Raw genomic sequence first — 268,576 nt, 5'->3', positions numbered from 1 at the left:
GAGCAAGTGGGAAAGTTTGGGTGTGTTTATGGATTGAGGGGGTGGGGTGGGGTGGGAAGCAGGAAGAATTCTCTAAATTCTGAGAGGGACCTAGAGAAAACCAGCAGAACAAAAAGAATCCCGAAATACAGTGCTTCCCATGCTTGTGTTGTAAATCCACTTTGTCAGTGATTCACAGCTTCTTAGAACAATTAATCAGTCATAATTTATGGGCTTGCTCATGTGCCCAATGAGGTCAATGGCAAAACTTTCTTTAACTTCAATGAAGATTGGGCTCTGAATGATGTATGGGGAAAAACACAGACAGAATCTGGCTTAAGTCTCTCTTAAAACTAGCTCCCACCTGATTATATGGTGGTAGAAAAGAAAGCTTATGCTCAAATACATTTTTTAGTCTCTAAGGTGCCACAAGTACTCCTTTTCTTTTGCGAATACAGACTAACACGGCTGTTACTCTGAAGTGTGTGACTTGTGATGAAAACATTAACGAAAGGGAGAATATCATCACACCTGATGCAGTTGCTTGTTTTAACTTCTGGGGGCAGGGGACTGGATTGGCCTAAAGTGTGGGAGTCCTCTGGGTTCAGATCTTTAATAAATACCTCCAAAACAGCCACTTAGAACATTCAGGGGTGTGAGAGAATTCATTGACTGAGTCTTCTGATTCCTGGAATGAGGTGTGAGTGGATGGGAATGGGGCTGTGTTCCCAAGATCCCCAACATGCTAACAACCTCCATCCTTGAGGCACATGTTGGAGCCACCATCTTTTCAGCTGAGGGGGGCTGAAAGTTACTTTCTGCAGATCCCATCCCTTAGACAACCAGAGAGGTGGCTGTTGTACAAAAAAGACTTGTAGGGGGTGGATCTCTAGAGGCTTGGTGGGTTGTAGTTTGGATAGGGATCCCAATGTGCTCATGTTTATCCAAGCCTTATCTAAAGACCTCTTGGATCTGGTCTGTAAGTGTCCTGAGAACCGGTAGCCTCATGAGGTTGTTGGTACTTCCTAATTTTGGTCAGGTAAAATAAAACAAAAAAAAATGTAAATCCAAACTGGATTTTTAGAGGTTGGGCCAGTGCTGGCAACAGCTGATCATGCCCACATTGTCTGAGCTAAAAATGGGCAGGAAACCAAATGTAATTTTGGGAACAAAACAATGCCTGTGCCTTAGGGGTTGGGCCAACTTGCAAAGTTCAGGTACAGATCTTAGTTACCCCTAAATTGTTTGACTGTTCAGAGCTGGGATTTTGGTTCAGGGCCATCTCTCCTTCAGATGTTATTAAAAATCCTATTTCTGTAACCGTTGCTGTTTGCACCATGACTCCCAATCCCTGATGATCTTCCCTTAAAATTGCCATGACAAATTGACAACCTCAACTAATAGATAATTCATGCACCACATTAAGGCATAAAAGGTGATTTTGTGACACTGGCTGGAAAGCATCATGCAGTCCACAAACCTGCAGGGACTCATTGTCAGAGATGCATCTTTCAAACAGCGCCGCTTGTCATGTTTCCCTGGCAGAATCAGTCAACCTGGGGTGACAAAACAAGGTAGCAGAAGGCAACTTAGTATAGCGTGACAGCAAGACTTGCAAGTCATCACCTTGAAGTGCAGCAAGAAGAAGGAATTGCAGATGCTTTAGTGGATGTACAGAAATCCCACAAGCAGGCAACATGTGGTGGGATTTATTTTGCATTTTGCAAAATCCTTATTAACCTGCTAGATTCTATAGTCCCAAATCATAAATTTCAGACCGGTAGCTCTAAAAGAGACCTGCAGGGCCACTGATTTCAAAGAGAGCTGGCATGTGCATCCAAGAGGACAGTGTGGCCCATAGTGTTTGTTACATAATGTTATTCTAGCAGACAAGCTCTTATCCGTTCTATTGTCCATACTCTCTTTTTGGGTATGTGCTTCACTGCCCTCTTCTGGATGGAATCAGATTTGCTCTAGTATCTGATTCTCCTACCCACGAACTGGTTTACAAAGGGGCTGTAAGGAGCAGAGTTAGTAGCAACTCGCCAATATTCTTTAGCTCAAATGCTAGAAGCCTGTGCTTTCGCAGCAGGAAGTTTGGCGTCTTTCTCTGTGTGACATGTGTGCAGTCAAACTGATGACCATAATGGCTGTACACATGTGGCTGCAGAGAAGTTCACCATGCTGGTCGCCCAGTAGGCTCACTTGTCCCTGAGTCAGATCACATCCTTAATGGCATGATGAAGAGTGAGGCTGTGACTTGAAAAATCAGGAGTGGAGAGAAACATTCACATTTTCCCATGTTTTTGGACCTAGTGGATACGCTGAACCATGCGGCTGTGTTCAGAACAGGATGGCTGTGTCATGAACTCACGCACAGGATGCTGTGTAGGTCTTGAGAGTGAGTGAGAGAGGAGCTATGGGGCGGTGGGATGGAGCTCATGGGCCTGCTAGGGAAAGGAAGAGTAGACGAGATGCAGTTTGCATTCCTCTCAACCCACTCGGAATCATCCCTTTGCGAAAGCCACTGCAAATGCTGGCAAGGGGACAGCCAAGCTTCCAAAGTAGAGTTGCTTGGAAATTTTCTACTGAAATGGAAAGTTGGCTTTCAATGAATCTGCAGTGTGTGTGTGTAATTTCCATTTTTTGATAAAATGTATAATTTACCAAAAAGCAGAAAAACAAAAATTGGGGGGGGGGCTGGGGGTTTTTGAACAAAATCCTGAACATTTTCAGAAAAAGTGTTGATGAAAAACAAAATCATTTTTGTCAATTTTTCACAGGAAAGAGATATACTGCCTGATCCGCTCTATTCCACTGATAGTTCTTTCAGTAAACAGAAAGAATTCAAAAGAAAAATTGAGCTCCCAAATCATTCATTATAGCCTGAGCTGCCATCATTTTTTCTTCAGCAATTGAGTCCTGTGCGCCAATCAATGTCAAGAGATGACTCCTAAGAGTCTATGCACATTGAATTAAAGGTTACAGACAAGTTTTGCTCTCCCATGTACATGCATGGCTCTTGTTGGCATCCGTAGAGTCAGCATGTATATGTTCAACTGCAGAGTTTGGCCCATTTTCAAGGTTTCCTGCCTAACTAGTCCTGAGTTTAAGGTTCTCTGTCTGCCTTGCAAGAATTGATTACAAGTGCTGACACCTAAACAGCTAAGGGAAGATGTGTCCAATGTATTTTTTCCAGTGTTTCAATTTTTGGTGGAGTTTTTAGCTACAAAGGAGGGATCCCAGGACTCTGAATGCAGTTTGGGGGTATTAAGTATTGGACAAATAGCATTTCAATGCTGTTTTGCTTTGAACTATATCCACTTGCTTTGTAAAACCATTGGCCTGGTTTTCAGTGAAGGTGTCTCTGTGTGTTTGGATCTGTGTGCACATGCCCTGTTTTACGTCTGTTAATAGTTGTACTGGCAATTCTGCATCTACACTGAATTGCAGGTACAACCATTAGCACTTGGGGTATGTCTACACTGCCGTTAAAAACCCGTGACTGGCCCATGCCGGCTGACTGAGGCTCGCAGGGTTCGGGCTAAGGGGCTGTTTAATTGCTGTGCAGATTTCTGGTCTTCGACTGCAGCCCGAGCTCTGGGACCCTCCCATTTCACAGGATCCTAGAGCCCAGGCTCCAGGCTGAGCCTCGAAGACTACACTGCAATTAAACAGCCCCTGAGCCTGAGCCTCGCGAGCATGAGTCAGCTGGCACGTACCAGCCACCTGTGTATAACTGCAGTGTAGACATACCCTCACACAACCCAACTGGTGGGTCAAAACTGCAGGCATAATAATTTGGGCCTCAACTCCGCCTTTAGTTTCATGGGCCCATCTGGAAACCAGATCCTTTGTATTTACTAACTTTTAATATGCAAGAAATATAATATAGAGTTTGAAATAAACTCATAGCAATACAAACCATAGCAAAAGCAATGCGAAGGGGGATATACTTCAATGTACTGTGGACTCAATGCAGTGGGAAAATTTCAGTCTGCTCTGTCCCATGGTGCACACAAAATATCCTTGTTACAAACAAAGGAAATCAAATTGCATTGCTCAGCACTGCCTTCTAATAAGATTTTAACTCCTACAGCCTTCTGCTGGGGAAAGCAGATGATACACCCCTCAAATGTCTCACTTAAACAGAGGAAAACAGCCTTCCATTTTTGGTTCAACAGCTAATATCCATTGTCCTCTATATACAGATAATAGGAGGAAAAGGGTCAGCAAAGAAGTCAGTTGTGATCATGGTTTTTGGATGTGTGGATGTTGTAAAGTCCTCAGAATATCTCTTCCATATTCCTGACCAGAACTTTGAAAGAACCTCAGAAAGCCCTTGAGCCTAGCACATAGTCAATGCTGGGAGAAGGTCTGCACGCTGCAGACAGGACCAGTATGGCCCGTAGTCAATGTTCCTTATTACCAAACCTTAATGTCTTGATTTAAGGGGCATCTCCCCAATGGAGGATATAATGGGCAGTAGAAACATGATTCAGATCATGAATTCATTTCATGTAGGCCATCCAATGGCTGTTCAACAGTGCCAGTGCTCAGTCTCCTCTGCCAACCCACAGCATGCCTTCTCTTTGCCATGTGCAGCGTCTGGGCACTTGTTCCAACAGAGGGGAAACAGAAATATTTTTGGTGGCATTAATTGCTGGGGATGTTAAGTAACCACAGAGATCTCTGCAAATGGCCTTGTGATTTACTCCCACAGAGCACTCGGCACCTTGACTCTGCTGCGACAAATTGAGCTGATAGAAATACAATGCCCTACCTTCTTTCCTGCCAGTCTCTCTCCGTCTGCTTGCAACATCCACTTTTAAGTGCATAAAAACCATTAACATCCATAAGAACAAACCTGTTGTCATCAAGCTGAAAGTGAACAACTTCAGAACAATTACAAGGGTACTGGCCAAAATTACTTGAACATATAGCACTCGTCATTAATAGCTTGTTACAAGCACAACTGATGTATATTACTATCACATACTACGCTGATTCACTGCATAAATGTTTTCTTTAGTATATTTCTAATGTTGCTAATTTATCTGTTGCTGTCGGTGGGGCTGTTAGCTTTGAACAAATGGCTGGTATTAATCACTAGAGAGCCATTAGGTGCCACAGCCATGGCATTAAATCAACTCAGGAGTGGCACTTGTAGGAATATTCAAACAGAAATTAAAAATTGCCTAGGTAATGTTAGCAGGGGTAATGCCTCTGGGATATGAGCCATTTACTGCCTGTGAATACTGATCCTGTGTGCGGAACACATTGCGTGGGGAGCCCATTCATTCGAAAGCTAGTAAAAATCTTATTTATTATTTTTTTTTGTTTAAAAAAATACAGTGACTAGGAATTGAGTGTTGTGTTCCTGTCCCTGCCACGCTGCGCTGGTAACCGCACGGGCAGCCATTCTGCCAGTTTCTTCATGTTGCTCTGCTAACATGCCTGAGCTGCATGGACACCTTCTCTGGGTCCCACGGGCGTTCCTTCTCCGTTGCCAGTTCACTTTTTGGCCTCTCAGCTTAGGTGGCCATCAAAGGTGCCAAAGAGTGCCACTGATATGGGGGGCTTTGCAATGAGAGAACAGCCCCTGGGAGCCAGACTGAGACCTCCTAACTCATTTCACAGAGGATACTGAGCAGCCCCAAATACTATCAGCATGGGTGTGAAAGTTTTTCTTGAAGGACCAGTGTGGAAGATTGGATGTAAATATGGATGGAGAACAATGTCTGTCTTGGCAATTCAGTATAAGAAGCCATTTGCCTGGGAAACTGATTGAGGAATCTTTAATCTTCATTAACCTCTGAGAGACAAATTATACACGCGCATCTCACAGTATCTTGTTGAAGTCAATGGGAGCTGCATACATCTACTAGAGTTGGGCAACATTTTTTTGGACTAATAGTGTATTTGCTGTAATATGCAGTTTTGGTCGACCTGACCCTATTTGTGAATTTGACGCACAATTTCAACTAGTCACAAAGTGGACGGAGAAGGAAGAGGTTGTGTCATTGCTTCCACTACTCCCGCCGTATAACCTTTAGCGTAGTGGCAAGGTCACTCATCTAGGACATGGGAGATGCAGATTCAAATCCCCACTCTTAAACAGCTGTGAAATGTACTTTTTTGATTCACAGAATATTCAGGGGGAAAAAAATCAGATTAGGTGTGACCCAAATCAATTTTTGTTTTTTTCAGAACTGCCTCTGAACTGCAAAAGAACTGCCTCTGAACTGCAAAAGCAATTATTTACCCGTCTCTAGTGCCTACCTAAGAGCAGAAATCTGGACTCCAGTCTTTTCTATGAAGCTATCTTCCAGCTATAAGGTTATTCCATGATTGCTTTTGGCCAAGTTGACTCCTGTTGCAAATTTAGGGTCTGATCCAATGCCAACTGAAATCAATAGAAAGACTCACAAGGAGCATTGGAGCAGGTTCACCGAGGGGTAGCTCATAGAAAAAGCAACATGGGGTTGCAATTTTGATGAAAAATGGCTTTTAAATAAAAATGAACATTTCCAGGAGAAATATCCAGTTTGAACAAAATATGTGTCCAAATCCTTTTCAGCAGCTTTGAAGAGCCACAAGATTGATTAAAGGATCAGAACACATGAAGATATAACATGATCCGGCGACTGGAAGTTGAAGTTAGATAAATTCAATCTGGAAATAAGGCGTACATTTTTAATGGTGAGAGTCATTAACCACTGGAACAATTTACCGAGAGTCATGATGGATTCTCCATCACTGACAATTTTAAAGCAAGATTGGATGTTTTTCTAAAAGATCTGCTCTAGGAATTATTTTGCGGAAGTTCTCTGGGTTGTGTTATACAGAACATCAGACCAGACTATCATAATGGTCTCTTCAGGTCTTGGAATCTAGGAATAAAAGCTCAGCTCAAAGACTGTACCAATGTTAATTAAGCCTTATAACTAGAGCTGGGCAGGAAATGTCTTTCCCTCCCACAGGAATTTTTGAGACTTAAAAATGTTTGGATTGAGATGTTTCATTTTGATAACTTACAACTGTTTTGGTTTTGGTGTTGACCTTTTTGTTTTATTGTATTTAAATTTTTATCTATAAATTAACTTAAATTTCTAAACAAAAAGTCATTTGGAATAAAAAATGGAAAATATCAAAACTCGGCATTTGGACAGTCTCAGAACTCTTTATTTCAAGTTTTTTGAAATGGGAAATTTGTCAAACCAATCCTGCCCCGTGAACAGTTTCAGTTTTGATGGCTCATCAAAAAAGTTCATTAAAAAGTGCCTGACCACCTCTACCCATAATATTTTACTTTACAGATAGGGACACTGTTGCAGTGGGTGATTAAAGTGATTTGCTCAAGTTTACACAGCAAGTCAGTGCCAAATCCAGGGATCCTGACTTCCAAGCCTGTCCATCTATCACTACATCACATTACCTAAGGCATCCCTGGAGATTGTAAAATTCTTTTTGTTCTGTGTTTATACAGCATCTAACACAGTGGGGCCCTGCTCCACGAGTGGGGCTCCTCAGTGCCATTACAGTAAAAATAATCTATTTTATGCCTACATACTTGGTAGGCTAGGAAGCACTGACCTGGTTAATACAATACTTAATGTTCTGAAGGCTTTGCGGAGTGTCTGTTTTCTGCGCTTGCCCACCACTGCAATAGAATCATTTTTAAATCTGTGGTTGGCCACTAGTGGAAAACTCTTAGTGGCTGCAGTTAACTCTCAATGGACATTTGTTCATAGGAAAACAAACCATGGAATTTGGGACAACTGTTTACAGCTGCTTTGGAGGAGTTTTATAATTGGCTTTTGGTCTACCATTTATATAAGCACTAACGCACTAAACATTTTGAAGTATAAAACCCAGTATTCATAAGGTTGTTCTTTCATTAGAGCACACTGGTCTCTTCATTAGTGCTGCGAGTAGTTTTAAGGGGAGAACTTTATAAATATTACTTTGTTGGCCTAATAAAAAGGCATTATTCCAGGTCTTGCAGTTTGTGGATAGGGATACATTGTAACTTTGCAGTCATTCTTGGCTTGCTGGCAAGGTGGCTATTTACAGACACCTTTCAATGCAGTGCAAGGGAGTTTACACAGAGAAATCCCACGAATGAATTACAGATAATGGGATTTGCATGTGGATAAGAACAGGATAATGTTCCCATAATCAAGCCCTTGGGGCTGAATTAATTTTGGAGGGTTGCACCAATCATTTTGGTTTTCTGCAGAATTTACCGTGGAAGAGTAAGAAATAAACCCCAGGGGAGTAGAACGTTTTTGTAAATTTCCCTTTCTTCACAGTCTTCCCCCACCCCCAGTGACCTGTGTTATGTATGTAAATCTGGAATAGCCAGATATGCTTATTGAGGGAAACAAATCATGATTAACGTTGAACAAATCATTTGTGCTGAGGTGCACCTTGTGCCTTAGATTGTCATCAGCTCCTTCACCATCAAAGCTCTGTTTTCTCCACTGCTGGGCAAAGGCCTCACTATTCTACTGCTGAGCCTCCATTCTTGGAATAAACCTCATTAAATAGCTTCTACAAGGACTTCCAAGTTTATCTCTAGAGCTGACTGGAAAAATTCCAGCGGAACACTCTTTCAGTGGAAATTGCTGATTTGGCTCCATCAGAATGTTTCACAGAGAAGTTAGATTTCAGTGACATTCCAATGGAACCCAGGCAGGGTGCAGATGGAAACCTGCTGGGTTTCCTGGAATCCCTGGCTCCTAAACTTGTGGGTCCTTGGCAGCCTGGCAAACCGCCAGGTGGACCGTCTGAGAATCAGGGATCCCAGGTTTTCCAGGGTCTGTCTCTCAGGGGCAGCTCACCCTGGGGACTGCCCCAGAGCCAGGGTTCCATTCTCTTTGCAGAGACTTTTGAAATGTTTGGGGTTTTTTCCACATTGGAGTGAAACTAAATTTCAAAATATTGCAATATCCCACAAAATGGAATGAACTTTCTATACCCAGCTCTCTTTATCCCCATTTTAAAAAATCCATAGATGCATAGATTTTAAGACCAGAAGGGACCACTGGGGTTATTTAGTCTGACCTGCTGCATAATACAGGCCTTAGAACTTCACCCAGTAATTTCTGCATTGGGTCCACTAAATTGTGGTTGAATGAGAGTGGATCTTTTAGAAAGGCATCTAAACTTGATTTTAAAGACCCAAATAATGGATAACCCACCACATCCCTTGGGAAGCTGTTGCAATGGTTAATTCTCCTCTAATATCTGAAATCTTCTCCCTATGTAGCTTATAGGCCGCGATCAAGTAACCTCTTCACCTTATCTCTGATCAGCTAAATTGACTGAGCTTCCTAAATCTCTCACTGTCTCCTTTGCTGTAATGACCTTTGACAATGTGTACAGCCTAACTTCCATCTTTTACTGGGGACTGTCTCATTACTACTCTAGATTCTGTACCCGCTTCTTCACTTTTCTTTCTTCTCTCACCTATTGGCTGTTCTGCCATCTCGATTTCATATCTACAGACATACTTTCTGCTGGTCCGGTCCCATTTTCTGAAAGGCTTGTCTCTAGGGCTCCTAAGCTGATATCTTCACTAAAACTAAATAAACATTTTTAGGAGGGTGGGGAAATCTTTCCTTTTGCATAATGAATAATATGATTTTTCCCCCTTAAAAATACCCCAAAACAGAATTTAGTGCTGCTTCCAGAAGCTGTGGTCCTCTCTCTCCTCAGAACAGGCCCTATGCAGACTATTAGCTGGGCAAGCTTTGTCCATGTTGCCCGACCAATATCCCTTAGACTTGCTCTTGATGGGCCTTCTGTAGGGATGGGAGTGTAGATCAGACTCCATGGCCAGAGTAGTCCTTGGCTGCTGTACTGACAATGCCGGGAAAAGCACCAGCCCTGGTGGGGTATTGGAGGAGGTGGGTATTTGTGATATGGGAACCAGGTTGTGATTGCCATAACTATTCACATCATTTCAAATTTTAAGGACAGTTAAAAGCCTTTGTATCCCATATGTATGTGTAACCGGCTGGTCAGCGTGTATGCTACATGTCCTCCTCTGGACCTTATCCACAGAGGATAAGAGTCTGCTACAGTTGTCACTTAAGGGATATAGGTCTGGAGGATCATGTGCTTATTTCTGGATGTCCCAGGATCAAATCCTGGTGATGACCAATATAATGGCTATTATACATGCTCTATTAAAACAGATCCTAAACCTGCCATCGTGCTTTTTCACTGTGCCTCTTAAGAACTGTGCTGGGGAAAGATACTTGGATTTTTGAACGAGGGAACGTATTCTAGAGGCTTATTATCTTTGTGTGTGAAGATGTCCTACTTGTGTTTTCTCTAACCATATTGCTGCCTGCTCTGTATGGTCCATAGCAACAGCAACTTCTTGGAAAAGTTCCGAAGAGGCCAAACACTGGTTCTTAGAGAGTTCACATTAAAAAAACAACTTTGCACTGCTGCTTGTGCTGGATCTATTCTGTGACCAGGGGACTTGAGTCTCCAATCTGATTCCTCTAGTACAGTGGTTCTCAACCCACGGCCCATGGGCCGCTTGCGGCCCAATCAGCACACAGCTGTGTTCCATGTGACATCCTCAGGGCCGTACAGGTAGTATTGGGTGCAGCCCACATAAAATACTGTGGGCCACATATGCCGCCCACAATGGTAAATAGGTTGAGAACCACTGCTCCAGCATCTTCCACTAGTGCTAATTCACTCTTTTCCCCCCATGTTAGCATTTTAACAAACTGTAGCCAATTGAATATCTCAAAACCCAAGTAGCCACTGCAAGTGTGACTCTGGATTGATTACATAGCCCAGATCAGTCCCAGATCTCTGTTCTTCTTGGAGAGAGTGACATCAATGGAGCCCCTGCTCTGAATGATATAGCCACGTGCTCCCTCTGGGGCTATCTGCTGTGCGAGACCTTCATATTTGGCTCCAGGATCACTTGTAGGTGAGTCTGAGTGGCGTAGTGCATTAATTCATTTTTTTTTCTCTTTAATACCAAATTCATAACACCTTCCGTTTAAGATCTCAATCGAATCTTTGCTGGCAGGCAAGGTGCAAGGTTGGAATGAGGTAAAATGCATACAAAGCAGCTGAACTCCCTCGTCCCTTTAGAATCAATCTCCTATCTGGCAGGTAATGGAAACGTAAAGCCTACCTGCCTTTCTCTTTCTTCCTCTCTCAGCTCAGATCTAAACAGTAACTGCCATAAAGCATTAGACTAGAATATGAATCCTGTGTAAAAGATGAAGGGGGAATGATATATTTTTAAGAGGGATCTTAGTGGCTCCTAACTTAAAAGCATCAGTGTAAATTCCTTGCAAGTAATGTGCTCTTAATTATTCATTTTACTTGGCATTGCTTAAAGAGCCAAGTAACAGCTTCTGTCTCTTTATATTTAGTCTATTATTGTTTGAAAAAGGACAGGGGGAGGCCAGAGTGGTGCAGAAATGACATTCACTCTTATATATATATGACCAACAGCCAGCGTAAAGGGGAATAAAATCACCAGCAGCTGAGAGACAATGACATTTTTATAGACCTCCTGGCAAATCTGCGGTGCCTGAAAGCTTGACAGGTATTTGGCTTAGTCTCCTGTGCTTTCAACGACATTCCTCTGCAGACTAACTGCTGACAGTTTGGTCTGGCAGCAGGACTGACAGTCTCTCTATGCACAATGGCCAAATAGCAGCCATCTGTTTAGAAGGCGTCATTGTTTTTTACTTATACCGCGCTGGAGGACGAGTGGTGCGAAAGACTGGGGCTAGTCCAGTTGCAGGTGGGGACCTTTCTGCTGAAACATTTAGAGCCTCATGTGCAGTGTTCATCTGGATGGGCTTCTAAAAGTTGGTCAATATAAAGGAAACTCAAGTAGCGCTGGCTGGATTGGAAGGAGGAGGAGAGCTTGTTTGGAGGAAGCAGGACTATTTCAGTGTACTGTCTGCCTTTCGGATCAGACCACCCCGTTAGCACAAAATATCAATGCTGCGGGTCTCACAAAACACTCTTCTCTTCATAAATTGAGCAGCAGAGCCCCAGACAGTGTAGTGGAGGTTCACTTCATCTCAGGAGCACTTCCTGCAGGCTTCTCCATTCTTTACCAAGACCCTCTAGCGTATCACAATGTCATAGGAAACGGCAGCTAATGTCTCAATGGATCTGGCTGTTTGCTGTAATCACTTGGGCCCTGATCCAGTAAAGCACTTAGGCAAGTGTTTATCTTTAAGCAGGGGAATAGTCCCATTGACTCCTGAGGACTTGAAGGTAAGCCCAGACCTACGTGCTTTGCTCAATGGGCCCTGAGAGGTGAGCAGGGCCTTGCTGAACAGTCTTTTAATAGGGTTTTCACGCTGCACCCCGAATCTCTGGAGGGAGAGAATACTGATGGGAAAGCCTCCATAAAGAGGCATGTCTGAGGTTTGTGTCAGTTCTTATTTTCTCTACATTGTCCATCTCTGTTAGAGATACAAGCCATTCCCATGTGTCCAGAAGCAGATCCAAAGCAGCTGTGGATGGTCTCCAGATTGCACTGAATGTGTGCACACCATGCTATTCAGCTGTGATCTGTGTTCTGCCGTTTATCAGAATTTATTACAATTGTTTATCAAGCGTTGTCAGAGCGCTCAGCACTGGGCAGAGAGGGAAAAGTTTAGTCCCTCAGTTACCTCCATGCCTTCTTTCATACAGACTCCTACGCATGGTACAGCCTCACTGAGTTCATCCATAAGTCCCCCAGACCATCTTAACAACCCTCTTCTGCCATGCTGCTTACTATGAATCCAGTTGAGCTGTATACAGATTTCTGTCTACTCGTCTGGCTTTGCTGTAGTCTGCAATGCTCCCAGGACATCTTTCTTGGGCATTTTGGAAAGTGCCAAGTTATAATGAGTGCTCCCATAAATAAACAACAACTATTCATACTAAGGAGCTTCACAATCTAAACAGATGCAGATGACACAGCTCAGTTACAGATACATGGATTGAAGGTACAGCTGGTTGGGAAATGTGTTGTTTTGTTTTTTCCTCCCCATAAAAAAATTGGACAAACCTTTTTTTAAAAAAAATCATATTATTTGGGGGAAAAAATGCAATTTTTTTGAGTTTTGTCGTCACACCAAAAAACAAAGTCTTTGTAGTTTCTTGGCAACGGGTGAGTCAAATTTTTCAAGCCGTTTTTTGGCAAACAAAACTGAAAAATATTGGCTGTTTGGGCAAGAGTTTTTGGTTTCTTACTGAAAATTTTCACTCAGCAGGCTAAAATTGGTCACTGGCCGGTTGTTGAAACCTGAACCTTTTTTTGGTTTGTGTTCAGTTTTTCAAGAAGAAGCCTGAAAAATCTCATCAAGATGGACATTTGCATTGTGATGAAAAAATCATTCGTTTGGGAAAAAAGTTTCAAATGAAAATTTTCAACCAGCCCGTTGCCAATTCAGGCTGAGTTTCATGTCGTTGCCCCTTTAAATCCTAATTTGGCTCTAGGGTCATCCAAATGGTGGCCCTGGCTCAGGGAATAGTTGGTGTTGGGCAAACATTTCCTGAGTCTGGATTGTATAAAACCCTCCCAATCGACCAGGCAAGTTCTGTCCAATTTCAGGTTTCAAGCCGGAACTTCTGATGCAGCTTTCAGAAAAAGTGCCAAACAATTTAACACTGACACTATTTTCTGTAGCCAGCGCTTGGGAGGTCTTAATATTCACACTTAGTATTCAGTATTGGGGAGCCTTGCAAATGGCAGCTCTGTTTACTAACTGCAAAACCGAGAGAAGGTGTGAAAGCAATACTACGGGCCAACAGGCTGGAGTGCTTTGCAGAAAGATACCAGTGTATGGGCATGTGGAGATGTGTTGATGGTATCAATCTTTGGAGACAGTCCAAGACAAAGGGGGAGATGATTTATCCCATTTGCAAGATAAATGTGCTGGTCAATAAATGCTACCACTATGGTGTACTTAACTATACTAAATGGTTGCAAACTTGGTTGCTTCTATGGGATGAATGCATGGCACGCACCAGCAGCTCCTTTCATCTCACCATTCCCCCAGCCCCCCCATGTTCCCTTTGTGCCACCTTCCCATCCCCCAGCATTCCAGCAGGGCTTGTGATGGGGCCTGTGTAGGGTAGCCTATGGCATTGCCTGCATGGGGTAAACTCTCCCTGCCAGCTCAGGGGCTTTTAGAGCTGCCTGCACAGCAGCATGACAGGGACAGAGGAGGAAGGAGATTCCCTCTCTCACACCAGTAGTGGAGGAAAGTGATGCTGTGTTATAGGAAGAAAAGCATTTCCTCTCCATTTTTGGGTCTGTCGCTGGAAAGTCGTGGCCAGGAAGAAGTATAATGACTGAAGGGAGGGGCCTGATGTTGCTGCAGTTCCTGCATAAGGAAGGGTTGCCGTTGTTGGCTGTATTGTGCTTTGCCCCACAATTCCTGTGAACTATGAGGACCCCTGCACCACAAGCAGTCACTCTTGGTTTTTCTTTGCATGCCGCCTCATGGGCAGACCCTGTCCCACATGTGTGTCCAACATTGCTTGAGCAGCAAAAGGATGCTCTTCACTAGGGAAGCTGATCTTGTTGTGTTGCAGTTCCAATAGAACGCATTGTTTAGATCAGGGATCGGCAACCTTTGGCCCGCGGCCCCCCAGGAAAATCTGCTGGCGGGCCAGGATGGTTTGTTTACCTGCAGCATCCACAGGTTCAGCCGATCGCAGCTCCCACTGGCTGCGGTTCACCGTCCCAGGCCAATGGGGGCTGTAGGAAGCGGCGCAGGCTGAGGGATGTGCTGGCCGCCACTTCCCGCAGCCGTCATTGGCCTGGGATGGCGAACCATGGCCAGTGGGAGCTGCAATCGGCCAAACCTGTGGACGGTGCAGGTAAACAAACCATCCTAGCCCGCCAGCAGCTTTCTCTGACAGGCCACGGGCCAAAGGTTGCTGATCCCTGGTCTAGAGACAATAGTGAAAGTTTTCTCGGGGGTGGCACTCCAGTTTGCATTTGTAATCAGTGTCTTTCCACCATCCACCCTAAGGGAACATACTTGTTTAAAAAATCTTTTTCACCCCTGCAGCATCTGAATTGTCCTACAGCTGTGAAAGAGAACACAAGGGGTTAGGAATGTCTCCTGGGTTCTGGGATTAGCTTTCGAAGAATAGACTATGCAAATAAATGGTGTGGAGCTAACTCTCCAATTGGCCTTGGATATCTCTCACATTCAGATCACCTCTTAGGAGGATATCTCATGAGTAGAGGTGGTTGGGAATTGTCCATCAAAATGAATTTCAGTGGAAAATGCAGTTTCCACAAAATCTTTTTTTTTTTGTGAAAAAATTGCTATTTTGCTAAAAAAAAGTTTCAATTTTCTGTCAGGAAAATCAAAATGAAATATTGCAATTCGGATCATTTTACCACTAAACTGCATCTTCCTATGGTGCCCCAGTGCATCTTGGGAGTTGTTCAGGTGTTCCATGCCTCCATTCTCTCCTATGGGCTGGGACCTTGACTGGACTACCTCTCCCACAATGCATCACAGTCTTGCCTCTAACCGAGCCAGTGGTTCATCATGGGACTGTGGGACATAATGAAAGCTGTAACTGGAGATTGAAAAAATTGCTCTTTATAAAGAGGTTTCTAAAGCCAGTGCATTGTCCTTTAACAAGCTCTTAAAGGATGACTGCTTGAATGGTTAATTCTCCCATAGTTGTTAGAAATCAGCTAACATAACACAAATATGAAAAGGAAGCCTGAAAGATAGTCAACTGCTCCTCCTCTATCCCTGTCCTCAGATCTGTCCTTGAAGTATCCAAGGTTGTCCCTCTATGATGGTGGGTAAGAATTCACCACTAGCAAGATCAAAAAAGCGAAAGTGAGATTATCATCTTAAATAATTATATTTTAAAAAATCTTTTTACATAGTTTTTATTTCTGGTTTTAGGACTGCAAAATATTCAGTATCCTGCAGGGTTCCTTACATAGTTTACTTTTTATGGCGCGTGCGGCAGTAGGAACTTTAGTAATTGGACTGATGGATAATGGGCCCCATTCACTGTTGCAGTTCTCCAGGTGTTCTGACATTTTAAGCTTAAAAAATGAGTCTTCGGAGTAAGAAGCTTTGGACCACTGGAAAAAAGAATCAAATCCAGTGTGAGCCAAAAATATGTGAGAATTCCCTTCAAGTAGGAAGGGATCAGACCTATTAGAGTTCAGCAGTGTAACTTATCACTAAGCATTGGCACAGCTAAAGAGCAGCTCTTGGTGGACAAGGTGCTACAGAACCGCTGTGAAGAGAAAATTAAGCTTTCTCATCAGACTTGTCTATCCATAATCATTAGGCCAGTTATTCTGTTTATAATAATAGGAATTCCAGCATGAAACAGCTGCCGAGACATGCACAGCTTATCTTCAATGCCTTGGACCCAGCATACTTAAAATATTGCCTAAAGTTCTGAGATGAGGACTGTGGTTGACAACTTCAATTCTCTGGCACAATGGAACCCTCTGTAATAAGGGTAAAGCTGATTGGTACAGGAGACAGAACTTTCCCTGGGGAGCTGGTCCAAGACTATGGAACAAATTCTGCCAGGAACCTCAACACCTCCTGCTCCAAGTGCCAGGTGCACTTCTCAGACCTGCCTTCTCTAACATAAACAAAGAGCAGAGTGGCCCCTCAACCTTCCCCTCCCCCTAAAACCCAAACCAAAATGCTCCATTGCGCACACAGTTCTCCCCCGGGCTGGATGAGAGAGAAAATGACCACATGTGACCGATATTAGTCACGTCACATAATGCATGACCGGAAGGTGCTCAGGAACTATGGGGATGAGAGATAAAAGGAACTATATTGAATAAAGTTAATAGCTGTAGATGAATAAAGTCAGACACCCTTTCTGTGAAAGAAGAAAGAAAATGCAAGTTTATGGCCACGTGTAGGCCTGATCTTGTGAGGCACTGAGCATCTCGTGCAAGTTAATTGAGTACCTTCAAGTCCCATTGACTTCTGTGGGTGACACTCAACAAACTCCTGACTACCTATAGTGTAGCGCATGTGGTGTAAGGGAAAAAAGTATTTAATTATGCAGTGATTCAGGCAGTGTAGGAAAGAGCCATCCAAAGCTGGCTTTAACATGCCAGGTCCTTGCTTTGGTTTGCATCCTTTGAAGAGCATCTTCTGATAAGACAGAGGGAATTCTGATAAAATAGAGGGAATAAGACAGAGTGTCAGCCCATAAATCTCCCATCTTTTTCTTCTTTCCTTTAAGGCAGAAGATTGGGTTCAGATAATATCTCCAAATTGCTGAAAGCAATTTTCCAGAGCGTGTTAATTGCAATCTTCTGCTGAATGCCTTGGAGCTCTTAATAACTTTGTAATTAAAGTGCAATTAACAAATTAACTTGTATACATCAAACAGAATGCTAATGCTGTTGTTAATGAGGAGATAATTAGCTTGTGTCACTGAGGGAGCCTTGGGGCATCTTCAAGATTAGGAACACTTTCTACACATGTATGAGGTTAATGGTGTCAGCTGAGAATGAGTGAATCAATTGTCCTTTGATGTTGCACAGTTCAGCATGTAAAGATAGCCAGGTAACCACAGCAAGCAAACAGGGGTTTCTCATTTAGCCGCTTTCTAGGCAGCTGGCCAGTGTAATACAAAGCTTTTCTACAGCACAACTGGAGTGCTCATTAAGACACATGACCAGGCTTTGAATGGGGCTTAACAGGTGATGAAACCACTCACCACCACTCAGGTCTGGAAGCAATAGTTTGGCTTCCCAATAAAGCAAAAGTCAATTTGTGTGTATTTTATTCAAGCAGGCACACTGGCAATATGGAAATAATATGGTAACTGTGCCTTTCCTTTCTTACCAAGGTGTATCCATATCATCTATCATAATGCATTAGTACTTTGTGACTCAAGGGAAAAGGGTATTTACCTCTATGGCATCCTGCCAAAAATGAGCATGTCTGCAGCCCACCAATAATAAATGCCACGATCCTTCCAGCAAAGAAAAATAGGTACGTTGATGCCCGTGTATGCCTGAGAAACCACAAGCAGGTCTTGGGCATAAGAGGAGTGAGAGCAGAAAATCTCCAGAGCAGTGTCTGGATATCAAGGGTCCATCAAATACCCTGAATTGGGGTCAATCTATTCTACAAGGGAAAGGCTAAGAAAGGGATGAGACGATAGAATGTCCTGGCAGGGTTAGATCAGGAAGTGGAGTAGCAAAGGGAGATGTGACCTGGCGTGACCTGGCATGCGGGGAAATTTGGGTATGGAAGGGAGTCTGGGGAAATGTCAACGGCTAAATGTATGTCGTGTGGCATATTGGTGTTCATAAGCAATAGTGGGGCATGGCAAGTTGGTTGCAAATATACGTCAATTTCACGTATGCTTATTATGTTTCAGACAATATATTGCACATGTATGTCAAGGTGTTGTTAAATCACGGGCTGAGCTGAGTGAGGCCCTAAACTCAACGTTATGGCAGGGCTGCTCCGAGGGCAAAAGGGGTGGTATGTCCTGTTTGAGAGGGCTCCCAAAAGCATGGACTTTGAGGAGTGGCAGTGCAACCTGGCATATGGGGGTCACACTGTCACTCAGATTTGGCCCAGCTGCCTCTCCGTCACGATGGAGGAGTGGCTCAGCGACCCTGTGCAGTAGGTCACAAAGCCCAGAGTGGGAGTTGGGCACAGCCCTGTAGGGGAGAAGCCACCGCTGCGGGGTGAGTGCAGGGCAGGTTCCCTCTCCAATACCCTGTGCTCCTAGGCCCAATTTTGGTCTCCAGGATAACTTTTTTGGAAGGATGGGGGCCTCCGTTTCAGATTTCCACCCCACCCACAACCCTCTGTGCTGCCCTGCTTGATGGATTTCTGTGTCTGTATGTCATGCAACACCTTTTGAAAACTATCTGATCAATTCCAAAATTTGGGATGCCGTTTGGTCACTTGAGCATGGCTCTAACATATGCAGCATCACCTACAAAACGCTCCCAACCATTCACGGTGTTGACACCACCATTTGGATTAGACTTGTGTCAAGCAAGGCTAACCGCCGTGTGGTGCTCCAGGAGGCCCATCTCCACCAGAGCTGGGTGGGAGGGGAATGAGGACTGATGGATTTCTCCAGCTGTGTAAGAAGCCCTCCCATTACCGTTGCACAGTACGCAGGTCACTGCTCATGTGGCCTGTCTACTTTAGCTTCGGTATACAGTTGCTGAAATTCATTTACCTGTACACATACCACTGTACATATCGTAGAGCTCATTCTGGGCATAAACCAGCTATAGCTCCAGCGTGGTTTAGTGATCCCACCTGTTGAGATCCATCAGTTCTCTCTGATCATATGCCCTGGCATCACTGTACATATTATCATGCAAACCTCCATGAACCCCACCCCTGATGGTTTTCCCAACTGGTGCCCACCTGACACACAACTGTACGAGGCAGTTGGCTTCCACAGGATAGTCTCCGCTGCCTTTCCAAGGGGGATCAGAGATTTCATCTCGGAGGTGGGGAGTTGCAATATATTGCAATACATATATTGCGGCCTGCTCCCCACGGAGGTACAGATACGTTTCCTTCCTCATTCTGAAGTCGTGCACCCAGGTCTCAAGAAAAAACCTAGGCCTAGAGGCAGACCGTTGTGCCCCCCAAAATGGTGCTTCACCCACTTGAAAGCAATCCGCAAGCACTGCAGGGAGCTGGCTACTCCACAGGTGAGGGGTGTGGAGGTTGCAGTGATAAAGCTATTAGCTGTCAGTCTTGATCTCTGGCTCCGCACACATAGGCCCTGCTGGAACATTCCCCATGGCTGTGGTCCGGGCCTCAGGAGCAACTCAAGTGTTCCAACTGAGCCTTTCTTGAACAGCAAGGAGCCAGAGCTGACCTTTCCTGGCCTCCGGTTTGAGAAAAAGCCTGGGAAGGAATGCCAGTTCCTAAGGATTTCTAGGAGTTTACCCATGGAATTATGGGTATTTGGCTTCTTCTCCCTCAATCCCCAAGACTCCCAGATTGTCCCAGGTTGCCCCCATTAGGACATCACCTGATGTGCTGAGATACTGCTGAGCCTGCCTGTTATGCCAGCCTGGGCACCCTTTTTACCTGTCTTGCTGAGCCAAGCTATTAAGCCTCCTGCAGCACACACAGAGACAGGGCCACACCCAACTGCAGAATGAAACAGACACTTAGATCAGTTCTGGAAAGGCTCAGCTTAAGGAACGTGCCCCAGCACTCAGATGTGCACCTCCCTTGGAGTGCAGACCCAAAGGTATACTATGAAATCCGCCTCCTCCCTCAATGTGGAGGAAGGTATGCATAGCCTCTTACCCTCCCACCCCATTGTGAATTGTACAAATGGGGTTACATTATAAACAAGAAACAAGTGTATTTACTACAAAAAGTGAATTTTAAGTCAATATAAGAGATAACAGACAGAACAAAGCAGATTACTGAGCAAATAAAACAAAATACGCAAGCTAAGCTAAATTATTTAAGAAACAGGTGACGAAATGTAATTTCTCACCCTAAATATTGTGACAGGTAGGTTACAGAAAGTCTTGAAAGGCAGCTGCACTAGCCTGCAGCTGAAGACTTCAGGTATTTCAACTCACAGACTGGATGCCCTCCCATCTTGGGTTCAACCCTTCTCCCCTCCATTCAGTTCTTGCTTCCAGATGTTTTTCAGTGTCTCTTTGAGTAGGGAGGCAGAGGACAACCACGATGATGTAATTCCCCTGCCTCATATAGCTCTTGTATATGGCGAGAAATCTTTGTTTCCCAGTGGAAGAACACTGGCATTCCAAGGGATGGGTCCAGTACCAGGTGACTCAGACCCATGTTTCTTGCAGGGCTGTGGCAGCCATTACTCCTAGGCTGTCTGGAGTGTCCACAGGAAGACTAAGCTCTTTCACAGTCCATTGTCTTTGCTAATGGGCCATTAGCCCAGTCTGGCTTTTCCATTGTTGTACCTGAAGGACTAGTTGGGGGTGACACCCAAAGTAACACATTTGAAATACAGATACATGGTCAATATTCCTAACTTCAGTTACAGAAATGATACAGGCATACAAATTGGATAATCGTATTCAGTAAATCATAACCTTTCCAGTGATATCTTACATGCGCCATCTTGCATAAAGTATGTCTCAGTTATGTCATATTCTTATCATAAGCATATTTTCATAAATAATATGGAGTGAAATGTCACACAGATGTCCTAGTGAAATTTCCTGCAAGCCACTACTTTAGGGCACAGAGGAGGGAATGGTGAGACGGGTATGTGGAGGGCCGTGCAATAGTGTAGTACAATGCAAGTGTGAATGTGGGGCAAATCTGCAGCCTCACTAGCACTGCTGGTGTGGACATGTTGTATTGTTGGTGCTTACACCAACTATCCCACTAGCAGAATTATTGATGGTTCAGGTCTCTAGTGTAGACAGAGTATCTTATCTGTGCATCTCATTCCTGAGGCATTTGTTCCTGATACGTAGCCTCAATTTTCCTTTGCTCAATTTCATCTCATTACCCATAGTTCCACCCCTCTGGGCCATCTGGCAGTACTCTAAAAGGTATTTAGGTGTTGCTAAAGTTGACCAGTTGGCATATTTAAAATACATTACATGCAATAACCTCATATATTTTCATTGTGCTCAAATTTGTCAGAAGATGTTGGGGCTGAGTTCATTGAAAGGCGAATGAACAAATGCCTGGCTTTCAGTTCAAAGTCATCTGGGCTATGGCTCTCAAGCTACCATACTGATGTGTCCCAATTCTGCAGCTCCTGGTCTGGCCACTCTCCCCACAAAGTTGTACCAGTGCCCCAGTGTACCTGTAAGGAGGGCAAGAAAGGCCACTAGAGGCAGGGAAAAGCAGGAGTGTAGATAGTTAAAAGGCAAAGACTAAAGGAGATGGTAGTGAGATGGGATCCCTGGGGTGCAGCCTGGGACTGTGGGACCGCTGTACCCCCTGAACTCTCCCCTGCCTGGGCTGTCTCTCACAATGCCTTGCTAGTAGCCTCAGCAAGCCCTTCCAGGCACTGTGATCACTCATCACAACTGCATGTGCAGCCCCACTGGCAGCTAGATTGCATGGATGCTCCCAGAGCCACTCATGAATCACACAGAGAAAGGCACTAGAGCCAAATCACCCCAGCTCCCAAAACTGTACCTCAGGAATATACCGTCTTGCCTTGCTTAAGATGAGCAGTGAACATTTATTAATTGGTTCACCACTTTATCAATGGAAAGTGGATATATACCAGCCTTTTCAAAACCTGAGCAGATTTGCCACACGGTTCAGGCAAACTCACTGGTAAAGAAAACAGTAAAACAAATTTATTGACTACAAAAGATAGATTTTAAGTGATATTAAATGATAGGCAAAAAGTCAGAGTTAGTTACCAAAAGAAAAGAAAATATAAGCACGCAGTCTAAACTCTCAACCCAGTTAGACTAGGCAACATCTAGACCAAGCAGTTTTTCTCACCCCACTGGATATTGCAGTCCTTAATATACAGATTTCACCCTTGAAATCTGGGCCAGTCCCTTCAGTTGGAGTCTTCAGAGTGTCTTTGTTGCTTGCAGCATAGGTAGGTGAAGGAGAAAGGCCCAGCATGAGGCCACCCTGGTGTGGCCTCATGCAGGTGAGTCATTGAATTGTAACTCCCTTGCTGGACAATGGCTGTTGATGGGTTGTTTGTCACCCCACCTGGGTGTTGGTTACTTTCCTTGCTGTTGCCTCTGGGGAGCTAATATCTGGCTGATTCCCTCACTTACAGTATGTTTTAGTGACACCCATACAACACAATTCTTATAACTTCATCTGCATTAATGATATACACATATGGATAGAGAAATGACTTTCAGCAGATCATAACCTTTCCCCTGATACCTTACCAAGCATGCTTGAAATGTAAGATCACAGTTATATAAAAATGAGGATTATGGGGGTTACAGGATGCTCCCCCAAGGTATAGAATGTCACACTTTCCCCCTTAGTTTATTGCAAGAGGGTTAGTCACCGACTAACTTGAAGGCAATTTGTGTTATAATTCTCTGGGTGTCCAGTGTTGGGGGCTGGGGTGATTTGGCTCTGGTGCCTTTCTCTGTGTGATTCATGAGTGGCTCTGGGAGCATTCATGCAATCTAGCTGGCTGTGGGGCTCCACATGAGTGTGTTGACTCAGCTAAGTAATTTTTCACTAGGAATTTCTTTAATGACTTCAAGAAGACCTGTTCCCCAGCCCTCCACTGGTACTACATGAATAATGTAATTCTATAATTAATCCTTCCATACACCCCCTATGTCTCCTAGGTCCCAGATGGAAATGCTTTGCAAGAGGGTGATTGAAATTTTAAAAAGAAAGGGCAAATCTCCCATGACACCCCTCTCTCTCTCTCTCTCCCTGCCCATCACATTCTTTACTTACAGGATAAACTACATTTTTATTTGCATTCAGAACAAGTTTTAAGAAGTTATTGCTTTTTTTCCTCTCTCTCTTTTTAAAAGGACTCTTTAATCAGCTCATATGAGGCTTAAAAGTGCTGGAAATGTCTGGTTTTTTTTCCCATTCTCAGCCTGCTCAAAATCAACCTAATGATAACAGACGGGAAAAGCATGCTTTATTTGAAAACTGGGAAAGGGCACAAAGAGGCATGGAGACCACTTGCACTTTTCATTTGTCTGCATCCAGATTAAAATCTTTGAGTTACTGGAATCTTTTATAATTCTGCAGCAAGCTGGATTGTTGTGGAAACCCAAGGATTGTGCTATTGTTTCTTGCTAGACCTGGTCCCTGTGATTTACCCCTGTAAGAGTTAGGAGGATTTAAGGATGACCCTTAGAAGCTTTGTGTACCAGGATGACATTCATGGCAATTCCAGAAAAGGGAACAATATCATGGGTTTGAGTAAATATGCTGGCTCTGGACCTATTTAGTTGCATAGACCCCTGGCCTGCAAGGTACTGAATAGCTGCAGTCGGCATTGAATTCACTGAGTGTTGAAGTTATTCAGTATCTCCCGCGTGACACTCGAAGCTTGCAAGGTTAGGCCTGTATCCCTGGATGCTAAAGGGATGGGTGAGTGTATTTGTTCCATACACATGCTCTTCCAAAGTTGCACCAGAGATTGCACATGTCACGTGGGATTTTGAATGCTCTCAGATGTTCTGGAGTCCGTTCAACTTGTCAGCCCCTCCCTCTTGTCTGATGTCAGATTTTGATTTGACATTTCCCAGACTCCATAAAGGCCACCAGGGTACTTTAGAATTCTGCTAGTAGTTGAATCCTCTCTTTAATTACAGTTGTGTCTTGGGTACCAACAAGATGATGCTAATTTCACTGACACTCACTGTCACATACTGGGGCACAATCTAGATCACTGCGGGGTTGTGTCACCCCTGCCCTGCAATCTTGGGTGCCTTAAAATGCCTTGCTGAAGTAGTTCTAGGGTGCTCAGATGTCCTGATTTTATAGGGACAGTCCTGATATTTGGGGCTTTTTCTTACATAGGTGCCTTATACACCTCCCGCCCCCGCCCCGTCCTGATTTTTCACACTTGCTATCTGGTCACCCTAAGTAGCTCCCTCCAGGGCTGCTCACAAACAGCCTTTCAGTATGCAAGCCACAGCCTGAGTGTCTGTGTGTGACTGCAGTTTGCCAGCTACACCATGGCTCTCACCAGCCTTGGTTATACTGCAGGGTGACCCCAACACACTCCCATTTCTGGATTTCTCCCCAGAAATGTATGTCCTATGCTGCCCAGACCTCTCTTGGACAGTACAAATATTTTAAGTCTGTTATTCCTTTAAGGGAACAGTATACCAGCTTATTGTTTTAAATAGAGTTACCTAGACACTTCAATTTAAATGCACTGGATTGGATAAAACAATAAAACAAGTTTATTAACTACAAAGAGAGAGGTATTAATGAGTACAAGTAATGAGGCATAAAAGTCAGAAATGGTTACAAGAACAGTAAAGATAAAATGATTACTAGTGCCTAACTTAACAAACTATATATATAACTAACTTAACAAACTATATTAGATTCAAGCAAAATTTCTCATCACATGCTTCCAGCAAGGTTACTGACCAAACTCTTCAGGTCAGGACCCCTTCCCCAAAGTCCAACGGCTGTTTCCTTTTGTCTTCTCAGGTGCAAAGAATGTGATGGGCAGGGAGAGAGAGAGAGGTGTGTTGGGAGATTTGCCCCTTCTTTTTAAAATTTCAACCACCCTCTTGCAAAGCATTTCCATCTGGGACCTAGGAGACATAGGGGGTGTGTGGAAGGATGTTCCCTCAGTTTTATTTTCACCTATTTGAGTTTCCTTTGTTTTCCCATCCTGTTTGGGTGGCTTCATAGTACTAGCTTTCCATGGTGTATGGAAGCTGGTCTTGAAACCAAGAGGTTGAAGTGGGGGAACCCTCTTATACAGCTAATCTAAAATACAGCCAGTCCACCAATGACTTATGTGGATGTTATACCTTTGCAAGACAAAGGTGACTTCACAATGGGTTGTGCTGTTGCTGTATAGCACGTATAGCCTGAGAACTCACACCACCCCGAAGGTACAGTCATGATTTTACCTTATACCAAATCACTAACTTACATTAATGCATAAGGATCAAATTCTCAGTCCTGACAAGTGTCCACTCTAGATCTCTCTACATTGGAGTGCCACTAGTTGAGACCAGTTCTTTGTAATATACTCCTTGTAGCCATACCTAGAGTGCACAGGAAACCAGTGGGCTGCTCCGTCTCTCCTTTTCTGTGTGCCATATCGAAAGCTGCTCTTCTCGCTCATAAATTGTCAGTAAGGGCTGATTTTCAGAAGTGCTGAACTCCAGTAGTGCCAGTCAAAGTCAACAGGAGCAGCTCTGAAAATCAGCCCCTTTAGTGTCCCCTGGTGGAAACTATTGTATATTGTTTGTCCCACCACCTGTGTGCTGTGCTGAAGTGGCAGCTGGGTCCTGGAGCACAAGCTTACCAGTAGAGGTGTTTCTTGCACTCTTCTACAAAGAACACTTAGTGCTGGTGACAGGTGCCAGATGCACAGCCTTGGAGACCAAAGGCCTCTTGTTATCTGCTGATGAACATGGGGTGGCAGAGCTGGCTTTTGGGCCCTTTTTCATTTTTCTTTTCCAGCCACTTTCTCTGCAAAGATACTTGAGAACATAACCCAATTAAATTGGCACAGAACATGCAGCCTAGTTCCCATTTTGAAGGAGGATGTTGAGGACGAGGGGGGAATAGTCACCCCCTCACACACGCACACATGTTCTGTCAAATGAGTCATATAAGGGTGTTTCCCAAAGCCTCATCTCACTGAGCTTCGCCCAACCCCCCAGGCCCGTCCTGTACAGAGTGCTGTAGTGATAACCCTGCCCAGAAATTGGTTATTCATGTAGGAAGAGGAAAAATTGCTCCGCGCCTCACCTCAAATGCTTGTTAAAGTGTTCAGCCCTCCCTGATTGCACCTATTGTTGCCATAACGGCAACATCTTCTGCAAAGGGAACTACCTATTTCTGACCCCACCAGTGCCTCTGGGTGTGTACCATGTGCTAAGCTCCCTGCAGCCCCCTCAATCTTCCCATCCCCCCATTGCTTCGTTCTCCTCCTCCCCAGTGCAGTTCTCCCCTCCCACTCAATCTCTGTCTCCAGCACCTCTCACACAGGCTGGGCTGGGGTCCTCACTTCACAGCTGCTGCAGCTCCTTCTTTTATGGCTGCAGGACCAGTGGCTGAGTCTTCCTCCTTTCTCTTGTTCTCTTTCCTCAGCTGGGTATTCTGATCTGTCCCCTGCAAAGTTAGCCATGTTCTACTTTAGTGGCTGGTCCACATAGCGGATAAGAGCTTTCTACTGCTACTGGCTACCAGAGTTTAGCTCTAATAACAGAGACCTGTCACTTGGTGCTGAAGTGGTTGGGTTCTGTTCCTGCTTATGTCCCTCTGGTCTTTGGGTGTACTACTGATGCTCTGTTAATAAGATAGTATGAAACTGGTACCTCTATGTGGGCATATCTGGACTTTCATCTTTCTCACTCAGCATAACACCATCATTGGCAAGGTGCCTTAACCCTACTCCAGAAGGAAGAGGAGTCCAGACTCCATGCTCACATGGTCCTTGACCTCTCTGTTGAGGACTGCCAACATGCAGGAATAAAGCAGTACTGGTTGTGATGGCAAATCTGTGGCAGGGACCCCTTTCTGTCAGGAGTTGGACTGAGACTCACCCAGCTTATTTCATGAAGGCCAAACAGCTGTCAGACAAGAACAGCTATTGACCTGGTCCAAATCTGAATGAATCTGGAGGTGAAAGGCCACTTATCTCATGACCAATCTACTAAAACATCCAGTCCCCTGTGGTAGACTCATTTATAATGTACCATGTTTAGCTGTGTGATATGCCTATAGTAAGACCCCCATTGACTTATTCAGAGATAGTATTGCTTGTTGAAATGCAGCTGAGTGGAATAAATGTATATCCTGAAGAGAACAAAGCACAGCATCCGCTGCTGAAAATGACCCAAATCCAGATAACCGTGTGCGCATTTAGACGGTTTTATACTGATGGCTGCTGTTTGTATCTGAATAATCTCCCCTTGGATTTAAAACGAATTTTTGTATTCTATTTCCACAAGTGATTTACCAATGCAAATATTTTTCTCCACAGTGCTTTAGGGCTTCCTTGTCTCACAACCAGTCCCTTCTTTATGCTGTCCACACACAATGGCATTATGCTCTACGGCCACTCTGTTGCTCTGTACAGCCTTTGTGGTTCCCGGTTCCCCCTCAAGGCAAACCTTGCCTTATTTATAGGACATCTACTGTAAATCACACACCCATGCTGTTTCCTGCTCTGAGGCGCACTCTACAAAAGGGACCTTCAGAGGCAGCATAATTAGCTCTGTCATGCATAATTCCCCTTTCTGCTACCCTGGGGCTGATACAACTCCATCCAAGAAACCTAGGGAGCAGCTACCAATCAGGAGCATAGTAAAAACCTTTCCAAACTGGGGTAGCATGGCCCACCCCACCAAAGTTAATTGGCAGGGGTGGGGCGGGGAATTTACTGCAGAAACATCTTGCCACAGAAGGGTAGAAATGTACACTCTGGGCCTGATTCTCCATTGACATCAGTGAGATTGTTCCTGAGTTAGAAGTGTATGCGAGATAAGCAACAGGCTTGCCATCTGTAATTTTGAACCAGGTACGCAGAGCAGAACCCCAAGCAGTCCCGGGGAGGCCAGAAGAACAGGGGCAAGCCGATAACATCCTTGTCTTTGCTATGCTGGTTCATATTGATACAATCATATGATACCTGTAGCAGTTCCGCATGTTGGGCCTGATTCTGACGTCACACTGGCTTTACACCAGTGTAATGACATTAACATCAATGTGGTTATTCCTGATGTACCCTGGTGTGAGAGGAGAATCAGGGTCACTTTCATTCTTCAGAAACATTAACCCTAATCCTGCAAAACCTCTTGTTCTCTTACAAATACACAACTTCTTTATTGTATTTAGTTTGGTGTAAATAATAATGCCAGAGATCCCTATACAAGGCTCGAGGCACCTAACACTCATTGAATATCACAACACAAACCCAGCAACATTTAAACAATCAGGCATACAAGAGCTGGGTGGAATGTGTCAAACAAAACTTTAATTTTTAATGAAAAATGCAGCTTCTGTGACAAATGTTTTGTTAATTTTTGTTAGTTTCACCAAATGGTTTCAATCTGGGAGAGGTATTTCATTGAAACATTTCATTTCAACACTTCTGAAATGAAACATTGTGAGCTGTCAATTTAACTTTTTGTTAAGAAATTTCCTTCCATTTTATTTTCAAAAATGACAATGTTTAAAAATTGCTCGAGATCAAAACAAAATGTTTTGTTTTGGGTCAAATGAATCATTTTGTTTGACCTGAACCAAAAAATTTTAAAGACTTTTTTTGATTCACTGACAATTAAAAAAAATGTTCTTGGTTCAACCCAGAACAAAATATATATTGAGTTGCCAGCAAACCTTAAAATCCATTATTTGCAGACAGGAGTTCCAGACAGGAACTCAGACAGCCACCTGTGAAAAAAACTCCTTTCCACCCCTTCACTGTTCTGGGAAACGTACACTCTGTCCTCTTCCGGAACCCCTATCAAACAGAAGGTGCTTGCAGTATGCCTGGTGGGTCATCAAATTCAGGTGACTGTGATCGGCATTCCAACATCACACTGGGCCAGAAAGGGTTAATGAGAGCTTTGTGGGCTCAATCAGCCCTGCCCTGCTACACCTGCAGTGGGGCGGGGGGGGGGGGTTAAGCCTGGAGGGAGGAGTGGAAGGGCTGAATGCAGCTCAGGTGGGGTCTGATGAGGAAGAAGAGCAGATCTCTGACTCTCAGGCAGTGAGGGAAGCCTGGCTGGGGCCCGGGATCTGAGCTGGCAGATAGAGAAGGTAGGCAGGCCGGCCTGTGATGGAGAGTCCAGGGGGCTTGGGAAGGAACAGGGTATGAGGGGAGTGTGTCCAGGGTCCTCTGTGCTGGTGGAGAGGTCTGCAGGGAGCAGGAAGACTCCTGCTGAGTCAGGGGCTGCCCTGCCAGGGGACTAGAGAGAATGTGCCTGTGGCAGGAAGTGCTAAGAAGCTCTGCAGTGAGCCCTGGGAAAGGGCTTAGGGCTTGTCTACATGGTGTGGCAATGCTCACCAGAGGGTGTAAATTGTTGAGCACTTTTAAAGTGCCTTCCAGGGACTGCCCTGTGTGGACCCTGCTGAGGCATTCTAAAGGCTTTTGTTCTGTGAATGCCATCTTGTGTGTGAACTGCTCTGTGCCTACACTGGTGTCTTTTTACCTCCATCTCCAGTTGGGATTCCAATAGGCGTTGGCACAGGGCTCACAATGCAGAGCAATCAAGTGTCAACCTGGAGGTTCTCCTATTCAGATAGTAGCACCCTGGGACAACAAGCTAGCTGCTGCCCGAGGAACCCGTTCAACCAAGTGGGATAGTAATCAAGCAATGCATCACGTAATGAGGGATTTGAAGCCACTGAGGATAGTCACCTGATAGGGGGTGGAGGGACCTTATAAAAGGAAGGCTTTCTTATTTGGTGGCTTGAGAGAGAGGAGACCAGAAGCAGAAAGCAAGACTGAACAGGAGGAGATGAGAGAGAAGATTTGTCCTGGGACCCTGAAAGCGTGGACTGAAACCAAGTGGTGGTGAGGATGTTGGAGGCAAGGTTTTGCATGTAGATTTTTCTTGTTTTTCCATAGCTCTCTTGTGCATTGTCTGTGAGTGAAGTGTGTTTGGCTTAGAAATTCCTTCATAAATTCTCCCTTACTTGCTTTCACTGCCAAATAATCCTGAAGGAAGGAAACAGTAATCCAGGAATCCACAGCTTTGAGAGTGTGCAAAAGTTACCCAGGAGGCTTGGGGGAGCTGGCACAAGTTTCAGGGCCTAGGCAGTTGGACTGCAGAGTCCCATCTCTCAGGGAGAAGTGCTAGGTGGATGATCTATACTCTGAGATATGCGTAGAGGCCCAGAATCTGCTCAGACCTAGCAAGCCTAGGGCATGTGGGATCATGGGTTGAATCCAAGTACAGCAACTTGGTGAGCATCCACGAGGGGGAGATCATCCATAGTTGTAAGACCATGTGCATTAGGTGCTGAGGTCTTCTGAAAATCTGGCCTCAGGTGACCGATTATTCACTTTCTAATCACACAGTAAAAATACTGTTGGCATATGTGGAAATTACACCAAGGAAAGAAGGCATACAAGTGGCTTGATCTATTTCACAGCAGCCATACTGACCAAAGCAACCAGAGTGAAATTAAATAGATTTGGTTATTTCTGGTGTGTGTGTGTGTGGACATTTATTTTGAAATAAAAGTGCCTAAAGTTGATTTAGGAGTAAATGTGAAAGCCACTTTGATTCTGAAATAGGAGTGTCCACACATCCTTTAGGAAACTTTGTTTTGTTAGATCAGTGTAATTTTGTGTGTAGATCAGCCTGGAGAAAGTAGTGTTGCTGAAAAAAGAGAGTGATTGAATGCTATCCCATCCAAAGCACTTACTAGTTACTTTATAGCAGCTTTTGCATAACTAACCGTCCATTTAGAATGTAAAGTATTGAGGTTGTTCTGAGCCTGGCACAATTCATCTGTTTTACAGCAGTGTGAATGCATATGGCTTGATGTTAATATTAAACAATAGCAACAGTTATCCAGGGTAAAGAATACTTTTAGCTGTTAATCAGGCCAGCTGGGATCCAGCGCAAGCCATCTTCATCTTTGGCCTCTGACCGTACAAATTCAGAGGAGCAATGTAGTCCACACAAGCCTTCTGTCTGTGGTAGCACCGGTTTATGCTGCTGTGTTGATCTTTAGGACATCCCCATCTTTAGCACACGAGTTTAAATCGCATCTATGCTGCCATCTATCTCTCTCTATCTCCACGCCCCCCCAGTTTTCACAGTCCTAGTTCATCAGTTTAAATCACATCTGAGTGTGAACTGATCTTATTCCAAACCTGGCTTCCACCTCCTCAGCCTTGGCTTTAAATTGTATCTAGTCTTAAATCAATCTTCATTCCAGCCCTCAGCTGCCTCCTTCTTAACTCTTCCATTTCCATTGCAACTGTTCTTAAACAGGCCCTATTCAAAGACCTCTTCCCTCTCTCAACAGCTTTGTCCTTGGTGTTTTCATTTAAATCCCCTCTTATATGAACTAATTTCTTTCCCTCCCCGCCCTGCTGGATTATCTGGTCAGTGTTTTCCCTTTTTACATCACATCTAGTTTTAAACTGGTGGGATTTTTTTAGGACTCCATGATGTTCTAAATTATTTTTCTATTCCTGGTCTCTTCTGAATTCACTGCTGCTCCCTGACTGACACCTTCAATATCTATCTTCTCAATGATAGTGGTTAGCAGTGATTTATGACACACGCTACGACAAAAACCAGCACCAAACCGGGGGCAGGGAGCGGGGGGGAGGGTGGAGATCACAAATATTATAGTACAGCAAATATAGATAGAGGGCAACATTTTCAAAGTTACTTTGGTGACTGAGGGGGTCAGATCCACACAGGAACTCTAAAGACTACCTGCCACTTTAAGTGCCTCAGACTCACATTAAGGCTACATCGATGCTGCAAGCCAGAGTTGGCATCACGTGGCTACATGCTGTGGGGGAAAAGTGAGCTGTGTCCATGAGTGGTCACTACCCCAGCACAGAGCTGGACTGAGGTCATCCCCTGCTCATTTCACACAGGTCACTGAAGAGCTGTCCAATGATAATGGCTTTCAGCTGCTAGTGACCTGGGCTGGATTTGAAATGGTGACCTAGAGGTCAAAGGCTTTGTGTCCCATGCCCTGAAGGTGAAGCCAGCTTTTCTCCAGGACAAAACTCGTTACACTCCCTTGAGCAACTCAGCATTGTCTTTGGAGGGTCCTTCTTCCACTGGAATTCAGCCTGGCTGAAGCTGCGAAGGGCTCTCCCACCCTGTCGCTTTCTTTCCTCCAGTGGGTCAGAACAGTCGAAGTGACAAGCAGCATGCCCTGTTTTGTTGCCTGCAATGGACTCCCCTATAATAAGCTCAACCGCCCAATTTTAATTTAGAAAAATGACCCCAACCTCCCATGCAAGACAGAGCGCCACAGCTCAGAACAATGTGTAAGGGAGAGAAGTGGAGGCAGAGCAGACTGGATGTCTCGGGATTGTTAACAAGATTTGGAACCTCGCACCCCCATTAGCAGTAGGGCTGGTTGGAAATGATTCAAACCTGTTTTCTGATGGGGGGGAAAATTGGGGATTTTGACTAAGAACATTTTCATGGAAAGTGTGCTCCTTCCCCCCCCCCCCCCCATTTTTTTTTTTAACACAAAGAACCAAAATTTAGGATTTTGGCCAAAACTGTTTTGGATTTCACATGGCAAAAAGTGGGGTGAAGTTTTAAATTTAAAATGAAAAGTTGAAGTTTGGGTGGGGAAGGGAGAACCAGTTTTCTGGCCAGCTACAATTAGCAGTATTGGTTGGGGGGAGAGGTGATGGTGCAACTGAGCAGTTCTAATCCCATCCAGTAGAGGGCAGAGATGCAAATCTGAACCAGTTCATTCACTTCCATAAACCTGCCCTGTGCTTTTAGCTTACTTGCCAAATGCATAGAAATCTCTTGGTTGCCCAGCTTTGTCCTCACCTGGCAGTTAGAGGGTGAGGGAAGCCAAAGGCCGTGCTTTAGGACTCTGCAGTTCACATTTGGCCCTGAGGCCATTATACAGCAGGGATCCTGACATAGCCATAATGAAGAATCACAGAGCCACTGGGGGTACCAGTCGCTACATGAACTGTTGCACAATTGGAGCACTGGACTCATTTCTTCCCCTAAAACTCAATGTAGTGAAAGGAAAGGCCAGACAGGTAGAAATATTTTTCCAACTCCAAGCTGAGGACAGATCACATAAGACCAAACTAACATGGATTGTTCCTTGCCTGGGTCCTGACACAAAATCCATGGGCAGGCTCCCATTAACTCCAGCAGATTTTGGATCAGGCCCTTGCTGAGCAAACTGGATAGAAACCTTATTGGATGTGTCCTGTGGCTAGCACAAGTTGCTTTATGTTCTCCATGGGTAGTGGGTGTAATATCTGCTAGGATGGAGCAGATTGCTCCCCCGGCTCATCAGCTCTGTTCTGTGGGCCAGTACAGAGGTGGGGCAGAGCTATGGCCGCTCTTCCTTTCTCCTTTTGGGCAGTTTGCCCCCTGGAGGAAGTAAGGGTCAAGCAACATTTTTGTGTGTGCACCAACCAAAACAAACAAGTCGGGCTGTTGATTAATTGCAGTTAACTCACATGATTAACTCAAAAATAATTAATCGTGAATAAAAAAATTAATCGCAATTAATTGTACTGTTAATACATTTCAATTGGTACTCTATTGTTTAAGTATTTTTGGATGTTTTTCTACATTTTAAAATATATTGATTTCTATTGCAACATAGAATGCAAAGTGTACAGTGCTCACTTTATATTTTAGATTACAAATATTTGCACTGTAAAAATGATAAAATGTATTTTTCAGTTCACCTCATACAAGTACTGTAGTACAATCTCTTTATTGTGAAAGTGTAACTTACAAATGTAGAATTTTTTTGTCATATAACTGCACTCAAAAACAAAACAATATAAAACTTCAGAGCCTACTAGTCCACTCAGTCCTACTTCTTGTTCAGGCAATCGCCAAGACAAACAAGTTTGTTTACATTTACGGGAGATAATGCTGCCTGCTTCTTATTTACGATGTCACCTGAAAGTGAGAACAGGCATTCACATGGTACTGTTGTAGCCGGTGCCAGATATGCTAAACATTCGTATGCCCCTTCATGCTTTGGCCACCATTCCAGAGGACATGCTTCCATGCTGATGATGCTTGTTAAAAAAATAATGCATTAATTAAATTTGTGACTGAACTCCTTGGGGGAGAATTGTATGTCTCCTGTTCTGTTTTACCCGCATTCTGGCATATAGTTCATGTTATAGCAGTCTTGGATGATGACCCAGCACATGTTCAAGAACACTTTCACAGCAGCTTTGACAAAACACAAAGAAGGTACCAATGTGAGATTTCTAAAAATAGCTACAGCACTCGACCCAAGGTTTAAGAATCTGAAGTGCCATAGAAAAATCTGAAAGGGACGAGGTTTGGTGCATGCTTTCAAAAGTCTTAAAAGAGCAATGCTCCGATGCAGAAACTACAGAACCTGAACCACCAAAAAAGAAAATCAACCTTCTGCTGGTGGCATCTGACTCAGGTGATGAAAATGAACATGCGTCAGTTCACTCTGCTTTGGATTGTTATCAAGCAGGACCTGTCATCATGAACACATGTCCACTGGAATGGTGGTTGAAGCATGAAGGGACATATGAATCTTTACTGCATCTGGCACATAAATACCTTGCGACACCGGCTACAACGGTGCCATGCGAATGCCTGTTCTCACTTTCAGATGACATTGTAAACAAGAAGTGGGCAGCATTATCTCGTGCAAATTGTAACCAAACTTGTTTTTCTGAGCGATTGGCTGAAGTAGGACTGAGTGGACTTATAGGCTCTAAAGTTTTACATTGTTTTGTCTTTGAATGCAGTTATTTTTTGTACATAATTCTACATTTGTAAGTTCCAGCTTTCAGGATAAAGAGATAGCTCTACAGTACTTGTATTAGGTGAATTGAAAAATACTATTTCTTTTGTGTTTTTTACAATGCAAATATTTGAAATACAAATAAATATAAAGTGAGCTCTGTACACTTTGTATTCTGTGTTGTAATTGAAATCAATATATTTGAAAATGTAGAAAACACCCAAAAATATTTAAAAAATTAATCTCAATTAATCTCACTGTTAATAGAATACCATTTATTTAATCACTTGACAGCCTTACAAACAAGGGCAAAAAAGTGTAACAAACCTGGCCCACATCTAGATCCAAACGAGCTGGCCATTCACCCAATTTTAAGGCAGACTGTCCTGGTTTTGTCTGTTGTTCATAAAAAAACAAAGGTGACTTTGTCCAGTATCACTGTGGACACACGAAGGACACCATTTTGAAGAATGCTCTGCTCTGCCCTTGCTGACATGACCTTGCATACGCAGTGTGTGTGAGGTCATGCCGGTGGGAGTGGATTCACACTAGTGGGGCAGGACACACAATTCTGGAAATTCAGGCATCTGAGCTGGATGTCCTGTGTTCTGGGGAAGTGGCCCCCCTAGTCAAGGCAAAGAAAAATTGGCTTCTATTTCTGTAGCAGGGCGGTCAAAACAGCCCTGAAGAGGGCTGTAGTTGGGGAAAGCAGCAAATAGGCTGATTGGGGAAGCAGCCATAGCTGGGCCATGCCCCAATCAGGCCTCAGCTGGCCCTATAAAAAGGCTGCTAGGCAGCGGCTGGTTCCCTCTCTCTAGCTTTTGAGAGGGAAGGACCTGACTGCCTGGGAGCTGAGTAAGGACCTGAGGTAGGGCAGCGCTGGGGGAAAGGCAAGAGGGGCTGGGGAGTTCCAGCCTGACAACCCCCCAGGCTGCGCGGCCTTGTGTGGGGCCTAAACCAGGTGCTGGGGCTGCAAAAGGGCAGCCCGGGGCTAGGCAGAGGCAGTAGGTCCTACCCCCCCCTTGTCCATGATGAGTGGCCATTACAGGCTGCAGTCGGCCCCTGTGAGCGGGGGCTAAATGATGACTGGCAGTAGGCACTGAGGCAAGGTGAGATTTGGGGGTTCCCTGGGGAGGGGAGACCCAGAGGCTGAGGGGATAGTGCTGGGGCAGACCCCCCAGACGAAGGGGCATGGGGGCCAGAGGTGGCGACGACATCGGCCTGCAGAGGGCGCTCCGGAGCTGGAAAATGAGCTAATTCCCAGACAGCCGGCAGGAGGCGCGGCAGGGGTGAGTCACGCATCGTTCCAATTTCCTAATTAAAACACAAGTCATGTCTTAATCCCTGAATAGCAGAGCAATTTAGACATAAAGCATGGGGCAAGTCAGAGAGAGACATGTCAATATACATGAGGCAAGCCAGAAATGATTTTGGTGAAGGAGAACACAGCACAAATGCAAGAGGAAAATACTCCGGCCAATAGCTGGGATTCACAAAGGTATTTAGGTGCCTAACTCCCATCGATTTCATGTGACATTCTTCCTGTGCTGTGTGATCTAGAGAAGGGATATCAAACCTACAGCATCAGAGGTGGCTGTGGCCCACAGGATCGCTTTGTCCAGCTGGCTATTCTCTGCAGTGAACAAGGCAACCCTGCCTGCAATGACTCAGGAACGGGTTGAGTGGAGCTAAAGATGGAGCTTGTTCCTGACTGGCCATAATCATCTGGCCCTTTAAACCTTCTGCTGCCTGCCGGAGGATGTTAGTACGCATGGGGGCGTGGTGCCCCATAATCTGCCACAGCCAGGTTTGAGGGGTTATTTCATGGCATACACACAGACACGTTGGATAAAAACATCAAATCCTCTTGCTGGAAGCATATCACTACTTTATTGCTTAGAATCCAGAACGTAACCGCCAAGAACCAAAACCAGAGAGCCAAAGCAGGCTGCTCCCTGAAGGGGAAAGGGGCACAACTCATCCCACTTTACTCTAGGCTGTCTGCTAACTGACTGTTGCTAGATCCAGATCGCATACTTCTCTACAGAGCCTCCTAGCCTGCAAGCAGGATCAGGAACCCCCTGAGAATTTAAAGGGATAGCTTACAATTTTAATACTTTTCAGTAAACCACAGAAGGAGGCCTAGAGCACTTAGCAGAGATGGGGTGCCAGCAAACCCTTTAGCACCTGATTTGGCGAAGAGATTTCTTCTCAGCTCCCTGACCCTCTGTCCGGTTCCTATGCCTCCAGAGAAGAGGACACAAATTAGGGAGACAGAATCGTGTGTATGAGTGAGAGAGAGAATCCCTCTTGAAGAGTATGTGTAGCGGGGTGGGGGGTAAGATCAGAGAGAGACTCCTCCGGAGGGTTACAGCAGGGGAACAGCAAAGTGGAGAGGGGAGGTTTCAAAAGTACATTGTATAGGGTTTTGTCTGTGTATTTAATTGATAATTTCATTAGCTAAAGAGGCACATTCTGCAGGTGGACAAGACTGCAAAATTTGTCTCTTAGGCCTGCTCTATGCTATGAATGTAGACGACGGTATTGCTACATCTCTCAGGGAATCCACAGCCCTGAGAGATGTAGGTGTAACAACTTTACCCCTGGTGTAGGCAGCGCTAGATCAATAGAAGAATTCTTCCATCAACCTAGCTACTGCCTGTCAGAGAGGTGGATTACCTATGCTGGCAGGAGAATGTCTCTGTCTACAGTGAAGTACGGCTACACCGCTGTAGTATTTTAAGTGTAGACATATCCTTACTGATGAATTTTTGCTCTTGGTCCATAGACTATAAAGGTAATTCATACCTCACCATAGGGTGAATATGATACCCTTGTTCAGCAGACGCCCTTTCCACTTGGATTCTCGGAGAGCTCTTCTGCTTCTGAGCTGAGTTCTCGGACTCAGCTGGAAAAAGCCAATGGAATCCATTTCTCCTACCCCTTGTGTCTGTCTTGCTCTGGTGGGCAGTGGTCTAGTACATCATCACTGTATGTAATTCTCTCTTTCTATTGGGAACAGTCTCATTATTATGACCCAGATTGAGAAGGAAAAATGTCCCTGAGATTAGTTATCCTGATGCATCACTGGACTCATCTGTGTGTATCCTTGTCACAGACTCTCCATTCCTCCTGGAATTTTCCTAGTGAGAACTATCCCTTTGGGTACCTCTACACTGCAGTTAAACACCTGTGGCTGGCCCGTGTCAGCTGACTCTGGCTCATGGGGTTCAGGCTGCAGGGCTGTAAAGTTGCTATGTAGGTGCTTGGGTGGAGCTGTGAGATGGGAGGTCCCAGAGTCTGGGCTCCAGCCCAAGCCCAAACGTCTACACCGCCCCATAGCCCAGGTCCCATGAGCCCAAGTCAGCTGATGCAGGCCAGCCGTAGGTGTTTAAAAGCAGTGTAGACGTACTGCTAGAGTGCACATGGAGCTGTGTGAATAATGGAGGTTGTGATTCACTGGGGATTCTAAACAAAATTGTAATATTTAATTTCAAATTCTACTGATGGAAATTTTTGAAATTTCCGGAAAATCAAACAGTTGGGAAAAAAACGTTTTTTGTTTTGCCAAAACAAAAAACGTCGTCGTGATTTCAGCCATTTCAAAAGATATTTGATTCTTTTGAGTGAAATGAAAGGGAATTTTGAAACCAAGTCATTTTGAACCATAAATTGAAACATTTCATTAAGCAAATGTGAAAATGAAATGTTTGGGGGAATTTTTTTGGTTTTTGTTTGGGAGTTTTTGTTTATCCCCAGCCAAAACAATTGGGTGAAACCGGCACACGTTCACAAAACATTTTGGTGTTGCCGAATCTGCGGGGTTTTTTTGGTTTTTTCCCCCTTGTGGAAAGATTTTTAGCCAAAAAATGTATCGCAGCTCTGAGCATATAGTGTCTTGCATGATGATTACAGCCTCATGTTACAGGTGAAAAATGCCTTTCATTGACACATGCACAAGTGTTGAGCATCTGTAGCTTCTATGGACATCAGCTGGAACTAAGGGTGCTCAAGAGCTTTGAAAATCGATCCCACTATCTCTGGCCCTTGGTTTCCCCATCTGTTAAATGGGTAAAATACTTGCCTGCCTCACAAAGGATTGTTTTTAGAACCTCTGATGAAAGGGGATATATAAACTCAAAACATGATTCTTAGTGCTGTATTATAAGTAAATCCACATTCATACAATCCTCCTGGCTGGGGAGACATGGAAGCTTTCTGCTCCCTTTGTGCCACTCTTGCAAAAGGGAGATCATTGTGTAGCTGGACACTGGTTTATGTGATGCCGTTGGCTAGGCTACTGTTTTGCTGTACAGACCCTCTTTGAAGCACTAAGCAGTCGGTTGCCTGCAATTTCTGTAACCTAAAGTGCGGAAGCAGAGCTGGGAATTTTTTTTTTGTCCAAAACATTTTTCAGCAAAGCAATACAGATTTGATGATGCTGAATGTTTTGTGAATTCCTGGTGGGTTTGCGGAATTGTTCATCTGAAAACACAACCAAAACAATCAAAAGAAAACAAAAACATTCTGATACTTGTGAAATTAAACATTTTGGGTTTTTTTAAGGACTTTCTGTTTTAATTTTTTAAATTGTATTAAAAATACAAAAACATTGCAAAGTGGCCGAAATCTAAATGAAACATTTTGATTTTGTCAAAACAATATTTTATTTGACCCAAAACAGTTTTTTTTTAAACTTTTCAATATTTTATTTGTCCAACCTCCTGGCAGAAGACACGTGCTCTCCATGATAGATGGATTTAGTATCTGCTGTCTGGATAACATCCCCAATCAACATTTGGTCATTCTTCTGGATGCTGCCTTTTCAGTATGAAAGATGAATCGAGAGGGAGCATGTATGTTAGGAGGAAACCGGTTGCGTGATGAGAGATAACGGGAATTCAATAGTTGGAGGGCAGAATCACCACCGACTCCTCAGAGTTGGATGCTATTTGCTTTTAGTTTCTGCAGGAATATGCAGGAACGTTTAACTACATTGATGCTGTGTAAGCAGCTGGCCAAAATAAAAGTGGGGCTATTGGCCAGAAAAGTAACAATGTAGAGTAACTTTTGTACTTAACATGCTCAGAGTGTCTTTAAATCCTGACTGTTGTCTTTACTTATGAGAACAAATGTTCACTTTTGCTAGCTGTGTAGGGGCTGATACAGACTCCATTTCACTCTTCTACAGTTGTTCTGTCTTTGACATCGCCAGACAAGTTCTAAAAGCAGAATCTTTTCGACTGGTGATGTGAGAGGCAGAACCACAGAGTTTTAGCAGCATTCAGAGCTCAGCTCTTAGAAAATGTAGAGCCTAATTTTCACACTTGGGCACCTAAAAGTAGGTATCAAAATCAGCATGTGAATATCTAAAACAGCTAATTGGGATATTTCTATTAGGAATATTTGCGCCAGTGTAGCTATTTGTGTCATATGCATGAAGCTAGTATAAGCTGTGTGGATTTAGGGGTGAAATTCTGGCCCCCTTGAAATAAATGGAAGTTTTGCTATTGGCTTCAGTGGGGTCAGGATTTCACCGCCAATGTCTAGTTCAAATGCCATTCTTTTTATTATGCCCTTAACATATTTGCTGTGGTAAGCATTGGGGGAGATCAGAAACTGCTGAGCGAGAACAAAGATAGAACCCTGTGGTGTTAGTTTGTCACTTTAACCCAAGCCTAATTGTATGGAGGTTTGGTTATCCATAGGGACATCATAACCAGTGAATTAGCACTGATTTACAGTATTGCTCTGTATGTTCTAGGCAATGCATGTTTATGTTGATACTCTTTTGGTTATTAAATGCCCATTATCTACACTAATTCTTATACAGGGAGCCCCCTGTAGAAGGACTGTACATACAGCATCGTCTGTACATAGCAAATGAATTCGTGGTAATTGACCACTAAAAATAAATCACCTAGTTTTTCCCCCTTTGGAGCCAAGGCTATCTGAGATGTGTTTGAAGGCAGCACAGCTCTGATTTATAATCAGACTTCCTAGAGATCAAATAAAAGCTAAATGGGGAATGATGGAAATTACTCAAGGGAGAATCCAGGCTGGGTAATCGGCTTTCACACTTCCCTTTCCAACCACACTGGGGGAAGCCAAGCTCACCAGCATCTTGCAAGGGTTGAGATGCTGAACTGTATCATTCCACTAGTTCTTTTTGATAAAATAATGAATAACCCTTTGCCCAATTGTAGCTGCCTGGATTGAAGGATCCCCACAGCACTCTACAGATATTGGTGAATTAAGCTGCACACTTATACCCCTCCCCCAAGGAGTTAATAAGTATTATAACAATTCCAGGGCTGTCTAGAAATTCACAGCTGTCACTAAGCCACAGGCAAAGGTGGTCCAAAACGTCATAGAAACAGGGACAGACCCTAGATCCTCCTGCTTTTAAAACCTCAAAACCCCACCCCATGTGCTGAAAGGAGAATATCTGTTAGGAGTTCAAGGTTTGATTCCCCTCCTCCCCCTGAAGTGCTCGATATTTGGCCCATTGTGGGACCAAAGTTAAGCCAACTTTGAGTGCTTTGGAAATCCCTGAGTCACACAGTTGAACAGCTCTGATTCTGTCCAGTAGAAGGCACTGGTGCGCACATACTTGCCAGCACAGTGCACTTGAATGCCTTGTTCTATTTAAGTTCTTATAGCTGCAGGCCCTGGTCTGAAATAGCTCATATTTGTCAACTTTCTAAGTGCCTTGCAGGGCTCATTTGTCTGAAGAGATGTCAGAGGGTCGAGGTACAGGTCTGTGTGTGAGGGTGTTAGTATTTAATTGTGTGTTGCGCCTGGATAGAAGAGCAGAGTTGATTGCATTGCACTTTGGGCCTTTAAGGGTATGTCTACTCTGCATTGTAAACCTGGTTCTGGGGACTTCCAAGCTTGTGCTTGAGTGTCCACGCTGCATTGTAAACTTGAGTTTACGATCACCGGACCAGGGAGTCACAGCCATGCAAGTATGTCCATACTGCACGATGCACACCTTCTGACTCAGGTCTGTGGCTTGAGGTGTGTCCGTATTGCAAAATGACTGTAACAGCCGGATTTGGGCTCTGGCATACCCCTGATCAGGGTCCTAGGACTCGGGTCCTGAGTCCTTGCTGACATGAATCAGATGGAGGTGTGTGGATGGCATGGGGGCTTGGACTCGAACCTGAGTCCGAGCCTGGCTTAGGGTATGTGTGCACTGCACACTAACATTAAATAATTGGTAAGGTGCTCAGAGCCTGTGCATAGGGGCTTTTTCTTTATTCTAAAAGAAAAGGAAATGAATAAATTAGAGTATTTTTCCCCATGTGTAAAAAGGGGTTAATTTGAGGTGCAGCAGGTATCCAAACTGGTCTGTAAGTTGGGAGCATAAGCTGAAGGGAAGGTGTAGTAGGATTCAGACTGGACCCACAATGCATTTAAAGGCACTAGCATTCTCTAGAGTAGTGGTTCTCAAACTTTTGTGTACTGGTGACCCCTTTCACATAGCAAACCGCTGAATGCAACCCCCCCATAAATTAAAAACACTTGTTAATATATTTAACACCATTATAAATGCTGGAGGCAAAGTGGGGTTTGGGGTGGAGGCTGACAGCTCGCGACCCCCCCATGTAATAACCACATGACCCCCAGAGGGGTCCAGACCTCCAGTTTGAGAACACTTGCTCTAGAGCAAAGGAGGAAAAGAGAATGTTTTGGAGGGAAAGCTTCATCCCAGTTCTCATGATTTGTTGTTTGTCTGGCGCAAAGATGGAAGAATATGATGATCTGGTGGTTGGATATGGCCCATCCTAGGCCAATGATGTTGGGGACGTTAGATGGAGACTTTCAAGAATTAATTTAAAAAATTAAATTATTGTTGGTTAACTGGTGAGGGTTCAGAGAAGAGCTACGAGAATGATCCAAGGATTAGAAAACATGTCCTTAGAGTGATAAACTAAATAGATTGAGGTCTTTGACCCTAACAAAAAGAAGGTTAAGGGGTGACTTGATTACAGTTTAGAAGTATCTACATGGGGAACAAATATTAAATAATGGGCTCTTCGATCGGCAGAGAAAGGTTTAACATGATCCGATGGCTGGAAGCTGAAGCTAGACAAACTCAGAGTGGGAATAAGGTGTAAATTTTTAACGGTGAGAGGAAATGACCATTGGAACAATTCACCCAGGGTTGTGGTGGATTCTCCATCACTGGCCATTTTAAAATGAAGATTTGGTATCTTTACCTAAAAGATCTGCTGTATGGATTTTGGGGAAGTTCTGGCTTATGTTACAGGAGGTCAGATGAGGTGATCACAATGGTTCCTTCTGGCCTTGGAATATATGAATCTATGAAATTGGGGGTTCTCTTGAAGCAGGTAACACATAGGGAGATATTGTCAGGATTGTTACCTTTGTTGGGCAACGATGCTAAATTGTAGGGGCTGATTAAGAAGATTAATGGAGCTTTAATGTAGAGACCAAGTAACTAGGTTTCTGAGACAGGAGAACTGTGTCTTTGCCATGGTCATGAGCTATACTGACTGAGTGGGCTGCACTTTTCCTAGACAGAAGCAGATAGGTAGGCAGAGAAGTTGGGAAGGTGACTCTGTGTGTGTGTGCACGCATGCTCCTTTAAATTATTAGGTAATGAGGGGGAAACACCAAAGCACATTAGTCATGGGAGTTTCTAGTGTCAAAATAGACACTCTATAGCCCAGAAAGCTAAAACCACTGGAAAAAAATTATTTGGAAAATGTTGGGCGGGGGAGGGAAAGAAACACAGCAAACAAAAGGGCAGTCTTTGTTTCTGCAGCCACCTTCACTTCTCAAAGTATCTCCATCGTCACATGTACCAAAGAGTGCTATGCTGCAACAGTGCTAGAAACCACTGTCCTGAACACTTTATTTCCCAGTGCTGAATAAAGGAAGATATCTTTTTTTTTTTTTCCTTTTAATATGGGAATTTAGTTTTATTCGATGGAGGTCACCCTGTAGGAGGGGAGAAAATAAGTGGCTGGAAGCGTCACTAATAAGACAGAGGACTAACAATAAAGGTGTATCAGGTGATGCTAGGCATATGGACCAAATCTGCAGAGGGCGTAAATCGGCATAGCTTTCTAGAGAATAGAGTCTCGCTGATGGATCAGATCTTAATGAGATCAGAAGCAGATGCTCAGCTGGTACAACTCGCACCTTTTCCCCCTTGCCCTCAAGGTGAATGTGACACCAATGATGGGCCTGAGTCTCCGCTCACAGTGGTGTAAACCCATACCCAGTGGGCCAGCTTCTCAGCTGGTGTAAATTGGCATAGCTGTACTGAAGTCAGTGGAGTAAAGACGACCGAAGCCAGCTGGGGATTTGGCCCAGCGGAGTTACACAGGGATAGACAAGAAGAGGATCACATCCTTAGACTCCCAGAGGTTGACTGCCAAACTTAGAGCCTGGCTTTTACAACCTCTTCTCGTGCTGAGTGGCACTAAGGGCATTGGAACTACTTGTAGAAACAGGAACTGCACAGCCGGAGTAAAAGGTGGAGAATCAGACTCACACCCTGGTAAGTGCGTGAGAGTCCATCTTATGTTACCACATCTCTCACTGTCACACTGCACCTCTGTGTTTGACCCTACTCCCCTTCAGGGAGAACAAAGGGCCTTTTTTCTCCTACATCTGGGAGCTATTTGACTTTTTAAATCTGTCTACAGGAAAATAACTACAACATACAGTAAATAAAGATACAGGAGAGATAAGGAATAAATCTTGGAGCGAATACAGAAAAAATCGTGATAAGGCTATGCTAATAACAAGACATGGCTTACATGATACCTTATCACAAAGGCAGGGGTATTGTGCTAGGGGTTTATTTTTTCATTGTTTTTCTGTGCCACTGATTGTGGTGTATTTTGGCCCATGGGGTCTAGTCGCCTCTCCCACGCACATGCCAAACTCACATTAACTGTACTGGAAGTTATGCATATATACTGAGAGAACAGATCCCCCTTTATGTCTTCAGGAAGGGCTGGTATATGAATTATGAGCCGGGAGGGGAGTAGAGAATATAGAAAGTGCCAAATTAAAGAAGGTCTGGAAAGCGAAATGACAAGGTGAAACCTAGTCGCCTTCAGAATTAATTACTGAAACAACAGGGCCACAGCAGAGTGATGTGAGCTTGGAATAGGTGCTCCAGCCAGCTTCAGGTGCAAAGGTATATTTGTTCACGGCTCAGGGTTTTCATCTCAGTGCTGACAGGGTGATAATTCAATCCCATAAAGTAGCAAATTTTCACTGACTTTTTAGTATTAATTTCCCTCCCCAACAGACAGCATAAAAAAATGAATACCTTTTCCTCAAGGCCTCAGAATAGAAAGAAATTACCATGGTCAGGGATGACTTATGGGTTTATCTCAGAAGACGTCCTATAAATAACACCTGAGGATCTAAAGTCATTAAATAAATCTCATAATTCACCCCATCCAAATTGTACAATATCTTCAGTGGCCTTTATAAGAGCATGTCTTCTTTCCTGTGTGTGTGTGTGTGTGTGTGATCATCCACCTCTATCCATAAAGCAGGGTGGGGGTGGGTGTGTGTATGTATGTGTGTGTGCATGCTAACACCCACTCCATTCTATAGCACACAAAGGGGTGTGTGTGGGGGGGTGATTTGATATATGTTCTCCAGTGCTGATACTTTGCTGTCATTCTTAAAAAGCCATTGTCCTGACAGCTCCATTAATAGGTATAATTTCTCACTCTGATTGGTGGCCTGAGGGCCTGTCACTAAATGCACATATCAAATCCGTGAGGATTGTGCACTGGCATTGGCCCTCTGAAGCCTAGCAAAGTCCAGCTGATTGTCTTTAAGCTCGTTTCTTCTGTGCAGTTTCCCAATATCTTTCTCATCCCTTTTTTAAACTATGTTGGGGCCAGAGTTGCAGGCAGTGGGCCTGATTCTCCACTGCTTGGTGTGGTGATTCCCAGCTGTGCAAGCTGGGATGTGAAACACTGCCAGCAGTATGAGTGAGGGGAGAATTCAGACTGGGTAGCACTTGTTACCCCGTTTGGAGGGAATTCATCCATGCCATGGAGTTGAGGTCGGTTGAGAAACAAGGTGTAGGTGGCTTGTCCTTCCCCAATTCTGGGGCTGTTGGGAGCCAGCTTGGCTCCAGGGGTGCTTAGGGTGGCCCCAAAAGCTTCCCTAAATTATGCCCTGGCTCCTATGGGTCTTAGGGTATGTCTTTGCTGGAATCAGGAAAGCACATGTAGGCATACCCAAGCCAACTGTGATCAAGCTAGCTCGCTAAAAAGAGCTGTGTAGCCACAGTGGGGTGAGCTAGCCACCAGAGTAAGCACCTAGGGTCCCAGACAGGCAGGACTGCTGATGGCTAGTCAGCCAGGTACATGGCTACGCTGACCTATTTAGCAAGCTAGCTCAATCAAAGCTAGCTCTGGTATGCTTATGCATGCTGCAGTCCTACCGCTTGCTGTATAGACATACCCTGACACAGCAGGAGGGTGTGGGAGGCCTCCTCATGCCCTTGGTTTGCTCCCTGGCTGCCTCTGACCTGGGTTGGAGGTGTGATGCCTGCTTCCGTCCCAGTACAAAGATGGATCAGGCCTTTTGCATTTGCTCTACACAATGTGCAAAGCAGTGGAGCCTCAGGCCTGTCCTGGCCGACTGCACACCTGCAAGAGCAAGCAGCTGTAGCTTTAGCACTGACGCTCCCCTTTCCTCAGTCTGTTGTGCCCAGATATTACAGCACGTGGCACATCCGAATCTCACCTGTGCATGCGCCAATCGTCATATGGAAATGCCTAGGGAACATTTATGCCTTTTGACTTCAGTTTGAGAGTCCCAGGATTTGATTTCTGATGACGCATGCATCTGCCTTTCACAGCTGGACCAGATCCCCAGCTTTAGCAGAGCTATGCTAATTTACATCTGCTGAGGATCTGGACCAATGATTCACCAAGGCATATGAGGGACAGGATGGGTGAGCCACAACCAGAGGTTTACCCTGAGCGGTTTAATTCATTAGGTTTAACACATGGCTCAGACTATGGGTCCAGCATGTCTGGTATCAATGTTAGGACTAAATGTGAATTCCTGTGCAAAGGCAGGGTAAGCCAGCTTTGAAGGGATGAATTCCTTCCCCAAGGCCACCACACACCAGCACAGCTGCTTTAGGGCTGCTACTGCAATTCCCGGGGTTGTGGTAGCAGCTCTACACACAGCCCTTGTGCCCTCTTTTTTTTTTTTTCCCCCCGCTTCCCCATAGTAAGAGATCCAATGGCTACACCCCTCCCCTACGCTCTCCTGTGTGGCTGCCTGGCGAACGCCACCATGGAATGGTGCAGGGGAGCACAGTCCCTCTCTGTGGCAGGAACCCCTAGCCACCTGCTATGTTCCTGCTGTCTTTGAGGCTTTCTACAGCCTTTGCCACGAGCCACAGTTTGGCCCAGAGGCACTAGGCAATAAGGTTTCAAAGAAAGGAGCAGACTGCATTTGATGCCCCCAGCCAATCTAGCAGTGCTGCCAGTTCCCTGTGGTGACCATCTTATGCACTGACTGTAGTTGCTATGCTTTGCATAGTCATCTGTAAGTTTGGACGAGCAATGCTATTTAGAAACCATTCCCCTGCTCCCGTGGCTGTCCAGGCTGCTGTGGCTCATCTAAGACATCGAAGATGAACATAATTTGTTGGGAAACAGTCAATATGGTTTTTGTAAAGGAGAATCATGCCTCACCAATCTACTAGAATTCTTTGAAGGGGTCAACAAGCATGCGGACAAAGGAGATCCAGTGGATATAGTGTATTTAGATTTTCAGAAAGCCTTTGACAAGGTCCCTCACCAAAGGCTCTTAAGCAAAATAAGCAGTCATGGGATAAGATGGAAGGTTCTCTCATAGATTGGTAACTGGTTAAAGATAAGAAACAAAGGGTAGGAATAAATGGTCAGTTCTCAGAATGGAGAGAGGTAAATAGTGGTGTCCCCCAGGAATCTGTACCAGGCCCAGTCCTATTTAACACATTCATAAACGATCTGGAAAAAGGGGTAAACAGTGAGGTGGCAAAATTTGCAGATGATACAAAACTACTCAAGATAGTTAAGTCCCAGGCAGACTGCGAAGAGCTTCAAAAGGATCTCACAAAACTGGGTGACAGGGCAACAAAATGGCCGACGAAATTCAGTGTTGATAAATGCAAAGTAATGCACATTGGAAAACATAATCCTAACTATACATATACAATGATGGGGTCTAAATTAGCTGTTCTCACTCAAGAAAGACATCTTGGAGTCATTGTGGATAGTTCTCTGAAATCATCTGCTCAATGTGCAGCAGCAGTCAAAAAAGGGAACAGAATATTGGGAATCCTCAAGAAAGGGATAGATAATAAGACAGAAAATAAGATATTGCCGCTAAATAAATCCATGGTATGCCCGCACCTTGAATACTACATGCAGATGTGATCGCCCCATCTCAAAAAAGATATATTGGAATTCGAAAAGGTTCAGAAAAGGGCAACAAAAATGATTAGGGGTATAGAATGGCTTCTGTATGAGGAGAGATTAATAAGACTGAGACTTTTCAGCTTGGAAAAGAGGCAACTAAGGGGGGATATGATAGAGGTTTATAAAATCATGAGTGGTGTAGAGAAAGTAAATAAGGAAGTGTTATTTACTCCTTCTCATAATACAAGAACAAGGGGCCTCCAAATGAAATTAATAGGTAGCAGGTTTAAAACAAAGAAGCCTGTGAACCTCTGGAACTCCTTGCCAGAGGGTGTTGTGAAGGCCAAGACTATAACAGGGTTCAAAAAAGAACTAGATAAGTTCATGGAGGATAGGTTCATCAATGGCTGTTAGCCAGGATGGGCAGGGATGGTGTCCCTAGCCTCTGTTTGTCAGAAGCTGGGAATGGGTGACAGGATGTATTACTGGGTCACCTGATGATGACCCGCTCTGTTCATTCCCTCTGGGGCACCTGGCATTGGTCACTGTTGGAAGACAGGATACTGGGCTTGACGGACCTTTGGTCTGACCCAGTACGGCCGTTCTTATGACTTGTAGCATCTTGCCACTCTCATTGCTTGTCTCTTAGACAGCTGTTGTTAGTCTGCTACATTCAACACAGTCCCATCATGCAACTTTGATAGAGAAACATCCTAATGCTTCTGAAGGTATCCGCTCAGCCTGTGGTAGGCAGCCACTCTGGGGTCAAAGTGATTGCATCACGGAATTTTTGAAGGTTAATAACTTGATCATAACGATAAGAAAATAAAAAAATTAAATACCAAAAAGACATCGTCATTAATAATTAGTAATAGATTTTGAATTACAGAAACAACTTCATTACCACAGGTTTCAGAGTAACAGCCGTGTTAGTCTGTATTCGCAAAAGAAAAGGAGGACTTGTGGCACCTTAGAGACTAACCAATTTATTTGAGCATAAGCTTTCGTGAGCTACAGCTCGCTGTAGCTCACGAAAGCTTATGCTCAAATAAATTGGTTAGTCTCTAAGGTGCCACAAGTCCTCCTTTTCTTTTTTCATTACCCCAGTTTCACACCGGTATTTCTCTACTGAAATTACTAAAACTGGAGAAATGCAGTGATGAATCCAGTATTTTACCTTTTGATTTGCCGTGCTATGATCCGAAACAGCTAAAAATCATTCATGGGGGTTGGGGGAACACCCATCTTTTTAAAGTGTTTTAAAATGCTATTAAGAATCTCCTCTCCTCCACTTTATTTTTCTCTTTCAAAGTGAAGAATAAAAGACCATTAAGTTTTCTCCTAAATTAATTTAGAATATATTTCAGCAGGGAGCACACTTTTATTGCTGAGTATTAAACCACTAAAAGCAGGGGTTTACTCTTGAAAGCATCACAGATTTCCAGATTTAGTACCAGCTGGGGAACTGCTGGAATGATAGAAGCGCCAGAATAGGGGGTGGAGGGAGTTAAAGGAAAGAAAAGGGGCTTAGTGAGAAAGAGGCTTTGTGCTCCTGGTTTTCCTGGTATGGATTCAAGTGACACTTTCTGCTGAATATGTTAACATTAGGCCCTACAAATGATGTGCCAATTCCCTCTGCCCTTCAAAGGTTGAAATAACTTTCTCCTTTAGAAAGGGGATGACAAAGGGCCAAGCAAACCCCTTCCAAAGCACATCGAATCAGTGATAAACTTCATAATTAGCTTCTGTAATAAAGTACTTAATCTGAATAAATGCTCTTACTAATTACAACAGGAAGTTTTGTCAGAGCAGTTTACCTACTGCTGAGACTAAGTGTCTCTCCACTGGCTCTGGGAACCAATACCCACTAGGGCCTGTATCTCGACAGGAGCCCCAGGCCTCAATTAGCCCTGGCCATTCCGAGTGAAAACAATTCTCCATTTTCTCATTAAAAGATGAAAGAGGAGTTTTTTTTTTTTTTTTTTTTAAAAACACCCAGTGATAATTTTGCTGCTGTGAAGAAGAAGCTGCTCCTTTTTCATGGCCCCTGATTATGAAAGACAATGGGATTAGTTCAAACCGAGTTGAGAGGCCTTGGTGACTCCTTTACCGGCTAAATTGCCAGCGAGGGTGGATAATGGGAGATTGATTAGGGTTAATAGACTTATTTCTACAGGTCAAGCCGCACAGCACTCTGGGTTGTGGCGCTCCAAAACATATTATCGCAAGCCATAAATCAAGTGGCTTGGAGGCAATTCAGGCCAGCCTCCCTCTGAATTGTTGGCTAACAATTGACTTTTGTCTCCCTGTTGCTACTGCCTACGGCTTCTTGCCCCACAACTCCTGGCAGCGCCCAGTCCTGAGCGGTTCGGAGCACCTACTGCCATGGGCTGGGCACCCTCAACACCCATTAAATTAATTGTGTGTTGGGCATGCTCAGCGCCTCACAGAATCAGAGTCTTCAATACTGCCACAGGATGATTCTGACAGGTGGGAAGTAGGGGTGTGGGTGGGGAGACGAGGTTTGTTTTATACGCGGATGTTAATGGGAACCTTCAAAACAGCTCTGTAGAATAGCAAGGTTTTTTCTTTCTCTTCATTTCTAAGGCTACGGCATGCTCTCCTATGGCCAGCACAACTGTGGAAGGCTGTCAATCTGTCTTGTGCTCAGTGACCAAAATTACTACAGTTGGGTGAGATTTAGAAAATGGGGAGTTGGCGGCGGTGGAGGAGGAGAAAGCGTTCACACCATGAGGGAATTCTATTTAGACTTCAGCATGTAAACCTGACTAGAGAGTGGTGGATCATACTTAACATTTGGCATAAATCCGCTCCTGGAATTATTTTTTTTAAAAGTAAAACCCACATTAAGCGGAGTGGTTTGTACATCAGTTTTTGGTACTGTATTTTTCACGAAAAGAAAACCAAGGCCACTGCTCCCTTAATAGATGGGGAAAGTAGAAAGAGCTTTCTCTGTGAAATTTAGAACAACAGAGAATTTTCTCGCACAGTGAGCCAGATTCTGATCTCACTTGCACCAGTGTAAACCATGAGTATCTCCATTGCCTCAGTGGAACTAAAAACTGTTTCAAAATGCTAGTTACCTGCATTTACATCAGTGTAACTGAAATCAAAATACAAGCTTTTCCCCATTTTCTCTTTGATTAGGAATAAACTCAAGTTCCACAGCACACTATACTGTCACAACACAGTTCATTGTCAGACACAAATACCTCCGACCCCTTGCAAAAGAAATACTGCCATAAAGACACACACAGCTTGCAACAGTGTTGCTGCTACAGCATTTTGAACAATTGCTGTTGCATACCAAATTATTATTGAAGTGCCAGCCGTATACTCAGTACTGTACCAGACGTTGATCTCCAGACTGTCCCTGTTCTGAGGTGGGAATAATTTAGAGCCCATGCATGCAAATTCAGTACAACAGTTTGTTCCTCCCCAAAAGGCATCAGTACTTTGAAAAGAAGATAAAAGTCAGCAGTAGCATCTCCACATTCATAAGCAACCCTACAATAACAGAGCACGGTATGCAGCTCAGCACTCATGAATACATTGGACAAAAGAATTACAGCAAACATATTCACTTATTTATTATTATGGTGGTGCTGAGAGGCCTCCACTGAATTCAGCACCCCATTGTGTCTCTGCTCCAAGGGGCTTATCATTTAAATAGACAAAGTGTGGGAGAAAAGAAATAGCCCCATTTTATAGATAGGAAACTGAGGCACAGAGATTAAATGACTTGCCCAAGATCCATATTGTCTGTGGTAGAGCCAGAAATGCCAACCAGATCTTCTGAGGCACAGTCCATTGCCTTAAACTGTGAAAAGGAAAAGGTGTTATCTGCAAACAGACCTAGATTTTATGAATTTGTTCATTATTCAAAATGCATTAAACTAATGGCCTATGGAAACATTTCAACCCTTGAGTTTGCTCTCAAGGTACTATTCCAACTACAGTATTGTTTCAGGTATTCAATGTCTGCAGTTTGTTATGTACACCATGTTACTGGTCACCTGAGTTGCATGCTACTGTAGCTTTTCCTTGATTGGATCCACAAAGAACTTTCAAAATGGCTGCCTACTTCAGCACAAATACTCAGGCAAATACATATTTGCATGAATTGTCATTTGTAAATACGTATTGGTACAAGTACTTGGGTGCCTCCCCCCCTCCTTCTATGCACTTTCTTGCAAACACCATTTCTTTCATGTGAATGTTTGCAGAACTGAATGAAAAGACTTTCAAAGGCTGCCTTTGGAAATTAGTATCTTTTATTCAAATAAATGATTGAATAATTGTTGGCAGGCATCACCCAGCTCTGCAACAGTTCAACAACACAACAGCATCTGAATACTATAGCAACTCTACAGTAACAAATGGGCATGAATAGCACAGTGTATGTCTTCACTGAAAAATGAGAGAGCCATCTCAATGTAAAATCCAAGTGGAGACAAGACACAGTTAGTTAGTTAGTTTATACCTTGATGTAGCTAGTCAAGGTCAACCTTCTACCTCCCGCCTGGGGTTTACCTTCACTGGCTACATGAGAGTAAACACTACAGTGCCTTGTCTCCATGAGAAACTTACATTTAGATGACTATCAATGTAAAACCACTTATTTTTATAGTGAGGACAAAGCCTCTTCTCATGAGACCCTGTAATAACAAACCAGTGTGCACAAGCATAGCACGTGGGGGGGAGAGCGGGGAATCAGAAATTTCATTTTCAACTAGACAAGCAATTACTTTAAGCATCTGTGGGGGGGGCGGGGGGGGAATTGATTTAAATAATGATATAAATGTCTCCACCTCTCGATCCTGGTGCTAAGGCCGAAAGAAGAGAGAGACGGAAAGTGACAACCGGGAACTCTTTCCACATGTGCACGCCTTCCATTGCTGTGCCCTGCAGATTCAGGCTTTGTAAAGTGCTAAGGCAAGTTAGTACTGGGAAGAGGCTAATAAGCAGCTGCATCACAATGGCATTAAAGAGCTGTCAGGGCCAGCGCTGGCAAAGTGGAGTCAATTGTTTGTGGACAATAGAGATCAGGGAGAGGAGAGCATTTCAGGTCATCCTCAGCATCCTTGCAAGACAAAGAGGGGCCCAGGCCCCTCTTTTAAAGGAGCCTCTGAACAAGATGAGGCAGCCCCACTCACGTTGCCATTTAGCTCTGAGCACAGCCTGCCTGTTGCCCGCACGGATGAGAGGTTGCTGCCATGTCAACTTTTATGGGGCCTGGTCCAGTGTAAGTGTCCATTGTCTTGTCAACAAATGGCACTTCTCCCATAAAAGCCTTGATTGACAATTGCTAAGAGCCAGCCACTCTGCTGTGATCTCTTATGCAACAGGGATCATGGTAACACCAAGGGGAGGAAACAGACCTGAAAAGTGTCTTTAAACTGCAGCTTGTGCTCTGTCTTATCTTCCTGCTGGCACATGGATCAGGACCCTGGCATAGCTGTTCCACCTAATTCCCAAATGCATGGATGGAATTAAGCAGGTGGATTTGATAGGGTATGCTCTCAGGTTAACATCCAGCTGAAAACTTGGGTAATCGGTGTCTATATTTACAGCCTATCACCTCAAATAAAGGACTACGGGTAAAGTTTTTTGGCTCCTTCCAGAGTTTCAGTGCTGACTTCAAAGATGGCTTTGCATGTGTAATGTAGCAATAGGAGCAGGATCGTGCCCCTAGTTTGGGTTTCATCCTCAGGTTATCAAGTCAGGGTTTGGAGAGTTGGGATGATCCCATGACTAGGATGTTTAGTCTGGGAACTAACTCCCGGATTTAATGCCCTGCTATAGCTGAGATTTTCTGTGTGCTTTTCGGTATGTCACCTAGGGGCTGATCTTTAAAGGCGTTTAGGTGTTGTGGGGGGTGGGACAGATCCCCACCCCATCCAGGAAGGAGTTAAGAGCTGCTCTGGGCATAATCACAACCTGGCACATCTATGAGGCTTGGCAAGCCTGGAGGTGGGTGGGCCTTTAAAGGGGCGGATCCCTGCTCTCTGAGGGTATGTCTACACAGCCCGTGGCAGCGAGCCTCCCAGCCGGTGTTGACAGACTTGGGGCAGCACGCCAAAAATAGCCGTGTCGACAGCGCGTTAAAGCCGTGGCTCGGGCTGGAGCTCAGGCTCCGAAGGCTCAGGAGGGGGATGGGCTTCAGAGCCACAACGCCACAGCACTGTCTACGCCGCTATTTACAGAGCTCTAGCCCGAGCACCGCTGGCCAGAGTCTGTCGACCCAGGCTGAGAGGCTCCCTGCCACGGGCTGTGTGGAGATACCCAGGAGCAGGACTTCATCTCGGAGCACCCCAGCCCCTGGAAGCAGGTGTTGCTGATTGGGGAAATGGTTTGAGAGGGTTGGCTACCCCCTGTTTCTTTTCTTTCTTTGGCCTCCTGAAGGCCTAGGACTCTGCTTTTTTGGGCTGCAGACGCATATTGACTTTTTGTTTGCACTACATTAACTGTCCCCTTTCTCCACCCCCCTCAGGGGGGCAGGCACCCTGAATAGCACAGCCAGGAGCCTGCCTTCTCCCCAAGGGGGCATTGGAGAGGCATAGCTTGCTACAAATGCAGAACATGGGCATTCGCTTCCTAACCCAGACTTGCAGTTGTGGCATCTCTGTAGTTGCCTTAATAAAGAACCAGTTCATGTTTCTAAAACTAGAGTCCTCTCCTGTTATTACCCAGCACTGGGGACATGAAACAGGAGTAACGTCCCTGGGGGGCCCGAAGGAGCACTAGGCCTGTCCATTGACCACATTTTAAAGACGCATAGTCCTCTGGCAGGGGCTTTCCTGCTGCTGGGTGAATCCATTGAGTTACACCAAGTTGTTGTATCAAAGACTCTTCCTTCCTGCAAAATGAGTGGGGTTTTATAGTTGATCCCTGGGGAGGTGAGTGCACGTGTGTGTGATGGTGGGAGGTTAACACTCTTTGTACTGCCAAGTCAGAGGCACAGTCCATAGCTTCAGACGAGTCTGCTGGGCACTCTGAGATGGAGATGAGCCAAGCAATGTCTGGAGCAATAGAATATCTCCATGGAAAAGCTCCTTAGTCTGCCCCTTGCTACTTCACACTCTAGGGGACATTTGTTTTGGCTTTCCCTTGGAGGCTAAGGGGCCTGTGCTGGCGTTGTGCCTGGGACGAAGGAAACTAGACACTTCAGGACAGTGAGTACATTCAGGGGGAGAAAATACTGGGTGTTAAAGGCTCAGAAATCTAGTGGAGGAAGGCCTAACACGAACCAACGGCTGGAAGTTAAAGCCAGACAAATTCAAATGAGCACTTAGGCACAATTTTCTTAACAGAGAGGGTGATTAACCATTGGGAAAAAACTACCCAAGAGTAGTGGTAGATTCTCCTTCCCTTGTCTCCAGATCAAGATGGGATGCCTTTCTGGAAGAGATGCTTTAGTTATACAGAAGTTGTTGGGCTAAATACTGGGGTAACTGGGTGGAACTTTTATGGCCTGCTTTATACAGGAAGTCGGACTAAATGGTCTAAGAGTGGTGCCTTCTAGCATTGAAACCTGGAGGTTAATTTCACAAAGAATGGTAATGAGCCTATACTTCCCCATTCCTTTCTCCAATGTAGCTTCTATACCATGTGATGGGGTGCTCTGCTGGGTTCTCTCCCCAGGGAGTCTGAGGCGATTCCGTTCAGGTGTTTCCCCTAAGGCAGTTGCGTTCCCGAAGGCTGTTGCGATTCCTAATTATGAATTAAAAGGCCAAAGGTTCACGTTGGTTTCTGAATCACTATAAAGCCTTCCAAGCCAAGTGCCATGTGCAGGATGTAGGAGTTGCGGGGGGAGGAGTGGCTGTGAAAATGATCTTGTACTCTTCTTCAATAATCGTCGTTAAATGCATTCAGCTTTTGTGTGGATTTCAACCATCTCAGATCATTCATCAAAGAAGAATCTTGTGGCCAAACTCCCCTTGAAAAAAAAATACAATAAAAACAACTCTCACTTGTTGAGCAGGGAGCCAGGACTAATGAAAGATGAGATACGGGAAGAGTCATGTGCTTCAAGCACTGTCCTTCATTAATATCTTCAATAAACAAACAGCCGTGCCTGGATAGTACTTTCTCTTATGCACCCACTGTTATCACTTAACTAAATTCCCCATGAAAGCACACTTGTCATAAACCATTTTGACTACAAGCCAGAGTTAATATATTAGCACTCATTTCATTTGCATTTTAATGGCAAGACTACACTTTCAAATAAATGACTACACTTTATCAAAGAATTACTTCAGTTTGACTGTAATGCTTCTTTCCCATGTGGGAATCATGTGGAGAGAAGCTTGAAACAACCACTCCAGCAGCTCAAACAGAACCTTGGGGTTCAAGAATATCAGCCTCACTCTTTATAATTTAATTTTTTAGTAAGGGGAAGAAAAATAGCAACATAAAAAATATATATGTGATGTCTTTCTTTGCACTGGAGGGTGACATTGATTATGTAATTCCAGTTCATTTGTTTGTTATTTACACTGACTCCTCTGGTTCACATAGAACTAAGAATTATAGGTGGCCTTGGAGCAAACCTGTGAGAACAAAGAATTGGGGAATTCTGGATCTAGACAATTCTGATCTCAGCATTGTAGCTCAAGGCCCTTCCCTCTTTTCAAGCTGGCTTCCACAGCAAGTTAATACCCAAAGTCTTTCCACCTTTGACAAGCTGGGATGGCATCCAAAGTGCCTAAGTGTGTGGATGTGCTATTCTGATAGCTGCCATCTTGGCTAATGCTAGGATTTGAACTGAAGGCTTTCAGAGCTAAAAAGCACCGGTCTTCATAGCTTAAGCCAAAGAGACAGGCTCCTATGCTCTGTGGATCAGGCACAGTGGACCTCAAATTCACACTGACCTGTGGGTTACACTGTCTTCTCAGGGCAAACATAAGAGGAACTAAAAATGCCTTCTGAAAGGGAAGGAGAAGCAGCCTGCAGCTGTCTCATGCGAAATGGCCACCTTACACCATTTAAAAAAACAGATTCCAGAAGGGGAGGTTGGAAGAGTCTCTTTTAAGACAAAAACAATGAGGAGTCCTTGTGGCACCTTAGGGACTAACAAATTTATTTGGGCATAAGCAAGGTGCCACAAGGACTCCTCGTTGTTTTTGCTGATACAGACTAACACGGCTACCACTCTGAAATCTTTTAAGACAGTGGACTACCCTGGATGATTCTTGGGGATGAAGCCATCACAGAGGGCCTGATCTATTTCCCTCTGAAATCAAAAGACAGGTCCAGGGAAACTGCTCCTAGAGAAGAGGCTGATTTCTCATCTTTTTGACGGTCAGAGATGAAGAGGGAAGACACTAGGAGTGTCTGAGATAGTTATGGCCTTAGATACGATGTTTCTGCAGGAACAATCTAGATACGTTTTGAACATCAGCTGCTTCCTGTGTTTAAAGTTACCATCACTGTTCCCACTCACCAACAAGCTCCTAGTGAAAGACACCCAGACTAAACTACTAGACTACTTAGTAGAGCCAGCAGCTCCTGGGGGCCTGAAAGGAAGAGATGGAAGAACTGCCGATCTGGCCAGGTGAGACATGATGCTCAAGCATAGGAGCCAGGTGATCTTGGAGGTCAGGAGTAAAAGTAAGATGCATTAGAAGTTTATGGAGAAAAACTTGCATAGAGCACGGCAGAGCCATAATTAGCTGTAGTTAGAGATGTTAGCTCCTAATTTTTTGAGGTAGCACATTTACCCATTGGGGAAAAAAGCCCCTGTTTTTAAAATATTAGGTTTGGAACCAGCGTGCAGAAAAGGGAAACAAACACAGGGAGTTCATATGCAAGAGGAAAACTTCAGAGCAGGCAGGCACTGTATCTCCAGGTGCTTATTACTAACCCACTGGTGAGTGTGTGTGTGATAGGTCCTGCTTCTGTGTCCAAGCCACAGAGGATATGAATTTGTTCCAGCCACAGTTAAGGAGAGTTGCCTTTTTAGCCTGAGTGCAGCAGTTCATGCTTTCAGCTCTGGAAGTCCCCGGTTTAATCCCTGGTGTGGCAGCCATGATACATCTACACTGCTTTGGGTGAAACATTGGCTAGAAGTGGCAGGAGTTCAGATTCTCAGATAATAATTCAACTACTCGTTTTTCAGCCTAGCTGGAAATTCTTGAAGAACAGCCTTTCTTATGGCATTTCATTGTTTCTGGTCTCAGCCTGATTCCAGAAATGCAGAGGGGAATAGTAGAAGAAAAGGTAGCCATACTTTTTTCAGCCTCTAACTTTTCATTTGCAGTTTTGATCCTTTCACAACTGGATTACCCAATGCTGGAGTTTCTTTCTGATGGATTTGAGGTGCTGAAGTCACTTCTTTCCTTGTATAATGGCAATGAAAATCCAGACGGCCATTGCACTGTCCCTAAGTGCTACTTCACTATCGCTCAAATGAAATAAATGGCCAAGCAGATACTGATTATTGGGAGAGGTGCTACCAAGCTGCAAAGCTTGGATCTAGGTTAGGATCTGAAATTCACTGTAGTTTGGATCTGGTATCTGATTGAGGCCCATCTCTATATGAAAGAAAATTGCAAATGTATCCTTTCCCACAGCACATAGAGATCCTGCTTAATTGCCATTGGGATTCCAGTAGCTGGAAAAACCTGCAAAACATAAAACCACAGGGACTAAATAGACAACATCAAATTGCCCTTGAACAAACAGCAGAATAAACTTAAATCAATTTCCAGTTCAAATTGGAACAAAACTGAAGTGTCAGCCTGCATTTGTTGACAGGAATGATGGTGGGATGAATGACACGCTTGTGTACAAAAAATTTCATGTGTATTAAACCCTTCATTAAATAAAGACAGGGTAATGTGGAGAGGTAGAGCTATTGTTTGCTACACAACCCAGTGATAATGAAGGATGCCAGGAAATAGTAAAGTGTGAAATATTAGTGGAGATAATAGAAATCCCTTGCAGCATTTTTCACCCTTTGTTACAAATTAACATATTGTATTGACAAACTGAATAAGGAGTCTCTAAAACAACCCTCACTGCCTGTTTGCAGAAGGCCAGCGTTGAGGCCTAAGATTTGTGAGTATCTGCCGGACAAACTGGTTATTGATTCAAAACCACTTTATTTTAAAGGGAATTTTTAGTGCTGGAGAAATGCACCAGGGTGACAGCCTCAGATACTGGTATGGACCAGGGACAGCATAGACAGCAGCCCTGAGAGCTCCCTGTATACCATCTCACCACAGTGCCCAGCCCTATAGGAGTGGGGTACTGCTGGGGGTCAGAGGACAGCTCATATTCCATGCCTGTTGTTGATTGCTGTTGGTCTTATAAAACACCAGTAGCAATGGTGAGGTTTTTGTGCTGCAGACACCTGACCACTAGGAGCTGGACTCTGACCTTTCAAGCCCATTTTACACAGGATGTAGGATAGATGCAGGGAAATAATTACTTTTAGCACTACTGCCAGTGTCTGGCAACAAACCAGTTGGTGCTGGTTGACTTGGAGGTTCATGCAAATCTTCAAAAAGTATGGTATCTTGTTTCCTTCCATTGTGACCTCCCCAAAGCACCTCTTCTTCTGCCCCTCTCATTCTTTTGCCTGATCCCCTCCCTTTCCCATTCTCTCTCAAAGGCATGTGCCCCCACCTATGGTCTTCAGGGAATGATGGGTGGCTACATCCCCATCTTTATGCTTTGTCAGGGCAGCAGGGATACTAGAAAGGACAGCTGCCTCTATTCTCATTCCATTATGATCTTTGAAGGACAGGAAGTGGTCTGTTTTCCCAACTACCCCCGCCCCCCACTCCCAGTAGGAGAAGGGGAAATGCTACTAAGGATTATGGGTATGTAGTCTAGGTCTGGCCTAGTCCAGCAGCTGTTCCATGGTGGTAGAGATAGCTGTTGAAGGTTAAGCCACTTTCCGTCCTGATGGGTTGTGGAGATAGCCATGGTGGAGAAAGGTGGAGGATAAGGAGCTGCCAATCAGCACCCCCTGAAAGACTGCAGGGAGGAAAAATGTATCCCTATGAGGAAACAGGGTCAGGGCAAAGAGGAACAGCAGCAGGATGGCCAGACAACTTCCCTATGCAGCTGATATACAAGGTGGGGCCTGAGGGGCACTGAGAGAACCAGCTTTCTGCTGGGCTTGCCTGCTTTTATGTACTGGTCATTTGATCTCCTTTCACGACTGCTGCTTGAAGATGTCCGGAGGTCCTGAAACATCAGCGTCAGATGTTCAGTTCAGTTTGTAGCAGGACACAGGACAGAAAGGAGCTCACAATAACCTGTCTTGATTTCCAGTGGTAGGTTAGTCACAGCCAAATGAGCTGTACCAGCTCAGTAGAGAGGTCAAGGATTGAAGGAGCATGAAGCCTGTGTTACCCTCCCAACCCTAACAGGGTTGGGGGCCTATCAAGTAGGGGAAGCTTACACTACCACTCTCCATACTGAGAGCCTCCACAGTTCTCAAGGGTCACCTTTTATTGGCACGTCCCATCCATTTAATGCAGTATTTTAATTGTTATTCATCACAGTATTTTAATTGTCAACTTAGGCTTCGGATATTTCTTAAACACCATCTTTGAATCCCTGAAATGTGTTACAAGTAGTTCCTTAGGCATGTCTGGAACGCTTTGTTCCACGTTCTGTCTTGGTTATATGTAATTCAAAGTCTAAGGTGAATATGGTGGATTGTATTTATACCATTGAATTCCCTTAGCAGTGCTTGGGCTTTTAGTTATATAATTCCCACAGGACGTTACAAGGGGCTGCTGAGCTGAAACACCCACAACACTTTGGAAACCTGCCCTATGGCATTGCAGTGAGATGCTGTTTCCTATACACTGTATGAGTTTAGACCTAATATCCATCTCTTTATGCGCTGGTGGCTAAAACAGCTCTCATCTGTGAAGAAACCCCCATAAAAGCAACACATAAAACGTGAGCTACCTTCCCATTTAAATGCAAAGACAGTGCAGTGCAATCATTCAAACCCAAGGCCTTGTTAGGTTTGAATGATTGCACTGCACTCCTCCCACGTGAAGAACCTTGGAAAAATTCCTTTGCCGTAGCATTTTGCATGTATTCAGGGGCCGGTTGCTCTCTGGTTGCGGACTCTGACATATGCAGAAATTTACCTTGCTATGCTGTGTTTGAATACTACAACTCCCTGGGATTTCTGGGATGGTCTCAGAGCTCAGCACTTGCTCGCTCTTGGTTCAGCTGATGTCCCAGATTGGCAACAGCTGGTGCCATCTCTCTTGCCCTGTCCCCTCTTAGACCAGTGATTTTCAGATGCCACCCATCTTCTCCTGAGCTTGACAGGGCTGGGAGTGGGTAGCTCATGGATGTTGGAGTTCTCCCACCCTCTCTGCTAGACCATTCTAAAAGAAATAGACACACTTTGTTTAGAGCACTGAGGATTGAGACTAACTCTCCATGAGCTTCGAGGTGGGCATGGAGGGTTGACTTCCTATTTTCCCCCAAGTGAACCCATCCTTTGCATATTCTGCTTTGGTAGCTGGGACTATTGCGGACAAATGTATGGAACCGTTTATCCTAATCCAAGAGAGGAAGAAATACTCAGGGAACATCTGATCAATATGGGGGAAGCTCTTGCTCAGCCTGCATATATGTCCCTCTGTGTGTGTGATCAATTATGAGTTTGGAATCTGTTATGAGCCTGTTACTTTTCTTGTTACATATAATCTAAAGGAAAACTGCAATGATTAGTGTTAATACTTTAGATAGCTACATTACTCCTGGGGGAATTCTGTGCCAAAAAATTAAAAATTCTGTACACAATATTTTAAAATTCTGCAACAGTTGGCATACAGATGCTCCCTGGGTTAGGCAAGACCTGACTTACGCAAATCCACACTTACAGAAGAAGTTCCGTGAGCTAGAAATAGGAGCGTTGGGGTTTTTTTTGTTTGTTCGTTTGTTTTTTTTTTGCGTAATGTTGGGGTATGTGTTTCCGACTTATGCAAAATTCGAGTTACACAAGGCGTTCCGGAACAGAATGATTGCGTAAGTCGAGGAGGGTCTGTGTTTTATTTGTCAAAATAACACAACATAATCATGCCAGTTTCAATTGTTTTGGTAATTTATTCCAAAATATCTGCCAGGAGCTATGTCTGTAACAATATAGACGACAAAAAAGATTCAGGAAATGTTTTTTGACAAATAGATTCCTTACTAGATTCCTTACATATTAATACAGAATTATGAGTAATAATTCATTTAAACTACAATACAGAAACATATTTCCCGCACCCCTCAGAAGAAGTGCAAAGGCTTGGGGGAGTCAGAAGTAATGGAGGAGCTGAGGGAGAGGGAAGTAAATACTGGTTAGGAGCCTGGCTGTGAACTTAGAGGGTTGTTGGGTGTGGGTGGGAGATGTATGGAACAGGGGATTTTTTGGAGCAGGGAGGGATTGTCAGGGAGCCTCCACCATGCAGACCCTGGCTGACCCATAGCCTTGCTCATTCAAGCAGGCACATTTTCCCCTGTCCCCATGTGTCCCTGTAGCCCCCCCATCCCCATGTGTCCTTGCACCCCCACTCAGCCACCCCCTCCCCACATCCCCATGTGGCCCTGCACCCCCACTCCCATTCAGCCATCACCCCAGTCTTTTTCTGTAGACCGTGTATAGCTGTTCAAAGTGTGGAACTAGTACAACCAGTGTCAAGAGTAAAGCATTGGCATGTCCATGGCCACTTATGAGATGAAACTGTTAGCTGTCTAGTGGACGAGATATTAATCATCATCCAGGTCAGAGGTTTTAACATTAGAGTTAGGACAAGGATTACCTTGTTTCTAAATTTGTATAGAGCCTAGCGCAATAGAGTACCAATCACAGCTGGAGCCTTTGGGTGCTACAGTCACTGATGGATGAAGTCATTGAAGGGTGAAATAGTTGCAGCAAATTAGGAGCTCAGTTCTGATCCTTGTTGAAGCTAATGGGAATTTGACTTCAGTAAGGGGCAGGAGCTGACCCTAGCTCTGTAATGATACTTGTTTTAGTAAGAGAAGTTATGAGTTTCTTGCAGTAATCACTTGGTGAAATTCTCTGGCCTGGCTTATGCCGGAGGTCAGACCAGATGATCATGATGTGTCCCTTCTGGCCTTTACATCTATGAATCTTCGAATAAATAATTCTAGTAGAGGTAAAGAAAATGCAAGAAGATGGGTCAAAAGGCCCCTTTTCTTTAAAATAAAACCAAGCCCATCAGTTTGAAGGTGGTATTTTTATTATCCCAAAAAATGAAGGCTACAAAAAATAAACTCAGGTGACAACCACCCCCATTTTGCTTTTGAGCCAGACTTTAATCCTAACAAGGCCTTGGGTTTGAATGATTGCACTGCACTGTCTTTGCATTTAAATGGGAAGGTAGCTCATGTTTTATGTGTTACTTTTATGTGGGTTTCTTCGCATCCTTAATGCCTAACCATTCAATAATACTCCACTTTGCAGGACCCAGGAGACAACCTTCCAAGCAGTATTAGTTCTTTTATTTCCAACACAGGAGTAGTTAAGAAACTGTCTACACATCAATGACAAATTATTGCAATCTGAACAAGAAATAGGGCAATAAAGATCACACTGGCTGAAAACTTAAAAGAAGATACAGACAGAAAAAGATAAAAAGAAGAAGAAGAAAAATCTCTAACTCTCTCAAATGCAACAATGTAACTAATTGGTACAATGAGAGAAGCTTTAAAAACAGACCTGGAGATTAATTGCAAAGTTCTCGTCTTTTTTTCATTAGTTCCAGTGGCTCTAAACTCAGTGCTGCTAAGGATCCATCAGCCCATTCCTACAAAGGCCTTTCATTTCCGAGCACTGGTAACTCAGCTGTGAAAGTGCACAGCTCTGAGCCAAGGCTTGGTGTGTGAAATCTCACTCCCGCAGAAGCATGTTTCTTTATATATTTTGTATACTGACCAAAAACACCTAGGTGGACTCACACTCTGACTATGGTGGACTGATCTAGCCACTTCTTAGGATTATAGTAAAAATAGGGGGGGAAGACTTCACATTACGCTGATTCACCCCAGGGGTGAAAGTAAGTTAGAGGACTTACCAGTACGCCGGAGTCCTGAGCAGGGGGCATGGCCTCAACCGGAAGAGGCAAGGCCTTAAATCCCCGGGCCCTTTAAATCTTGATTTAAAGGGCCAGGGCTCCAGCTGCCGCTACTGCAGCGGAGCCCCGGGCCCTTTAAGTCACTGAGGAGCCCTGGGGGCTCCTGGCTGCCACCGCTACCCCTGGGCTCTGGGCTCTGGCAGAGCTTTAAAGGGCCTGGGGCTCTGCTGTGGTAGCAGCTGCCGGAGCCTCAAGCCCTTTAAATCGCCGCCTGAACCCTGCTGCCCGAGCCCTGGGGTAGCGGCGGCCGGGCTCTGTTGGGGATCTAGCAGTGCGGTAGCAGTGGCTGGAGCTCCGGGGCCCTTTAAATCCCCGCCACAGCCCCGCCGCTACTCCAGAGCTTTAAATTGCCTTCTGGCAAAGCCAGTCCCGGTACGGCACACCGGCTCTTACCGGTACGTACTAGCTTACTTTCACCTCTGATTCATCTTTCCTAATACATCCTGTCTTGGCAGTCCCTTCTGAGGCTTGGTAGGGCTTGGTTATGAAGTTGGGAAGAATAATTGCCTCCACTGCAGGAATTGCTGGGTCAAGGTCTGTGGCCTGTATTATGAAGGAGGGCAGACTAGATGATTGTAATGACCCCTTTGGGCCTTAAAATGCATGGATGAAATTCCAGCCCCATTGAAGTCAATGGCAAAGCTCTCATTGACTTCTGTGGTGCCAGGATTTCATCTTGTGAATTTATTAATCCTGTTATCAGGGTAGGATACAGCCCTCCAAGAGACAGTGTGTGAGATATTAAACTGACACACTACACTCAGTCTTCTCCTGATCTGCCTCTCTTTACTTCCTTCAATACCTTGTCTTTTATTTCACCTTGGAGTGTGTCTGGACGGTGTTAAGCTCATTGGGGCAAGGACCATCTTGTTGTTCTGTGTTTGTACAGCATCTAGCCCAATGGATTCCTGCTCTATGACCAGGTGCTACAGGAATACAAATAAATAATAATAATGGTGAGTCATGGCCTGTGAACATTTACAGGTTCAGAGGATTGGTTCAAATAAGCACTCAGAAGTCCAGATAAGGCTCTGGTAAGTTTCTAGATGATTCCACCCTCTTGGGCCTATCAAATGAGGCAGGGAATCTTATGTGAATGGTTTTGCTTGTAAGATTTCTGGTACTCCTTGGAAACAGCAGGGTGAAATCCTGGGCCTCTTGAAGTTGAGTGGAAGCTTTGCCATGGACTTCAGCAGAGCGAAGATATCACCCAGGAAAATAACTTTACTGCTGCGGGAACCAGATAATTCAGAGGCAACTTGAAAATGAAAAATAATGAAGGGGAGGAAAGATATTTAAACTTTTTATAACTTCAACAAAAGTTTGGGGGAAATTTTCGGGCAAAGGTCTGGGTTGCCTCTTATTGCATTCATACATGCTGGTTTGCTCACCCCTAGCGGAGAGTTCCAACATGGTAGAATTCTTCCCTCTGGGTACATAAAACAGACTTGAGGGAATCCACTGCCCTAGATGAACAAGTAAATATCTGCCCCTACCACTGGTTCAGCCCTGTGGGTGTGATTTGACATGCGGACATGCACTCTAATGGAAGATTCAGTGAGGGGAGATTGCAGGGCGAATGCCTCAAGCATTATCCTGAAATGGAGATCTCCAAAACAAATGTTTGATTCAAAGTATTAGAAACGTTCCGTAATCCTGGATTTGAACATTCCCGATCTTTGGAGGGGTTCAGAATGTTAGCCCTGATTTTGATCCAGATTGTGCAAAAGGTCCCCTGTCTTTATAATGGATGAAACCAAAACTCCAGTGCTGAGTCTCTAAACTTCGGAGAGCTTGAGACCTGGATCCGGATCTGACTTTTCAGACTTAATGCCTATATTTAGTTGTAATGACAATTACAACTCATCACATATCCCTTTTTGCTTTTCAATGAAATCTTAGATCCACTGGGAGATGGACATGAGACTAAAACACTTATAGAAGCAATAAAATACCTTGGCAAGTACTTGATCTATATCTTATATGAACATTCCCAGCTACAGCTAAGGAGGATTCTGTGTTGGGGTTTCTTTTCTGTTTATGCAACATAGAGGACTCTGTGTACATAAAAGAAATAATATTTGACCTGATGAACAACAGAGGGTGTGATTCAATCTTTCTTGTGTATTTTCTTTCAGGAAACAATGAGTATGGTGGCAAAACTGATTATGTGTCTTGCAACAATTCCCCTTGGGCCTTCACAAGGACTGGAAGCCATGCTGTGATCACAGGTAGAAATATTCCAGTTGACAAAAGGGTAGCAGCCTGCTTCCTTTTCTTTTGATCTGATGCTTTTTAAGTATGGCAGTGTAAGACATATGTCAGAAATGTATGCCACATGAGTGCACAACCTGAAGGCTCTCTGGGGGTAGGGGATCTGTGTGAGACAGTGGCATGGGGAAACAAATGAAACCACAAAGCAACCACGTCATTGCTCAAGACACTAACTGTGCATTTCTGCTGACAATTGGGCTATTCAGAGTCAAATTCTAAGCCTTGCAAACAACCCTTTGCATTGCAGTGAACCTACACTGGGCTGGGGAAAGGAAATCCTTCCTCCTGACATGGAGCCAGGGTTCAGAGCTGCAGATGTGGCTGCTACTGCAGCCATGGGGCCATAGATACTAGAGTTGTGTGAATAATGGATTTTTTTTTTGTCAATTCAACCAAAAAATCATTTCTGTTCAAACCAAAACCAATTTTTTCCAGTATTTTCAGTGAATTGAAACATCATTTTAAAATGACATCGTTTTGACTGGGTTGAATTAAATGTTTTCTTTTATCCAAACTGAAACATTTTGTTTCAATTTTGAGCATTTTTATTGTTTTTTTTTTAATTAACAAAAATAAAATTAAAGGAAATTTTGAAACAAACTCTTCTGATTCTTTTCAGAATTTTGTTTTGCAACCAAAACAATTTGGCGACATCAATACAAATTTGGGAAATGTTTCGGTGTTGCTGAATCTGCATATTTTTACCCAAAATATTGTTTTGGTCTTAAAATTATGTCCAGCTCTAATAGGCGCAGATGTTGCATTTGAAGCACCCCATTTACAGGGATTTTGGCCAATGGAAATTCAACCTGAACCTTCAAGTTTTGTTTCACTTGAGTGTGAAACCCTGAGATTTGCATTGTAAATTGCCTTGGGGTCCCTTGGAACTTGGCCCAGTTTCATTCCAACGCTTGCAGAGCCTGACCTGGGTTTTGGCTTGGAAACTAAACTGAAGCTGGGCAAGTCTAACTTGGCCTTGGGTTTCATTGCAGAGCTCTAGCTGTGGACTATAAATCAAATGTGTCAGAAGTTTACAGAGGATCTGGAATGTGTCTGCAGATAATCAGGATGCCATTATATAGCCCACACATGGCTGCATGTGTGACAAGGTCATCCCATCCCAGAAAGATACTATACATTTAATATCCTCAGTGCACACAGAGGAGTTAGAGATGTTGGAGTCATTAGACTGATCAAAGCATATAGAGATTCCCTGTGCAGTTTATTTACTGCCCTAGAGTTCTCTGTCTCCCTTTTAAATCTTCAATTCTATACTCCAGGAAAGGCCTTGGGCTACTAACTAGCATAAGGTCTAATCCCAAGAAAGACCGAACAGCCTCATCTTCTGCTGAAGGAAATTGTTGGACCTCAGCATTGGCAGAGGGAATAGAAGTCACTCTGTGCAGGGGGGCAGGACAAGGCCTATGTACTTTATTAGCCGTCTTGTGAGGTCTTAAGTGACTCATAGGCCCTCTGCACAGGGATGAATTTCACCCAGAAGGAGTTCAGAACTTTGAAGGTTCAGGTCTTTAGAACCCAATATTACTCTCAATGAAATCAATGGCAAAACTCTCAGGCCCAGCTCCTCAAAGGTATTTAGGCACTTAAACTCCATTGATTTCAGTGGGAATTGGGCACCTAAATACCTTTGAAGATCTGGGCCCCAGTGACTTCAGTGAGAACGGGATTATGCTGACAGTTTGGACTTCTTCCCATTTTACTTGATTTCCTGCTGCATTGTTGCAATACCTTTTGCCACTAATATTATTTTAAGAGCTGGCAATTTCCTTGGGAAGTCGGTTTTCATTGACTTAAGGCCATTATTGCACATTCCTCCACTGGCCATCCAAGCCTGTTTCTCCAGGTAGCAGTGAAGTGATGATGGCTGGAAGGTTTGTTCTCTCCTGAACTCTGTTGTGTAGCTGCCCAGCTGCTTCCTGATGACCTAATTCCTCTGTGTTGACTCTTTCAGCAGGAAAGAGGAATAGCAGTTCATAAATTCAAGGTATAAAGACATTCAATCCACTTCACATTCCTGCACTAACACTTTGAATCAGAAGTCTACTTCTCTCATTTTTTAACCCCACCACAATGATTTTTTCTTTTTTTGCAATAGCAGGTTTTGATGTTTTCTGAAACACAAGAGAAAAGCCACACTGTCCACTATTGCTAGCAACTTTCTATACTGTACTAGATCTGACCAAAGTGGCAAATGCAAATGTTTTTAATGATGCAAGGGACATTGATGTGTTTGTTTTATTCATAATGGGCCAAGTCCTGAACTTCCCACTCATGCTAAACTGCTGAATTGAGCATGGTCTTGAGGATTTGGCTTAATCACATTACCAGGGGCAAAATGAGGTGCAGTGAACTAATCAGCTAGTCATTTGCCTCTGGAAACCTGTATTCAAATTCTGATTGAGTGAAAAACTGCTTGATGATCTTGCCTGATCCTCTGGTTAACATCGATCTACTTCGCAAAATCCCCACCCTGTATTGAAACACCTGGGGCTAGATTCTACCATGAATTCAGCTGTGCTGCACAAAGTCAGAACAGATCTAGTTTTGGCTTAAGAGAAGTCTATGACAAGTCCAATTATTTCCAATCTAAACAAAAATTATGTGAACTTTTGGACAAGGCAGCAGATGTCTTTCCGGGCGGTATCGAAACATATGACATATAAAACATATGACAGCAAAAATTGTGGTGTAGCTACCTGTGCACAGTACTGCTATTGTAGGGTTCTGGTGGCTTCTGAAACACAAGACAGTGAGGGCCACTACAGGGCTCACAAACTATTTAAAGGCACACCACCCAATTCCTGTACCCGACAGTGGAGAATCAGGCTCGTTAACAGCTTCAGTGCCAAATTCTGTGGTCAATTACACCAGTGTACAAGTGAGTGGAGAGTTAGTTTGGAATTCCACCAGAGTAATTGAGGGCTGTAATGTGCCCTTCTTTGTGTTTAATAAAGAACAAACCAACATTCATCTGTTCTTGATCTTGGGCTCCTTCTGACACTAATTTATATGGTCTCTTTCCTGCTTGGACTGGCTTTATTTTGGGTCTTGATTTGGAACACGGATCGGAAAGGCCTCATTATTGAAAATGAAAAGTAAAAACCAACATGAGACTCACCATAAGGCATTACACTGAGGCTGATGTTAAATAGGCATGAAATATGGAGGAGTGATTATTGCATTCCTGCCATGATATTAAAATAGATACTTCAATAATGAATTAGATCTTGTACTCAAAATGCCAATATCAATTTGGGGCCATTTGCTTTCTTTGTATTGCTCTGCAGCTGTGCTTTTCTTGCTCCTAGGGCATCTTTTTAGGACAAGAAGAAATTATTCAGCATTACTCTGTCATCTGGCTAGATCGCTGCCAGCATGCTGTGGCTTTTTGATATATTTTTGTGCTAGCTTGCATGCTGTCCAACTATCAGCAGCATGTTCAACCTCTCCCAAGGCAGCAGATTGGCAGAACATTTGGAAGGATGCTGTTAAAGTAAAGCTCAGTGCACTTTGGAATGCTCATGCCAAACTGCGTACTCAGAAGAAGGCCTAAAATTTAATTAGGTTTGGAAGGTTTATATTTTTATTGGTACATGTAGATTTCACCCTCCATGCACCGACAAAAAAAATTTCCAATCAAAATTCACAGATAGGCAAAGTAAGGAAAATGCCACTTGAGAACTTGTTTGAGTTTAATTTAAGGATATTGACATGAGGTATTGACAATTCGTGTTTTAATGGTTATAAAGCGTTAACTTTTTGTATTTCAACATTTGTTGACCTTAAATAATTATTGTCTGATCACCTCCCCCATAATTTTGAGCAACTGTGGAAAACTTAAATAGATTTTTAAAAAAAAAATCTTAAAAATAAACAAAACTAAAAAAATAACAGCAAAAATGTGTTAAGTACATCAGAAGCAGGATGCCAGCCAAATAATCCATTTGGCTACTGGATGATCAAGGTGCTAAAAGAACACTCCAGGTAGACAACACCCTTGCGGAGAAGCTAAATGGATTTTGCATCGGTATTCACTGCAGAGGATGTGAGGAAGATTCTCACACCTGAGCTATTCTTTTTAGGTGACAAATCAGTCCTATATTGAGGTCTCAATAGAAGAGGTTTTGGAACAAAATTAATAAATTAAACAGTAATAAGTCACCAGGCCAGATGACATTCCCTCAAGAGTTCTGAAGGAACACAAATATGAAATTGTGGAACTACTAACTGTGGTATATAACCTATCGCTTAAATCAGCTTCTGCATCAGACGACTGCAGGATAGCTAATGTAATGCCAATTTTTTTAAAAAGTCTTGAGGCAATCCTTGCAATTACAGGCTGGTAAGCCTAACGTCAGTACCAGGCAAATTGTTTGAAGCTATCGTAAAGAACAGAATTATCAGACAGAGAGATGAACATGATATGTCGGGGAAGAGTCAACATGGCTTTTGTAAAGGGAAATCATGCCTCACCAATCTATTAGAATTCCTTGAGGGGGCCAACAAGCATGTGGACAAGGGGGATCCAGTTAATATAGAAAGCCTTTGACAATGTCCTATACCAAAGGCTTTTATGCAAAATAAGCAGTCATGGGATGAGAGGGAAGATCCTGTCATGGATCAGTAACTGCTTCAAAGATAGGAAACAAAGGGCAGGAATAAATTGTCAGCTCTCATAGTGGAGAGAGTTAAATAGTGAGGTCTGCCAAGGATGTGTACTGGGACACATATATTTATAAATGATCTGGAGGAGGGCGTGAACAGTGAGGTGGCAAAGTTTGCAGATGATACAAAATTACTCATGATAATTAAGTCCAAAGCCTACTGCAAAGAGTTAGAGCGGGATCTCACAAAACTGGATGACTGGGCAACAAAATGGCAGATGCAATACAATGTAGATAAATGCAAACTAATGAACATTGGAAAACATAATCCCAACTATACATACAAAATGATGGTGTCTAAATTAGTTGTTATCACTCAAAAAAGAGATGTTGAAGTCATCATGAATAGTTTTCTGAAAATATTGCTCAGTGTGGAGCAGCAGTCAAAAAAGGTAACAGAATGTTAGGAACCATTAGGAAAGGGGTAGATAGTAATACAAAACATCTAAAGCCCCTATATAATTCCATGGTACCCCTTGAATACTGCATGCAGTTCCAGTCACCCCTTCTCAAAAAACTTATATCAGAATTGGAAAAGATATAGAGAAGGGCAACAAAAATGATGAGGGGTATGGAACAACTTCTGTTGAAGGAGAGATTAAAAAAAGTGGGAGTGTTGATCTTAGGAAAGAGACAACTAATGGGAGATATGATAGAGGTCTATACAATCATGAATGGTGTGGAGAAAGTGAATAAGGAAGTGTTAATTACCCTTTCACATAACACAAGAACCAGGGATCACCTAATGAAATTAATAGGTAGGAAGATTAAAACTAACATAAGGAAGTACTTTTTCACACACTGCAGAGTCAACCTATGGAACGCATTGCCAGTGGATGCTGTGAAGGACAAAAGTATAACTGGGTTCGAAATAGAATTAGCTAAGTTCATAGAGGATAGGTCCATCGATGGCTATTAGCCAAGATACATAATTGGTTAAATAACTGCAAACAAAGAGTAACTATTAATGGAATGATGTCAGATTAGAGGAAGGTCTCATGTGGGGTTCCACAGGGATCTGTTCTGGGTCCAGTGTTGTTTAACGTCTTTATTAATGACCTGGATGTAGGAATAGAGAGCAGACTGATCAAATCTGCAGATGACACAAAGCTGTGGTGGGAGGGGTGTGTATGTGTGTGTAGGGGATTGCCAACACTGTGGAGGACAGAGCTAAAATTCAAAGGGATCTTGATAAATTGGAGAACTGGGCTATAGGCAATGAAATGAAATTCAACAAAGACAAATGTAAGGTGCCACACTTAGGGAAGAAAAAACAAATGTACAAATGCAGAATAGGGGACAACTGGCTTGGCAGCAGCACTGCTGAGAAGGATCTGGGAGTTGTGATGGATCACAACCTCAACATGAGTCAACAATGCTGTGTTGTAGCAAAAAAAGCAAATGTGATTTTAGGTTGCATTAACAGAGGCAGAGGTGATAATATTGCTCTACTCGGCACCGGTTAGGCCTCAGCTGGAGTATTGTGTCCAATTTTGGTCACCAATACGTAGGAAGGATGTAGAGAACCTGGAAAGGATCCAGAAATGAGTGAAAAAGATGGCCAAAGAGGTGGAATGCAAGCTATATGAGCAAAGTCTGAAGGAACTGGGTATGTTTAGTTTGGAAAAGAGGAAATTAAGGGAGGACATGATAGCAGTCTTTTAATACTTGAAAGGCTGCCATAAAAAGGTGGAGAAAAATTTTTCTCTCTTGCCACAGAGGGCAGGACAAGAGGCAATGGGTTCAAATTACAGAATAGCAAATGGGGTGGCTTAAATTCTAGGAAAAACTTCCTAACTGTAAGAAGAGTAGGACAACGGAACAGACTGCCAAGGGAGGTTGTGGAAGCTCCTTCCCTGGAGGTTTTCAAAAGGAGGCTGCATAGCCGTCTGTCTTGTATGGTTTAGACACAACAAATCCTGCATCTTGGCAGGGGGTTAGACTAGATGACCCTTGTGGTCCCTTATAACCTGATGGTTCTATGATCAGGGACACAACCCAATACTATGGGTGTCTCTGAACCAGGGCTGTCCCTAGGGAGGTGCGGGGCCCAGGATATAGGCGCTGGGTTTCTATCTGCCATGGGGTGCTCCCCCCAGCTCCGCCCCCACTCCACCCCTTCCCCAATGTTCCCCGCCTCTTTCCGCCCTGCCTCTTCCGCACCAGTTCTGCCCCCTACCCTAACCGCGCTGCGCCCTTGCTCCTCTCCCCTCCCCCCCAGCGCCTCCAGAGGTAGTGAAACAGCTGATTGGTCATAGGCGCTGGGAGGGAGAGGGAGGCACTGGTCGGTGGGGCCTGCTGGCGGGCAGGAGGTGCTGGGGGAAGGGGGAGGTTGGTACGGGGGCTCCTTCTTGCCTGCCCCGCCCGCCTCCTCCTCACACCCCGCAGGGCCCAGGGCAGCTGCCCCAGTTTGCTGTACTCTAGGGACGGCTCTGCTCTGAATCTCTGATTGCTGGAAGCTGGGACTGAACAGCAGGGGATGGATCACTCAATAAATTGCCCTGTTCTGTTCATTCTCTCTGAAGCATCTGGCACTGCCCACTGTTGGAAGACAGGATCCTGGGCAAGATGGACCATTGGTCTGACCCAGTATGGCCATTCTTATGTTCTTAAGATTGATATTATCTGTCACAATTATAAAAATAATAAAAATTTAATTCTGCCAAGCCTAAATACAATGCAGGGGATGCAAACCTGGGCTATGCAGCTTTTAACCCAAGCACTATATATTCTACCCATTTAATTATTTTTGGAGAGAACTTTGTGTTGGCAAACCAAATCCTGTATTTATCTACAAGAAAGGTACAAGAGAGATAACAGCAACACAAGCTTCTCCCTCCAGCACAACACTACCAGTGTAGCTGAGTGCTTACCTGAAAGGACCCTATCTAGGACTGTGCAGAATTCACTCAAAACAACATATTCAGCTCTTGGCCTCTCCGGTGTGCTTGTGAAGAAGGAGATGTGGCCTAATGGATACAGTAGGAGGCTGGGACTCGAGAGACCTGGGGTCTAGTTTTGCTTTGCCACTAATTTGCTGGGTAAGACATAGAGTTTAAGGCTAGAAGGGACCATCTGATCTGACCCTGCCTGCAACCCCTGCCGGGATAACTATTTGGAGAATCTGTCTATGTACACTTTATGAATTCTGTGTGAGATTATGAACCTGTATGTGTCTTTATCAAGCTGCAAACTCCATTTTGCACGTTGGGTTTGTTTGCCTTCTCTGTTGTCCTTTTACCTCCAGGTTGCACTAAAATTCCAAGGGGTAGGGCTAACAATGGAGGATAATTACATCTTGATGGTCCTCTGTTCAAAAAGAAATGCCTTGAGAAAGGCTAACTCCTGTCCAGGAGAACTAGTTTGTCAGGGGAGAGGTTGCCTGGCAACAAAATCACCAGCTGGGGGTCTGTGATCACCTGAGGTGGCTGATCAGGAGGTCACATGACAGAAGGAGCCTGCCAGGTTATAAAAGGGCAGGAACTGCGGTGCTAGGGATCTTTGGCTATTTTCACCAGCTTGAGCTGCTGCAGGAACTTGGTTCTAGTGCCACACAGCTGGACTCCCAAGAGAAGGATGAGGGGCACTGTGTTTAGGGTGTGTGGTGTTTGCTAACTGGCTCTCCTGTGCTTTATCTCTGAAGTAAAGTGCAATGGTGTTTTAGAAGCCTGTGCAAAGTCTGCTTGTGAGTGTCTGTTGGCATTTACTGCTATGTACCCTGAAGAGGTAATCTGTACACCAGAAGGCTCACATCTTTGACTCTGGGGAGCAAGCAAGACCTCCTGAGGAGGCTTGGAGGAAACAGCACCAGTTTCTAGGCCTATGCAATTGGATTGGGGCTGCCAAGAGAGGTGTCAGAGCTAAAGTCTGCACTGGGAATGCCTGCCTAGAGGCCCAAAATAGGGTTGCCAATTTTCTAATTGCACAAAACCGAGCACCCTAGCCCTGCCCCTTCCCAGAGGCCCTGCCCCCCTGGCTCACTACATTCCTCCTCCCTGGGTAGCTCACTCTCTTCCCCCCTCCCCCAACTCTTACTTTCACTGGGCTGGGGCAGAGGGTTGGGGTGTGAGGTGGGTGAGGGCTCTAACTGGGTGTGTGGGCTCCAGGGTGGGGTGGGAATGTGTGGTTTGGTGTGCAAGAGGGAGCTCCAGGGTGGGGCAGAGGGATTCAGGATGTGGGAGGGGGTTCTGGGCAGGGGGTTGGGGGTGTGGGAGGGGGTGAGAGCTCCAGCTGGGGGTGTGGGCTGTGGGATGGGGCTGGGGATGAGGGGTTTCGGTTGCAGGAGGGGGCTCTGGGTTGGGGGGGGCTCAGGACTCTAGGCAGAGGGTTGGGGTCAGGGTTGGGTCGCAAGTTCACCTTGGGCAGCTCCTAGTCAGTGGTGCAGCGGTGCTAAGGCAGGCTTCCTGTCCAGGCTTCCTGCCTGACTCTGTGCTGCGCCCTGTAAGTGGCAAGCAGGTCCAGCTCCTAGGTGGGGGCGTAGCAGGTGGCTCTGCGTGCTGCTTTCTCCCCCAGGTTCCCGGCCAATGGGAACGCGGAACCAGTGCTCGGGGCGGGGGGCAGCCCGTGGAGCCCCGTGGATCTACCGGTAGGAGCTGGACCTGCTGGCCATTTCCGGGTCAGAGCTAGGACAGGTAGGAACTCGCTTGCCTTTGCTCTGCAGCACCACTGACCAGACTTTTAATGGCCCAGTCAGGGGTACTAACCGGAGCTACCAGGGTGCCTTTTAGAGTGGGTGTTCCAGTCGAAAACTGGACACCTGGTCACTCTAGACCAAAACCAGGGATATGTAGGGTGGCCATGTGTCCTTCTTTTGGCGTATTTGTCCTCTGTCCTTCTTGTATATTGAGGAGGACACTTAGGTGTCCTCCTTTCAACACTTTTGGTTTTGTAATTTAGAAAATGATTAATAAAACTTAAAAAATAAAAACATTCACAACCCTTCCCCCAAGCTCCCTCTCTCACTGGGGTTAGGGCCCTGGGTTCTCTAGGTAGCATCTGGTACCGTGCCTTCGCTCTGCTCCAGTGAGGGAACAGGCCTTTTTTTCCAGCTCAGGGGTGTCTGACTAGGCCCTCTCTTTCCCCAGCTCAGGGTCACACTGGCTCTAGGCTTCTTTCTCATTTCCCCCTCCCCTCCTGCTCTGGGCGGAGCAGTCCTAGTCAGACATTAGCTCCATCGCCCATCCAGGAGCCTCGCTCATTGGCCCCAGGATGCAATGGCTTCTAGTGCCGGATATCCATGCCCTTTTCTTCAACCACCTGGTTCTGGGTGTGTTGAGTTCTGGTGGCCACCATACCTGAGCTCCCTGAAATTGTTGCCCAGTGCCAATGGGCACCTCCCTGAGAGGGCTGAAGGAACTGGGAACTCCAAGGTAGTTACAACCCCCCCCCAAACTTGGGTGACCACTGCCAGTTTCATACCGTGTTGGTGGTGCCTAATCTCTGTGCAACCCCTGAAAAATTAAAGGCACATGGGATTCAGTGTTTGGCTCCCCTGGTGAGTATACAGCAGGGAGGAGTTTGACCAGATCTGAGACACCTTGGGCAAGTCACTTAGCTGCCCTGTGCCTCAGTTTCCCCATCTGTAAAATGGGGATAATGATACTACCCTCCAGCATAAAGCTTTGAGACCTACTGCTAAATAGTGCTATATATGAATTAAGTATTATTACTAGCTTCAGTTGTGGAATGATGGGGTTTCTGTAGGCAGATGCCTTGCCACTGAGTACAGCTGGTTGGAAAATAGGAGCTTTCTTCCACTGAATGTTTTGAGGAAAAAAAAATTTTTTTGGTCAAAAACACTTGTGGAAAATGTTAAATTTGTCTGGCAAAATATCAAAAACCAAAATATCATGACCAAAACTGTCTCCTAGTGATGGGAAAGGGTGCATCATGGGAGCCACTAGCTGTGGTGCATCGTGGGAGAAGTAGTCTGGCCTATGGAGGAGAATAGAAGTGTGAAGCCCCAAACCACAACTCCCCATAGGCACCGCAGCGCTATTTTGAATCAAAATATTCCAGTTTTCATGTGTTCAGTTTTCCAGAGAAATACATTTTCCACTGAAAGATTTTTCTTGCCAAAACCCCAATTTTCTCTCAAAAAGCAATTGTCATGGAAAATTTTTGACCAGCCTATTGGTTGCTCAAGGCCTGGGTTGCTCGCTTACCTTAAGGCCCCTTTACGCCATTCTGGCAGTGTAAAGGGGGTCTTAAAGTGGGTGTGACTATAATATACTCCAACTATAAAGCCCCCTTTACACTGCCAGAATGGAGCAAAGAGGCCTTAGTATAAATGACAGTCAGGCCCTCTCTTCAGAATAATCCACTGAGCTGCTGTCACATTGAAAACACCCTTCCTTGCCGAAATATTAAAAATTACTCTCCTTATAAATTCAGGGTAAGTCAGAAGTCATCAGTCAGATTTTAATGTGTGCGCTACCTGGAGCTACAAAAGAAATACCTCCATGCTAGCCACAGTTTGAGGGAGGAGAAAAAAGTAAAAGTCTCCATTGCCATAAACATCATCTCCTGTTGTACTTTAACACTCTTAGAACACTTACACATGTACCTTCAACACATTCAGGTGTATGGAGCAAATCAATTCAAGTACCTACCTGTGATGAAACTGGTCATTACTCCAGGCTAACTCTGAATGTGTAGAAGCTACTATGCTTAAATAGGGATCAAATCAATTATATTTAAACCTGCCCAAATAAAATGTAATATATGATTTTAATAGCTCCCCACAATGCTAAAATAATGCATGTTCTCCTTTTAAAGCCATTACCTAGGTAATGGGAACAGCAATAATGAGCAAAGATCATAGATAAAGTGAAGATATAAAAGTTGTATCTATTACACCAGTAACAGCTGCCATGGCTTTTTCTTCTACATTTCTTGCCTTTAAATTTCCCCAGCAGTGAAGGAGAGTCTTTCTGGCCTCCAAGTTGCCCTGGTATATTTCTGCTCTTAAAAAAATGTTTCATCTCCCCCAGTCTGTGGAAAATAAATGTCTCATTCTAAGATGTGCTGAACAGATCTGGGGAAATACTCTAAAAATAATAAATAAATCTGGGACTATTGCCTTGGATTTTTAAACAAATCACTTTGAATGAGTTCATGCCCCTGTTAGATTCCCTTAGGGTTTGAGCCAAAGACCATTGAAACTGATGGGAGTCATTCCACTGACTTCCATGGTCTTGGGATCAGACCCATAATAGTTGAAATCCACCCCTGTGCAGAAGCCTATGCATCGCTTAAGCTCTCAAATGGAGCTTATGTGGTACATGGGGGCCTTGAACATGTCCCCCAAGCAGGGATGAATTTCACCTAGTATGGGTGTTCCAGACTAGATCCTGCCACTGTATCCACCTATGCACACCCCTGCAGTTTCTTCCAGAGTGACACTGTAGTTAATTCCATGTAAATATTCTAACTGGGTCCTTACATTGCTCCCAAACTCTGAGTGCCTTCCAGTGATGCATTAACCAATGTGACTAGAAAAGAATGATACCAGTCCAAGCTCCTATTTCACATGGATAAGAACATATAAGAAGTAACTCAGACATCCAGATGCAGCCAGATACTGATCTACTTACTCACTTTGGGCCAGCCTGTGAATCCCTTATTCCTGTTGGCTGGTGGGTTATGCCCAAAAGTAGAATAGTCCCACTGAAGGGGTCTATTCACAGAGTGACTGCTCAACAGTAGGAGGAAGGAGTTCACAGTGCGGGCCTTTGTGTAATACCTGTCACAGTGAGTTTCCTCACATAGATCTATTAGCACTATTTGTGGAGTAAGGTACTACTCAGAGCTAGTAATGTATCAGAACTGGGTCCATAGCCATCAGTCCCAATAGAACTCTTTGAAATCCTTGGATGAAAAGGATTTGGCCCCAGATCCTCAAAGGTGTTTAGGCACTGAACTCCCACAGGAGGATCTGGGACTAAGGGCAGAGTATGGGCCAAATCCTTGGCTGGTGAAATCAGCATAGCTCCGTTGACTTCCTTGGAGCTATGCCAGTTTACACCTGCTGAGGATCTGGCCATGTTATTTTTAAACAACAAAATCTGTAGAAGCAGCAGGAAAAATTGGGGATTGGTCCTGCTTTGAGCAGGGGGTTGGACTAGATGACCTCCTGAGGTCCCTTCCAACCCTGATATTCTATGACACACCCAGCAGCAACACCTGTGGCAAGTGGCCGGTATGTTCCAAAAGTTATTGAAAAGCTTGCTTAAAGGATGTGCTGCCTGCCAGATTTAATTTATTTTTAAAAGCCCAATCGAAATTTGATTTGCAAGTACAATCCTCCCATCTGCTTTTGGGCTTTATCTCTGGAGTTCAGGAACAAAACATATGTCTTGTGGTTAATAAGAATTTGTTTAAATGGGTCATATGACCAGGTGATTAATAATCCCTAGACTCTGATTGTACTCATTATAATGATAACATATGGACCTGCCATCCAACCCCAATGCATCGCTATGAAAAGAGCTCATAAAAGGGAGATGAAAATTCCTGTGGTTTAGATTAAAGCAAATGGGTTGAGAAACTAGCCACAAGCGAGCTAAAATTTACTGCACAGTGAAATGAGCTTTTTGCAACTCTATTTATCTCTGTGGGTTTGTGTCTATGGCCAAAATCTTCAAAAATGGGTGCTCAGATCAAGGTGCCCAGTTCCTTATTTAGGCCCTTAGCTAAGTGGCCTGACTTTCGAGGTCTGGGAAGAAGGATGATCTTTTAGTTAAAGCAGTGGGCTAGGAGGCTGAAAGCCCAGTTTCAATTCCATACTCTGTGATCAGACTCCCTGAGTGACAATGGGGAAGTCACATAGGTGAAGGATTTCAAAAATAGGAGCCAAAAGTTAGGCCCCTCCTTAAGGCTCAAAAGAGCTGAGCAAAGCTAACAGCTCCCATCGACCTGTTATCAGATGGTAACAACGTTTTAGCATTATTGAGCTGGGCTTGATGAGGAGCTATACTGGGGTAATTGAGAGCTCATCACCCTTTATACTCCGTGAGTCTGATTCTGATCTCATCACACCGCCATAAATCTGGACTAATTCCACTGAATGCTATGGAATTTCTCTAAACTTATATCAAGTGTAATTGAGACAAGAATCTGACCAAGTCAGTTTACCTACTTGAAAGTCTCTGCCTCCTTTGAGTTTCCTCACAGTTCTCCCACTGCAAATCCTCATTAAATCCTTTGATTTCAGTAAAACTGCTCCAGATTTCTGCCAGGGTGACTGTTAGCAAAACCCTACCCCTACAATTTACAATGAATTTCTCAATGGCATTTTGTTTAATGCCGAATTCAAATTCAAAGTGGTTTACAGTATTTGCTTTCCTGATTCACTGGCTGTGTATTAAAAAATGTTGTGAACTTTATTGCTTGGCAGATATGCAAAGCAGTTACTTAAGAGGAAATTCAACCTATTAAAGAGACCTGTGATTATGTTATCATCATTTCCACTGCTTTATGTCTTCTCATTTCCCCAGTTCATAGTGGGAGCTTAAAGAGACAGCAATTTATTTGGTTGATTTTTAAGAACTAAGTTTGTTTCATGGCAGGAAATAATGAAACATTATTGCTTCATGTATCCCCAGGGGAGATGATGGAGTTGATCAGGTGTATGGTCCCAAGAGTCATAAAGGAACACAAACCGGAACAGGTAACTGGTGTCATTTCAGCTTTGATCTGCTTTTCCAATGTTAACATCATGCTAATATTTGGAGTGAAAGGTCAGGGAAAGGTTACAGCCTCAGACATGGCAAAGTTGCTTGAAAAGGAAATCCTGTCTGTCTGTCTGTGCATGTCTATGTAGGGACATATGAAATATTGATGATAAAAAGCCAAAACCACATTTCCCCTTCATCTTGTAAAGACTCCTCAACTGAGTCAATTTTTGCAAAAGGTTAACTGGGTAGGTAATATTTTTACAGAGAACTTGGTGCTTCTCTGGGGCAAAAATGGGACACTTTTCAAGTGAAAAGGGCCCATTTTAGAGCAAAAAGGGGCTTCCAGTTGAGAAGGTGAAAAAGTTGCGTTATTACATGTTTTTGCTGTGGGGAAAAATACATTTTTTGGGGGTGAAATTGCAAAATGGGAAACAATGGCAATTTCCCCCAAAGGTGGCTGGAGCAGGGGGCGGGGGAGGGGAAGAAATGGTGAACTTCTCAAAGCACTCCTCATATCCTGCATGCATCTGTGCAAAGCCTGGGAAAGCTCAGTAGCTGGTGTTAACATAAAGTGCTAAACTCTCCAGATAGAGTGGTTTCTGTTTATCAGAAACCTTATTACTTTTCCTTGTAGAAAACTAAACATAAGCTCAATTAAGACTGACTTACCTTGAAAGTGTCCAAATATTTATTGCTAGGATGCCTGTGAGGTTTATTACTTTTGCTTTCAACCCTTCTTAAGCACTCTCAGCCTCCCTTATCTACACACCCTACAATATCTTTCATTCCAAACTGAAGATTCAGACTTAAATTAGTTTCCCCTCCTTTATGGAGCAGTGGTGATCTTTCTCAGCCCCGGTGGCAAGGAGATATTTGGGCTGTAGGGTAGGCTGCAACTACTTGGCTGAAGTAGCCTGCACCGTGGGGCTCCGTCTGAGCTTTCCTTCCCTCTATCTCCATCCTAGTGCACTGTCTGCTAATGTGAGCGCAGGCCCCCAGGAGTTGTCTCTTGCTGCCCACTTTTGGCTGTTAGTGTCCTAAATTCCCTCCCTTCCCCAAGAGGTATCTTATTCATTAACTTAGAGGGTAATTTTATCTTGAGGGAGATGCCTTGAAAAATAAGGGCTGAGTGCAAAGACACTGACTTCAGATGTGGGTAAAGCGTGTCTGAAAATGAGGCGGCAGTTTTCTGATTGGACGGGATGTTTATACCGTTTGCCTACAGTGCAATCCAATAGTCTTAAAAATGGAAACAGAGAAAGAGCACACAGTAGATTTTTCCACTGGCTTCTTCATTATCATCACAAGGGGCAGACAGATGGGGATGGTTTGATCAGCCGAGGAAATGCTGTGCCAAGTTGGATTCCTTCATCTGCTCTGAAATATTACATGGCATATGGCAACTGGTATTTTCTGATGTATTCCTAAGATGGCATTGCGATGACAGCATCTCTGTGGTGAGAGATATAAAATAAAACAGGCTGTGTGGCCGAATTCCAGAAAGTAATTTGAATGAAAGGTTGGGCTGACCTCATCGCCAATCAGAAGCATGTCACTGAGATGGTTTATTAATGGGGTGAAGGATTGTGAGGCAGTTACTTATTTAAATGACATGGCCCATATGGTTATTTTTCACTATGCAAAGAGCTCTCTGCTAAACAGAGTGGTGGCTCCATTCCTGAGCAATGTGCAAAAGTAGCTATTTTTGTTGGGGAAATATTCCTACATGAAAATTAGGGTAGTAATGAGAGCTGGGCAAATTTTTTCAGTGGGAACTATTTTTCAGCAAATATGTAGATTCAGTTTGACAGAAGCATTTTTTAAAATATGTCGATTTCTGTGAATTATTTGGGTCAACAAAAAACCTACACAAATTCTGAAAGTCCCTACATTTCATTTCAACAGGCTTTAAATTAATCAACTGTTTGATTTGAAATGAATTTTCATTTTGAGATTATCTTTAGTTTTATTTTTAAAAATTCCAAGGAAAAAAGCTCAATGAAAATGAAACATTTAGTTTTGGGTGGAACAAAACATTTTGTTTGACCTGAAAAAAATTTTTTTAAAAAAATTTTCTGTCATTTTGGCTGAAAATTCTCAACCAGCTCTGCTGGTAAGTCTTGCTGAACAAGGCTCTGGGCATTTGGAGACGTTGGCTGCTATAGTCAAAAATTGTCTGGGGCATTTGGGCCATGTGGCAAGCTGGATTGGGTGCACAGCTTGTTTGTGTTCACAGCTGTGCAAAAGCATGATTGTATCACTGTTCCTAGAACGGGTCAGGAAATAATTTCCACTCTCCCCTCTTCCCGCCCCCCAAAAAAAGTTTTGACAAAATTGAAAAGTTTTTCATTAAACTCTTTATCAAAAAATCCCAACTTGATTTCTTTCCCCAGGTTTTGATAACTGAACGTTTGGATGAGAATGGAATTTTGTTTGGGAAAATGTGTATTGTATTTTGAAAGCTAGTTTTGTCAAAATTAAAGTTTTGATGACAAACTTTTGACCAGCTGTACTGTTACCCTGTTCTCAGTCTCCGTGCAGCCATACACGCACACAGTTTTTCATCCACTTCTTGGGTCTTGTGTTATAACACAAGTTTATAATCTTTTGAGGTCGACCTGTCCTTTGTATTATAATACAAATACATCATCATCATGGCAATAATGAAGTAGAACTGCCAGTTCCCATTGATTCCCATAGTGACTCAGTGGGGACTGCTCTCCCAACCACATAGTCAGTGTGCAGGGGAGTAATGGGCTCCCCCCGCTTGTACCCGCTTACCCCCCTGCCTGTGTGGGAAGGGACCCAGGATTTTGTTTTCTTTCCTCCTTTTCCTCCAAGCAGACACACAGCTCTTTTCTATAGCAGGAAATCAATGTGGGACATGTCAACAGTGCTGTATTGACAGTCCTGGACACTGAACGCCTTCATTTACCCACAGAACAGACCACACCCATACAAGCAATTCCCTGCCAAAGTGCCCCAGTTCTGCCCTGGGGTGAGCAGATAACTCAGTCTCCATGGTCCGTACAATCCTCGCTGTCGAGACTTCCAGTGACAGAGCCAATTTGTCCCAACTGTGATGGTGGTTTTTATGATGTGGGTGTCTGTCCACTAGGAAGGAGACGGTGTCCCACCAGTTCATTTCAGTGCAGTCCATTGATGTACCACAGCTCTATGCACTACATAAACACCTGAGCGGTAGGCAGAAGGATCCCGTCGAGGGCATTAAATAGCCTTCAGGTGGATGGATATTCAGTGCCAGACCTACCTGCCCTGGATTGGAGCCAGTGACCAAGGAGTGAAAGGCTTTACTGATCCATGCAGTCCCCCATCTCCATCTTAGGTATTTTTATGTCCCTCCCACACCCCTTATTGTAGGAATGGAATCTTTCACTTTTTTTAACGTTTATTTCTCCTCACAACAACCCTGAGAGTAGGGCCGGGGTATTAACCCCGTAGTACAGAATGTGACTTGCTCTAGGTCTCATGGGGGTCTGTGGCAGAGCAAGGAACTGAGTCTCTTAACGCCCAGCTTCTCGCTTTAACCACTGGACCATCCTTCCTCAGGCTTTTTCTTACAAGCCGGCATTTCTTAAATTTCCCTAATATCTCACTTCAAGAGGCTTACTGAGGATTCTTGATGCCATCAAAGCACCAAGGTATGGGTGGGGGAAAGCTCCATGTCTATTGTTAGGCAATGCGCCGCATTCATCCTGCATGGCTGCCAGATTCCTTCTTTAAGAAAAAGCCATTTTCCATGAGAAAAACACAGCACGGTCCCCTCTGGCTCCTAGATGATAGCAAGTTTAATATACATCCATAACTTAATATAAAGGGGGATAAAAAGGGAGGAAAGTTTCATATCCAGGCTGTTTAGGGTTAATCAAAAAGCAACAAAATAGTGCTCTGCAGATAAACCCGTCCATCACGCAAGCTGCAAATGGAATTTATTAAGAGGTAACAACCCTGGGTTACACTTAAAACTCTGTATCTAATTCACAAAGTAAAGAGGGGGTTTTCTCCCTTAAGTTGGGCTCAGTAATAAATTCCCATGTCCTATAAACTCACCACATCTAATCAGGCGAGAGTTCCTTCCTTTCCTTGGTTATTTTGTGTAGAGTCCTAGCTCACTGGGCAATAGGGCACAGAGGAACTCAGCAACTTGTCTTGACGGCTAATTCCGGTGTATTGATCTTTCATGGAATAATATCTCTTGGAAACAGACTCCTTGTTTCCGTTAAATTGGGTCTTTTCATCGAGTGAACAGGCTGGAGAAGCTGAGTGAGGCAAAGGGGTTTTCTTCTATAGATTTTGCAGTTCCCCCAAGAGACGATGTGTATATTTCTTAATGTGATTGCATTGGTGGTGTTACATTAATCACAAATTGCCTGGAACAATGATACTAAGGACCCAATCCTTTCACCCACTGAAGTTACTGGCAAAATTCCAGTGGCTTCAATGGGACCAGGATCATGTTCTGGTTTAGAATCCTGCACTCTTCCAATTCACTGAATTAAATAGGAACTACGGATGCTCAGCATCTCACATGAGGCCATACTGTGCTATCAATTTTTAAGCAGAGCACAGCTGAGCCAGAGAAGTAACCTGTTCCAGGCTTACATCTGGATGGGCTGTTGGCAGCAGGGACTGAATTTAAAACCTTTGGATACTAAAGCATGAGTCTCTACTGCCTGAGCTACTCACCTCTGTTAGTTAAGCCAATAACAGCTTCATCATCAGATAGACGTGTGTGGAGGAGTCATTGGTCTTGGGACATGGTAGGTGCCAACGACATAGGGAAAGGTAGGAATGAGATCCTAGAAACCAAATGTAGGCCGCTAGGTAAGAGATTAAAGTCTAGGACCTCCATGGTAGCATTCTCTGAAATGCTTCTAGTTTCCCACACATAGGGCCAGTTAGACAGGCAGAACAGCAGGGTCTCAATGCGTGGATGAGATGATGGTGTTTGGAGGAGGGATTTAGGTTTATTTGGAACTGGTGAACTTTCTGGGAAAGGAGGAGCCCATACAGAAAAATGGGCTCTACCTAAACCGACTTGGAGCCAGATTGCTGGCATGTAAAATTAAAAAGATGATAAATGAGTTTTTAAACTAAAGGCTGGGGAAAAGCCACCAGGCATGGAGAAGCACACAGGCTCCAACAGAAACATCTCTTAGGGGGGGATTTATTAAAGGGGATAATCTATATCCTAGTAAATAGGAGAGGATGGAAATTGTTAACGTACAGATGGGAACTGAAAAGAAACAAAAGAATAAGAGTCCAATTCAATTACATCACATGAAGGTAGACAACTCAATATTGGCAAATTTTATAGGTGCTTTTTTACAAATGCTGGAAGTCCTAAATACTAGGATGGGTGAACGTGAGTGCCTGCTATTACTTGAGGATATTGATATAATAAGCATCACAGAAACTTGGTGGAACAATGATTATCAGTGGAACACAGTAATATCAGAGTACAAAATATGTAGGAATGACAGAATAGATCATATGGGGGGATGGGGGTGAAGGAGGCACTATATGTGAAAGAATGCATCGAGTCAAATATATAACAAAATGTTAAATGACTCAAACTGTGCCATAGTATCTCTAAGGATAGAAATTCCATGCTTGAATAATAAGAGCATGGCAGTAGGAATATACTGCCGGCCACCTGACCAAGATGTGGCGATGATTGTGAAATGCTCAGGGAGATTAGAGAAGCTACAAAACAGAATAATGGGGGATTTCAACTATTCCCACATTGAGTTGGGTATATATCACTTGAGGACAGGACGCAGAGATAAAATTTCTAGACCGTCTTAATGCCTGTTTTGTGGAGCAGATAGTCCTAGAACGCATAAGGGGAAGTGGCAGTTCTTGATTTAGTCCTAAGGAACTGGTCTGAGAGGTGAATTTAGCTGAAACGCTCAGTAATAGAAACCATAATGTAACTACATTTAACATCCTTGTAGGGGGGAATATACGAAAGAAATCTACCACAGCAACATTTAACTTCAAAAAGGGGAACTACTCAAAAATGAGGGGGTTAGTTAAACAGAAATTAAAAGGAACAGTCACACTAGTGAAATGCCTGCAAGCTGCATGGAAACTATTTTAAAAACACCATAATAGCGGCTCAAACTAAATGTATACCCCCAAATAAAAAAGAAAAAAACAGTAGGAGGACAAAATAATGCCAGCACGGTGAAACAACAAAGTGAAATAGGCAGTTAGAGGTAAGAATACTTCCTTTAAAAATTGGAAGTCGAATCCTACTGAGGAACTCTGGCAAGTCAAGTGAAAAAATATAATTAGGTAGGCCAAAAGGAATTTGAAGAGCAACTAGCAAAGCCCACAAAAACTAACAACAAATTTGTTTTTTAGTGTATCAGAAGCAGTAAGGCTGCCAAACAACCAGTCGTGCCACTGGGTGTTTGAGGTGCTAAAGGAGCACTCAAGGAAGACAAGGCTGTTGCTGAGAAGCTAAATGAATTATTTGCATCAGTCTTCACTGCAGAGGATGTGAGGGAGATTCCCACACCTGAGCCATTCTTTTTGGTGGAAAATCTGAGGAACTGTTCCAGATTGAGGTGTGAATAGAGGAGGTTTCGGAAGAACCTGGTAAATTAAACAGTAATAAGTCACCAGGACCAGATGGTATTCACCCAAGAGTTCTGAAGGAACTCAAAAATGAAATTGCAGAACTAATAACTGTAGTCTGTAACCTATCGTTTAAATTAGCCTCTGCACCAGATGACTGGAGGGTAGCTAATGTGATGCTGATTATTTTAAAAAGGCTCTGGGGATATCCTGGTGTGCTTCTGGGGCATCCCTTTAGTGGACTGCCTTAAAATAAGGGCTGTGGCAAAGTCACCATGTAGCCGTAGAGGAGCAATCATTGTGCTCAGTACAAGTTTGACATGATTGGAAGTGGAGTGAAATGATGAGTAACTCTGCGATCCATTTTATTAATTAACACTCTTGAGGGTAGAGCAGGTCATGTGCAATAAATGGTTACGAGCACACAGAATATCAAAACAAACCTAATAAGGACCATGGAATTTTCAAGCTGTTGACTGCTGAATTCTACTTCAGCATCTGTGCTTTCCTCCATAAGCAAATGCTCCAGTGCCCTCTTTCCCCTCTTCTAACTAAATAAATACCAGTGCACTCACCAGCAACCCTGCAGCAATATGAAATAGCAATAATATGGTAGCACTTTTCTTCTGAGCATAGTCAGAGCATTTTACGAACATTAGTGAATCCTGCCTCACAATAGCTCTGCAGGGACGGTATCACTAGACTAAATTTATAGATGCGGAAACTGCCCCACACAGATGTGAAGTGACTCATTCAAAGCAACGGAGCTGGAAATAGAAACCAGAATGCCTGTCTTCCCATACCCTGCTGTAACCAGACTGCTGTAGACAGACTTATTCCCATCAGAAAGCTTTGTGCAAGTTGGGGGTGGGGGATAAACTTTTGGTGAAGGGAAGAGATTTTTAGTTCCCAGCTTCCCAGGGGTTATTACAGACCTAATGTGGGTGTGCATCTTAAACACTATGACAAACACCTTGACAGTGTCCCTTTCAAGTCAAAGCCCTAAGTAAGGGAAATTCACTGATGTATGTTTTTATCAAAGCTCTTCTCTGTTATGGAATGCACAGTAGCCTACAGAAGTTAAGAAGTTAATGAGGGAAGCAGGCATTAGATAGAAAGATCAAATACATCAGCTCATAGCCAAAGGGATGAAAATGATACGGCACCTGAGAGTGGCAATAAATGTAAAATGCTTATCTCTCATTTCAGATGTATGATTAACCGTTTCTAAATATACTGTGGATTGAACAATAAAGGGGGAAAATGCAGTTGGCTGTAATGCAGTCAAAATGTTTCACAAATTCTGACTAACAGCCCATAAAAGCAGGACTCTGGGGCTCTTAACCACGGAGGACACGTTTTCTCTTTAAGCCTGAAAAGAAAAATAAAGATGTAGGGGTTTATAAATAATTGTTAGGATAGTGAGGTTTCAAAGATAAAAGACAGTAGTGGGGATAAACCAAAGCAATGAAATGGGAAGGAAGAATTATTGGGTGGCGCGTATTGGAGCATGGGGAATGGAGCAGCATTGAAATTCCATTAGAAGTTCCAGCACTATTACTTATTACTCATGTTTTATTACGGCAGTGCCCAAGGGCTGACCCAGAATGGGTCCCCATTGTGCTAGGCATTGCACAAACACAAAGTAGCAGAGGAGTGTCCCTGCCCCCAAAGAGTTTATAATCGAAATAGATCAGACGGAGACACGGTGGGGGAAGGGGTAGAACACGTAAGCAGAGTGAGTAGTGTGATGGCTGCAAATGGGGTGTTAGTGCCACAGTTTTGTGGCAGTGGGAGTTTACTTAGGAGGGGATCAATCAGCTATATGGAAAGAAAAAAGGAGGGGAAGGAGGATTGAAGGGGGTAGCAGAGTATAAAATGGGCAGGTGTGGAGTGAAACTGAGGTGAAGACAGGGTGACCAGAAGTCCTGATTTTATAGGGACAGTCCCGATTTTTGGGTCTTTTTCTTATATAGGCTCCTATTCCTCCTCCCACCCCACCCCCCACCCCCCCACCCTGTTTTTTCACATTTGCTGTCTGGTCATCTTAGGTGAAGAGACTGGGGATGGGGAGGGATGGAGCAAAGAGTCAAGGAGCACAGGGCAAAGAAAGTCTAGTCAAAACTATAGAAAGTTCTCCGAATACCCAGAGGTCCCTGCTTTGGCTGCTTCTGTCTCTAGCGGCTGGGGCCTCTGGCTGGCTTCTCTGTAGGCAGAAGTTTTTATTTTCCTTTCTTTCCCATTCTGAACCTGTGCTTTGTAGAGCACAGGATTAAGGTTGCGGAGGTTCCAACCTCACCTGTCCGTAGAGCCTTTGATCTCTCGATAGCTTGTTTGCAGATGTTATTTCACAGTGTGGATCTCTCCTGCATCTCTTTGAGCTGATGAGTCTCGTCAAATGGAAAGCAGCTTGTTTGAAATATTTTTAAATCAACATTTTCAGTTTGTTGCAGCCAACTACTTTGACATTTGCATTTATATTGATAATGACAACACGTTGCACTTCTGTAGCACTTTTCATCTCCGGACATCAAAGGGCTTAGCAAACGATTTATTTAGCTTTTCAACACCCCTCTAAAAATATTTTCCAGGCGGAGAAAAAGAGATACTGAAAGCTTGATCTTCCACTGCCTCTTACTCTGCAATGTCTAACACCAGTGCAAATCGTGTGTAATATGCTACAAAGCTGGAATTCTCCACTCAGCGGCATGGCGGTACATGGTGCTCGTATTGTACAGGGATCACCGACTCAGTGAGGCAGAAGAGAACAGAATCAGGAATTAAAAGGGCCATCAAGCAACGTGATGGCCTTTTGCACATTTTGAATTAGGTGGTGGGGAAAGCAGTGCTGGTGTTTATCCCACTTCAGTCACCGATCTGGGAGCACAAGCTTTCCGGAGGCTCTGGGCCTGATTCTGAGACCTATTTATGCCACTCTGGCAGTGGAGAGTGGCCGGAAAGTTGGTGTAACTTACTCCTACTCTAAGGCCACTTTACACTGCTAGCATAGTGTAACGAGGCTGTGGTGTCAATGAGAATTCAGGCAACTGACTCCAGCTGTGTTCTCAGCTGCCAGGATTTTCAGAAGGCAGCTATTGCTGTGCCCACCTGTTACAAAATGCCAAAGTGTCCCTGTGCTGCTCTGGGCTCCAGGCTATTAGCAGCAAGGCATATGGGATGAGCACTGGCTAGTAGGAAGAACCCGCTATATGCTCCGACTCCATGGGTGCTCCAGGGCTGGAGCACCCAGGGAAAAATTAGTGGGTGCTCTGCACCCACCGGCAGCCAAGCTCCCCTCACTCCCCACCCCACCTCACCTCCTCTCCCCACCCCCCCACCCCCCCCGAGCGCTCCTCGTCCCCGCTCCTCTGCCTACCTCCCAGTGCTTCCCGCCGCGAAACAGCTGTGCGGGGGTGGGGAGAGGGGCAGGGCTGGGGTTGAGCACCCACCGGGAACAGTGGAGGTCAGTGCCTATGGAACCCACCTAGACCCTGGTGTGACATCTTGCTCAGGTCACCCACTGGGTTATGGCTCTGCCTCAGCAAGAGTGAGCTTTGCTGCTGCTAAGCTCTGGGTCAGTGCCCTGAAGCATCAGCTTGTCTGCCTTACCAGCAAGCTCTTCAGGATTCAGTCAGTCCAAACCTTGCCTTGCAGTGATTGCCAATTCCCGAGCTCCCCAGAGACGTCCTTCTGCAGCATTCAGTCCCTCTCACTGGACACTCACAGAAGTTAAGTTCGCTGCCTCCAAAAGAGAAGACCACACATCAGGCGGGAAAGTTAGCTGAAGACCCACATTTCACTTCAGTATCTTCAGTACAATCTTTGTCTAATGGGGTTTCTCACCTATAGTTAGCTCCCAGAGACGTTAACTACCTTGGTTGATGGACCCACCTTTCTCCGATGCCACGAGCTCTGGCCTGTTTTGTCCCTCAGATGAGGGATGCCAAAATGACTTTGTTTCTGCTTATATTTCCCAATGTCCATTTGATTAGTTTCCAGAGCCAGGAAAGCTTCCCGGCTGTACAGCCTCCTTCCCCTGTGGTGATTGTTAGGTGATTCCCCACTTGCTAGTTTGATGCCTTTGTTTATCTTTTATGTAAATGAACTTCCATTGTTTCTGTCCTTTGCTTGCTCAATTTCCATTGGAAACACAGTCAAGCAGGCAAAACTAGGACAGGCTGGGCTTATGCACAGCTGGCCAAACACATTTTAAGAGCAGATTTCCAGCACACCTCTATAATTCTTTATACTCCCCCTGTACATCCGTCACACAATAATAGTACTGACCAGTGTGTTATCAGTTTGCATGTGATGCCTTACTTGAGACTTTTTAGATACAGATTATGACAATAGTGAGCTGGGGCAATGAGTGTGTCAGCCGGATGTGAGTTATGATATAGTGTGCCCTCTGCCAGCTGGCACTGAGGGGCTCCCTGGCTCACACCAGAAAACATGCATGATGCCAGAAATCACAACACTGCTTGGATGGGTAGGGGCAATTCATCACATCCTCCCACTGTACCCACTCCTGCTAGCGGCAGAAGAACTATTGCAGGAAGAAAGCTAAGGAATTGCTGCCCCATACTTTGACCCAAAATTGATGCATTTCAAATAAAAACACAATGAGCCATCCATTGCCAGAAACGTCTAGAACAGAGGTGGGCAAACGACGGCCCGCGGGCCACATTCGGCCCATGGGACCCTCCTGCCTGGCCCCTAGAACCTCCCCTGCTGTTCCCCCTCTCCTGCAGCCTCAGCTCACTGCGCTGCCGGTGCAATGTTCTGGGTGACGGGACTGGGAGCTCCTGGGGCAGCGCAGCTGCTGAGCCCGGCCTGACCCGGTCTCTGTGCTGCATGGCGCGGCTGCCTGTCCTGGTGCAGCCGTGCTGCCAACCACCGGTGCTCCAGTCAGCGTGGTAAGGGGGCAGGGAGCGGGGGGGGTTGGATAGAGAGCAGGGGAGTTCGGGGCGTGGTCAGGGCCAGGGGTGTGGATAGGAGTCGGGGTGGTCAGAGGGTGGGGAACAGGGGGGTTGAATGGGAGCAAGGGTCCCGAAGGAGAGGAGGGGTTGGATGGGGTGGCGGAGGGCAGTCAGGGGTGGGGGTTCCGGGGATGGTCAGGGGACAGGGAGCGGGGGGGTGGATGGGACATGAGTCTCAGGGGGGCAGTCAGGAAGGAGAGGATGTTGGATGGGGCAGGGGGTCTGAGGGCAGTCAGGGGACAGAGAGCGGGGGGGTGGATGGGGCAGGGGTCTCTAGGGGGCCGTCAGGGAATGGGCGGGTTGGAGGGGGCAGGAGTCCCGAGGGGGCCGTCAGGGGGCAAGAAGCCGGGGAGATCGGATAGGGGTTGGGGGCTGGGCCATGCCTGACTGTTTGGGGAGGCACAGCCTCCCCTAACTGGCCTTCCATACAATTTCAGAAACCTGATGTGGCCCTCAGGCCAAAAAGTTTGCCCGCCCCTGGTCTAGAATTAGTAAACAGAACAGAAACCTAGGCATACATATGTGATTTGCAAATGGACCCTGGGACAGGAGATGAAACAGCTATGGAAAACAGTGTCCTCTTGTTACAGCCTTGTTGAGACCCAGTTAGTGCATCCAATAGTCCACTTGCTTTTGGAAACTTGCCCAAGTCACATAGTGAGTTAGTGGCAGAGGGGGAAACTCTTCAGGCCATTACTCTTACCCTAGAGCCTGCTTCCTGCCATTATGAAAATACTGGTGTATGATGCTGGCAAACCAAGTACCAGCTCTGGCCAAGGCCTAGGCATCAGCTGAGAACTGGCAAACTCACTGCTGGAAGCCAGGCCAATTCACTTGTGTATTACTATAGATCAAAGTGATTGTTAACTATATAAGAATGTATTTGGTGTTTTAAACTTCATGAAAAGTAATAGGATGCTGTATGCATTGTTTTCACTTCTCTGTCTCCTGTTAGAATGGAATAGCAAGCATTTGCATTGTATAGACCCCTGTAACTAAGTAACTCATCAAATGAGAAAGAAGCCTTTTGAAGGCAAATGAAGAACTTTAATAGAAAAGTGCTAATTCTTGCACTTTGGAAGGCAAATGGTCATTGGGTGTGGTGATCAGAGACTTTAAATGTGCTGCTCCTCTCTCTCTCTCTGCCCTCAAAGAAAGAGCTAATGTGGGTAGTTACCCTGCCTACTTGTTTATTGTGAGAAGAAGCTATAAGTATGGACACAAGTAAAGATTCTTCATCTCTGGACTGTTTGGATTCTAACAGGGCAGAATAACTGAACGAGAAGACAGAGATCCCCGGAGTTATTTTGGCTAGTCCTGAGAGACTTTTGGGAAACTGGCAGATTACTACTTGTCTGCTACCTTTTGATATTCTAGACTGTGACTCACCTGTACATATGCTTTTATCTGCTTTAATCTCTCAGCAACTCTTATTTCTTTTTCTTAGCTAATAAACCTTTAGTTAGTTTACTATAGAATTGGCTACCAGCATTGTCTTTGGTGTGAGATCTAGGATGGGAATCGACCTGGGTGAGTGACAGCTCTGTTAGGACTGGGTGTAACCTGGAATATTTGTGATATTTGATGTAAATGACCATTTATCACATAGTCCAGCTTGCTTGGGTGGCAAGATAGATTAGAGTTTCTAAGGGGACTGTCTGTGACTCCATGGTAAGACAAGTTATAGTGTTCAGGAGTTCACATTTGGTACTGGCTTGGTGAAATCTAATTATAGAAAATACCACCAGTTTGGGATGTCTGCCCTGCTTTTGACAGTCTGTCTTGAGGTAGGCAGTCACGGCCGTGAGCTACTCCAGACAGCGTGACAATTTATGGCACTCGCAGTTGCCTCCATAGCTTTCAGGAGCAGGTCAGCATTTCAGAAAGTGACAGGCGGGCAGGCCCTTCTGAATAAGGGTGCAGCGGGGAAATAAAGCTGATCTGACTATGAATATAATGCTCAGTGGATGAGCCTATCACATGCCTCTCTAATTTTTATATCAGACAAATCCCGAATCACTTAGGTAGGAAAAAGGATGACACCACAAATAAAAATGTGATTTCCATTTTCATGTCCTAGCCAATAGTCTCACTAAGGCTGTAAGGACATTTAAGTGGTGGTGGCAGGGGGCGGGGGTTGCAAGTCTTTGGTAGGAGGAGGAGTTTATTTAAGATGAGTTTGGCCTGGTACTAAAAAGCAAAAGTGCCTGTGTTCTAAGAGGAACACAGGGATTGCCAGGCTGGATTGGACAAGGGCATCCATATAGGTCAATAGCCTGCCTCCAATAGTGACTTGCACCAGCTGCTTCAAGGGAAGGTGTGAAACCACTGTAGTAGTAAGTTATGGGATAATCTACCCCCAGGGGAAGTTTCTTCCTAACACCGATTACTCAGATGTTGCCTTGTCCTTTGAAGCACAAAGAGAGTGATGTGAATAATAGCATGACCAGTCCTGGAGAAGATACCAGGTGATGAAACAAAATGCAGTACTGATAGCCAAAGACTCACTGGAGACTCTCCAAGGCGTATTTGTCATAGCTTTCATTGATTCAGTGGTTTGTGGGCATGCAATTTCACCTGAGCTTTGAGGCACTAGCTGAGGAGAGGAGACCTGACTGCACTGTTCTAGGTCACCAAGAGGCTCTTCATAGGGAGACACTAATTCTAGCTCTATTCATTGCTTCCAGGGCACTATAATCCTTTTTGTGAGGGAAAGAATGACACTTCTTAAGGAAGGGGATCTGAGAGGAATGGGGAGCAGGCCAGCCAGTGAGGAAGTGACCCAGGTGGAGATTTCTGAAACTCACCAGTTTCACCTGCACCTTCCCTTCCTCACAACTTTCCCTGTCTCCGCACCTTGTTGTCTCCTGGAGGAGCAGCTGCCTGCAATTCACCCCCTCACTCTAATCCTATTTCCAGGGAAGCCACGAGTTCTTCCCCCTCTGCTTGGGATCTTTGTGGGGCAATGGAACACCCAAACATTCAAAGATGCCCTCCGGTGTAGCTGCTACACCTTCCCAGCCTGAGTCCACCGAGAGTCTTGTTATGGGGAAGAAGGGAAGCCAGGGGCTACTTACCCGTTCCACCACACCTGGCCCAGTGGGGTAGGAAATGGTCCTGCTTTTATGGCAGCTGCCAGCTGAGGAGCAGGACCAAAGCATGTTGATGTCAATGGGGCTCTTTCCATTGATCTCAGTAGAATTTGTATCAGGCTCTCAATGAGCCCAGGGGCCTGAGATGCCTCCCAACCTTTTCATGATAAAGGAATTCCCTAGCTTGTCCATAGACAGGACACAGAGGAAGGAAAGATATGACCTTCCACAGAGCCAAAGAAAAAGAGAAGGGGAGTCCCTTCCTCTTCCCTGGAAGGTCATTGTAGCATCACTTAGTGGTGGTAGAGCTTAGCATCCAAGCATCTCCAGCCACTTTGCATTGTACAAATGGGGAAAATGAGGTGCAGAAATGCAAAATAACTTGCCCAAGACCGCACAGTGAGTGTGTCGGTGATGGATGCAGGAAGATCAACTCTTCATGCGAAATGCTTCAGAAGGCTGCAAATTTCCTAAGGACTAAAGAATGAAGATTCCTTCGACTGTAAGTTCTTTCGAGCAGGGACTGTCTTTTTATCCTGTGTTCATAGAATCATAGAATATCAGGGTTGGAAGGGACCCCAGAAGTTCATCTAGTCCAACCCCCTGCTCGAAGCAGGACCAATTCCCAGTTAAATCATCCCAGCCAGGGCTTTGTCAAGCCTGACCTTAAAAACCTCTAAGGAAGGAGATTCTACCACCTCCCTAGGTAACGCATTCCAGAGTTTCACCACCCTCTTAGTGAAAAAGTTTTTCCTAATATCCAATCTAAACCTCCCCCATTGCAACTTGAGACCATTACTCCTCGTTCTGTCATCTGCTACCATTGAGAACAGTCTAGAGCCATCCTCTTTGGAACCCCCTTTCAGGTAGTTGAAAGCAGCTATCAAATCCCCCCTCATTCTTCTCTTCTGCAGACTAAACAATCCCAGCTCCCTCAGCCTCTCCTCATAAGTCATGTGTTCTAGACCCCTAATCATTTTTGTTGCCCTTCGCTGGACTCTCTCCAATTTATCCACATCCTTCTTGTAGTGTGGGGCCCAAAACTGGACACAGTATTCCAGATGAGGCCTCACCAGTGTCGAATAGAGGGGAACGATCACGTCCCTCGATCTGCTCGCTATGCCCCTACTTATACATCCCAAAATGCCATTGGCCTTCTTGGCAACAAGGGCACACTGCTGACTCATATCCAGCTTCTCATCCACTGTCACCCCTAGGTCCTTTTCCGCAGAACTGCTGCCTAGCCATTCGGTCCCTAGTCTGTAGCGGTGCATTGGATTCTTCCATCCTAAGTGCAGGACCCTGCACTTATCCTTATTGAACCTCATCAGATTTCTTTTGGCCCAATCCTCCAATTTGTCTAGGTCCTTCTGTATCCTATCCCTCCCCTCCAGCGTATCTACCACTCCTCCCAGTTTAGTATCATCCGCAAATTTGCTGAGTGCAATCCACACCATCCTCCAGATCATTTATGAAGATATTGAACAAAACCGGCCCCAGGACCGACCCCTGGGGCACTCCACTTGACACCGGCTGCCAACTAGACATGGAGCCATTGATCACTACCCGTTGATCCCAACAATCTAGCCAGCTTTCTACCCACCTTATAGTGCATTCATCCAGCCCATACTTCCTTAACTTGCTGACAAGAATACTGTGGGAGACCGTGTCAAAAGCTTTGCTAAAGTCAAGAAACAATACATCCACTGCTTTCCCTTCATCCACAGAACCAGTAATCTCATCATAAAATGCGATTAGATTAGTCAGGCATGACCTTCCCTTGGTGAATCCATGCTGACTGTTCCTGATCGCTTTCCTCTCATGTAAGTGCTTCAGGATTGATTCTTTGAGGACCTGCTCCATGATTTTTCCAGGGACTGAGGTGAGGCTGACTGGCCTGTAGTTCCCAGGATCCTCCTTCTTCCCTTTTTTAAAGATTGGCACTACATTAGCCTTTTTCCAGTCATCCGGGACTTCCCCCGTTCGCCACGAGTTTTCAAAGATAATGGCCAAGGGCTCTGCAATCACAGCCGCCAATTCCTTCAGCACTCTCGGATGCAACTCGTCCGGCCCCATGGACTTGTGCACGTCCAGCTTTTCTAAATAGTCCCTAACCACCTCTATCTCCACAGAGGGCTGGCCATCTCTTCCCCATTTTGTGATGCCCAGCGCAGCAGTCTGGGAGCTGACCTTGTTAGTGAAAACAGAGGCAAAAAAAGCATTGAGTGTTTGTACAGTGCCTAGCACAATAGGGTCTTAGTCTATCACTGGGCCTTGTAGATAATACCACAGTAGAAATAATAAATAACATGAAGAGCAGAAGAATAAGTTTATGGGCATCTTATCTACGATATGTCAGAACCAGGCCAGACCTGACCTGCTTTCCACCCACCTGCCTAAATAGATACATATGCTGGGAACATGCTGTGATAGTGTACCTCATAAGGCTTTATGGAAATATGCTTATGAATGTATATATGACATAACTAGAATATGTTTTATGCTACATATGCCATGTAACATATCTCTGTAAAGGTTATGATCTACTGAATCTATTAATCCTATTTGTATGCGTGTGTCATTTTTGTATTCGAAGTTATGAATATTGGCTGTGTACTGGCTTGACTTTTAAGTAGCCTTTGTAAAGCATTTGGTCAGCTTCTTGAGAAAGGAATGTGCAAATTAAGTGCCCAATCAAGAAGCACTTAAGGGACAATGCATCTTGGAAGGCTCCAATCCACATAAGAAGTCTACATGAGGACGTTCAAGGTAGCAGGTAAGCAATGGCTGCTGCCTGTAAAAACGGAGTCATGCATGGACATGAGACTTGCCCATATGACTCCAAGACTCCATCTTGGAGCTGGACTTTGCATAGGCGAGAGGAGGGGGTTGCCATCCACAAGAGAAAGTCTGTTTAAGACCGTGGGAGACCCCTCCATTTTGTCTTCAGCTGGCTCAAGAGATAGCCTCTCCACCCCCAAGGATACCTGAAAGAAATGACAGTAACTACAGGGGGTGTGAATGAATTCTGGACCCAGACTAGAAGGAGACTAGTCTGTAAAAGGAAGCTTACTGGAACACCACTGAAGGTGAGATTTTGTCCGTATTCAGTTTTCTTAGACATAGACTTGCAGGTTTTATTTTATTTTACTTGGTAATTCACTTTGTTCTGTCTGTGACTACCTGGAACCACTTAAATCCTACTTTCTGTATTTAATAAAATCACTTTTTACTTATCAATTAACCTGGAGTGTGTATTAATACCCTGTGGGGTGGGGGGAACAGCTGTGCATATCTCTCTATCAATGTTATAGAGGGCGAACAATTTATGAGTTTACCCCGTATAAGCTTTAAACAGTGTAAAACAGATTTATTTGGGGTTTGGACCCCATTGGGAGTTGAGCATCTGAGTGTTAAAGACAGGAATACTTCTTAAACTGCTTTCAGTTTAAGCCTACAGCTGTTAGGGGATGTGGTTCAGACCTGGGTCTGGGTTTGCAGCAGGCTAGTGGGTCTGGCTCAAACCAGGCTGGGTGCTGAAGTCCCAAGCTGGGAGAGCAGGGAAAGCAGGGGCAGAAGTAGTCTTGGCACATCAATTGGCAGCCCCAAGGGGGTTTCTGTGATCCAACCCGTCACACATGCTGCTTCCATTCATACCAATTTGATGCTATTGATTTCAGTGGGGAGGCACCACTTTAAGGGAAGTCTGAATGGGCCCTAATGAACAATCAAGGAAATGAAATGATACATGATAGTCCGTAATGGCTGGAAGAGTGGGAGTCCATTAGGGGATGCTGTACCAGTTATTATGTGGACACATGGTGATAGATTGGACCGATATGTAAAATAAAGTAAACCAGAAATTCAGATTTATGACAGGAATCCCAGCTTGGCACTTCAGTCTTTACTCCTGTGGGTCCTTTGATTTTTTCCCCAGCACTGTGAATTAGGGATGAAATATGAGTCGTAATTTTTTGCCTGAATTTCCCTGTCCTTTTGTGGTTTTAAGTCGGGTTCTTAATATGACCTTAATGTATTGTTTGATGGTTTAATACATGGCGCAGTTACTGGGCAATGATTAACAGTGGTTTGCTATGACAATGCAGGATGTCTTTAATCTTTGCAGACTTGGCTTTCAGATGGGAGGTGAGCTGGTAACAGATCCCTTAGTATAGGGATTGGAATCCCACAATTCACCTGGGGCGTGGTCTCTGAGCCAGCCATAGAAATTACAGAGGCAGTCAGGGATTGACAACGAAAACATGCCCGAGCATTTGATACCATTGATGCCAGACGTTAGATTCACTGCAATTACCCACTTGCCCTCAGAACAAGCCCCTGAAACATTCCTCTCCTGCGCTGCAGGAGTATTAGATTTCTGAGAGTTAACAGGAGGTGAAGCCGATAACTGAAAAATTTGTAGTCCTCATTAAAGCCATTGGCTGAGTTTGGGTTCAGGCTGGAAACAGAGGCGGATTATGGTTCTGTGGGGCCCTGAGCCAGAGCAAGTGGGGCTCCTCCCCACCCCTTCTGCCTGCAATCCCCTCCACCCCCCTCCTCAGTGCTCCTTCTGGGGAAATGGGGTCGGGGAGTGCTGGGCAGAGCGGAGCAAGCCCCCGTGTCCCAACCTCGCTCTCTGGCAGGAGTGCCAGGCGGAGCGTGGTACGGCATGGGGGTGCCCATTTTTCCAGGGGCCTAATTGGCTGGGGCCCCTGGACATGGGCCCAGTTGGCCCAGTGGCTAATCCACCACTAGGTGAAAAGACTCCTTCCCTGAATATAGAAGGGAAAGTTGCTTGGAATGATCCCTCTTGTATTTTGTCTTTTGCCCAAAGTCTTACTGTCTGTTGCTCTTAGGTATTGTTGTGGCCCCCCTCCTACCATCTCAGCACCTCACACTCTTTAACGTATTCATCCTCATGACACCCCATGCCGTTTGGGAGTGCTGTCATCTCCATTGTACAACTGGGGAACTGAGACACAGAGACTAAGTGACTTGCACAGGAAGTTTGTAGCAGAGCAGGGATTTGAATTAGGATTTCCCAGCCTTGCAGTGTAACCACTGCACCATCCTTCCTCACTGTAATGGCTGGAAGAGCTGATTGCTATTAGGCGCTACTGTGACAACTATTATATGGAGAGACAGTGATAGATTGGACAGAAACATCCAAATAAAGTAAACCAGAAATTCAGGACTACTACCCTGCGGGTCGGTGGCAGACATGAGGACAGAACAAGGATCTAAACCCTCAATAAGCCTCCTGCTAGCACTGCCTTTTAAGGTGTATTTATTTTTCAATTGTAGTAAATATTTCAGGTGACAGTCGCCCAGATTCAGTATTTGGAGACTACAGGAACCCAGTTTCCATAGAGAAGAACGCAACTTATAGACACTGCACTAAACTTTTATGTTAGACTGGCTGTATGTGCCCCATTGGAGAGACTGGCATGCAAACTGCTCTGTGTGGGCAGATTTCTTTGCCTGCTTGGAGCCCCACTGAAGTCAATAGGAGTCTGCCCAAGGGGAGCAGTTTGCCGACGTAAGTCACTAGAACTCTGATAAAAAATGACCCCCATTTAGTGGTGACTAGACAATGCAATTTATTCGTTGTTGTTATCTGTGCCCAATAGCACCTAGAAAATATGAGGTGCTGTGCAAACATAACAGGGAGACGCGATAGTTATAACCGTCTCCCCGCTTTCTCTTTTACAAATCTCTTTGACCGGAATCCAGGCCTCATTTTAATGGTCCATTTGTCTAACTGGAAAGTGAGGGAGTTTGTTTTCAGTCCAGACTTTTGGGATCAACAATCCATAAAACTCCACACCGCTGACCTAATGTTTATCCGCTGATGCCAACACGGCTGGCTCAGCGTGAGGTGGCGGCAGCTTCTGTGCTGTCCTACAGAATACTCAGCTGTGCACCAGATATGGTCAAACCCAGCACAGCTTCCAGACAGTGCTAGTGCAGCGTTTGGCGCTATTGCAATATGCTTTAGGATTTGATTTAAGGGCTGGGCTCTGGTCCCCCAGGGACCCTGGGTTGGGGAGATGGGGAAAAGAGGAGAAAGCAGAGACTTAGGTGAGCTTGCTTCTTTCACTGCATGCCCTGACAGCAGACTTGTGGAACATCGGGCAGCATGGTACAATGGTTAGGGCATTGGACTGGAACCAGGAGATATGAGGCATGATTCTCTGCTTACTTGTGAATTTGTAGGGTTTTCAAGCCAGAAGGATCCACTGTGGTTATCTTATCTGGTCTCCTGTATAAAACAGGCCAAAGAATTTCCGCAGACATAAATCCGGAGTAACTCCACAAAAGTCACCAGCATTCTATCAACTTCGAACCAGTCCCTAGATGTTGGCTGTGCCCTGGGCTCACTGTGCGACACTGGGGAAATCACTTAGCCTCTCTGTGCCTCCGTTTCCCCATCTGTTAAATGAGGGTAATAATTCATACCCAGCTTTGTGAAACACCTTGATCTCTATGGATGAAAAGTGCTACATAAATGCTAAGATTTAATTAGTATTGATTGCTGCTATTATTACTTCCAGCATCCCAGGATAACATCCCTGCCTCTACTGCTGGAAAAATGTGTCAACATGATGATTTATGCCATTTACCTTTCCTTTCTTTACGTCCAGACAGGCGAGAGGCTCTAAAACTTTTTTTCTCTTGGGACACGGGTTGATGTGGAGAAGGTGAGAACCACGGGTCTGTTGTATAAGAAATGAGGAAAGATCGTTCAGTGGGTAGCGCACTCTCCTGTGCTGTGGGAGACCCCAGTTCAATTCCTGCTCTGTCACAGACATCCTGTGTGACCTTAGGCAAGTCACTTCAGCCCAGATCCTCAAAGGTATTTAGGCACCAAATTCCAATTAAAATTGATGCCAGTGTGAGTTCAGTGTTTGTAATCAATGGGAGTTTGATATCTAAATACCATTGAGGATCCATGCCTCAGTTTCCCCATCTGTTAAATGGGGGTAATAGCACTGCCCTACCTCATAAGAATGGCCATACTGTCAGACCAATGGTCCATCTAGCCCAGTGGCCAATGCCAGGTGCCCCAGAGGGAATGAACAAAGCAGGTGTAATCATCAAGTGATCAATCCCCTGTTGCCAATTCCCAGCATCTGGCAGGCAGAGGCTAGGGACCTTCAGATCATGGGGTTGTGTCTCTGACCATCTTGGCTAATAGCCATTGATGGATCTCACAGGAGTGTTGTGAGGAAAAATATGTTAAAAGATTATGAGGCACTCGCATACTGTGGTAACCGAGGGCCAGATAAGCAGCTAATAAGACAGGAATTGTGCCAGCACAAAACCAGAAGCTCCAAAATGAAGGGTGAGGATGAGTCAATGCTGGCAATTGCAGGAGAGAGCAGCAAAACCAGAAAGCCTGAGATGCCAAGGACTTGACCGAGAACATTGATCTCCCAAGAGCATGGCTGGCAAAGGGGAGGGGAGCGGAAAGCTGGCTTTGATTGTTTTCTGCCTGCGGTTAAATGGACAAGAGATGGCAGCCTTTACTATTAATCTCCTGCCCTTTGTGAATCTTTAGATGAAGACTTTGAGTAAATGAAGAAGGATCAGGAAAGGTCTTCATCACTCTTTCTTTCATTGTGATGGGCTCCCGGTTCCTGGAGTAAATGAAAACCATCCCAAACCACAGTCAGCTCTGCTTTGGAACCAGAGCGTAAGGCAGCACAACATAAATTATAAACCCGTTTTGCCATGAACCTGTCTTCTTATCTTAACTCATGCAAAGCTGGCTGGATCACAGCCTTGGTCACATTAATCTCATCCTAAATGTCTTAAACATGTTCTCTCTCTCTTTATATATAATAATTTCAATCCCCATCATCTTATTTGGGATAATATGGTAATAACTTTTTTTTGATGCATAGAGCTTTGAAGTTTTTAAATACAAACTCCAGTGCTGTTAGCAAGGGAGAAAACACACTCTATCCGGAGAGAAAATTTAGGGAGAGGAAACACAAATAACACAATGCTTGGCTTAGCATCTGATTACTATTATTTCTATTGCAGTAGCACCTGAAAGGTGTAGGTTCAGATCCTCAAACATATTTATACTTCTTACTTCCATTAATTTCAGTGGAAGTTAGGAGACTAAATACGTTTTGAAGATCTGGGCCCCAGTCCTGGACCAGAACCCCAAAGTGCTAGGTGCTGTACAAACACAGACAAAAATGACTGTCCCTGTCCCAAACAGATTACAATTTAAATATAAGATGAGACAACATCAGGATACAGACATAGATGCAAGAGGGCAAGGAAGTAATGAGATTTATACCATGGTGATGGGTGCTTCCTAAATAGATTAGATTCAGCAGAAGAATTTGAAATAAATCAAATCTCATTCATCAATGGCATTTTAGAAACTGTTCTGCTAGAGCTTTTGGAGAGGCTGACTGTGCTGTAGCCCTAGTTGATAACGCCAAGGATACAGATGCAGTGACACAGTACTCCCTGGTTTACATTTAGCTTTATTAAAATGCATATTTTTATTTGTGCCCAATTTACCAAATGATGCAGATCACTCTGAATCTGTGATCTGTCTTCTTAGTTATTTGCCACTTGCCCAATTTTTGTGTCAGCTGTGAATTTTATCTGTGATGATTTTATGTTTTCTTCCAGGTGACTGATACAAACTTTAAATAGCATAAGGCCAAGAACCAATCCCTGGGACACCCCACTTGGAAACACACCAGATTAATGACTATTCCTCATTTACAATTACATTTTGAGACCTATCATTTGCCCAGCTTTTAATCCTTTTAATGTGTTCAATGTTAATGTTATATCTGTCTATTTTTAATCAAAATGCTGTGCAGTACCAAGTCAAATATCTTACAGAAGTCTAACTATATTAGACACCATTACCTTTATCAACCAAATTTGTAATCTCCTCCAAAAAAGATATACATTTAGTTTTACAGAGTCTATTTTCCATAAATGTTGATTTGAATGGATTACATTACCCTCCTTTAATTCTTTATTAATTGAGTCCTATATCAGCCACTCCATTATCTTGTCCAGGATTGATGTCAGGTTCACAGACCTATGGTTATCAGGGTCATCCCATTTACCCTTTTAAAATATTGGCACAACTTTAGCTGTCTTCCAGTCTCCTGCTACTTCCCCAGAGCTCCAAGACTCATTGAAAATCAACATTAACAGTCTAGTGGGCTCCTCAGCCAGTTCTTCTAAAACTCTTGGATGCAAGTTATTTGGACCTGCTGATTTAAAATGTCTAACTTTAGTAGCTTCTGTTTAACATTCTCTAGAGAAAGATGATATGCTATGATAAGACTCTATCACCTGTTTTTCCCCAAATACAGAACAGAAATATTTATTAATATTTCTGCCTTTTCTGTATTATTATCAATAACTCTACCATTTCCATCTAGAAAATGAACCAATACCACTGCCAGTACTCTTTTTGTTCTTAATACATTAAAACACTCCTTATTGTCCTTAACTGTGCTGGCCATAGATTGCTTCTTATATCCCTTGGCTTGCCTTATCAATTTTCTACAATTCCTAGCTTCTGATTTATATTCATTACTATCAACTTCCCCTTTCTTCCATTTGATATATATCATTTTTATATATGCCTTCACTTCCCCTCTAACCCAGGTCAGTTTTTTGACCAGTACAGTCTTCTTTCTTGATTATGGGATTATGGCTTCTGGGGCATCGGGTAAGGTATTCTTAAATGATTCCCAATTACCACTCACGTTTTTTGGATTATATTCTTCCTTCTAGATGATTAGGCACATAATTGTTTTCAGCTTTGTGAAATTGGCTCTATTAAAGCACCAAGTGTAATCTCTGGCTCCTTCCTTCAGGAGAGCGTTCTTTCCTGTGCTATGCACAAGTCTCTGTTTCTGGAACCCTTCCCGGTTCCCTAAGCAGGAGTCCCTAGCTCTCCTGTCTGGAGTGAGCTTGTGTGTTAGTCCCTCACTCTCTCCTTAACCAGGAGTCTCTCCAGCTCTCCCCTCTGGAGCTGGGTTCTGCTAATCAGATTCACTGGTCCTTAAGCAAAAGCCCTCAGCTCTCCTCCCTTAACCTGCTGTAGGGCCTTTGCCAGCTTCTCCCTCAGCTGGGCCCTTTCCCTTAATTATAGGGTGACCAGATGTCCCATTTTTAAGGGACAGTCCATTTTTTGGGGACTTTTTCTTACATAGGCCCCTATTACCCCCCATCCCCTGTCCCGTTTTTTCACAGTTGCTATCTGGTAACCCTACTTAATTAGCACCCAGGTTTCAGGGTCCTCAGCTGGCCAGCCTTTCCCTGCTGTTGTTTCCTGGTGTCTGCCCTGCTACAAGAGAAGACACAGTCTCTAAGATGGTCCCCTACTCCCAGTTCCTCCCCAGTTGGTTGGGGAAATGGGGTGACTTGCCCTGCCCCCTCCACAAAGCTCCTTGCCCAGGCTTTTAAAGATACAGGGACAGGATTTTCTCCCAAGTACCATTCGTTCCTGGGAATTCTTCCTCTCTATCCATATCCCCCTGATGGCCTTATCTCTTTAGGATCTTTCAAACCCTTAAAGGGCCATGCCACGTGATGGGGTGGGCTGACCACTAGACCCCACTACCATTGAGGGCAGAGTACCCTGTCACAGAATGTCAAAGCACACTATGGTACTTTTAATGCCCAGTGGCAGGGTCTACATGGCCACTTAGTGCATGGCAGCCTGCAGCACAATGGATATACACCCTGGCTTGCTGCATACTAGCTCTCCGTGTAGACAAGCCCTTGTGCTCTGCTACCAATAGGCTTCTGTTCATCCCCAGTGAGGTAGGGATGGATGGCCTAGGGGATAGAGCTCTGGAATGGGACTCAGGGCTGCCTGGATTTTGTTTCTGGCTCTGCCACTGGCCTGCTGGGTGACCCTGGGCAAGTCACTTTGCCTCTACATGCCTCAGTTTCCCCATCTGTAGAATGGGGATAATGATTCTGACCTCCTTTTTAAAGTGCTTTGAGCTCTACTGATAAGAGCTTAGTGATTATTACAGATGGGGAACTGAGTCACAGGGTAGATTATAAATAAAACTTCTAAAAGCACCCAGCTTAGGTCATTTAGACAGTTTTGAAACTATTACCCTTATGCTCCTAGCTACCTAAATCACTTTTGAAAATTGGATGTCAGCTCCTAAATCACTTGGGTGCTTTTGAAAATTTTACCAGGTCACGTAGACATACCTGAGCTAGCTTTAATCTGGCTGGCTTGGGTCCTGGAGCAGTGATGCTGGGAAGTGCATGCTTCAGTGCAGGCTGTCCAGGCCTGTCTAGAACCCTGGATAAGTACTTGCCGGGTTAGCCCATGCTGAAGCCTGTGCTGCCATGGCTTCACTTTCCCAGGACTCGAGCGAGCTTAGGTGTGTCTACGCGAGCTGCAATCACACCCCGTGAGTGCAGTATAGACATACCCTACGTGACTTGTCCAAGGTCCCACAGAGGAGTCTGTGACAGGGCCGGGAAATGTGAATGGAGGTGTCCTGAGTCCAGTGTCCCATGCAGGAGAGCATCTTTCCTATCCATTCACTCCTTGGCCTCACTGAGATGACCGCTGGTGTGAAGTGGATTCCTGTTTCTAGGGACAGGACAGTGATCACCACCTCATGCCCGAAAGACCATTGCGTGTTGATAAATTTTGCTCACTGCTGCCCTGGGCTGAGCTCATCTTGGTTACCTGGAGGTGAAAGTCTGTCTACCCCATTTTCCTCCAAATGGCCATTCAGCCTCCCTTCCTCCCTGCATATTACTTTTTAAACAACGTGATTAATTGTCATTTTTCCTGGGAATGAGACCAGGTAGTTCCATTGAGGCAGATAGAGTGGCAATTGGTTAATAGTCCCACAAAAGTGCTTTTATGCTCTATATTCGCAGTTGTAATTAATGGTTATCTTGTCAAAAAGGTTTCTACTGTATTAAGAAAGCATTCTACCTAGCCCGTTGTGATCCTGCTTGCAAAAGTCTCATTACTATGCCAGCAATAATAGTGTCTAATTAAGCAGAATAAAGAGAGATGGAGCATAATGGTTAGTGGATAGAGAAGTTATTTGTCAGACGGCGGCAATAAATTACCCCGAGCCCTCCATCCCGGGATACTGTGAAAGATGCAATGTAAGAGCCGACGCCGGAAACTAGTTTTTCTTTTTGACAAATTGACCAGCTCTAGATTATTTTTTTTTCATGGAGCTTTTTCTTTCCTTTAATGAGCAGAGTAAAGCCAGTGAAGCTGGAGAAGGGAGAATAATGGAGGGTTCAACCGGTCGTTATAATGGGCTGATTTGTGTATTGCTATGTGGCCAGAGAGCCAGAATAGCCCATAGAAGATCTCTACCTGGCTCTGTGCCCTGGTAGGCTTAGCTTCTCTTCAGCATACTTTAGCTCTTGAATTATTGCCGGGCTGTTACCCCTTCCCGGGAATGGAACTCTGCAAACAGCTATCCATGTATAGCACAGTGGGAGAAAGATGCAAGAATGTCATTAAGGTCACCCCGAGAGTCCCATGCTGTGTATAAAGAACAATTCCTGACAAAATGAGGTGGTTGGAGCAGTGCAGAGATAAAAACCTGCCTGTCATTCTGTTGCATGAACCTATATTCCAATTTTATCTGCTGAATGTGATTCTCTTTTATCCGGTTTGCTGTTTGAAGGGATTTGGAGCAGAATAGATAATCCTAACTTTGAACATAAATCACTGGGCTGCATGGCTGATAGATGCTTTGCACTTTCTTATGATAATGTCTGATTGGAGACTGGGAGGGAAAATGCCAGTAGCTTATCTCTGTAAAGCAGCATTCGGAGGGGGTGCGGCTGGGCTCAGACAAGGGGGGGCGATGTGAGGTGGAGTCTTCCTCTATTGATTGATTTTTTTCAAAATCTCAACTTGAGCAGAGATGCTCTGGGACACACCCTTGGGAATGCCGGATCTCGGGGACTGGTGACATCAGGCAAAAGGCACCAAGTTATTAAGGCCAGCACAGATATGACCTGTGGGAGCCTTCCCAATAATGGGGTCTGTTCACTTTGTAGCCATCGGGGTAGCATTGTTTTAAACTTTGAATGGTTTGGCACAGCCTTGGCTTCTCCGTTCGCTGTAGGCTCAGGGGAGAGTTGGGGGTGGGGACATTTCCTGGCTAGAGAGCCTAAGATGGGTTAAGCATGACATAATACCCATAATACAGGGAATCATGGATTGTTATTCTTCTGCTAAAACTAGCTTTTTAAAAATGAGACTCCTGCATTTTCATCATCTGCAGGGTAACGGACAGATCCCAGAAAGTGTGTGATTGTCCTTCCAAGGGACTAGGTGATAGGTAACATTTTCTAAACTGCTTCAGTGACTTAGGAGTCTCATTTTCAAAAGTGACTCAGGCATGAGCATAAGCCTCATTGAAAGTCAGTGGGATTTGGGCTCCTAAGTACCTAAGTCACTTTGAAAAATTGCAAAAAGAAAAGGAGTACTTGTGGCACCTTAGAGACTAACCAATTTATTTGAGCATGAGCTTTCGTGAGCTACAGCTCACTTCATCGGATGCATGCTGTGGAAACTGCAGAAGACACTATATACACCGAGACCATGAAACAATACCTCCTCCCACCCCACTCTCCTGCTGGTAATAGCTTATCTAAAGCGATCATCAAGTTGGGCCATTTCCAGCACAAATCCAGGTTTTCTCACCCTCCGCCCCCCCTCCCCACACAAACTCACTCTCCTGCTGTGAGAGTGAGTTTGTGTGGGGGGGAGGGCGGAGGGTGAGAAAACCTGGATTTGTGCTGGAAATGGCCCAACTTGATGATCGCTTTAGATAAGCTATTACCAGCAGGAGAGTGGGGTGGGAGGAGGTATTGTTTCATGGTCTCGGTGTATATAGTGTCTTCTGCAGTTTCCACAGCATGCATCCGATGAAGTGAGCTGTAGCTCACGAAAGCTCATGCTCAAATAAATTGGTTAGTCTCTAAGGTGCCACAAGTACTCCTTTTCTTTTTGCGAATACAGACTAACACGGCTGTTACTCTGAAACCTTTGAAAAATTGGACTCTCAGGGTGTGTCTACACAGCAATTAAGTCAATGGCAGAGGCTAGATGAGAACACAGGTCTCCTGTGTCCCAGGCTCCTGTGTCCCAGGCCTACAGGAGCCCACTGCCTCCCAACAGAGCAGCTACATGATGAGTCATGTGGAGTCTGGGCCCTGCACGGGTGCACAGACCTGGGAAAGGTGCAAGTAGCCTTCCCCTTGTGCCATCTAAACTGTGGCCAGCTGCAGATATCAGAGCAACAGTCAGAGGGGATGAACATGCTGATCTTAGGGGGAGAGAAGAAGCGTGGTCTAGTGGTCAGAATTGCAGGAGTACTCTATAAATTAGATGTCACTTTACACAGAGTTCTTAGTGGTTACAGCTCTGTATACGGGGGGGAATGGAGGATAGGAAATCTGCTTTTTATTCCAGTCTGTTTCACTTGACCTCTTTGTCCCTCAGTTTCTTCATCTGTACAATGGGGACAATAACAGACCAACCGCGTGGCGGGTTGTGAGGCTGAATCCATTAAGATTTGTAAAGCACCTTGAGATCCTTGTTTGGAAGGTACAAAGCATTCTGTTTCTTGCTGAATTCTCCCTCTCATCATTTAGAGTTCATTCGTGACCCCTGCTGCATAGCTGCACTTGGGGAGATAAGTAGCTTCTCTACTCCCCTGTGCAAGCTGTTTGCATTGTTGGAGCCTGAGATGGGGTGGAGAGCAGCTTCTGCCAGGCTGCTAGTCTCCCTCTGGATCAGGTGGCTAGGAAGTGGGCAGAGTCTTGGCTCTAGCTCCTGCCCAGTGCCCCATAGCCTGTGGTGCCACTTGCTTCTACCCTGGAGTGAAAGAGAAACAGGAATCAGATTGTGACTCTGAGTCAGAAAGTTTTACAAAATCGATGCCTTTCTGCAAAATGCTTCAGTTTAATCAAATGCTCTTTCGATGGCAAAATGTTCCATCAGAAAAAATTTGATCAGCTCTGCCCCTTACTTGCATTACAAATTCAGATGTGGTGTGAGCGGGAGTCACGTTTTACTGTAGTGATGTTGCCTGTACTCAAACCAGAGCTTAATCCAAACTAAATTCAGCTATTTGAGGTCTTTCTAGAGCTCCCATCAAGGGTTTTTTTTGCTAGTTTTCTATCTTCGAGTTGTGTGCCGCTGACTTTCCTTGCCTTTGGTTACCCTGGGGAGGCTCGGGAAAAGGGTGAATTTTGCAGCATGCTCTAGAAAGAGTCAGGTTGAGGCTCTGCTGTATTTCCTCCCGTAGGACATTCCACAGCAGTGTGTTGTCGAAGGGGAGTGCCTTATCTCCAGCTCCAAAGAGCTTCACCCTGGACAATGTCAGCTGCAATGTCCAGAGCGGGGCAGGAATCTCAGTGGGTCATGGGTGGAGAGGTGACCTCTCAGTGATCTGGGCCCAAACCCGCTGTGAGCCTTATAGGTTATTGATGCGTTAATGTCATTGGTGACTACAGCACTGTTCTGGGAATACAGAGTGGATGAAGTCAATGGACACAGATGGAGCTCGAGCTGCTGGTTTTGCTGAGACCAGGGGTTATCAAACATCTATGTGATTTACATAGTATGGGCCACATCTTCATAAAGAGATTGTCTTATGGATACCTTCCCTCCCATTCATAATTGCAGAGACCATTTCTCCCCCATTCATGACTGCATAATGTTGCAGTGGAAACTATAGCAATTGCCTACATAGAAAAGTAATGTCACAAAAGAAGCTGATGCATCTTAAGCATTTTCTAATGCTGTTTAGCAGCTGAAAACAAGGAGGATCCAGCTAGCCACTGACCACTGAGAAGTACTCTGCAGACCAGTGTGAAAACCGCTGGTATGCGGGGGGTGGGTGTGTCTGGGCATGAAGAAGCCATGGATTCAGATCTTGAAACTGACTCCCTTTTGGCCTTGGCGAAGTCATGTAACTTTTCTGCCTTGCTTTGCTTATCTACTAAACAAGGATGCTATTTCGATACCTACCTCTCAGGGCTGGTGTAACTAAGTTATCTAAAGTTTGTAAAGTAATTTGAACACAAAAAACTATTCATGGTGCAAATGCTAAGAGTCATTCTAAACAGTGGCTAATTGTTTTCCCTTTTAATTTTTGTATGGTCGATATTAAATATATGGATCAGTGATACTCAGGCTGAGGCTCGCAAGCTGCAAGTGGCTCTTTAATGTGTCTCCTGTGGCTCTTTGCAGCATATGATATTAAAACACTGTGATTTAATTATTAACCAGTCTAAGTGATTAACCAACCAGGATGCTTTTACTATGTTATTAACCAACTGTAGTTGATAAAATAATAATACTTGGTCGGTCATTTTGCTGTGAGAATAATTAATATATATATATAAACTAAACACTTCCCCATCATACTGTTAAAATATGACTGTATAGTACTATAGTAAATGAAATAACGAAGTCCCGCTCCTGTTGCTCTTTTATAATGTTGATCGCTAATTTGGCGCCTGAACCACCCAGGTCTGAGTATCACTGATATAGAATAATAGATTTTAAGGCCAGAAGAGACCATCATGATTCCCTCATAAAGGCTATAACTTGTGTTTGATATAGAGAATGTTTTAGAAAGACACGCAATGTCTATTTCAAGAGTTCTAGTTATGGAGAATGAATCTCATCCTCCAGCCTTGTTCCAATTAATTAATTAATTAACCTCACTGTTAAAAATGTGTGTGTGTGTGTGTGTGTCTCTCTCTCTCTCTCTCTCTCTCTCACACACACACACACACACTCACACAGTGATGGATTATTTCCTATTAGACTTTAACAATTTCAAAGTAGGTCAAGTTTTGGTCTTAAAGTATCATTTGCTTCCCTTTGTCCTTTTCATCAGTTGCAAAATTCCTGATTGTTTCCACACAGATATTAAGGTTAAAAAGAAACAAACACAAAGGAACTGACAAATGAACTCTGAAGGATCAAGTCTCCCTTATGGTTATAGGTTTACATTCAGCAGATGAGACTTCCATGTGCAAGTATCCATGCACCAGGTGCCTAAATGCATTTAAGTCTCCTCAAGTCAGGTGCTGGAAAAACAGAACGAGTTGAGATATTCTGTGGATTTTTGTCCTTTGTTTTTTTACCAGGCGGGCTAAATATATGGCTTTTAATACAAAAAATGCAACTTGATTAAAAACCAAACCCATCACCACCTGGGTTTATCCCAGTTATTGACGCCATGGATATACAAGTGTGATCATGTTACTAAAGGGGAATTAGCCCAGATTACAGCTAAAACAACGGTGGAGCTTGCTTTTCCTGGTGACATGTGGCCTCACACTCAAATGTCCGGGCCCTCCCATCAGACTGGACAGCTGCTCCCAGCCGCCCTCAGACTGGCTGGCGTCCAGGGAATGGCCTGCTGGAATGTAGTGTGGGGCACCTGCTGCAAATCTCACCAAAACAGCAGGGAAGGGAACTACTAATACAAGCCTCCCTAATCCTAGGTGCTGCCCTGCCTGCTCCTAGTGATCTACCATTACTGGAAAGGAAAACAACGTGCCCCGGGAGACAGGCTTTCCTGAGGAGTCTGACTGCAAAATGATACGGCCGCACAGTCACCCCCTTTCACCTGTGGAGTCGACTGTAGATAACAGAGTAAAGATGAATATCGACCACTGTGCTCCACTTCTGAAGTTCCTTTTGAACGGAGAAGTTACCCAGCCCCTCCTCTGAAAGATCCCAACTGTTATGGTGTTTTGGGGGTAGCTTAGCAGTGATACAGCTCAAACCAAAGTCTGGAATTCCACAGCGGAGAAAGCACTCGCCGCAGATTGCTGGAGCAATGGGTCTATCTCAGAGGCCTATGGGGATACACTGTGCAGAGAGAGAATCACTTTTATCCCATAGGGTTTGCTACACTGCGTCAGACTATTGGTCCACAAAGTACGGAAGTACAATAGACATTGGATTCTACAGACCCTTCCCATCATCCCCTTTCCTTCCTAAATGCTAGATATGGCTAGGAGGGAGCTCCTTCCAGACCAGTAATTGAAGGAAAGTAAATAAAGGGCGGGAACTGCCGAGCTTTGTAGGTTGTTGTCATGGTTCTCGACGCCATGTAGCGACACCGTGTGGTATCATCTTGCAGTGGTGGGATGCAAGAGGAAGGAGATAGTGACAAACAATGGATTTGAAAGGAGATCATGTCCCCAAGTAGACCCACAGCCAGCCAAAGACAAAGCGTGTGTGTGGTGGGGTGGCGGGAGGGACAGTGTGCGGATCAGAGGCAGAGTGTGACATTGCTCCTTTCCTCTAAATATCATTGTTTAGATTTGACCACACTGCAGAGTCTGCAACTGGTATGAAAATCACATATTAAAATGGGAGGTGGAGAGAGACCTGGTGGCTCTTCTCCTGGCCATTCTGAAATGTCTGACATGAAGTCCTGCATTTTAGAAGGGTTCACATCCCAAGAGAGATTTTGCACAGTATCTATTATACATTATGTGTGTGTCTATCCCCCTAAAGGGGAGGGGAAGGAGAGCCAGCATGGGCAGAAAGGCCTGGTCTGTACTCAAAGGTATACCAGTTTAGGAAAGGGTATGATTTTATACAGATTTAGTTACACTGGTGCAACTTTGTGTGTGGATGCTCTTATATCAGCTTAAACCCAGTTTATATCAGGATTACAGGCATCCGGAAATTTACAGGTGCAAGCTAAACTGATATAAGAGAGTCCACACACAAAAGTTTCACAAGCTTAACCAAACCAATTTAAATGAAACCAGGGCAACCTCTATGGGAGTATCTACACTGCAGCTGGAATCATGCTTCCCAGTTTGGGTAGACAGAAACCTGCCAGCTCTGTTCAAGTGACCATGCTAAAAATAGCAGTGTTGCTGGGATAGCATGGGGTTTGGGCTAGCTGCCTAAGTAGCTACCCAGGGGGTTCAGCTAGTTTGCACTCAGGTGACTCAGGGGAAGAACTCTACAGTCCCTCTCTGGTGGATAGAAACTGGAGGAGAGGCCTGGAGAGAGTCAGACACACAGTCAGCCCAGGGTGGGGCTGGGGGAAGGACCTGAAGGAAGGCCAAGTTCAGGGAGGCAGTGAGGAGCCTGAGGCAGGAGACCTTAGATGCTCTCCACAGGGTCCCTGGCCTGGAGCCCAGAGGAGAGGGATGGCCAAGTTTCCCTTACCAACCACCACAAAAGGTGGGGTAGAAACACTTGGTGAGAAGAACTATTGAGTTTGGAGCCAGGCCTGCAGGGAGAAAGCTCGGGGTGGTGTCACACCCAACAAGACTGGGTTGGTAACTCTACAGAGCCAAGGAGTGGGGAGGAGTTAGGTTTATCTGAGTTTAGTGTATTGCACTGTCTGTTTTCCCTGGAAGGAGTGGCACTAAATGTGACCTGGGCTGAATCACGGAGAATAAGCAGATCACCATAGGACTGGAGTAGCTGTCTGCAGGGGTGCTAGAGAAGGAAAGTCTGCTACGCCACACCCAGGCACTAGGGGTCGCACAAGTTGTTAGTCTGCTCTTCTACGTTTTTGTTTTGATAAGGTAAATGTTTTGTTTTGACTTTTATATTACATAATTATAATATAATAGCCCAAACAAAATATTTTGACTGTATCAAAAAGAAACATTTTGATAATTTCTCAGTGAAAATTTTGATGAAAATATGTTCCTGTGAAATGTATTGATTTTGTTGAATCAACATTGTCTGCTGGAAAAACGTTCCATGGGAAACGTTTTCCACCAACTCCAGTGAAAATGACTATAACCAAAGTGCTCTCAAATATGGAAGCAAACAAAAAGGGGAAAAAAACATATTTTTTTCTGTAATGCCTTTCCATTTCCGGCATCTTAGGTGTTTCTTGTGACAACCACAAGTAAAAACATTTCAGACAGACGTCTGGTGTTGTAAGATGACTGCATCACTTGAAATAAAAAGAAAACCTTCAAAACAGGAAAGTAACTGATTGTTCTGTACAACCTCTGAAGCCTTGACTGAAGACGTGGTTGTAAGTATAGTTTTGGTATATGTACTAAAGGGATCCTATGAGATTTGATTAACATAGTCTTGGGTTCTAAAGGTGACATTCTCCCTTTCTGTTTTGTGACATCAGTTACCAATCAGAGCCAGAATGTGTGTGTATATATAAATGATGTCTTCCCATTTAGGCACCATTTGATCTCAAAGATAGAAGCTGTAATTGACTTCATTTAAAGATTAACTGAGTGTAATGCCTTCTGAAAACATAAAACTTGTTATTAAAGTTGTCAGTCAAAGAATTGAAGCTTTTTTAAAAAAATACACAGGCTGGAAGTGTTCTAATTTTAAGGCCAAAGCAAATTACAAAGCTGAAATTAGAGATTAGCAATTTCCAGTTTCGGTTGCATATTTTACCTTTCATCTTTCACCTTCTGCCAGGAAAAATCACTCTTTAGCATGCTGTGATATATTTATAAACTGCCTTTGTAGCTAGAGGTGCTGCATTTGGGATTGCAAGTAGGGAGAAGACTGAGAAGCATGATCAAGTTTTCGATTGATTTCTGGTGGTTTGCAATGATACTACTATATTATATTCTACAGAACAGAGATTGATGGCTACTAGGATGCAAGCTTCCAGACTCCAATTCAGCCAGGTGTTTTGGCATACGCCTAGGTCGATCCATAGTCAGAAAATCACTTCAGTAGGTCTCAACTTTAAGCACATGTTTAAGTGCTGTTGAACTCACGGAGGGCTTAAGCATGTGCTTTAAATTAAGTACATTCTTAACATTTTCAGAAATGCCGAAGTGACTTACCCTAAGTCCTATTAGGCTGCTATGTCTACTCCATAGTCAGAGGTCTGACTGCAGCGTGTGTAGACATACTCAAGCTAGCTTGAATCTAGCTAGCGTGAGTACCAATAACAGTGAAGCCATGGCAGCATGGGCTGTACAAGTCTGCTTGGGACCCTGGGTCCTTGGGCAGCCAGCTTGCACTGTACTCCATGCTGATGTGGCTTTGCTGCTATTGGCATTCAAGCTTTAATCCAGCTTGCTAGCTCAGGCATGTGTATGTGCGCTGTAATCACTCCTCCGATTGCAGTGTTAAAAGTACCCTTAGGCTAGTGAGAGAGGCACGTAACTCACATGGACATTTTTGTCAGACTCCCATTGGCTGACTTGCAAGGGCTGTTGTAATTCCCACTAGGCAACTATCTGCATCTTAAAGCACCTAAACGCCTCGGGAAAGCTGGGCCTTAATGATACGTGGGTGCTCTTGAACATGGGACTTGGGCACAAATGTGCTTTTGAAAATGTTACCCCAAATGCTGTGCTGAATTGTGACCTCCAAGAGGCTGGTTCTGTCAGAGAATGATGTTGGGTCCTGCTTCCTGTATGGTCTAGTATTTCCTGCATGTGTGAGGAGCTATACATTTCTTTGTTCAGAGTATGCAGAGTAATTGGCCTATCCAGGGTATTGCCTTAATGATACTGGGTGTGAGAGTGTTTCTGTAATAATTACACTATTCCCCCGCCATAATCCACTAATTCATCTTTCATTTCCCCTGGGTAGGAAGGCTCTTTCCTTTTACTGGGCTAGTTTTCCAATCAGAGCTCCCAAGCCCTCAACTGATGCACTGCGCTTGTCTACTGCTGTTGTAATAAATGCTTCACAAAAGCCGTTATTTGGCATGGAGGCCAATCAGAAACTTGAACAGGAGTGTTGGGTGGGGCGTGGGATTTATTGCCTTTGTGCCTGGATTCAGATTATAATCTGTAGAAGTTATTTGATCATTCCCCTGACACGAGTGGTTTATGCTATTGTATATAAGGCCTGCAGCAACCCAGCCCCAACATATCCTTGGGAGTACTGATGTCTCGTGGTGGAAGTGGACTTTTCAGATAATATATGGTGCCTATCTCAGGGTAGCGGTAATCCTTAAGTGACAGGCCACGAGTGCCTTTTGCCTTGCGTTGGGGTGCTATGTTTTACCAGACCAATTTTACTGTAACAATGGCTGCTCTTCAGCCAATGCAGGCAGCATTTCCATTCCACCTCCATTGTTTCAGGGGTTTTAGAACCCAGATGTAAAAAGTTATATTACCTCTATATGAATCCATGGTACGCCCATATCTTGAATACTGCGTGCAGATGTGGTCGCCCCATCTCCAAAAAGATATATTGGAATTGGAAAAGGTTCAGAAAAGGGCAACAAAAATTATTAGGGGTATGAAACGGTTTCCGTATGAGGAGAGATTAATAAGACTGGGACTATTCAGCTTGGAAAAGAGATGACTAAGTGGGGGATATGATAGAGGTATATAAAATGATGCCTGGTGTGGAGAAAGTAAATAAGGAAGTGCTATTTACTCCTTCTCATAACACAAGAACTAGGGGTCACCCAATGACATTAATAGGCAGCAGGTTTAAAACAAACAAAAGGAAGTATTTCTTCACACAACGCACAGTCAACCTGTGGAACTCTTTGCCAGAGGATGTTGTGCAGGCCAAGACTATATCAGGGCTCAAAAAGAACTAGATAAATTCATGGAGGATAAGTCCATCAATGGCTATTAGCCAGGATAGGCAGAGATGGTGTCCCTAGCCTCTGTTTGCCAGAAGCTGGGTATGGGCAATAGGGAATGGATCATTTAATGATTACCTGTTCTGTTCTGTTCCCTCTGGGGCACCTGGCATTGGCCACTGTTGGAAGACAGGATACTGGGCTAGATGGACCTTTGGTCTGACCCAGTATGGCCACACTTATGTTCTAAGTGCGACTCAGGCTGAAGCTGGTTATAAACTCTAAGTGAGGATATTTTTTAAATGTGCTTGGTTTAAAGCAGTTCAGCTCTTTTAAATGAGTCATACAACTGCAAAACTAAATATGCCATAATACATAGTAGCAACTCCACTGTCACTTAGGACCATGATCTTTAGCAGCATCATACCATGCTGTACCACTGTGGGCACTTAGAATTAGTACGTCTGAACACAGATCTTCCTGCTGTACTGCTCTAGAACCCCACCACTGGAGCTGAAGAGACTCTCCATTATGGCAGTGCAGGGCCTATGACACACAGCTGCTGTGCTCTGATTCTATCTAGTAGGAAGCAGTAGTGTCTCATGCATGCTAGCCTGCTCTTACAATGAATACATTTTGTGGTTCAAGAGGCTTTTGGGGTGATTTGATTTTAAATATCCTTGAAAACCATGCCATATTCATAGCCCAGGCATCTGGAGCCCTCACTCATCCACATAAAAAGCACGGTACTGCAGCAGCTATGCAGCCTTTCTCCCCATTTTCCTGCTAATGGCTCTGCCTACATTATACATTTCCTACCATTCTACCAGCAGTGCAGTTCCACTAGTGGAAACACTAGCATAGACTGACCCTCAGCATCTCTACCACCGTGGCCTCCATGCTCAGAGGAAATTCAGATGACATAGTGGTTACAGCCACTAGCACCAGAACAGGGCTGCCACTGTTGCTACCTACACTAGAGGTAGCAATGATGAAAAACTTGAGGAGAAAAGTCCCGTAGACAAGGCCAATGTATCTCAAACCTGCCCTTCTCTAGTGGTAACAACCTATTTCAGTCCCAGTGTCCATTCAGTTTTTGGCCCTTCTGATACTTCGGGTTAGTTGCATCTTTAGGAGAAGTTTGTGGAGCAGAAGTAGCTTGTTGGTATACACAGTGGTTTGTGCTGAGAAGGTCCCTGCTTTGTCTGGAGGTGGTCACATATCCTGGCTAATCTTTCACGGCAGTGACCAAAGTTCTCCTGTCTTTAGGAGAGGAAGGAGGATCCAGTGGTTAGGGGACCCAGGAAAACTGGGTTCAGTTTCCCACTCTGCCACAGACTCCCTGTGTGTCCTTGGCCAAGTCACTCAATCCCTGTGTGCCTCTGCTCCCCTTCTATATCATGGAGATAATCACTCTGCCCTACTTCACCGGGCTTCAGTACAAATACACACATTTAAAAATTGGGAGCTGCTCACATGCTGTGGTCACGGGGGCCATAGAAGTAGCAAAGGCAGACAGAACCCCAAGGGGAATAACTGGAATTTTTCAGCTAGACATTTTTCCATAGAAAAATTTTGATTAGTAGAAACTGAAACTGTTGGCAGGAGAGGGTTGGTTTTGATGAATTTCTCAACTGGAAAAAATGTCGGGAAAGAATTTTGACCTTGTTGAAATAGAAAATGTTGGTTTCCCGGTTCAAAATGACTTTTCGTTTAGAAATGTAAGCTCATTATTGTAACAAAAAAATAAATAAAAATGGTTGACACTCAACAGAAAGGTTTTGAAACGATGGAAGCAAAACATTTCAATTCACCCAAACACATTTTATTTTGCGGGGGCTGGAGAGGGGCTTGTCAGTTTATAGAAATGTTCAAGACTTTGACTTGTTGTCCTGCTTAAGGATGGGAAAGTTTATGCAAAACCTCAAATATTTTCCTGGCATGGTAAAACGGTTTCTAGGAATAACAGTAACAGTGCCCGCTCTGCCCTTGTCCTCCTGCCTCTCCTTTTCCTTTCCATGCTTCATCCCTCATGCTCTAGCCATGGTGCTGAATTTGGAAGATGTACCACTTTGTCCCACCTGTTAGGGCAATGTCTAATGTTTTTGGTTTCTCTTCCTCACCCTCTTACAGCAGGTATGAGCTGGATTGCATTTCCTAGTGAATCATTGGTCAAGCTACCCTCCAGTGGTTATCTGTTTTAGCAATGGGAAAATGGACTTGGTTTGCACTGTTTCCATCTTACAGTTAGAAGTAAAAATAAATATTAAATGGGCCAGATCCTCAGCTGATGTAAATGGACATAGATCCACTAGTTGAGGATCAGGCCTGTTAAATACAACACAGAACAGATGATGCTGTATGATGCCCATGTACAGAAACAACAATCAGCTCTATACAGGCAGGTGGATGATTCAGAGGATCAGTAATAGGTTATAGAGTCATTCATCTCCAGGCTGCTGTTTTGAATCCCACCAGGGCCATCTAAGAGTCATTCACTGGCCTATGTAAAATGAGCAATGTATCTTTTCTCAGTCCCAAGTGGACTGATGTCCACACTGCTACACACTCTAATTAACATAGCTGTGGGCAGAGCCAGCAGATTGGCCATGGACTGAAGGGGCATGGAGTCTGAATTGCCTCCTGTCTCCTAGAGGTGGTCCCATCAGGTCAGGGGATAGGGATAGCATGGGGATACGTATACTGCTGCTGCCCTATCTCTGCTGTGGATAAAAAGAGGCCTTCAGCCTCCAGGGTTTTCAAGCTGGCATCTTTCACTAACACTCAAGCATCAAGAAAGGAGGGAAACAACACAAAACAAAAGGTGCATTTCTATGAGGCATGGTAGCCTCTACCCAGCCAGCTGGATAGTGTGTGTCTGTGGCCTAACCGCTTCTCTTAAATAACAGGGGCAGTGGGTGTGTGGATAGAAATGCAGGAGACAGAAAATAGAGGTCTCACTGCCAGTATGCACGTGGGGCTGGGTAGCAGTGAATGGGTTTGATTATTACTTTGGCTGGGCAGCTTTTGTGTGTCTGTATCCTGGAGTAGTCCTGAAACACTCAAGCCATCCCAGGTCCTGCAGCAGGGGGTATATGGGGCAAAAGGAAAGTGTACAAAGACTCTGCAGTTATAATGGGAATTTTCATCCTAGAACAAGTGGCTTTTGTCTATGGAGAAGATTATGTGTATAGGAGGCTAACATGAATTTGAGACAGTGTTGTGGAACCCAGAAAGGACTGCGGTGTGAAATGAGCAGGGATGTATTTGGTATGCATGGAAGAACCTTGTTTAGTTTTGGCTGTGAGTAAATTGTGTTCTGGCTTATGCAATAATATGGCCAGTGGACCAGGAAGCTGCTGCTTATCCTTTTTATAGATTGGAATGCCCTGCGATGGAGCAGCAGATAGACACTGGGGCTTTTATACCCGAGAGAGTCCTCTCGCCGTCTGGGAAATGTAGTTTATTAAATCTGTGATCACTTTGTTGCAGACATTGTTTGTGATGAGTCTGATGAACAAACATGGTTTTATTGTGGGAATTTGGGGCTATTTAAAGGGTGGCAATGAGTATGTTTATTAAATGTACAACAGCAGTGGTTCTCAAACTTGTTCCTTATAACGATCCTTTTTTCCACGCTGTCCCCACCCTCAAACCCTCTCCCATGTAGCTGGGATCTGGCCTGGATCTCCCTTCCATTTAGGAATATGGGCAGGGCACTATTATTGTGACACTGTTTGCAATCCCGTTAACAAATACATTATTGTTAGTCAGTAGGCATTAAAAAATGAAGTTAATTTTTTCAAACGCTGGATTCTAAAAATAGGCACCTACTCTACCATCAATCCGTATTCAAGTGCTGCAATAAGCAGCCTGTTTCTTGGAGACACTGAGCACCTGCAGCTCCCATGGATTTTAGTGGAAGCTGTGGGTGCTCAGCACCTGTGAAAAATCAGGCCACTTATTTCAGCTCAGAATATGTCCAGTCTGGGATCTTTAATGGCTAGCATAGCTTCAGTGTCTCTTGAGAGGATGTAATATTTGATTTTCTGGATTGGATTATCTGGAAAGGCTGGTGTCCTCCTCTTCTCTGGAAATAGCAATGAACCAGTGTAAATTCCACATACATTTTCCATTGGGACCATTCACACTGTTCTCTCCTCCATGAGGAAATGCCAGGCTCCTGCCCCATTTGGCATTCTCTCCTCTCTCTCCTGTGTGACCTTGAGGCAGCCAAACAGAGATCTTTTTGCTCAGAAAGAAAGGTGGGGGGGGGGGAACCCTGCAGGCACGGTAGGGGATTTTTAATGCTGTTTGAGGAATCATTTCACTGGAAGTAATGCGATTAGGGTTACAAGCATTCATTCATACACTCCATCGGAGTGTTCATATCAGGCACCCCTACCGTTACCACATGATTTAATGGTCTTCTGTTTGCACACTTAGTTTCCTGTGGGTCTTTCTGAGACCAGATTAACCTACCATCCTTTCAGAGTACAGGATGGGATACGAGAACCGACATAGTATTAGCAAGTGGGGGAGAAGTTATTGTTTCTTGGTGCATTCATATTTCTCATGTGTTTGTGCTAGAGCAGGAGGGAGGAAAGCTATGTAGACTCTGATGTGGTTGGACGAAGCTGGTGGCAAGGGAAAAAAGGGGCTTCGCAAAATCAACAGACCTTCTCAAGAAGTTTTATGACCTCTTTTAGACCAGTTTTAGGATTATGGAACACTGTTTTTCCAAGTGGTAATGACTTGGGGATACTTCTTGTGCATGGAGATCTCTGTCCCACTGACCCAATATTTGGGAGCAGAACTGAGCCCTCACACTGAATGCAAACAAAAGACAATTTCCTTCTAATGAAATAAACCGTTTTGCACCTTGCAGCAGAATAACAAAATCAAGGGGTGTGGATGGGGAAAGACTCAGGGCTACATTCTTGATCCTTTTATAGCTCCTTTGCAAAGGGACCAAAAAGCCAGCTTGATCAGCCCATTGGGGCCTAGAGCTGGAATAGCCATACTGTTTATGGCCCCGAGAACAGGAAGCATGTCATGGTGAGTGGAAAGGATTATAGTCTCTTAGAAGTTAGTAGCATAGTTGCCTAGTCCTGAATCATCTAGGAAATTGCCCTGATATTGTCAGTGTTGTTTGCTAACTGGTGGTACCATCCAATCAGCTGAGCTTCATCCTGCTTGTAACCATGGCAGAGACTCATCTGGGTCCCACTGGATAATCAGCAGAGGGATGGAAGGAACACGTGAGCTGTGCAAAGAAATGGCTACCGCCTGGACCAAACTCAGCCATGGCCCCTCCCGACTCATTGCTTCCATTGGGTGCACATGGCAGAGTGAAGTTAACAAATCCCGTTAACAAATCCCGTTAACAAATACATTATTGTTAGTCAGTAGGCATTAAAAAATGAAGTTAATTTTTTCAAACGCTGGATTCTAAAAATAGGCACCTACTCTATTAACTAGGTCTGGAATTAACTAGGTCATTCTCTTCTCCCCCTGCACTGGAACTAAAATTAAACCTAGACTTTAATCTGGCTTTTGCAAAGTGCAGACTGCAGTCCATCCCAGCAAATGCTCACAATACTGCCAGCTATTGCATAGAAGAGAAAACTTAATTGGGAGACATGGAGTCAAATTGCTGCCCTGCCACAGACTTCCTGTGACACATTGGACTCTGTAGCTCATAGGCGCCAACTCTGTGGGTGCTCCGGGGCTGGAGCACCCGTGGGGGAAAATTGGTGGGTGCTCTTCACCCTTGGGCAGCGCCCCGCCCCCAGCTCACCTCCGTTTCCTCCCCTGAGCGCACCGCTGGGTCCTGCTTCTCTTTCACGCGGCAAGCGCTGGGAGGGACGGGGGAGGAGGAGGAATGCAGCGCACTCGGAGAAGAGGTGGGGCCGGGGCGAGGATTTGGGGAGGGGTCCAATAGGGGCAGGGAGGGGGCGGAGTCAGGGCAGGGCCGGGGGTGGGTGGGGCACGAGCACCCACCGGCGCCAAGGAAAGTTGGCACCTGTGCTGTGGCTCAGTTCCCATCTGTACAGTGGGGATCCTAGCACTGTCCTGCCTTGCAGCTGTGGGGATAAATACATTAAAGACTGTGAAGTTCTTTGAGATCTGCTGATGAAGAGGGTGAGGCAGGTATTATTATTGTTACAAGGGAAACTGAAACCTTCATCAGCATGTTTATCATCAGCATTGGAAAATGTGGTGAAAAATTATCTTTGAAAAAATCAAGCTGGAAAATTTCAACTTTCTCCATTCATGAAGAAATGTACTAATCATGGCCCAGATTGTAATACTGTTCCTATTAAGTAATATTTCAGTCAGTGAGACTATTTGTGATGTTAGATGCTATACAACATCATTATGGGTAACACGATCTGTCCATGGGCTATTTACTATTCATCCACCTCTGCATCTCACAGAGGCCTCAGTCAGCAAGGTACTTAAGAGTGTGTGTAACTTTAAGTACATAATGAGTCCCTCTGGCCTCATTGAGAATAGTCGTGTACTTAAGTTATGCACATTCATAGATTCGTAGAGTTTAAGGCCAGAAGGGACCATTAGATCATGTAGTCTGACCACCTATGTAACACGGGCCAGAGGATTTCTCCCAGTTCCCCCTGTATTGAATAGAGCTAGACAGGAAATTGTTTTCTTGTCCCACAAGAATTTTTGAGATTTTGAAAAAAAATTTCCTGTCCCAAATCAAGACAAAGTTGAAAATTTGAAAATTTTTATGAACCAAAACTAATAATAATAAAATTGTATTGGGTCAATTGAAATGTTTTGTTGTTGATTTCAACCTTTCATGAAGTTTTCTAAAAACTTTTTTTCCCTATAAATCAATTTAAATTTTGAAACAAAAAAGTTTGTTGAAAAATGCAACCTTTTGTTTCCAAACTTTTTCAAAATGGGAAATTCATTGAAAAGTTTCCATTTTGATGAATTTAGCATTTTCTGATGAGGGGGGAAAAAAAACATTTCATTGAAAAATTTCCAATCAGCTCAAGTACTTAGCACATTGCAGAAATGAGGCCAGAGTGGAAGGTCTACAAAGAATTACAAAATAAGACAAATGTAAGTTAATTTGTAAATTTTTGAAGGGCCTCAAACCTGATAACTTGAACCATTTCATGCAGAAACTGACGAATGTGAGGGTTGGTCTGCACATGGAGTTTGTACTGGGATAAATATGTTGGTTAGAGGTATAATATTTTTTACTTGCTCTAGTTTTATACAGGTAAAATGCTTAGTGTGGACACATTTATACTGGTATAAAGTGGCTAATACTAGTATAGCTTATTGCCCTTCCCATATGGGAATAAATAAGATCTTTCATTTTCAGTTTTTATTGTGTTTAAAATTTCCTGGGAATGTATCAGTCTTTATAAGGGAAAAAAACCCACAATGTAAAAATGGTGAAAATCACTGAAAATGGAGGGCCAGTGGGAGGGGAGCCTCCTGCTCTCTACAAGCCTGTCACTGCAGCAGTCAGGTGGTTGTGGAAGCCAGGGCCTAGTTCCCTGCCTGTCTCACTCCCCCACAGCACAGTAGCAGACCCCAGACCCGCCTCTGCGCCGGTGTGCTCTTCTATCCAGTGGGCACTTTGCGAGGGGGGAGTCGGGTCTGGGGAGTTCCAGCACTTGAAAATTTGAGTTAAAATAGGTAAAACTTGACTACTTGCTTTTCCAAACCCGGGGGGAAATTCAGTGAAAAATAACAAAGAAGGGCCTTAGGAAGAAACTATATGTAACCATTTTTCTGTTGGTATAACTGCGTCCGCACCAGGGGAGCAGGGAGAGGTTGTACCTCTAAGTTTAGACAAGGCCTCACTGTTACAAAATGAAGAGAAATGGAAGAAACCCGGTCAGAACGTTTGTGTGCTGAGTTGGAGCCCAATGAAAGCACAGGTGTGCACTGAGAGGCCTTGGTTTAGTTTAATCAACTGAACAAAATTTGCTAATTAGTTTTCATTAGTCTCTTACTAAATGAGCATAGGACTGTTTGGAGCAGGTCTGTGCAATTGTAAAGGATGCATGCTTACTGGAGGTGCTTGGAGAGAGAAATTCTTGATGGTCCCCTGGTGGGAGATAAATCTAAAACGCAGGAAAATATGTGTATTACACTGAGCCTTTTAATAGTGCAGTGAATTGTCTCCTTTCAGTCCTGTGCTGAATGCAGAGATGCAGTCAGAGAAGAAAACGGGAGAGACCTCTTAAAGAAACTGATTAACAGACCAATTTACCAAAGAGCCATCCATAAAATATAGTCTCTTCAAACGCTTCCTTAACAGTCCTGTTTGTTATGTGGGAGGCTGCTAATTGTGAGCATATTTGCTTGACTATAAAATATGTTGTTGGCACATGATGATAGAGTATGCTACATGTTCAATTAGCCAAACTAATCAAACGTGCCCCAAAGAAATGTGACAGGAGCCAAGCCCTGATCCCCCTTGAGTTTGGTCTTCAGCTGGCTTCATAGCATTCCTGGGCCCCCAGTTTAATATTGGTAACAGAGATACCACAGCAAATCAATGACCACCTGTGACAGCATGTTGTCACTGTGCTGCATGCCGTGGGCTCACAATTCTGTGATGAATGATAACTCAACTCGCACTCGTCCTACAACACCACCATGCCATACAGCAGGTGTTCTCGCCTCTCTTATAGTGTCAAAAACTGAGGTGCTGAGAAGTTAGCTGACATGCCCAAGATTGGTTAGTCAGTGGCAGAGTTATGGCTAGAACCCAGGGGTGGAGCATAAATGAGATTGGAATCTGGCCCAGATCTCCTGCCTCCCCATCCAATGCTTTTACAATTAGACAGTGTTCCCTGCTATGCATGCTGGAAGCAGTAAATAATCTTTCATATCATTCACAGTTCATACAGAAAATTTAGCATCTGACAGTGGCTAGACCAGTGGTACGTTGTGATTACTGATCCTGATTGGCTAACACTTGAATGCATTCAATATTTGTTTGTACAGTGCCAAGCAGAATAGGTTGTCAACTTATTTGACCTCTTGGTGCTACCACAATATACGTATTAACTAAGTTAAAAGAATGTGAAGGTTTCAAAGACCAGCACTCAAGTTTGGAACTGCTGGAATTAAGGATGCCTGTGCAACCTTAATTCAGCCCCCTTGTGCATATGCATTATGATAGTCTTTAATTACATGATCAGACACTGTTCCTAATGGAAAGTGTTAGGCAACCTTAACTACAGGTCTAATAAACGCCTATGAAAACTGTCACAATCTTACAAGAGAGGCCCTCCCATGTGTGGAAAGGCAAGATCAAACTTTCACAGCTTCTGCCTTAGCTCAGTGAGCACCTGCCCGCTATTGGGAACTGGAGCTGTACATGGGACGCAGTACCCTTACACATGACCACAGAAACGCCACTCTGTCTCTCCAGATCAATGGGTCTTTCACAAGAAGTTGCTTTTTCCTGCCGCTAAGTGGCTCCAGATGTTAAAATATTCAACAAAGTTGCTTTTTCCAGCCTCTGAGTTTAAAATATTCAGTTTGTAGCATGGAGAGCCCAGCAATTTCCCCACTGTGACACACCAGATTGGAATGGTAAATGCTAACCCAAAAGAGGAGATCCTATTTTCAGTTTGATGCTGTTTTTTATTTTAAAGTTACTTCTTTTGCCCAACCATGAGTTCGCTGTAAATATTATGGGCTAGATGGTGTCTTTGGGCACAGCCCTGCAATGTGGGGAATGGGGGGAGGGTATGTTGCACCTCCCCAGGAGAAGCCATGCTTCTGAAGCACCCTGATGAGTCATGGGTCTCCCTCCCTTCCTCCTTGCCTTTGGAACAGGAGGCGGGGGAGTAATTTATTGCTGACATATACTGGTGGCCAGTTACGCCCTTGACGTCCACCTCCTTCCGGCACTGTCTTTGCTACTCTGGCCAGCAAATAGTCAGGGAAGAGGGGGAATCAAGGCACTGCAAATGGGTGAGTAGCCTAGCTCACTCCTAGATGCCTAGACTCAAGGTGGAGAGGAAGTCTATCTAGGAGCAGAAAGGGGGTCATCACTCAGGTAGTCCAAATCCTAATCCAGTTTGATGGGTCCACGTTGGACAGCTTTGAGATGAAAAGTGGAGTGAAGCAAGGATGTGTTCTTGCCCCTACACTCTTTGGAATCATCTTCTCAGTACTCTTGGACTGTGTGTTTAAGGACATGAAAGATGGAGTGTATCACCACACAAGATCAGATGGGAAATTCTTCAACCTGTCCCAACTTAAATCAAAGACCAAAGTAAAAAAGGTGTTAATCAGGGAACTTCTATTCGCTGATGATGATGCCTTCATAGCCCACAATGAAGATCTACTACAAGAACTCATGGACTGCCTTTCACGTGCCTGTCAGGCATTTGCTCTCACCATCAGCATCAAGAAAACTGTTGTATTAGTATTGGGGCGGGGGGGTTCCACAAGATCCTTCAACTGGTGGCCAGTGTGAGAGGAGCTGGCAATTTTGGACTGGGTCTCAGTAGACTGGAGTTGACACCAGAATCCAAGACAGGCTGCGAGGCCTCCCTGCTTCAGCAGATGGGCTGGCTGAGGAGGGTGAGGGGCTGTTGGTTTTAGGGGGTATGGGCATGTTGCTTTCTCTGCTGCTATTGGCTGCGTGGCGGGGGGAGAGACATTTTGTGGTTGCTTTAGCTTTTTACTGCAGATGCATCTAGAAAGAGAAGGTTTAAATGTAAGGGCTAGATTGTGACGAGCACTATGCACCTTTACAGGGGTGCAAGGGGGAGTAAGAACCCACCCTGCACTCCATGGGCTCCCCGGACCTTGAGCCATGGGGCACGGGGCTTCACCACTGCTGCATGCCCACTGCTCCCTCCAGAGCAAGTGGATGTGGGGAGGGTGGGAAGGGGAGAATGGAGCCGGGCTGCCCCCCACTCCAGTGGTTGGGCCTGCACAGCAGAGCTGGGGGGCAGCGGCAGCAGGGCTTGGGGGGAGGCTGTTCATAATTTGCTGCCGATATAGGCCAGTACCAAATTACTCCCCTCATGGCACAAAGGAAGGGAACTGTGTCTCTGAAGCCACGAGTCTATGCTTGGAGCTAGACATGTGATTCCCAGCTTGCATAGACATACTCGCACTAGTTCTCAGAGAGCTTGTGCTAAAAATAGTAGCCTAACCACAGCGGCACAGGCTAGGCACCCTGAGTGCAAAGCTGACTCAACCCCGTAGGTGCGTACTCGGGGTGCCTAGCCCATGCCACATCTCACCACTGCGTGTGCTACCCCAGCTATGCTATTTTTAGCACACTCGCTCGACAAGCGCTAACACGAGTATGTCTATGCAAGCTGGTATCACAGCACCGACTGCACGTGTGGACACAGCCTGGGGCACAAGGCCTCTTGGCACTGCTCCTGAGTTGGTGCAGTTTATGCACCACCCCTTTGCTCAGGGTTGGGCCTAAAAGCACAGTCCAGCCCTATGTAGATTATGTTGCTGCAAGCAACAACAACAGAATCAGGTGCCCACTGATACAACTGCTTTCCACCTTCATTCTCACTAGAGCAGGCAGGAACTGGATTTTCCATTTTATGGGAAATTTCTCAGTGATTTCCAGCCCAAAAGGGAATAAATTTAAAAAAAAATCAAAATTTCCTGCAAAATGGAATCCTGACAAAAAAATAAGTGGGGGTTGATCAAAATGTTCCATTTGTGATTGGGACAATTTAAAATAAATTTCTAAATGATCAATGGAAAGGTTCCATTCTGGAAATGCTAAAGTGGAATGTTTCAAGCTCATCAAAGCACGTTGTCATTCCCCCCACCCCCCCCCCCATGAGGTTTCTCCGAAAGCAGCATATCTCTGTGAAACACATCACTATGGATGAAACGGGCATTGTCAGACAGAAAAATGTTTTGCTGGAAAATGTCCAACCAGCTCTAATTCTGACACCTAGCCGTGATCCAGAAGGGACAGGATCAAGCAGACAACTAACACCCACAGCCAGAGCCTCTATGGAAACCATATGGACCTTTCGGGAAGAGGCAGAGCAACACAGCTGCTCCAAAGCCTTTTTCTTGTACTGTTGCTCCACCTGGCACCCCAATTGGCTCTTAAATACAAACAGTCTGCTCCACCTCATATTTAGTTTGGTTGATGGTGACGGGTGTTTGTGTTGGAAAGTGCTGGCACGTCCCCTGAGGCTCTTGCCCTTTGCTACTATAGCAAGCTTAATACATATGGCGGGGAGGAAACTGAAAGGAAGGGGAGTTCCCTACGTTAAATATTTACCAGGCGAGCCTCTGTGTTTCCCATCTAGTAGAAGATCTGTTTGCCTGTTCATGCCTTGCTGTCTGCCCCGTTCTCTGGAGAGCAGCATGAAATGAGCTGCCTGGGGCAAACTTTAATAGACAAAGTGCATGTTGTCTTCTTTCTCCGGTGCCTTTACAAAGTCCCAGAGCTCCGTACCTTGGTGTAAGGAACAGCTGCCAACAGCTCCCTGTGAGGAATCAACCCATCAGAGGCGTGCTCTGTGTGCGTTGGACCTTCTCTGCCTAACTCGGCATCATTCATCCAAAGCAATTGGAGTCGGAGACCAAGAAAAGCAGTATTGAAATCAGAGAGGCTTTAAAATTCACGGAACCTAACCTGATAGGGAAAGGGAACAAAGCAAGGAATGAATTCTCTTCTGAGCTCTCTTTTCCTGTACATCTAGCAACAAAGAGGCTGGGCTTGTGTACAGGGGATGCTGAAGAAGATGGGCAGGAGAGAGAATGGGGTGTGAGCGAGCCCCACTCCTGGAAAAGCATGTTAAGTTCTTTTATGTGATGTCATCCATGAACCTGACACACTGCGAGGGCTTGGTCCCCATGCAGAACTCTCAGTCGTGTTACTAGCTGGGGAGGTTACAGCCCAGAACAAGGTGAGACAGAGTTGTCGATTGAACCCCTGACCAGCCTTTTCAAACCCCCTTTTTCTCCCGAGAGCATGCCTGTCACGGGGGGATAACACACCGTGCACTAAGGACTTGGCTCCCTCGATAGGCAGTAGCTCCTGTCTCTTCCTCTCCTGCAGAATTCCTGCATCAGTGCTTAATTTGTAATGAAAGAGGAGCTGGGGCTCAAGCAATTTTTTTTTACTGTCATAACTGATGCGGGAAGCCCAGAGGTTCTGGGGCTATGAACTGTCAAGCCTAGAGGTGCTGGGGCTCAATCCTGGCACAAATTAAGCACTGTCCTTCCTCCTTCTCCATGACCTGTCCCTCTCCCTGCTTTAAAGCAATACCCCTCCAAGAAGCACCACATATGCTCTGAGGGGGATCCCAATCCTCACCCATATGCTCCGAGACACCAGCGAGGTTCTGCATGGAGCTAGACTGGCCTTAGGCTAGGTGCAGAGAATTATTGGCCCCATCTCCCCAAGGCACATCACCTCCCTGCTCACTTTTTCCCACCTTGAAGGGGCAGGAGGGAACTGAATTGGGGGAGGAAATGAGGTATAGTAGAGAAGGGGATGAGGAGGTTTCTGATGAGCAGAGAGCGCAGCCAGTCAGAAATCCCTCTAGGCAAGAGTCCTAAACTGCCACTTCTCAATGCCCAACCTGCATCCTGCAGGAGAAGGCCTGTGCTCCAGCATTTAATACCATAGGAGTAGTCAGTGCCCTACCTAATGGTTAACTTGCTCGGAGACTGCTGACATCCCATCGGCCATGGCCTCGGTTTTTAGCGCTGACCTGCAGCACCAGGAATCAGCTGGATGGAGAGAATTTGGCACATACTCACATACAAGCCACACGTTCCAGCTTTGCTCTGTTGCCAGCAGCGCAAGGAAGGAACACATGGCTGTTCGCAGCATTTCAGAGTCTGGTAGCTGCAGCAAGACTGCTTCTGAGCCATAGCTGCTGGCATCTGAATTTACTGTAGATGGCTCAGTCAGGCTATGAAACCCAGCGTAGGTGCTACTGATAAAGGGCTCTTTCACTTTCAAACGGATGCTTGCTCTTGCTGTGGGGCTCCTAACCAAGCTCAGTCTGATCTCCACGGAGTGTTGGAGGGCTGACCACTGGCAGAAATATGCTTGATGGCCCTGCACAGCTAGCTCCTCATGTCCAATAGATGCCTTAACTCTCCTCTTGCAAGCAGGTTGCAATTTCACTGAAGCTTCATACTGGACTACTGGAAGTCTGGGCTAATCTTTTCCTCACTGAGGGCCTAGTCCTGCATCCACTGAAGTCCAGGGAAATTTCACCATTTAGTTTTCAGTAGGAGCCGGTCTTAATTTTGTGACCCAAGAAGGTCAACTAATTTGGGCACATTTCTCCCTGTTAAACTTTAGCCTGGAAGCAGTTCCTGACTCGGGCTCTTGTAAGCAGGTGTTTATCTTGTTCCTTACCAGAGGGACCACAGGACATCATCTCCTACACACATGCCTACAAGGCTCTGAGACAGCAGAGCCATTTTGCTGATGAAATATTTCAGCTGCACTGGTTTGAGAATTGCTCATTATTTTCGTGAGAAATTTCAGGGGGTGGGGATTTTTTTGGTAAAAATATTTGCCTACTGAAAATCAATGATTCTCACTAAAAAAAAATACCAAGTTTTGTAAGTGTTTTTTAAAATCACCCAGCATAAAAATTTTCCACTTTTTCATCCAAAAATGTTTCGATTATAAAATTTTGACCAGCTTTCATGTAACCTGGAAAGGAAGTCTATGGAAGCAAAATTTCCCAGATGGAGCAATGGATATTATATATTCTAGACTTTTCCATCTCCTGTGGAAATAACAAAAAATCCATGGTAGCATCTATGCAGGGAATTTCTTCTGCACATGTCAACTGGTGACCTAATTCTCTCCCATGCAGGAAGGATACACAGTGATCACTATCAAAAAGGCCATATTATACCAAGAGACACAACACAATTACCACTTCCATTTTCTACTCTAAATGCAGGGAGAATGCTCGTATATAGGATACAACCCCCATGCCCCGAAGCTACGTAGCTCCAACCTTTACTGCTCTGTCTTCCCTCAAGAGGATGTTCACTGTAGAGCCATATTGAGTTAAATCAACATGGCTGATGGGAAACCAGGAGGATTTGAAGCAATGGCTTTAGATAGACCCCTCAGCCAACACTTGCCCTGTAACAACCCCAATGAGAGAGCCATTGGCTGTGAGGAGACTGGCTGAACCTCCTGCAGGGCCACCCAACTGTTGTTTGACTAGGTTGATAAGCCTGGGAACTGATAGGGCAAAGGAAATCTGTCTGGATCAATAGGGACTCTTGTTGGGGTGGTTGGCAGAGAGCTGTGCAGGCTGATCTCCAAGACCGCTGGGGTGTCCGAAGAATGGCCTGCCATCCCAGGATGGTATGTCTTTAGGAATGATAGACATATGTAGGGTGTTCGTTGTTTTACAGTCCTTTTCTCTAAACGCTTTACTCCTCCTGTTAACACTAGACAATGCTGTGGTTTAAGCAGGCAGCCTAATCACTATATTCATCGCTGGTTGGACTCACCAAGGGAAGAACCACAGGTGCTGAACCCCAGTCAGATCTGCTGCCTATAAGCATGGTTGATCACCAGGATACTATAGCAGGGCCCAGTCTGCGAGTAGAAAAATTGTGATTCCACCCCAGGAGAGGTAAAGGTGGGACACCTGAGGGGGTTCACTCAGAGACCAGAGTGGGGACAGAGATGCAGCCAGCCATCTATTCTGTTCTGGTCCCATCACTGCAATATCACACAGTACCCCCGGGCCTGTCTTCATGTTACCCAAGACTAGGGCTTGCATGAAACTGCAGGTCTCCGGACCAGTGACATGCAGGCTTGTGTGAAGATTCCAGTTTTCCAAGTCCTCGGCAGTGTTGAGGCGAAAGCTCTCATCCCTTTTCAACTCTCCTCCGCCCCTGCTACATCTGCCTGCCTGTGAGCCCTGCTTCTTCGATGTATCTTTCAACTTTATTGTGAGCGGTGTTCTGAGCTCAGCCACTTGTTGTCATAAACTCAGTGGCTTTGATCTCTTTTAGCAGAGCTGTCATGGCAGCATCTGCCATGCAGCCAGTGGGGCCTGCAGAGCCTGCTCCTCATTTCAGATAAAGATTGGGGATTGGTCCTGCTTTGAGCAGTGGGTTGGACTAGATGACCTCCTGAGGTCCCTTCCAACCTGATATTCTATGCTGACCCTTCCTTGGAATACTGATCGTTCAGAATATTTTCGCTCTTGCTGTCCATGCTCTCTCTCAGTTGGGGTGTCCTGTGATGGTGCCCTCTGGTGGCTGCTCACAGAGAGGCTAAAGGGCCTAATACTGATGGTGTCCTCTTGAGGCTCAACATATAAAGGCCTGGGCTTCTGAACCTAAGAGACCAGGCTCTAGTGCTAGCTCAGTATGTACACATGTGATTTAGACAGTAATGGCCTGATTCTCAGGGCTGCTGACGCTCAACCCATTGACTCTCTGATCCATCCAGCCTATGAAAACCAGCCCGTCATTGTCTCTGCTGTACACAGTGCATGGATTCCTCATACAATCTTTGGGGAAAAAGGAGGCCAACGCACTGATATCAGGAACATGTGAGCCCAAGGGAGAGGTCAGGTTCACCCCATTGTGCGATCAGGCTGTAGTAATCAAAATCCGGAAATACTCTGGCTGCCGCTACTCCTGATGCCTTTGGTGAAAGAAGGTGGTGGCTCTTCCCAACCCTCTGCAGTTTTTCTGATAATTCTCCAACCAGAACCATAGAGGGCAGGGATGGAAAAGATCTCTGAGGCCACATGATCCAGGATCCCTTTGATCTGGTCCAGAGTCTTAAGAACAATTCCGTCTCTTATGTGCTCAGCTTTCCCTGAGCCAAATTCCACAGCTCGGCTAAAATCAGACAACTCCTGCCAGAACCTCAGAGGCTCTCTGACCCATCCCTCTTGTGGAAGTAGGGCCATGTGGTGATCCTGATCCTCACTCTCACTGACTCTGGTGGAGTTATTCCTGATATACACTAGCATGGAGGCAAATTGAGTTCCCCACAGTGATCGTCATATTTTCGCTGAACTACTTCAATGTTATTTTTTCTAAGCCTCCACTCCAAATTAAAATCCTGTCCCTGCTAGCACTGACATGTGTGCTTAACATTGTGCACGGGAGTAGCACTTCTGAAGTCAGTATAGATAGTCACTAATGGAAAGTTAAAGTATGTTCAGAGTTGTTTGCAGGATCGAGGTCTAAAATGACAGAAATCTCTGCTCAGCGGTTCTGCCTGTGTCCGTTGTCCATCAGACTAACTAGTACTTCTCCCTCTGCAATGTTCAATTAAAGAGCAAGGGAACTCTTTCTACTCTGGCCTAGTCATGGATGATGCTCTCTGGTGAGCTACATTAGGCTAGTTTCCAGAATTAGGAGGCATGGCAGATCTCTCTCTGGTTCCTGACACTGCCTCACATAAGATTACGGAAGTAGCTTTTATTTCATTCATGCCAAAATCCCCCAGCAACCACTGAAAATCATCCACCAAGGGAAAGAAACCATGGGGGTACTTCTTTTACTTCACACTTCCTCATGGGGGAAACCACTCTTTACCAGCACACTGAAACCTAGCAGACTTTGATGTTGCTGAGGACAGAGCTAACGTTTGGCGCTTTATGACAAGAGCGAGGGATGTGGTGGGTTTACTGTGATACTGTGAATGTTAGAGGTGTGTGGGACTTGTATGTGGAGGGGTGTATTTTGTCAGTGAAAGGGCTGACATTTCTGGGAGTTAAGGTATGTTCAGTTAGGATCCCATAACTGGATGTTTCCTTGCTTTTAAGAACTTGGCTGGGTAGGTTTTGCCCTTAAGTGTAACCCTCCTTGTTTTAATAGGGTAGAAGTGGTGTTTTGTGAATAGGTACATATTGGGGTCATGCCCTATATGGTAAAGAAGACATGGAAACTTTTCCTCAATCCACCAACTCAAAACTCTCAAACAAACCTTCCTGCCACAAATCAGAGAGCAGCATTTGGCTTCATGTTAGGAATAACATGTCCTGTATTCCCTGCTTTTATTGGTAGACTCCTTAGAGGATCAGAGCACTGGGAATGGTGCTTTCTCAGGGCTCGATCCTGCGCCATTAAAATCCCTGGAAGTTTTTCCATTGACTTGAATGGAGATGGGGATCAACCCCCCAACAATCAGCTGAAGGGGAGGTAGGTATTGAATCTTTCAAAAGATCTTTCCTCCGGTATCAGCAACAATCAAAGATCTTTAAACATTCAGACCAAAAAGCTCTTCCCCTTTTGATTGCTCAGTCTTCTTTCTCATTGCCTGTGAGGTCATAATCCTCCTGGTTCTCTACAATCATCCAGGGAAACTGGATAGACAAAACGAGAATTTCTAATGTAAAAGTAAGTAGAGAAATATTTTTCAGGAGTAGATAGAGTGAAAACAAAACTTAAAAATAACAACCCTAACTTCATATTGCAAATTTTTAGGCTCTTTTATTCATCATAAAGAAGGAAAAATCACAGATTTAACAGTATAGCTAAAAATCATGTTTTTTTAACAATTTAGTGGCTCCTTTTGCTCTGTATCATACACTATACTGTTAAACAGAAATAACTCAGTCCCTGAGAGTGTGAGCCAAAGTGGAGAGGGATGGTGGGGGTGAACTGATGCGTAAAATTACCACAAAACAATCTAAACACACCAAACAACCATGCCACCCCCAAAATATTGCAGCTTACTTCCAAGTTTTTCAAGCTGCAGAACAACTAGAGCTGTTAAAAAATGTTCTGATGATTTTTTCTGGTCCAGAAGAAACAAAAATGTTTGTGGGGAAAAAATTCACAACAATTTTTTTGTTGTTTTTCTGAAAATTAGGAACCGTGCCCTAACTTGTCAATAATCTTGAATTTTTTCTTTTGAAATTGTGGGACAACGTCCCCCTCAGTTTTTTATTTAATCTGCACTCTTTTTTCCAACTAGAAAAGTGTGTGTGTGGGGGGGGGAGTTTTTAAAAGTTAGTGAAAGTTACATTTTCACTTTTCAAAGTCATACTTTCTTTAGCTATTTAAATTTCTTTCTCTTTAAAATATTAAAATGTGAGTGGCATTTTTCTCATTTCTCCCACTTTTCTACTTTACCATCCCCTTTTTCCAGTGACAAACAAAAAAACAAAACAAAAGAAGAATGTAGGATTTTTTTTGCACCAAAACAAAATGAAAAGTTTGAAACAAAAGGTTTTAAAACAAAATATTTAGTAACATTTAATATGATTTTTGCAAAAAAAAAATTTAAACAAAAACAAAGTGTTTTGATTATTTTCAAAACATTTCACAAAGATAAAAAATAAACCAAAACCCAGCTGTACTTAGCTCTGAAGGCAACACTTTTGGATATCTAGATGTGGGCTAGCAGTGAGACCAAAAGGCTGCCAATGAGGACTTGTGGGTTCTTGCTCCAGCACTATCCTGGTGACCTTAGTCAAGTCAATTATCTTTGCTATCTTGTTTCCCTTTTCTTAAACGGGGGACAATAACCTCCCCTGTGAAGCTGGTTAGTGTAAAGAGGCTTGTTTGTGAAGCACATGGGGATCCTGAAATAAAAGGCTCTCTAGAACTGCAGTGTGTTATTTCCTTCTCTTGTTTAAAAGCAGCTCGGTGTAGAATCCAAAATTTGGAGGACTTCTGAAAAATCAGTGCAAGATTTTTCAGTAAGGGCTTGCTCCCATTGAAGTCCATGGCAAATGTCCTGTTCCCTTTAATGATGCAGGATCAGACCTGAAAGGCCTGATCCTGAGAGGTGCTGAGCACCCACAAATTCAGCATCTCTGAGGATCAGGCCATGAAAGTGGATTTCCCCAGACTTGTACAGCTCTGCTTTGCCTTTCTCACTGATGCCATCTGAAAGCATATAGGTGAAACTGTCAAGCAAACAGGGAACTCCAAATGAATTTATAGCAGCAGGTACTGATCAAAATGCATGCAATTCAAAGTAGAGTAGCCATTGGCCACCCCAAGATGCCTCCAGTGAGTAGTAGAAATGTCAGAGTTTGTAACACAAAGTCTCTCTTATATGTGCCTCAAGTTGGATTTGCCATAATATTCACCACTAGAGGGCACTTGAAACTCAACAATGCCTTGCGAAACAGTGTTTGATGTAGGCATTTTAATAATTTCTTTTGTCACCAGTTAGTTCCAAAATATTCCAGGCAATTTTCTCATCTCATAAAGTGGAAAAATCTAATATTGTCTGACGAACTTAAAGGAACCAAAAAATCAGATGGCAAAACTAAGGATCTTAGAGAGAAGAATTAAATTGCCAGCAAAATGATTCAGGAAAGGGTTCTTTACTCATGTCAAGATGAAACATAATACAAATAGTGCCCACACTTTCTCACTATCCATATCATAATACTGTACAGAATTCATGAATTCATGTGAGCTCTGTTGGGTCCTTCTACACAAAGTGTTCCTTTCACATGGTCTTATTAACAATGGTTGTCATTCAAAAGTTTCAGTCTGGTCAACCTCACAAGGTTGGATGTTTACTCGAAGTTAAATGTATTCAAACCTCTTTGGCTTAGCCTTTGGCTGGAAATATGGTGAGGACAAGGCCCCAGGTCGCAGGTATAATGGGTGTTAGGTGCCTAAATGCCATTGAGTATCTGGGACAAGGTTCCTTGTAATTTTTATGCTATGTCTTGGCCGACTTAGAAATAACACAAGAGAAGACCATCTTGTAGAACTAAGATACATCCACTGAAATCAGAGGTGCAGTGAGACATTAATTAACTTCATTAATTAATAAACAAATGTTGTAAACAAAATGTTTCAAACCTTACACAAAGTTTGGGGTGGATTCACCTGAAGGTATTGTTCAAGATCTGTGTCAGTTCTCTCATTTCTATCTTATCTCCATATGCTAGCAGCCACAATTGTGTGTAGTCGACAACGGAATCTCGTTCCATTGTATCTGGATCCTGAAATCCACCATTCTCTCCCTTATTCCAGATGTAGAAGGTCCATACTTGCAATTAGTTTCTGATCAGCAAGAGAAATCAGCTCATAAATCTTTACCTGTTGGATTGCCAGTCAGCAATCATGATTCCTCGCCATTCTGCTGCACATTCCGTTTACACAAAGTCGTTTGTCCCAGTGAGATCCCCAGAACGCTGCAGATTCCAATTTGCCTGAGGAAGATCTGAATTTTCTTCCAGGAGGTGGCTTCCTTTATTATGGCTCCCTATGGATGTTCTCTGCATAAGTAGAAGGAATATGACTTATAATCAATGAACGCATTCAGCCGAGGATACGTCTTTTGACAGACTACCACCTCCTCTGTCCTATGAGGTCCAGAATACCTTTTTTTCACTTGGCACTTTACCCTGCAGCACATGGCCCCCTCACCTCTGTCTTTCTGTCTGTCCACCTGGCCCAGGGTCCTCCCCTGACAATCTGAAGCAAACCAGACTGGTGGGGGAAGGGGGGGAGTGGAATTTGGCACCCCCGTTGCTCTGTGCATGACTACTTAAACCCCTGCAGCTTCCCAGAGGTATTCGGAATCCAGGGGATATTTCCTACTAGATTTATTTAATAGTTTTGAGGTTGGTTAAATAGAGACTGACAAATTAATTCCAATTTAACTACTTCCCTCTTGGTCTCTGTGCCTCTTGCAACTCCCTTGCAGCCCCTTTAAATGAGAACATCTGGACGGGTTGGGCAGCTTTGGCAGCTGCCAATAGGTTCATGTATTGAACCCTCACTACAGGATACGTTCTCCTCCGATTGTTAGCATAATGTGTGCCTGTCTGCTATCTTCTCAATAAGATAGAGAGCATGCCATGCAGCAGAAGGGGAAAGGGTTGATTCTTGTGCAATGTGGCAAAGACAGACTGGATCACGCTTTATTTAAGGTCCTGTTTATAAAGGGTTAATACATTATTTATAGGTGTCTTATTAAATGGTTAAAAGATTGTTACAGAGTCTGGCTGATCCATAAGTTGAAGCTAGACCAATTTAGACAAGAAATATGGTGCAAATTTTTAACAGGGAGGGTAACTCACCATTGGGAGCCAATGATCCAAGGATAGTGGTGGATTTACCATCACTGGCCGTTTTTAGAACCAGATTGAATGTTTGTCTAAAAGAGAGATGCTCTACTTCAAACAGGAATTAATTCAGGGAAGTCCTGTGGCCTGTGTTTATAGAGGACTCCGACTAGATGATCACAATGGTCCTTTCTGGCATTATAATCTGTGGATCTGAATAGGTTGCTGATAACTAGGCTTGTCAGAATTCAGTTTTTATTTTTGTGTAATTTCAACAGCTAATATCAATGTTTATTTTTGAGCATTTTTTTATTTGTATTGATTTAAATGTTCTCAATTGTGGGAAACTGGGGACGGGGGTGGGTCAGACAGTGGGTGAGTCAGAATATGATTATTTAATGACAGTAGAAATTAAAGAAATTAAAGCTTTCTAACCTTTAAAACAAATTGTCAATACCACATGTGAAAATAGACAAGATATATGTCCTTAAATGAAACTCTAAGAAGTTATCAAGAAGCAATTTTTTTCCTTTGCCTATCTGTACATTTTGATTATTATCGATGGAAATATTTTTGCGACGGTTTGTGTGCACACGGTGAAATTGACGTTTACCAACATTTACTGATAAAAATCTCTTTCCAAACCTACTTATAACCATCTATAACACCTTCTACTGATGTGCTAATAACTAGAGCTGGGGAGGAAAGTGTGTTTGTGTGGGGGGGGTGGTGTTGGGAAATCCTGATTTGTTGGGAAGATTCCCCAGGATGGTTTTCTGGAGCAGGGAGGGGGGTGGGGGGGGGAGAAAGAGATCTCTTTCCCAGGGTAACTCATGGCTCAGTGGTTAGGATATTCACCTCAGATGGGGGAAAACAGGTTCAAGTCCCTGACCTGAATCAGGCAGACTATAAAGTCAGTTTCTGTCTCTCAATCTGTCCTCTTGGAGCTACTCCACTTTGTATACATAATTGAATATTAATAGAGACTCTGTTACATCCCAGGTGAGTGGTCTGGCCACTGGACTTTTGAGTCAGTCTTTTCCTGGCCCACTGAATATTTAGTTATTTATACAAAGAGTATCAGCTCCATGCCCTTACCATGGAGCTATTGACTATTCTTGGGGGAGGGGCAGGGCTTAAATTCATCTGGAGTCATCCAGAGCAGAGTTCCGGTAAATATTTTCAAACCTGTGGGAGCCCCAGTACCTCCCGCAGGGCTGAAAGTCCAAGCTCTAGTGCCCCCACCATGGGGTGGCATCCACAGCATCCCCCCCTCCCCCACATGGTCTAAAGCCCCAAGCTCTGGCATCAACTTCTGCGGGGCTAAAGCCCCGAGACCCCACACTCTGCCTCTGAAGCCTGGCACCCAGAATGGGGGAGGATGTGAGGGGCTCTGGGACATAATCTCTGAGAATTTAAGCCCTGGGGAGGGGTCTCTCTCTCTCTCTCACTTTGTTCCCCCCCCCGCCCCGAAAACTTCAAAGGGTCTGGGTTTTGTTCCACACTGGAATGGAACCAAATGTTGCTACCTCCATTTTTTTCACGAAATGGAGCTTCTGTTTTCCACCAGGCCTACTTATAACTATTGATAACTTGTCTCTGTAACATGCTTATAGCAAATTTGCTAATAATATATTAACCTCTTATAAACTAAGTATCAATGGTGACCGAAAACACTGTGAAAACACTCAGCGTAATTGAACAACGGCCCCACTTTTGTTAGGTGCTGAGACTGGTTCAAGGAAGTCTCCTCAAAATAGGCCCTCAGACCCTCCTTCTAGGATCACAGCTGAGCAGGGGATCATGCATAGTCCCAGACCATGTCCAGCATGGGTGGCTGCTGGAGAGAGATTAGCAGGCGTGTGTGGGAGTGTAGCATAGAGGAAGCACAGCTGGGTAGAAAAGATGAAACAAAAGATACCAGACACCTGGAGCAGAGGAGGGAGCTTACTGTGAATGGCTAAGGCCACGTCTACACTATGGAATTACTTCAGTATAACTATGTTGCTCTGGGGTGTGAAAATCCACCCCCCACCCCGAGCGATGTAGTTATACTGACCTAAGCACTGGTGTAGACTGTGCTATGTTGGCAGGAGAGCATCTGCCCCTCTCCTGAGATGGATTAACTATGCCAATTGCAGAGCTTTCTCCCGTCAGCATAGACCGTCGTCACTAAAGCGCCACAGAGGCAGAGCTGCAGCGTTTTACGTGTAGACCTGCCCTGAGGGAACAGAGGAACAGGAGGAAAATCCTCACATAAACTAGTCAGTTGTGTCACAACCTCAGGTATCTCTTCTGTTATAAAGAAGGGTGGTGAACCAGTGCAGTTAAAATAACAGCCTCTCCCCCATCAGCCTTTGCTCAGAACCCAAGGCAAGCATTTGTGTGAGATTAAAGAATTTGGTTGGATTTATCTCCTGGACTCCTTTGTTCTGCCCACACATCTCTAGTTATTTTTCATTCTCATACCCTTGCACTTCCCATTTCTGACTGGGACCAGACACAGGCATGTCAAAATGCCACTAGGTGAGCGAGGTAATATCTTTTCGATCCTCTGGAGGAGTGGTATGTATTTCAATATACACCTGTGATTAAATGTGTACTGTCTTAAAACTTCCAATCAACATGAGCTTCTGGAAAACAGATCCTGTAGAGCAAACTTGATATCTTTTTTTGGATGAGATTACAAGTTTGGTTGATAAAGGTAATAGTGTAGATGTAATATACTTAGACTTCAGTAAGGTGTTTGTCTTGGTACTGCATGACATTTTGATTAAAAAACTAGAACAATATAAAATTGACATGGCATACATTCAATGGACTAAAGCTGGCTAACTGATAGGTTGCAAAATATGATTTTACTCTGGCCAAAAGGGCTAATGCAATCCTGGGATGCATAACCAGAGGAATCTTAAGTGGAAGTAAAGAGGTTATTTTACCTCTGTATTTGGCACTGATCCAACCACTGCTGGAATCCTGCGTCCAGTTCTGGTGTCCATAATTCCAGAAGGATGTTGATAGGGGGGAGGGATAGCTCAGTGGTTTGAGCATTGGCCTGCTAAACCCAGGGTTGTGAGTTCAATCCTTGAGGGGGCCATTTGGGGATGTGGGGCAAAAATTGGGGATTGGTCCTGCTTTGAGCAGGGGGTTGGACTAGATGACCTCCTGAGGTCCCTTCCAACTCTGATATTCTGTGAAATTGGAAAGGGGTGAGACAAGAGCCAGAAGAATGATTAAAGGATGAGACTCAAGGAGCTCAACCTATTTAATGTAACAAAGAGAAGGTTAACGGGTACAGTCTGTACGCACCTACATGGGTAACAAATATTTACTAATGGGCTCTTCAGTCTAGCAGAGAAAGATCTAACCTGATCCAATGGCTGAAAGTTGAAGCTAGACAAATTCAGACTGGAAATAAGGTGTACATTTTTAACAGTGAGGGTAATTAACCATTAGAACAATTTACCAAGGGTTGTGGTGGAGTCTCCATCACTGACAATTTTTAAGTCAAGACTGGATGTTTTTCTAAAAGACCTGTTCTAGAATTATTTTGTGAAGTTCTGTGACCTGTGTTATGCGGGAGGTCAGACCGGATGATCACAACAGTCCCTTTGGGCCTAGGAATCTGTGAATCTATGAAAAAACTGCATAGTTTAATTGTCTTTTCCTTCCCTTCTCAATACATGTGAACCTCTTCATCTTGCCAATTCTTTGTTACCATAGCTTCCACTCTTCTATTATACAGTGTTGGCTGTCTATTGCTGGCTACAGTCCCTTTGGTTATCTTGCTACCTTGTCAGTTGCTTTAAATATAAAGGACCAGATCTTCAATCAGAGAAGCTCAGGGCAGCTACTTAGATTTACACCACCAGAGGATCTGGTCCACTCTCTTTGTCAAGAAAAAATAATCTCATCTTATTTGCAATTAACATCATTAATAATGGACTTGACCTGGCAACATAAGCAAGGACTTGGCTTAGACCCAAAGATTGGATATTGTTAGCAGAACGCTGCCCTTCGTATTTGAACTTGTCTTTCCTGCTTGCTGTGGCAGCACTTTTAGCATTTAGCTATATCTGTTGGGTATGTTTTAGGGAGGCTATATTCATATTTTAGCTTCTTTACTGAGCAGTCCTTCCACCTCCACAGACTGGAAGCAAAGCAGTACCACCCTGGGCAGTTCCAATTGGCTGGTGTTTGCCCAAGCATTTTTTTAAGATTGCTCTCCAGGTGAGCCCCTTGTGCCCCTTGAGTTTCACTTGGAGTTTTGTGGTGAGGATACATGCAAAAGGCCAGGTCCTTAGATGGTGTAAATTGGCCTTGTTCCATTGACTTTGATAGACCTATGTCAGTTTTCACCTGCAGAAAATCCGGCCCCAAAACTTCACAGGGCCACTCAACTGAACTGCTGTGTTTGAGGTCTAAATGAGGCAAAACCCACAGGTGTTCACAGAAGGCCATAAAAAGGCCCATTCTTATTGGAAATGCGCCATAACTTCTTGAGCCATGGCAAAAGGGGAGACGTTTCAGGTTTGTAATGATACCAGTGAAGTTTTTTTCTTGCTTTTCAGTTCAGTGAATTATGGTTCCATTACCAAAAAGTCTTGTAGCACCAGATAGGAATAATTGATTTAGATTTGATTTTCCTACTGGTATTTCTAATGGGGAAGCCCTTCGTAATCAAAGATCCAAAACAACGTGTTCTAGCAGTGGATTGACACAATCGACAAAATGACAGCAACAGAATGATGACCTCAGGCCTATCACTATACAATATTCAATATAAAACCATAGGACCATCATTAGAAAGGCCAGTGGTGATACTTTGACCTACAGGTCAACCTCTCTCTGTAGGAAGGTGGTCTTAATAATTATCAGGCTGTAACTACATTTTATTTTTCTGGAAGAATATTTCCCAAGCAAAAGATAAGCCATCCAGTCTTTTCCAGACTGCTAATAATACCCTAAATACTCAGAACGAAGATCCTAAAGGTTGCATATCTGATGTGTTTGTTACTATGCTGAATGTGATATGTTACATGGAGTATTCAGCAAAAAGAAAAGGAGTACTTGTGGCACCTTAGAGACTAACCAATTTATTTGAGCATAAGCTTTCGTGAGCTACAGCTCACTCCAACCTGGAGTATTCAGCATCAGTTATCATGAACTGTAATCAGGCTTAACCCTTTTCCTAACGATCATAGAAGATTAAGGTTGGAAGAGACCTCAGGAGGTCATCTAGTCCAACCCTTGCTCAAAGCAGGACCAACCCCAGCTAAATCATCCCAGCCAGGGCTTTGTCAAGCCTGGCCTTAAAAACCTCTATGGAGGGAGATTCCACAACCTCCCTAGGTAACCCATCCCAGTGCTTCACCACCCTCCTAGTGAAATAGCTTTTCCTAATATCCAACCTAGACCTCCCCCACTGCAACTTGAGACCATTGCTCCTTGTTCTATCATCTGCCACCATTGAAAACAGCCTAGCTCCATCCTCTTTGGAACCCCCCTGCAGGTAGTTGAAGGCTGCTATCAAATCCCCCCTCACTCTTCTCTTCTGCAGACTAAATAAACCCAGTTCCCTCAGCTTCTCCTCATAAGTCATGTGCCCCAGCCCCCTATCATTTTCGTTGCCCTCCGCTGGACTCTCTTCAATTTGTCCAAATCCTTTTTGTAGTGAGGGGCCCAAAACTGGACGCAATACTGCAGATGTGGCCTCACCAGTGCCGAATAGAGGGGAATAATCACTTCCCTCGATCTGCTGGCAATGCTCCTTCTAATGCAGCCCAATATGCTGTTAGCCTTCTTGGCAACAAGGGCACACTGTTGACTCATATCCAGCTTCTCGTCCACTGTAATCCCCAGGTCTTTTTCTGCAGAACTGCCGCTTAGCCAGTCGGTCCCCAACCTGTAGCAGTGCATGGGATTCTTCCGTCCTAAGTGTAGGACTCTGCACTTGTCCTTGTTGAACCTCCTCAGATTTCTTTTGGCCCAATCCTCCAATTTCTCTAGGTCACTCTGGACCCTATCCCTGCCCTACAACTTGCTGAGGATGCAATCCGTCCCATCATCCAGATCATTAATGAAGATGTTGAACAAAACCAGCCCCAGGACCGACCCCTGGGGCACTCTGCTTGATATCAGCTGCCAACTAGACATTGAGCCGACGATCACTACCTGTTAAGCCTGACGATCTAGCCAGCTTTCTATCCACCTTATAATTCATTCTTCCAATCCATACTGCTTTAACTTGCTGGAAAGAATACTGTGGGAGACCATATCAAAAGCTTTGCTAAAGTCAAAGTATGTCACATCGACCACTTTCCCCAGACCCACAGAGCCAGTTATCTCATCATAGAAGGCAATCAGGTTGGTCAAGCATGACTTGCCCTTGGTGAATCCATGTTGACTGTTCCCGATCACCTTCCTCTCCTCCAAGTGCTTCAAAATAGATTCCTTGAGGACCTGATCCATGATTGTTCCGGGGACTGAGGTGAGGCTGTAGTTCCCTGGATGCTTCTTCTTCCCTTTTTTAAAGATGATATGCCAGGGTGTAATGGGTCAAATCCTTTATGTGAGAAGATGTAGTCCCATGTTTTTGTCTCATCAGCTCTTTCATTCCTTGAACAATATGGCTTATTTATGGCATTGTATTCACACCTCTTTTCCCTTATTCTATAAGGGATCAGTGAAAAACCCCAGCAGTTTCAGTTTACGGGGCTTCATGTGAATATTTTCTTTGATTTTGGTGCTTTTGCTCCAAAGTTGAGCTGAGATGGATCTAAACCAGAACACCAGAAACCCAGATTTGCACATCGCACTTGTCTATAAAATTGGCTGAATCCAAATGCCCAAAACATGAGATCAGATGTAGATCCAGAGTATAAAAACCACTTTGTTAGAACTGGGGCTTGGTTCAGACTACTGTCGAGATAGGGGGACCAATTCTCCACTGCACTGCATTTCCATGTTGTCATTTAAAGCAGTGCAGTGTGAGCAGACAACACTTCCTGATCAGAATGGTAATAGTTCACATAATTCCTCACTCACTTTCCACAGGTGCAATTGACAACATGAGGTGCAAAGCTGGGGAGAATCAAGCTCAAGAAGTGTGACCTGGATCTGGAGTTACTATGGGAAGTTTTGGTCTGGTTTCTAGTCTTATGAATCTTAGCGAACTTTTCAATGAACTTAGGCTGGATTCCAGCTTTCGTTACAAACATGCTTTACTACACCTACTCTGTGTGTGTGTGTGTGTGTGTGCGCGCACGTACGTGTGCAAAAAGCTACAGTATGTACACATATTTCTAGAGTGCCAGTCATGATGGCATCTAGACACACAACTCCAAGCCCTTGATCTCACACAGAAGTTATACCACTTTAACTATACCAGTCTAGTTAAAATGATACAGCCCAGCCCACCCCCACCCCCAGAATGAATACAGTTATACCACATAAAAATGCATGTACTTCTATAGGTTATTCCCAAATGGAACAAGGTATATGGGTATGAGCACCTTTATACCGGTATAACTGCATCCACACTAGGGTCTGTACCAGTATAACTATATTGGTAAAAAACAAACAAACCCATACTCTTAACCAAAATAGTTATACTGGTACAAAACCTGTGTTTAGCCCATGCCAAAGTCTTTGAGTATGTAAGGGTATGTTCCCTCTTGAAACTGGCTATTGCTTCTACTTTACTAAGGAAACTGTATTAGGGATTATTAATGGCCATTTCTTTTGCAACATTCAGCCACTGGCAGCAATCTGATTGCCTTCACGAAGCAATCAGTAGAGGCATAGGATGTGCACTCCTGCCCTGCTCTTAGTCTCTCTGTAACTGAGGATATCTCTGCTAGCATTCCGTGTGGGAGCTTTGGCTCATTGGTTTACAGTAGCAAGATGTGGAATTTGCACACGGGTGCATGAGCTGGCTCACAAGGCAGATGTGTTCTACAGCAGTACTCTGATTCTCTGTAGACATGTTGGGAAGAGAGAGTCCTGAGACTTCACAGGCCAGATCCTGCACTTGTGTGAAGCCCTGTAGGTAGCTCAATTGAAGTCCATAGAGCTAGGACATTTGACACTAGCTGAGGATCTGGACAAGTGTATTGGTTTTATATAGAGCCCCAGAACTCAGATCTAGATTTAGGACACTCCAAATGTCAGTTTTGGTTGTGGACTCTAGTTTTAGTATTTACTGGAGCAGATTTCTCTTGAGGTGTCTTGGCTGAGAGTGATTGTGACATCAGAGAGGAGAAAACACCCTTGAAAACCTTGACCACAGCGGCAGAAGATGATGGAACTTATTTATTTAAGGCTTCCTTTTAAGGGAGGGAGCTATAGGAAGAAGTGCCTTGATGGCATGTGTACGTGGTCAGCCTTGAATTCCTCCTAGGCTTTTAGGAGCTGAAGGCCATGTCATATCATTACTAAGGTAGTTTTCCATGGAGTTGTAATAAGGTCTCAGGCATGACCTTGATTTGATCTCCTTGAGGATAATACATAGGCAAGTCAATGTCTGATTTTTTTTTTTTTAAATTTACAGTGAGGGTGGTGTAAGCTCCCTGCGAAAGTGGGGGCAGAGGGATGGGGGAGAGTGGGGGGAGGTACTGAGACCTGACCAGGGAAGAGCTGGCTCCAGACTGGGAAGGAGAATTCCAGGGGTTCCTACCTGCACTCAGGCCCATTCCAGCCCCTTTGGGTCTTGCTCCCTTCTCCCCAGGTGAAGCCTTGGCCTCATGGTGGCTGCTCCAGCTCCTCTGGGGCCTGGTCTTGCCTCCCCTCCCCATCCCCCCCAGTCCCCCCTGGATATGCATAAGTTTACGTGGGGTCAGAGCCCACATGAGATTTCCATTGTGGGGACACTAGCCCGTCCCTTGCCCACCCTGCTTCTGCTGCCCCTGTTTTACAAAGCTGAACTCTTATCAGCTAAAAGCTTTTCATTTCTCAAATTTAGCATGTTTGCACCAAATGCACCCATTCCTTAGCCAGGTAGTCCTATTAATAATATTTATAATATTGAAGGGGAACAGATATCTCACTGCCAGCTAGTGAGATGAAACTGTCATGTTTCATGGCTGTGTCACTAGAGGCTTATTTACAGCCTTGGCATATAATGATTTGCATCTGTGGTACATGCACGCGCACTGAGGACAAGAACTGCTATTTTCAATGGTAGCTGTATGAAGCAGGTGCTCTGAGCTTTCCTCGCAGCCTCTTTCTTGAACATAAGATGTATGTCTTGTCCATTGGACCCAAATTTAACTTCACTAGAACATCACAAGCCCTATCTTTATTTTTCAGGGTCCAACATGCTTAACATTGTATAAAGAGAAAGAAATAATCAATCTGGCCTTCAGACAGGTGCAATGTTCAGTATTGTTTTTTCTGTATCATCCAATATATTTTAATCCATTTGCCATCACGGTTGATTTTTTTGAGGGCTTGTGGTCTACAGCCAGCAATTAACATCACTTAACAGCTTTTCAGTGGGATAATCGCCTGTTGTTTTTCATGCACAGCTCTCATTGAAATGCTAAGCGCTGTCAGGGCACTGCTATCACACATTCCCAAGCCAGGTATACTCCGCTCCAGACTAGATGCTAAGATGTTTAATGGGCTGTGTTGTCTCTGAACAGCAGCCACAAAAGGAGAAATCTCCTGAAAAGGATTGTCCCTGAGGAAGCCATGAAAGTAATTCCCATCAGTCTGTGTGGAGGTTTTTTTTAGAAAAAGCAAGATTATGGGGAGCTGGACAAAGGAAGAGAATCCAGCATCCAACCGTAAATGAGCTGGGGAGGGTTCAAATTTTGCTGAGTCAGTGGGTTATAACCAGAGCAGAACTGGATGCGCTCAGCCACCTGTTTGTATGTGGCCTCAGCATTTGAATGCAAAACTGTGGATTTTCAGCAGGCTCTGTGAATTGCATCCAGGTCAAAATGTGGCCATTTTCTCTAGACGTCACAGGGCCTGAATTCCCATCTGGCATTTACCTTGGCCTGCTAACATGTCTTGACATGACAACTGTTTTGTCCACACTAGCATTTTACCACATGGGAGTTACTGCGGGGTAGCAAACACAGGGTAAGAACACACCTACTGTTCACCTTGATGTACTAATCTGTGGGAGAACTACAAAGTTCCTCACTTTCACCAGGATTCTCCCCGTGTTCGCTATCGTGAGTTAAGAACCAACCTTTTTTTCCTAGTGAAGACAAGACCTTAAAATTTGTACACCATCTAGGACAATGGAGCGCTGGTCTTAGCTGAGTCCTCTAGGTGTAGGTGTAATAATCCCCGGTTCTGACAGCCAGTTGCGACCTGACGTGGTAGTCACCGACGAGGCCCAGAAAAAGATCATCCTCGTCGATGTCACGGTCTCCTTTGAGAACAGGACCCCGGCCTTCCACGAAGCCTGAGCTTGTAAGCTGGAAAAATACGCCCCCCGGCCGACAGCCTGACAGTGAAGGGCTACGAGGTGCAGATGGACGCCCTGATCGTCAGAGCCCTGGGCGCTTGGGGCCCCTGCAACGAGCATGTGCTGCGGACCTGTGGGATCGGTCGACGCTGCGCACAGCTCTTGCGGCGCCTCATGGTCTCGGACACCATCCGATGGTCCAGGGACATCTACACCGAACACATCACCGGCCACCGACAGTACCAGGAGGTGTGAGCCGGAACGACATTGAGCATCAGCTACGAGAAAGGGACCGAGAGACTTTTTCCATTGGACCATATGGAACCATGGACTCACTGAACATTAAATCTCATCAAATGAGGGTAAATCCATCCTCATCATTGTATCCACTCATTATACTCCACACCTAAACATAGCCATTATATGAACAACATACCCCCATATCTCAATGTCTGTACTTTGACCCGTTACCTTTTACCCCCAATCAGGGATATTGCAGATTATATATTCCTTACGCCACCCGATCCTAAACCGAACTTTGCACCCCTTGATAATCTGTACCTTATTCCCTGATAACCAGAAACTTCTATGCTTAAACTCTGTACCGTTTTCTTTTTATTTTAACGTCATCTTAATAAAATTATTAAATCAATCCTGTTGTCATCAGTGTGAACTGAGAGTGCTAAACTGATGCTTCTGAGCAGATCTAGCCCAAAGAGAATTTTGTCAGAAGATGGTGTGTTGGATTAAGCCTTGGATTTGCATATCCAGCAATGACGTAATCCTGAACAGCAGCATGTCCTTGCCAGCCTGTTCCTCTAACCCCACCCCTACGCTGCTCTAACCCCGCCCCTCACGCTGCTGGTGACTGTGTGATGTAGTGGATCCAGAATGCGGTTCTGACTCCTCTACACCATTGATATTCAGGAATTCTTTTATCCACCATGAAGAGGCAGGCAACTCGGTGGTGGAATATGGCAGCAGTTTAATCACCCTAAGCGATGCTGCTCAGCAGTTTAGAACAGGAAGTGAAGAAAATCGAATCAAGTGTTCAGAGACATGACGACGTTCAGGCTATTACGTGCATTGCCATACAATGTCATTTTTTAAAATCTAGCCTCTGAACATTTTTAGCAGTTTAAAATAATAATTGTTAAAAGGCGGCATTGGGGAGGTAATGCCAATGCGGGGTTTTTGTTAGGGTTTTATTTCTATTTTCAGAGGGACAAACTCTGCCCATCCTTCTCGCAGTTCTGATCCTGCACAGTGTACTCAGGTAAAACTACTATGGAAACCAATGGGAGTTGTACTTGAGTAAGGACTGAGATGAGGATGATTATTTATTTGTATTGCTGTAGCACCTAGATGCCCCAGGAACAGATCAGGACCATGGCGCTAGGTGCTGTACAAATACAGAACTAAAAAGGCTTTATTTACCCCAGACACTTATCTTCCCTCATACACGCTAAGCCCTCATGTCCTGACTACGTACACTTGCCATCAAGGCACTTCTTCCTATAGCTCCCTCCCTTAAAAGGAAGCTACTGACTTTAAGTAAATAAGTTCCATCACCTTCTGCCGCTGTGGTCAAGGTTTTCAAGGGTGTTTTCTCCTCTCTGATATCACAATCACTCTCAGCCAAGACACCTCAAGAGAAATCTTCCCAACTCTCCAGTAAATACTAAAGCTAGAGTCCACAACCAAAACTGAAATTTGGAGTGTCCTAAATCCAGATCTGAGTTCTGGGGCTGGAATGGGCCTGGGTACAGGTAGGAACCCCTGGAATTCTCCTTTCCAGTCTGGAGCCAGCTCATGTCTGGCTTGGTCCAGGCAGGTTCCATGGAGAAGTTAAACTGATATCTGTAGGGCAAAATTGAAAACTCTCTGGGCTCTGAGCACAGAATATCCTGAGCCACCCCCAATGTTGGTTAAAAAAAGAATACGTTCTCAATATGTTTAAAAACATGTTGTGTAAAAGAATTAACAGGATGAGGGAGCAACACATACACCATAGCTAGATGTTAAGAATTGGGTTTAATTAGGCATTACTACTTACCGCGAATAGGTTTCCATAGAACCACTGCCTGCTGGATACTTAGGGAGGCCTCTTTTTGGTGGTGATTTGTCCCCGGCTGGTACTGGGACAAATGCTAGATATAGTTTTGTCCTGTATCAGGTGGGGAATGTCATTGGAAAAGGGGGCTGCCTATGGGGGGTGGGTATCGTAGGCTCGGGGAGGCTGTACCTCCCCAAACAGCCTAGCATGGCCCTGCCCATGCTCCGCCCCCAGTCCACCTCCTGCTCTGCCCTGGCCTGGGCTGGCGGGGGCCTGGGCTGGCCGGCCTGCCTCCTGCAGGGACTTGGGGCGGCTGGTGCTGCGACCGTGCTGCCCGCCCAGTGCTTGGACCACTCTGCGCAGCGCTCTGGGGTTGGAGTCGCTGCAGCCACGCCGCCCAGTGCACTGGGGCTGGCCGCCTGGTGCACTGGGGCTGGGGGCGCTGTGGCCCTGCCGCCTGGCACTCCAGGCCTGGGGGCATTGCAGCCATGCCGCCCGGCACTCCAGGGCTGAGGGCATTGCAGCTATGCTGCCTAGCGCCCTGGGGCTGGCCGCCTGGTGCACTGGGGGTAGGGGCACTGTCAACTTACTGCATATCAACTTAGGCCTTGTCTACACTGGCAAGTTTGTGCGCAGTAAAGCAGCTTTCTGCGCTATAACTCCTGAGCAGAAACTGCGCCATTGCAGCACTGTAAAAACACCACCCTGATGAGAGGCGTAGAGCTTTCTGCGCTGGGGGTACAGTGCCGTGGTGCCAGTGTAGACACCCTGGTCCATCACAGCACTGCACTTGGCCTCCGGGAGGTGTCCCACAATGCCTGTTCTCGCCTCTCTGGTCATCGGTTTGAACTCTACTGCCCTGCCCTCAGGTGACCAACTGTCATCCCACCCTGTAAATTCCTTGGGAATTTTGAAAGTCCCCTTCCTGTTTGCTCGGTGATGCGTGCAGTGGTGTCAGCGCATCTTTCCAGGTGGCCATGCCTGCTCCATGCACCAGGCGATCACCCGTTTGGAGCAATGCCGAGCTGCTGGACCTCATCAGCATTTGGGGAGAGGAGGCTGTTCAGTCCCAGCTGCATTCCAGCCGTAGGAATTATGATACCTACGGACAGATTTCACAAACCATGACAGAAAGGGGCCATGACCAGGACACACAGCAGTGCAGGGTCAAAGTGAAGGAACTAAAGAGGACTTTCTGTGTGAGGTCACGATGAACTCCGTGGCAGAAAAACAAGAATTGAAGGAGTGGCGGTTCAAACGGACCAGAATTCAGCTACAGAAAATGGAAAAAATCAATTTACTGCAATACCTGGAAACATTTGTTGCCATCTTGCATGGCCAGTTTGAGGATTTTTAATGAAATTGTTTTCTTCTTAGCTGTAAGCAAATGAAAATCGGCAATTAAGTCGTCAAAGTTCATTTCGATGACAAAAAACGTTTCAGTGCAAACTTGGTGGCTTCCTTCATGTACTGGATCTGCTGCATCAGACTCATCCTCAGATCATTTTATTTTGTGAGGAGAACACAACTCATGTTGGTAGTATCGAAGCAGACCTGCACAGTTTCTTTGCCCTGTATTAAAAAATCCTCAAACTGGCCACGCAAGATGGCAACAAATGTTTCCAGGTATTGCAGTAAATTGATTTTTTCCATTTTCTGTAGCTGAATTCTGGTCCGTTTGAACCACTGAAGCACAGTGATCCAAATATGCGTCGTGAAAACTGTCTCCAAGTGCTCCATTTGCTTCTGAAGAGAAGCTGCATTTTTAAATGACTCTCAGAAGCCTGACTAGTACCTTTTGACAGATCCTCCAAGGCTTGTCAGAAAATGCTATAGTTTTGAAACAATGCCAGGTTAGAATCCACACAGCTACACCATCACATATCTGACAGACTTTGGAGAGTCAACGATTTCTGGCTAGTGTCAGTATTTCCATTGCGGAAAATAGTTTTCCGTTAATATGTCAATGCAGAGCAGAAAGAGTACGGTGACTGCATACCCCCCCCCCCCCCACACACACACACATACACCACCCCAAATTGACTGCACCTGAGCAACTGTTAATTAACACTGTTGACTCCAACTAAATTTAGGGAATGTGCAGTGCAGAGCATGTCCTGTATTAGTGTATTTTTTCCATAGCAGACGGGCCTGCAGACCATTGTAACGACCAGCCACATTACTAGTATTATCCTATGATTGTCTGTGGCAGTTACATACATCCAAACCTAGGTTATTTATCATAGCCAGCACAGCTTCAGCCTGGTTTGCACCTATGTGGTTCTCAAGTAACTGAAACCCAATGAATCGCTCAATTATTTGCCTCCTCTGAATTAATAAATCAGAAGATGAATGTGAGCTGGTCTACATGTGCTACACATCAGGCATTGAATTAGCAATTACAGAGAAATATTTGGTGTGCTGTAATTCTCCTGCTACCGCGTTTTTTTATTTTCCTTCCCATCAGTTCAATGAATTCGCCACATATAGTTTGACCAAACTGCATTTTTCAAAGGAAAACTATTGCACTGAACGTTTTGTAAACAGCTCTTGTTATTACAGTAGTATGTGTAAGATGCAAGGCTCTGCATTAAGGATCAGATTTTGCCTAGTTTCTCTGCAGCTGCACAAGGGTAGTATATGGCACCAGAAGTCTCTTCATGCACAGCAAGCAGGCACCATCACTGTTCCTGTGCTCCCCAAAGCCCAGGGACTCCTCCCTTCCAGTGTCATCTGGGCTTCAAGACACCCCAAAAGGGGGAGAGAGGAAGCAGGGATGGGGGCCTCCATTCTTGGCCACTGACCCCCACAGCTGGTGGGCTGCACTGGAGAGCATATCGTGTACCCTCTTATGGGATGCTGCAAGCATGCAAACAGCTCCAGTCCATCCCAGTATCTTTGTTTTCAGTGATTTGCTGGATGCATGTCTTTTTCTCCGCCTGGTGGCTGGAAAGGACTTCAGTGCTCACTGGGCTCAGTCATTGTGCTGAGTGTAAATCCAGTTCCTCAATCCTGGGCTGGCCAGGGGCCAAAATTGAACCATGTCTAACTTAGAGCAGCTCCAAGGTTGTTCTAAGACACACTGCCTCCCCCAGCAAGGCAGTCTGAACCTGGGCCCAAGGCTGAGCCCAAAGGCTGCTATATTCAATAGCACTGATAGACATTGGCCTACATTTATTCCAGAACTTCTCCTTAAGAACTGAGAGTTCTTTGTTTGAGTTGCTCACTAGTTAGCCCTTCTCAGATAATGAGGCTGTCAGGGAAGATGAATATAGCTATTGTTAGTATCTTTCTTTCTGTGATACTCCTGGGGTAATTAAACACACAGACCATCTCCTCTCATTTACACTAGGGAGGAAAACAGGAGTAATTCCACTGAAATCGACAGAGGAACAATGCAAGTGAGAGGAAAATGAGGCCCACTGTGTCTGAGGGCACAACAGTGAAAAGATCAGACTTCCGTGGGCTCCGGAGCACTCCCTATTTGCCGAAATACCTGTGTTCCCAGTGTGCACAGCTGTGTTCTTGGAGTGATCTATCTCCGGAACATGTCAACGCCACATGTCACCTGCCTGATTTAGCGGGGACTGGCAGAAATTTCACCCCAAGGATAGGAAACTTCCTACCTTCTTCTCACTTCTCTCCCATTTCCTTCCTCTCTTTATTTCCCTGCATGTTGTCCCTTCATGCTTCATGATGGAGGCTGACAACACAATTCACCATTCAACCCCAGCGGGGTTCCTTTTGAGGCAATTCCTTTGGCTACCTTAATTGCTCACCCCTTTGCTTTTGGATGGCACTGGGTGACTGGGTCAGATTATCCCTCTCCATGCCCCATGCACCAGGACGGAGCTGGCTGGAATAAGGCTACCTCGGTGGGTAGATCAAGTGCCCGTTTTGCGTTGCAATTCAAACAGTGCCAAAGCTACCTGTTTGCCAGCCTGCTGCTTGGGAAGGTGTGGGACTAAATTATCCCAGGGCAAGTGGCTTCCTTAGATGAAGCTACGAACAGTCGAGTTGCAGCGCCTATCTGCAGAACACAGGAACTGTATAAAAAGTGCTACGTTCTAAAGGAATCCATGGTTCTCTGGATGCATGAGTGAGCAGGGGGGAGAGAGAGAGATCATTTTGCAGCCAAGTTCTGCTGAAAAGTCCCTTTTTGAACATCTTGTCTTTTGCAACTTTGGGAATTATTCCTTCCCCACCCCCACCTGCCTCCTTTGGGGGGACCCTATTGGTGTACGTAGCCGTGGGGACATTGCTAGAGATTTATCCGTCATTCCCTCGCACCTCCCTTTGTGTTGCTTTTCCAGTTTGATTTCATGTTTGCCCGTCTCCAGCCTTCAGATGCCAAAGCTGCATTCCATTCTCACCCATGTCCTCCCCCTTTTTTTCTCCTCCCTCCCCTGCCCTGGGGCCTTGTGTGACTTGTGTAGCGGAGGCAAACCAAGAAAGGCCTGTGCGACTTCCATGGAAACAAAAGCCTGTTTTCAAACACTGTTAAGAGAAACTGTTTCTATCTTAGGCCTTTAATGACCTGAACTGTCCCTCTTTGGAGAACAGCAAAAAAAAAAAAAAAAAAGCAGCTTCTCTTTTCTGCTGCATTTAATTATGATTATTCTTTGGAAACTGTGTGTTGGCTGGTTCTTGGTTATGCACAAGCATTTACTTAGATAGGATATTAACAAAAAATGAGTATTTTGTGCCTCCCAGCGATTATTCCCAATAGCGATCGATGGGCTCATTTTAGCGGCAGTTTATATTCTCCCTGTGAGCGGAGTCCTTAGGTATTTCAGTGTTGAATAAATAGTTCTTCATGGTGTGTGCAGTGGCTCAGGGACACCCCGCTGAGATCATGTCCTTAATACAAACAATACACCACATTTATTCTACGCTGACCGCACTGACCCCCAAAAGTTTGTTCCCTCCACTGGGAGTCCTCAGCCCTTTCACTCAGCTGAATGGCCCACACAAAGACCTTGTCTCATCTACAGTCCCTTCCCAAACAAAACTGGGAGGGGAGGGGAGAGGAAGGAACAGACAAACCTTGACCCATCCACCTAAAAGAAAATTAAGGAATTTGCATTTTAAACCTTAAGTGGCTGTCCCTTATCCCACTCCCCTCCCCATTTTAATGCTTTCTTTTCTAAATGCCTGAGAAGTTGCAGGCCCGCATCATACTGGCTGAGCTGATGTCCCAGCACAGATCAGAATCCCTACTGGGATGAAAGACTCTTCTTTTCTCTCCTTTACGTTCTTATTTCTCTGGAGATGTAGGAAAAAATGCTGCTACTCACTACCACTGTTTTGGAGTGTGGGAGAAGGGGCACCAATGTCTGTCTTTAAAGATTTCACTCCGCTTTCTCTCATGCTTCCCCCTCTGTGCTAATTGTTTTTTTTAGCATTTATAAATGGCAGAAATGGCAGAAATGTAAGGGTTGAAAGTGCAAATGTGCTGTGCAAATGTGCTGTGCAAATATGATCCCATCTCCTTCCCGCAGCAATCTCTCTCTGAATGGTGGGTTTTGTTTTGTTTTTTTAATTTGTCCAAACGTATAGGGCTCACCCTGCTACTACTTGAAGGAGTGCCTTTGCAACTCACGAAAGGCTGGCTGACAAGTAAATGGCCCTTGGATTCGTATTAGCGCAGAGTGATGTTCAGGAGGATCCCACAGAGCTGGATCAGTTTTGGAGAATTATTGCCAATGTAGGTGCTGGTTGAATTCTACTGGGCCTGCAAAACTGACCTTGAAAGGCAGACTTTCTTTGTGTCTGCAGTTTGTTCCAACCACTTGCTGGCTTTGGTTAGGCTATGTTAGCAGGTGATAGTCCCACTCTGTTATTAACACACTCAGGGCAGGTCTGCACTTCAAACACTGCATCAGCACCGATGCAGCGCTTGAATGAAGACGCTCCACATCGATGAGAGAGAGCTCACTCCCTTCAGCGTAGTTAATTCACCTCCCCAAGAGGCGGTAGCTATGTTGGTGGGAGAAGCTCTCCCATTGACATAGTGCTGTCTACACTGGGGGTTAGGTTGGTATAATTATGTCACTTGGGGGGGCGATTTTTCACACCCCTGAGCTACATAGTTATACCAATATAGTTCTGTACTGTAGATTAGAGACACACACACACCTGCTCTCAATATGTCTTCACTGCAGAATTCACTTGCATGATCAGCATCTGAGTATTGTCAAAGTTTGACTCAGACTCACAATTTATCAGACCACTCTGTTTTAGCAAAGCTGCTCTGCTAATACATTTAGAAGTGAGCCCCCCGAGTGGGGCTTGTGTCTCTTAATTTATACAGTTTTTTGGAGAACAAGTTACAGAGAAGTTACAGACAAAAGAAGAAAAAGATTTTTAGTCACCACCCTTCGAGATCCCTGAGACCAGTCACGTATCTTCAATTACCTGCCACCCTTAACAATCTCCTTTAACAGCTTCCAGTTAACTTAACTAATTGCCCTTCACACCTTCCATTCTGATGCCTGCTTCTTAGACGTGCTGGCTCTATCTTAATTGCTTCTCCATTCAAAAGCTAACTGTCCCTACGTGTGCTCCCTCAGATACTTTGTAACATGTTTTGGCATGCCCTCTCATATACAATGTATCCAGCATGTCCCCTTATACAACGTTATACTTATACAATGTTATACTTCCACAGTATCAACCCCAGGCTTGGGCTCGCCTGGGTGCGAGCAGCCACATTGCAAAGCCCTACCTGAGTTACCATGTCCTTACTATTACCACACTGCCCCCATGTATGTCACTAGCACTTCTCCAGACCTGGTTGGTTGTGCTGAGCTGCTGTATGATTCTTTCCCAGTTAATTGTGGGAAAACTTGTTTGTTCTTCTGGGTACACGGGGGATTCGGGGAATTGTGGGAAGATATTGGAGGCCCATCAGCATTCAAGTGATTTAACCTGAGTCCTCACTGCAAAGATGGTGAATTGCCAGCTCAAGAGTAAACCTCACTCTGATTTTAGCCTACAGCCACAGAAAAGCCCAGCTGACCTGGGTTGAATGCACCACTAAACTCGGGTCAGAGGGTTTTGTGTGTAGATGGGCGGGAAGTTAGAGACACACCTGAGTAAGAGCTGGGCTAACTCTGCAGTGAGTATCTGGTTCACACTTACCCCATTTCTGTGGTTTACTTTATTATTTTAAATAGCAACAAACCAAAAGAGTAAAGTTTTCTCCTGAGCATGGCTGTTCTTAGGGCTTTCCCTGCTGGACCTTGGCCCAGCTCAGGAAGGGAAAGAACATTCAACACTTTCCCTGGCATGGAGCCCCATTTGCTACTGAGTAGCCTGGCATTGCTCTGACAGCTCCAAATTAGAACAGGGTTACTTGGAGAACAAGGCACATCTCGAGGTGCATTCATAACGAGGCTCGGCAGAATTTGATTTTTATATGTATAAGTTTGACTGATAACATCAGTATTTATTTTTTAGCTTTTTTTTTTTTTCAATTTTTATCATTTTAAATGTTCATAGTTGTGAGAAGTGAAGAAGGGGTTGTCAGACAATTATTTAATGAGGGCAGATGTTGAGATTCAAAAAGTTGGAGGTTGATGACCGTTCAAACACAAATAGTCAATGTCACATGTCAAAATATACCAAGTTAATATCTCTAAATCAAACTCTATGTTCACAAGCAGCATTTTTCTTTCTTTACCTGTCTGTAAATGTTAATGGTTATCAATGGAAATATTTTTGTCGGTTTGTGTGTGTACCATGAAATTGACATTTATCGACATTTACTGATAAAAAATCAAATTCTTCTTAGTCTATGCCATACCAAGCCACCACATGTATTTACTCTTGTCCTCTCTTCCCACAGCGTTTGTTGCTATCACCAGCCATGTTTTGACTGATCACATAGTGCATTAGTACTGTCGGCTCCAAGCTTTCAAAAATCATGAATCAGGCCACCAGTGAAATCATGGCATTTGTCTTTAAAAAAAAAATCATAATTTTTTAAAAAATAATAAATTTTGGGTTCTTTTTATTGGCTTTGTGGTTTTCTGCAGGAGTGGGTGGGTGAGATTCTGTGGCCTGTGTTGTGCAGGACATCAGACTAGCTGATCATAATGGTCCCTTCTGACCTTAATATCTATGAATCTGTGAGATTTCAGGGTCCAATGGAAAAGAGAGGGAGTAAAAAATGAGAATAGGTGGGAATTTTACAATAATTTTGAAATGAAAAAAATTGGCTGTATTACTCCCACCCACCCACCCCCGCAAAAAAAAAAAAGTACTTTGGTTTGGTTTTATGTTTAGAAAGCTTTTTGACAACAAACATTTTGACAAGAAACCAACATGTACCATGAAATTGACATTTATCGACATTTACAGATAAAAAATCAAATTCTTCTTAGTCTATGCCATACCAAGCCACCACATGTATTTACTCTTGTCCTTTAGAAAGCTTTTTGACAACAAAAATTTTGACAAGAAACAAACATGTTTTGTGGAAAAATTCAGTGGAAAATTCAACCAGCTCTAAAAAACCTTACATTTTCTTAAAATGGAAGCTAAAATTCTCCTGTGCTCACATGATTCCAGGAACTGGGGCTTTGAGAAAAAAGCTCTGAAAAATCAGAATTGGCAGCATTGGTGAACACTCCTCATTATTGGTCCCTTGTGTTTTATTGGCCTCTGTAGTGTCAAGTAGATTTATGGTTGATATATAATAAATGAATAATACTTTAAGCTTTTCAGAGCAGACCCATGTGCACCTCTGTTTTTTGTACAGCACGTAACACAATGAGGGCTCACCCTGAACAGGACCTCTGGATGGTACTCTAATAGAAATTAAATAATCATACAATACCTGAGCAGTGCTGGTTTCCACAGAGCTCGGGATGAGGGAGAAGGAAATCTCTGGGTATGTCTACACTGCAAATAAAAGGCTTACTTTGCTTTGACTAACATGTATGACCTAGCTCAGGTTAAAATACCAGCGAAGACACAGCAACTTGGCTTTAACTCAGGTTACCCTAGAGGCTTGAACTCGATTTGCTAATTTGAATTAAAGATGGGTTGACATAACTTCTTTGCTATTTTAACCCAAGTTAGCTAATGCCAAATTAAGAACCCATCTCTTTCTGCAGTGTAGACATACCATTGGGGTCCATAAACTGAGAAGGAACGGTGGGATTTGGTAGAAGGGAGACGTCTGGCAGAATAATTTGCCAAACAGAGAGAGAAACAGAGACATGATTAGTGTTGCAATGGGGATTTTTGGTTCAGCGGGTGGGAAAGGACTGAGTGGTCTAGGTATCAGACTCTGATCTAGGCTGTGAAGGCACCATTCAGCCCTTCATCCTGAAGGTAGTTTGTTGAGTTCCATGCATTTTACTCAATGGATTTTTCAGATCAAACCTTAAGAATGGAAGGCCACGTGCTCAGCTGGTGTGAATCAGCATAGTTCTGTGAAGTCAATGGCATTATGATTTACACCAGCTGAGGATCTGGCCCGGGGAATCTCTGTCTGCTGTGTTGTGATCATAAAAGAACCACGATTCCTTTTCAGAGTAACAGCCGTGTTAGTCTGTATTCGCAAAAAGAAACGGAGTACTTGTGGCAACTTAGAGACTAACCAATTTATCTGAGCATAAGCTTTCGTGAGCTACAGCTCACTTCATCGGATGCATTGGATTCCTTTTGTAAATGCTGCAGATGTTTTGGAGCCAGATGATCAGCTGATGTAAATTGCTCCAGTGACTTCAGTGGAGCATTGCTGATTTACACCAGCTGAGAATCTGACAATTTTCTCTTCAGAAAACTACAGGATCTGGTTCACCTCTACATTACTCCAGTTTTACCCTCATGCAACTGCGCTGATTTCAGTGGGGTTACGCTGGCATGAAACTGGAGTGACATAGTAATGAATCGTACCCACAATGTCCTAGCTGTATTTTTTCTCTCCCTTAAGTTATTGATTTCTATTTCAGGCCTTAATGCCAGCTCAAAGAATTTGTCTGGGAATTTCATTGTGTTTGCCTGCCTTCTATTGAATATGTGGCTTTATGCTGCAATACAATACAATTTTACTTAGCATCTGGTAATAAGAATCAGTGACTGCCAGTCAGTCCTCCAACATCCTTTTCACGTGCTATCACCAACTGAGGCCACCACGTCTACACTAGGGATTCTTCTTTGCTGGTATAGCTGTACAATGCTGGAAAGCACTCCTAGTATGGACCCAGCGCATCCTAGCAAAACTACACATTTGCTAGTACACCAGTAAAAGCACAGTTTTGCTGGTATAATTGTGTCTGCAACAGGGCCTTTGGCCAGCACAGCTGCATCAGTCAGAATCACAACTTTTCACACCCCTTCTTGCAGAAGTTTGTAGTGTAGATAAGGCCTCATTGTGCAGCTTTTGGCATGTCACTTCAACCTGGTCTAAACTTAAACGCTTTACTGGTACAACGATTTTTGTTAGGGGTGTGATTATTTTTTTCTGGAATCGTTCTATCAGTACAACCCCCCTTGTCTGGATGCAGCTAAACTGGTAAAAGGGTGCCTTATACCAGTATAACTTATTTCCCTTCCCACCTGGGAATAAATATACTGGTATAAGGTACCTTTATACTGATTTAACTGTGTCCACATTAGGGTGAATTGTACGGTTTTAACTATAATAGTTAAATAATTAAAATGGTACAACTTTTTCTAATACAGACAAGCCCTTAACCTCTGTTCCTCAGCTTGCCCAGCTGTAAAAAGGGGATAATAGTATCTACCCCCTAGGGTGGATGTGAGCACGAATTATATAATGTCTGCCATATGCTTTGAGATTCCCTAGTGAAAGGTGCTACTGAAGTATCACATACACTGTTATTCGTTTCATATCATGTAGATTGTTAGCTCTTTGGGACACGGAGAGTTTCGCACTAGTTGTGGCCTCTAGGTGCTACCGTAATACAAATAATTAAGACGAACACTAAAAGGCATACAGCCTGTGTTTAGAATGCTTTACAGAACTCAGGCCAGATCTACGTTAGTAACTTTTGCCTGTACAGTAGTAATGTTGGTAGTGGGTGTGATTTTCTGCTGACATTTCAATGCAGAGCATCGCATTCAATGCAAAGCAAAAGTCCTAGTGTAGACACAGTTATACCGGCATACAAGTGATTTTGCTGAGATAGCTTATTTTCCTCAGAGAACCGGTATAAACTTGTACCAGCCAAAGTTTCTTTTTTGGGGAGAGGGGGGCGGGCGTGTTGGGGTTTTTTTGGTGGATATAAACTTGATGTACGGTAGAAGGGGCTTCCTATACTGCTAACATTGCACCAACATGCCTTTTCTGCAGATCTAATGTAAATAGGAGCAAAGGGAGAAAGGCTGCATGTTTTCAGATTAGAAAAGAAAGAGGGCGTTGATGACAACCATTTTGTCTACTTTGAAACCAAGCTGCATGAAAGTAGGCTGGTCTTGTGGTTGTGTCACTGCACGGGCACACAGGAGAGCTGGGTTAAAGTCTTCTAAAATGTTGATAACAACACTTCTTTTCTTTGCCTCATCTATTTAGCTTTTCTCTATTTCAACAGAGCCAAAGGGACTTAGGCACCCAAGTCCCACTGATATTCAATAGGATTTGGGCACCTACCCATGGATTCCTTTAAAAAAATAGCCTTGGGTTATGTGTATGTACACCTAATACAAATGGGGCTCTGATCTCAGCTGGGGTCCCTAGGTGTTCCTGCAATGCAAATAATGAAATAGAAATATAACATGTGCTGTGACATAGCAGGCTGGAGGCACGGTGTGTCCTCTCCAAGCCCTTTGAGACAACATTTCAGGGATTTCTGGAGAAAGGAGCAGGTTCCCCAGTTTGTTTTTTTAAGAAAACCTTCCTCCTCCAAAAAGAGTTTGCCATTTACTAACTGCTTACCCTGCCTTACACAACCATGTTTCTGCTCGGTTCTCCCTGCTAACGCAGCCCTCAGCCTCCCAGAGGTTTTCTGACTTCTCCTTTGCTTACCCAAGGAAACTGCATGACCATTTCTGTTTGGAATTTGTTCTCTTTTTCCCTTCAGTGCTTTTCTTTTTAGGCTCATTAAGAAATCAATAACTGGCTCAGCAGGGCTTCGCTTAACCTGATTCTGGGAGTATTTCTAACCCCTGAAACGTGAACTGAGTTTTCAAATTGACTTAGCTGGTTTCGCTTTTGCTCATTTCCACTTGATAATATTTTCTGTACTACATCCCCCTCCATCCCCCTCCTCCCCAAATACACACACTGATTTAGTGCCGGTGAAAAGTCCTGGATTGACAGCCCTGCACAATGAAATCCTCTGCTTAATCACAGAACAAGTAGAACAAGAGCAGCAGTCTCTGTGTAAGTGTCCCGGCAATGCTCACTCCAAAAAGCTTTCCATCTTGAACCTGGCTGCATGAATTAGAACAATCTCCTTGCCCCATTCATCCTTGGCCTTTCTGTTGAGACGGCCACTTGGATGCCGATTGATGCAATGGTTTTTATGATGTGGACACATGTCCTCTAGGACCTGGACTGACGTCACCAGCTGGTTTCACACAACACACCAAACAGCCCTTAGATGGTAATGATTTAGTGTCACTACTCTATTGGGACCGTTCTAGAGGCAAAAGGCTCTTTATCCCTTTACCCTATATTCCACTTGCCTCCTCTGGTTGCATGTTTTATAGCAATTGTCTCCTCTGGGTATAAGCAAGATGCTGTCCCCATGCTGACAGTGATAGTTAGCTCTGGCTTCCCTGACATTGTTCATGGGCCTTGTACTAGAGCTGTTTGAAAAATGGAACATTTCTCCTGGGAAAAATTTCAGATTTTTGATGAAAGAATTCCAAAATGAAAGTTTCATTATTTTGTTTCAAATTCAGATTTTTGTTTCAGTTTCTGAAAACCCCCAAAATGTTAGTTTTTAGGTTTTAACTCCCTTTATCTCTCTTTTTATTTCCCTTCACCTTTTGTCCGCTGGAAAAGGAAAAATGAAACGGAGAGAAAGTGAGGGGAAAATCCTGAGGAACCTGTTCTCACTGTTGAAGCCGAATTTTCAGAAGAGCGCTGCACCCAATGCACACCAAGTATGCTGAACTCTTAATGAAAACCTGGTCCACATTGTGCATCACCTACAACACAGCCATGAAGACCCAGATCTCTGGTGCAAGGGCATATGCCACACAACTAAGTATGAGTCCAGAAATCTCTCTCTCACATACACCTAACAGGTAATCACAGATGTGCACACACAATATCACATACACACTCAAACTTAGTCTCTATCTCTCATACCCATCCACGCACACACATTTTGATATGCCATGCATGCAGGCTTCTTCAAACCAATTAAGTTAGTTGATCATACTCCTAGCAACCAACCCCAAATGTTGCAACTATGCTGTGCCTGAAATCTACCACTTCAAGAAAGTTACCCCACCAGTCCCTCTCAAAACGGGAGGTCAGCCAGATTGGAGTGACCATCTCCCCTCTCCAAAGTCTATCAGCTAAATTCCATTGCTGAAGACATCTGCTATTGAGTGCGCACATCTTCTTTTCTGTATTGGGCATGGGGTTACTTTTTTCTAGTATACCCCTGTAGGCCAACAATGCTCCCTATGGAATAATGTTATGCTAATTAATGACCCCTGCAGCATATCAAAGGGAAAGGGATGTATTAATTTCCTCTTTGGGACATGATGAACTGCAAGTTTCTCATGAACTTCATATGCTGTTATGTTTCTGCTTTCTATTGAAATGCTGACCTGACAGTGACATCATGGGTCCTGATTTTGCCCAAGTTTAGACACCTCAAACCAGTTTGACACTAGTCAAAACTTGAAATATCTCATCCATGGGAAACTCTGGCATTTTAAATTATTTTTTCCCTTCTGATTCGGATTAAAAAAAACAATTTTGAAATTTCTTTAAAAAAAACCCAAACATTTTGGATGAATCTAAACATTACATTTCAATTTTGATTTTACTTTTCTATTTTTCTTATTTTTTCATTCTTTTATATTTTATTTTCATATTATAAAGTGATAGAAAATAAAAAGATTGAAAATAAATGTTAAAATGCTTCATTCTGACAAGGTTGAAATGAAGTGTTTCCACCTTATTGAAATGATTGATTTCAACTTTTTAAAATTGAAATGTCTTCAATATTGACATGGTCCTGCAGCATGCTTAGATTTTGACAAATCAGCATTTTCCAATGATTCCACTAGATAATTTTTAATCAGCTCTAACACCAGGTTTTTCAGAAGGGCTAAGTTCCCATTTAAGCATCTGCATGGACTGGCCAGATTTTTTAAAAGTGCCTGGAACCAAGTAACTCCCACTGTTGTTTAGCGTAAAAGAGACAAGGGAGCAGGGTCAATGTGTAATAGAAGTACTGGTGCTCCCAGCCTTAAGTAGCTTCAAAGGATGGACCAGTTTTAGATAGACCCCAAAAGCTTGACTCCTGAGAAGTTTCACAATGCAAATGTTGTCATTCTATTTGCTCTTGGTGTAACTAAATTAAACACCAGGATGCTTTGTGGTATAGGACAAACTCAGTTCTAGTTTAATTCAATGCAACTATTTATTTCAAAAGGAAACATTGGGTTCAACAAGATGATGTTGTATAAAGCAGCATCATTTCTTCACTGGAACAACAATCCTGGTATCTCAGAGCTTTGTCAGCTCCCTTCTCTGTCATTTTCTCCTCCAAAAATATCCCAATTTCTTTTTTGTTTTCTTTATTTAAGGTGTCACAATCATTTAAAAACAAAAACAGTTGTAGATGTCTGCAACAGGAACTATTAGATTACAAGCCTGTGCTGCAAATCCACTTGTATTAGCAACATTAACAATTTAAAGGAAGAGCTTTTGGGAAATATTTGTTGCAAAGGTTCCTGGGATACATCGGAGGTCCAAAAATGGTAACTGAGCAGAGACAGGGACTCTCTTTTGGAGGAGGCACTGGGAGAGCAGATTGAGCTGAAATTCAGCAGTTGGAGAAGAATTTGGGATTAGTATGTTGGTATGTGATCACTGTTCTTGTACCCATTTTAGATGCTACATGCTAGGAAATTGCCGAGACTATATCATGATATATGGAATTGTGATCCGTCTTAAACAGGGGGTATTAACTAAAGAAACAGCTACAAACTATGCATAAGTAAGCAGACATCCACACAGCTCAAGTTCCAGCTTTGTCTCTTTTGTTTACCATTGACTATTCCTTATTTGGAACTATACAGCCCACAGAGACATTTACTAGTGGCTGAATAGTATACTAGCAAATACCTTATTACAAACCATGGTCCTGGTTCACCATTTTTCTGCATGTTATCTAGTCTTCTACACCTGTGCAAAGTGGGTAAAATAATACCATTTGGATTCAATACTGCAAATCCCCTTTGCATGGGTGTAAACAGTTACACAAGGTGCAGAGAAATGGTAAATGGAGCTCTGTGCCTTGGCTGGTCTTTCTTGTCAGGCGTTTTGTAGTAATCGTGGGATTGTCAAAAACATGGAGCAGATTAGCATCTTCTATGGGCAACAAGTGAGAGGCCAGTATATTTCTGCATGTCAGAAGTCTGATCAATCCACTCTTCAATCTTATGTTTCTGAGACAGAACAGAGGTTACTCACCAGACCCAAAGAAACTGAAAGACCCAGTAGAAGCTGGTCCCTGTCTGTTGTCTTGTTATATTGAGAACAGGTTGTCAGGGCTGCGCTCCTTCAACATAACACTATATGGTTGTAGTCCCCTCCCTCCACCGCCGCCATTCCACAGTCAGAAGTTGCTGCATAGGGGACTGGGTTAGAGAGACAACTGTGTAAGTGGAGAATATAGTTCAAAAGGGCTTTCATCTTGTCAGACATTTAATCATGGGATTAAGGAGATCTGCCCTCCTGGAATGCCTTAATATGATTCTTTGCACTTACAGCTGTGACAGATATTGCAATCCCATGCAATGTCTTTGGGGGCCATATTGTATCATGTTTTTGTGTCACCATGGGCCAGGGATTGTACGCAAATCCAGGAGGGAGGGTTACCAAAACTCCTCTATGTACCAAAAACAGTGGAGATTGATTAACGTGAATCATTTAGGTTGTAAATGCCTTCCGAGGGATACCACCCTGTGACATTGCACCCCATAATGCTTTATAGAAATATGCTTATGAGTGTAAATATGACATAACTGGAATATGTTTTATGCTACATATGCCATGTAACATATCTTTGAAAATGTTATGTTCTACAGAATGTATTCATCCTGTTCATATGCATGTTTCACTTTTATATCTGAATTTGTGAGCATTGGCTCTATGCTTGTATTTAAAGTCTTTGCTGTAGAAAGCACCTAAGGCAAAATTGACCAAGATAGTGTGAGGGGGTTATTTAAGTAAATGGAAGTACTTGGAGAACAACGGACCTTGATAGACGCCAGTCCACATCTGAGCTTTCCTGGGAACGTTCCTGTAGATGAACTAAGTCATGCATGGACATGTGACTTGCCCATGTGACTCCAAAACTCCGTCTTGTAGAGAGGATTCTACACAGGGGAGGGAGGGGTTTAGACCGACAAGTAGAAACTATATAAAGCCTTGGGAGACCCCTTCATTTTGTCTTCAGCTGGCTCAAGAGAGAGCCTCTCTACCCCCAAAGGATACCTGAAAGAAATTGGAATAAAGGACAGTAACCACAGGGGTGTGAGTGATTGCTGGAGCCAGCCTAGAAGAAGGCTAGTCTGTAAAAGAAGCTTATTGGAACATCTCTGAGGGTGAGATTTCATCTGTAGTCACTTTCTTACTGTATTAGGCTTAGACTTGTGTGTTATACTTTATTTTCCTTGGTAATTCATTTGGTCTGTTATTACTTGGAACCACTTAAATCCTACTTTTTTATTTAATAAAATCACTTTTTACTTATTAATTAACCCAGAGTATGTATTAATACCTGGGGTGGGGGTGGGGGGCAAACAGCTGTGCATACCTCTCTCTCAGTGTTCTAGAGGGTGGACAATTTATGAGTTTACCCTGTATAAGCTTTATACAGGGTAAAATGGGTTTATTTGGGGTTTGGACCCCATTAAGAGTTGGGTACCTGAGTGTTGGAGACAGGAACACTTCTTAAGCTGTTTTCAGATAAGCCTGCAGCTTGTGGGGCATGTGGTTCAGACCTGGGTCTATGTTTGTAGCAGGCTAGTGTGTCTGGCACAACGAGGCAGGGCACTGAAGTCCCAAGCTGGCAGGGAAAACGGGCTCAGAGGTAATCTCAGCACATCAGGTGGCAGTTTCCAAGGGGGTTTCTGTGATCCAACCCGTCACACACCCCATGCAGTGGCTTGCATAGACTGGTTCAGACTGGGTTTTCCAGAGACCAGCAGACAAATAAAGGGCTTTTGGCATAAAAAGGGTGCATTTAAACGGACGCATGGGCCTTCTTTCTGATCCAGCAAATGGACAGGACCTGCTGTCCAAGGGATCTCCAACCCTTGTGGAAGAGTTGGAAAGATTTTGGTCTCCTAGGGCCCCATAATACTGATGGATGACCTCTGGTAAGCTTTCAGCATGCTTCTAGCAACTTTTCTTTGGTTTTTAAATATGTTTTCTCTATAATGCTTTCACCTTAAGAACAAATGTGCTTGCTTAGAGGGAGCTGTGTGGTAACTTGTAACAGCTGGTAATGCACTAGTCATAGCCTTCAGAGAGAATAAAAAGCACAAGTGCTGGCCATCAGGCAGACTGGCTTGCTGGGAGTGTCACAGTGTAAGGCAGGGAGCTGTGCAGCCTTAAAGCCCCCGGTCGGAAGGGAGTAGGACAAGGGTCCCTGTCCAGAGACAGGGGATGGCTAGGGATCTGAGGCCTGACTGGATATTGCTGGAGTGGGCAACGGAGCGGGTGGAGGCAGGAGCAGTTATCCTGAAATTGTGATAACAACATCTGATGCTTCTCATGTAAGGATCTCAAAGCATTAATCCGTGCAGCTCCATAGCACTGCAGAGAGACAAGGATTACCACCCCATTTTGCAGGTGTCTGAACTGAAGCAAAGAGACTTCCTAAAGGTCCTATGGTGAGTCATTGGCAGAGACAGGAACGGAACTCAAATGTCCTAGCTCCTAATCCCCCGCTCCAAACCCCAAGGTACTCTGCAGGAGCTTGTTCCAACCTAATACAGCAAATACAATCTCTGCCCTTCCAGCCAGGGCAGCCCAAAGCTGGAGTCTGACCAACAGAGCCTAAAAACAAAAGGCAGGGCTCCAAAACTGCTTTCCTCTGCAGCTTCCTGTGTAACTCACTGGGCCTCCACCCCATGCAAAGGAAGTATGAATGCGAAAAGCATATGAAAATGTAATGCCCATAACCAATGAGGAGCAGTTATCTGTCATCCCTGTCTTTAATCAAATATACCCTGGGTGCTTCCCACCTGGGATTTGGGGGGGCAAGGCTGCTATTCGCGGGTGCGTTTTACATCTTATTTTTTGCAGGGATTGGAAGGAACAGCCTCTCAACTGTATTCCAACTTTAAAAGCATGGGCGGGGAGGGGAATGGAGAATGAAAATCCCTTTGCTGCAGCACTGTCAGCCCCTTAGTTTTCTTTCAAGTCTGACAGGCCCAGGGTGAAAGATTTGGGGACAGCGGCCTGACACTGCACATCAACAGCTTTGAATGTCTTAACAACCCAGCTACTGGAGCCGCATGCAGAAGAGTCTGTGAGCTGCTTTTCCCCTTTAAAGCTCTTGCTCGCCCATGTTGCCCAGTGAAATCTTTTGTAGTTAAAAATGTGTAGAACTTTTTTTTTTTAATGACTGTGTGCACACAAACACAAAATGCTTTACTCCCTTCCCTTAGGTTTTTTTGTTGTTGTTGTTTTTTAATGTCTGGCTTTCCTTGAATTGCTTTTCTGCATTAATGACAGGTTTCAGAGTAACAGCCGTGTTAGTCTGTATCCGATGAAGTGAGCTGTAGCTCATGAAAGCTTATGCTCAAATAAATTGGTTAGTCTCTAACGTGCCACAAGTACTCCTTTTCTTTTTCTGCACTAAAAGTTTCCTTCTTAGATAAGATGGTGAATTTTTATCCTTTAATTTTGTTTTAAAGCCTTCAGCTGGTGTAAACCAGCATAACTCCACTCAGTTGAGCTAAACTGATCTACTCCAGCTGGGGATCTGGCCATATGAATGAGACATGCAAAATGAGTTTTTAGGGAAAGGAAAAGGAATCTATGATCAGACAGCATTCCAGTTCTTGGAATTTGCAACATAAAATATAATTCATCAGCCATTACATTTGCATGTGTCTTGAACTGATGGTCATTGATTGCAATAACCATGGTTTGTCATTATTTGTGATACATAATAATTAAGTTTACATGGTGGTGTGTCCTGTCATTGGCAAGAGTGGATATGTTTCTGTTGCTTCAGTTTCCAGGCAGCAAACACAGTTTGATAACTGATTTTGTAGGGAATTTTTGTGGAGTCATAGGTAATATCTAGAAATAATGGAGTAGCTCTGAAGTCTGAAGGCTTCATTCGACTAAGTACCTCAGATCTAGATGCTTTCTCCACTTTTGGATCTGCAGAATGGAAGTGGAAAAATCTCATGAGAAGAAGGATTTCTTACTGTGGGCTTGACTGTTAGCTTACAATGTAGCCAGGGCAATGCTGTTTGCAAATGTGTTAAGTGGCCTTCGTTAACCTTAGAGGTGAATGAAGGTTCTCCTTTAGAGGCCTGTGCTTTAGGAACAAAAAGATTTGTGTTCTGTCTCTGTTGCTGTTGTTGTTCTGGAACAGCCTTCTAAGGGGAGTTAGTGGAGGCAAAAAAACTAACTTGTTTCACAACTGAGCTTGGTAAGTTTTTGGAGGAGTTGCTGTGATGAGGTCACCTACAATGGCCTCTGGCGCATCCATGAGTACTATTAACAAATCTCTCCACCAGCTGATGATGGGACACTAGATGGGGAAGGCTCTAATTTACCACAGAGAATTCTTTCCTAGGTGTCTGGTTGCTGGGTCCCGCCCACATGCTCAGGGTCTAACTCATTGCCATAGTTGAGGTCAGAAAATAATTATGAGCAAAATTGGCTGAAAGAAGGAATTTAAATGGAAAATTGTGAATGATAACTGGGAACTGTTTAAGAACATTTTACTCAATATCCAAACTTCCATAATTGAGAAAGGAAGATGCACAGATTAATAAACCAGGCCTGGCTTAGTGGAGAAGTGAAAACAGCAATAAAAATATACATATAACAAATGGAAAAAGGGGGAAGTTAATAGCAATTAATATACATTAGAAAATTGATAAAGGAAGCTAAAGGATTCAAGGAGACGTCTATGGCCATCAGAGTTAAATAAAATAAAATAATATTTTGAGTATATCAGGAAGAAAAGGAATCGTAATAATAGTATTGGTCCATTACTAGGTGAAAATGCTAGAATTGTCAATAAAAGTGCAGAAAAGGCAGCAATATTCAATAAATATTTCTGGTCTGTATGTGGAAAAAAGCCAGATAATGTACTCATCTCAGATGATGATGATGAAATACTTTCCAATCCAATAGCAACCAAGGATGAAGCAGCTATTAAAGTTAGACATCTTTAAATCAGCGAGTCCAGATAACATGCATCCAAGAGTTTTAAAAGAGTTGGCCAAGGAGCTTTCTGGCTTACTAATGGTGATTTATTTTTAAAAAAATATGTCTTGGAAAGCTAGTGAAGTTCTAGAGGACTGGAAGAAAGCTAATGTTGTGCCATTATTTTAAAAAGGGTAAATGGGATGACTCAGGTCAGTCAGCCCTCTAGCCAAGTCATGCTCCCTTACTGGCCTACCCCAGGGCCTCTACCTCACAGAATCCTAATCTGTTCCTGCAAAGTCCCTCTTATGTTGCTTATTGTGTAGTTTAAGGCTCTTTTAAACATCATGTTGTGGTGTAAAGCACCTTAGATAAAGGAATTTCTGGTCCAGTGGAGTTTTGGCCTCTTATATCAGGTCTGAATCTGGCCTATAGGATTTGCATATCTGAACCGGCCCATAGAGTCCACAGTCCTACCTATTGCCCCAGCCAATGCTTGATGCATCAGAGGAAGGTTTTAAAAAATCCCCTTTATTCCATAGTGCACCTAATCAGTTGAGCAGTGATATACATGGTGGGAGGAGTGAGGGTAGGTAATCAATTCCTCTCTGACCTCCACAGGTGACCAGCTTGTGGGATGTGCTTACTTTTATTATGTTAGCATGTAAGTTACGTTTATTAATGGTCATAAAACTCTCCAGCCTGTCTTTAAATCCAGCCAACAGCATGACTCAACCACCGGAATGTTTGACTTGAAACCACCACAAAGGTTTTGAATTACTCATGGTGGCAATAAAAACCTTCTTCTGGCTAAAGCTGTGCTTTATGGTTGGCTTGCTTTTTTTTTTTTCTGCCACCAAGATATAAATGGTTGAGTCTGAACTTCCCACTCCCCTTCCCCAAAATAATAAGAGCCGTGAACAGGCAAAGTGGGCCCAATGGTCAGAGCAAAGTAGCTGGAATGGTGGCTGGTTAATGTAACACATGGATAGGTTGGTGTTAAACGCTACTTACGGACGTCGGTGTAAGTTAAACGGCCCTTCTGCTGTATAGCACCTTTAGGAAAAGTTAGGTGTCGACAGCAGGGATTTTCAAATGGCCAAAGGGAATTAGGCACCCAAATCATATTGCCCCTCAGTTGCAGTTGGGCACCTAACTCCTTTAAAAATTCTACCCATAATCTATACGCAGGCACATAGTCAAGAGATATGTTCTGCCATATACATTGAGTAGTACCTGTTTCCTCTGCTGCAGTGAATGGTACTACGGCAGGGAGTGCGGTATTGCTCAGCATGAGGTGGAGGGAACGTCTATGCTGCAATAAAAAACCATTGTCAACGTGTCTCAGAGCACAGATCAGTTGACACAGGCTCACAGGGCTTGGCTGTAGAGCTAAAAATTGCCAGGTAGATGTTTGGGCTCAGGCTGGAGCCTGGGCTCCGAGACACCCCCCAACCCATAGCTCTAGCCCGAGCCCAAACGTCTACACTGAAATTTTTAGCTCCATAGCCTGAGACCCATGAGCTCAAGTTAACTGACCCAAGCCGGTTGCAACCATGCCCTGGGTCTTTTATTGCAGCGTTAACATTCCCTGAGTGTCAGAACCTGGCACCTAGTTCCTGTCTGCATTGAAGAAATTTGCAACAGCATCATGACATCGATGTAGCTGCATTGGCACAAACTTCTAACGTAGACGCGCTGCACCGAGGCTTACCTTGGTGCTGTTTGAGCCAATAACATATTGGTTTACACTGCACTGGTATCAGCCCCACTTCACCCTGGGGCAGCACATCCGTGTTAAGGGGGTTGTTGCACCAGTGTACTTACAGTGGGGCAAATTTCTCTAATGTGCACAGAGCCTGATTGCCATGATTGTCACAGGTGACAAGGCGTTGAAGCCAATGGAAGCTGCAGGGTGCTTTGTATCCTGGAAAAGCAGACTGAAGGGGACTACATCTGACTGCCAGAGGATCTAGGATGGAGGGCAGGGAAGAGAGTGGTTAGAATCCAGATCTGAATTTTCAGCTGAGGCCTGTCAGGTTCTTACAGGATTCTTCCAGGAGGTGGGAGAGAGTTATGAACAAGTGTCTAGGTAACAATTATGATCTTATATGAGTTGCAATGCAGGTAGCAGAAAATGAATCCTTCCCTGCTTACAAAAATGAATGCTAATGCCCTGGATAGAATTTACATATAATCCAAATGATAAATCAGAGCTTCAAAGCTTGAACCTGGAGAGCCCTGGGTTTCATGTATACAAAATAAATACAATTAATGTGAAACCAAATAGCTGCTCAGATTTCCTTTTAACATCCTTCCTTTCCCTCCCTGTTTGCCTTTGAACCGATACTTAAAAGGGTCCCCCCAAAATGTTTGATTTATTCCCTCCTTAGAGAGAGAGAGAGTCACATGGGCTGCAAGAAACACAGGGTATGAAAACAGTGGGACTGCTTTAAAGAACAAGTCCATGGTGGATGGTGAGAGAGGAGTTCCATAGGATGCGAAAGCCACCTTTCCTACAGAAGCAGTGATGCAGGAGCAAAGCAGTGGCCCATGATTAGGATGGGTTATTGAGAAATGAGTCCATTGCCACCATGTTTAGAGTGATGTTTGAAATGTCTAGCTGTAAAGTCACTTTTGCAATGCAACCTTTCTTGACATGAATGTGGATGTTGGATGCCCCGGAGATATAATGTAACAGGGATGACCCCGCAGTGCTTTCCAAAATAGCACCCTGCTAGGACTTGAACTGCTATGGGCCTGCAAGGCTCAGAAGAAACTTGTCCTCGAGAGATGTGTAAAACACAGCTTTGTGTGCTTTTTTCATAGTGCCTAATAATATTCATGATCTCCACAGTGGCTGATTATATAACCAAGCCTGCTACTTTCTCATCATTTATGTTGTTCTCCCATAGTTCAAGTGATAGGACTCTGCGGTTTTGGTGCAGAAGGTCTCAGGTTCTATTTCCCACTCATGACTGTGGCATAAAAAGAAAACCCTACAACTCCAGCCCAGAAGTTCTTTGGAATCCGGAATTAGAGACAGAATCAAAAGTAAGGGCGGGGTGGGGGATGTCACTGCCAAAGTGAAGAAGGAGAAAACCAACCATAGAAACATACCACATGGTGCTGCTGACGATTTGCAGTTATGAAAACTGGGATTTTTACTGGAGCTTATGGGGATTAGGCACCCAATTTAATGGGAGCCAGATGCCTAATTCCATTTGTTCCTTTGAAAATCCCAGCATTTAATATTCCTCTGCACTTTTTCTAAGGGCTTCTCTACACTAGCACTTTTGTCAGTAGAACTTATGTTGCTCTGGGGTGTGAAAAAACCACATAAGTTACACCGACAGAAGCCAGTGAGGACAGCGCTATGTCGGCGGGAGAGCTTCTCTTGTGAACATAGAGCACCTACAAGAGCGATCTTACAGTGGCGCAGCAATTTCCCTACAGTTTCTGAACCTGGATGGTGGGTTCCTAGAGCTGTGGTTCCACTTTTCCTCCTCCCCACCCTGCCCCAGTCCCTAGTAATGTGAAGCACACCACCTGGAGCTCGGCTCAGGAGCTCCCCTGAGCCAGTCCCAGGAATCCTACCCCTGTTCCTTGCACAGTGGAACCTCACCTGTTCTGCTGCAGGTAAAGCTCTCCATGGTGGCAGAGGAGTAGCAGGCTTGGCACCACAGGACAGACAGGGATCAAGCTGGAATGAGTTATAGAAATCCTGAAATCCTCTTCATAAAGACAGGTTTCAGAGTAACAGCCGTGTTAGTCTGTATTCGCAAAAAGAAAAGGAGTACTTGTGGCACCTTAGAGACTAACCAATTTATTTGAGCATAAGCTTTCGTGAGCTACAGCTCACTTCATCCGATGCATCCTCTTCATAAAGAACACCTAAAACCTGGACTGAAAATTAAGCAGTGAGCTGCTACAAGCCAGCCACTGTTGCTCTCCACAAACCCAGCTGTTATACACTTGTGACATGCAGTGGGAAATACAGCGAGTTAACTCGAGAATCCCTTCAGTCAGGCAGCATCTGAGGAGTTCTAAAATGCACACCGGATAAAGGTGGCTCTTTCCAATCAAGGCCAGCATGCATCTGAGTCTGAGTGATGGACAGGAAGGGCGAGAGGAAAACAGGCCTGATTTGGCAGGCTTGGAGAGCTGGAGATACCAACCCCCTTTCTCTGTGCGCTCAAAGCGTTTGCATAAAGGCATCTCCTAAAGGGGGCATTTGTTTGGTTTGGACTTCATTGAGTGAAAAGCTCTCAGCCCCATGAGTGCTTAGTTATTCTCTTGTCTAGTGGCTCCTCTACAGCTCCCACCAAATGGGAGGAGGCTTCCTATTTGTAAGAGTGGCCCTGCTTGTTCAGATTCTCTAGTGACTTAAGTTTATTGGTTTTTCCTGAGGTCCAGTCATTTGAATTGCAAACAACAGCCGACTCCCCCCCCCACCCCCAGCCTGAACAATGAGTGGAGCCGAAATAAAACTAGGCAACGGGCACTCTTGAAATGGAGCATGATTTCTTTATGCATGAAAGGGGAGGGTGGAAGTTTGCTCCCTTCCGGTCTCGCTCATTGTTCCATGGGATGTCTATGAAAGGGGAGGGTGGGATGGAAGGGAGGGGAGTGAAGGAGGCCAACTCATGTATGATAATCAGAGATCCCTTTCGTTTCATTTATTTATTCCCCCTGCTTAAAAGTCACTCCTGAGAGGAGATTAATGCTGACAAATCTAGAAGGAAGCTTGAGGAGCATAGGGTGTGTGTGTGTGTGTGTGTGCGCTGTGAAATAAACCTGTGCCTGAGGTAAATTGCACTCTTGTCATACTCTTGATGGAACAAATCCTGCTGTGCAGATTGGGTCAGAGTCTGATCCCAGGTTAAAAAAAAAACAACAAGTGTAACCGTTGGAACTGCTGGTGTTCTGCTGGATATACGCTTGTGTGGAGGAGCTGAGAACCTGATCCTCACAAAGGCTACCAAAAAAAAAAAGAGTTTCTGTCATTTAAGGTCTGACTTCTCCTCTCACACTCGTGTATCCAGGTAGCTGCACTGACCTGTGTGGCGTTTAATCCTGGCTTAAGCGGCTGGAAGAAAGAAGAGAATCATCCCCTCAAGCTGCCCCCTCACTGTGAGCCAGTTAAAAGATTTGTTGTGAATTATAGTAGCAACACACAACTCAGGATTCATTGTTTTAAAGTCATGGAAAGTTTCCCAAGTTGCACTTTTTACAGGTTCTGTTTTTGTGAAAAACAAGCTAATTTCCTCTGCTAAAATGAGTGTTTGAGGGTAGCTAAAATCTGCATCAGGGTGTTTTAAAAATGCATCCCTGAGTCCACAGTTTGAGTGGATATGCTTTGCCATGTTTATTTGGCTGGTTATCTTCTCCACTACACCTTCCAAGAGGTTGTACTGATGAAATTAAAAGGAGAATCCTGGAGTGTAAATGTGCCCTTTGCTCACAGCTCCATGCAAATAGTGGAATGCTGAACATACTGGCTTCAGAGCAAATGTGGCTCTCCTATACAACACTGTCCATCCATTAGGTACCTCCAGGCAGGGACTTAGGGACGTGGTGTGCAGTGACTTGTGAAGGGGAATCAGGCTTCACTGACCCAGCACCCAATTAAACGTACTATGAGGTCAGGCTGGTGGCCCCATGGAGAGTGCTCTGTATATTTCACATGACATTACTTGCCTCCGCGGTATTCTAGCAGTAATCCAGGAGGACCAGGGCTATGCAGTGTGTATGGGTGGGTTAGCAGCTCTTGGCTTTTGCCTCTGTTTGTTTTCCAGTTCTGGCATCACTTACAGATCATAATGATTTTTATTATCTCATTTTAGTCCCCTGCATGTCTCCTTCATGTTATTTGATGTGAATTTTGCTGTGTTTGCTTCATAAAGACACAGGGCTGGAATAACTGGGGGATGAAGGGGGGTTGCAAGTGAAGATTTGGGGGCATTAGCGGTAGAACAGAGAGCAGGAAGCCTGCCCTATGCCTGGCTCAAGCCAGTGTTGTTTTGCGTTCAAAGTTGAACATTTTGGGCTACAATCATCCCTGGTGTAACTCATTTGGCCTGCCTGGTATTGCACCTCGTCTGAGCTCAGCCCTGTATCTTTGCTAATTAATACTGGGATGCCAGTCTTTTCTCAGCAAGAGCAAGTCACAATGTGGCTAGAGAATACATGCACTGTTCCTTCCAAGCACGCCTCCATATAGCTGATGAGGGGAGGTGTGAGGGCAAGGCCATGCCACTGCTCATCGCCTATGCTCAGAGGAGGGAGTATATTGCACTGTCATCCAGCATGGTGCTGCCACACCAGCGTGTGCTGCCCAGGAACAATTCTCGCTCAGTCAGTGAAAATCCCTCAGGGATAGGGATCAAGTCGTGGCCAAACCTCCATTGTGCCAAGAGGAGTTTTGCCTTAGCAAAAGGCTAAGGACTTGGAGCTCAGTTTTGTCTTTGATCTGGCTCGCCCCTTCTGCATCCCGAGTTAGCCGTTGTGGCTTTTAGTGGAGGCAGGACTCTTTTCCAGCCACGCTTCCTGAGTCCATTTGATACTTGTCTCTTTCTCCCGTAAATTTCAGAGCTGGCCTGCATTCTCGAGCACCAAAGCTAACACACTCAATCACACTAAACTTTATCTGCTTTACAGGGAGTTGCCGGTTCCAAAGGCGTATTGCTAGCCCTTACTCTACAGGATGTAACCTAAGAAGAGATCAGATATGCTCGTTGTCTGGTGGGTGAATTCCTATTTATCTGATCTTGACGCCTTGGCTTTATCTCCCCATGGGCTACTAGAATTGCTGGGAAAAGAGTCCTGGTCATTCCCCCAGAGCCACAAATCACTGATTTAAAAACCTTCTGCTCAGTGGGGAGAAAATAAAGCAGGTTTTAGTTAGACAGAGAAGAAGGATCTATCAAGTGAACTGGCCCTTATCTTAATAAGAGTCTAATGAACGGCCAAATGTAGCAAGTGGCAGAATGCTGCTCCTACCAGGGCATTTCTTTGTCACAAACCTTGCTGGAGTCTAGTTTTGTCCCATGACTAGCAGCAGTCGTGCCACTGAAATGCTCTGAGAGAGGCTGTCCTGGTGGGATAGCCAACACAATCAAGCCCCCAGGAGCTGCTGGAAATCTTGGAAGAAAGGTTGATGCTGTGAGGGATCCAGTCTGATTTCCACTGGTTCTAGTGGTTCTTCAAATACACTTCAGAATCAGAAACAGGGCTTGATTTGCTGGTTTATACAGACCCTAGCATAAGGCCCCCAATAGCATAAAGTCCCTGGTGGGGAGAGAGGTTGTAACAGCAAAAGAGCCCACAACCAGAGTGGTGCTGAGCTGAGGTGATGATGGCACAGATTGAGTGGTTCTAGCCAGGAAGAGGTGGGGAGTGTGGTTCTTTGAGCAGCTAGAGAATCTGCTGATTCCATGCATCCTCTCAGGAGCTGTATTGAAGATGCATGTATGGAACAACAGCCTGAAACTAAAACTGTCCCCCTTTGGGTAGGAAAACTTGAGGGAGTCAGTAGCGGTAGCAGAGGGGAGGCAAGGCTAAATGAAAGCAACCTGGACCTTTACACACACTCCACATGGAGCCTCTATAGCCCTCTCCACATGTCGTGGCCCCACCTCCCCTTGGGATGAGAGCAGGTTTCATAGTTAAGATGAATGAGGCAGTTCACACCTCTTGGAGCTATGGTTTCAGGCTCTCTGCAAACTCAGGCAGGCACCAGTTACAATTGGTTCATGTGTTCAAGCTTTTCTTTGCATCTGTGAGAGCTTGTAACATATTTTTTTTAAATAAAAGCTGAGCTTCTGATCTTATCACATGTCTCCAGGAGCTGGGACTCTATGCACAGACCTATAGTGTGTATACTCGCCCTGGGGTTGGTCTCTTGCTTTCCCCATGCCTATTATGGTTATAACTGTGCAAATCTCACATCATGGTGCAAATCTCACATCATGGCTATGGAGTTTCAGTCCCTCAAAGAGAAACACCCTCATTTAACGCAATTAATTTTGAAGCTGTTTTCTTCTTCCTCTTGGGTCCAGTCCTGCTCCCTTTGAAGTCAGTACCAGTTTTGCATTTGCCTTCGGTTGGAGCAGGTTTGAGCATGCCCCTTGCCATGGAGGATTGTGCTGTGTTTTTCAAAGAGGCATGTACAGCCTCACTCCAAGGGACTAGATCCTGCTCCAGTTGAAATTGTGGCAAAACTCCCATTGATTTCAGCAGGATCGGGCTCTTCTTAATCTGTGGAAATTTTCTTCGCTGAAATTGTTGTTCAGGCCAGTGAGGTTTGGGGGACTTAATGATCTAAAGTTTGTAAAGTACTTTAAGGTCCTCAGATGGAAGGTGCTTTATAAGCTAAAAGTATTGTTGTTTTGTAGGCACTTTCCAGCTTACAATATTTGCAGAGAAATATTCCTTCACCCTCTGTGGGTTTGCAGCATTTCTTTCTGGGTTTCTTTAAGACAACGAAAGACCCAATCAATTAACAAGAATAATACTTTGCACCATTCATCTCATCCCAAAGCAGTTTACAAACGTTAAGGATCCAATTCAGATACCCCTAGACTCTGCCTTCACTAGAGATGCTGCAGTGGCACAGCTGTAACGCTTCAATGTAGACGCTCACAATAGTGACCGAAAGGATTCTCCCATCACTGCAATTAATCCACCTCCCCAAGAGGCAGTAGTTAGGTGGACAGAAGAATTCTTCTGTCCACCTAACACTGTCTTCAGCAGTGGTTAGGTGGGCTTACCTGTGTTGCTCAGGCATGTCAATTTTTCACACTCCTGAGTGATCTAACTTTTTAGTGTATACCTGGCCTTGTTCATTTTAAAGTATAGTATTTTAGGTCTTGATCCTGAAAGGTTCTATGCACTCTGGCCCTGGTTCAGCAAAGGACTAAGGTACATGCGCTGTCTATACTGGGGTTCAGGTTGGCTTAACTACATCTCTCAGGGGTGTGGATTTTTCACACCCCTGAGCATCGTAGCTGTTTTGGATTAACTTTTTAGTGTATACCTGACCTGGGTGTCCATGTGTAGACAAGCCCAATGAGACCACATGTGCTTAAAGTTACGTTAAAGTTACTAAGGTATGCCAACTTCTTGAACAGAACTGTATCTGTTTTCAGGACTTAGGGCTTATCTACGCTGCCCTCCGGATCAGCGGGCAGTGATTGATCCAGCGAGGGTAGATTTATCGCATCTAGTAGATAAATCAATTCCTGAGTGCTCTTCTGTCGACTCTGGTACTCCCCCAGAACGAAGCATGCAAGTGGAGTCGACGGAAGACCGTCAGCTGTCGACTTACTACGGTGAAGACACCGCGGTAAGTAGATCTAAGTATGTCAACTTCAGCTACTCTAGTCACGTAGCTGAAGTTGTGTATCTTGGATCGACCCCGCGCAGTAGTGTAGACAAGCCCTTAGCATCAGAAACATGCAGGTCTCCCCATTTCAATGCGTTTCCAATGCAGAGAGAGAGAGAGAGATTTTGTCAACCTTTGGTTTAAAGTGAAATTTACAAAGTTACATGGAAAGATGACAGGTTTCAGAGTAGCAGCCATGTTAGTCTGTATTCGCAAAAAGAAAAAGAGTACTAGTGGCACCTTAGAGACTAACCAATTTATTTGAGCATAAGCTTTCGTGAGCTACAGCTCACTTTATCAGATGAAGTGAGCTGTAGCTCACGAAAGCTTATGCTCAAATAAATTGGTTAATCTCTAAGGTGCCACTAGTACTCCTTTTCTTTATGGAAAGATGACAGTTTCTGTGTGAAATTCCACAAAATGAAAGTGATGCACAGCGCCTGAGCCCCTGCTCAAACTGTTAGACCGTACTCCTACAAGGTGACCCTACCAAAGTCCCTGCTGTGCATTATGCATTTCGGGTTGGTCTAAAACCTCTGTCCTGCTCTTCCTGCTGAAGTTGTTTAGGACTACATTGTGTACAAAAACAGCAGCCCTCTTCATCTGATACGATAGGATATGATGGGTAAGACATCGGAAAATGAATATGTAAATAGTTATATGATCTCCAAGGGATCATTGCTTTGTTGAAAAATAGTCTCACCAGGAAAGCACCGAAACATGACAAGATGCGTTATCCTTTGGGGATAGATAAGAAGCCCTAGATAAACATCTGAACTATTTCAGATGTTGTCAGGATTTGATTTGTGGAATTAATGTAAAAACGCTGCTCTGTTACAACTGTTATTTAGTGTGATACTGCACAGCTTCATGCTAACTCGCTAGCATGGTAAGAGGCATTTTGTTTTATCTGATTGGATAGAGAAAACTCACAGCCTTAGCCTCCAGCAACCGTCAAGAGTTAACAAGCTCCACATTTGATTGATAAGCATTGTAATCCTCCAGAGCTTGGAATACTGGAGTTTGGTCATACCACAAAGCGCTTTCTCCTAGGGAGGGGCAAACTAAACTAAAATAAGAACTGACTTGTGCCTTTGCCCCAAACTCAAACAGAATTTGACGTCACACCTTTATTTTGAGGTTGAAAAAAGATGATTTCTTGACTTTTTGTTTCATTTTTCTATTATGTTCATAGTCTCTGCACTGGGGCAAGTCCTGATTTCAATGGGAAGTTTACCTACCTATGGACTGAATAAAAACTAAAGACTGAATAAGTAGTTGGCCCTAGGGATGGACAGCAGACTTCTACAGGTGCAGCATTTGGTACACGTTTGGATGCTTCTGTGTCTGTCTGTCCTTTCTTCTAACTATAGTGTCTGCCTGCCTGCCTGCCCATCCTTCCTTCTAACTGCAGTGTTTGCCTCTCTGTCTAGGCTTTTATTTCTCATTTGTCACCAGAGCATCTGAGAACCTTACAGCTGTAACCTGCCCACGTCCCCGTCCCCCCCCCACAACACACACACTTAGCATCACAGAGTTATATCCAATCCCTACAAATTTATTCAGCCTGCAGAATTTGCCTGGATATCTTTGGGGAACAGTTGTTCTCACGAGTATGTTACTTCCAGCGTTCAAGTGGCACCAGAGCCCCTGCTCCCTATGGAAAGCCCTGGTGCTGCATGGCACCTCCCCTCCTGGGGTACGGGGCTCAGGAAAGTGCCAGCATCTCTCCTCTCAGCCCACAGCGCCAGAACTCCAGCAGGGGCTCCCCTGTTAGGTGAGGATGCGGGGTCCCCAGCCCTTTACCTCCTATGTTAGCAGTGGGTGCCTGGCCCCCGGGCTGCCTGTCCTGCTGTCTCGGGCATGGCCAGGAAGGAAAGCAGTGGCTGTCAGGTTTCCACCCAGAGCCATCCAAAGTGCGGGCCTGGCTCCCCTCCTTCATTGTGCCGCTGTTCCTGCCTCCCCTATGGTCAGTGCCACTGGCACCCTCTTGTTCCCCCAAGGCGGGGGGAGTCCTTTCCTGCTGCACTGGCTGAACTGTCCTGGCAGGAGTGTAGTGATAACACTCGCCCTCATCCTTGCTGCCCCTGAGTGAGTGGACCTGAACTGGTGTCAGCAGGGCTCCAGGGGAGAACTGAGCTCCAGCACTTCTCCATTTAGGACTCAGTTTAGAACCTAGAAGTATATAAATGGGAGAGACTTTAAAAAGTGAAGCAAATATTTCAAAAAAAGAAAAGGAGTACTTGTGGCACCTTAGAGACTAACCAATTTATCTGAACATAAGCTTTCGTGAGCTACAGCTCACTTGCTCAAATAAACTGGTTAGTCTCTAAGGTGCCACAAGTACTCCTTTTCTTTTTGTGAATACAGACTAACACGGCTGTTACTCTGAAACCTGCAAATATTTCAGAATCTTAACTCAGCTCTGGGGCAGCTTCAATGTCGGATAAAGATTCAGGGTGGACTTTATGAATTGTTTTGCCTTCCTTGCTGCCTATTTCCTGGTCAAGAGAAGTAGCAGAAGTACAGTAGGGAAGTAACCCGGTCTAATGGATAGGAAGCAATGCTGGGCTTGGGTACAAATGATGTCACGCTTATTTGCAAAGAGGTGAAATTTTTGTTGTTCTCGTCTGCGTATTTGTTTAGGGCCAATGACGATTTATTTCCAAGGCTAGTCTAGCTCAGGTGCTGGATATCTGCAATGCTCCATTTTCTAGGAGAAATAAAACGAATAAAACATGTGAACAGACAAATTGCTGGGTGGAGGGAAAAAATGGCAAACTGCATTGCGCCTCCCCAGTGCCCGGTCTGAACTTAAGAGGGTCGGGATGGCAGAGATTGGGAAAGTCGCTCATAGGCCAGTAAATGCTTGTATTGGTGCCAAAGCCCCCCCTTCGGTCTGAAAGAGACACGCTATTTTCTTAAACAATCTCCAGCCCGCGTTCAGCCTCGGCGAGTGATCTGGGGACAAAATCAGGTTTTACAGGGAGCACATTCTTTGGAAGCGCTCTCTCTCTCTCTCTTTCTCTCTTGCTCATTCACTCTGTTCTTTTATTTCGTTTCCCCCTTCAAAAGGCCAAGTTGTTCCTTTGGAGCCCTTTTGAGGGGAGAGAACCATGGTGGAATTCTTGTGTTGGCATGGCTGATGTTAATGGGTAACACTGGGGGCAAAGGTCCCTTAAAGCCCCCACATCTGCAGCTTTGTACAGGCCTCACCTCCGAAAACTCCTCAAAGCGTGTAGCCAGGCAGGGCCTAATGTGTATTAGCAAGACAAAGGCCCGGGGAGGGGAGGAAAGGGGGATGAGCTTTAATTTAGTGAAGATTTATTAGGCCTCATGAAATCGGCCTGAACCACCCATTTTCTATATCATCTGCCCACATCTAAAGGGGGTGGCTTTGTTGTGGGGAGATGGTCATTTAGAATCATCCAGCAACAAATCTCGCCGGCATAAAAGGGACATGGACAGAAGCAGGACATAGCGGAGAGTTCACGCTCTGTACACAGAGCCCCAAATCTGGAAATATGGAAATGTGGGAATGCCATTCAGGCCTCGAGCCTGCCTTTCCCTTCGACTTTTGTTTGGGGGATGCTGGCTGATGTGTGTTCTTCCTCCTAAGCCTTGTTTACTCAAGCAGATGAATGAGTGTTTGGGGCGTGGAGGAGGGGATGAGACAACACAGAGGTGCTGAAATCATGTGAAGATTTTGACTGTGGGGGAATGATTTGGGGGAAATTAATGATTATTAGTTTTTTTTTAATAATACCTTTTTCCACTCAAATATTTGTGCCTTGTTTGCTGCAAACAGAAGCTTGAATGTAGGGGTGCCATACAGCATGTCCAATGCAGCCTTAATGGCAGAGGTGTTTGGATAAGCCTTCTTACGGCCATCCACTCCCCATGCTGCCAGCTCTCATGATATTATCATGAGTCTTGTGATATTTTTTCTTAAAGCCCCAGGTGCTGGAATCAAGTTATTACCTGAGAATTTCAGCTTCCATTAAAATTAAAAGCAAATTTCTAGCCCTCATGGTTGTGGAGAAAAGCATGAAACGGTGAACCCTAGACACTCCAACACCAGAAGGCAAATAAAGAGAAACCAACATTTATTATTATTATTATTTTATTATTGTTTTAATCTCATGATTTTTAAGCCAATCTCAGGATTTTGGGAGCCACGCATGGCTCCTGTTTATCTAATGCTCTCATGATTAAAAAAGGCCTTTGTCTTCTCTGGGAAATGCCTTATTATTTAAGCAAAGCCAATCCTTCAGATTGCCCAGCCACACAGCAGTAATAGGCTTGGTTATTTCATTATTGGCTACTAGCTTGGCCTGAAAATGAGCACTCTCACTTACACCACAATCCCAGATGAGATACACTGGTCTACACTTTCCACAGTATGAATCCGATGAAGTGAGCTGTAGCTCACGAAAGCTTATGCTCAAATAAATTCATTAGTCTCTAAGGTGCCACAAGTACTCCTTTTCTTTTTGGTCTAAAATAAGTGCAAGTGAAGTCACAATTAAGCCCCTAGGCCAAAATTTCCCAATGATGTTGGGAATCTCTATTTTGGGTTGCCCGACTTCAGACCCTTTTGGGCCTGATTTTCAATAGTGCTGAGTACTCTCTGCTCCAGAATTTTGCCCCTGGAATTTCCTAGGAGGGAGACCCATGGCATGACAGAAAGTATCCACTAGGAGGAAGTGGAGCAAAGAAAAATCCGGGGCCTGATTTTCAGAAGTGCTGAGCACGCACAGCTCCAGCTGAAGTCAACAGGTGCTCAATCTCTCTGCAAATCACACCCTCTGGTTAAATAGCAGGGAACATTTCCTAGCATTGAGGTCTGTTTGACAGGAGAAATGGCGGAGGCCCCATCACTTGACCGGTGAGAACACTGAAAGATATGCAGGAGGGAACCATCCTGCACAGGCCATAGAGGATTGAACTGGAGGGCCTGATAGATCTTTTCTATCTCTAATTTCTCGGATTCTATGAAATCTATATTGGATGGGAACCTCTGGTAAATAGCCACGGGCTGGAGCTCAGCGCACTTTATCAGGTGCTTCTGTTCAGTGACAGCAGTTAATCTGTAGAGAAGGACATAAGAGCTGCCACACTGAGTCAGACCATGGTCCATTTTGCCCAGTATCCTGGCTCCGACAGAGGCCCATACTTCATGGGGAGTGTACGAAACAGGGCAATTATGGAATGATGCCCCCCTGTCTTCCTGTCCCGGCTTCTGGCAGTCAGAGGTTTAGGGTCACCCCAAGCATGGGGTTGCATCCCTGATCATCTTGTCTAATAGCCATTGATGGATTGAGCCTCCATGGACCTTTCACAACATCCCCTAACATATTTTTAGTCTCTCCTGGTATGGAAGCCATTCCATACCTTTGATCATCTTTGTTGCCCTTCTCTGAACCTTTTCCAGCTCCACTGTATCCTCTTTGAGATAGGGCGACCAGTCCTCTGGCAGTATACATGGAGGACGTGGCTCTCATGTATACTAAGGCTTTGTTGCGTTGCCAGGTGCACAAAGTGGTGAAGCAGGCCCAATCTATGTAATTGTGCAGATATGTGCTTAACTCTAGGAGGCCATGTATGTCATTTGTGCAAAGGTCTCCGAGAAAGGGAGGGAGGAAGTGAAAAGAAAACAGAAATGTTGGAAAGTAAAATTTCCTGAGAAGAAAAGCAGCACGGAGCAAATGGTTTGAAAGCATCAGTCAGAGAGTCTGTTTGCATGGATTTAATCATCTTTTTGCTTTGCGCGCTGTAAAGTCACATCAGTCCGCATCTGTCATTAATGAGATCCCTTTCTGGCATGAAGGTACAGTCACCCGCTAATGGAAATTAAGCCACAGTTGTCTTGTCTGTAATTCTCTAAAGTAGCCAATCCCTCTTCCTTGCTGAGCAAACTCCCCGCTTTATTCCCCTGGAGGGCTGTTACATGCTATGTGCTTTGTCTCTTTCTTCTGGCTTTCCTGAGTATGCGGTTATTAAAGGGATCTTTCTTCTTTCATGCAAGCAAATAAGGGCCAGATTTGGAGAACACACATGAAAAAGATGCATTCTGCTGGCAGTCTTCAAAGCCATCTCCAGACATTAGCCAAGTTACTAGAGGCTTTTCCCCTTTCTTTTCAGAGCTGTAGATGGAAAACAAATTCTAGCTCCCTTATAGTCTAAAGAGGCACTGGGGCAGGGTTCAACTCTCACAGGGGTGTAAATCAGGAGGATCGAGATGAAGTGCATGGAGTTACAATGGTGTAAAATGGGTGTCGGAGGAGGACCAGGACCAGTGTGTGTTACAATGAAGTCTGTGTCACTGATGGGCTTTAGTTAGAAGTACCTTTATTGCACCTCATTTTATCTCGCAGGATGGGTCCCTGGTGTGAAAGCCTCAGCAATGATCCCCTTTTTATTAAAACACACATCTTTCAAAAGGAAATATTAAAAGCAAAATATTATTGTTACAAGCAAACTTGATGGTTATTTGCATTTATTTATGAAACAAGAGTAGCATAGTTTTCTATTCAAATTATTCGGCTTCTGACAGAGTGCCAGCATGGCCCTCAATGCCGCAGAGTTGCTTCTCGTATGGATAGCATCAATCAGATGGTTGCTTTGTAGCCCAAAGTTTGAAATACTGTCACAGTAAACAGGTTTCAGAGTAGCAGCTGTGTTAGTCTGTATTCTCAAAAAGAAAAGGAGTACTTGTGGCACCTTAGAGACTAACCAATTTATTTGAGCATAAGCTTTCGTGAGCTACATGCATCCAATGAAGTGAGCTGTAGTTCATGAAAGCTTATGCTCAAATAAATTGGTTAGTCTCTAAGTTGCCACAAGTACTCCTTTTCTTGTCACAGTAAAAATACACAGTGTAACAGAGGGTGTTGAGGTAAAGTTTGGGCTCTACCAGGAATCAGCAGATAGCTTGTTACTAGTCATAATTGGCATAGATGACTGGTGCCTTCCCAAAGTGGAGGGGCACAATCTAAAGGGAAGGACACGTGACCGCCCCTTGTGTCACTCCTGTCCAGTAACCCCTCTCCCTGCCCCTGCGCCCAGCCTGGGGCCACTATGCTGTTCTCGCTCCACGTTACCTGTATGTGGGGGGGGGGGGTCCTGTCCTCTCCCAGTGCCTCCTCCCGCATGTTTGGCCGCTCTTCCTGGCAGCCAGGCGGGGAGTCAGAGGGAGCTGCTTCTGCCTGAGAGAGCCTGGCTGGGAGGCAGTGGTGGCCCACTACCTGCCCAGGCTTGGCTGCCAGGACAGGGGCCCAGCATCAGGGCTGTCCTTAGGTTTTATGGGGCCCTACACATTATTATTAAACTGGTGCCTCTATGGTGGTGCAACTGGTCCCCTACACCAGCACATTCGGCTCTGGGAATAAAGCCCCTGCCTTCTGCCTATTAAGGAGACTGCAGCATGCACTGGGTGTGCGGAAGCCAACCCGCTTTTACTTGTTGTCCCGGTCACAGGCACGGACTCTGTGGGTGGATGCCCCGGGGCTGGAGCACTCACAGGGAAAATTTAGTGGGTGCGGAGCACCCACAGATGCCAAGCTCCCCGCCTCTGCCCCCATACCCTCACGCCTCTTGCACGCCGGTGGCCCCGTGCTTACCAACTTCTCCCCCTCCCTCTCAGTGCTTCCGGAGCACCACAAACAGCTGATTCATGGCGTTCAAGCTCTGGGAGGGAGGGGGAGGAGTGGGGACAGGGTGCGCTTGTGGGAGGAGGCGGGGAAGAGGAGAGATGGGGATAGAGCAGGAGCGGGAAGAGACGGGGGTTTGGGGGAAAAGGTGGAGTGGGGGCGGGGCCTGGAGTGGAGACAGGGGTCAAACACCCCCCGGCAAGATCAGAAGTCGGTGCCTATGGTCCCGGGGGTGCCCCAAATTTTCGGGTGCCCTACGCAGCAGCATATGCTGCGTATGCCTAAGGACTGCCCTGCCCAGCATGCCAGATGATGGTCCGGTCCAGTAATGGACTTTATAAGTAATCAAATCCAAATGGAAGGTGACACAAAGCTGATCTGTGCAGATGATATTGTGTAATAGCTGATAGTGAGGAAGATTTGGTCCAGGCGATTGATGCCTGCAGTAGGGAACTAACAAACTGTGGCCTCAAAAGGAGAAAAGACTGAAGTCACATGGGTGGCTCACACAGAACCAACACAGATGAATATCAACACCAAGGGCCAGCACCTAAATCAAGTTTCTGCGTTTCAGTACCTTGGGGGCTGGTTAACGGCAAATGGAGAAATCAGGAGAGAACTGCAAGCAACACTGCGGTGAGCGGGGGAAATCTGGCATAAGATAGTGGAGTAATTTATAATAAACGGATACCCAGACTACTGAAGGGATAACTACACAAAATCATGATAAGATCAGGTCTTCTGTATGGATCAGAGACATGGACAACCAAAAAGAGGCTCTTAAGACAGCTTGAAACCTTTGAAATGAGATGTTTGAGGGCAGTGACAGAGGTGACGCTGCTGGACCACATGCAGAATGATGCCGTCAGCAGTGAAACAAGGTCTGCAGTATGAAAAAGGAGCTGCAAGAGAGGAGGCTGGGATGGTACCTGCATATATGAAGGATGGATAAAGGGAATCCTGATAGGGAGACAAGAGTTCAAGGGCCAAGAACATGAGGACGGCCAAGAAAATGGTGGCTAGACTGCAAACGGGAGGACTCAGTGGATATGGAGCGAGTGATGGATCGGCAAGCCTGGAAAAGACTGATTCAGCAACCCAACCCCAGCTAGCTGTGAAAAGGGGAAGAAGTAAAACACACACAAACGTGAGACTAGGACTGTTTACATGAGTCGGGTCTCATCAATGTAAAGGCTGCTTGGTTGGACCCTTAAGGGTTTGAATGGATCAGAATTAATTAATTCTTAATTAGCATGAATAAAAAATGAATACCAGTATATACAGTAGAATGGGAAAACCTATGTGCACATTAATTTTTATGTTCATGTGTGTTATTTACACGCGAATGCCTTCCACCATAAAGGTGGCTGCATTAAGATGATGGGTGAAATAATCCATGTATAGATCTCAATATACGAATATATAGATTATTACAGTGGTTCCCAATCTTTTCCATAACCATCTATCTGGGATCTCTCTTCCATTTAGTAATACAGGAAAGGCAGGGTGGTTATGATTCCCTGGCTCCTTTTGGGGCTGTGGACCCCCCAGGCTGAGAACCTGGAGCATATTATATATAGTATAGTATGCAGATTGGGCTGTAAATGTATTGAGTGCTTTGCGATCTTTGGATGAAAGGCACTGTGTAAATGACTGTAGTTCCTGCTACAAAGTCATCACATAGATGATAACTCTTGCAGCTATTTCTGATACCTTAATATGTGCTCCTGGTGGCAGGAGAAATTAAGTTGTAAGTGATATCACCCAGTGTTATTGGTCTCTGTACTAATGCAGAGATTCCCAGTTTCTCAGGATTTGAGCCTTCCTCTCTTTGCTTCCCAGCTAGCTGCCTTATTCTGATTTTCCTGCTCTGGTGAGGGGGCTGCACATGCTTCTCGGAGGGTTCTATTGACAGGGAAATAGCATCCAAAGTATTGACTCAGTTTGAGTTTGGTTTTAGAAAGGTTTCAGAGTAGCAGCCGTGTTAGTCTGTATCCGCAAAAAGAAAAGGAGGACTTGTGGCAACTTAGAGACTATGCTGTAGAGGATGTTGATCAGGTGCCAGAAGTCCTCCTTCTGGGGGCGGGGGGTTTAGAAAGATGTTCCTCCACCCTCAGAGCACAAGGAAGGATGAATGGCCAACAGAAAGGACAGGAGGGAAAGATCAGTTGGAGCAAACATGGCACCTTTGGAAAGCAGTCAAAACAAGCTGAAAAGTCATCTTAGATAGGGACCTGAGCGTGATGCATCCAGAGAAGTCAAAATAGACTGCTCAAGTACTTCACTTCAAAGCCTTCAACACCTTCCATTCCCAAGCATCCTAGGAATGCCATTGCTCTTCAAAGGTGGGAGGGAGCAATTGCTGTGTGTCATGCACTTATCTCCTTTGTACCAAGAAGGCTTAGCAAAGCCTTTTACAGAACACTCAGTGTGCTCCCTCCCCTATGAGACTGGTAGATGTGAATTCTCTAATTTCAGTCTGAATTTTCATGTTTGGAGGCTGATTTTGATCTCATACTAGGTTTACGCTAGAGTAACAACAGTGGAGTTAATCCTGATTTACACTAGATAGTTGGGAGAAAAACAATACTCATTGGACTGCTGTGGAGTTAATCCTGATTCACACTAAATGAGATCAGAATCAGTCCCTTAAGCTTTGTCTATACTATGAAAAAAGAAAAGGAGTACTTGTGGCACCTTAGAGACTAACCAATTTATTTGAGCATAAACTTTTGTGAGCTACAGCTCACTTCATCGGATGCATTCAGTGGAAAATACAGTGGGGAGATTTATGTACATAGAGAACATGAAACAATGGGTGTTACCATACACACTGTAATGAGAGTGATCACTTAAGATGAGCTATTACCAGCTATTACCCCGCCTCCTTCCCCAAGCACACCCTGTCCCCACTCCATTGTCCCCAAATGTGAAATAGTTATGGGTGAGGACAAAGTCACAAAGTTCAGCCACCAGGTTTGCCGTGACATTACCGGGAATACTGTTCCTGATGGCTTGTAGTCCATCTTTGTGTGGAATGTTGGTGTAGAGGGCTTTTACATCCATAGTGGCCAAGATGGTGTTTTCAGGAAGATCACTGATGGATTGGAGTTTCCTCAGGAAGTCAGTGGTGTCTCGAAGATAGCTGGGAGAGCTGGTAGTGTAGGGCCTGAGGAGGGAGTCTACATAGCCAGACAATCCTGCTGTCAGGGTGCCAATGCCTGAGATGATGGGGAGTCCAGGATTTCCAGGTTTATGGATCTTGGGTAGCAGATAGAATACCACAGGTCGGGATTCCAGGGGTGTGTCTGTGCGGATTTGTTCTTGTGCTTTTTCAGGGAGTTTCTTGAGCAAATGGTGTAGTTTCTTTTGGTAACCCTCAGTGGGATCAGAGGGTAATGGCTTGTAGAAAGTGGTGTTGGAGAGCTGCCTAGCAGGCTCTTGTTCATATTCTGAACTATTCATGATGATGACAGCACCTCCTTTGTCAGCCGTTTTGATTATGATGTCAGAGTTGTTTCTGAGGCTGTGGATGGCATTGTGTTCTGCACAGCTGAGGTTATGGGGCAAGTGATGCTGCTTTTCCACAATTTCAGCCCGTGCAGCAGGATTGTCTGGCTCTCCTGCTGGTAATAGCTCACCTTAAGTGATCACTCTCGTTACAGTGTGTATGGTAACACCCATTGTTTCATGTTCTCTATGTATATAAATCTCCCCACTGTATTTTCCACTGAATGCATCCGATGAAGTGAGCTGTAGCTCACGAAAGCTTATGCTCAAATAAATTTGTTAGTCTCTAAGGTGCCACAAGTACTCCTTTTCTTTTTGCGAATACAGACTAACACGGCTGCTACTCTGAAACCTATACTATGAAAGTTACCTATTGCTGACAGTGGGTTTCAGCAAGTGCAGCTGAATTGGCACTGAATGCAGTTTAGCCGCAAGTGTACACCAGTTCTGCCCCAGTTCATTTACATCCATTGCTGATGCCCACTGCCAGCGGATGCTAATTCCTGTGCCACAACCAGGGCTCTGGAGTCTGTCTCCTCTCTTCCCATCACATATGCACATTCACACTTTTGGTTTGCTCCAAACAAAAGGATTGAGTTGAAAATAATCAATTTGCTTATTAGTCAATAAATTGGTTATTTTCTCATTAGCATGTCTGTACTTTCTTTCATGTGAGGGTCTCAGAGCATTTTGAAAACATGAATTAAACTTCACATCACTCTAGTGAGGTAGAGTGTTAATCCAGATTATAGATGAAGAAGCTGAAACTCAGAGACCTACATTTCCAAACATGACTAGTGATTTCAGGTGGCCAGTTTGGGATGCCTTAGAGGGGACTGATTTGCAGAGGGTGGGGGCTCCACACTGTCTGCAAATCAGGCCCCTTGAAGGTGTTTCAAGTTGGGCCCCCAGAATTACTAGTCACTTTTGAAAATTCTGGTTGGGAATGTTAAGTGACTTGCCTAAGGTGTGGCAATTTCAGGAACAGAACCCCAGGAGTCCTGGCAACCATTCCCTAAGTCCCTGCACTAGGAACTGCCTGAGAAGTCTGCGTTGAATGAAACAGAGATTTTTGTTAGGCCTTTCCCCAGAACAGCCCATTAGTGGTGTAGTAACACTAAGCAGGATGTGCAGTGACCAGCTGCCGAACTTCAGTGACCAGGAAATCAACATGCACTCTGGCTTCAATTTACTATGGCTCCATCAATATGAGGCAGAACAGGACAGCAAGGCCTGTGGCAGCTGCAGTACAGCTGAGAGGGTGCAACAAGGAAGTTGCTAAAATATTTGTATATCCTTTTAAGTCAAGGGCCAGACGCATCACTGGTGAGAAAAGGACAAACGACCACTCTGGCAAAGCGCACGCATTTCCTCTTTTGTTAACATAGTGCATTTCCGAGGACACAGACTATTTTAACGCAGGAAAACCAAAGCCTCAGAGGTCTCTGTTTGTTTATACAATACCGGAGAGTGGTTATAACAATGGCTCACATTTTAGAGAGAGCCTTTCTTCCAGAAAGATCCTAATATTCTACAGCAGTTGTTTTACCCACCTCTGGGCTGAAAAGCAGCATCTGTTTAAAAGCAACAGCCCAGTGCAGATTAGAGCAGAAAGGCCTAGTCTCCTCTAGCACTTGTTTCCAACTCTCCCATCATTTCACTGCCACCAGGGAGGCTCTGCAAGTGGCAGCCCCAGTGAGAGTGATGGTGCAGCCAGCTGCTGCTTGTGTTCTAACCTAGGCCTGCTCTGAGAAGGTTTCAGCCTGGTGGTTAAAATGCCAGTGGCTGGTCTGTATTCTCACCCCTGCGTGGGGCAGCTGCCATTGATACTGTGGGGGAAATGGCTGGAGAGCTCAGAGGGTCACTGTCATGCTGTCTCAGCCACTAAAGGGTTATCAGGGAGGGAGGCCCTCCACCTCCTCAGCTAGAGCTGATCGTGACCCTGCAGCAGCTGGGGAGATAAAAGGGCTGCAGGTCAGAAGGGAGGGTGAGGAACCACTGAAAGTAGGGTCCTGGGAATCTGCTCAGGTAGCTCCAGAAGAAGAGGATCACAGAAAATGAGTCTGAGCAACAGCCTACTAGAGAGGTGTGGTAGGTAGAATAAGCCTAGGGATTGGGAGAAACTGCCTCCATCCGCTTCATGCAGTGTCCCTGGAGTGGATGGAGCAGGGTTCCCTTACGAACCCTGGCCCTGCAGAGGGGTTAGCAAAGCCTATGGAGCAAAGAGGGCTAAACCTCAAGAGGCTGCAGACCGCAAGCCCTTCACTAGGTTTACCAGCATCCTGACTCACTAGGCTCTTTACTCCCCCAGAAGGGAGAGGTTATTCATGACCTGGCTGGAGGGTTGGTGTCGTCATGCGGAACTGCCAGACACAGAGCTAAGTAGTGATTGGCCAAACGAAAAGGGGAAACCGGGGCAGACTTGCCATAATGCCCACTCAACTGCAATCAGTGCCAGTGGTGAAAGCAGACCTGGGCAGTCGCCCTCTTTGTGGCCATGCATGACTTAATGAGTGCGGCTCAGAACGGAGAGCTGCCTGCTGCACCTAGCAGCAGGCTCTGGTTGGCACCCTGTTCAGGGGATGCAGAGTTAAGAATAAAAGAGTGGATTTGTTTAACAGAAGCTCTCCTTGTGCTAGCTCGGAGAACAGCACGACTCCCGCCCCTGCTGCCATGCAGCACCAGTGTTAGCAAAATGGTGGGAGAGACAGAAAACAACTAGGCTAGCGAAGACGAGGGTTACAATTCAACCAAAACCAGGTAGGAAATTTGAGGTGTTTGAGGCTGAATGGAATTGCTTGTGTTGGAATATGCCTAGCCCTCTGGGGCTATCACCTCTACTCCTCTGAAAAGTGCTGTAGGATCTTTAATATTGATAAGGGTTCAGGATCTGGTTTTACATCCCACCCATGAAATGGATTTCAAAAATACACCAGCTACTGTTGCCACTGCTGCTGGGGGCTCTCATTTGGCAGAGAACTGACAGGCTGGGAATGGAGTTGGCCTGGGGGAACATTTTCCGAAGGGCCTTAAAAAGAAAAGGAGTACTAGTGGCACCTTAGAGACTAACCAATTTATTTGAGGATAAGCTTTCGTGAGCTAAATTGGTTAGTCTCTAAGGTGCCACAAGTACTCCTTTTCTTTTTACGAATACAGACTAACACGGCTGCTACTCTGAAACATGAAGGGCCTTAGTGACTTAGCACCTAAAGTCTCATTTTCAAAAGTGATGTAGGCACTTAGGAGCCCACGTCTCACTGAAAGTCAATGGGACTTGGCTTCTAAGACACTTAGGCGCTCTTGAAAATTTTACCCCTGGTCACTTGGGAGATATTTGTTTTCTATGGGGTTCACTGCTTTGCATGACAGTGGAGCAGGGTAAGTCAAGCTGGATGGGTTACATTGGCAAGAACAGATACAAGGTGGGGAGGTAATATCTTTTATTGGACCAACTTCTGTCAGTGAGAGAGACAAGCTTTTGAGCCACATGGAGCTCTTTTTCAGGTCTGTGAAAGGCACTCCTAGAATCACAGCTACATGCAAGGTGGAACAGATTGTTTAGCATAAGCAGTTAGCGCATATTGTAAGGGACCATTCACGGTAGAGTGGCCCATTAACACCTCTGCGGTCATAGGACAAAGAGAGGGTTAGTGGGTTACGGATTGTTGTAATAAACCATAAATCCAGTGTGTCTGTTCGGTCCATGATTTTCAGTGTCTAGCAGAGTCATGAATTTCAGCCCCCAGGCTTGACTTTTGAAAGTGCTGTGCAGGTTTCCTTTGAGGCTGAGGACTGAGAGGTCAGACATAGAGTGATCTCGTTGTGATCACTCTACTCGCTGTAGCTCACGAAAGCTCATGCTCAAATAAATTGGTTAGTCTCTAAGGTGCCACAAGTCCTCCTTTTCTTTTTGCAAATACAGACTAACACGGCTGTTACTCTGAAACCTGTTGTGAAAAGTGTTCACCCGCAGGTGATAACAGGGTGTCTTTGTCTTTTTATCATTTTCCTGTGTGAGTTCATTTGCGAGCCTGGTGACTGTCTGGTTTCACCCATGTAATTGTTGTTGGAGCATTTAGTGCTCCGAAGAGAAAGTCTTGAAAGGTGTGTTGTGGGGGATGTTGATCACTGTAGCTGTGCAGATATGGCTCCAAGTTTTGCATCTGTTCTGGCAGGGTCTGATGCTGCCTTGAGTTGGTGGGTCCTGGTCTGTGGGGAGCTTGCTTCTGACGATGAGCTTGGAGAGATTCGGAGGTTGTTTGAAGGCCAGGAGTGCCTCTGCTCTCTGCTTTCTGCCTCTTCAGAAAAGATTTCTTTAATGGATTTTTCAGCTAAACCTGCTTAAATGTTTTGCTGGATCAGGACTGCAACTTGCAGAGTTGAGCCCTTAGTATGTACATGGGGAAACTTTAATAATGGGCTTGTAACAGGGTGACTTTCCTGTGGGCTGGAGGGCCTGGGGCTAAGCCAGCCCAGGATGAGCCCCACCTGAGCAGGATCAGGTGACTTCCCCTATGAAGAGTAGCTGCAAGCTGCTGTGGGGGAGGGGGTGAAGATGCTCAGGGAGAATAGAGCAGGAGGAGGGTCCCAGAGTCTGGGCTCCAACCTGAGTCTGCATGTCTACACAGCAATTTGGAGCCCTGCGAGATGACCCGGATCAGCTGTGGTTGTGCCGCAGGTCTTTTATTTCAGTATAGACGTCCCTTAAGGCTCCTGCTAGCCTGCTAATGCAGGAGAGATGTTGAGCAGCAAGGGAAAGAGGACAAAAACTCTCCAGACAGGGAGGCCTGTGAGAAGGAAGAGAAATGCTTGTTTGTGGATCTTTAATTTGGGACTTTGAGTTTCGTTTTGAGTTATTTTCTGTGAATAATCTCAGAGCCCAGAAAGGGTATTTCCACATCCGAAGAGCCCATGGAGTCTGTGTAAGGAGCCTCTCAAGGGAGAAATTATAAGCAGGGCACCGCAGAGACACACCTGGCCACAAAGGGGTGCACAGGAGGCAGCCAGCTCTGTTTACAGGGCTCTTCGGTCTAGCAGAGGAAGGTCTAACCCCAGGAGTGAGTGGCTGGAAGTTGAAGCTAGACAAATTCAGGCTGGAAGTAAGGTGCACATTTTGAACAGTGAGGGTTGTTAACCACTGGAACAACTGATCAAGGAATGGTGGATTCTCCATCGCTGACAACTTTTAAATGCAGATTGGATGTCTGTCTGAAAGATCTGCTCGAGGGGGCAGTTCTCTGGCCTGTGGGATGCACTAAGTCAGATGAGGTGATCACAGTGGTCCCTTCTGGCCTTGGAATGAGCCTCTGCCTGATCCTGCAAGATGCTGAGCTCTTCTGACCGGTGCTGAGGCGCCCCAACTCGCAGTGACTTTGCTGGGAGGTGAGGGTGCGCGGCCCCACTCACAAGAACTGAACATCTTTCAGGCTTCAGACTCGGAGACCCGTGCGGAGAAAGAAACAGCCCTGAAGAGCTAGCTGGTATCTGCCCTGTGCCAGGCCCAGGTTGGTACGTCCGCCCACAGAGCCTGCGGGACGAAGGCTGCTGCCCTTGGTCATGTAGCATTTTGCATGATAAGACCTGGGTGTTGCTTATAATGGAGCTCAGCATAATTGATGGGCGCTGTCAGCAGTGGTGCAGTTACAGAAACTGCCTTACAGGGAGATTTACTGCCTCTGGAAAGAAGCCCAAACTCAAAAGCCTATAATTGTTTTAATAGCAAATTAGAGCAATGGAGGATGTGTTCCTCTGGTAGGGCCTCCTGTGCCACTGCCCTGGGCAACAAGACAGGCTAGCATGGAGGTAGCCGAGATCTCACCACCCAGACAGCTTTGCAACGGCATTTATTAATGATCCGTCATTCATCTATGATGACACCCAGCAGGAGAAGAATAGTCAAGGGTTAAACACGTGCTGCCCGTCTTCCTTGGCCTCAGGCTGGTTAGTGAGGTGTGGGCCTGATGCAGAGGTTATTGGTGAAATCCCACGGCTGTCTGTGTTATGCAGCAGGTAATTGTATTGGTCCCTCACTTCTGGCCTTAACATCCATGAGTCTGAGCTTCACTTCATGGGTCTGATCTTGCTTCTGTGGAAGTCTATGAGAGCAGCAGGTGAGCAGCACTTCTTAATATAGGGCCAGATATGTGGGCTCCTACAGGTGGATTTAGATTGGTAACGTTAGGTAATCCAGTTTGAAAATATTTCTCCATGGCTCCTCTGTACAATGGGGACAGTGCTGCTAGCAGGGAGGCCAGAACAGGGGGTCCAAGGGGCCATGGCCCCATTACTTTTTACTGGCCATAAGGGCAAGCAATGTGGGGAGGGGGTGGAGAGGAGAGAGCGGGGGATGGGGCCTTTGGAGGAAGGGGCGGTGCAAGGGTGGGCCTCAGGGAAAAGTATGGGGTCTCGGGGGAAAGGGTGATGTGAGAGTGGAGCCTTGGGGGAAGGGGGTTGGGCCACGGTTCAGGCGCCGGTGGGCCCCCTCCTCCCCCCTCGACTTTTAGGGAGCTTTCGTCACTCCTGACTGCTAGCTTACTTCACAGGGGGGGGGTGAGACCTAATTGATGTTGGTAAAGGACTTTGAGTTCCTCAGATTAAAAGCACTGCCTAAAGGCAAAGTATTCCTATTAGCTGCACGTGAGTAGGCCAGTTCCCTAGCTGGTGCAAATCATTGGAGCGCTGTTAACCTCAGGGGAGCTATGCTGGTTTGCAGGTACAGGCTTTCCCTTATGGCTGGGCATCAGCAAGTGGTGTAAAGGAGAGAAGAATTTTGCCCTGGTCTAGACCGCTTTAAAGTGCCCCCTTCGTCCTGCACGTCAGCTTTGGCTGACCCAGCAAGGCTGCTCACCATGGCCTGGGTGCTCAGGCAGTATGGAAGAGTGCAGGTCAGCAGTGGGCAGAAGAGCTCTGGGGAAAGGCACTCGGAGTGAACCTCACACTAGCTGGTTTCAGGGCACGTTCATACTCTGACTCTCTGTACTTTCTTGCACCCAGGGAAATGATCAGGCCACATACAGCATTGTCTAACAACTGCCAGATCTTGCTTCCATTGAAATCAACAGCAAAACTGCCTCTGAAGTGCAAGAGACACAAGGTGGGGGAGGGAATATCTTGTATTGGCCCAGCTTCTGCTGGTGCGAGAGGCACGCTTTAGGGTGCAAGATCAGGCCCGCAGACAGGGAGGAATAGAGGGACAACACGGCTAGCATTGGCTTTACCCAAGATGCTCCTGGGTGTCTACAGTAGAATTCCTTCGATACCAGTATACCAAAGCAGAGGGCGAAACTCATGTTGTGTCAGCAGCCTCTCTCTCGAATCCATCTGTTCATACTCCTGTACCATCCACTGGTAACTCAAAGAACTCTGCTAGCTGGAAATCCAGACTCGGCTCCTGTGTCTTCAAACGGCTCGAGGTGCAAGCAGAATCTCAGTTCGGACTTCTCCTGAATTAATCCTAGGCAATCTTTTTTCCCCTTGGGTGTTCTATATCATTAGCTAGTAGGGATGAGCTTGGCTGCTTAAGCTTACTAGCGATTTCCAGTGTAAGAGCTTGGTTATCCTGCTACCTCCTGAGCCAGTGGCGATTGCTGCTCCATTAGTCACCTGCAAAGCTTTCGGGGATGACGTGGTGGAAATTGGAGGAGCTGGAGAGGAACTGCCTACTCCCCAAAGTGCAAGCGACGGAAAAGGTTGCTGACACAGAAGCTTTGTGTTCTTAGAAACATATTCCAGTGCCATATCCTGCAGTTCATTGGCCTTTCCATGTCAAGATGATATTAACTACTGCGTTGAACTCACAATCTCAGGCGCACATGTGGTATTTCTCCTGCTTAAAGATAATGAGGGGCAGCCTTCTGAATTTTCTGTGGCAACTCCTGTTTAGGGATGGGCCTCCTGGCTCTGGTGAGACTTGCTGTGTGCGCTGCCGTACCCAGGCGTGTCTGTATTTGGGTGGGTAGGGAGGCAAGTAGGTTGCTGACTATACCATTGTTCTGCTCTGTAGCTTCCACTGTATTACAGACTGTATAGCCCTGCCCGGGACCCTGGGTAGGTACTCCAGTGACTGACCTGTACTGCTACGGCTTCATTGCCTTTATTGTTGGAGCTAGTTAGATCAAATCTGGCGTGGATATGTCTACACATGCTGCTGTCACACCTCTGATTGCACTGTACATGTACCCTAAAATGCAAGTGCCCATCCAACCCAGCTTCATAATGACCAAAAATTACCATCTGGCAGCTGGTCAGCAGCCTGCATGAAATGAGTTTGGTGATTTCAGGCCTTATCACGACTGACATGAGCATTAATTGGCAGACTTGCTGACAGCTTCACCCAAAGACTGAGGGCCAAACTGTGTTTGTGTAAACCACTGGCACTCATTAGGGGAAATGGGGGCAGTGAATCCCCCTCCTCCCTTGGGTTTTTGCATTTCCTCAAAGTTCCAGAGGCCATGGATCCGGGGGGCCATGGTTCGACCACTTCTGAGCAGTGGTCCTGTGCTAAATCAGTACAGCTGCTGCCGGAGCAGTCTGGAACATCGCTCTAGCTGCATGGTTACACCACCACTGAAATCTGCCCCAGCTGCCCCTTCATTTGGACAGGGGGCAGCCAGGCCAAATTTCAGTGAATGGCATTGCGACCTGACTGAAACTTGGCTGAGCCCCTCCACGGCAGGACCAAATGATGTGTCAGCTTGGCTTAGGGGAGTGTGTTACTGTACAGTGGAGCACCGGGAAGTCCCGCTAGAAGTCAACTCCTGGCAGCACCTCCTCATGCATTGTGTATAGGAGACTCCCCAGCCGAGGGAGACCCAAGGTCCTTGCAGGAGCGGAAGCAGACAAGTGGGGACAAGAATAAGGTCCCTAGTGAGTTGTGGGAGGGGGAGAACTAGAATTTGCCCTCCCCACATCAAAGAAATATCTGAATCGGTACCACTAGTGTAAATGGGAGCAGTTCCACTGACTTCAATTCCATTTTGCCTCTATTCAGAGTCATGGACTCCAGCTTTCAGTGTGACTGAGCAATCTTCTCTCTCATCAGATTGGTGGCCCAGGACAGAACTGAGGCCCATGCAGTGTGGTATACAGGGAACTCTAACCCCTGCTAAAAGATGCTGTTTCTACTCTGTGGCTAAAGGGAGGACTTCAGGGCCAGGCCTTCAAAAGTGCTTATAGCACCCAGCAGCTCCCACTGGGAACAATGGAGGATCGCACCTTGCCTGCTTCCCCTCCATTGACCCTAGTAGGAACTGCTGAGTGGCTGGGTACTTCTGAAGATCAAGCCCTCATTTCCACTGCTTTTAAACGAGTACCTTTCATGAGCACTGAATGCACATGAATATTTAAATACTTAAAAGTAAGCACTGCCCAGCTACCCTAGTTGGGAGTTAAAAAATATAAGTAGCGTTTTTCTATTAATTGTAAAACTCCCATGGGCGGCGCATGAACCCCCCCTTCGGGGAGGAACCCCCCCCACCCTTTCTGTCTGAGACCCTGCCCCTTCCTCCCCCCTTGCCCACCAGCTGGCCCAAGCCGCCACCAGCCAGCCCAAGCTCTGGCCTGACCCACCCCAGGCTGTTGACCAGCCAAGCCCCAAGCTCTAGGCCACCAGCCAGAGCTGAGTCCCTGCCATCTTCGGGGGAATGAGGGTGGAGTCTTGGGGCAGAGCGTGGGCATGGCCATGGCCTGGGTTAGGGGATTCTTAGCCTCTCCTGGCCTATTATACCTGCCACTGATGAACATTCCTCGTCATACCTAGCATGAAGTGATGCAGTGAGCTGTAGCTCACGAAAGCTTATGCTCTAATAAATTTGTTAGTCTCTAAGGTGCCACAAGTACTCCTTTTCTTTATACCTAGCTTGGTTTTGGTCCAGATTGGAAGCAGAAAATACTAAGTGAGAATCACAGAAAGGGCTGTTCCCAATGTATTTTCAGCCCAGACCAATCCAGTAAGAGCTGGAAATCTCACATAAAATCCCTTGTTAGTTTTCTAGATCAACTTCTAGATCAAAAAGCTTCAGGATAAACATCGAAACCACATAAACGTATCACTCTGCCCATCACTAGTGCTAATGAAATCCTTACAATTACCAACTGTATCTACTGATGTTTCTCAGGCCTTGTCTACATTGCAAGTTTGTGTGCAGTAAAGCAGCTTTCTGCTCTATAACTCCTGAGGCGCACACCCTGCCACACCACTTAGTGAGCAGAAACTGCGCCGTTACAGCACTGTAAAAACACCACCCCGATGAGAGGCGTAGAGCTTTCTGCGCTGGGGGTACAGTGCCGTGGTGCCAGTGTAGACACCCTGGTCCATCACAGCACTGTGACTGGCCTCCGAGAGGTGTCCCACAATGCCTGTTCTCGCCTCTCTGGTCATCGGTTTGAACTCTACTGCCCTGCCCTCAGGTGACCAACCGTCATCCTACCCTGTAAATTCCTTGGGAATTTTGAAAGTCCCCTTCCTGTTTGCTCGGTGATGCGTGCAGTGGTGTCAGCGCATCTTTCCAGGTGGCCATGCCTGCTCCACGCACCGGGCGATCCCCCGTTTGGAGCAATGCCGAGCTGCTGGACCTCGTCAGCATTTAGGAAGAGGAGGCTGTCCAGTCCCAGCTGCGCCCCAGCCGTAGGAATTATGATACCTATGGACAGATTTCACAATCCATGACAGAAAGGGGCCATGACCAGGACACACTGCAGTGCCGGGTCAGAGTGAAGGAGCTGCGGAACGCCTACCCACAAGGCATGGAAGGCAAACTGCTGCTCCGCAAGCTGCCTGTTCTACAAAGAGTTGGATGCTATACTTGGTGTCTATGCCACCTTCACTGCAAAGGCCACTGTGGATACTTCGGTGGCTCGTATGCCAGTTGAGAGTGGACTGAGCTAGGAGGAGGAAATCTTGGACGAGGATGTGGAGGGGGAAGGGGGACCCAGAGGCAGAAGACAATTCGGGGGTCAGAGATGCATGCAGCCAGGAGCTCTTCTCTACTGTGGAGGAGGCTAGCCAGTCACAGCTGTCAGAGCTTGGTGAGGTGCAAACAGGAGAGGAGGCACCTGGTAACTCTCATGGAGATACTGGGCAATCCGCTGCTGCAGGTTCTTTGGCAGAGCTGTTTTGTTTCTTGCCCCATTAAGGATAACTTTCCCGCTCCAATCTGCCGTCACTGGAGGGGGAGGGGGGCATTGCTGTACACAGGCGAGCCGCATATGGGCCAGGGAAGAAGCTGCAGTCTTGGAGAAGACCCTCCCTTGATTCCCTGCTCACCCTCAGCAGCGAGATATCTTCCATAATGAACATAGCCTGTGGAAAATGTGGGGACAGGAATGATTGTAAGCCCCCTCCCCCCCCACAGCGCTGGCTTTCCCCAAGAGCCACATGCCCAGTGTACAGTACGGTCCTGAAACACTGATTTCCCCTGCTCCTGAGGTTACTCACCATTTTGGGGGTCTTGTGGCTCATGTGTGCTTGCCTGGGGTCAGCCAGTTAGTGCCAGGTATGAGAATAGTGGCTGTGTTTTAAATTGCTGAATCAGTGGTCTGTGTGTTGCAAACAATACTGCTTCTGTAAAATGTTGCATTTTGGCTTCACAGATCTGACCTTTAGAGCCCAGCCTCCCTCTTTGTTATCGCTGGCTGAATGGCTGCGCAGAATTAGAAAGCAGCCACGAAGAACTTAAGAGGACTTTCTGCGTGATGTCATGATGCACTCCGTGACCGAAAACCAAGAATTGAAGGAGTGGCGGGACAGCAAGAACAGGGACTGAAAAGAGAATGCGGCGTGCCAGAACGAAGCTACTCTTAAATGTTATGGAGCACCATGCGGACACGCTCGAGGTGCTACTAGCACTGCAAACCGAGCAGCTCCACGCCCGCCCTCCCCTGCAGCCACTGTCGCAAAACTCTTTCCCATGCGCCCCTCAGTCACCGCCAACACGCTCTTATCAACTTCCTGGCTCCAGTCTGTACCCGCTGCATTCCACTCCTGCCCCATCACAGTCCAGCCCTGCGGACTCCCAGTACCCAAGTACTGCACTCAACATCTGTCCTTCTGCAGTTTAGCACTGCAGAAGTACAGTACCCACTGCACTGTACTCCAAAGGAGAAGGTTGGATATGATCCCTGGACATACACAAATATTTAATCATCCCAGGACCCGACCTCCTCATGGGACCCTCCCTTCCCCCACCCCCCTCAGTGATGATGTGGGTTTTTTTGTTTGTCTCTCTCCTCTGGTTGTTGTTTTTAATAAAAGAATTGTTTTGGTTTGAAAGCCATCTTTATTCTATTAATTGAAAGCAAACAGAGCCCTGCAAAGCAACAGGCAATTTTCTTAAACCTTCATAGTGCATCGTCTGCACCAATCGCAATCACCTCCTAGCATTACAAGCACTGCACTCCCGAGCATAGCAACAAATATCAGTGGCTTTCACCTTCAAATTGCTGCCTCAAGGCATCCCTGATCCTTATGGCCCTGCACTGCACCCCTCTAATAGCCCTGGTCTCTGGCTGTTCAAATTCAGCCTCCAGGCACTGAGCCTCAGCGGTCCAGCCCTGAGTGAAGCTTTCACCCTTCCCTTCACAAATATTATAGAGCGTACAGCATGTGGCTATAAGCATAGGAATATTTTCATTGGCCAGGTCAGCCTCCCATATAGGCAGCACCAGCGGGCCTTTAAATGGCCAAAAGCACACTTAACAGTCATTCTGCACTTGCTCAGCCTGTTGTTGAACCACTCATTGCTGCTGTCAAGGTGCCCCATGTATGGCTTCATAATCCACGTCATTAAGTGGTAAGAAGAGTCTCCCAGGATCACAATGGGCATTTCGACTTCCCCTATGGTGATCTTCTGTTCAGGAAAGAAAGCCCCAGCTTACAGCTTCCTGAACAGGCCAGTGTTCCAAAAGATGTGTGTGTTATGCACCTTTCTGGACCTGCGTTAATGTCTGTGAAACACCCATGGTGATCCACAAGCACCTGGAGAATAACGTACTCAATGGCTAGGTGGTCTGGTGCCAGAATTGGAATATGTGTGCCATCTATCGCCACTCCACATTTAGGGAAGGCCATTTGTACAAAGTGATCACAATCTTATGCACATTGCCCAGAGTCATGGTCTTTCGGAGCAGGATGTGATTAATGGCCCTGCACACTTCCATCAATACGAGTCCAACCGTCGACTTTCCTGCTCTAAACTGGTTAGCGACCGATCGGTAGCAGTCTGGAGTAGCCAGATTCCACAGTGCAATTGCCATGCGCTTCTCCAGCGGCAGGGCAGCTCTCATTCTCATGTCCTTGCGCCTCAGGGCTGGGGTGAGTTCATCACACAGTCCTATGAATGAATGTGGCTTTCCTCATCTGAAAGTTCTGCGGCTACTGCTCGTCATCCCAGACGTGCATGAAGATGTGATCCCACCACTCAGTGCTTGTTTCCCAAGTCCAAAAGCGGTGTTCCCCTGTGGTCAGCACCTCTGTGAATGCCACAAGCAATCTCGTGTCGTAGCTAGTACGCGTGGCGAGATCAATGTCGCACTCCTCTTGCCTTTGGGATTTAAGGAATAAGTCCACTGCCACTTGTGATGTGTTAGTCAGAGCGAGCAGCATACTGGTCAGCAGTTCAGGATCCATTCCTGCAGACCGAAGAGACAGAGCACTCAGTACACAAACCGTTGAAAGATGAAGCCAAATGTGGATGGAAGCACATGGATTGTTGGGCTGCGAAGCAATGCGTCACAGGGCATTAGGACAGGGCCCAGGATGCCCCGCAACCTTTCCACAACTCTTAGTGGCAGAAGAGGAAGAGATGCTCTGTGGGATAGCAGCCCAGACTGCACCGCTTTGAATACAGCTGCAAGAGCTGCAAGTGTGATCACGCTATTGTGCAGGCAGCTGACGGTATGAACACACAACAGTGGTTTCCCTTCAGCGGTCTCTGAGCGGTGCTGTAACTGCCAGCACTGTAACTCTGCCAGTGTAGACATATTTCTCAGAATCAACGTTTGATTATTGTTATCGGGCAATGTATAAGGAGGATATAAGTCACCAGGGTATTTAATATAAGCAGATTGAACCAGATCCAAACTGTTTTCCCCTAAATTTTGAGAAAGACTTGGGTCTGAATTTTGTGTCTTGGGCTTCTCTGAACACTCCCAAATTTGGAATCCAAGCGGCTCCAAGTTTTGTCCAGATGCTATCACAGCTCCATCTCTAGTACCCCGAATGCCAGAGAGCATGACAAGTTTAGTGGCAACAACCACCCTGGACTGGGACACCTACCAACAATTCAGTGAACTGTAATAAAAAGGAGTCCATTTACTTTGATCTCTCCGGTTTTATCATTTGTAAACATCTCTTAATTGGCTGTCAGGCCCAGATCCTTATCGTCTTTCAGTCTAATTTCCCCTCTTCGATACATTTCCTCTGCTATAAAAATACCCATCACCCATCCCTGTCAGCACAGATTAAATCTAACGCTCTTTCTTTCAGCTCCTTTCTCCAGTGAGGTTGTAAAGCTGTCAGCTCCACAGTTGACAAGAGCCAGGCCGCCTTCCTTCCCTTTGTCTCCTGAAGGAGGGAAATATTGAGGTGTCATTGGCTGGATGGCTGCTTTGGAAGTCAACAGACCTCAAACCGATCCATTGATCTGAGGCTGTAAGAGTGGAGGAGGGAAGAATTTCCACTCTGAGCAGCTGTGACATTCCTGGCACAAGGAGGCCAAGCACACCCCTCCTTCCCAAATGGCATCTTCGGGGCCCCGCATCCCCTGCCCTGGCTATCAACAAGCTTAATGCTCCTCAATTGTCTGCATGCCAACACTGCAGCCTTAGGAGAGGGGAGCTGACAACGTCAAGGGCTTCGGAGAAGGCTGAATGTCAGCACAGCAGGGCAGCTGCTGCTGCTGCAGCCATCTGAAGCCCCCAGCCACTTGCATAAATAAGATGTCTAAACAGCCTTCGGCACTTGAAGACACTGGCTGATTAGGCAAGAGCGGACAGAACTAGAGGGCACAACAACAGCCCTGTTCAAAGGGGAGGTGGGTCCCCAGCCTGAGAGCCAAATGACACCTATTGAACCTTAAGATGTAGCCCTTAAGTGCTGGATGAACATTACTAGAGTACGTAATGCCTGCATATAGGTAAATGGTTAGTAGAGAAGGTGTTGGTAGATGGTGCTCATGACTATGTAGCCTAGTTCCTGGGTTTTGTAGGGCCAGTAAAGCTGTCACTGTGCACTGCAAATAGCTCCTTTTGAGTAGACCCCTGCATCAGTTGTTACCGGTGCGGAAAGCCTGTCTTAGTGTTTGTAGTACTGCTGCCCTCAAACAATAAGCAATTTCCCTTCGTCTGTTAAAGAAGCCACAAGGGTCACGCGTTTCCACACATGACAAATGAAACCAATATTTTCAGCTGGGAACAAGGTAAATGTCCTGAGCACGTGTGTGTGTCACCCCTGTAACAGGCTGCGGTAAATTAGGGAACAGTTTAGGCAGCTGTCAGGTTTGTAAAGTAAAGGTGCGGTACACAGAAAACAAAAACATCCCAGTATCAGGCTGGGAGAACATGACTAAGGCTACGTCTTCACTAGAATTGCAGCAGCTGCTCTGCTGTTGCACTTCAGTTTAGATACTCACTGCGCCGACAGGAGGCAGTCTCCCGTCGCTGTAGTTAATCCACCTCCCCGGGAAGCAGTAGCTAGGTCAACAGATGAATTCTACTATTGACCTAGAGCTGTCCACACTGGGGGTTATGTTGGCTTCATTACATCACTCAGGGGTGTGGATTTTTCACACCCTAGAGCAAAGTCGCTGGGTCGACCAAACTCTTCAGTGTAGACCTGGCCTTAAGTGTCTTTATTTGTGATAAACAAGGGTACTGTGGTGTGTAGGAGTGGTCCTGGGTCTCCTAGCAAATTGCCAGCATGTGGCTCCTAGAGGAACAGATCTTGGGTAACTCCGGACATAGAATACAATAAAGCTGTTGGTGTTTTCGTGTAACTTGTGACATTAGGCAAAGGGGCCTAACAATACATTTAATGCACTGTTAGGGCTCCATTAAATGTTGATCAAGCCTAAAGAAATGATGTGACCAAAACTGAGGGAAGAAAGTGCTTATTTTGTTAGCATGTATTTTGACCTCATTGGTTGACTTGTGATAAGAGCTCTCAGAAGCAAGGTCTTAGTAAATAGCTCATTGCAGCTTAATTTGTGTCATGAGGACAGTATTAAGGAATGAGGTTTCCCATCGCCTAAGACTTTTTGAGAATTTAAAAACTTCTCCCATCCCAAATTGGGATGAAAGGTGGATTGGTTCCGTTGAAATGCTTTGTTTTGCTAGCTTTGAAGCCTTTTGTTTTGATTTTGACCTTTTTTTAAAAAAAGTTAATTTATAATAAAAATGTTAAATTTCTAAACAAAAAAGGTTGTCTTGGTGGAAATAATGGACCTTTTTAAAAAAGGGGGGGGGATATTTTAACCATTTCAAAACTCTTTTCAAAAGTTTTTGGGAATAAGAAATTTGTGAAAGCCAACCCTTTTCCAAGAACAGTGTTGGTTTTGACAAATTAGTATTGTTCCTACAAAAAAAGCTTTGAAAAATTCCCAACCACCTCAAGACAGTATTTCAAGTCTTCACTAATTTATTTTTATTCACATTACTCTAGAACCTAGAGACACCAATCAGGGATCAGGTATGAAGTGCTTTACCACATATAATATACATTAGTGCTTGCTGGAGCTGGTTGGGATATATGGAGGGTCCTGACTGACAGTGCTCTCCTCTCTCTCTCTTATCTCCAGGCTATGCGGGAAGCATCTTCACCCTGAAGGAGACTGCTCCTCCCCCAGATGTCTCCTGCCCTTCAGAGCTACCAGCTGGCACAGTTCTTCAGGGTGTGTCTCCTTTATGTTCTTCTGTGACTTAGCTGTGAGGAACCTGCACTCCCCCTACAGAGTCAGGGATGGTCTGCACCTGTACAGTACCACCCTACCATCATTCTGGGGCAATGTCCTAGCCTCTGCTCAATGCACAAGGGGACGGGATAGGTGGCCACATAATAGATCATAGGTTTTGCTTATTAACATGCCTGAGGGGCCCATGACCACAATACCTGGGCATCACACAGTGGGTGCTATGCCGCTGTCTGTGAGATGGCATGCCCTCATTTATGGGCTCAGTCATGGTCAGCTGAAGGGTTTGAAGAGTATTAGCCACCCACTGGCATTGCTTCTCTCTCTTCTGCTCTGGCAGTTCTTTCACCCTGCTCCTTCTCGCTCTACATTTATCTTCACTTTGCCTGACAAAAAGCTGTTTTTAATAATGTATCGCGCAAGGCTGTTTATATACTTTTACAACATCAGTTATTTTAGCCTGCTGCTTGTGCACTTTGTTAATAATGTTTGTTCTGGTTTAATTTTTCATGTGAAGTTAGTGCTGGTGGAAGGTGTTTGCCCCCATCCACAGAGTAGGTGCAGCAGGACAAGCCCCACCATCGCACACACAGACACGACCTTGCTAAACCTGGGCAACACCCTGAGCAGATCCGCTGCTAGGGTGAGATCAGCCTCCATGGCCTATTCACTTCTGGATGGCCAGCTGTGTTGCAGGCACCTGCTTGCTGGGAATTGGACCAACAAAATCATTTCCCCTAGTCAGCCATCAACCCCTAACAGTTTTCTCTTGCTATTCAGATTGGGCAGATCTGAATCAGCAGCCTAGAACTGAAAACCTATATAACCCTTTAGTCCCCTGAATGAACATCTGAGACTTGAGCCCAAGCCATCCTGCAATTAGAGATGAAAAACACCCCTATATCAACAAGCCACATGGGTTTATTTTCTTTTGATGGGGAGGGTGGTTGGATTAAATCAGGTAAAATGTAATTCAGCATCCCAAATTTATGTAGATGAGTACATGAAATTAACACCAGTAGGTTGCCATGTTGTTGTCACTGCTGTTCTGTATTCGACACTGACTGGGTTCTCTGGCCTGTGGAAGATATTATCTCTGCTCTAAGGCATTCTGACAAGTGAGGATGGTCTGGTGGTTAAGCCCTGGAACTTAAAGTGAGTTCAATTCTCAGCCCTGCCAGAGACTCCCTGTATGATAAATGAGACTGTCACTTAACCTACCTGCTCAGTGAAAATAATGATTCTTCCTTTCTCTCCCACCATTTGTCTGTCCTATTGATTAGACTGTAATCTCTTTTGGGGTACAAAATGTCCCTTACTGTGTATCTATACCATGCCTAGCACCAGGAAACCATGATCTTGGTCAGGGTGCTATTGTGAGCAAGGACGGGGTATTTAGAGCTTATTGAGAATTTTTCAGTGAAAGTCTCTTCATTGGAAAGGCTCCTCGGGTGCAGGATAGGCTGGCTGAGAATAAAACCAGCCCACCCCAGAGCAGGCAAGAGCATGGTAGATAGAGCACCTGGCATGTGGGACACCAGGTTTTAGTCTCAGACTCAGGCAGGTTGGGCACTTGAACCTGGGTCTCCCATGAACTGGGGGAGTGCCCTGATCGCTGGGCTGTTGGTTACTGGGGGGAAGGAGCACTTTCATTGTGACCAGATATAAACATTAAGTAATTCAACAACATCCCTGTGAAATAGTTAAGTAAGCATCATTATCAGAGCTGGTGGGGAAATGACTCTCTTTTTTCGTCATGAGAATTGTGACAAAAAGGAAAATATTTTTTCTCAAAATACTTTAGGTTGTTATTGAAAAACAAATGTTCCATTTTCCCAGCACTCCCTCCCCACTTTTTACAGTAATGTACTTTCAATGGAAATGTCCCTGTTAGTCATTTTCTGTTTATATAAAAAAACACTGCAGCAGTCAAAAATCTTTTGTCTATAGTTATTCCCCACATTTTATAAATGGCAAACTCAGGCACAGGGAGGCAAAGGCCTATACTCTCTGAGTTCCCCGTTGTGAGCTGCCTCCATTGTAGGGTACCAAACGTGAGAAACTTTTGAATATTTTGACCTTAGTGACTTGCATCAACGCACAGAATGAGTCAATACCTGAGCCAAGAGTTGAGGCCAGGCATGAGTTGCCTGCACTAACCACAAGACAAAACAACAGTTTGGGTCCTTTAGCATTTCCAGCCTATCGTCCTACTTGTTTAAATCAAATTTAGTGTTGGTGAAAATGACCAGGATTAACAATTCTGGAAACTGAAGTTTCGTCTATCCACAGGCTGCATAAGCTACCCCGTCCTATCCACCCAATGTGTCTCAACCCTTAGCCTCTCTGATGAAGCAGACAAACAAACTGTCAATTAGTACCATTTGTGATGGTGGGGAGGGGTCTGGGAGGTGGACACCTTTTAATTAGAACCAGAATGAACATGAAACTCCCAAGCTCATGAATAGCCATCAGATGGTATTGACTTACCATCACTCCTAATGGGGGCAAGATTCTAACTGGTGACTGGAGGTGAAAGGTTCCACATTCCATGAACAGTCCCTTGAATTTGTCAGTCCAACAGAGAAAGATTCCTTTAACTGAGCTGTTTCTTTCCCTGAGACTTTGCCAAGCTCTAACTTCTGGCAACAGTCGTACCATTCCCAGTCACTACACCACTAATCCTCAACAGTAATCACTTTGTGAATGAATAAATAAATTACCAAGAGGGCAGTCCTACACCTGCTCAAAAACTTATGTCAGCTGTAGAGTGCAGTTGTTATACAGCAGGGGTTGGGAATTTCCAAGAGGAAGAAAAAAAAATCCAACCCTAAATGAGGTAAATTAACTTTAAACTAAGTGGTTCTGGAACAGTTTGTATAGTGGGGGTGCTGAGAGCCATTGAACCAAGCTGTAAACCCTGTATATAATGGAAACCTCTTCAAGCCAGGGGGTGTAGCAGCACCCCCAAACCCCAAGTTCCAGAACCTATGACTAAGGGTGTCTTCACAGGGCAGGAGGTGGGTTCTAGCCTGGTATTAACTAACACATGGTAACTGTCACAGTGTAAACTACTAATGAAGACAAGGCTGAAGGGTGAGTGAAAGTGCTTTTGAATCGAATCAAACCCAAGATTTGAGCTTAAGTCCTTGTTTTCAGACAAAGGCGATTCTTTGTTTTCTGTCCTTCTGTCAATAAAAATGTACCCCTTGGACTCATCACTGGATGAGTCTCATGTGATTGCTGGAGCAGAATATCGCTCCTCTGATGCCATCTCATTAGTTTCCATCATTATTTTGTGCTCTGTCCTGAGCTAAATGCTGTGGGCCAGTGTGAAGGTGAAATGGGAAAGGCGGGCCCGAGTTCTCAGCTCCACCCGTTCTCCTCCATCCCCTTTGGGTTAGTTGCATCCATGATAGTACCGAGTTGGTGAGACTTACAACTTGACATTAGTTGTGAAGTCAGGAAATATTGTTGTGAGCCAAACTGAGGTTGGAAAAGCCTACTTTAAAAAGCTGCTTCCCAAGGAATCAAAAGCAGCAGTTGAAATTTGACTAGCGGCTCTGTATCCTCCCACTTCAAAGGTGGGCTGGGCCAGGCGGATTGGGTGACTGAGAGCACCCTGGCCTCGTGGTGATGGGCTTGTTAGGGTGTTTTGTGTTTTTTTAATTATTCCTGGGCAAAATGACACATTATTCAGCAATACAGGCAGAGAGGCCACTGGGGGCAGCAGCAGTGTCCAACAGACTAATTCTGGGTGGAGATAGGGTTTACACTAGCATGGAGTTATGTACATCATAGTTTGAACTTGGAGCACAACTTCCTGCTCTGTGACCTAGCCAGACTCGTCTGGTCCCACCTCAGTTAGGCCATCGTGTGGCAACAAGAGCAAAATACACTCTGGTTGGGTGCACAGAGAACTAGACTGGGCAGTTGGGAGACCTAGATTCTATTCCCAACACTGAGCTATTGTGCAAGCTTGGGCAAGTTACATCACCTATGACTTAGGGTGGCTGCTGACACATCCCCGGAATACAGGAGAGCCTCTTGGTTGCATGATACCCGACAAAACCATGATCTGGTATTATGTCCATACCAGCCAGGGACAAACTTTACAACAACAGGACTGTCTGGCTTGAAGCTGGACAAATGGCCTGCCTACCTCTGCTGCCCCTCCTACCTTTTATCTATTTAGATTGCATAAGATCTTTGGGGCAAGGACTGTTTCTTATTTTGTGTTTGCACAGTGCTTAGTAGGATGGGGCCCTAATGTCTTGTGAGGTCCCTAGGCGGTACCATATTGTAAGTAATAATGTGTCTGCATTTTGAGGCAGGTTTGGACAGAACTCCTAGAGGAGGCAGGGACAATTCCCACACCTGTTCTCAAGACAATAGCGATAATACTGCTGTCTCAGAGAATTCAGTTATATTCTTTGGGCCCTGCTTCTCTCTTCTTTACAACTGGAAAGGAAATAGGTACAATTTCTGCTTTAGATGCAATTAAAAACCTGACTGAAGTCTTGATTTGCCCTCCTATGTGGTCATCTGTGCCTTGGCTTTTATTGAGAAAAGGCCAGGGAAGGCTCAGCACGTCTCCCACTCCCATAGTGAAAGGCAGCCGTTAAAGTGATGACACAGAATGAATTTGCTCTTTAGGTTAATCCACACACCCTCATAGTTTCATACCACTGAGAATTAACAAGATGAAAATTCCCATTCTGCTACTCTGCTAGCAGTAATGGGGGATATTTCTGTAGTTTACAGATAATACAGCGTGTCCACTGCTGGCCAGAGGTTTGATTACACAATACACCTTATTTAAACACCAGACTTGGCTTCAATCTCATCCTCTGTGTTACAAAAAAATGAAAGGTGCTAAAATTCACGTGGAACAGCTGATCTTTTTATTGTTGATGTGCCAAGCTTTGGAATGCATGAGTGTGGGTTGCCAGTCAGTTAGAATAATAATACTTTGGACTTCTTTAGTGCCTTTCGCCAGAGCATCACATTCGCCCGAGCATCTATTCCTGCTTAACTCCACGTGTGGATGCTCTTGTTCCAGAACAAGAGTGCCTTATTCCCACTCCACCACCTCCCAAGGAGCCTTGCTGCCTTTTCAGCTCTGGTTTGTAGCCCCACGTTCACGCTCTGCTCCTCCTTTCTACTACAGCTGCAAACTACTTCCCAAGCTCAACTAAGGGGCAACCCTTTGTCAGACAGCAGTGCTTCATGGGCTTTGGCGTACACAAAGACCCAGGATCTAATGACCTAGATATTGTATCCATGGGCATTACAGAAAATGCTGAAGTGCACAGCTAGTAACAATAATTTCTCACACTCGCATTGGTGCGGTGACCCAATACTCGTTAGAGTCAATGTGAGCCTTTCCGATGACTTCGGCAGACTTTGGATCAGTCCCCATGTGCAGCGTACCATCAGTTATATAACTATGTCCGGTCTAAAAAACAACAAGGAGTCCGGTGGCACCTTAGAGACTAACATTTATTTGGGCATAAGCTTTCTTGGGCTAGAACCCACTTCATCAGATGCATGGAGTGAAAATTACAGATGCAGGCATTATTATACTGACACATGAAGAGAAGGGAGTTACCTCACAAGTGGAGAACTAGTTCTGACAGGGCCAATTTGATCAGGGTAGATGTAGTCCACTCCCAATAATAGATGAGGAGGTGTCAATTCCAGGAGAGGCAAAGCTGCTTTTGTAATGTCCAGTCTATTGCCCAGCTGATTAAAAGATTAATGTCTAGGAAAGAAACTCCCCTAGTTAGACTTTCATTAGCCACTGGGCACATCTCTTCAGATCCAAAAACAGCCTCTTCGGAGGGACACTGTCTGTGTACTTTTAAGTCAGAAAGGTAATGGAGTTAAATTATCAGTGGCTATTTAAATACAGACAAGATCTAAGCCATTTCTGAATTGCAAGTTAGTCTCCTGTGGAAATGACTTTTTCTGCCCTGAATCCCTCATTTTTTATTATGCTACATTGCCCTCGGGGCTTTTGCAGTCCCACACCACTTGACCTATTGACTCTGTTATCTCCATCTCAGAACAAACAAGAACCATTTTATTCCCACCAGCAAACTGTCATTCACATCAGCAGCTTCTGCTGGAAGTTCTCGGGTTGTTTTTCTGTGACTGCTTTCCTGTCCCAGTGGGATCTGTGCCTCCCGCGAGGTGGGGAATATAGACATAATAAATCTATTCTTCTTAATGCTTTCAAACTGCTGCTTTTCCTTAAAGTGGCAGGGCAGATTTATGGCAAATTTGTTCCAAATGGATTTATTTTCTTCTCTTCCCAGATACCTTTCAGTCAGTCATAGAGATAAATGGGAAGGCACAAGTGAATGCAACATCAGATAATAGACTGATTGGTCAGTTGCAGTAATGACAATTAAGATAGCTCCTAAGCAACATCTTGCTTTAGTCCCTTCCTCTAAAGTTGGCTGGTGAGAGGGAAATAATTGTACACACCAGTTCCAACCTTAGCCAGAAAGCAAATCTTCTAGCACTGGCTCATTTAATCAATCCCAAATGGATTTACAGTATGTTAATTGCCCTCCCAGCTCAATAAACAACTCATTTTCAGGTTAGATGTGCAGTTTTGCAGTAGGAGTGTTGGAAAATCATCAGCTAACCCAATTGAATGACTGAACTAAGCGTCTCGGGGTATGTCTTCTCTGAAAAGTTAGCTCAGGCTCTTTCCAGACTGTCACCTTATGTCCACTCACAATGTCTCACCTGAGTTCATTGGTGCTTTCAGCCAGGCTTGCTGGCCTGTCTGGGGCTATAGGCTAGAACTCGGGTGCTGCTTTTACTCGGGCTGGTAACCCACCCGCTTTGCAGTGAAGATGCATGAAAATTATTCGAGTGCTGATTGTCCTCCAGTGCTGTCCCACAATTCTCCCTGTGTGCCTAGAAGGACAGACAGGTTCTCCCACAATTCACTGGGAAAGAAGAATAGAACAGTTCGGCTTATGGCAGCACAAAGCTCTGTGGGATATGCCCCCCAAAATCCTAGCACCACACAAGGGTGAGCAAAGTACCAGTGAGGACATAGTAACTCGAGTAGGGCTTTGCAGTATGGCTGCTTACACCCAGGCTAGGCTATCCCAGGTGCTCAGACCCAGGTTAACTCTGCAGTGAAGACATTAGTGACATTGGGGCTTGAATGGTGAGTCATGAGTGTGCATCCAGTCCTCAAGTGTCTAAATGCACTGGGCCCGATCCTCAACTGCAGTAAACTAGTGTAGCTCCACTGAAGGAGCTGACTAGTTTGGCTTGTTAATTTCCTCATATTGGGCTGCAATATAATGCATCATGGTTGACACAACCTGACATCACAGTCGCAGTGCATCACCTTGGCTTAAGCGTTTGAGTGAAAAGGCCCCTATGGCTTCAGCTGGGTTTCTGGATGTAGCCCAAATACAGGCAGTGACTGGATAGGGACAGTTTTGTTGGACCGGCCAAATCTCATTCCACTTTTAGCCAAGGTATAGGGATCGATGGCATTGGAATACAAGCCTTCTGTGCACTGAGCTCCCATTCTGTGCACTGAGCTCCACAGAGTGCTTCTAGGAGCAGACCAATAAACTGCAGGGAGCAATCCTGCATGGGCATGGGATGGACTAAAGGGGTCAAATATGGAGGAAGGATGGTCTTGTTGTTGAGGCAAAGGACCGGGGGTCGGGACATCTGGCTCTGCCACAAACTCCCCATGTGAGCTTGGGCAGATCATGAAATCTCTCTTTGCCTCAGTTTGGCCATTTCTGCAATGGGGATAATGACAGCATGATGGCTGCCGTCTTGTCCGACACTCTGTGCATTGAACCGGAGAGATCCAGAGCTAAAAGCGCCAGCAGGCATAGGTGGAGCTAAAGTTCGGTATGTGGGGACTGTAACACCGTATTCTCTGTGGATCAGTACAGAGGAAGACTTGTAGCACACACGCACCAGGGGAGTGAGGTGCTCATATACTAAGGGGGTGAGTGCCATGAAAATACCTACAGATAAATCATATTTCTACCTGTAGGGGCCCAATAATGCTCCCTTGGAAATGAATGGCAAAATTCCTATTGATTTCAAAGGGACTTGGCCCAAATATTTGTAATTCTTTGGTAGACTTTCCATATATTCTCATAGCCATATCTCCTTGTTTTCCATAACAAGAGGTATGAGATTCTTTTACTTTCTTTACAAAGAGTTATTCAAAAGCTGATAGACTTCCCAAATTCATCAGGCACCAACCAGACTCCCTTTAGCTGCACATAATAATATCCCTGAGCACAGGTTCCTGTTAGTGTCTTGATGCAACACTGTATGTGTGCCATGAACATGCATCAGGGATATGATTGGGTTTTGTTGCCATACAAAGTGACTTTGTCATTTAAAGGACAATTTACAGATCTCCAGGGCAGTTTTGATCAACATGCACATTTAGCACGTTAGCCTGTTCCACTTCACTGAGTATTATTTTGTTTACTAGTATTTTGGCAGTGACTCAAGTATCTTATCCTAGCTCTGTCTCTCTCCTCTGCACAGTCCCGGGGTCAGTGGTTTGCATTGCTTTGTCATGGGGGGACTGGGACGGGGGGGGGGGGGGAATCAGATTTACCCTCCACCAAGTTTTTCTTTGCTTTGCTCCATTTAGTGATGATATGAGGAGAGCACTGCGTGAAGTAAATCTAGAAGACCACATGAGGCAGGAGGTTAATGCATTTGTCTCTTCAGCGACCTGGCTTCAAACCTGGCCTGGATGGAGTTACAATAATGTCAGAGTCTACCAGGGCTGATCCTTGGTTGTTTTAATAGGAGCTCTGTCTTGAGCCTCTCACAGACATTAGAATGATCGTAAACAGATCAGCAGCTCATGGATCCACCAAATCCAGTATCTCACCGCTGGCATGGGACAGTGCTTCAGAGGAAGGTGAAAAAACCCAAATTGCACCCGTCCAATTGTGCAAAGCTCTACGTTATTATGATTATTTGTACTTCTGCAACACCCAAGGGCCCCACTGTCCTGGGTACCTCACATTTAGGCAAACACGCTCTCTCTCCACAAGGGCTCACCAACTAAGAAAAGACACAACAAGGTCCATAGGAATATAGGAGGGAAAGGTTGAGGGCAGAGAATGAAGGAAGAGGTGGTAAAAATAGGCAGTTGCATAAGCTAACCAAGTACACAGAACTTGATGCTGAGGGGGCAGCATGAGAGAAGGCAGCAAGCCCTGTGAGGGGGAAAGGCAATGAACTAGGTTCCCAGGTATCAAAGTCAGATTGACTGGTCTACAGGCTGTGGTCTTTGGCCACACAGGGCAGGGCAAGAGGCAATGGGTTCAAACTACAGCATAGCAGATTGAGATTAAATCCTAGGAAAAGCTTCCTAACTGTAAGAAGAGTAGGACAATGGAACAGAGTGCCTAGGGAGGTTGAGGAAGCTCCTTCCCTGGAGCTTTTCAAAAGAAGGCTGGATAGCCGTCTGTCTTGGATGGTTTAGACACAACAAATCCTGGATCTTGGCAGGGGTTTAGACTAGCTGACTCTTGTGGTCCCTTCTAACCCTATGGTTCTAAGGGACAGTCAGAAGAAAGGATGGGGGGAGTAGGGAAAATGAGTGCAGAGATATAGGTAGGGCAAACAGGTGACAAGGAGGAGCTTGGGTCTGCTTCAGTAAAGCACAGCAAGTCAATGGAGGATTCAAGCAGGAGGCCGGAGGCAACAAGGGAGTAGCATGTGGGGAGCAGCAGATGAATTTAGCAGTGACGTTTGGGACAGACCCGAGTGGGGATAGGTGAGAGGAACATCTATAGTTCCTCAGCCTGAGCTCCAGCTCCTATAAGAAATGATCCTATCATGTCCACCACTTAGCAGAGGGGTGTGCATCTGTGTAACTATCTTCCCTGGTCTTTAGCACAAGGCACTTTTCCCTCTAACACTCACCAGATCCCAGGCTTTAGAGGAAAGGTGCCTGCCAGGAATTCTGAAATAAGTATTCCGCCTGTGCTCAGATGCCTTGGCATCGTTCCCATCACAACTGCCAAGATGTCCAGACCTGAAACGAGCAACACAGCGTCTTTAATAATTCACCAGAGGATGCTTTTTAAACGTTGTGGTTTATATTCATGCCCACTCCATTTCCCATCCCTCGCTCCCATCCTTCTTCCTCCCCTTTTCTTGCAGGTGGTCTAGTTCATTTCAGTTTCAAGCTGCTGCCTTCAGCTTTGGGTCAGGAAAGTTCTGTGTCCCACCCTATTCACTTCATGTTTCCAAAATCCTTGACATTTCCTTTCCCCCTTAAAAAAAAAAGTCCCCACTCCCAAGCTGAGACATTTCCTCGAGTCTGTATAAAATCTGGCCTCACTTATACCTGTGAAAACAGTTGGCTCCCCGGCAGGAAATGGCTTGCTTCAGCACATGAAATTTTTAAACACGTCAGTTGTTTTTTGTTTTTCGTGGTGAGAATATGACAAAAGTCTGCCTGCTTTCTGAGAGGGGTGGCTAATTCCCATTTGCGAGCTCCGGATGCATGGTGTGCGGGTGTAGAGGATGGGCTCAGTGGTGCCTCTCTGGAAGGCGACCAACCATTATTCTTTGAATTACGCTAGCACCTAGCAGCTGCAAGCAAGATCAGGACTTCTTTGCGCTAGTTGCTGTACACACACCTAGTAAGAGACAGTCCCTGCCTTAAAGAACTTACAGTGTAAATAGACAAGATGGACACGGGGTGGAGAAAGGAATACAATGATCCCTATTTAACTGCTGGGAAATGGAGACACAGAGCAATTGAGTGACTTGTCCCAGGTCACACACAGAGTTTGGGGCATCACGTGGAATTGATCCCAGATCCCCACACCAGAGCCAAACGTCCCCTCACACCATCTTTCCACTATGCACTAGAGAAGAGGAGAAGGTGCAAGTGATGCCCAAGGGCCTTAGAACTTTGTGTGGCTTTGTAGCTGATGGGAGCATGGTGAGGAGCAGAACTTGCTGTATCTTGGAAAAGATATAACGAGTGCTCCTTCAGTGCTGCTTTGGGGGAGGGGAGGTGTGGGGTGTGCTTCCCCAAGACAACACCACTGCTAGCAGCCATAATCTTCCCACTCCAGAGACCAGCAGAGGCACAGACATTGGTTGGGAACTCCTCCTTGAACAGTGGTTATCAAGCTCTGGTCCATGGAGCTTGCAACCTAAATAGACAAGAGGGAGAAAGGGCAGGGGGAAGGGAGTATTTAGCATAATTAATGGTGGTCCAAAGACTGTAGGACTCCTAGAACCAAGTAATGGGAAAACAGGGGGATTGGGTGGATGAGAGGATCTTTCCCATACACAGTGATCTGCAGAATGAAAAGGATGGTGCAGCCCCATCTTAGATAATGGTCATGCCCTATGTCCACGGACAGATCTTAATATCATGAGAGTTCATAATATACTCACTATATCTATCTCTCTAGATATAGAGAGATAGATATAGTGTACTATATATGGTACACTATATCTCTCTCTCTATATATATATGTACATATATAAGGTACTATATATGGATTTGGGCCAAATCCTCAGCCGATGTCAAATTGGTTAAATCTGTTATTCCAGTATTAAATTTTACTCCGATTTACACCAATTGAGGATCATGCCCTACTTGATTGATTAATTGATATATAATGGCGGTGTTAGGTGATTGTTCAGTTTAGACTCAACGTTTTGCATAAAACAGAGATTTTTTTTGAATTAAGAATACAGTATATCATCTCCAAACTCCCCGCAACTTCAAAACACAGGACCTCAAAAACAAAGAAATGAGACGTTAAGCCACCTAACGGTATACACCTCCTACTTCTCCACCTATAAACACACACTGCACAGCCATTGCATGCCAGAGACCTCACATCACCGTCTTAACACTGCTCCCATGGAGAGGCTGGACGGAAGGGGTTGACTGGTAGAAGGAGGTGCTAAAAGTCTGTCATCTCCATGGGTACAGAGTTGAGGTTGCGGTGCTTTGTCTGTGATGTGTGGTGGTTCTGTTAGGGTTGAATTCTGTATCTCTGGGTGGAGGACTAGTGGATGTGCACTGATAGTTGGCTTAACTTTCATTTCCTTCTGTGGTTGGCAGTGGGTATAGTATGTGCAGGCCAACCTTGACTGATACACAGTGCAATGTTTTTGATGGATGGAGGATTTGCAAAAGTGGCCAGTGATTTTAGTTACCCAACCTGAGACCCCTTACTGGGTCTTATTTCCAGAAAATGAGTGTTCAGTGTTTTCTGGAGAAAACAATTATAATATATATCTCCTCCTAATATTTGTGTGGCTGGTAGTCTGAAAAATACTAGTGTTTAACAGTTAAAAAAAACAAAGACTGGGCTTTGCTATCTCTTGGGCCCCCACAAAACGCTAACTGGTGAGACCTCCAATAGTGACCTCTTGTGACTTCCCTCATTTCTCCACCATTTCGCCTCCCGTGTTTATGAAGCAGACAGCTCAGTTATTCTTGTTTGCCATTCAGTTACATAACAGAGCTGTGACCACGGCTCTCACAGCTGCTGGTTCCTGGTCAGCTTTGCAGCAGTGTTAATAAGGGGAGTGTTTCAAGGCCTAGGGGGATATGGGAGGAGAGTGGCAAAATTATTTCTTTGGAAAGGAGGCGGCAGTTTTTTTCAGGCACATCTTCCCCATTCTCACACTGCCAGTGTGTTCAAAGGGGTGTTTGAGCCAAATGCAAAAATGATTTTCTGTTTTCTCTTAAAGAGGAGCGAGGACGGGGACGGGAAACTGAATGGAATTCAGCTAGTGGATACAAGGCCAGATTGGAATTCTGTAGGGGGGACAGGGGTGAATGACAAAAGTCTTCTCGTTAGAGGAAGTGACAAACATGAGGTGGGAGCTGCAGTCTGGAGCATTCCTCCATCCCCCATCTTCATTGGATGAGACTAACTTGTGAAATCGGTTCTCCCTCTCTTCACCATGTTATGGTTGAAGGCCCTAAGGTAGTGGTTTAAAACCTTTTTTCATTTGGGGACCCCTAAAATATTTCAAATGGAGGTACGGACCCCTTTGGAAATCTTATACATAGTCTGCTGACCCCCAGGGGTCCACGGACCACAGGTTGAAAACCACTCTCCTACGGTAGTGACAATCTTTCGTGGACCCCTTGGACATAGTCTGCAGACCACAGGTTGAAAGCCACTGCCCTAAGGAGAGAGCCTAACCGGGGCTTAAGGACTCCCAAGGAAATGCCAGGTTTGACACAGCCACCTTCCCCCATTCCAGCCATCTCCAGGCTTCCCATACCCATCCGTGTCGATGCTTTTCTCAGAAATAACTAACATGTATGGTCAAAGCATTGTACAGTAGAGATGGTCAAAATATGGGGGGGGGGAGGGGGTTTCCGCAGGGAAAATTTCAACTTTTGAGCAAAAAAAGAGATAACATTTTGTCTGAAAACCACACTAATGTTAATGGTGATGTTCCTATTTACACCAGGGTTGATTTTGGCCCTATGGTGAAATTACACAGAGCAGTGTTCAGATACTAAGGTTAGTGGACACTATAGAAATACCATAGATAGATTTTCTAAATCAGGAGTAACGACATGGAAGTCAATGAAATTACCCTGGACTGCAGAGGTAATAAAACGGAGATATATTAGAAAAGAATATGTCCCCCTGTGTGTTCCATTTTGGTCAGCGTGGACGAGACAGTTGGGGTGTGTCTGATGTATTTAGTTCACCTCTGTCACTGAAGTACACTACTGCAGAAATACCATGCAAGTGGATTATAGAGGATTCCAGCTGAGAACAGAGAGTATGATGATTACCCCTTCTATGAGCTAACAGGCCTTTCCTCCTTCATTTCTGCTTGAGATTATGCCCCCCTCTGCAGGCTTGTTCATAGGCTGCTCTACCCAAGCATTCTGTTTTTCATGGTGGGCTGAGGAGAGATTTTGGAATCACATACAATATGGATGTTGTCTTACATTTAGCAAATTTGCACAAAAATTGTGCAATTCTCTTTCCTGAAGAATTTTGAATGTTTTGGTTTTCATTTCTAATCAGACCAAAGACAAATGTCAAAATCTGGAAATCCTTAGCAGAACAGAATTTCCTTCCTCCGCACAGCTCTATTTGACTTGTCTATGTACACTGCAATCTACTTTCTCTTACTAGGTATCTGTACAGCAACTAGCACAACGGGGCCCGGAGCTTGGTTGGGGCTGCAGATGTTACTGTAATACCACTAACAGTAATAATTTGAAGATGAAACTGTCAGTCATGTTGTGATGGACATGGCAATTTCCTGCTTATCCTTGGAACATCTTACTGAATTAAGTCATTAATGCAGTTGATTCTATTAAACACAAAGATTATGTATTATTGTGGGCCCAGATTGTATGCAACTTCCCTTGGAGAGATGGGATGTGAACCTTAGGAAATGTTATGAACTTCTAAGGACAATACTGAAGAATGGTCCAGAAAAGAATGGACTTTTGGGACAAACGTTATCAGGTGGTTTGCCTGGGGAATCTTTAGAGGGAGTGAATGCAAATTCCTCATCTCTGGTAATGCAGAACTCAAGTCTTTTGAAGCTATGCCCTGTGGAGGGGACCAAAATCTGCTGATTACCTGTTCCTGGAGTTTCAAGATCAAAGGTCCAAGCTGTAGAAAGAGAGAGACTGAACAATGCATGGGGGTGCTAGTCCTGAGCTAAGGCTGTTTTGAACTGGTAACCATGGGGAAAAGCCCTGGGTGCGAGTTGAAGGACTGACTCCTACTACAGCCCTTGTTGGAGTTGGGGAGACATCTCTGGTAAGCTTATTAGCATACATGTAGGGTTGGGTTTTTTTATTGTTTTCAGTATGCTTTCTCAGCAATGCTTTCACCTTAAGAATAAATGTGCTTGCCTAGAAAGAGCTGTGGGGTAACTTATAACTGTGAGCAATTGTACTGTTCATTGCCTCTGGGGAGAAAGCACATCAGGCTTGTAGAGGCAGTCCGACACACAGTGTAGGCAGAGAACTGTGCAGCCTGGAAATACCCCTGTCAAGAGGGAGGAAGATGTGGTTCTCTACCCACCTCCATGAACCAGGAGTGGGTGCCCTCCAGGGACTGTGGAGGGACAATACAGGTGTAGTTGCCCTGAACTGTGACACATGTAAAAAGACTCAACTGACTCGTACTGGTGGTTCTGTTGCATAACATGGCAAACCCTCTTCTAGCGGCAAGAGGCTCTTTTTGTGCCCTGTGTAACACTGAAATCATAGTGCTGGGGTGAAAAACAGCTAGTGCTTTATCCACTAAATCTCATTCTTCCTTCCCTCTTGATTTTCTAATGCAGCAATGTTTTCGGAAGTCCTATTAATATAAAACGTATGGATTTTATTGCTATAACGTGAAAATTTGTGTGACTCAGCATTTCCCCTCAAATCATTCTCCCTGAAGAAAACAAGAAATGAATCCGGCTTTGTATTCATAAGCCTTAAATAACGTAGTGGTGAAAATGAGAGTGATAAGATCAACTATATATGCTGCACGGGTATTTATGCTGATGGCTTAACTTACAGTAGACATAACTACTTAATTAAGATCCACTCTCAACACATTTTCCCTCCATCTGCTAGACAGCAATCAGTATGAGGCCTGCAGGCCTAGAGTTTTATTCTCTGTCAAGCTAAGAATCTGTCACTGCCAAGGCATTTGAGAAGTCCTGTGCTCAGTGTGAATCACAGACCTAAGGAAGAACTGTCTAGACAAGACCCCACCCCCCCCCCCGCCCTGGTTTTCGAGCCACAGCTATAGTGCAAGAAGAGAGAGAGAAGCAAAAAATGACAGCAGGAGAGATGAGGCCTCAAAGCTCAGATGTGTTTGTAAACACTGGATTACCCTGGTGCCTGACTGTCATTTCTTCTAGGAGAGGAATTCACTCTCCATTGAAAGGTAACACTTCCTAGCAAGTGCTCGCTGATAAGGAGAAGGGTCCAGACTCTTACAAGAAATTCACTAAATATTTAGACTGAGCAAGTGGTGGAGGAGTGTCTTGGTGGGCTCAGCACTGGACCTCTGTTCCCTCATGTAGTTCCCACCTCCACCCCCTCCAGAAATGGGCAACTGCAGTGGTAGGACATGGGGAAAGAGGTGTGTCTCAGCCAGGATGGCACCAGGCCATTTAGGGCTGTGTAGCTCAAAACCTACATAATAAATTGCACCTGGAAGCCCATAGGCAGCTAGTTCAAATTGTGGAGCACTCGAGTCATTTGCTCACAGTGAAGTGCTTTGGTTTGATAAGTAGGTTGCTGTAGTCTGAACTGGTTTCGGTTTATGAATGGATTTAAGGGCCAGATCCTTGTTTCTTCTCCAGCAGCTATGGCCTCCTGTGGACTTTCCCAGTATGGGGAAACCCTCTTGTGGTGTAGGATCAAAATGGCTGTTCCTCCATCATCTCCCATTCTGGCTCTGGTGTAGGGGCTGGGGGAAAAAGAGCATTTGCATTTGGTCGTGTCATGCAGAGCAAAGATTCAGGTAAATTCTTATATTATCTGAACCAATTGGCCCCCAGGGCTACACTAGGAAATTACTGTCAATGGCAGCAGCTGAACTGATGGGGAAAACAGTTTAAGTACAAGTTAAACCTGGGGATCACAGTGGACGAGAAGCTGGATATGAGTCAACAGTGTGCGCTTGTTGCCAAGAAGGCTAACAGCATATTGAGCTGCATTAGAAGGAGCATTGCCAGCAGATCGAGGAAAGTGATTATTCCCCTCTATTCGGCACTGGTGAGGCCACACCTGGAGTATTCTGTCCAGTTTTGGGCCCCCCACTACAGAAAGGATGTGGACAAATTGAAGAGAGTCCAGCGGAGGGCAATGAATATGATAGGGGGCTGGGGCACATGACTTATGAGGAGAGGCTGAGGGAACTGGGTTTATTTAGTCTGCAGAAGAGAAGAGTGAGGGGGCATTTGATAGCAGCCTTCAACTACCCGAAGAGGAGTTCCAGAGAGGATGGCGCTCAGCTGTTCTCAGCAGTGGCAGATGACAGAACAAGGAGCAATGGTCTCAAGTTGCAGTGGGGGAGGTCTAGGTTGGATATTAGGAAAAGCTATTTCACTAGGAGGGTGGTGAAGCACTGGAATGGGTTACCTAGAAAGGTGGTGGAATCTCCAACCTTAGAGGTTTTTAAGGCCCAGCTTGACAAAGCCCTGGCTGGGATGATTTAGTTGGGGTTGGTCCTGCTTTGAGCAGGGGGTTGGACTAGATGACCTCCTGAGGTCTCTTCCAACCCTAATCTTCTATAATTCTATGTAGACGGGACAAACTGTGCCCAGCACAGTTGGTCGGTTGTGTGTGATTTGATTTCACCATGTCTGGTCGCGGTAAGGGTGGTAAAGGCTTGAGGAAGGGAGGTGCCAAGCACCATCATAAAGTGTTTCGGGATAACATCCAAGGTATTACCAAGCCAGCTATTCATCACTTGGCTCGATGTGGGGTGGGGTGGGGTGGGGTGGGGGGGTGCGTGAAGCGTATTTCGGGATTGATCTACGAAGAGACCCGGGTAGTGCTGAAGGTGTTCTTGGAGAACGTGATCTGCAATGCTGTCATGTACACTGAACATGCCAAGTGAAAGACTGTAACGGCTATGGATGTGGTTTATGCTCTGAAGCGCCAGGGTCATACTCTGTCTGGTTTTGGCAGCTAAACGGGTCACTAAAGTCAATAGGACCACTTGAGAAACCCTGGTTAAGCTCTGTTGGGAGTAGTTAAACCATGTTCAGTGCCACTTCACCTGCTCTCATTTGCTAACATTTAAAGATGATCAAAAACTGGTAAAACATATTGCAAAAAAAATTTAAATACTAATTTTGGATTAGATTTTTCATCAAAAATTTGAAATTTGGAGAATTTTGACTAGATCTCCTGACATTGTCATCTATTAGTACATTTCCTAACCAAACCTTTGAAATCCCAAATGTCTTCTTCTGCTTCTAAACTACTCAGAGTGAGATTTTTCCAGACACACCCAATTTTAGAGACCTGAATAGAATTCGGCTATTTTACTGATCGTTAGTTTATAGCCAAGTCAACTGCTTTATTCTGAAGAGCTGGGAAACTACTTGACTCAGCTAAAAATCTCTTCTTAGGTGAAACCCACTGAAGGGTTCTTTTTCCTTCTGTGAAGGAGCAGACTGCAATGTTGCTATTTTTTAAAAAAACCAACAAAAAACATTTGAAACACAGTTACAGTTATCCAAATAGCAGAAATTTAATTACATCTCCTGAGCCACAGACTTTTTTTACTGCTTAATACCTGATATTTTGAAAATCTTTGAAGTTTTCGGAGAGCTCCTTAGAGGATATATACCACATTTTAATATAAATGATCTTAATCTGTATTTTAAAGGACGACATGGTGTGGAGAATGTAATTATATATGCTTTTGATATAATTGGATAAATATCCCCAAGTTAAAGAGCCCATGATGGTCATTTAACTTTATTCAAATTTATACTCCTCTGAAATCCATCTGACTTTAATTTCTTTGTGCATTACCCCTTAAAAAGGAATAGATCATACTTCCCTCCATATCTCCATCCATCACTCTAATCTGATCTTATCTAACCTAATTATATGCAGATAGACAGCCCCCGCAATCCAAAGACAATGAAGTTTAGGGTATTCATGATCCACACCTGGGGGGAAACTCCAATTGACTTCAGTGGGCCAGGATTTCACCCCTTCTTGTTGTAGATTGTACTAATCATATCCAAAATATACTGTACATATATTTATCATGGAAAATGCTACATTGAATTTGCATGGTTAAACACTTAAAAATCAAGTAATTCCAAAAATTACATTTATATGCATATCTTTATGTGACTGAAAACCCCCTCAATGCCAACTGGCAAGTGGCCATGATGGAGGGGAGGCTGGGTTAAATATGAGTGGCACTGCAACCTCGTGCATCAGGTCAAAGGTCCCTTCCGATTCTGATATTCTATGATTCCCTCTATAATGCCACTTGCTCAAATTTGGCCCAGTCATGTCTCCGTCATGATGGAGGGGCAACTGGGACAAATTTGAGGGGTGGGGCACTCTGAAGTGTTGCCTAGGCACAGCTTGCGTTGACCGACCTCGGCCATTTACTGTGTCCTTTCTATACAAATGACTTTCATTCACTGTGTTTGGCTGGCACACACACAGTAGTGCATACTGGGTTACAAGGTATCCACATATAAGCTAAAGTGTAAATTTAAATTGATGTACTTATAGCTGTGTCCCCATGTAGACACTCTCATTCTGGTATAAAAATGCCCTTTTTTGTTTTGGCTTAAATTGCTTTGAAAAGGGTTTAAACTAAATGAAAAAAGCTCCAGAATAAGTGTCTCCATGGGAAGTTATATTGGTGTAACTATATCGGTTTATCTATACTGGTGTAATTTTACTGGCATAACTGATAAAACTTTCCTGTGTAGACAAGCCCTAAGTGTATAGAAAATAAATTTGAATTTACAGGTATGGTAGTTATGGTATTGTCTTCTGACTGGAAACTAAGTTGCTACTGGACTAGAAACCAAAGGGGGAAAAATAACTATGAAACCCCTATTTTGCATTTGCAGGGGCTCACTTCAAAACAGAGTCAGGGTTTTGAAGAAAGAGAAATCTTAAGGGATTGTTTCTGTAACACTGACTTCTCTTCTTATGACTATCCATCATTGTTGAGCTTTGCTTTAATGCTCAGGACCTGATTCTGATCTCAAAAGGAATAACTCCACTAAAGTCAGTGGATTTTACCTGGGTGTAGAATTGATGTATGGGAGACTGGGATTGGGCCTTCAGTGTTTCAACCCTTATGTAAAATATTTAGCATGAGTCAGTCCCTCCATGTGTTCTCACTCCACCAAGGCCATACACAGCAGTATACGGCATTCGGTCACAGTAAGAATGAAGCATTGGAGAAAGCCATCAGAAAGGCTGGTGAGTGTGGTGCTCTGTTACTCGCTATCCAATAAGCTGAGGGGGAAAAGCCCTGTACACTGGTGGGTCGGGAAGGACACTCTACCTAGTATATGTCATGAGGGATTGACCATTTCATGGGTTTCTCAGGGGGGAACAGGAGTTGCCTTTGGTACGCTATGCCCAGACTACTGTCGGGCTGCACCCACATCATTCCCACTTCCCCCTTGCTCACCAGGGCTCAGTTCTCTGGGAGCCTAGAAGTTTACATTCTTTGTTGAGCCCCGTGCTCATTTCTCAGCAATATATGGACCACTCTTTCCAGGTGCTGAGCAGACTCTAAGCACTGTTTGCCCATGAGTTGCCTCTCTGCACCTCTCCGATCAGCACCTAGAAGCCCATTGGGTTGAATTCATAAACAGCAAAACCTGGGCAGTAAGTCAGGACAGGTCAACTGGTTTTGCCTAATTTCAAAACCACTCAAACATCGTGGGCTTGACTTTGTGTCCTCCAAGCCTGAGCACAAAATGGCTGCCTGTCTTAGAGGATAGTATCATCCATAAGATTTAAAGATAAAGATTTATGCTTTAAAGGCATAAACTGCAAAATACGTCGCCAAGTCTATGTACTATAAACAGGAGGGTCACCCAGCTCTGGAGGGGATGTTCTTATGTCTCTAATAGAGAGCTCAGGCTGTCATTCTGTCAGAAAACCATGGACCAGATTCTGATCTAAGATACCCTCTATTTACACCAGTGTAACTCCACTGACTTCACAGGAGTTACTCTAGGTTTATGATGGTGGACTAGAGATTAAAATCTGATTCCATGTATTTAAAATTGAATTTCCATTAGGAAAAGAACCCCAGCCACAGTGGGTTTAAGTTACAGAGAAAAGGTTGGTGAACTCAAACTAGTTCTGTGAACCCTGTGAACCCAAAAAACAGAGATTTTCACGAACTCCAGCAGGCTCAGCCGGGCCTAGTGGAAAGCCTTCAACTTCTAGTCATCCCCTTTTAGTTACTTCTGCTTTCTTTTATTGGAGGGGAAGCACAGCTGTACAATCTCCTCCTTCTCAACATAATTGTGTTAGACATTTGGAGGCAGTCAGATTGCCATTCAAGCTGGTATATAATGAATTTACTTGACATGCACAGGTCCTTATGTCACAAAAGGTTTTCTCATTATATCTGAGCCTTTAGTTGTTTATAAAACGTCTCCAAATCCTCCCCCGTTACCTCCCTGAAATCACATATTTGGTGCTGGAAGACAACTTCTTTGTGTTTAATATTGTCCAGAAATGTCCCTATTGACAGTAACTTCACCAGGTTTTTATTTTTCAGTTTGCCAAGATTTATTAAAAATTATCATTCACAGGAGTAATCAGGGCAATGAGTTAGTACAATTTCAAACTTTCTCTCAGGCATCTAACAGCAGCCAAAAGAACAGTGTACAGTGGGTGAACAGGGCTGTAGAAAGGGACGGAGAGTGAATTGGAGAGTAAAGAAAACATTATAACTAGTCTGATGGGCCAGTCCTCACATGGTGCAATTCAGTTTAGCTCCATTGAAGTGAATGGGGCCAGTTCCTCAGAGGGTGTAGATTGGCGTAGCTCTGTTGACTTCAGTGGGACCAGATCCATTGGTGTAAATTGCTGTATCTCTAGAGAGTTCAGTGACTAGCAGAACAAAGCCTCTGGAAAGCTGCCCCGCTGCGCTGCTGGGTGGTGGCGGGAGCCCCCGTGCTATTTTAAATCACCCGGGGGTGGCAGGTGGGGCCGGGGGAAGCGCGGGGGGAGTGTGTGTGTGGGGGGGGAGGCGGGAAACTTTGCTGGGACAGGAATATTCCTGGTGCCTGGGCACCACGGGCCCATAGAACTCGCCGCCCAAGGACATAGTGACTGCTCAGAGGCCATCACAAGCCAGTGTACGTTAAAGTACCCTGGGCCCTGTGGTTACTCCAACTTATTCTGGGGGCTAGTTTGGTTCCTGGTTCATCCAGGACTGGGAGAAATGGAAAGGTGGCTTAGAACCATCTTTGTTTCCCTCAGCTATGCGGAGCAGGAAGATCAAATCTGTTGCGCCTAACTCAGGAAGGACCAATGTCTGAGGGAGCTCCTGCTTAGGTGGCAAGCAGTTGCCTCAAACTCCCCACTCCCTGCCTAACCAAGCCATGGTCAATTTTCCCACCCTAACAATCACCAAAGAGCCCCCTCTTTTTACATAGGACTGCTTAATTCTTAGAACTGATTTTAAGGAGGGCCAGTGATCAATCTCACTAGAAATGCCTGCTTTGAAAAGTAAACATCTTTAGCACAATAGATTTACCTGTACAACTTCCCACTAAGGCATAGAATCATAGAAATGTAGGGCTGTGAGGGACCCTCAAGAGGTCATCAAGGCCAGACCCCTGTGCTGAAGCAGGACCAAGTAAACCCAGACCCTCCCTGACAGGTGTTTGTTCTTAAAAACCTCTAATGATGGGGATTCCACAACCTCCCTTGGAAGCCTGTTCCATAAATTAATTACCCTTAGAGTTAAAAAGTTTTTCCTAATATCTAACCTAAATCTCCCTTGCTATTGATTAAGCCCTTTACTTCTTGTCCTAGCTTCAGCAGGCATGTACAGCAATTGATCACAGTCCTCTTTATAACAGCCCTTAACATATTTGAAGACTATTATCAGGTCCCTCAGTGGACAATCTTTAATAGCTGGAGCCATAGTTTGCATATGGCAGTGCATTGGAATGATTTGGGATTGTCATTCTGCTTCCCTATAGAATTTAACAATATTTGAGTTCACCAGGGTCAAATGTTGCCCTCAGATATAAAAACCAGGGCAATTCCCATTGTACTCATTACGTGCTGAACACACATACAGCACATGAAGGTAAAATACGGTCCAATAACTGGGAGTTGACAAATACTGTAACATGAATAGGAGCTTATTACTTGGAGAATTCTTGATCCGTATGCCCTACATCCAGTACTTAGTTAATTGGTCATGTGTAGCATCAACTTAAAATATTCCTCAGTGTTGACTTAATACAATCTCAATCTTTTCTTTTTTAATCAAGGGGGAGGCTAGGCAGTTAGGATAGATAGTCACATGTCATAATAACGTACAAAATATCAAGGCAATATACTGTACTATGCAAAAACCCACACAAGAGTCATATAAAGGACCTAATTCTGCGTATGTGTTGCTCCGCATAATGGGGTACTGGCCCTTAAAGTAGTGGGAGGGGCCAGTCATCCCATTCCAAGTTTCCAGAATAACCAAAACTGGACATAAGGTGAGGAGATGAAGATGGTCCTGGGGAAATAGTTAGAGTCTGGGAGGCGGAAGATATAGGAAGAAACACAGGCTATTTTCCCTTTAAGGAACTGGGGCCAGGACCCTTGCAGAGAGGGCAGGGCAAGGCTTCCTTCTTCCCCAGTTGTCTCAGACAGGGTGTTTGAGGTAATTAGATCCACCTGAGAAGCTTCAAGGAGTGGTCAGGTGACTGGGGGTGTTTGACTCCAAAGAGAGGCTCCAAGCCCAGTCAGAGAGAGGGTGTGCTGAAAGAAGAGTGGTTGAAGGGGTTCCTGAGGAGAATGTAGCTGAAGGCACAGTCTAAAGAACGAGGACTGTGAGACCCTAAACTTGATGGATGAGGTATGAGCTGGGAAGGCCGGGACTTAAAACCACAATCCCAAGGAGGACTGTGAACCCTAAATATGAGGGGTAAGTGGGAAGGGGCCTTTTGGGGATCTGAATGATATTCAATGTTTTGTCCCCAAGAGAGGGGGACTATTGTTTTGAAGACTCTTGGTGTATGTGAATTATTTTGGGGACTCAGAGGGAAACTGGGGCAGGATGCCTGCAGGGCCACCCTAGGTCACAAGGGAGTGCTGGGTTGCCATAAAAATAAAGGGAAGGGTAAACACCTTTAAATCTCTCCTGGCCAGAGGAAAAACCCTTTCACCTGTAAAGGGTTAAGAAGCTAAGACAACCTTGCTGGCATCTGACCAAAATGACCAATAAGGAGACAAGATACTTTCAAAGCTGGAAGTGGGGGGGAAACAAAGGGTTCTCTCTGTGTGGCTTTTGCCGGGACCAGAGCAGGAATGCAGGTCAGAACTCCTGTAAAGGGTTAATAAGCAATCTAGTTAGAGATGGATTAGATTCTGTTTTGTTTAAATGGCTGATAAAATAAGTTGTGCTGAATGGAATGCATATTCCTGTTTTTGTGCCTTTTTGTAGTGTAAGGTTTTGCCTAGAGGGATTCTCTATGTTTTGAATCTGATTACCCTGTAAGGTATTTACCATCCTGATTTTACAGAGGTGATTCTTTTACTTTTTCTTCAATTAAAATTCTTCTTTTAAGAACCTGATTGCTTTTCCTTCTTCTTAAGATCCAAGGGTTTAGGTCTGTGCTCACCTATGCAAATTCCTGAGGATTTTTATCAAGCCTTCCCCAGGAAAGGAGTGTAGGGCTTGGGGGGGGGAGACGTTTCCAAGCGGACTCTTTCTCGGTTATATTTGTTAGACGCTTGGTGGTGGCAGCAATAAAGTCCAGGGACAAAAGGTAAAATAATTTGTACCTTGGGGAAGTTTTAATCTAAGCTGGTAAAAATAAGCTTGTGGGTTTTTCATGCAGATCCCCACATCTGTACCCTAGAGTTCAGAGTGGGGAAGGAAGCTTGACTGGGTGACTGCACTTATCTACACTCCCATATATTGTCTGCACTATAGAATTTGAGAAAACGTTCCCACTACTGCTAACAGCAGTTAAGCTGCACCAGCATTAATGAAGTTGGGAGCCCTACTGTAAATGGTTCTCCACTCCAGGAGAAATTTCATCCTATAGGGCTATTGTCAAGGCAGTTTAATTTCAAGATCTGACAACCTTGAGAGCATTCTCTCAAAACTGGCATGAAGAACAGGCCTAAACTAGGGATTCCTGATGGTTGTCCCAGTGAGAGCCATAATGAAGACAGAGCTGCTGGTGGATGTCTTTTTGTCAAGACACTTTTTTCAACAGCAAATGGCTGTTCTGCAAAACTTTGTTTTGGTTGAAATTTTCATTTAAGTTTTCAAAACAAAACAAAGAAAACCCTAAAATCTGTTTGTTTTTTAAAAAAAACAGTTAACAGAAAAATAAAATTGTTACTGAAAATGTTTTTCAAAGACTGAAATGTTTTCATTTTCTTGTCAAACTGTAAAAATTTCACAGAAAAGTTTAAAAAACCCACAAATGTTTCAAAATTTTTGCCAAAAAGTAATTATTTTTCCAAGTAGTTTCAATGGATGGTCAAAGTCACTTATCACCAAAAATGAAACTGGTGCTCCTTTTGCTGGTTTCAAGGAAGGTTTTCTGCACTAAGAGTTTCCACTAGTGATCACTGGTGGCTGTAACTGGGGCGAATCCCCTCTGTAGACAAAACCTAAAAATGGTTCACCAGACTTTCTTTTTCAGCTTCTTTGCTCTTTTTTGCACAGTGTCTGTCTATGCAGCCTTGAGAGAGAGAGCTCCTGGTCCCTTTTATTAGCCTCTATCTAAAGCCAAGTCCGTGTTGCTACTGGTACCTCACTTATAATTTCTCTGCACTATTGTCTCTGGGTTTTCTGTGTGTGACGTAACATTGTTGCTTCTCTGAAACATTCCAAGCTGACTGTCTCTCTCTTCCCCCTTCGCCCCCTCCCCGATGGGGGGAGTTGAGGGTGGAGGAGGGACAATGTCTCTCATGAATAAGATAAGGGAAGACAAAGCAAATGGGGAAGAAAGGAAGCTTGTAGCTTTTCAAGTTCAATGAGGCTTACCAGGGTTTTGGGGGCCTCTTCAAATCAGAGGCCTAGTTAAAAGAACATGCAGAATTCAAAGCCTGTCCTTTTGCAGGCTCTCTGTTGGCTTGGAAAATCCTCCCAATGCATGTTTGCTCTTGTTTCTCTTCTTCCCTCCCTCCCCTTCATAACTTCCAAACACACACACCCCTCTTTGCCGCTTGCAATTTCCCCCCAAATTTGTGAAAAGCTGCCCTGCGTTTAACCGTTAGTAGATGGCTCTGCCCTACAGAAGTAGCAGGTGTGATGGCTGTTTCTATGCTCCCAGCTCCTGAATATGAGATGTATGCAAATGGAATCTAATGGGATCAGAAAAGGGTACAATAGATCCCCTTAATCCCTTGTTGCCGAGAGCCGTCTCTCTCTCCCCCAAGAAACACAGCATCAGAATGGAGCATAAACAGTTCCTCTCTCATTGTAAACATTAAAGTGTTTTGTTTTTCTCCAGTAGACACACCCTTTAGAAAGTTGCAGTGATTGGAGACACAAAGCCCTGGGTCTCTTGATCAAAGGAATTACAGTAGGAGCCCAGCTTTGTCTGAGGAATGGTGGGACACCGATGCGGAGCACTGTAAGGGTTGGAAAGGTGCCTGAGCTGCTCAGCAGCACGGAATTCGGGTATTGCTATGGGCAGTAAGAAACAACACACCGTAATTTTTTTCCTTTAGGGATGAGGTTCACGCTTCCATGGAAGTAGAGGGCTATTTAAATGACATTCCTGCTGTTTACACTTTGTGTAAAATGCTGGCATTTTTAGCCAGTCTAACGTAGGGCATATGAATGGCTGATGGTGCCTACCAGCCAGCATTACGTGTGGCAGCAAGGGACACCTACGGCAAGAGGAGCAGTCAGCATGGGCCTGATTCTGATCTCACACCATTTTAAGGGCCCGATCCTACAAGATAAAGTGAGCTTCTGGTTGCTGAGTGTACCCTCCACCTTCAGTGGGCCAGAGCCTCAGTTGGTGTAAATCAGCAGAGTTTCATTGACATTAACAGAGCTACTTTGATGCCAGTTTCAGATCTGGGCTGGTGACCTTAATGGCAATAGAAGGGAGTCAGTGCTTCTTGGAAGTGATTATTACAAAGCCCTAATCAGTAGTAACTCCACTGAATCAATGGAGTGACACCAGTCACTATAAAACCAGTATAAGTGAGACCAGAATCAGACCTTTTGATCGGCTATCAGAGGCATGAGTGAACCGAACCATAAAACAATAGATCAGGAGGATGTTTTTTCGGGGGACTGGTACCAGGACCCACTATGTTGTCATTTGTGAGATCTAAAACATGTCACAAGTTTTGGAATCATAATAATAAATAATGCTTTGCAGCCATATAGTGCTTTCCTCCCAAGAATCCCAAAACATGGTTACAAATATGATTTAATTCTCACACTAGTCCTATGAGGTAGGTAAACACCATTATTCCCATGTTACAAGTGGGAAAATGAGGCCAAAGTTAATAGTGGAACCAAGACAAATATCCAAAGTCCAGTGGGTATTTGAGGGGAGAACCCTTGTAAGAAGGAGTAGCCAATGAAAGAGCATCTGTTTCCCCAGGAAATCTACAGAGTATGTTAAGAAAATAAAAGGAAGATTTAATCATAGTCTCAGATTTTAAAGTTAGAAGGGATCATTATGATCATCTAGTCTATAACACAAGCCAGAGAATGTCATCAAGCCCATCACTTCTGTTTGAGCTAGAGCATCTCTTTTAGAAAGACATCCACTCTTGACTTAAAGACATCAAGAGATGGATACTCCATCTCCTTAGGTAAGTAGTTCCAATAATTAATAACCCTCACTATTACAAATGGACTATTACAAATGTCCATCTTATTTCAAGCACTGAGCCATTTTCTTGGAAGAGTCTTTTGTGTCCTCCCAGGATGAGGAAGAACTGAGCAGTAGAACCTGGGAACAATCATATTATCGGCCATTGTTTGTTCTACATTATTAAAAATAGAGGCATGAGTAGGATTCTTGTCCTTCTCTCATTGCTCTGTTCTGGTAGCAGGGCAGAGAGCAGGTCTGATTCAGTGTAATGAATTGCCTAGGGAAGGTGTGAAATCGCAATCCTTGGAGATTTTTTTAGGAGCAGGTTAGACAAACACCGGTCAGGAATGTTCTAGATATTACTTAGTCCTGCCTTGAGTGCAGGGGACTGGACTAGATGACCTCTTGAGGTCCCTTGCAGTCCTATGATTCTGTGAATGTGGCCTTCCTCCAGTCATATGCAGGCATGTCTCCATTGAAATCACCAGGAATAAAACTTGGAGTAGTGAATCAAATCTATAAGATGCACAGCCTGTGCAAATCAGTGTAGCTTCATCAACTTTGGTGGGGCTTTGTTGATTTATATCAGCTGAGGATCTGGCCCTCAATGTTTGGAAACCCAATAGGCCCCTTTTTCCTTCAGGAAATGCTGTCCATGGAAACTGCCCTATATAAGAAACCATGCCATAGGCTGGGGGTAAGCTATTGCTAACATTTCTGTCTTCTTGCTTCAGGACTCAGTGCGTAATTAAGGACACTGGTAGAGTTAGTTTTCAGCTGTTTAAACTGCCTGCACTTGGTATTATTTACTCCCTGCTTTACTGGGCTAAGGGACAAAGATCTACATTTTTGTCCTTTTAAAAAGGAAGCAAATGTACAAACACAAATCTGAGACCCTGCCCATCCCAGTGCAGGTGTGAGACACACCTGACATGAAATATGTTTGCAAATTGTCCATACAACCTACCATACAGGCATGTGGTGAGGAGGTGGGGGAGAATTGAGTTGTGACATTCCCTTATTGAACTAACCTTTTGTGTCATTTTGAATTCTGATGTGAAGGAAGATTATGTGTATCAAACCCCAATGTTGAAGTCTGGCTGATTAGTAGTGACTTGAGAAGCAAATATGATTTTGCTTTACACCTGGAAGAAAGCCCAATTGGAAGGAATCACAACTTTTTTTTAATTGGGGTTATAAAAATGGATGTTGAACATAGTGCCTTCAAAGACCTTGTCGGATGACATGAAAGATTTGCACACCAGCTAATGGCACTTTTTAAGGGTTTCTTGAGGGAATCAGCAATTGCAGCATCAGAGTTTTTCTCCCCTTCCTGTTCCCAGCTGTCCAAATTAGCAAAATGGATTAGGAGGGGGAGGGAAAATGAAATGTGACAATTATGCTGGGTAGGAAAAGGAAAAGAGGGAGTTTAGCACTTTGAATGTGATTGATGACTGACCTGATTCACCACTGCATTCCGCCTGTTTTAGGCAGGGATAACTCCATTGACCTCAGAGGAGTTACTCTAGTGTAAAGCTGGAGTGGCACCGTGGTGAAAAAAGCCCCACAATTTCAGCTGTCAGTAATCAGTTGGGTGATTGGAGAGGAGTTCCAGTTCAGGGCTGATGGAAGTCATCATAGCTCCATTGACTTCATGTGACCCATTATCAGCATTGTCTCTGTTCGTCCGAAAGCAAGGATCACATGGGATGGTTATTCCCCAGGCTGGGAAAGAGATTACTGTTATGTCCTGGCTGTTTGCTGGAAATATGTGGAGGTTTTGTCACTCGCTTCGCTATCCCCAGTGCATTTTTTTTCTTCCATTCGTTATTGCAGTTTATGTGAATCTGGTGCTCATTAAATTGGAGGTGACTGGGGAAGGCTTAGGCAAAGAGCCAGATATATACCTCAGCTCTGCCCTGAAGACCCCAGCCTCATTATTCTAGTCCTGTACCCCCATAGGGCACTGCCAATAAACATCAAACCTGACCTGTAATACCCACTGCTGTTGCAGTCCTGGACCATAATGGATATTTGCCAATGCACCTTAATCCTGACCTGCAGTGTTCTCTGCTGTTCCGTTCCTGAGCCTCTCGTGAGAAGAGACCAACAGTCAGGCTGGTGGTTTTATGATGGAGATAAATGCTAGGAAGTGACTTGGAAGACCAACAAACCTATTTGCACTGAGATATTGGAACTCATGTCTCAAGAGATTGAAAGGCTAATAAACTGTACATCAGAGACCACTTTGATGAACTTACACATTGTTATTATCACAGGGGGCCTGATTCTCTTTTGCTCTGCATTTTGTGCAGTCATTTACACCAAGACAATGGGAGTGCAAAAGCAGGTATTCAAAAATTACTATTCTTATTCAGTAACATCTTATGCCCATTTCTGCACTCAGTTTGCAGTGGCATCAATGATGGCCCAAATTGCTGGCCAATGGAGAATCGGGTCCTAGGTGTTTGTAACAATGTGTGCTGAGTTGTTTGGTGCATTATCAGTGTAGAAGTTACTAGTTGTTCAGAGCATCACAAAATTCAATAGTACATATCAAAATTCTTATCAGTCCTGTCCCCAGTCATATGATTGTTTTAAGCAGCTCTGCAGTTAATAATTAAGCCATGTCAAGGAAAACTGGTGAAAAATCCCCCCCTAGAAGACAGGGGCATTGTTCAGTCCACAAGAGACCAGAGAGCTGATTGTTGTTGCGGAATGACTACATTTCTGTGTTTACTCTGATCTGTGCATATCCAACAACCTTTGAAAGTTTAATGTGAGGATCCCATGACACCAAAGCCCTGTGAGTGACTAGAGCAAAGATGAAACATTCTGAGAGATATGAGGGCTGTTATGGTCATTTTTGTTCAAATATAAATGGTGAATTTGGAATAGTGATTTTTACATAGGTGTTCTGATACAGTGAAGTATTCAGCAGAGCTGGGTTTACATGTGCTGAGAATGAAGGGGTATACCTACTAAGCCTGGCCATGGTTTATTGAGATGGACCAGGACACAATTGTGAGTTAGATAGGGTGGTTATATGGGTTGCTGTGTAATTAGTTCCTGGAGTTGGAATTTATTTGGGATACCCTGCCCAACACCCATGCTCTTACAAAATATGCCATGGGATCTTTAGTGACCATGAGCATCATGCAGAAGATGGCATCCCCAAGAAGAATGGCTTTTGTTTTTTCAGGGTTGAACTATCTGCAGATTGATCCAGATTCTGGATGCGCTGAATTATTCTAACGAGTGCCTGTAGAGTGATTGTCAGTCAAAATAGGGAAGGTCCATCTGAGGTGCCCATCTTCCTAACCTGATGCCTGGATTTTGCAGAGTTAAATGGACATTTAATCTGAAGATGGCAACGGGAGACGGGAAATGTGGGAATTACAATGTATACTGTATGAAAAGAACTTCATGAACCTACGTCTAGACAAATTTCCCAGCACAACCTAGAAGTTGTTACTATTAAGGATCTACTTCTGTTACACAGCTATAAAGTCTCTGGGCTAAATTACTCTCTGGTGTAACTCCATCAACATCAATGGAGTTAAATCGAAACAATTCAGCTCTGGGTATGTGTGTTTTATTCTCCATAAAGTAAGAAGACTTCTTCTGTCCAGTGTAATTCCATAGACAGACAGTAGTTGGGAAAACACATGATGGATATACAAGGTTATGAGTACAGGTTTTAAACCAAAATGGTTGAGAAGGGAAAAAGCCCTATATCTAATGGCCAGTTTGAGAATAACTGCACATTTAACAAGTATTCAGGTTGGGGACTGATTTTGGCAAAGTTCAGTAAAATAGCCACTGGAATGTGGAAATATACCTATATAATACATACTGAAAAATCACTTAAGGTTAGGTTTGTTTGGGATGAAACCAATTAAATTCGCACACCAGGGCCAGAAATGAAACCATAGACATTTGGCTAGCTTCAGCAGGTTTAGCTCCCTTTTAAATGTTCTGTAAACAATCCTTTTGCAAGAAGCGGATCCTCTTCTTGTTTTTTTCTTTTGTTGTCTGTACCAGCTAGGCAGAACTATATTTGAATAGTTTGAATGTAGACATATATTACAAGCCATTGCATGTTTACAAAAAGCAAATCATTTTTATTAAATCCAAATTTGTTCCTTCTGTTTTCTCAGAGTCTGACCTGATTTTTGGCCTCTATTTTAGGAGCACTGGTGGGCACCATATTGACTATTGTTAGTCTCTTTTTTGACCTGAGTGATTAGTGAAATTCAGGGTCTTGTGGGTAGTTTCTGTTAGGAGGAGAAATTGATGATGGAGTTGGGTGTTTGTTTACACACATCTACAAAGTCCTGATTCCCTGGATCCAGCAGGTATCAAACCGATCGTTCCTTTGCTTATAGTTCCAAGCTGCTTTTCAGACAGCAGTAACCCAAAGGTTTCTCTGTAGGCTTTTCTCAGGATCTGCTTATAATGCTTTGTCAGGCTTTCTTTGGCATTCTGTTCCTGCTTCTCTGGTATTTTCTCTTGCTTTTCATAAACCTTCACAAAATAATAGCTAATGAAACCTCTCTACCCACATGTGTCTTGCCTGTGCATTGGTTTTGGATGGCAGCATGTGCCTGGGTTTGGGTGAAGCTTTCTGATTTCATAAAGGAGTTTAACTGTTACAACTATCTTAAATGAATGGTGGTGATTATGCCCAACCCCTATTTTTAGAGTTGGAGGTTTTACTTTTTTTGTCAAATATTTTCAACACTAATCTCCAACCTGTCTCCCCCCTACCCAGTCAGATACAGATTTGTTATCTGACAATGATTGGGTTCCAGGTCTGCAAATACTTAAGTATGTGCTTAATTTTACTCCTTTAGCTGAACAGGATTACTGACATGCATAAAGTTAGTCCCATGCATAGGTATTTCTGAGATCAGGGCCTTGGTTTATATTACAATATTACCATCTTAGCAGATGTTTGGATAGTATTATGTTTTTTCCACACATAAAGAGACACTGGAATCTACAGAATGATGTTTATTTGCAATTAAGACCACAGCAAAACAAGAAAACACTACAGTAAAGTCTTCAGGAAGGATCACAGAAATTTACAAAACAAAAATGTCTAGTTCCTCAGCTCCCTTCCTGTCTCACTTGCCCGTCCTCCTTGTTTCTAGTACAACTGGTTGAGGAGGCTTTAATATCTAACATAAGTCATATCATTCATCCCAGGAGGTACCATCTGAGGAGGCAGCCATGGATTACCACGTAGTAGGTAAAAATACACCATGATTTCATGCAGGGTCACTTCCTTGTGCTCAGGCGTTGCTGCCTGGCAAACTGAGTTTTATTCTGAGGTAGACATCAATTTGAATGAAATGTTCTTACCCTGCTCAGCTCAGACGTTTGCCTACGCCAGCCTTGCAGCTTTGGGGGAGACTAGTACATTATAAGGTGCCTCAGACTGAGATCAAAGATGTGAGACCTTTGCACCTGTTGAGTGTGTAACCCTTCTGCCAGGCCAAGTTGATAGCAGCAAGGGCCGGGTTCAGTACACAGGGGTTCCCTCTCATCAAAGTAAATACAAAACTGGCTCGAGCCCCCACCCAGTGACCTGGGAAAATCTTACACACCCCCTGGGCGCCTCAATGAGGCAATACTTCCCCTCTCGCAAGCACAGAGTCTCGGTGTAGTAGAGAATCTTTAATAACATGAGGTAAACGACATCAGCGTTAAATTGGGGAAACACCACAACTAGTGTTCATTAACCAAACCATGAGCAAAGACCCACCCCAGAAAATTGGGCCACATCCTTTCCCTCAGGTTCTTGAGTCCCAGAACCCAAACGTCTCTTGAGTCCAGCAATCCTCAAATCACCCAAAATCCAAAAAGTCCAGCCCCAGAGTTCAAAAGTTCATCTGCAGAGTGTTACTCCCCAGTCTGGCTAAGATATGCCTGTGTGTGGGGGAAAGAGGTAAGGGGTACCTTACGTGTCCTGAAGCTGACTGCCCCACAGGGCTCTGCTCTGCTACGCTGTCTCACGAACGGCTCTGCTCCACCACGACCGGCTCCGCTCAGCTCAGCTCGCCGTCTCACGAACGGCTCCGCTCAGCTCAGCTCGCCGTCTCACGAACGGCTCCGCTCAGCTCAGCTCGCCGTCTCACGAACGGCTCCGCTCAGCTCACCGTCTCACGAACATGCCGCTGTCTCACGAACAGCACCACTGCACTCTAGATCTTCTGGCTCCCCACTACTTGACACAGTGCTCTTAGTGATTTCAGCTCTTAGTGATTTCAGCTCTCAGTGATTTCAGCTCATAGTAGTGGGGGCCTTAGTGCTGGTGCACCATAAGGCCAAAGTGAATGCAGCACAGTGCCTGCAGCAAGACTCTTAATAGACCCAAAATTAGCTCTGACATTCCACAGTGGAGAGAGACAGAGGTGCAATTGGTGCTTCAGGCCCTCACAAAGGGGCCCACACCACCAGGTACTAATACCTGTCTCAAGTCTCTCTCAATTCACAGAGTTTTGGAACCCATGTCCCTTGCCTAGCGAGTGCTACTCAGTTGATGGTGAGTCCCTCCATCATAACAAAAGGCCAAGTACAGTTCCAAGCACAGTTCCCATAATCAGGGTAATAACAATTTACTCTTCCTGCCCCAATAACAAAGACACTGGGGATCCCACAACAGCCAAAGTGACCATTTGGGCAGTTATGGCCTCATTCTAGGCGGGGTGGGTGTGCCTATGCAAATTGAGATCAGCCCCTGAAGTTCTTTTCCACTACTTGCCACACCTCACCACCAGATGTCAGGGTGGAGCCCATCCTGACTCTGCTTACATCCTCCCCCCAGCCGAGAATTTGGCGTCCCGACAAATCATACTCCCTTTATACCAACTCATTGGTTTCCTCCAAAGGGCCTCAGAAAGCCCACTTTGGCTTCCACAATCCTGTGTGCTAAATGTATTGGCTCCTCACTAGTCACCCCAGGTGCATCATAAGTCAACCGTTTTACTGGTCTTATCACCCTGTCTCGTCTATTGAGAATCTCTGTTGCCGAGGTAGGGGGAACATCCTCTTGATTGACGGATGGAGAGGCTTCCTTTGAGGGTCCCTCGACTACTGGCGTAGGCCCCTGCACTCCTAGTTCTAACGCTGGAGGGTCCAAGGTGCCCAGGACATCCTCTACGTGTGTGTCTCCACTGTCCAATAACCTGTGTGTGTCATCACACGAGGGTCTCATCAGCGGCACAGGGGTGTCAGAAATGGGCCTAAATAATTCCGCCATGGGGTTTAGGGTGGAAGAGGGAAAACTCTCGTTTGGTTCAGCTGATCGAGACTGAAATCTTGTCTCCATCCCAGGATACACCAGGGTTGTGTCTTCCTCCTCAGACTCACTCTCAGATGTGCAGAATAGGGGTAAGTTAGCTGCACGGGGCCCGCTGTCTGTGTTGGATGGCGGCTTTGGTCTAGCACCTCTGTTCTGCCCGGCTGCCCTGTCGTGGCCCGTCTCATAAGGGATGCTTACCAATTCCCCCACAGGGAGCAAAAGGTTTCTATGCACCGTCTTTATTTGCCCTGGACCGTCTTCAGGTTTGATCTTGTAGACTGGCAGATCTCCCAGCTTTTCCATCACCAGGTAAGGTATTGCCTTCCATCTGTCAGCTATCTTGTGTTTGCCAGCAATACCCAAATTTCGCAGCAGGACTCTGTCCCCCGGCTGGAGCTCCTGCGAACGCACTCTAGCATCATATCGATGTTTGTTGCGGTCCGCGTTCTTCCGAGCTGCAGCGGTAGCTAAGCGATAAGCATCCCGCAGCTTTTCTCTTAGTTGGGATACATATTGCTGGTGAGTTTCATAGCTATCTCCATCCTCTGATACACCAAAGCACAAGTCTATGGGTAATCTTGGTTCTCGCCCAAACATCAACAGATATGGGGTGACTCCCGTAGCATCGTTCTTTGTGGCATTGTAGGCATGCACCAGAAATGCGACATGCTGGCTCCAGGTTGCCTTCTGCTCTGGTCGCAAAGTTCCCAACATATCTAATAGGGTTCGGTTGAACCTCTCTGGCTGAGGATCACCTTGGGGGTGATAAGGCGTTGTCCTAGACTTTTTAATTCCTGCTATATTCAGCACCTCCTTCAGAAGGTGACTCTCAAAATCCCGCCCCTGATCAGAGTGTATCCGAGCCGGGAATCCATAGACTGAGAAATATTTGTCCCACAATACTCGAGCGATGGTCGTGGCCCTCTGATCACGTGTGGGATATGCCTGTGCATACCGTGTAAAATGGTCAGTCACTACTAGAATGTTCCCAACATTCCTCTTGTCTACCTCTACAGACAAGAAATCAATGCATACCAGTTCCAAAGGTTTGTTGCTGGTGATGTTCTTGAGATATGCAGCCCTCGTGGGCAGAGTTTTCCTTTGAACACATCGAGCGCAAGTCTCACATTTCCTGCGAACATCTTCAGCCATTCGGGGCCAATAGAACCTACTACGAATAAGTTCCAGGGTCCTCTCCATCCCTAAATGCCCAAAGTCATCATGCAGAGCCCTCATGGCCAGGGCTCTGTACTTTTTTGGCAGCACTAGTTGTGCTCGTTGTTTTTGTAAAGGGTCAGTGGTCATTCGGTGTAGCACTCCCTGAATCAGTTTTAGTTTGGTCCATTCTCTCAATAGTAGTTTACCCTCCGGGTTAGGTGGGACAACCGCAGCTGGGCTTCGCCCCTCCCTTTTGGCAAGTAGTGTATCACGAATGTCAATATCTTGTCGCTGGCCTTCTTGCCAGTCAGCCGCATTGAGCATGGGCAAAGGAGATTGGTCCAAGGCAATATAGTTCACTGAAGCAGAAGGCATGCATTCAGGGGGCAGGCCCAAAGCTTCTGCAACACATCCCTGAAGGCTCTCACGGGCCTCTGGCTCTCGGCGACTCACACTGCAAATAGCTCTCACTCCATCTGTGGGTATCACAGCAACTTCTGGAGCCTGCGGACGCCTGGACAATGCATCTGCATCTACATTGCTTCTCCCTGATCGGTACTGAATGCTGAACTCATAGCTAGCCAAGGCGGCCACCCATCTCTGCCCTGTAGCATCCAGCTTAGCACTTGTTAACACATAAGTCAGTGGATTGTTGTCTGTCCACACCTGGAACTGAGCACCATACAAGTAGTCTCGAAATTTCTCAGTGATGGCCCATTTCAGGGCCAAAAATTCCAGCTTGTGGGTGGGATAGCGAGTTTCACTATCAGACAATCCTCGGCTGGCAAAGGCTACAGGTTTACGTTTGCCTTCCACTTCCTGGTACAGGACTGCTCCCAAACCTTCCAAACTGGCATCAGTATGCAGGATAAATGGTTTGCTTGGGTCAGCAAAAACTAGGACTGGAGCATGAGTTAGGCAAATAATGATTTCTCGAAAAGCCCTTTCACATCTCTCATCCCACCGTGGCCCAAATGGTTCAAATGGGCCATAGTGTCTCTGCACGGGGGGCTTTGGGGACCTCCCCTTATTCTTGGACTTAGATTTGTTCTTGCTGGACTGATGTCCCCTGGTAAGATCATTCAGAGGCTTTACAATTGTAGCATAGTTTTTCACAAATCTGCGGTAGTAGCCACTAAATCCGAGAAAGGTCTTGAGTTCTCTGTAGTTACTTGGACGTGGCCATGTAGTGAGTGCTTCTATTTTATCAGGATCAGTACTCACACCCTCTTGGGACACGATGTGACCCACATACTTCACTGAGGTTCTGCAGAACTGGCATTTGTCAATTGAAAGCTTCAGACCATAATCCTCCAACCTATCAAGCACTTTAAGAAGTCTTTCTTCATGCTCCTCTAAGGTTCTTCCAAACACAATCAGGTCATCCAAATAAACTAACACTTGCAGTAAATTCATGTCTCCCACAACTCTCTCCATGAGACGTTGAAAGGTGGCAGGTGCTCCAGAAATCCCTTGGGGCATGCGTTCAAACTGATAAAACCCTAATGGGCAGATGAAGGCTGTCTTCTCCTTATCTTCTTCTCCCAGAGGGATCTGGTAGTACCCACTTCGAAGATCCAACACAGAGAACCACTGGCTTCCCAGCAAACAGTCTAAGGCATCTTGCACTCGAGGCATAGTGTACTGGTCGACCACAGTACGGCTGTTTAGGGTGCGATAGTCAATACACATCCGGATTTTCCCATTCTTTTTACGTACTACCACAATGGGTGAGGCGTATGGGCTGCGGGACTCTGTAATGATGCCATTCGCAGCCAGCTCTTGAAGATGATGTCGCACATCTTCCATCTCAGAGAGAGCAATCTTCCTAGATCTCTCCCTGAAAGGTCGAGAGTCATGGAGTCTGATATTGTGTTCTACTCCTTTTGCACATCCCACATCCCACTCATTCAGTGAGAACACCTTGGATCTTTCACAAAGTTTCTTCCTCAGGCGATCTTTCCACTCCTCGGACACTGGTGAATCTCCAAAGTCAAACTTTGCTGGGTCTATCGTTGGAACTTGAGTTTCCCACTGGGGGGTTACAATTGACTCGGGCTCAAAGAGGTCTGCTATCTTTTGTCCTTGCTTCACAAAAATATCACGACTTGTTTCATTAGCAATCAGTATAGTCACCTCTTCCTGGGCTTCAGCAGGTAGGGTTATGACTCCACCAAGAACCAGCACTCCTTCAGGGAGCCCTCCCTCGGTCGGCTGCTCTACCACTGCTAATGTTCTCTTACTGCCTTTCAGGCAGGTACTCATGACAATCACCTCCTTTTCTGTCATTGCAGGCACCACTAAGGGGATCGGGCCTGTGTACCTCAATGCTCCCACCGGCAAATCAGGCATCACTCTTTTTGCGTCCTCAATTTTTCTGTAGGCTGCGGCACAATGTGTGTGTATCACCAAGGTATTCAGGTATTGGTCCCCTGCTCGTTGTCTGCAGTAATCTGCAAGTACCTTAAAGAGGCTGGAGTTGGTCCCTATTAGCACGGACACATCAGAGACACCTTTAGGGTCGGGGCATATTAAAGCTGCAGTGTCCACCTCCTGTCTTACCCCAGCGATCTCTTCTGGGAATTCCAGGTGTACAATGACATACCCCTGATACGGGTATTCATCCATGCTGAGACCACACAGGCCAAGCCCTGTCAAGGGCTGTATAGGCAGATGCATAAGCATCTGCTGGTAGAAGGACTGGAATATGATAGTCACTTGGGATCCCGTGTCAAGCACTGCTCTACATTCTGTCCCTTCAACCTTTACAGTGACCTCTGCTCGAGGTCCTATCAATCCTGGTGGGATTCGGGTGGCATGGTTCTTCGCAGGGGAGCCTCCAAACCCTGCAGGCCTAGGCGGCTCCCTTCCCAGGCCCTGGGGCCGTTTCCCGACTTTCCCCAGGTGGTCCTCAGCTTTTGGTATACTAGCGGGGGATTCTCTGCATTCTGACACCTGGCAGCAATGTGCCCATCCTGGCCACACCGGTAGCAGAAGGAGGATTGCCCTTTCCTGTGTTGCCGGGGTGGGGCAGAGGTTCTAAATGTAGTCTTCTGGACCGCGGTAACGCGGGGTTCCTTGTACCCTGAAGTCTTTGCTGAATCGATAGTATTCTCTAGTTCAGCCACTTTCTGTGTCAGGACCTGCACTCGTTGGGTAAGTTCCTCTTGAGGATTCACCATCAGCGTCTTGGGCATTCGTATGGATGTTGTGGCAGTTGCCTGGGGTGGCTGAACCTCCCAAACCTCACCAGCTGCCTGCCTCTCTTCCTCCTCTCGGACCTCTTTTATCAGTCGAGAGTAACCCGGTGGATTGTCTTGGCGCTCCCTTAATCGAAGGTGGAGAAGGATTGGGTTCTGATATTGAATTCCCCTCACAATCTGAGCCAATCTAGTCCGGTCCATTTGCTCAACCGCTACTGCTCCCCTCATGATGGCTCTCTGTAATAATTTCTCCAACCTCTGCATGTAGGCAGAAACTTTCTCTCCCTTCTGTTGCCTGGCATTGAGGAACTTGCAATAAACATCCTCTGAGCCCTCGGTTCTCCCAAAGGCATGATCAAGGGCCTCTAGGCAGTCCTTTACCTTGACCCCAGGGTTACTGAGCTTCAGGGTGCGAATCACATCTAGGGCTGGCCCCCTGAGGCACTCTACTAGTCGCCTTCTCTTTTCAGCATCAGGTACTGCCCACTCCTGCAGCATTTCAGTGGTGTGTTCCAGCCAGGGTTCAAATGCTTCCTCCCCAGGTATTGGGGTGGGACCCCCAGAAAACAACCTTAGTTTACGATAGGGGCTTGACTCAGGATGGGGTGGCACAACCTTCTCTAATGCTTGCCCCAAAGCGTTCACCCACTCATCAGGTGATGGAGCAGCCTCCCGGGGTGGGACTCCTGGGTCAAGGCCCAACAGACCCGGCATATCAGCCAAGGTCTTCCCCTCTTTCCCCAAAAAGGCTGACATTTTCTTTAAAAACTCCACTTCAGAGGCAGGGGCTGGTGAGGGCTGGCTCCCAGTAGTTATTACCTTCCACTCACCATCTTCCACTGCTATCGTGCCTGGAACCTGTAGAGGGTCCACAGCCGACGGCAGTTCACACAGTACCGCAAAATCTCCATCCTCCCTCACAAATATGCGCCCACGCATTTTACACTTACTCAGGTACTCAGTGGATGCCCTTAAGGTAGGCTCTATCGAGCCTTCATCGAACGCCTCCGGCACCCCGGTCACCAGGACACAGTTCCTAGGGTTAATATTCATCCCCCTGCACCAATCCTCTAGCAAATGTAGAGCCATTATACAAACTGTAATTTCTTTCCCAAATATAACAGATCAAAACAACAACAACCAGATGCTGGGTTTTCCCAATTTAATGACTCACCTAAGATGTGCTTGCGAGGGGTACTGACCCAGTCTTATCCCGGACGAGCCCCCAAAAATGTAACCCTTCTGCCAGGCCAAGTTGATAGCAGCAAGGGCCGGGTTCAGTACACAGGGGTTCCCTCTCATCAAAGTAAATACAAAACTGGCTCGAGCCCCCACCCAGTGACCTGGGAAAATCTTACACACCCCCTGGGCGCCTCAATGAGGCAATACTTCCCCTCTCGCAAGCACAGAGTCTCGGTGTAGTAGAGAATCTTTAATAACATGAGGTAAACGACATCAGCGTTAAATTGGGGAAACACCACAACTAGTGTTCATTAACCAAACCATGAGCAAAGACCCACCCCAGAAAATTGGGCCACATCCTTTCCCTCAGGTTCTTGAGTCCCAGAACCCAAACGTCTCTTGAGTCCAGCAATCCTCAAATCACCCAAAATCCAAAAAGTCCAGCCCCAGAGTTCAAAAGTTCATCTGCAGAGTGTTACTCCCCAGTCTGGCTAAGATATGCCTGTGTGTGGGGGAAAGAGGTAAGGGGTACCTTACGTGTCCTGAAGCTGACTGCCCCACAGGGCTCTGCTCTGCTACGCTGTCTCACGAACGGCTCTGCTCCACCACGACCGGCTCCGCTCAGCTCCGCTCGCCGTCTCACGACCGGCTCCGCTCAGCTCCGCTCGCCGTCTCACGACCGGCTCCGCTCAGCTCCGCTCGCCGTCTCACGACCGGCTCCGCTCAGCTCCGCTCGCCGTCTCACGACCGGCTCCGCTCGCCGTCTCACGACCGGCTCCGCTCGCCGTCTCACGAACGGCTCCGCTCGCCGTCTCACGAACGGCTCCGCTCGCCGTCTCACGAACGGCTCCGCTCGCCGTCTCACGAACGGCTCCGCTCGCCGTCTCACGAACGGCTCCGCTCGCCGTCTCACGAACGGCTCCGCTCGCCGTCTCACGAACGGCTCCGCTCAGCTCCGCTCGCCGTCTCACGAACGGCTCCGCTCAGCTCCGCTCGCCGTCTCACGAACGGCTCCGCTCAGCTCCGCTCGCCGTCTCACGAACGGCTCCGCTCAGCTCCGCTCGCCGTCTCACGAACGGCTCCGCTCAGCTCCGCTCGCCGTCTCACGAACACGCCGCTGTCTCACGAACAGCACCACTGCACTCTAGATCTTCTGGCTCCCCACTACTTGACACAGTGCTCTTAGTGATTTCAGCTCTTAGTGATTTCAGCTCTCAGTGATTTCAGCTCATAGTAGTGGGGGCCTTAGTGCTGGTGCACCATAAGGCCAAAGTGAATGCAGCACAGTGCCTGCAGCAAGACTCTTAATAGACCCAAAATTAGCTCTGACATTCCACAGTGGAGAGAGACAGAGGTGCAATTGGTGCTTCAGGCCCTCACAAAGAGGCCCACACCACCAGGTACTAATACCTGTCTCAAGTCTCTCTCAATTCACAGAGTTTTGGAACCCATGTCCCTTGCCTAGCGAGTGCTACTCAGTTGATGGTGAGTCCCTCCATCATAACAAAAGGCCAAGTACAGTTCCAAGCACAGTTCCCATAATCAAGGTAATAACAATTTACTCTTCCTGCCCCAATAACAAAGACACTGGGGATCCCACAACAGCCAAAGTGACCATTTGGGCAGTTATGGCCTCATTCTAGGCGGGGTGGGTGTGCCTATGCAAATTGAGATCAGCCCCTGAAGTTCTTTTCCACTACTTGCCACACCTCACCACCAGATGTCAGGGTGGAGCCCATCCTGACTCTGCTTACAAGTGTTTTTTCTATCTTTGCTGCCCCCATGCAACTGTTCATCCATAGTACCCACAAGGGTCACCTGCTTTTAGTGCATAGTTAGGGTAATTTACGTGTCTGTTGTATAAATAAGCCAGCCTGTTAGCAGCTTGGATCTGAAGTCTTTACAAAGATCACTGCCAATTTTCAAACTGCCCTTGACTTCCTCAGGGCAGCAGAAGTCCCCTGGATCTTATGGATTTTCTATACCAGCTACTCTTCATTTTTTCTGAATCCAGTGAATTCTTTTTGCTTTTCCTCATGATAGCCACCGAGAACAAACCCCGAGACCTGAACACAGCCCTGAGCACAGGGCAACTTTGGGCCTACATACAAACTTTGCAGGTTGGGTCCATATTAATTAGTGTCTTTTTCCAGGCCTTTCTTGAGACAGAAGGTTGCAGCCTTCTGGATCTCTAGTCAGACTGAGTACTAATTTATAATAAAGCCAGTATTGATGCAGTATTGAGTGACTGTTTCAACAGTTTCTTCAGTGCAATCTCAGCTGACGGCCAGCCAGTGTGTACTGTACAAATGACACATGCTTTACCGATAAACAACAGAGATCACAAGCTCCTTGGTGTAGGGACTTTCTCTCCATTGACATTTGGACAGTGCCTGACAAAACTGGATCTTGATCCTGATTGGGGCAAAATCTCAAACAAAGTCTTATTCACAGAAACTATGAAGATTTTTTGCATAGGAATTTTAATGCCAGATCTGAGTGTTGTCCTGTGGTTAAAATGGGGCACGAAAATCAAGACTGGCTTCTACTTATGGCTTTGCCATGTCTCATTCAAGATGCCATTCTTTTATCATTAAAGAAATGAATCTAACGCCCATCACAATTAGCAGAGAGACTCATGCTGACTTCAGTCACAGCTCGAGCAGAAGGATCATTTTGCATTGCCAATTGCCTTCCTTGGATATATGTGGTTCCAGTTTTAATTTTGTTTTCTTAAACTGGTTTGGAATTCTGTTTGGATCTTTCAGTTCATCTTATGGGTCTCAGTTCTTCTCTCATTTAGGGCTCATTCCTGCAGGGTGATGAGAACTCTTGCCCTAAGGCAGCAATGCACTGAAGCACACAGCAATGGGACAAGCCATGTGCTTAAACACTTGCTGAAATGCTTGGTTGGATTTGGGACTTAATAGTGTTTTAGCAGATGTGCAAATCTATTGACGTCAGTCCTGTTACTCCTCATTTATAGCAGTGTAAGTGGGAAAAGAATCAGAACACAAAGGCCCAAGTCCTCAAAGGTAGTTAGGTGGCTAACTCCAATTGAAATCAATGGAAGTTAGCTGTCTAAATACCTTTTACAGATCTGGGCCAGGATGAAAAACAAACCAATGTTGGTATCATTCTCATTTCCCTAAAATTAAAAAAAAAAACCCAGTCGTTTGGAAAGGGCTGAAAAATGGGGGAACTCTTTGAGGAAATTCTCTCATGCATGAAGCTTTCTATGGGCAAACTGTCCTGCCACCTGTCAGTAAACAGCCTGGAAAAATCTAGTTTAATTTTCCATAGTGATACTCATCCTGCTGTACTTGCTATTCTATGGCTTTAAAAAGTAGTCCAGACAGCTGTGGGTTTTTTGTGCATGTGTGGGGTTTTCTTTAAAGAACTTAAAGTTCTCAGTAATTATATATGGTATCGGGGTATACGCATAGTGGAGATCTCAGTACAGAAGTGATCTTTCTAATAGCCCTTTCTCTAAAGAATGGCTCATTTCCATGGTCTGGGCTGCAGGATGGCAATGCTCATGGTTTATAACCAAACTGGAAGCTATACCACTCCAAGACCCTACTGGAAGAAGAGTCCTCAACCTTAAATACTCTGCCATATCTTTCAGTCCTGCAGTCTGAGCATGGCTCACAATATTATTCAGTGATGAGGAGAACTGGTCAGGATTTTTTGCAACCATTTTGTTGGAAAATGCTGTTTTGTTGAAAACAAAACTGGTGGAAATGTATCAATTTCAACTAAATTTTCTCAAGTCCAGGATGTAATTTCTGGTTTAAAAAAAAAAAACGGGCAAGAGATTTTTCTGGTCAAAATCATCAATAAACTGACCCACTCCAGAACAGCCAATTGATTAGTACACTTACCTGAAAAGTAAGTCAGATTTAAGTCGCTTCTCTGCCTGATTCAGAACTGGGGCTTGAACCTGCGTTTTCCAATATCCCAAGTGAGTGCTATAGCCACATGCCTGGGTCCTCCTGGCTTTTCAATAAAAACAATGTGAAAGGTCTCAGTTTTGTCCCAATGCAGAATGAGAATTTTTTATTTTTTTATTTTTTTTTGAAACCTTAAAAATGTTCACAGGACAGAGAACCCACCTCCCACCCAGCTCTAGTGATGAGTGGCTCCCTTTGACTTCAATGGGAGTTGAGGGACCTCTGTACTTCCTAGGGAGGTGCTAGGGTCTTCTGTAACCTTGTTCCAGAAGAGGACTAGTCTTTTTCCTTCAGACTGAGGTCAAATTTCACCTCCACAGAGCAGGAATGAGGTTGAATCTGCGGCCCAGCTAAACAGCATGCCCTAAACTGCTCTGTTGGTTTGTTTTATTTAAAAGATTGCAGAACACAGCTGGAGCATCTGAATGCAGCTGTCTTGTATCAAATGTCTTGATCCACTTATTGAAGAGAAAGGAGCCTCCCTCCCTAAATTCTTTCATGTTACTCTGGTGCTGTTACTATAATCGGAGTACAGCACAGCCAGCCTAAAAGGATTTAGATTGGACATGGTAGTGTTTTTACAACATACCAGACACCACCTTTGTTTTGTGGTCTCCACAGAGTGAAGCAAATAGCCATGCTTTGTGTAGATTCCATGTGAGTTTCAGGATGCTGCTTTCCCTTAGAGGACAACCAAGTGGCCAAGTGCAGCATATCACTGGGGATGGATGAACTCACCTTTTCCCAGAAGTTCTGATGGGTGAATGCCAGCAGCAGTGATGGGCCCTCGCTGCAATGTTCACATCTGGATCCAGATCCAAACTTCCACAACATTCTAGCATGTTTGGATCCAGGATTTGGGTTCTGGCCCATTTCTAGTCAGAAGGTTTAGAGACTCAGATTCTGCTACATTTGTCCAGTGAAAACCAGGAGTAACTGCACCGAAGTCAGCAGAGCTCAGTGTTACAAAACTGGAGAAAGGAGAATTGAGCCCTCAGTATGGAGAAACAACCATAAGTTTGAATGGTTATTGGAAGGCTGTCTAAACTTATCCAAATTTCTTGAGTCTAGTGGTGGTGCTGGAAATCTCATGAGAATAGGTTTTCCTGTAGGATTTTCTTTTGCTTCTGTCTGGGGCGGAAGCAGTACTTCTCACGGCATTTCACCTCTTCCACTTCAGGTTCCATTTACATCTAGCAAGTCAGAATTGCAACAAAGACAAGTATTTCCTTATGGAGTTACATCATGTGCTTCTCCAACAGATGTTGGGTGATGGTGGCCACTGTGCAAGGAAATGGTCTCACTCTCGTTTCTGCTGGAGAAATGAATCCCTGTCACTAAACCAACACCACAACTGGAATTAGGCATCAGAGAGGCCAACAACTGAATGTGCCATGGAGACTGAATTCCTCTCAGCCCAAGAGGTGTCCCCTCTGTGTTAAGACTGAGACACGGAGATGGAAAGTGGAAAAGCTTGCACTGCCACTGACAGCAGCACACTTGTTCTGTGGATAAACCGATAACTCTCGTTTCCAGAACTGTCAGTTCTTACACTCTAATTGGTCACCTTTCACAAGCACAAACAGCTAGGAGGTCAAGAGAGGCTAAGATAGAGGAAAGCCATTCCTTGCAAATACAGCACAGTCTCCAGTATATTATTACAATGACATCATATTTTCAAAGGGACCCAAAGACAGTTATTGCGTAGCCCATGGGTTTGATCTCCACCAGGCCAGTTCTTGCCTGTTTTTTCTTTTACACAACTGTCAGTTAAAACTAAGCAGAAACATTTGTATATCCCTGCCTGTAATGAATTCAAATAAGCTTGTATTTACCATAAGATTAGAAATGAAAGCAGCTCCTCCCATGACTTTTTTTTTTTTTTTTAAATGTCTGAAAACATGGACATGACTGGAATTAAAGTCAGTGCCGATAGATTCCCAGGCAAGCTGACAGCTCCAGGTAGACTGCACCAGGAATCGAGTGCTGCTGTTTATATTAGTGTCCATCTTCCTTTACCTCTCACACTTTCACTGCTTTCTGCCAGATGGCTATTAATGTTTACAGGACTACAGACAATTATACCTGTCAAGGGCATACCAAAGTATTTAGCATTTATGGGTTTTGGGAGATTACATGCTAAATATTAAAAGCAGACACAGAAATGGCAGCCCACCCCCTCAGAACCCTCATTAGATCACAGCTTTGCAATGCTACAGGGATGCTGTTGAAGTTCACAGGTGTAAAATTTGATCACCCTCCTCCCCCACAAGTGTGCCCATGCCTTACAACTTTTGTCTGCACCTGGCCCTGGGCAAAGGGGGTGCTAAACCATTTTGCTCTGGTGGAGTCTTGCACCCACTTTGTACAGATGTAAAAGGATGAGAAGAATTAAGAACACAGGTTTTTGCTTTCAGTTTGTTTATCTGATATAGATTTAAGATTTTCAGCTGCCAAGGAAAAAATGGCATGGTTCAATGTGTGTTCATCTTGCAGGCTCTTTCTTTCATTTTAATATTGGTGAAATGTACTGGCCTAACCACCCTGGAGGGTGGTGGCCTTTATTTCAAGAACATTGGCAACACAGCAGTACTATTGGAATGTAAGTCTCCTCCAAGCTAGAGAGAGAGAGTGTCTCTAGAGATGTGAGGGAACTTACCCCAGTATCCATGGCCATTGCGTGCTTGGCTTTCTGATGAGATAGGAAGTATAGACTAGCAACAACATTGTCAGTTTCACTATGTTCAAAAGATATTTTCAAACTGAAAAAATAGATTTTCTTTTTTTCTGATTTCTTTCAGTTGTAATGCCTTTAGGAGTTCCTTTTAACAGCAATAGGCACAGAGATTTCCAAGAGTGTCCCTTTAAATTGATTTACTTTTTCCTGGGGCTATACATCAATAGTGAATTTAAAAGCCCAAGAGCTTCTGTTATGTTTAGCTCCTTTCTTCTGAAGTATACATGGTGAAGGTGTGGCTACAAATTGAGGGCGGCTTTTAAATGAAAATCAATGATGCTTAAGGATGCAGGGAGTATTCCTGCCAGATTATAAAGTAGGAAATTATGTAGGGATCTTTCAGATTTCCATTGCACACCTGTGTTTTCCAAGGTAAATAGATTTGATTTGGGGGCAACTGAGAGGCAGTGCAATCAGTGGGCAGACCACTGGACTGGGATATGGGAAACTTGGGCTCTAATCATTTTGAGCTCTCTACCTAGATTATAAATGTTTCAGGCCCAGAGCTATCTCTCACCATATGTTTTTACAGCCCCTGGCACAATGGGATCCAGATCTCAATTGTAGTGCTACTACAATAATCATTATGTCATCATCAAAATAGCTGCTTCTTGACATTTTGCAGAATACTGCTGTGTTCATCTGATTTCCAGGCAAACCTATGAATCAGCTCTAGACTTACTCAAAACTCATTGGAAACTACCCCCAAAGTTTCCTTTGGAAAGTTTAGCATGGGTCTAAGTGATGATCCAAAGTTGTGCCTACAAAAATTGATTAAATTCAACTCCTAGTATATGCAGGTGTAACTCCTGTTCAAACTCTCTGGGAACCATATGCATTTATGGCCAAATATCATCAAAGACAGTATGATCTTTAGCACCAAGCAACACACCTGTACTTGGGGACAACTGCTACATTTCAGGCTTACTTCTGAATGTGCTTGCTTTTGTAGGGTAAAGTCAGATTCTTGTTAGGGGTATTTTTTTTTTTTTTTGATGGCTTCATTTCTTAGTAACAGCACATAGCTCTTCTATGGCACCTCACAGCCAAGGATCAAAGCACTTTACTAGCATTATAGATCTGATCCAAAATGCAGAGAAGTCAATGGAAACATACCCATTAACTTCAATGGGCTTTGGATTGGGCCCTAAATAATTAACCCTCACAATACCCCTGCTAGGAAGTAAAATTGAAATGACTCGTGTTCAATCCAAAGGCAAGAGCCTATTTCCTTGGCCTTATTAAACCAAGATAAAAACATTTAAAGCAAAATGTTAAGATTTCCCTTGGCCTCTCCAGCCAAGCTGCAACCAGGTTAGTCAGATAACAGCTATTGTAGCTCTTTATGGTGCTGGCTGTTTCATGGCACTGCCATGCAAGAGGTAGAGGTTAGATCCTCAGCTGGTACAACTCAGTGTAGCTCCATTGACTTCAGTCAAGCTATGCCAGTTAACACCATCTGAGGATCTGGCCCTTATTGTTTACTCATTCATTGTGTGTTCACCCTTCTACATCCCAGGAGGAAGGCCAAAAAGGGTTGGGGGAAGGAGGTTTCTCTCTGACAGTGGCCTTGAGGAAAAACAAAAAAGAACACCCAACAAAAAAGGCCGATCGTTAAAATATACTTCTCCCCCATGGCCCTTCCACAGCTGCCCTGGAGATGCCCCTGTGATGTAGAAGTATATCACACAGGGAGAGAGGAGGTTAGCCTACCTTGTGAGAGTGGGGTCCCCCCAAAAAACAATTTTTCTGACACTAACGTGGTTAAAGAATAAAGGAGCTCATTACTGATTCCTACACGTATTCCCTGACTCCCTCTAAAGGCACATGGGCTCAGCTGCCAAAGCATTTCCAGGAGTCTCAAGTTGATGTCAGCGGGCCAGTTTCTGCCCTCAAAAGGGAGTGTCTCCCCCATTGGGCCAAATTCAGCTCTCAGTTACACTGGTGTAAATTCAGAGTGAATCTATTGTTTTCATGCAATGGGCACAAGCATGTTGTTGAGCTCAATGGATTTCACATAAGGAGTTACTCCAGATTTAACTGAGAACAGGATCAGACTTATTCATTTCCCCCAAATCCCTCCCCACTGCATTCTTGCTTATCCAGTATTTGGACTGGGAACAATGGGTCAGATTTGCTGATTAAACCAAAATCCATTGGGAAGTTTCTATAGAATTCCACCTCCCTAGAGGAAATAGGATGCAATAGAGCAGCCTGGTGCTGTGGCTGTGTTCACTTTTCAGGAGGTGCCATCACTCTAAATAGTGAGGGCATCTTCCAGTGTTCATAGGGCAATTAATAAGATTGAGTCAGACAAGGTCATTGGTTTGGAGGATAAGATGCTGCACAGATGGTCCAACCATAGTTATTCACCAAAACTGAGTTTTCTATGCCCAGTTCTCCAGGGTATACCCGGTCAGTGGGGTAAGTTAATAATATCACATGAATGTGAATAACCATTTCAGGCATTGCAGTGTCAGCATGACACGGGCATCTTGATTACATCAGCGAATGAGTGCATGTTGGCCCTGCCAGCTGCTCACCATAACAAACACAAAAGAGGAGGGGGGTTCAAGGACTCTCAGACTTCTTTGCAGAGGTTTGATATCCATAGAATTGGCCTTAGCACAATATGTTGTCTGATCTGAAAATACAGAATCCAGTTCTGACAAGATTTGAATGGAGACTGAACTGAAATACACTAACATCTGCCTGTGTCTATTTTAGGGTTTAGTACTGCTATTCATCATTGTGCTATCTAGTGCCTTCCATATAAAATAGATTAGCAATAGCAAAATCCTTAGTGGACTTCTGGAGTCTCTCGTTCTGCTCTCTTTTCAGGTTATAAAGGTGCAAGGTCTCTTTTCCCAGGATGGGAGGGGAAGAAGGGAGTAGTGGATGTTGTGAATGTCATTCTGGTCCTGGTAGGAAAACATTATCAAAGAGAAAAGGAGGACTTGTGGCGCCTTAGAGACTAACCAATTTATTTGAGCATAAGCTTTTGTGAGCTACAGCTCACTTCATCGGATGCTCAAGAAAGCTTATGCTCAAATAAATTGGTTAGTCTCTAAGGCTCCACAAGTCCTCCTTTTCTTTTTGCAGATACAGACTAACACAGCTGCTACTCTGAAACCTGTCATTATCAAAGAGGAAGCTTATGTAGCATTTCCTAAAGGCAGTCAGACCGTGGCTTAATCTAACCTCCTCTGGAGGTTCATCCCTCCCCCCAGCCAGGTCTGCTCAACCTCTGAGAGAGCTTTTTCCCAGCTCTCTGGTGCTTTGTTCTGAGTTCTGTGATCCACACTGTCCCAGACGAGCAAAACTGTCTTGGCGACTCATAGATGGAGACATGATCTCTAATGTAGCTGGGACTTGATCCATTAATAACTGAACACTAGTACCACGCTCTTAAAAACAGCAGTGGAAGTTGACTGGGAACCAGGGGTGGGACCTGTGCACAGACTTGTTGAGCTCATGGCAGCCTGACCTCTGGAGGAGGGGGCAGCTGTATTTGGCACAAGAGGGAACCTGTGCATTTGTTTTTTCTCCAGTTACAGAGCATTACAGTAATCCAGTCGGGAGACAAGAGAGCCACTCGTAGCACTTTTCATCTGTAGGTCTAAAGTGCTTCACAAAGGCCAATAAGTATCACTATCCCCATTTTAACAACTGGAGAAACTGAGGCCCAATGCCATTGTAGGCCATATTTTTAAAAACGGTTTCTAATCTTTGGTGCTTCCGTGTTTGGCTGCCTAGATTTAGATGCCTTGCACCTGATTTTCAGATGTGTTGAGCGCCTCTATCTCCAAAGCCTATTGAACTTCTCAGCCCTTCTATATTCAGGCTTCAGAGTAGCAGCCGTGTTAGCCTGTATCCGTAAAAAGAAAAGGAGGACTTGTGGCGCCTTAGAGACTAACAAATTTATTAGAGCATAAGCTTTCGTGAGCTACAGCTCATGAAAGCTTATGTGATGAAGTGAGCTGTAGCTCATGAAAGCTTATGCTCTAATAAATTTGTTAGTCTCTAAGGTGCCACAAGTCCTCCTTTTTCTTCTTCCTCTGTATTCATAGGCTTTTGAGAGAGGGCAGGGAGAATCATGAAGGAACACGTACATCTGGGGTATAAGTATAAATAGTCACTTTGGGTACTAATGTTCTCGATGGACAGATTGATTAAATACAGAGTCTAATTCTTTCTACCTGTGTATTTTCCTTGGTACTATTTGCATTTATTTTATTGCACTCTTTTGCACTTAGTGTTAGGTACATGAATACATTCTTAAGCAGAAGATTTTAAAATAAGTTCCTCCTTTACTTACCTGTCAAGAGCTGGCCCTATAGGGTTCTGCTGCAGCTAACACCTGTTGCACTGAAGACAGTGTAAGAAACTCGTCTCTGGCACTGCTTTCCGTGGCATGAATGGTGTAATTGGTTGTTACAGGAAAACAACAAGCTCAGGTCTTAGCAGGTAAAAACAGAAATTCCTTTCAGTTTCCCTTTACAATGCAAATGGAGAAAAAAAAAAGTGGGGACACGAGGGCATTATTCTGCAAAAAGATTGATTTCAATTCAGGTTCAGTGTGAGTTTCTGACAGAGGTTGTGATCTGTTCTTATTCCAGCCTAACCACTTGGATCCTGCCCTGTAGTGGTTAAGTTCTCTTAGCTCTGATCTCTGCCTAGTAGTTGAGGGCTGGATTCTGCTCTTAGCTACACTGGTGGAAATCAGAGTAACTCCACTGAAGTGAATGAAAGAATGGAGCTGACTTCAGGGGAGTTACTCCATTTTACACCAGTGCAACACAAGGCAGAAGCTGGCCCCTTAGCTTTCCTTGGAGAAACGGGACTCCGTAAGGCTTCCCAGATGCTGTAGGATGACACCAGCCCATTGAACAGTGCAGGCACTTCCCAGCGTTCACAGGGGAATGAGAGAGACTCAGACAAGGTTATTGGTTTGGAAGATGAGATGCTGCACAGCTGATCCAACCAGGGTTATTCACCAAGAGTGAGCTCCATGGACATACCTCCAGGGCATTCCTGGTCAATGGGATAAGTTAATAATGTAACATGAATGTCAGTAATCTCTTCTGTCACCGAGTCAGCAGACAGAGGCCTCTCCTTGATTTCACTTGGGAACGAGTGGATCCTAGCAACCCTAAAGCAGCAAAGTGGGAGGGGAGGGATTCAAGGACTCCTCGTCTCCCGCAGAAGCTGACACATCCCATCAAGGTACCCTCGGCCTGACATCTCTTGATCTGCAAATCAAATCCCAGCAGAACCCGTCTCTCTCAGGAGGCCCAGTCTAAATGGATTACAGCAAGGGCCTGGTGTAAGTCTGGCTGGGACTGATGCAGTATGCTCATTTCAAAACATGTGATGGACGAAGTGAAATAGATGTACAAAATTCTTCCAGGAAAATGGCTTCTGGGAGTGAAAATGAGGACAATGATGGTCTGATTCAGGAGAAGGAAACAACTCTCTTCCATGCTGCCCACTATTATTATTATTATTTATTATTTATTTTATTATGTACATTAGAGTAGTGCCCATCATCCCCAATCAAACTTGGATGCCCATTATGCTAGGCACTGTACACATACACACAGCAATAGACAGTTCCTGTCCCAAAGAGCTTAGAGTCTGTTAAATAAACAAGGAAGAAAAGGGAAGCAGATACACAGAGGAATAAAATGACTTGCCTGAGGTCACAGAGCAAGTCAGCAATCAAACCCCGGTCTCCTGGTTTCTAAGCCAGTATGTGAGCTCCTTTGGACCACGCTGTTTCTCTACTATGTATTTTGAAAAGAAGAATCCTAATTGCTGATCTGCTATCTGCGCCTCATCCCCAAACATCAGCATGTTGGTTTCTGACTGCACTCAGCAGTAGGCAAGAAGAATTCAGGGAGCAGAGAGTCGCTTTAAAGCTGTTCCACAACAATGCTTCCAGCCCTCTCGGAAAAGTCAAACCTCCCCCGCTGATGGTTATTCTTTTAGCGCAGCACGGCAGGTTACAATGAGACAACTGAGCGCACAAATCAAAACAGGTGGGAGCTTTCCCTGCCTACGATGGTGTGTACGGAACACAGAGGTTCCCATAGTTCTGGGCTCGCTGGGTTTTTGTTTTTGTTTTTTTTAAATGTGCTCAGAAAATGCTTGTCGAGCAAAAGCAAATAATTCTCCCATGGCCTTTTCATTGTGCTAGTGAAAGTTGTTTGTTTTTTTGTTTGATCTGTGTATTATGATCACACAGCTGTTGTGGGAGATTACTTCTCATTGCAGCACGATGAAAGCAGGTAGAATGTATCTGAAATAAGAGACCAGGGGGGCGCGGGGAGGTGGAGCAAACATAAGCAAAGGGATCAGCTTTTCTTAAAGGAAAAAACCAGATCATAGCTCACACATTTCAGATCTGATAAGACAGAGAATGAGAAACCCCATCACCCTACCCCTCCAGGCCTGATCCTGCACAGACTTCCTTCCCTGTCCCCATTGTGAACACTCCCATGGAAGCACAATTGAATATTGTTGAATAGTCACAGTGTCATGCTCACATCTCTCAGGTGCCACCAGCCTCTACTAATGAGTACGATGTGAAAGGCTGAGCTTTCCAGCCCCGACCAGTTGCGCAGACCCTGCGGGATCAGGCCCTTAGTTACCTGTGGAGAAAATCCTTGGTTAAAGGAGAAGGATATTACTTATTGTTATCCACACCAACCATCTTAAATCTTTTGGAGCATATACCACACACACACATGCACATACACAACCTTAGTCCTCCATGATGCATGCATGCACACCCATACCCATCCATATACAAAGGAGTGGTGAGAAGTTGGCCCTCTGGCAGTAATAATCATAGCTAGCATTGATATAGCATTCTCCATGACAGAACCACAAGCACTATATATAATGGTAGGTGAGGCACAAGTATCCCCACGTGACATGGGGGGAAAATAACGATGACGGGTCATGTGACAGAGCTGGGACTAGCATCTGCTCTTCTGGTCCCTAACCAGGGTCCCTCTCCAGTGAACCATTCTGCTGCTCACTTGCTAAGGCCTTTTTAAACCATCCCTAAGCTTATGAGCCAGCTCAGTTATTGCCACTCCTTCCTGTTACCTGTTCGCGCTGCACTCCACGTTCTGAGCCTAAGGGAGCCAGTAACAGTCAGTACAGGGAGAGGACATTTATATATATCAGCTGAATAATGAATATACAGTTAAGAGAAATAGCGTTTTGCCTAATACATTATTATAAGTTGGGCTGTGGTATGGCACAGAGACAGGTATAAATGATTTATACAACTCCAATTTGAAGTCCTTTGTTACGGGTGTTGCAGGCATCCGTTAGAGTTTATTAAATCATTTGTACCTGTCTGTACGAGGTGTTAGAATAATAATACATTGTAGATTGTTTTATTACAAGAGTGTTTTCCATTCATCATTTAGGCAACCTGGCCATATGTGCAAGTAAGGGGACTTTTTGACTGGCTGCACCAGGCATTAAGTGTCCCAAGGGGTGTGGAGAGCCATCTCCGTAGGTGGGTGGGGAGGAGTGGAGAGTGGAAGCAAACTTGGCTCCATCCCTAACACCGCCTGAGTAACTGACCACAAGCCAGGAATAAGCATTTCTAGGGTGGTAGTGACCTACTTCCCACCCTGACAAAGAGGTGAGGAACTCAGCTGCTCTGAGTCATAATTCTTTCTATGGGTTCCTGCTGGGGCAGAGCAACGATAAGCTACAAAATTGTCGGGTTGACTTTGTGTGGATGTTTCCTCTTTTCTGAGGAATGAGGTAAAGAAAAGCTGACATGAAACCCAGGGAGTTTTGTAAGGAGGAAGCACATGAAACAAGATGTGGCCCCAAACCAAAACATCACCTTTCGATATATTCTGATCCACATCCAAATTTCATAGTTTGGGCACCTCTCTATAAGAACCAGAACTGCAGCTGCAACCTCTAGCCTCCCTCCCATATGTTTGGAAGGTTGGAATTTAGATTTGGTGTTTGCACTTCGAATCATGCCCATGAAATAGATTGGAACTATAACACTAGACGCAACCCCCCTGGAATGACTGAGTCCACATTTCATTGTTTAGGCTCCTAACTATATGAGTTTTCCTTGTGGTACTGAATAAACTGGATTCAGATTTAATAACTGCTAACAGGGATTCTTTACTCAGGATGCTGCACAGGCTGCTAGACTGACTAAATGAAAGGTTGTGCTACCTAATGTCACCTCACGCAGAGTCTCCCTAAGCCCTGGTTTGGACTAAGCAGACAACTGGCTGAACTGTATGGTGAACCAGAACATCAGAGCTGACCCCTTTCAAGCTTTGGGGATGTTTGTAATCAGAGATTATCCTCAGCATTTTCCATACAAATGGTTCAAGGCTGGAAGAGCAGAACCAAACTTTGAGAATACAAAGTTGCATCTCTGGATCTGAACTTCATAACTCAGTCCCTTCTCTACAGAGAACAGAGACAACGGGACAGAGATTTCAATGCCAAATTCCATTCCAGTGTGGCTAATGAAGATGTGCTGAAATAGTTTTTGACCTCCAGGCTCTGTGAGCTAATCATTTCATGCTGAGGAAGGTCGGGAGAGGGGGAAGACTTGCCCTTCCATCCCTCCTTTATTCCTTTTATCTGTCCTCACCAGACCCGTCCTTGCCCTTGCATTTAAGAAGCTCCTGCAGCCTGACAACTGTTCTTTGTTTCTGTGTGGGTGTGTGCATGTGTATTTTTTCTCTCAGCTGTACCTTGTGAGGGACGATTAAGGTGTCTGAGCTGCAGTGCTTTTAACCCAGTTGTCAAGACCAATTATTTCTGATAGTGCTTGACAGATCTTAGCTTTTCTCATGGTTTTTCAAGGGGATTTCTTTTTTTTTCTTCTAACTTTTGTTTCAAAGAGGGCCAAGGAATGGAGCACTTGGGAGGAGAGGAAGAAAAAATACCTTCAAGAATGCTTTGGAGCGGACAGCTTCCTTTAGAGGAAGCTGATTCTCATCCCCCTCAGAAATCTTTCTCTGGGTTAACAGAGCCAGACAAGAAGGAAGCATTTCCTTTATTGAGAACAGTGATGTTTGTCTTATGGGTAGAAGAACTTATTTTGTTAACAGAAGATGTCCATGAGACCTTGAGAGTGTCCTTGACCAGCATAGAACCAAACCTGAAAGCTGAGTTTTTAAAGAAGGGCATGGAAAACTTCATGAAACGCTCAGTGGAGACAGAATTCTGCTTCTCTTTTATATAATAATATTTATGCCATTCCTGTCAAGGTATCCTCAGTTTATTTGTAATAAAACTAAAGTAGATCATGGTTAGCATTTTCAATAGGATCTAAAGGCAATAGGCACTCAACTCAATGGAAATTCCCCTTAGAAAATTTCATCCTATGGGTCGGGTTTAGACAACTGCAGCCCGGGGGTTACTCCTGCTTTAGAATTCTATGGCCAAGTTTTGTGGGGGGCAGGAAGGGGGGGGGCGTTGGATGGAGATATAGGACAAATTTTTCAAAAGCCCTAAATTGGAGGGGGGCGGGGGGGGGGTTCAAAATTTCAGAATACTTTGGGACAAAAAGTCAAAATTTCTCACAAACCAAAAATCCAATTTTTTTTTTTTGGTTCAGGTCAATCAAAACATTTCATTTCCATAATTTCAAAATATTTAATTTCAATTCTGATCACTTTTATTTTTTAACTTCATTCTCTAATATAATTAGCTTAAATTTCAAACTGAAAAGTTATTTTGAATTGGAAAACTAGAATTTTTCCTTTAAAAAATGTTGAAACAAACCATTTGGATAATAGTTTTTTTTTTTTTAAATCAAGTTGAGAAATTCATTAAAATAGACCCTTTCCAAATGCCTACCAATGTCCCTGAGAGACTAAGCTGATGCAATGAAAGCAGGATGGACAAGACCCCCCCAAAAAAACCTAAAACAAGATGGCTAGATGGCACCAACAGACACCTGACCCTTACAGGCATCCTACCCTGTAATGTGCCCGATTTGACTTAGGACAGAACGTCATGTATGCACATCATGCATTCAGTGGCCTGCACACTGTCCAAGTGACAACATGAGAACTAGCCTCCACTTAGGAGCGTAAGTCCCATTGATGCATTTGAAATTTTTGCCATAAATTATATGGCGGCCTAAATCAATCAGAACATGGGTGTTCGTGTTAGTGGCAAAGCAGCATAATTTCCACCACTTTGGCATTCAGTGGGTCCATTGTTGCTTTCAATCATCATGGTGTCGGTGGAGCTCATTGGATCCATACTGGTATAATTGAAAGCAGAATTCAGTTTCAAGTTCATAAAAACAACAACAAAAAACCTCTTTACTCTGCCCACCAACCTGTGTAGACCTCCCATCC

General features: G+C 44.9%; 1 protein-coding gene and 3 long non-coding RNA genes across 4 annotated transcripts; all 4 read left to right on the top strand.

Moving 5' to 3' along the window:
- Positions 1-59,685: 59,685 nt before the first annotated feature.
- Positions 59,686-72,528, top strand: LOC122462945. Its single transcript, XR_006285846.1, has 3 exons — positions 59,686-59,696; positions 64,441-64,445; positions 72,287-72,528. It is a non-coding gene; the product is annotated as an uncharacterized LOC122462945 (long non-coding RNA).
- Positions 72,529-81,265: 8,737 nt separating this feature from the next.
- LOC122462941 lies at positions 81,266-212,952 on the top strand. The gene is made up of 3 exons (XR_006285838.1): positions 81,266-81,330; positions 180,301-180,384; positions 210,978-212,952. It is a non-coding gene; the product is annotated as an uncharacterized LOC122462941 (long non-coding RNA).
- A 15,508-nt stretch (positions 212,953-228,460) lies between these two features.
- On the top strand, positions 228,461-228,721 carry LOC102932929 (histone H4-like). The gene has a single exon (XM_037914107.1). The coding sequence runs from the start codon at positions 228,461-228,463 to the stop codon at positions 228,719-228,721; it is 261 nt and encodes an 86-aa protein (XP_037770035.1).
- A 5,863-nt stretch (positions 228,722-234,584) lies between these two features.
- Positions 234,585-241,619, top strand: LOC122462917. Its single transcript, XR_006285822.1, has 3 exons — positions 234,585-234,778; positions 236,537-236,603; positions 240,492-241,619. It is a non-coding gene; the product is annotated as an uncharacterized LOC122462917 (long non-coding RNA).
- The last annotated feature ends 26,957 nt before the right edge of the window (positions 241,620-268,576 follow it).

This window comes from Chelonia mydas, chromosome 14 (genome assembly GCF_015237465.2).
Source record: "Chelonia mydas isolate rCheMyd1 chromosome 14, rCheMyd1.pri.v2, whole genome shotgun sequence".
NCBI lineage: Eukaryota > Metazoa > Chordata > Testudines > Cheloniidae > Chelonia > Chelonia mydas.
This window is presented reverse-complemented; position numbering and strand designations above follow the sequence as displayed.

What these genes read in the sequence shown, in the direction of transcription:
- LOC102932929 (XM_037914107.1), top strand. Translation starts at nt 228,461, where the DNA reads ATGTCTGGTCGCGGTAAGGGTGGTAAAGGCTTGAGGAAGGGAGGTGCC.